The sequence below is a fragment of the Dasypus novemcinctus genome, chromosome 4 (assembly GCF_030445035.2).
Source record: "Dasypus novemcinctus isolate mDasNov1 chromosome 4, mDasNov1.1.hap2, whole genome shotgun sequence".
Lineage (NCBI taxonomy): Eukaryota > Metazoa > Chordata > Mammalia > Cingulata > Dasypodidae > Dasypus > Dasypus novemcinctus.
In genome coordinates this window covers 104,694,166-104,982,523 of record NC_080676.1, presented here as the reverse complement: position 1 = coordinate 104,982,523, position 288,358 = coordinate 104,694,166, and the positions used below count along the sequence as shown (strand labels likewise).

The 288,358-nt window shown below is 37.7% G+C and overlaps 2 protein-coding genes and 1 non-coding gene across 9 annotated transcripts; 2 read left to right on the top strand and 1 right to left on the bottom strand.

Annotated features, from left to right (window-relative positions):
• Nucleotides 1-70,336: 70,336 nt before the first annotated feature.
• LOC111765951 (U6 spliceosomal RNA) lies at nucleotides 70,337-70,443 on the top strand. The gene has a single exon (XR_002798145.1). It is a non-coding gene; the product is annotated as a U6 spliceosomal RNA (small nuclear RNA).
• Nucleotides 70,444-84,216: 13,773 nt separating this feature from the next.
• Nucleotides 84,217-152,677, top strand: ST3GAL6 (ST3 beta-galactoside alpha-2,3-sialyltransferase 6). 7 transcript variants are annotated; one of them, XM_058296011.2, is made up of 12 exons: nucleotides 84,217-84,476; nucleotides 103,148-103,320; nucleotides 106,391-106,517; nucleotides 116,501-116,600; nucleotides 119,614-119,691; nucleotides 123,591-123,694; nucleotides 124,627-124,690; nucleotides 144,816-144,911; nucleotides 146,894-147,080; nucleotides 147,183-147,320; nucleotides 150,349-150,501; nucleotides 151,874-152,677. In XM_058296011.2, exons 4-12 carry the CDS (start codon nucleotides 116,512-116,514, stop codon nucleotides 151,958-151,960), a joined length of 996 nt encoding a protein of 331 aa, XP_058151994.1. In that variant the 5' UTR covers nucleotides 84,217-84,476; nucleotides 103,148-103,320; nucleotides 106,391-106,517; nucleotides 116,501-116,511; the 3' UTR covers nucleotides 151,961-152,677. The 7 variants fall into 7 exon arrangements, with proteins under 7 accessions (XP_058151994.1, XP_058151993.1, XP_058151996.1 ...); XM_071214874.1 differs by lacking the exons at nucleotides 84,217-84,476; nucleotides 106,391-106,517 and adding exons at nucleotides 84,528-84,987; nucleotides 87,748-87,833; XM_058296010.2 differs by lacking the exon at nucleotides 106,391-106,517.
• Nucleotides 152,678-153,556: 879 nt separating this feature from the next.
• Nucleotides 153,557-224,790, bottom strand: DCBLD2 (discoidin, CUB and LCCL domain containing 2). The gene is made up of 16 exons (XM_004465931.5): nucleotides 224,241-224,790; nucleotides 205,311-205,538; nucleotides 188,182-188,319; nucleotides 176,164-176,215; nucleotides 173,623-173,695; nucleotides 173,179-173,312; nucleotides 171,607-171,647; nucleotides 170,600-170,815; nucleotides 169,682-169,806; nucleotides 166,217-166,367; nucleotides 165,322-165,408; nucleotides 165,110-165,235; nucleotides 162,660-162,753; nucleotides 159,390-159,439; nucleotides 158,464-158,601; nucleotides 153,557-157,742 (listed from the first exon to the last, which is right to left on the bottom strand). The coding sequence occupies exons 1-16, from the start codon at nucleotides 224,440-224,442 to the stop codon at nucleotides 157,273-157,275; spliced, it is 2,325 nt and encodes a 774-aa protein (XP_004465988.2). The 5' UTR covers nucleotides 224,443-224,790; the 3' UTR covers nucleotides 153,557-157,272.
• Nucleotides 224,791-288,358: the final 63,568 nt, after the last annotated feature.

Sequence of the window (288,358 nt, the reverse complement as noted above, 5' to 3'; positions counted from 1 at the left end):
ATAGCTCTGTCACTAGTTTCTCATATTACCTCCTCCCTGTTGAACTGCCTAGCTTGGTTTCTTCTGATTTGATAGAGAGTCTGCTTACAAACTAAAATAAAAAAGAAATTTTAGCAATTTTGCTAGATCTCTGATCAATATACAAAAATTAATTGCATTCTTATACAGCAGTAAAAATAAATTTTTAAAATGCAATAAAGGTCTATTAAGATCAACAAAATGTAATGTCCTTAGGAATAAATCTAATAATTGTATTTAAATATTTATGCAGAATTTTATAAAGCATTAAGGAAAGGTATTCTGAAATAAATGGGAGATAGTCAATGTTTTTATATGGAAAGGGTTAATATTGTAAACATCTTAATTGTCCCCAAATTAATCTATAAAGTCAATGTAATTTCTATCCAGATTCCAATAGGGTCTAAAAAGCACTTAAGAAACTGACCTTAAAATGTATATGGAAGATCAAAGGATTAAGAATGACCAAGACAATTTTGAAAAACATGGTATGGGGGTGGAAGGAAAAATGGCCATTCATTATCAAACTTATCATAAAGTTATAATAATTGGGGTAGTGTGGTATTAGTACAAAGACTAATGAGCAAACAGAATTACTACATAGCCCCAAAATAGACTTATGACTTCAGAGGACGGTTTTACAAATTAGGGAGAAAATACAGACAATTCAATGAAAGGTGCTAGGAAGTAGTTATTTGTATGGGGGAAAAAATCCCAAACTCACATCACATAGAAAAATAAATTCAAGATGGATTAAAGACCTGGATATGAAAATCAAATACTTAAAATGGTAAGAAAATAATAAAGGGGAATATCTTTATGGTCTGCCTTGGTCCTCTGTGAGGGCAGAACTGAGCCTAGTGAAGAGGAAAATAACTACCCCTGAAATCTATTAGCAGGGCTGCATAGAGACACTGAAGGCTTTCTAGGATCCTGCTTGCTATCATTAGATTTATGACTACAGGGTCACAGCATGGAGGCTCACTGGTGATTACAGATAATTAACAGATGTATTAATATCATCGTGTTTATTTTAATCCTAGAAGATAAAAGAACACTTATGCCTTGCAAATAATTTATCTTTGCCTGTTTCATGCCTAGCAATGTGCTATCACCAGAGTAAATAAATGACTTACAACATGGAGAGATAGCTTCTTAAATAACAGAAAACAAAATTGCTGGTCATACTAAATCAGCTCAATTAAACATTTATTGAGCATCTTCTATTGATCATGGACTAAACCCAGATGCTGAGAATGAGCATTGCCATCAAGACATGCGTAATCTACCAGATAACCCACATATGTACAAATAATTATAATTTGGTTCAATTAATGAAACAATAAAATCCTTTGTGGGACAGAGAGGAGCATGGAACAAAGAGTGACAAATTGTGTTAGGGAGGGAAGGAAGAAAGGGAGGACAGAAAAAAGATTGAGAGCTGGATTTGGATGGATGACTCGGAGTACACTAAATTGGCAAGGAGAGATAATAGAGCATTGTAGCATAGCCAATGGGATGAGGCCAGGTCACAAAGTGATTTTTTATGACTTATTAACATGCTTGAGTTTTATCCTTCAAGAAATGGAAGAGCAATATGATGTGCAAGATATATGTGATTTGATCAGATCTGCAGGTTAGAAAGATGAGCCTAGACTTGGAAGTCCAGAATGGAGATGAGGATTCAACTGCAATGGCTCAGTGGAGAAATGGTGAAGACCTCCAGTTTGATACTGGCAGGGAGTAGATAGGAAAAGACAGATTCAAAAGCTATTTTCTAGGTATAGACAGTAGGACCTAGTGATTTATTAGAAGTCAGGGTGAGTAAAAGAACTTCTTTTTCTTTTCTTATAAAGACTTTTTCAGTCCACTTGATTTTTAGTTTGCATTCAATTTTATTTTATCCTTGGTCTTTCCTTTGGTAGAAATGTCAAGAAAATGTGGATTCAAAATATCAAAGAAGCTAAATGGCGGCTTGAGGAAGGGTCTTTAGGAGTCAATACTGAAACACTTTTATATATTGTATACTTCAGGACAGATCAGATAGTGCTGCAGCATCAGTCAGTTTTATCATTTCACCAAAGGGATATAAGACTCCAGTAGACTGACTTGACAACTTGGTCAAACTCATAAGGAAGTCACTGATATATTTGAATAACACTTTTTTTTTTCATTTTAATGAACATTAAACTCAATTCCAGAATTGAGCCCAATCTCTTCCCAGGCTTCTCTCTTTTCCTGTCAAAAAAAAAAAATCAAATTTACATTCAAAAAATCACCTGGTTAGCAGACATTGAGAATAGTGTTTCCAAATTCCCAAAAAATGTTAATCATTTTTGTTCAGGAACAAGATATTAGAATTCTGGGAATTCCTGGAACTTCCCCAAATCATGCAATTTATAAAACACTTCCAACATTCTTCCTACTTTTTTTTCATTATTATGGATAGCTAAAATTTTTGTTTAAAAAATAAGCAATATTTAAGTTTAGAAGCATTTGTAAAGAACTATAGCAAATATTCAAACACTGGTAAATACCAGTGAACATTAATGGTTTATATTTGAACAACTATTTTAATTTCCTAGGATGCTCAAGCAAATACTATGAAATAGTTCAGTTTAAACAATGGGAATTTGTTCACTCATGTTTTGAGGCTGGGAAAATGTCTAAATCAAGGCATGATGAAAGCAATACATTCTTCTTAAAGACCCTCTGCTGGCAATTCTTGGTTCTTCTGTCATATGGAGAGGCACATGGTGATGTCTGCTGGTCTCTCCCTTCTCTTCCAGGTTTTGTAGATTTCAACTTCTTGCTCCCATGGCTTTCTCTGTCTCTGCCTGCACTTCATTTTCTTATAAAGGACTCCGGTAATAGGAATAAGACCTATCCTGATTGAGATGGGTGGGGTGGGACACACCTTAACCTCATCTAAAGGTCCTGCTTACAATGGGTTTACATTCACAGGAATGGATTAGATTTAAGTACATGACTTTCTGGGGTACACCCAGCTTTAAACCACCACAACAATTTTACATATCTCCTACCAAGATTAACAACACTACACAGCATCACCTATCAATACTAACAATTTAAGGACTGATTTTGCTTGCTAAATTGTTTCTTAGAATGCCACTTGTGGGATTTGTGTAAAATATACTTTGTATTTGAAGTTATTTATATAACTTAATATAGTTTAAATCAATAGTATAAATAATTTATGTAAATAATATAAATAATGTTAATAATTTTTAAAATTTGTTAGTATGACTCTGTTAGTAGCGGGCAGGGCCAGGAACACACACTTATGACAACAGCTAGAAATAAGACCACCTGACTTTTGACTCTGTAAGTCAGTATTTCCTACTCTTGCTCATAATAAATTCATTTGAGCAAGTGACATGTCTCTAGTTGATTGTTAAATGTTATTTCTCATAGAAGAATTATAATACCTTTTTCCATTTTCCAGATTTCTCCATTGATTTTATTGGGATTCAGGACATAGAAAAACATGAATTTGCCAATAAATGCCAGAAAGAAATTCCCCCATGAAAATTCTAATTATAAAAAGGGAATTGGATGTTTTATGAACATATTCAGGTTGTTCTGGCTATTCCCCTCCAAGACTATTTCTGCACAAAGCACTGACACTTCCTACCTGGAGAGGGAGAGCAGGCTCACACCAGTCTGTGCTGGAGATGCTGACACAGCCCTGCCTTTTGGCTTTCCACACTCCACACAGACAACCAACTTTGTTTTGACCACAGAATTTCTATAAACATTGCACTGTAAAAAGTCTACAATTTGTCTTTATGTTGGTTACATTCCAGTAATGTTTGGGAGAAACTTTTTTTCTTTAACATTTTTGACCCGACACATGAATGGAGTATTTCCAAAGTTGCTAGTTCTCACGGATTTTGTATTTTCATTCATTTCATATCCAGAAGATGCCATTTGCTGATACCTAGCTTCTTGAGGGTATACCCCCTTTAGTGAAAACTAATGATAGATTCTAATACAAAGTTTGGGTTTTAAACTTTCATGAACAGTTTTAAACTAAGAAAATTATAGTAAGTCAAGATCCCAGAAAGGCTCTTTAATAAATAATTCAAAACAATTCATAGTTAATGTATAAATGTTCATCTTAAAGGTGCTTATAAATGTTGAAAAACCTTTATTCTCTTTATATTATTTAAATCTGCTCCCCTGTGCATACACAATATTCATATGCTTTTTTTTATTTGAGAAGTTGTGAGTTTAAAAAACTCATGCATACCATCATACAGAATTCCCTTGCATCACCCCACCAACAACTTACATGGTTGTGACACATTTATTCCAAATGATTAAAGAACATCACCATATTACTGCTATTTATAGTTCATAGCTTATAGTTGATATCTTTGTCCCACAAATCATCCTATTATTAACACCATGGATTAGAATTGTATATTACTTTTAGTTCTGAAAAAAGTATTCTCATAATTGTACAATTAACCACAGTCCATCATTTATCATAGGGTTCACTATTTTATATGGTCCCTGCCTTGTACAATCAACCCAAAGTGTGCACTCAGTAGCTCTGTTTCATCACAGAGTGGTGCTGTCATCAGCACAGTCATTTTCAGAATGTTTTCATATTCCAAAAGAAAAAAAATCCCATACCCCATTTATCGCTCCTATTATTGACCCTTAGCATTGATATAATACCTTCTTTGTCATTGCTGTAAAAATAATGCAATATTACTGTTGACTATAGTTTACATGTTATTTTAGTTGTGATTTTCCCATGTATCTCAATGTTCATAATACTTTGTAATAGAGGAACATTCTTGTATTTGTACTATTGACCACAGTCACCATCTACCACTGAAATCCCTATTTTAAACAGTCCCTAGATTATTCTCCAGTTGTCTTTCAATGGACATTAACTTCCCTAGAATATCCCTTTCAGTCACAATCACAGTTACAAGTCACCAGTATTCATTATACTCACTATAATGTATTACCATCAACTTACCATTTCCCCTCTAACCATTTCCCCATATTTATAATTCCCCTTATTAAACATTTTACATACATTCAGCATCAGCTTCCCCTTCTCAACCCACATTGTGTCTCCTAATAGCCTACAGTGTATAGTTTAACTCCATGAGTTTACTCATTGAGTTTAGATCATATTACTGAAACCATATAACAAACTAGACAACATAAATGATGTGGACAAATTCCCAGACAGCCATGAACAACTGACACTGACCCTGGAAGAAATACATAACTCAACAAACTACTTACAAGGTATGAGATTGAAATAGTCACCAAAAACCTTCCAAAGCCAGCTGACAGGGAGGTGAAGAGGGTCAACCACCATACCAGGGAGCCAAGAATGCCTACAAGCTGCAAGCAGGAGAACTGCATCCATCATCCGTGTGGAATCTAAGGCCCTTCTTGATGTAGAGGGGGACTGGACATAACCATCCCAGGGTCCACAAGATGGAGGAATAGAGTATGGAGTAGAGTGGACTTACTGGTGTTCTGCAGGGGAACTATTGTGATTAGTAAGGGAAGAAATTGTAGTAGTGTGTTGTGGTGCCATCCAGTGGCTCTGCTCCCGAAGAGGTAAGGACGAACAGAGCAAGACAACACACAGTAACCACTCTGGAGATGCAGGCTGGTGGCACAGGTCCAATTTATTGAGGAAGTATAGTAGCTTTTATAGACAGTGAGGCAACGTGCAAGCAGCTTACTGGCTATGTTAATTTAGCGAGGCTGATTGGTTCATGCACTCTAGTTGCTGGGGGGAAGGTGCCATCTTTTGGTGGAACCCCAAAGGCCTTATAGTTAGAGAGGTTTCCCTACATCTAACAAGGCGTCGGTGGCTTGCCCACAATTCCCCCTTTTTTCTTTTATTAGAGGCAAGGTGAAGCGCTGGTGTTGTTTTGTGCCAAGGTGACTGTCCCTGTCTTAGGTTGTCCTCCTCTGAGGATCTTACCCGTCATTGGCTACCAGCCAAGCTCTCTGGCATGGTGTTTATCTCTGCATTTTTTGCAGGACTGAGAGGCCGAAGAAATTCTTGGCTTGAGAAATGGTTTCTGCAGTGCCTTCTCCTGCTTCTAGAGCACTGACCATAGCCTGCTGGACAAGTACTAAAGTTTTAACATCTTTGCGGAGGTTTTGCACTTTGCGCAGTACATATCTTATACAGAGTATACACATTAGAAGAACAGATCCAATGATAACAAATGTTATGAGATTAGAGGGAATGAAAAGAGATTGAAGGTTAGCTAGAATATTGGTGATCAGTGTGGTATCTATGGTAGTTGCTCAGGTGCTGTTAAGGGTCAGAATTTGATGGGTGAGCTGAGTGGTTAAATTTAAGAAGTCATTGTTCCAATGTCCAAGTAGGGTCTGTTTTAACATTGCTCTGGCTGCAGTAAAGTTTGCCATGCCATCAGTGGCACTGATGGAGGTAACACAAATGTGTGGATAATTAATGTCACAGGGCAGTCCTGTCAGTTGCATTATCATTTGTACTGCTTCTTCTAGTAAATCTGTTGTTGTACATTAAGTAGGCCTCCATGAATATGATTATTGAGCAAGTTTTGTGTTTGCAAGGGGGTGGCCATTTTTTCTACTAAGTTTATTGTGTTAGCATTGGAATTGGATTGGACTATAGAAGTGATACTAGTGGCAGTGGCTGCTAAGCTAGCTATAATAGCTGTGATGAGAGCCACAACTACACCAACTGCTCTTTTTTGCCTAAAATGTAAGTGTGTAATTAATTCAGAAGGGCCAGTCCACTCAGTAGCATTAACGGGAACCCATATTAAGGAGGGAATTCTAACAATAATAGCATAGGGATGCTTGGTATGGTTCCAGCAATTGGAAAGGATGCAATGGGTGATGTTACAGTCAAAGGATTGGTTGCTTGAGTCTATAAAAAGAAAGGGAAGAGTTACACAGGGTAAGGTGCGCACAGAGAGGGTGGCGTTTGCAGTCTTATTGAGGCTGGCTGCCCAGTCTGTGTCATTCATGTGTGAAGAAACCCAAGTTCCATTAGTGAACGTGGCATTCATCATTATGAATGGGTGAAGATCTAAGCAGGCATTTTCTCTGCAGAGCATCCATTTTCCAAAGACTGTCCTCGTGGCATAGCGGGGGCCGCGGCCTTGATTTGGATGTCCCATGGTTGGAAGGGCAGGGATAGCAGTCCAGAGGAATGGAGTGATCCAAAGGAGTGTGCCTGAAGCGGTGTGAGCAATTATTAAGAGAAGGATATACCCGATGAATAACGGTGGTCCTGGTGCCTGTAATTGATGCAAGAGTCCAGAATCATTCTTTCTCCTTGGTATTTTGGTGCTGTGTATTGACTTCATCTCTGGTGGCTGGTTGAACAAACTGGCTGGGGACCCAGGTTAGCTGTTGTGCGTTCTCTGGAAAGACACAAGCATACCTTCATCCCTGGGTTAATAGGGGATGGGGCCCTTGCCATGCATTTGTAAGGGGGTCTTTCCATCTAACTAATGGCATGGGGGTTGGAGTATTTCTAAGTCCTCCCCAGTGCCTGACTGCTGAGGTACATCATTCATTGTCAAATGTGAGAAAATTCATAGTGATTAAAGTCTTATTTAGAACATCCCTGGGGGTATCTCAGGGATATTGCCCCTTCATTTTTTTTATTTGATTTTTAAGCGTGAGGTGGGTGCATTCTATGATAGCTTGGCCCTGGGGATTGTATGGGATACCAGTTTTGTGTGTGATGCGCCATGAGGCACAGAAATTTTGGAAGGATTTGGAACCATAGCAAGGCCCATTATTGGTCTTTATGGTCCATGGTATGCCCATTTGGTTGAAGGCTCGAAGGCAAGCAGTAATGACATGTCTTGAAGTTTCTCCTGCGAAAGCAGTGGCAAAGGTGTATTTGGAAAACGTCTCTACTATGACATGTAGAAATTTAGTTTTTCCAAAAATAGGTATGTGTGTGACATCCATTTGCCAAATGGCATTCAGACCGAGGCCATGAGGATTTATTCCCTGAGGTTGAAGGGGGCCTAATGGAAGGAGAGGGCCACATTGTTTACGTGCACGAGTGAGGTTTGCATTGTTGCTGTGTTAAGGAGGGGAAGAGATGATGGAGAGAAAGAGCGGACATGTGAAACTTTGCATGAAGGAGTCTTGCCTGGTCTAGGTCTGTGGTTAATAATTTTACCATGAGTGAGGAATCAGCTAAGGCATTGCCGCTGGCAAGAGGTCCTGGGAGTCCAGTGTGGGAACGAATATGTTGGATGAGCCAGGGATGTTTGCAATTTTCAAGGAGGGATTTCAAAAAAAGCAATATATTATCTTGAATGGTCATTTTGTTCTTAAGGACTGCATGTGGCAGCACACGGATAGTACTAGCTGCATATGCACTGTCAGTGAAGATATTAAAAGGGATGGATTGGTGATGTAGGAAAACTTGGAGGAGAGCATGTAGTTCTCCTTGTTGAACAGAGCCAGTATGTTGCTTGACGTGAATGGAATCTGAGGCGCTGAGGGATTTTACTACTATAGAAAAGTGAGTTTTGTAGCATCAGTAAAGATTGTAGCAGCATGAGGGATAGGAGAAGTTGTAGGAAAGGAGAGAGGAGAGAACAAATGGAAGAAGAATCACGGCAGTGATGAATTTGACTTTTGGCAAATGGTTATCAAGTTGACCTGTGAATCCTGATAGGAGAGTTTGCATGTTCAAATCAGTTTGGGAAAGATGTTGTATTTGTTCTTGAGTGAATGGTAGAACTAAGGTGTTAGGTTCGATGCCATACAAGAAAACAGCTGTTTTTCTGAGTTTTCTCCCAAGGATACATATGGCATCACAATAAGAGGTAATTTTACCTAAATGACTAAAAGATAAGTGTACCCAAAAGAGGGGGAAATCCTGATATAGAAGACCCGTGGGTGTCCCAGGGGAGTTGATGACTAGAGTGGAAAGAGGGAGTTTTGGTTGAAAGCGGGCTAGGTGAAGATTTTTAATTCTGTCATTTATGAGGCTCAGGCAGGCTCATTCAGCACTGCTCACCAAATGACAGCTGGAGGGGTCAGGGCCACCCTCCAGGAGGTCAAAAAGAGGTTTTAGCTCATGAGTGGTTACACTCAGATGAGGACGCAACCAATTGATATCACTACAGAGGCGCTGAAGCACATTAAGAGTACATTTATGGGGCAAAACAATAGTGGGGATGGCAGGACTGATAGAGCTCATGATGGTACAGCCTAAGAAGGTGTAAGATGGGTAGTTTTGTACTTTTTCAAGTGACTTGGTGAGGTCCAGTTGCATAAGGCTATGTAGAAGAGATTTCAAGCAGAATTGTAGGTGAATTGGGTCTGGGTGAGCAATGAGGATGTCATCCATATAATAAACGATTTGACAAAACTGAGAAAGGGGATGGGTGGCTTCACTAATGAAGTTTGGTAACACAAGGGGGTGGAAGGTGCCTGTTCTGCCATCTGGGTCTGTCCAAGTCAATGTTGATGTAAGCTGGTGTGAGGGTCTTAGGCCTCCCACACCTTGAACTAGGGGACCTAGTTTTAGTGGCCATGAAGGGTCTGTGTCAGAAGAGCAGAGGACAGATAAGTCAGCTCTGGTGTCTATTTGCCCAGTAATGGACTTGCTCTGCACTACTAGAGTGAGAAATGCTTTACCTTGGGTCATGGGGATAGTCCAAAAAATATCGGGTGGGGAGCCTTCTCAGAGGAGGAAAGATTACCCATTCCGAGGGTCACTTACCAACTGCAACACCGAGCTGCACTTGATAGCTCGCTGATATTGTCTCCGGGGTTTTCTGGTCCCTGTTCAGGCACCAGATGTTGCGGTGCCGTCCAGCAGCTCCGCTCCCAAAAAGGTAAGGACGAACACAGCAAGACAACACACAGTAACCACTCTGGAGATGCAGGCTGGTGGCGCAGGTCCAATTTATTGAGGAAGTATAGTAGCTTTTGTAGACTGTGAGGCAACGTGCAAGCAGCTTACTGGCTATGCTAATTTAGCAAGGCTGATTGGTTCATGTGCTCTAGTTGCTGGGGGGAAGGCAGCCATCTTTCAGGTGGAACCCCAAAGGCCTTATAGTTAGAGAGGTTTTCCTACATCTAACAAGGCATCGGCGGCTTGCCCAAAGTTGTGATGTGGAGAGGGTGGCCACAGTGGCTGCTGATGGTAGGGAGATTGAAGAAGAGATACGGTGTGGGGGTATTTTCAGGATTGGAGTTGTCCTGGGTGGTGCTGCAGGGATGGATGCTGGACATTGTGTGTCATGCCGTTACCTACTGGGTGGACTGGGGGAGAGTGTGGACTTCAATGTGGACCACTGTCCATGTGGTGCAGCGGTGCTCCAGAATGTATTCACCAGGTGCAGGGGATATGCCGTGATGATGGAAAAGGTTGTTGATGTGGGAGGAGTGGGGTGGGTGAGGTGGGGGCTTTATGGGGACCTCATGTTTTTTTAATGTAATATTTAAAAGAAAATAAAAAAGAAGAAAAAAACCTTCCAAAAATGAAAAGCCAACATCACCCTCATGACATAACCAGACAAACATACTATGAAAAAAAGAAAATTACAGGCCAATTTCTCTAATTAATAAAAATGGAAAAATCCTTAACAAAATACTTTCAAACCCCATAAACCCACTACAGTCCCCCCAGTGTGGGACATGATTCCCAGGGCTGATCATCCCTGGTACTGAGGTATTATTAGCAAGTGCTAACTAATGACCAAAAGGTAGAATAGTAAAGGCACATGAATTTGTATGGCTCAGAGATTCCAAAGTGAATTGGGAACACATTCCAGAGATTATGCTTCTGCATATCTCAGAAGGATCTCATTTGCTGCCATAGTAAGTAATGCCTCAAGCAGGGGTACTCCTGAGGGTTCTAGAGACATCTACAAATTATAGGCAGGGCACACAACCCCAGGATACAGGGGTTATTCCATTAGTGGGCCTTACCTTGGAAAATATGATCACCTTTCTCCCCAATATATCAGAGTTTGACTTATTTATAATTTTCCTATACATGATTTCCTATACATGATTTTTCTCTGTCTCTTTTATTTGAACCTATAATTAGCATTATACCCATTAAATGTATGTCCCAGGGACTTAAATCTTCTGGCTGTTCATACTCCAGTTTTTCCCTGAATCTCAGCAGAGTTAAAGCCAACACCTACTCTCCAATTCATCAGACTCATCCAGGGCAACAGAAAAAGGATGATGATGGACAATGTCCATCCCAAAAAACAGAATATCTACAACTGCAAGCAAGACAGTTCCAGCCATCTGCCCCATGAGATTTAAGTCCCATCTTAATTGGAAGCAGAGTGGGTATCACCATTCCAAAATCCTCAAGACTGAAGAATGAACAAACCTAAGGGGGTAATGCAACTATGGACTATAGTGTACTTATTATTATTCTAGCAATGGAAGATATTTTAACAGAGATATAAAGACAGTGGTCGCCAGAGATTCTGAGGTGGAGGAGAGGAGAGAATAGGTGTAACATGGGGCATTCTGGGGGACATTGGAATTGTTCTGCATGATATTACAATGACAGGTGCAGGTCATTATACATTTTGTCAAAACCTATAAAATTTTTTTGTGCAAAGTGTAAAGCATAATGTAAATATAGGCCATGGTTAGCGGCAATGCTGCAGTATGTGTCCATCAATTGTAAAAATGTACCATACTAATGAAAGATGTTGATAATGAGAGAAAGTGTTGGCAGGTGAGGGGGGCGGTATATGGGAGTCCCCTATATTTTTGATGTGACATTTATGTAATCTAAAGCTTCTTTAAAAATAACTATTTTTATTTTTAAAAACATTGTGAACCAAGTCCAAAAGTACATTAAAAGAATTGTAGATGACAATCAAGTTGGTTCTATCCCAGATATGCATGGGTGGTTCAATACTGTAACAATACCTATTGCTGGGCTTCTTTTATTCTGGAACCTTCACTAGCTGGATCCACAAATTCTTCAAAAGGCTTGTTTTGTTGTGTTGCTGATCACAAGTTCATCCCAGCCTGTCACAGAAATATCCTACATTCCTACTCACCATTGCTTTGTAATAAGTGAACTCATATTGTCGTCCTAAGCAACTACAAGGTTCAGTCAGTGAGTCTGATGTGATGGATATCCAGAAGAGATTGACAATTAAGAATAGCCCACTCTTGAAAAGGTAACGGCCAAGGAGAAGTTGCAGGGTAGGCAACTTCTGATTCCTGAATTTACTATTGCTCCACTTAAGATCTCAACCTATAGCTGGAAATGGAATTGGTTTTCTTAGAATTCATGCTATTGAATTCTTTGCCCTGTTTCTAATTTATGACAAATATCACACATGCTATGTCATCAAAAATCACTTTTAAATATCTTTGACTACCAATTTGATTAGCGCTCCTATAATTATATTGAAAGAAAAGAATGAGAAGCCACTTACCTTGCAAAAAGATGTATTACCAGTCTTTAGTAATTTCATTTCCCAATGCCAATGTCAATATTTATAGTAGTTCCTTTATTTGCCATCCTGGAGGATTTTACATCCCTGTACAATTTACCAGAGTAAGATTCTAGAATGATGAGATAGACTTTCAGTTGTACCTTAGAAGGACATTTGTGCAAGCAGGGGAGGGAAAGATGAATCTACATCTCCATCTAGGTATTTTACAGGGCAGAGCAATTGTAAGACAGGATACATATTAAAGTAGGGGATTTGGAAGATATCTATTTCCAAATACCACTTGGAAATTTGGGGGGACCTATAGGTTTACACATACCGCAATTTTAAAATCCCTTATATAGATGATAGCCTTGCAACATTAGGCTTACCAAATTAACAAGAGAAACAGATGCATAGAATGTAGAGAATATGAATACTAATGGAACCCAAGAGATCCAGGCTCCAATGCCAACTTATCAGTGAAGTGTTCCTTATTAGATGGAACAGTATATTTGACTTCTGTATCACTTAGACTAGACCTACAAGAAACAGCTAACACCCTCACCTATAAGGGATAAGTAAAAAAAGTTTAATAAAAATACTATTCATAGAGATGTGGGCAGGATTAAGAGAACCAACACAGAATGGCAAAGAGTCTAGGAACTAGCTACAACAGAAACTTTACCATCCTACACCTGAAGTATAAAGAGGAGGGAACTCATACTAAAACCTGGCAAAAATGTAATCTTGGGAGAGAGACTGTCTAACAAGAGCCTTAAGAAATGGAAAACTGCCCCTTATAAACCACTGCCCAGCAGAGAGGGAACTAGGGGATAAGTGCCCTGACATCCCTCTCTCCTCACATTCTAATATCTTGCCAGTGCCACCCACTACTTATTCCAACCAGAAACCAGAGGACAAGAGAGCCTGGAAGATGCAGTCTGTGGAAGGCAGTTACCCTGGAGAAGAGTACAGAAGAGCCATGGATAGGTTAAGAGGACCCTTGAAAACTCAGCCATCAGCTTAAACAATATTTAATAGAATAGTTTTTTGTTTATTTCATTTCTCTCCTCTCCTCTCCCTCCATTGTCTGTTCTCTATGTCCATTCCCTGTGTGTTCTTCTGCGTCTCCTTGTATTCTCATTAGGTGGCTCCAGGAAGCAAATCTGGGACCTTCCAGAGTGGGAGAGAGGTGATCATTCTCTTGTGCCACCTCAGCTCCCTGGTTTGCTAAGTCTCTTATTGTCTCTCCTCTGTGTCTCTTTTTGTTGTGTCATCTTGCTGCATCAGCTCTCCACATTGGCCGGCACTCCTGCATGTGACAGCACTCCTGTGCAGGGCAGCACCCCATGTGGGCCGGCACTCCACATGGGCCAGCTCAGCATGTGGACCAGCTTGCCTTCATCAATAGGCCCTGGGTCTCGAACCCTGGGTTTCCTATTTGGTACATGGGAGCCCAATTGCTTGAGCCACATCTGTTTCCCAACAGAATAGTTTTAAAAATCAAGGTCCATAATATATAAAGTTTAAAATGCTTAAATATGGGCAAGATCTGATCTTGTATTGCATGGATCAACTTCACTTACCTCACTCTAGTTCCAACCCTAAATGGATCTGAAGGGGCAAATAAAGTATACCTAGAAGAGCTTCTGTATATAAAACAGACTTGCCAACTATCCATAAATAGGGAACTACATCCACACAGTAAAGACCTCTGAAGCTTTAAAAAGGAATGTAAACATCTCTATGTCTATCTCTGTTGAGTCATCACCAGAATACACTAAGTAGAAAAAAGCAAGACAGAGAAAAGTGCACATAATTAAGAATAAGAAATAATAGGGAAGTGGTTGTGGCTCAACTGATAGAGCATCTGCCTGCCACATGGAGGGCCCAGGGTTCGATACCCAGGGCCTCCTGACCTGTGTGGTGAGCTGGCCCACAGGCAGTCCTGACACATGCAAGGAGTGCCGTGCCATGCAGGGGTGTCCCCCACATAGGGGTGCCCCATGTGCAAGGAGTGTGCCCTGCAAGGAGAGCCACCCTGTGTGAAACAAGCTCAGCCTGCCCAGGAGTGGCTCCACACACATGGAGAGCTGATGCAGCAAGATGACGCAACAAAAAAAGCCAGTTTCCTGGTGCCTCATGACAAAAATGAAAGCGGACACAGAACACACAATGAATGGACACAGAGAGCAAGACAGTGGGGGGGAGGAGGGAGGGGGAAAGGGGAGAGAAATAAATAAAATAAATCTTTAAAAAAAAAGAAAGGAAATAATAATAAGAAAAAAACTGTGGAAGGATAAACCAGAAAATTTTTCAAAATGGTTGTCAAGTTTAAAGGAAGCTAAATTTTTTTCAATATGCATTATTTTGAATATCTGACTTTGGAATCTTGTGAATAGTCTACAAATTCTTTTAAAAATAATTTTTAAAGCAATCCCCAAAAATCAAAATCAAAATGAAACAATAAATAGTACTATGTGTTAAGTGGTGGCATAACCAACACAGACCAGAAGTATTCCAAATGGTTTTAAAACACAGTGATTTGATTGCACCTTCCTAGTGAGATATACCCTAAGGAAAAGAGAACTGCAAAAATATTTTTAATTGACTTCAATAATCATATGATTGTTCATGATGTTCTTATCCTGAAAATGCTATCTATGTGTGTCACGTGATAAAGCAAATAAGTAACTATGTTGGTATTTTTGAGAACTAGAACTTTCCATATATCCAAAAAGATTTTTGAAAATTAATTAATTAATTAAACATTGAGACAATCAAGGAAATTTGAACACTGACAGAATATTGGATGATAGGACATTATTCATTGTTTTAAGGTGTGACTGTAGTATCATAGTTATATATATAAAATAAGACCTTTTATTTAAGTATATTAACCTGTCTCACTGCCTCCAAGCTCCTCAGCCATTCTGCTGTCTCTGGTAGTTTCTCAGGGCCCACTAGGATATTGCTGGATCCAATGTTTTCTCTGTTCCAAGAATGAAATATTCGTTTTCTCATTATTTGGGTCTCCATGATTAACTTAGGAGGAAAATAAAAATTCTTGTTCTTCGATATGCAAATCACTATAATTCTTCTTCATCTGAATTTGACCCAAAAGCCAAAATCCATTCATGTCATTTCCTGACACTTACAACTATCTCCTTAACACATCTACAATAATTAGAATCAGAAATTAAATAGCTCTTTACTACTTACTTTGCATTTCAGAGTGCTCACGGACTTAAAATTTTGTCAAGAAGTAAAAAAAGAAAGCTTTGCTGCAACTTTGTTGTGGTGAGTTGATCTACTGCAAAGCTGAAAGTATAAACAAATATGGAAAAGCACTTGTGTGCTATTTACTTATAAGCATAAGATGCGGTAAAAGCATACTTCATTTTAAAACTTAGTGCAATAATAATTGCAGCCCACACTTACCGAGTATATGTGATAATGCCAAGTACTCTTCTAAGCACTTTATGTTAATTCATTTGATGTATCTTAACTCATCCTGAGTACTTTTTACATTTTTTTAAAGTTTATTTTATTTTATTTATTTATTCCACCGCCCCGCCCCCCCTTTGCTGCTTGCACTCACTATCTCCATTTGCTGCACTTTCTTCTGTGTCTACTTGTCTACTCTTTTCACCTTCTCTTTAGGAGGCACCAGGAACCGACCCCAGGACCTTCTGATGTGGGAGAGAGGCACTCAATCTCTTGAGTCACCTCATGTCCCTGATTTGTTGTGTCTCTCATTGTCTTTCCTCTAGGTCTTTTTTTTGTTGCATCATCACGTTGCGCCAGCTTTCTGTGCAAGCTAGCTCTCCATGCGGGCCAGCTCGCCTTCACCAGGAGGCCCTGGGAATCAAACCTGGAAACTCCTATATGGTAGACAGGAGCCCAATCACTTGAGTCCCTTCTGCTTCCCCACTTTTTACATTTAATTCATGGAACAACTCTGAGGGAGGTAATGTTATTAGTCCCTACTACAGTGAGGAAACTGAGAGGTTAAGTAACTTGCTCAAGGCAGTCTGGCTGTATAGTGGCCCCACTCTTAACTATCACCCTATAACTTGCCTTGCAGTCATGATAAATTTGTTATGAAGGATCCTCAGCAATTTCAATTAAAAATTAAGGCAAGTAATCTCTTGAATTCTTACTCTCTAAGAATATTTAATCTTTTTTCCTATTTTTCCTTTTCTCTATTCATATGTCTGTCTTGTTCTTTTATTCTTTGCAGTTTTTCTACCTTGTTATCTTATAGTCAACTGAATCCTCTCAATTTGGTATGTCTTCCATTTAAGCAACCAGCAAAAACAGACCAGTGACTTTGTTGTTGTTGTTGTTTTTAATTTATTTCTCTCCCCTTGCCCCACCTCCCATTGTCTGCTCTCTGTGTCCATTTGCTGTGTGTGTTCTTCTGTGTCCACTTGGATTCTTGTCAGCAGCACCAGGAATCTGTGTCTCTTTTCGTTGCATCATCTTGCTGCATCAGCTCTCCGGATGTGCGGCACCACTCCTAGGCAGGCTGCACTTTTTTCACATGGGGGGCTCTCCTTACAGGGTGTACTCCTTGCACATGGCGGTTCCCTATACCCCTGTGTGGCACAGCACTCCTTGTGTGCATCAGCACTACACTTGGGCCAGCTTACCACACGGGTCAGGAAGCCCTGGGTTTGAACCCTGGACCACCCGTGTGGTAGGCAGACGCTCTCAATTGAGTCAAATCCTCTTCCCTGACCAGTTACTTTGAATCCCAGTCCCAAAGAATGTGAAAAATATTTCAGTTAACCTAAGAGGCCAAGTGTCTAATCTTGGGACAAGCAGCTGTGGCCACAGGAAGAGGTCAGAGTCACACATTACAAACAGAAATACGGGGCATAAAGGCCAATTTTCACAGAACTGAATAGACTGTGTATTATTCAGGGTTTTCCAGAGAAACAGAACCAACAGGATTTTTTTCTGTAATGTTTAAGAGATTTATTATAGGAATTAGCTCAAGCGGGGGCTGGCAAGTCAGAACTTGTATGACAGGCTGCATACTGAAAACTGAAATAAAGGTGAAGTTCATTTCTCCAGGAGGAGGTGGCTGGCTGATCTAGAGGCAGAAAGTCTTTCTGACTTCTGAAATCCTTGGTTCTTACTTTTAGGACCTCCAGCTTATTGGATGAGGAGACACTGCTGAGGGCAGTCTCTCTTGTTGATTTGTCCTTTGCTGCTATCAGCCATAGATGTAATCAACTGACTATAGATGCAAATCCATCCATGAAACACCCTCACATTAACATTATCAGAGCATGCTTGCTTAACCAAGCAACTGGACACCATAATCTAGCCAAGATGAAACTATCACAGGTTGCAGAACATCCAATTTACATCTATTATTAGACGAATAACATGTTCAATATATTGATATATTTTGTATATACAAGCCTGTTTACATTAAGGTCATGAGAGTATTTATAGACACACTCTTTCAGCCTACTCTTGTAGAACAAAGCTTGTCTGTTTTCGTCCATGGCCTGACAAGCATGGAATATGTATACAAACAAGATTTATTTCTGGTTGATTACAAATTTTGTGGGAAAACTACTCAACCCATACAACATCATAAAGCCTCGTTTGTGACCTTAACTCTTAAGACCACTAGTAGTGCCACTTGTCTATTCTAAATCAATTAATTTTGTTTTTATCAAACACTTACTATATGGCAAACACTGTTGTAAGCAGATCACAGACTAGCTCATTTAATAGTTGCAAACTGGTGTTGTTTTTCTTCTCTGTTTTCTTTCCAAAAGTTGACAGCAGCTTTTACAATGTTCTCAGCATGGTGACTCTGATAAAGGCTGACCTGAGACCCAGTTACAGCTGCCTGACACTGATCGTCCATGTGGTTTCTCACTTAAAAGGTAAAATGCCACCTCTTGGAAAAGTCATAGGAAGAGATTCAGGAAACTGACAAATAGGATTTGAGATTCCTGGTACTGAGCAGACAACTGGGCAGGGGGTGGGGAGGGGAGTGAAATAAATAAAAAAATAAATCTTAAAAAAAAAAGAATTAAAATAAAAACCTAATACAGAAAATCAGTCATGTCAGAAGCAGAAGCTGGCTGTGCCCTCCTGTGCAAACTTCAGAGATGGTCCCTGAACGTCAGTGAAAGGGAGGAGATGTCCAGAACCATGTGTACCACCAGGTTTTTTTCTATATTATTCTCTTTTTCTTTTCTCCTCACCTCAGATCCAGTAAGACAAATCCCAGGTGAGGTGCTCAATCAGACAAAATATTTTTGACCTGTTTATTTTTTGTTTTAATAAATCAAGAAGATCTATATATCACAGTAAACTGGTACTCAAAAAGGAAGCCAGCAAATGAATTTTATTTCTTTTCTAGTGGATGATCCAAGGAAAGAGTTGTTACCTAAGATTTAGAGCAACCTATTTACTTAGAATGGATATTTGTCAGCCTCCGGGTTTCAGTGCCATTCCTTCAATATGTATAGATGAGCTGAAGCTTTTGTCCTGTAAGCACTTCAGAAAATCCTATGGCACTTTGTGGTCTGCAGAAAGGATTAACTGCCAACAGATAACAAAGGTAGACATTACAGAGGAGTAAAGGATAAAAATGGCACACTCAGTAAAACCAAAGTGGTTGCCGAAGATGGAAAGATTATTGACCACAAAGGAAAGAACTGAAAGCTGGAATAAATTATGATGTCCTCTGTTATCAAAATGAGGAAGGCGTACCTTTCTTCCTTTTTCTTATTTAATATTCTATATAGATATATTGCTGGTATGGGCTTCCAGGTTCTTGGCCATGGAAAAAATTCAGGGATGTGCCATATTTTAACCAAACAAGTAAAGAGTTTATTGTAAAGCAAAAGGCAGTGAAAGCACACGCCTGAGACTGGGGTGCAGGCATGCTCAAGAGAGAAAGGCATGCACTGGCTACTGGGGTTAGGCTTTATTAAGGTTGTCTTGCCTTCTCCCCATTATGTTTCATGGATAATTCTGTTTGATGTCTTGATGTTTTGTTTTGTTTTGTTTTTTGTCTTCCTATTGGCTTATACTGCAGACCCCTCAGGTTGTATTCCATTAGCTTTTAGGGGACCAATGGGGAAAGCTTCTGTTTGGAGCTATCTGGGACTTTTTCAGCCCAGGACTTTGAATGGGACTCAGAGACCAGACTTTTGGCAGGATTTCAGGGGAGATGGTTAGCTCTTTGTTCTCTGGCTGACTTCTCAGGAGGGGGCTAGTTTCTGGCTGGTGCCTTATGATTTAGCTGTGACGTTTTCAGTCAGGCTGCCTTTGTTCTCAGTCAGGCTGCCTTCTCCCATTCCCTATGCCAACCTGCCTTAGACACTTCACGTAATACCTAGTCATACATATTGGCATAATCAATCAACTCTGGATTGGAAAAAAAAATTAATCCACATTTGAATATTTTGTCTGTTAGATTGGAACAAAAAATATATGGCTATATTTGTCAAGTAATAATACCATAGCAAGTGAAGTTATATTGAACTAGACACATGCATGCCATGCTGACAGCATTTTAAATATGTTTCACTTTTTGGAAATAATTTTAGTTTCACATATGTAAGTAGTATTTCTGGCTATTTTACTTGGATTTAGAAATTAAATTTTGTTGGAATTTTACCAGATATTTCCTAGTGTAGTATGATTTTTGTCCCAAAGTCCTGAGATCTTATCAGATAAATTGACCTACTATTTTATAAAAATAGGAAAAGTTAGTTTTAAAAACTGTCAGGAGATCTAATCCTTATAGCTTTTGTGGTAATTTTGTGAATTTTTCTACTTCTCTAACATTTCAAAATTTACAAAATGGTTTCAAAAAAAAAAAATAGGGTAGAAAAAGGACTTCAAGGGAAGAAAAGACCTAATGAGAGAACTTGCGCTGCCAGTGATTCTTGGCAATGTGCTTTTCTAGAATCTGAGTCCTTACCTAAAAAATAGGGGTGGCAGAGAGAGGACTAGCATCAATTCTCAACCACTTTTCTGCTGTGAGGCACATAACAGATGATCACCTCCACAAATACCCAAGGAATTTCCAAAACATTTTCAGAGATATAAAGTAAAGAATAAGTACATTTCTGTATTTTTCATTGTTTATGTTGGTTTTGTTTTAACATAAGAGGGTTTATAATATATTTCACTAAAAGCAAAATAATAAGCCAGCAAATGAATTTTATTTTGCTTTTAATAGAGTAACTAGTGAAATGCTTCATGTGGACCTGTTTTGTTTTTTGAATTTTTTTTGAGCTACCACAGCCAGGGATTGAACTCCAGGCCTCCTATGTGGGAAGTCAGCACTCAATCACTGAGCCACATCAGCCCCCCTAAGTTGTTTTTTTCATTTGTTTCCTTGTTGTTTGTTTTTTCTGTTTTTAGGAGGTACCAGACAATGAATCCGGGACCTCCCATGTGGAAAGCAGGTGCTCAACTGCTTGAGCCACATCCACTCCCTAGGCTTGTTTGTTTTTTACATGGAGTTCCTAGAAGCATTTTACAAGCATTTGAGTAATGGAAACTGCCATTAATTTCACAAGGAAACGTAGGACTAAACTAAATTCCTAAATTTTTGTTTTTAAAAATGAATTTTTCTATTTTAAGTCCTCTATTATGAGATAAGTCAAATCACACTGTACCTTGACTAAAACTGTAATGAATACCAAAGCAGCCAGTAATTGCTTAGTGAATTACGTATTGTGTTGGATAATAAATGTTACTCTTAGAAATTTTTCCATTCAGTTTACATCATGGCATCAAATGCTTATTCTGACTGCAGGTAGAACCAGCATTCATGCCACACTGGAAAAGTCTTCCTACTGACTTGGAATCATGAGAATTTGCCAAGAACTGAAAATGCAGTTTCATATAATGAACACCTACTAAGCACCTCCTGAGAAGGGAATAACATCATACACATTGTCTTTATTCTTAAGAATAAATGTAGGGAAGTGGACTTGGCCCAGTGATTAGGGCGTCCGTCTACCACATGGGAGGTCCGCGGTCCAAACCCCAGGCCACCTTGATCCGTGTGGAGCTGGCCCACATGCAGTGCTGATGCGGACAAGGAGTGCCCTGCCATGCAGGGGTGTCCCCCGCGTAGGGGAGCCCCACGCGCAAGGAATGCGCCCCATAAGGAGAGCCACCCAGCGCGAAAGAAAGTGCAGCCTGCCCAGGAATGGTGCCGCACACACGGAGAGCTGACACAAGATGACGCAACAAAAAGAAACACAGATTCCCGTGCCGCTGACAACTACAGAAGCGGAAAAAGAACACACAGCAAATAGACACAGAGAACAGACAACTAGGGCGGGGGGTGGGGAGGGAAGATAAATACCTAAATCTTCAAAATAAAAAGGAATAAATGTGGAGTAAACAAACACGTTTTTGATTTAGACTTGAATTTAACTTGCAGCTCTGCTATTTATTCTCTCCTCTGAGGCTTACTTGTCCCAGTTCCCTCATTTGTAAAATGGGACTAATAACACCTAATTTCAAGGTCGTCATTGACATGATGAATATAAAGCACTTAGCACAGTAGCCAGAATGTTGGTGAGGCTCATTCATTTATAACTACTACAATTATTAGTCCTTTCACATTAGCCAAGATCCAAATACACACATGCCTTATTTTCTAGGCCTCACCAACCACAAGAAAGCCAATTAAGGTCATTAGTTACAATTAAGGAATTGTTTATCTCCTGCCCATTTTCCTGGGACTGTGGTTGCAACACCATTCAGATCATGCGCCATTAAGGATCTGAAGGGAAGCCCACCACTTCCTCCTCCATGGACACTGCTGGTACAGACTGAGCTGCCCTGGTTGTATCAACCAGCCTTTTCAGACTCACTGGGAAAACCAGATCCTATTAGAATTCTTCTATTAGAGGGAGGAAGGGGGAGGAATTTATCCAATGGCTCAGTACTAATTTACCTTTAACTGGTCAAAATTTATGCCCACAAGATACTAACTTCCATGAATTTCCAGTTTGTATCAACCAACCTCTTCATAATCACTGTGGAAACCAGATTCCGCATCTGCAGCATGTCACCTCAATTCTAGAACTAGTGAGAGAAACCAGATCCTTCATGGGTACAGTGGCACCTGGTATCACAGCTGCAGCAGCTCACACAATATCAGGCACAATGGAACCCATGTTGGAGAATGGCACTCCCCCTCTGGGAGGCTGAGGTGGTCTGCAGAGCTTGTTGGTAAAGTGGTGTTGACCTCACATCCATGGTAAGAGTTTGTAGCCCTGGAGGACAGAAAGGGCCTAACGTATCTGAGGTAGTAAGCTGTGTCCAATATACTTTCTCTCAGGGATTTTGGCCTCCTAAAGACTTTGGTGCAATGCTTTGGGCAGATGATTTTCTATCTTCTCCAGAATTTCCAGCTTTTAAAGGATGGTCTGGTCTGCAAATAGCTACTCCACATTACTGGAAAAGAAAACAACGATGCTATTTTTTAAAGATCTTGTAACAGTGGTGTCAGGTATTGTTTTCAATGTCTAATTTACTTACTTTCCTCAGAGTAATCAGTTTCTACATTACTCATCTTTTAGAAATCCTATCATGACTAAAGCACTAATCATAGGTAAGGAAGGGCATAAAATTTTAGCAGTTACCCTTCCCAGCAAGGAGGGCTCAGAATTGGTTTGTTATGTGTTTACTATATGTTTAATCCTGATTGCTGCAAAAATTCAACTCGGACTGATTATTATCTCTCCTTCCTTTTCCCAGCTATAATCTACCTCTAGTGTAATCAGATTTTCAGTCTGTGATTCACCTTCTTGTAACACACTCAAGAATTTCAGAACCTCCCTATCTGTTGTTCTAAAACTTTACCTATATGAACCATGCAGATTTTAGCTTCTTCAAGGGTTGATCAAATACAGGTCTAAATAAAACCTCTTTATTAGGGATTTACTATTGATCCTCTTCTATATTTTTATATAATATTAAACAGGAAGTATCACTGTAAGGACTCAGTTAGGAACCTTAAATGATGGTCCTCTCTTCTACTTACTATCTTCTCATAGCACCCCAGTATAGATTTGACAATTCTAGATTCAGGTATCCCTCTTAATATAAGGATCACACTTTGGAAAATGTTGATTGATAAATGATTAATGACACAGCTCATGGAAATCCAGAGGTGTTTCACATTAAAACTTCCTCCCAAATAACAGTAAGTTCACCACAAAGAGACTTTAGGTGAACTTCATCTACTTCCTGCCAATTTCCCATTTGTCACCTCCATTGGTCACCCCCTCATATTCAAAAATGTGTGGCCAATCCAGGGCTACAGAGACACCCAGGTCCTATGGTCATGACAGATGGTTCTGGAGTTCAATGCCTTGCCAGTCAACCCTATTTTGGAATTTGTGCTCCTGAGTGTAATGAAATTGGATTCAGATGTGACCTTTCTACACATGCCTCTTCTGTCACTTACTGAACCTGTGGTTGGTGCTGGGATTGGTGTATGCTCAGGAGACTTGAATCTGGACTGTCCATATGCCAGCTGGGCCCTGAGCTTCAGCAGAGTTACAACACCTACTCTCCGGTTCTTTGATCTTACCCAGGTCAGCTAACAGGGAGGTAAGGATGGTCAACTACCACACTAGGAAATCAAGAGTGCCTACAACTGCAAGCAGGAGAGTTCCATCCATCAGTCATGTGAGATCGAAGCCCCCTCTCAATTTAGAGGTGGAGTGGACTTTGCCATCCCAGGATCCTCAGGATGGAGGAATAAAATATGGATTAGAGTGGATTTACTTGTATTCTACTATGGAATTATTGTGACTCTAGCAATGGAAGAAACTGTATCATTGGCCATGGGAATGATATTGTCCTAAATGATATTCCAGGAACAGATGCAGGGCATTATATATCCTGCCATAACTCACTGAATGGACTGGGAGAGAGTGTAAATTACAATGTGAACTATAATCCTTGCAGTGTAGCAGAGTTCCAAAATGTATTCATTAAATGCAATGAATGTGCCACACTGATGAAAGAGGTTGTTGATGTGGGGGGGGGTGCGGTTGGGAGTAGGGTATATAGGAACCTCTTATATTTTTTAACATAACATTTTGTGTGATCTATGTACCTTTTTTAAAAAAGACAATAAAAATTTTTTTTTTCTTAAATGTGGGAAAGCAGATTTGGCTCAACTGATAGAGGAGGTCCAGGGTTCAAACCCAGGGTCTACTGACCCATGTGATGAGCTGGCCCATGTGCAGTGCTGGTGCACACAAGGAGTGCCATGCCATGCAGGGGTGTCCCCAGCATAGGAGAGCCCTATGTGCAAGGAGTGTGCCCCTCAAGGAGAGCCACACCGTACTAAAAGAGTAGCACCCAGGTCCTATGGTGTGGCACCGCACGCATGGAGAGTTGATGCAGCAAGATGACACAACTAAGAGACACAGATTCCTGGGGCTGCTGACAAGAATGCAAGCAGATACAGAAGAACACACAGCAAATGGACACAAAGCAGACAATGGGGGTGCAGGGAGAGGGGGGTTAGGGGACAGAAATAAAAAATAAATCTTTTTTTAAAAATTTAATTTAATTAAAAAAATTTTTTAAAAATGTGTGGCCAATGGAAAATTACGACCTCTCCAAAAGGAATGGGTCTTTCCTTCAGTAAAGAGAATATGAGTGGCCATGGTTCCCTACTAGAATCTTATTTATAATTTGTATGCCTTAATATTAAGGAATATTTGAATACCAAAGTGTGTGTGTATGAAAAAATAGAAATGCATTAAGATGTAAAGTATATGATATATGGGTCTACAAAATAAGCATGCATGTATGAGGAAATATACCAAAATGTTAACTGATTATATCAGGCTTTTACATTGTGGGTGTAAGCTAATTTCTTCTACACATGTATTTGTTTTTTCCTAATTTTATTTAATGTATGTATTCTTTTTTATACCAAAAAACACACATTTTACCAGATATTCACATATGCCTTGTAATATTCTAGGACCTAAAATGAGTTAATAAACGTGAAATGCTTAGAAAAGGGACTGGCACATGTTAAGTGCTCAATAGATGTTAGGGATTTTGGTGACCATACAGACAATTACATTTATTATTTTATTGGACCACTAATTTAAAACATCTATATTTAAAGCTGTGGGTCTTAAAGAATGTACAGATCTACTAAGGTACCAAATGATCTACTAAGGATGCCTGCCCTTTTTTTCTAATGAATTAAAATTGAAACAGGAGGAAAAAAAGCATGCAAAAGAATATAGAAAATTAGAAATCAGCAACTCTTTAGCTATGAGTGCTACCAGGTTACAATGTTACAGTCTGGTAAAGTTATAATCTGGCAAAGTTAAAATCTGGCAGAAAATAAAGAAAAAATATCTGGAGAGGAAAAGCATGAGCAAGGGTAAATGGAAGAGGGAAAGGAAAGAGGAAATGGAAAGGAGAGGGAAAAATTGGAAAGGATAAAAAAATATTAATTGGAGAAGAGAGGGAAAGGGAAGATAAAATGAAAGTGACACTGGTTAAAGTGACCTCCATAAGGGCCCCAGGGTGCCCAGCACTTTTCTAAGTATTTTACAAGAACTGTCTCATTGAATTTTTAGAACAAACCTCAGACGTTGTCATTGTATTGCCTCTATTTAACAGACAAGAAAACTAAGGCCCTCAGATTTTAAGTGATTTTCCCCACTTGCTTCTCTTTAATGGCAGATGTCCTGGAAAGATTCACTTTAGCCTGCTTTATATTCTGTGTATTGTTATTACTCCATACCTCAGACCCTCCCAGATTATAAAATAAACGAACAGAATATCTGACCCTTGTCTAATGTCCTTATGGTGCCATTATTTTCTATCATTCTGTGAATTAAGCAGGTTCAAGCAGGCCTAGAACAACCTACTATGAAGATAAAATACCAGGGTATAGCATTAATACCATATCCATATTTTCCAAACTAAAAATTAATCTATTTAGACATTAAATTTTCAAAGCTAATGTATATAATATTCTACATTGGTATAAAAAGAAAATCACAGTGTTATACATCAAATAAAACACCTTTTTTGGAAGAGCATAAAATCAAATAAAACCTGTTTGCCAATATCCCCCCCCCCAGAATTTTAATATTGTCACCATAAATATCCACATCTGTGCCACCTATCCTTTAATAGAAATTTTTTTTTCAAAACCAAATGCTGAACAGAAAAAGTGGCTGCTTTGAAATTTTATACTTTCCCCAATATTTGGTTACAGGAGTTATGGCAGTCAAGGAGTCTGGATTATAACACCTGCTCTGTCAGCTGTGCACCCTTGGCCCCATCCCCTAAATTCCCTGAGTCTTAGTTTTCTCATCTGTAAAATGAATGTTTGGGATAAATAACTGCAAAGATACTAACATTGTGGATATAATTAATAGCACTGAATTATACATGTGAATGGGGTTAAAAGGGGAAATTTTTAGGTTGTATATATGATACTAGTAAAAAAAATTTTTTTAGAAGCACAGGCCTGTATATAGTCATGGCAGATGGATTTGGAGCTCTGTGTCATGTCAGAGGGCCCTACTTTGGAATTTGTGCTCCTGAGTGTGATGGAGCTGGACTCAGATGTGACCTTCCTATACACGCCTCTTCTGTCACTTTTACTGAACCTGTGGTTGGCGCTAGTGATGGTGCATACTCAGGGGATTTGAATCTCTGGACTGTCCATGTGCCAGCTGAGCCCTGAGCCTCAGCAGAATGGCGACTCCTACTCTCTGGTTCATTGGACTTACCCAGGTCAGCTAACAGGGAGCTGAAGATGGTCAACCACAACACCAAGAAATTAAGAGTGCCAATAACTGCAAGCAGAGGAATTTCATCCATCATCCATGTGGAATCTAAGTCCCCTCTTGTTCTACAGGTGGAGTGGACATCACCATCCCCAGGGTCCACAGAATGGAGGAATAAAATATGGATTAGAGTGGACTTACTGATATTCTACTATGAAACTATTGTGACAAGTAATAGAAGAAATTTTAGCATCGAGGTGGAGAAAGTGGCCACAGTAGTTGCTGAGGGCAGGGAGAGGGTAGAAGAGATGTGATATGTGGGCATTTTGGGGATTTTGAGTTGTCCTAAATGATATTGCAGGGTCAGATCTGGACTTTATATATCTTGCCATAATCCATCGAATGTACTGGGGGAGAGTGCGAACTACAGGGTAAACTATTATCTGTGTAGTGCAGCAGTGCCCCAAAATGTGTTCACCGAGTGCAATGAGTGTGCCACAGTGATGAGGGAGGCTGTTGGTGTGAGAGGGGTGGGGGTGGGGGTGCAGGGTATACAGGAACCTCTTATATTTTTTAATGTAACTTTTTTGTGTGTGATATATATATCGTCAAAAAAATACAATTTACAAAAATGATGTGGTGGGGGGTGGGGAGTGGGTTATATGGGAACCTCTTATGTATTCTGTTTTTTTCTGCTTTTGATTGTAACATTCCTTGTGATCTATTAACTTTAATTTTAAAAATTTAATTAGTTTTAAAAAAGAAAAATAAAGAGCACAGGACTATACAGCACAGTAAACTCTACTGGAAATGATGGACTATCGTTAATAGTACAATTATAAAAATGTTTTCCTTGAATTGTAGCAAATGTACCATGCTAATGAAAAGTGTTAATAATAAGGAGGTATATGGAAACTCTGTATTTTATGTATTTTATGCAAATCATTTCAGTATACCTATATCCTCTAATTTAAAAAAAAGTGAAAAAACAAAACCGAAAACTAAAAAGACCCTATGTCTTGAGTTAACTGACAAAAAAATAAGCAGGATGCTCTTCTATGATAAGAATTAAGTCATAAAGAACTTTCAAATTAGTGAATTTTTTTTAAGGTTTCTAATATTTTTTGCAAAAAAATTTTTTTCATAACTTAATCATGGTTGCTGACTTTTGGGGGGGGCCAGAAATCACAGGGCACACATTCATGGTAGGTGATCACACCGAGCAAAAGAAAATAAACCAACGCAAGGAGTGCGCCCGTGAGGAAAGCCGCCCAGCGTGAACAGAAAGAGCAGCCTGCCGAGGAATGGCGCTGCCCACACTTCCCGTGCCGCTGACGACAACAGAAGCGGACAAAGAAACAAGACGCAGCAAATAGACACCAAGAACAGACAACCAGGGGAGGGGGGGGGAAATTAAATAAATAAATAAATAAATAAATAAAATAAAATAAAATAAAAAAAAGAAAATAAACCAGCCATCTATAACTGCCAAGTTAGTGAATACAATTTACTGCTTACTACTTTGCAGTATTTGTGTAATAAATGCGTCAGTCAAAATTGAAATTACCAAAAGGCAGCTGCAAGCATTTCACTGATTTGCATGGCAGCAGCCACTGGCTGACACACAATTAAAATATTTCCCAAGTGTTAGACTTTCAGAGGGAGTTTTCAAAAAGTAAATAGCTGCTAAAGGTCAGGAGGGTGTGGAAGGAAGAGAGGAAATAAATAATTACTCAACTGCTCTTGAAAAACATTCAATTAAGGTCAAATCACACCAATAGCTTGCTATTTCAATATTCAATAACTTACTATTTAAAATACGTTTTCTCATTTTGAATATTTGGAAATTTTGAAAAGTGGAAAAACTAAGAAAAAATATAAAAGGCAAAATGTAAAATTAGCTATATTTTCCAAAGTAGTCTACTTTGAGCGTCAAGGGACAGAATACACTGCTAAAAGAGGTTTAAATAATTGGGGTTTCTTACTTTAGAACCAAGAAGTCTTGAGGAAAATGGTTCCAGGTTTGTGGGAGTAGTTCAAATTTCATCACGGGAAGGGACCTTCCATCCACATTCTCCGTACATCATGCTTGCAAAATGGCTTCCTCTGTTCCAGGCAATACATGTAAGCACGACATTACTTGGTCTCCCAAAATGAATGTTTCTTCCCACTTTCTGTTAGGGAGGAAACCATTCTTCTACCACGCTTACTCTTATGTTCTTTGGCCAGAATTGAATCCCGTGCCCAGATCTCAAAAGACATAGCAAAGCAGGACTTGCCATTTCAGCGTATTTCGTAGGAGCTACATACGCTCTGCCAACAAGAAAGGGGGGCACACAGCCAGCACCCACTTTTACATGTTAATATATGTCCTTCCAAACTTATTTCTTGGACATTATTTTTCATCGTTTCAAGTGTATTGTGTATCAGATTTGGTACCCTGCACTTATTTATATTTTCCCATGAGCAACATTTTACAATACATACTTGTTCCATAGTACTAGATTTTAGAAATTTTATTTTAAATTGTTACATAATACTCCATACCAAAAAAAAAAAGAAAAAAACAACAAACAGAAAAATCAGAGTTTACACATGATAAGCACATTCCTTTCATTTACCGCAGCCCTACTGGGTATTAAGCACACCATGCCAAAGACTTTACACAAGTACTTCTAATTCTTAGAACAATCCTGCAAGGTAGATATTATCATTTGAATCTTACAAATGAGAAAATTGAAACTCAAAGAGGTTAACATTTTCAAGATATTCCTCCTGGCGTGTTGCAAAACAGGGAATTTAAATCCGGGCTCATCTTATTCCAAAACTAGCAAATACATAGAAAAAAAAAAAAAAAAGAAATCAAAACCTAAAGGAACAGACTAATTCATATATATAGAGTTAGCTAAATTTAGTGTTGAGCAAAAACAAATAAAACAAAAAAAACCTGAATTTATACAGGTAGCCAACAAGTCATTACAAGCTGTAGAAGAGATTCAATTCTATTTATATGAAATTAAAACTACAGCTCATTACCCTACATTCAATTAACAGTCAGCAGTTAATCGATTTGCACCAGTAGTTGTATCAAGCTTAATCTGACATCCTATTTTTTCATAACTCTTGATCAGACTTAATCTGATGTTTCATTCTTATTATTTCTCTACCAGTACTTCCTGTAGTTACCCTTGACAATATAACTAGCACATATGATTAGTCACATTCCTCAACATTTCTCAGTAAGATTAAATTAAGTTCAGTTTCCCATTGCTCCCACCTATAAAAAGCTCCTGATTTTACTCCCATTTGGTAAAATTAATTCCATTAGCAAATAAAAAATTCATCCATATACAAATGTCTGTGATGTATATGTGTGTGTATAAAATATACTAAACTTGGTATTTCCTGATGCAGTCTGTCTGGTTAGACCAGGATAATGTGGGACTAGTCAGGGTGGTGGCTTTATGAGTGTATCCTCAAAAAGTGACAATCAAACAGTCCTTTTGTTCTTAAAGACATTAAGAAGGCTATGCAGTATCTGTAGATGTCAGCAGTTAAATGAAATACATGAATAAAAAAAGAAAAGGGAGGAGGAAGCAGGGAGGAAAGGAAGAAGGAAATACATACATAGACAAGAGAAGGGAAAGCAAAAAGTTCTGTAATTATTGTAAGTTCTGCTGTGACAGAATAAATTCCAAAGCAGACTGGAAATACCTTGGGCAAACATTTGGGGCCAACAAGCAGGACTAGCAGAAACCGTGCCAAACTAAACTGCTTTTACTTATTGCATCATTACAGTTTACTGTCTCCTCCGACAACAAAACGTCCTCCCCCACTTCAAGGTCAGGGGCTTGGACTCATGATTACAAATTCCCTGTCCACTTTCAGGCACATTGGGCCTAGCTTAACATTTCTCTGCATCCCCTTGCAAGATATGCTCCAAAGGATTTTCCCAGTATACAACTTCCTATGACTCTTGCTTCCCCATTCCCCCATGTCATCCCTGCCTATAATGTGAGTGGTTCTGGGAGAAAGGTAATATAAACAGGTTCACTTTGACTCACATAACAGAGCCAAATAGGAAATGTTGCTGGCAGCTTTCCTTGTGAGATCAGAACACTTACTGCAAAGTGCTGACAGTTCGGCAGATGGGAAAGCAGAATTCCATAGAGAGCGGGGAATGTTGATATAATCTCCCAGTCTCCCTCCCTTGTTCTCTGCCCACTTATCAGAAGAAGAAAATTCTCCCCACTCTGTCTAGTCAGACCAGGATAATGTGTGACACAAGGTATGGTGATGGTTCTTATGAGTATTGCTTGCCCACCCTGACACAGATCTCTGGGAGGAAGAGGGAATTCATGAATTTATTTTAGTTTCATCTTTGTGAATAACAAGGAAGAAGTGTTGGTTTTACCTTTTCTCCATTCTAGACCATATTCTCACTTAGCACCTCATTGATAATCCAGTGATAACAAGTTTAAGCTTTATTTAAGATAGAAGAAAGATGATGAGTGAATGAAGATATGAAATATAAATTTTATTGATATATGTATCTATATATAGATACATATATAGATAGATAGATAGATATTTTTAAGGAGATACCAGGGATTGAACCCAGGTACTTGTACATGGGAAGCAGGTGCGCATCCACTGAGCTATATCTGCTCCCCTTATTGGGATATATATTTTAATAAGATTTATTTAATATGTAAATTTTATAAATGTATAAATAGAAAAAATAAATTTTGAAGAAATACAGATCTGATTTTCATTCTGGCTTTTGCATATTCTTGCAGTGATATTGGACAAGTTGGTAAACTTCTCTAGGCATCACATCATCACTGAATTGAAGGTGATGATATCTATCTCAGAGGGTTATTAGGGATTATGAAAGAGAATTCCCATCAAGTGTAGGATATAGAGTGAAAGAGTAGAAAGAGCAGTTCCCTTTCCTCTGTCATTATGCTATTAGCCCAAGAGAATACAGATTTTTTTCACATTATTCAACTAATCTACCAATGCATTGAAGTAGTAAAACATCACTACTCTCAAAGAGCTTATAATCAAGTTGGGGAGATAAGACTAAATCACATGGAAGAATAAGAAAACAGCATAAGAAAATTAAATAGTAAGTTGTATAATATGTGATAAGTCCTATTTAAATGTAATCGCTAGGAGAAAAGAGAAATAAACATGGGCTGGGGTTTTCTATCATGGAACCTTTTCTTTTGGAACTTCTAGGTATTCTGTGGAGTAAGAAAAAAATCTGGGTTGTAGGTAACTATATAAAATATTATTTGTATTTTCCATTTTTTCTATAAAAATAGGCTGTATACTTGGTGACATATTTTAGGTGTAGCCCAAACTGTACTTCCCAAAGAAGAAAATACTCATAAGAGTCCATGTCAGAATAAAGCTTTCCTTCTATCACCTATGCATCCATAGCACTTTTCTTCCCCCTTATGCCTATCATGTTTGTTATAAAAGTATTTTATATAGGCAAATTTTCTGATGCTGTTCACATTCAATAAAAGAATCCATCAAAAAGATAGAGAAATATGGAATAAATAAGAATCCCAACAAGGCTCTCATGTTCCCTCTAACCAGAAAAGCAGATTTTCTACCAATTACAAGAATAAAAAAATAAAAAAAAAAATCCCCTTTCGCAAGTCTTTGGCCCTTAAGGGATTGAAACTCTATGGGAAAAAAATGAGATCCTATCAGACTTTCATCTTTGCTTCTTAAATTTAAAGCAGTTCATGAGAAACATTTCCATCTTTGAAAGTATGTTCATAAGACTCATGAGTCATGTTCCTTCCTGTCCATCTAATACAAATTCAAGGTGTAATATGTCATCTCCTATATACACTATTCTTCTACCTGTCTCTGACCAATTATTTGCCACATGGTAAGGAATTATGTTTTTCCTCTCAAAAATCAAAGTAATAAGTGGGAGAAAAGCAAAAATTATCATCTGGCCAAGAACCAAATAAGATCAGTCAAAATTAAAGAAGAGAATAAAAGAGTTTACACTTACTATGCTTGCCATGTGCCAGATGCTGTTCAAAACATTTTATAATTAACTAATCTTCACATCAACCCTATGAGGTGGGTACCATAAACATCCCCACTTTACAGATGAGAAAAGGGAAGGCATTCCCAAGTCAGAGAGCTAGTAAATGATGGAACCAGTATTCAGATAGCCATTCAGGCTCAACACCTAAATGAGTATCCCCAAAATACAGTTTCAAAAGCACTGGTGAATTTTTAGCAAGCACTATAGAATCTTTACCTGGTATGATTAAAGATGGAATATTATGTTAATCAAGAAATTCCTTTAAATATTGATATATTGTTGCAAAGTTTTCTTTAAATTAGTCTTTTTTAATACTTTTTATATACATACAGGCATATGTAAATAAATATACCTGCATATATATGTATATATATTTATTCATTAAGAGTGGAAGATATTCTTATAGTATCTTCGGAATTATGAATAGGAACATTTGAAATCACTATTCAAGGGCTAAAGATGTAGAAAGCATTAGATCATATTATGCACTGACCAAAGAACAGATGCCGGAATTTGATTAAATGTTGGTTGTTAACTTTTCTTGTGATTCATCTCTCCAAAAGCATAAGGCAAACAAAAAAAAAGTTGATGAATCAAAATTTTCATGGAAAATGGACAGATTTTCTGAGTATGAATTCTTCCTTGCAAAGGGGGACTTTCTGACCCATTTGCTCCTCTTTCCCTCCCAACTCTCAACTCCCCCTTTAACTTCTGTAGAACTGGAATATCTTCAGAGTCAGTGGTCAAGGTGACTTGGAGGCAGTGCCCAAGAAAGAAAGATGAAGCCAATAATTTCCTCTTTGCTGGACTCAAGTTTTCACTTACAATTGGCCTCATCTGGAGAAGGAAGAAAAAAAAATTTTTTTTTTGAGGTGCTGGGAGCTGGTATTGAACCTAGGACCTCATATGTGGGAAGCCGGCACTCAACAACTGAGTCACATCTGCTCCCCTGAGTTTTTGTTTGTTTGTTTGTTTGTTTATTGTTTTTGTTGATGTTCTGAGGGTACCAGGAACCAACCTGGGACCTCCCATGTGGGAAGCAAGTGCTCAACTGCATGAGCCACTCTGCTCCCCAGGAAGAAAATTTTAAGTTTTTTTTTTTTTACAATGTTTTGGAACTGAACATTCATTTCTTAATTATGACTCAGTGACTTAAGGTGATCCTAAGATTGTGTGTTAAGTAAAAGCAAACGAAAATGCCTTCGGAACTACCCACATTTTCATCCGGGAGCAAGAAAAGAAGAAACTCCACTAAAAGGACAATGGGAGATACAACAAACACTGCATTTGAGATTAAACTCCAAGAGTCTGGTCAGCATTCTGACTGCAAAACTAAATAAATGCAAGTATGATGGGGATCTTTACTGATTTTTTTTTTAAGATGGAGGTGAGAGAGCAAAAAAGTCTGGAGACAACTGATATAGTCCATAAGACCTCTCTCTTCTCTTCATTCAAGCCAATGGAGACAAGCAGGATCATCCAGTAAATGACCCTAGGTTGCCTGGCAATGGGCTAGCTGGATCAGGGCTGTCTCTCCCCTCAAGCAGGAGGGGCTTGTTGGAACTCAATTTCGCACAGGTCAGAAAGCTTCCAGAATCCCCATGCACTGGACAGTTGGCAGTTCCCAGCATTCCTCTAGAAAGATGACACTAAAGCTCAGACTACTGAATACATGAGTCCAAAATGACATGGATTCCCTCCACATAGGACCTCTCCAGACTTGCCCTATTATAAAAGTAGACAGGAGCTAGAACATAGCCCAAGGGTACGGCCAAGAGGACAAGGGAAGGCATGCCTTTGCTGAGCCTTCTGCCTCTGAGTACCAGCCTGTACAAGTGTCCCTGCTGTATTCTGCCTGAACAGAGTAGAAGAAAAATCCTTGGAGACTGGCTCACTGGCTCTGTTTAACTGCCATGACTTTCTGATGATTCTGAGAGGGTTTTTCAGTTTCCTGCTTCCATAGCATCCTATCTGTACCCTCCCCGCTGTGGAAGAAAAAACAATCTCCTATGGTGTCTCATGCCCTCCTATCCATAGAGTATACCCATGCCTCTTCTCAGGATATCTATGGATGTTTCTGCCAGTATGCAACAAAATTGGGAGTATAGGAGTCCTAAGGTGTGTAGTGTAATCCTATGTAAGGAATACGTGGAATAATAAATAAACCAAATAAGGGGAAAGTCAAAGCTTAAAGATGTTCCTAAACCTCCCAATCCCACCACCCAAAATAAATACACCAAAGAATATTTTAATCACATTTATCACATTTACTCCAATTTTACAAGAGTTTGATGTTGTATAGAAAAATTTATAAGCCAACATTTATAGCAGTACCTCATGCCAGAAGCTTCTTGACTTTTTATCTCTACGTCTTTTCCAGTCTCCTGAGCCCTACATAAATCCAATAGATATATTTCATTCCCATGGCAGATGTTCCTTACTAGGGCAAGGAAGGCTCTATTGTAGGCTCATCTCAATCTCCTCTTCTTCACCTATATGCCATGATGCATTACAAAAAAAAAAAAACAAGTAAAAAAACAAACAAAAAACAGCTCCCAGGTCTTCCTGTTTAAATTAACTTCTTTTGAAAAGTCTTAAACAAAGAAAGTAACCATGACTAATATTCCCAAATCTTGGTGTAGCAGTGCTCCAAAATATATTCAACAAATGCAGTAAATGTGCCACAATGATGAAAGAGGTTGTTGATGTGGGAGGAGTGAAGGGGGGCAGTATATGGGAACATCTTATATTTTTTAATGTAGCATTTTTTGTTATCTATGTATCTTTTTTAAAAAGACAATTAAAAAATAATAATTAAAAAAAATTTTTTTTAATTCCCAAATTCTCTTCCACCCAGAGATGATGAATCCCATTCTGTTGTTTCTTGTGAAAACGTAAATCAGAGACTTAAAAGCCTATGCAAATGAAAGAGTTAGGAAAAGGCATAATTAGTTTATTGAAAGAGGCGGATGTGACAGGAGGTAAGCAGCTCTTTCATTCTCTGCCCTTTCAAATCCATTCTGCCAACTTCTTCTCCATCCTTTCTTAGAGGAAATTACCTTAGATTTTTAAAATATAAAATTAATTTTTTATTGTGGCATATGCCATATTTGCCTACACTTTTAAAAAAATGGAGAGATAAACTTTAAAATGGTTACCTACCTAGAGACGGAGGCTTCTTTGGCCTGAATGTATTTAATTTTGTAAATTTGACTTTAGAACCAGATAAATTTTTAAATTAAATTTTAAAAAATTCAATGCAGTTTCTGAAAACTAAAAACAAAAGTAAACAAATATATGTGGGCTCTAGTCGGCAGGTTGGACAGGGTTCACGAAGTCTCTTGGCAGAAGGGTGTCTTTTCCTGGGCTCGTGGCTTCCAGGCTTCTGTAGCAACAAAAACCTGCTCAAAAAATTTACCTAAAAAAAAGTTCTGGTTTCAGAGTACATTTTTGGGACCTCACTTGACTTACAAATCATCCAAACTGAAATCCTGATGAAGAACACCTCAAAGGAAACCAAGGATGAGTCCATATGCACCTAAGAGTCCTAAATGTCCTTCTTTGTAAAACACTAACAGTCTTGCTGTGCCCAGCCATCTATGATTTGGATGTGGATTACATTTACTGGAAAAAGAAAAGCTGAGTCACTATAAGCCTGAGACATTAAAATAACTTGAGTCATTCTAAAACAACTCAGAATCCCATAAATAGAAATAGATGTCCTTTCTGTAATCAGTTCCTTCCTTATCTTTGAGAATCTTCAGTAATTTACCCCAAGAGAAAGAAAGTGAACTTTGTAAATGAAGGAAAAGATTCCAATTTCATGGCATTCACAATGTGAATGATGAGGGTTATTTTGGAAACATTTTACGTATAGGAAATGCAATGGATCTCCTAAATTCATGGAGGGTTAGAGTCCAGAATTTCTTGTGTGTCTTTGTATAGAGTGCTATTGCTTCCAGTAATAGAGGGATTTTCATCTCCTTTTAAATGCCTGGGTTCTTGGAAGCAAAGTAATGACTTCTTAGTTTAATATTTTCCTTTCAGAGATGAAGAATATCTATCATATCGGTTTCGGAACACTTTTGTTACAGAAAAGACTCTGTGGTGGGTATCTTAGTGACTTCAAAACCATGAAAGAAAAGCAAATTAGTTTGTCAAATGGTTGGTTTAAAATGACTCAGAGTGGAGGGAAAAGGAGCTGGTGATAAGGATGTTGCCAAAAGAACATAACGGGTTTTGAAAGGAATAACTTTCCTTTAATGCCCTTACTACAACCCTGCCCCTTGCCAAGTATTCAAAAATGAATACTGAGCACTGCCTGTCTTACTTCTTCCCCAGAGCTACTCTGGGCAGCACCCTGCCTGGATGTATCATCTCTTCTTCCTCCACACATCAAATCAAAACTCAGCTGTTATTGACTTTTTCATTTCCCTGCTCCTAAACTCAGCTATTCCAATCATAAAGGGGTTCATAAATTAAGACATATGCAGTTACATATAAATAATCCCGGAATTTTCCTTCCTGCACAGAAGAAAATGATGACTCTGCCTACTCAGTTTCTCTTCTTAATACCCATCCATATACCTAAGGAGGGTCTTCTTTGTCACTGCCAAATTAGTTATTAGAATATGGAATTTGTGTTGAAAGGTCACCAAGAAGGTGAAAACTGAAAGACTGGAGAAAGGAAAGAGTTAATCTTCAAAATAAAAAGATAAGGGAATTTCAGAAATCTGGATCAAATGAAAGGTAAAAGAGTAGTGAGTATAAAGTAATTGGGGAAGAGGGAGAAAGGGAAACGGGTTGTTGCTGGGGAAAGGAGGGCACAGTAAAGAATCAACTTTATACATTTAATACATGTTTTCATTTAAATTCATTTAATACACTTTTTTCATGCATGAACATACATGAACAATTGGTAAATAGTAAAAGTTGTGAACTTACATGACAAACATACACAACATCATACAGGACTCCCATACATCACCCTACCACCAATACCATGCATTGTTGTGAACCATTTATAGCAAATTATGAAACAGCATTGTCAAAGTATTACTACTAATTATAGTCCATATTTTATATTTGTTGTATTTTCCCCTAGTAGGCCATTTTTTTTTTTTTTGGTTCATCAACCATACAATTTATCTAAAATATACAATCAATGGCATTTGGTATAGTCACAGAGTTGTGTGTTCATCACTTAAATCAATATTAGAGCATTTTCATTACTACAAAGAAAAGAAAAAAAAACAAAAAAAGAACTACTAGCATACACATATGTTAGTGCTACTAGTCACAAATTCTATGATGTTCTTTCACTATTTCTATTCATTCCTAAATATTTACAAACAACTTTTACCCATTCTGCACAGATTCCATCTCAGCTTCCCATTCTCTAACCACATTCTATTCTCTGGTGACTTATATTCTAGCTATTAACTCCAGATTTTGTTCATTATACTTAGTTCATAATCGCAAAATAATACCATATTTGTTCTTTTGTACTGGACTTTCTTCATTCAATGTAATTTCCTCCAGGTTCATCTAGGTTGTCATATGTGTCACGACCTTATTTCTTCTTACAGCTGAATAATATTCCATAAAGTGTATATAGTATATACCACAGTTTGTTTATCCATTCATCAGTTGATGGGTACCTGGGTCGTTTCCATCTTTTGGCAATATGAATAATGTCACTATGAACATAGGTATGCAGATGTTTGCTATGTCACTGCTCTCAGTTCTTCTGGGTATATACCTAGTAGTGGTATTGCCAGATGACATGGCAGATATCTAGCTTCCTTAGAAACTGTGAAATAGGCTTCCACAGTGACTCTACCATTCTACATTCACTAACAGTGAATACTTGTTTCTATCTGTCCACATCCTCTCCAAAACTTGTAGTTTCCTGTTTTAATAGTGGCCATTGTCTCACCTCTATGGTACACACACCAAACTGGTTATGTATATCCAGGACTCCCAGAATTTTTCTTGAAGAGAATGTTCTGTCCCAGAAAGTAGACTTGGTAGGCTTATCAAATAACAGTTGACCATAGAGGTGAGAAGTCTATTTCTAAACTCTCAATTCTATTCCATTGATCTTTGTGTCTATCTTTATGTCATTACCATGTGGTTTCGACCACCGTAGCTTTTTAAAACACTTCAAAGTCAGGAAGCATGAGTCATCCAACATCACTCTTCATTTTTAGGAAGGTTTTGGCAATGGGAATCCCTTTCCCTTCCAAATAAATTTGGTAATTGACTTTTCTATTTCTATAAAGTAGGCTCTTGGAATTTTGATTGGTATTGCATTGAATCTATAAATCAGTTTGTGTAGAAATATCTTTACAATGTTTAGTCCTTTGATGCATAAAAGCTTTTCATTGTGATTAAGTTTTTAATTTAATTACTTTTGTTGCTTGTTCTTTGAGTATAAAGAAACCAGTGCCTAGCACAGATTCTGAAGATGATTTCCTTCATTTTTTTCTATGAGTTTTATAGTCCTAGTTCTTATATTTAGGTCTTTGATTTTGAGTTAATTTTGTACATAGTGTGAAATAGGCATCTCCAATCATTCTTTTGTATATGGATATCCAGTTTCCTAGAACCATTTGTTGAAGAGACTCACTTCCAAACAAATTTGAAAATTGGCTTTTCCAATTTTGCAAAATAGTCTGTTGGAATATTGATGGGATTGCCCTGAATCTGTACGTAATTTGGGGTAGAACTGACATCTTAGCAATATTTAGTCTTCTAATCCATGAAGACAGAATGTCCTTCCATGTATTTAGATTTTCTTTGATTTCTTTTGGCAAAGTTTTGTAGTTTCCTTTGTATACACCTTTTACATCCTTGATTAAACTTATTCTGAGATATTTGATATTTTACTTGCTATAATTTAATTTTTTCTTGATTTCCTCCTCACATAGATCATTAGCAGAGTATAGAAACACTGCTGATTTTTGCATGTTGATCTTGTTCCCAATCACTTTGCTGAATGTGTTTAATAGCTTTAGTGTCTTTTTTGTAAATTTTTTAAGACTTTCTATATGGAAGATCATGTCATCTGCAAATAGTGAAAGTTTTACTTTTTCCTTTTCTATTTGGGAGTTTTTTGTTTCTTTTTCTTCCTAATTGCTCTGGCTAGAACCTCCAGCACAATGTTGAATAACTTTGGTAATAGTGGGTTTCCTTGTCTTTTTCCAAATCTTAGTGGTAGATCTTTCTATCTTTCACCATTGAGTATGGTGTTAGCTGTGGACTTTCAATAAATGCCCTTTATCATATTGAGGAAGTTTCCTTTTAATTTATCTAAGTGTTTTTGTCCATCAGGATGTGGGATTTTGTCAAATACATTTTCTACATCAATTGAGACTATGCTGTTTATTTGCCTTTATTCTGTTAATGTGATATATTACAATGATTTTCTTAAGTTGAATCACCCTTACATACCTGGGATAAATCACACTTGAATATGGTGTATAATTCTTTTAACATGCTGTTAAAAATTACTTACTAGCATTTTGTTGAGGATTTTTGCATCTATATTCATTAGAGAAATTGGTCTGTAATTTTCTTTTTTTATTAATACTTAAATTTTTAAAAATTCTTTAGATTATATAAATGTTACATTAAAAAAAGGGATTCCCATATGCCCCACTCCCTCCCACTTTCCCACATTAACATCCTTCATTGGTGTAGTTCATTTGTTACAATTGATGTACACATATTGGAGCATTGCCACTAAGCATGGATTATAGTTTACATCATAGTCTACACACTGACTCACACAATTTTTTATGACAAATATTTAATGACCTGTATCCATCATTGCAATGTCATTCAAGACATTTCCCTAGTCCCCAAAATGCTCCCATATTACACCTGTTTTTCCAGTTTCCTCCACTCAGAACCTCCCCAGGATGGGAATTCAATATTCTATCAGTTTTTGTGTGAAACTCCACTTACAATGACAATGCTCCATGAATATCTGAACACATTCATATGCCTTAGTGGTATGCCCCAGGTGAATCTCCTCCCATGCATCCCCTATCGCTGACACCTGCACCAATGATCCCCCCCCCCCCCCCCGACCCCGCCACAACTGTGACCCTTCTGTGATCCAAAACTTCTTCAAAAATGAAACCAGGGAAGCGGATATGGCTCAAGCAATTGGGTACCCACCTACCACAGGGGAGGTACCGGGTTCAATACCTGGTACCTTCTAAAGAAGAGCAAGACTGTGAACTGATGTGACAGGCTGGCATGGCAAGCTGAGGCAACAAGATGACACAATGTGGAAACACAATCAGAGACAAAACAAGTAGGGAGCAGAGGTGGCTCAAGGGAATGGGCACCTCCTGCCCACATGAGAGATGCTGGGTTCTGTTCCTGGTGCTGCCTAAAATAGGAGATAAGCAGACAAATAAAGCACACAATGAACACACAGAGAGAGCAGACAGAGTGCAAACAATGAAGGGGTACGAAAATAAAACTTAATTTGTTGAAACCAACAAAATTACCAAATAACATTAATAAGAAAATGAAATAACAATGATAGTTTTAAAATAACAAAGTACAAAAAACTTGAAAAAAATGGAATAAAAAATATTTTTGACATTATGTCTTTCATCACTGTAAGATGGTTGTCTTTTATGTACAGTGACATTTTCTTCCAAATATTCCCCTAGTTGTCTTATTTTTTTCATTTTATTTTCAAAGAAGCTTTAGGTTTCAGAAAAGTCATGTACAAAATATAGGGGGTTCCCATATACCAACAACTTCCCCCTTTTCCCCTCTCCCTTATTAATAACATTTTACATATGAGTGGTACATTTGTTAAAATTGATGTGAAAATATTTAAGCACTGCTAACAAACATGGTCAAAGATTTGCATTATGGTTTACATATTGGACCGTACACTTTTATAAATTTTGACAAAATTTAAAATGGCCTGCATCCAATAATGCAAGATCATGCAGAACAATTCTAATGTCCTAAAAATACCCAATGTTCAAACTATTCTATTCATCCCTCCGCCTCCCCTTGGGACCTGTGGTAACCACTACATTTCACTTTTTGAATAATAACATTCATAGTTACTTGCAATAACATCGAGGACTTGACATATTGGTCTGTTTTCTTTTATTAGGCACTGCCTATGTTCTCAAGAGGCCCTTGCCACTCTTTTTGAGAACATAGCAGGACTCCCCAGGATAGAAGTTTAAAATTTTCTTGTTTATTGTGTGGGTCTCCACCCACTGATATAATACACTATGACAAGATGAACACTTACATATTCCATAGAAACCTGCCCAGGTGTGCCCTGTCCTTTACCATTTACCCCTCCTTTACCCCTCCATCCAATACCATTCATCAGTAACCCTCCCCCGCCATATTTGCCAAAAGAATATTCCCAACATTGTAGTTTTAACCACAGATGTGCAAATCCCCAGAGTTCACCTGGTCCTTCCCCGGACCCTCCCCCCTGTTCCATAGATAGACCAGTCCTACCTCTGTCCCAGCAACACCAAACCCAAAAGCATCACAGCACCACTGTTACACCCATCTGCTGAGAACCAGGGGGCAGGGGTTTTGCAGTTTCTGGAACTGAAAGTCTTGACCCTAGTTGCTGCATCATATTTATTAGGAACTCCAAAGCAGCTGTTCCTCATCAGCACAGCAATGTTTACAATAGTTGGGGACAAGTGCAACAAATAGGGAACAGGTAAGCCAGTTTCCCACAACATTTCCCCATTTTTGTTTTTGTAAAGCAACAAAGGCAGATTCAGTGGTTTCTTGCTGCTTCATACCCCAAAGGGCTCATTGCGTGCTTCTGAGGACTAAGTTCAAAAGAAACAAAGACAAACAAGCAACATTTCTCCCAGGATACCTCCTCCCCAACTTTTCCCTCAAGTCATAGGGTTTAGTGACTGTAGACCATTGGCAATTCTAGCCATCATTTAAGTAACAATTACATTTCATAATTTTTCTTCCAAGTTTAGAACAGCATTTTATACATAATCCATAACTATAGCAGATTATACAAACTTCCAACTAGTGAAGATTTATTTCTCATGGGCTTAAAATTTCCTACCAGCAAGGCTATATAGACCAGTACTCAATCAAAAATGACCTCATTTTCCCTAGTTGTATAGTCTGAGGCATAGGCAATGACAAATTATTGTTACTTCCCCATCTTGGGCTGTGGGACAGCTGGAAGTTTATCACGTAATTTCAATGCGTTCCTTGGTCCTGCTCTTACCATCTTCACTGGACCTTGGGCCACAACTCAGTGTTGAATCCATCATTGTGTGGACTCTTTCTGGGCAGAAAACAATAGCTGACCCGTTATAAGAGTGCCATTGTAGTGTCTGTAGCAGTGAAAGCATGTCTTGCCCCTTCCAAGAGCAGGAGGGTGCTGATGTCACAGTCATTGAAGTGAGCATTAAGGCCACAAGCTGTTGGTGAATAGCAAGCAGCAGGAACTGCTGCACTAGGCACCACAAGGTCTGGTACTTATGATGTTCACTTTTCCAGTGGAGTCACTCTGCTTCATTCTCAGGTGGCCATTACATGGCTCAGAACCTTCATGAGGCATCTGCCTCAACAGTCCTGAGAGGGATGTTAGAGGATTGGGCAGGGACAGGACAGACATTTACCTGTCACTGCTGGCAGGTGTCCTAGATGTTCTTCTGCAGATGTCTCCCCCATAGAGGGTAATTCACAACAGTCCATTGTTTCTGTTTTATTTTTAGTATTTGCAATCCACCTCCGAATAGCAATGGCAGTTTTCAGAGTGACCAGACACTATTGGATTAGATCTTTCACTTTCAATGGGGCTTCCTATGCTGCACACAATTGCTTTTTTATATTGTACTTTTGGCCTCTTCCCACATTTGTGACTAAAATCCAAGAGGTACTCAATTAGAATATTGTCTTTGGACAAACTCCACCCAAAGCCAATATTGGTGCTGGCCACATCCAATTCACAGGCTAAGTCAATATCCACCTTCTCTCTCTCTCTTTTTTTTTTTTTTTAATTTTTTAAAGCAGACTGCTGGAGGTCCTCCTACTCCCATGAAGGACCTTTCCTAATTAACACATCTCAGTGAGGGATAAAAGATTTTTAGTATTTCAACAATATTATAAATTCTGTTAACATGAGAAAACATTGTACTTTATCAATTATAGCAGAGAGTATAGTTTTGTCTTACCCAACCAAACAACATTTAATAATTTGATAGAGTAGCAGGGACATTACAGCTTGTCCCAGTTGTTTGCCTATTATTGCCCTTAAAATACCATTGTCTCTGATGTTTCTTAGTAGCATCACTGCCACAGGTTTCTTCTATGCAGCCAGATTCATTGCCATCATACCAGTGCAGAAAGCTTTGAGAAAGAACTGTAAAAGTCCATTGCTGACTTTTTCACACAATTTTTGTATTTTTTTAATTCATTCAGGTTCATTTTACTTTTACAAAACGCATTAACTCACTGAATATAATTACAATACTTTTACAACTTGCTATATGCATACTGGTTCTGTCTCACATATCTCCATTTTCTGATTTTATAAAACTAACCATTTTATTTTAAGACAAAATACAACTTAAATTTCAGTTAGCATTCCCATAAACCTTTTACCTTTTTCAATATTCACTTAGCTTTTACATCCCATTTTATATTAGGGCAAAATACACCTTATAACATTTCAGTTAGCATTCCTACAAACTTTTTACTTTTTTTAAAGATTTATTTTATTTTATTTATTTAATTCCCCTCCCCTCCCCCGGTTGTCTGTTTTCTGTGTCTTTTTGCTGCGTCTTGTTTTCTTTTGTCCGCTTCTGTTGTCGTCAGTGGCACGGGAAGTGTGGGCAGCGCCATTCCTCGGCAGGCTGCTCCCTCCTTCGCGCTGGGCAGCTCTCCCTATGGGTGCACTCCTTGCGCGTGGGGCACCCCCACGCGGGGGACACCCCTGTGTAGCACGGCACTCCCTGCGCGCATCAGCACTGCGCATAGGCCAGCTCCACATGGGTCAAGGAGGCCCGGGGCCTGAACTGCGGACCTCCCATGTGGTAGACGGACGCCCCAACCACTGGGCCAAAGTCCGTTTCCCTACTTTTTTAAATATTCACTTAACTTTTACATCTTTCATTTTATCCTATGAAGAAAAATAAATTATTCATTTCAGTTTAAGCAAGAACTATTTTTTGTGAAAAGACATAGTAATTCTATTAATCAAGACTTACACTTTTTATTATTACAGAGATCTTATTAACATTTTAAACTTAGGAAATAACATAAACACTTATTTAATTTTTGGCCATTTGTATAGAGCTCTTTCAGTTTTTGGTTTTTTCTTAATCAAATTATATCATATCTGGAGGTATCAGAATATACACTGACAATGAACAATCACAAAAACAGTTACAACATACACTGAAACAATTACAACACACACACTGACATTGAACAAACAGACAAGAACAAAAGCAGTTCCAAATCTACCTAGAATTTCTTCATTGATTTTAATTTGATTTTTTATAAACTCTTGAGATGCCCTATCTTCTGCCTTTTCTGTTTCTTTCCTCTAACATTCTTTTTGTTAATTCTACTTCTTGCTTTCTTTTGTAATCCAACATTTCTTTTCTAGGTTTCCTCCTCTCAATTTCCTTCTTAATCTCTTTCTATCCCCAAGCCATACTTGCTTTATGATGCCATGCTTGAACAAGGTTCTGTAGTTTAGATACTTCTATGTAAAACCACTCCAGTCTTTGGAATGAGTCCCAGCTGTGTAGTTTTCAGCATCATCTCTCCATCTGCATGACCAGAAGTTCTGAGTTCCACAGGAACTTTCCTTGTTTTTTGGTATTCATGGTAGGCTTTATCTGATGAGCTGGTACCCACCTGTGTGGGGACATTCTCCATCTCCTGGGGAAATGCAAGCAAATACTCTTCCCTAAGTTAATAGCTTCCTTGTTGACCATTCATTGGTCAGTGGATCACTCCACCAAATTTAAGGTTTTTCTGACAGAGTTTGGGTTTGAGTTTTAGATTTAGTTTGGAAATGCCTTTCAACTGCTGTCCCTTCCAGGGTTGTTCCACAGTTAAGAAAGTTAAGAGTGAATAATGTTGTGTGTAACTGCACCTGTGGCATCTCCCTGTCTCCCCATTTTTGTTTTTGTAGCATGAGTTTAAGGCTTTGATTTGCTCATTCAACAATAGCTTGCCCTTGGGGCTTATAAGGAAGTCCTGTAGTGTGCGAAATATTCCAAGTATCTAGAAACCTTTTAAAGGAGACACTGGTATAAGCAGGAGCATTCTCTGTTTTTAGAGACTGAGGAAGACCCATTATAGCAAAGCAAGCTAACGAGTGCTGTCTTAATGTCAAGCAGTTTCTCCAGTCTGAGCTGTAGCCCAAATGAATCCTCAACAAGTATCTATAGAGACACAAACATAACATAATTTTCCAAAGGAAGAGATATGAGTTACATCCATTTGCCACAGAATGTTAACAGTTAAACCATGGGGATTTACTCCAGATTCTGATTGTTTTGTATTACTGAGAATTTGACAGGATGGACAAGTGCAAACAATGTCCTTAGCTTGCATCATGTTAAAGGGAAACAAGCTCTGAGGTCAGCTGCATTTAGCTGGGTTAAATTTTGAAAATTAATAGCTTCTTGTAAAACAGGAGTAACTAATTTATCAGCTTCATCATTGCCCCGTACCAATGGTCCAGGTAAATGTGAATGTGATAGGATGTGACTAATAAAAAATGGACTTTTCCTATTCCTAATTATCTCTTGAAGTTTATAAAGAAATTGATTTATACTGGGTTTGATAAAAGCTGTTTCAATTAATTGGGTTACTTGAACAACATAAGCAGAATCTGAAAGAATGTTTATGGACTCTGGTATGTCCTGCAAAGCAGTAAGCACTGCTAGTAATTCAGCCTGCTGTGCTGAGAATCCAGGAGTAGGAATTTTCTTAGTTTTATACCCAGTATACCCAGCTTATCCATTTCCAGACCCATCAGTAAAGATTGTAGGGGCATCAGATATTGTTTGAAACCTAGTTATGTCTGGTAAAATCCATTGAGTGCACTTAATGACTTGTAATGTAGGATTCTTGGGGTAGTGATTACCTGTCCAATATAATCAGCAAGGGCTATTTGCCATTGTAAGTAATTTTGTAGGCAAGTCTCAACTTCTTTGTGTAAAAGTGGGAGAACAATATGTGAAGGGTCCTGTCTGTGAAGGGCGCAAGTGCATTCATGGCCTTTAAGTATAACCTGGGCCATAAAATCCACATAAGAAGATAAAGTTTTAACACTATTAGACAAAAATATCCATTCTATGATATGATCTTGCTGCATAAGGACTCCCATGGGAGAGTATAAAGAAGGCAAAATAATTGCAGCAGCTGTTCTGGATTAATGCATTCAACTTGGGCACTTTGAATTTTTTCCTCTATGAGTTTTAATTCTTGTTCTGCTTCTTTCAGAACTCAGGGCTGTTTAATTGAGGATCTCCTCATAATAAAGAAAAAAGATTAGACAGTTCATATGTGGAAATGCCCACTTTGGGCCTCAGCCAGTTCATGTCTCCTAGTAATTTCTGCAAATCATTCAAAGTTTTAATAGAGTCTCTATGAATCTGAACTTTCTGAGGCTTAATTGTAATTTTATCAATGATAGTCCTGAAATAAGAAATGCGAGTAACTTTTTGAATTTTCTCAGGGGCAAGTTTTAACCCTGCTGCAGTTAAGCTCTGTTCTAAGGCCTGATATGCTAAAACTAAAGTCTGGGAAGAGGGAGCAGCACATAATATATCATCCATATAATGAATAATGTAACAGGAAGGTAAAGTTATTCTGACTGGATCTAAAGCTTTAGCTATAAAATTTTGACATACAGTAGGGCTATTAAGCATTCCTTGAGGAAAATGTTTCCACTGAAACCCTTTCATGGGTTCTTTGTTATTGAAAGAAAGCACCGAGAATGCAAATTTCTCACACTCTTGGGGAACCAAAGGTATTGTAAAGAAACAATCCTTTAAATCAATAACAACAAGTGGCCAGCTACGAGGAATCATAGCTGGTGTGGGCAAACCTGCTGCAGAGCACCCATAGGTTGAATGACTGCATTTACTGCTTGGAAGTCTGCTAAAAGCCTCCATTTGTCTGATTTTTTCTTAATAGGAAACACCAGAGAGTCCCAAGGACTAAAAGATTCTTCAATATGTCCCTAGTCTAATTGTTCCTTAACTAATTTATGAAGTGCCTACAATTTGTCTTGAGTTAGTGGCCACTGTTCAGCCCAAACTGGAGAAGTTGTAGTCCACTTGAGAGGGATGGGTTTGGGTGATCCAAGGAGGCTAGACTGAGCAGTGGCCATTATGGAAAAGGTGAATATCCTAATCCCTAATGATTACCATGAGCTCTGAGATCTATTGGTTTAACAATTCCCTGGTAGTGCTTACCCAACCCTAATCCTGGAACATGTCCTTGTTTCCTCATTAATAGTTGACTTTGTTTACTATATTGGCCCTCCTGGGGAATATAAATTTCAGCCTGCCACTGTTCTAATAGATCACGTCCCCAAAGATTATTAGGTAAGTCTGCAACATATGGCTGCAGGGTTGTCCATCAGGTCCCAGACACTGAAAAATCTGCACACTTTGTTTCAAACCTCTGGGAGTGCCAAGTCCCACAACAGAAATAGATGTATCTTGTAATGGCCCAGCAGGGGGCCAGTGGTTAGAACTAATGATAGAAATGTCAGCTCCAGTATCAGTAAGTCCTTTAAGCCATTTGTTCTGGTTACTTCACAAACAGGATGATATTCTAAAATTTTTTCAGTTGAGAATACTCCTGTCATCACTGTACTTCCAAAACCATCTTTCCCTTGAACTTTCTTACTAGCTCCTATCAAAATATAAGGGAGCAACAATAATTGTGCTATGAGATCTCCAGTATCAGATTTCCAAGGAATTGAGGTGGACATAACTTGAATCTCTCCTTGATAGTCACAATCAATTATTCCTGTGTGTATTCTCACTCCCTGGGAAGTAAGACTGCTTCTCCCAAAGAGAAGTCTGACCATACCAGTTGGTAAAGGTCCCTTTATTCCCATCTTTACACAGACTAAGGTATCCCCTGGAAGCAAGATAACAGGTTCAGCCATAGGGATATCTATGGCTGCACCTCCTGATGTGGCAGGGGATAAATCCAGGACACTGCAGAGTGTTGGGGAATGCCAGGTTGCTCTACTGAACCAGGATAACCCCCTTTTTGAGTGGGGCTGGGAGCAGGCCCTGTTGTAAGTTTCCCAACAAGGGTGTGCCATTCTTATGGTATTCAGACCGACATAGGGTAGACAAATGATATCCTTTACCATAGTGGGGACACAGCTCAGGTCATTTCTGAGCTGAAATATTCTGTCTGAATGGCATTGTTTTTCCCTCAGATCTTTTCTAACAATCTTTTTTCATATGACCAGTTTTTTCACAATTAAAGCATTTTCCAGAAAACCTCTTAATGATTTTCATCCCAGTCATAGCCTGAGCCATCATTGTAGCACATTAACCCTATTTTCCTACATCCTGGCACAATTTAATATATCCAGTCAAATCCACTTTACCCTTCATAATCCCTATAGCTTTCTGACAATCCTGATTAGCATTACCATAAGCCATTAGCTGCAAAATAGTATCCGCAGCCTCTAAGTTACTGATCTGTTTTTTGATAGTCTCTTGTAACTGAGCAGTAAAGTCAGGGTAGGGTTCCGTAGGTCCCTGTAATATTTTTTGGAATGATACCTGAGGCTGGTCTTTAACCTCAACCTTTTCCCAGGCTTTTAAGCAACAGCATTGAACCTGTGCAATGGCTTGATCATTCATCGTTAACTGCTGATCTACTCCCACCCAATTCCCCACCCCCACTAATTGGCTCTAGGAAATGGAGATATTATGGGCTTTATTATGAGCAGCCTGAGTCTCCATATGATCCATCCACCAGGTTTTGAATTGTAAAAATTCTCCAGGCCCTAGAGTAATGCAAGCTAATGCAGACCAGTCAGACAGAATCAGCCTAGAACCTTCAGTAAGCCCCTGCACCACACCAAAGGTAAAAGGAGAATTTGGACCATACTGTTGTACTGCTGATTTTAACTCTTTCAATATTTTAAATGGGAAAGATCCATGCATGAACTCATAAACTCCATTGGAGTTTTGATGATCTACTCCACGAGCTATTCTTTCTTGTATGTTAACTGGAAAGACCAGTTGAAATGCCTCTGAATCACCCTCCCTTCTAGGCTGTAAGATGCCCTGTTGTAAAGCAGACAACTATGGCTGTAAGATGCCCTGTTGTAAAGCAGACAACTATGACTCCAGATATGGGAGGGAGGGGGGAAGGGGGAGAGAGAGCTGGAGGGGAAACTGATTTTCTAAAAGTTAATGAAGGGGCTGAAGGCAAGACAATGGGAGGAATTGCCTCACATTCTCTATCTTCATCCTATTCTGTTTGTGAGGGTTCTAAAACAGATTTAATTATAATCAAAGTGGGCCAAATAGTAACAGGGAGCAGAATACCTCATACAAGTAATTTTTCTAACACTCTTCCCAGTTTTTTCCAGTTTCCTAATTCTAAACTTCATATTGCTAGGAACCATGAGCAATGTTGTTTTATAACCTATAAGAGTTCCAAAATACAAGGCTCAGTGACCTTAGCTCCTCTTGCTTTGAGAAGTTGTTTCAAGAGACAGACATATGGGTGATATTTTGTTAAACTGTCTCTGTTTCCCATTGTAACCCTGCAAAAACACTCAAGAGTGTCCTTACTTACCAAGGACTTGGAAGGTTTTCTGTACCTCTTGGGGTTTTATGCAGTTATACCAACTTTTAGTTTCACTCCAAGCGAGTCTTCTTCTCTTTGGACTCCACGTTGGGCACCAGTTGCTGAGAACCAGCTCAGCAACAGGTTTGCTGGAAAGGAAGGCAATGCAGAACTTAAAGAAATAATGAACAAAGAGAAACACGAGAGAGAAACCAAGGATGGGACCAGGGGGCTTTCAGCTTCTGGAACTGAGAGCCTTGACCCTAGTTTCCACATCATATTTATTAGGAACTCCAAGGCAGCTGTTCCTCATCAGCACAGCAATGTTTACAATAGTTGGGGACAAGTGCAACAAATAGGGAACAGGTAAGTCAGTTTCCCAAAACACCCATCCATTACACAACTACACCCTTCCACATTATCACAGTTTGCCCCTATAGGCATTGGCATACAACCCTCTACTCCCTTTCTGTCTCCTTTAAACATATCTCCCAAACTCTAGCTCTGTGAATCTGCTCAATTTGCTTAATTCCTATCACTGAGGTTATGTCATATTTGTTCTTCAGTGTCTGGCTTTCTTCACTCAACATAAGGGCTTAAAGATTCATCCATGGTATCCCATGTGTTAATATTGCATTCCTTCTTACAGCTGAGTAATATTCCATTGTGTATATATACCAGAGTTTGCATATCATTCTTCTGTTGATAGACATTTGGCTTTTTTCCACTGTTGGCAATTGTGAATAATGCCACCGTGAATATTAGTGTGCATATATCTGTTCATGTCCCAGCTTTCAATTCTTTTGGATATATACCCAGCAGTGGGTTTACTGGAATATATGGCAGTTATATAGTTAGCTTCCTGAGTAATTGCCAAACTATCCTCCAAAATGGGTGCACCATTCTATATTCCCACCAGAGTGGATGAGGGTTGCCATTCTTCCACATCCTCTCTAACATTTGTAGTCCTCTATTTTTTAATGGCCACCAGTCTAATGGGTATAAGGTAATATCTCATTGTAGGTTTGATTTGTATTTCCCTAATAGCTAGTGATGTTGAGCATCTGCTTGTGTGCTTTCAACCATTTGTATTTCTTCTTTGGAGAAGTGTCTATTCAAATCACTTGCCCATTTTTTAAATGGGTTTTTTTTTTTTATTTTTGAGATGTAAGATTTTTAAATATATGTGCCTATTAGGCCCCTATTGGATAAATGGTTACCAAATATCCTCTCACATTGAGACAGCTGCGTTTCACTTTCTTGATAAATTCCTTTGAAGTGCAAAAGTTGTTAATTTTAAGGAGGTCCCATTTATCTATTTTTTCTTTCATTGCTTGTGCTTTCGGTATAAAATTCATGAAACCATTTCCTATTAAAAGAGCTTGTAGGTGCTTTCCTACATTATATTTCAAGATCTTTATGGTCTTAGCTCTTGTATTTAGATCTTTGATCCAACTTTAGTTAATTTTTCTATAAGGTGTGAGATGGCATTACTCATTCTTTTGGACATGGATACCCAGTTCTCCAAGCACTATTTTTTTTTTAAGAGATCTATCTCTCCTAGTTGAATGGACTTGGCGGCCTTGTCGATTATTAGTTGACCATATATGTGATGATCTGTATTAGAACTCTCAGTTCTGTTCCATTTGTCCATATGTCTATACTTGTGACAATACCATGAAGTTTTGACCCCGTACCTTTGTAGTATATTTTAAAGTCAGGCAATGTGATTCCTCCAATTTCACGTTTCCTTTTCAATATGTCTTTGGCTATTTAGGGCCCCTTGCCCTTCCAAATAACTTATATAGTTAGCTTTTCCAGTTCAGTTAAAAATGCTGTGGTAATTTTTATTGGGATTGTGTTAAATCTGTAAATCAGTTTGAGTAGGATAGACATCTTAATGATTTTTAGTCTCCCTATCTTGGTCTTCTTTGATTTCCTTTAACAGTATTGTATAGTTTTCTGCATACAAGTCCTTTACATCTTTAGTTAAATTTATTCTGAGGTATTTGATTCTTTTAATTGCTATTATAAATGAATTTTTTTCTTGATTTCCTCCTCAGATTGCTTATTATTGGTGTACAGAAATGCTACTGACTTTTGCACATTAATCTTATAACTTGCCACTTTACTGAACTCATTTATAAGCTCTACAAGCTTTGTTGTAGATTTTTCAGGGCTTTCAATGTATAGGATCATGTCATCTGCAAATAATGAAATTTTTATTTCTTTCCAATTTTGATGCTTTTTATATCTTTTTCTTGTCTACATGCTTGAGCAAGTTCTTCTAATACAATGTTAAATAAGAGTGATGACAGTGGACATCCTTGTCTTGTTCCAGATTTTAAAGGGAAAGCTTTTAGTATTTCACCATTGAATATGATGTTGGCTGTGGGTTTTTCATATATACCCTTTATCATGTTGAAGAAGTTTCCTTCTATTCTGAAGTATTTTTATCAGGAAAAGTTGCTGTATTTTGTCAAATGCTTTTTCTGCATCTATAAAGATAATAATGTGACTTTTTTTCTTTCCAAATCTTTATGTGCTATATTACATTGATTGATTTTCTTGTGTTGAACCATCCTTTCACACTAGGGATGAAACCCACTTGGTCATGGTGTATAATTTGTTTTATGTGTTGTTGAATATGATTAGAAAGGATTTCATTTGAGGATTTTAGCATCTAGGTTCATTTGAGAGATTGATCTGGAGTTTTCTTTTCTTGTGGCATCTTTGTGTGGCTTTGGTATTAGGGTAATGTTAGCATCATAGAATGAGTTGGGCTATGTTCCCTCCACTTCTTTTTTTTTTTTTTTTTTTTAAGAGTTTAAACAGGATTGGTATTAGTTCTTTCCACATATTTGGTAGAATTTACCTGTGAAGCCATCTGGTTCTGGGCTCTTCTTAGTTAGGTTTTTGATGACTAATTCAATCTCATTACTTGTGATTGGTCTGTTGAGTTCATCAATTTCTTCTTTCATCAATGTAGGCTGCTTGTATGTTTCTAGAAATTTGTCCATTTCCTCTAATTTATCCATCTTGTTGGCATACAGTTTTTCAAAGTATCCTCCTATGATACTCTTTATTTCTTGGGATCAGTGTTGATATCCTCTTCCTCATTTCTTATTTTATGTATTCGCATCTTCTCTCTTTTTTTCTTTGTTGGACTAGCTAAGGGTTTGTCAATTTTAGTAATCTTCTAAAAAAAAACAGCTTTTGGTTTTATTTTATTTTTTCTAGTGCTTTCTTATTTTCAATTTCATTTAGATCTGCTCTACTCTTTGTTACTTCCTTCTTTCTACTTGTTTTGGGGTTAGTTTGTTGTTCTTTTTCTAATTCCTCCAAGTGAGCAGTTAGGTCTTTGATTTTTGTTCTTTCTTCTTTATAATATAGGTATTTTATGGCTATGTATTTCTCTCTCAGCACTGCTTTTGCTGTATTCTGTAGGTTTTGATAGGTTGTTTTGTTATTTTCATTCATTTCAAGGTAGTTACTTATTTCTTTTGAGATTTCCTCATTGAGCCAATGATTATCTAGGAGTATGTTATTTAATTTCCATATCTTGTGCCTAATCTGGCTCTATGTCCCTTAATGATTTGCAGCTTCATTCCATTGTGGTCAGAAAAATTACTTCACATAATTTCAATCTTTCCAAATTCATTGAGATTTGTTCTGTGGCCTAGCATGTTGTCTATCCTTGAGAATGATCCATGTGCACTCGAGAAGAATGTATATCCCTCTGTATTTGGGTGTAATGTTCTATATATGTCTGTTAGGCCCAGATCCTCTAATGTGTTTTTCAAGGTCTCTTTTTTTACTGATCCTTTTGAGATGTTCTGCCTAATAGTTTTAATGGTATATTAAAGTCCCCCACTATAATTGTAGAGATAGCTGTTTCTCCACTTAGTTATTCCAATGTTTGCCTCATGTATTTTGAGGTGCCCTGGTTAGGTGAAAAAATGTTTGCGATTGTTCATTCTTTTTGAGAGAGTACCCCTTTTATTAATACATAGTGTCCTTATTTGTCTCTTACAATTATTTTGCATTAAAATCTATTTTGTCCACTATTAGTGCAGCTACTTCTGCCCTTTTTTGATTACTGTTCGCATGTAAAATTATTTTCCAACCATTCATTTTCAGCCTCCTTGAGTCCCTGGGTCTAAGGTGAGTTTCTTTTTTAGACAGCATATAGATGGGTCTTATTACCTTATCCATTCTGCCAATCTGTGTCTCTTGATTGGAGAGTTTAATCCATTAACATTCATCATAAGTAGATATGGCTAATTACTTACATTAACCATATTTTCTTTAGGTTTATGTGTAGCATATGTTGTTTCTATTTCTCTTTTTATCTTTTTAGCTATTCTTACCAATAATTTTCTCTCCCACATTCTCCTCCAACCCTCTCTCCTGTTTTTCCTGTCAACTTTCAGAACTTCCTTTAGTATTCTTGAAGGCAGGTTTCTTGTTGACCAACTCTCTTAATTTTCCTGTCATCCCTGCCTTCACTGCATCCTATAAGCTTTGATATGTTATGTTCTCATTTTTTTTACTCAAAATACTTACTGATCTCCCTTGAAATTTCTTCTTTGATCCATTGATTGTTTAAGAATATGTGATTTATCTTCCATATGTGTATGGATTTTAGTTTCTCTGCCTGTTATTGATTTCTGGCTTCATTCCTTTGTGGACAGAAATGCTTTTTGTAAAATTTCAATCTATTAAAATATATTGAGACTTGTTTTGCAACCTAACATATGGTCTATTGCAGAGAATGATTCATGTGCATTTAATTAGATGTATATCCTCATGTTTTGTGGTGCAACATTCTGTATATATTAGTTAGGTCTAGTTTATGTATCATATTATTCAAGCTATCTATTTCCTTATTGATCTCCTGTCTAAATGTATTGTCTATTGGTGAGAGTGGTGTATTGAAGACTCTAACTATTATTGTAGAGGTGTCTATTTCTCCCTTTAGTTTTGTCAGTGCTATGTATTTTAGTGCACCATTAGGTGCATAAACATAATTTTCATTACTTCTTGGTGTTTTATGTTTCATTAACATATAGTGTCCTTTGTCTCTTGTAATAGCTTTTGACTGAAAGTCTATTTTTTATGGTATTATTATAGCTACCTCAGCTCTCTTATGTTTACTATTTCATGGATCTTTTCCTTTTCCCATTCTTTCACTTTTAACCTATTTGTGTTTTTTTATTCTAAGGTGAGTCTCTTGTAAAGAACACATAGTTGGATTGTGTTTTTTTTAATCCATTCTGCCAATCTATCTTCTGATGTGGAGTTTAATTCTTTAACATCAGTGTTATTACTGTAAAGGTACTACCTACTTCTGTAATTTTGTCCTTTTGTTTTTGTATGTATTATATATTTTCTTCTCCAACTTCCTTTATTGCAGCCTCCTTTCCTGCATAGTTGAACTCTTGTGATTTATGTGACTGATCTCTTTCTCATTTCTGTTTCTATATATTTTCAAAATACTTTGTGGGTACCTTAGGATTTGTATTACACAACGTACAACATAATCTATTAATTTAAAAAGATACCAACTTAACTTCAATAGCATACATGTTCTCTGCTCCCCAATCCCTCTGTCTCCTCGTTTTAAGCATTTTTTTTTCTTTTTGCTCCACATTATCTCTTTATATTTTGCATGTTCATTATCAGGAAATATTTTTCCTGTTCAATTTTATTCTGACATTTATAGGAATTCAGTATTGCAGATACAGTATTTTTGGGTTTTGCATTCACCCTTTTATTTACATTTATTGAATATCTTCACTTTTTCTCACTACTCAAAGCTCTCTCTCCTGTCTTTTCCTTTCAACCTGAAGATCTCCCATTAGCAATTCTTGTAGGGCTGGTCTTTTGTTGACAAACTCTCTTAGTTTCTGTTTAACAGTGACTATTTTAAACTCTCCTTCATTTTTAAACCACAGTTTTGCCAGTTAAAATATTTTTGACAGTTTTTCTCTTTCCGTATCTTAAATATATCATACTACTATATTCTCATCTCTGTGGTTTCTGATGAGATATCAGCACTTAGTCTTATTGAAGATCTCTTGTATATGATGACTCATTTTTCTCTTGCTGCTTTCAGAATTCTCTTGTATCTTTGGCATTTAAGATTCTGATTAGTATGGGTCCATTACAGTTTCTAATGTTTGGAGTACTTTTCACTTCTTGGACATGTATATTTATGTCTTTCTTAAGAGTTGGGAAATTTTCAGCCATTATTTCCTCAAATAATCTTTCTTCACCTCTCTTCTTTTCTCATTCTGGGACATCCATGGTGCATATATTTGTTTGTACACTTCATGTTGTCATTCAAGTCCCTGAGACACTACTTGATTTCTTTCTATTCTTTTCTCTATGTTTTTCTGACTGGATGATTTTGATTGTTCTGTCTCCTAGTTCATGATTCTTTCTTTTGCCTGTTGAACCTGCTGTTTTGTTCCTCTAGTGTATTTTTAATCTCCATTGTTGTGCTTTCTACCCTTAATTTCTGTTATGCTTCTTTTAAAACTTTCACATTCTTCTTTAGGCTCATTCTTTGACTTCTTAATATCCATTAGCTCTTTATACACCATTAGTTTATTTCTATCCATATTTTCCATCATCTCTTCTAATTGATTTAGGAGATTTGTTTGAACTCTCTTGACTACATGCTCTAAATTTGTGCATCTCCTCTGAAGTTTTAAGTTGTTGCCTTGACTGAGCAATATCTTCCTGTTACTTAATATGACTTGTAAATTTTTGCTGATGTCTGGGCTTCTGATTATTTTATTGCATAAACTCTGAAGGTCATCTTCTCCCTCTTGCCTTGGGTTTAATGTTTTTTTAAAGATTCATTTGTATTTATCTGTCCTCGCCCCTTGCCACTTCCTGTTGTCTGCTCTCTGTGTCCATTTGCTGTGCATTCTTCTGTGTTTGCTTGTCTCCCTTTGTTGCATCCTCTTGCTGTGCCAGCTCTCCACAGATGTGGGCCATCAGCTCTGTGTGGGCACAGGCCATCAGCTCTCCATGGGCCAGCTTGCCTTCACAAGGAGGCCCTGGGAAGCAAACTCAGGGTTTCCCATATAGTAGACAGGAGCCCAATCGGTTGAGCCACATCTGCTTCCCCCTTGGGTTTCATTTTTGATCAGCTTTGTGTTAACTTCTTTTCCAATACTTGGTCCAACTTATTCTGGATCTTTAGGGTAGCCCATGGTTAACTGTTCAGTTTTTCTCAGCCTCCTGCACATGATTCTTTCCCTTGATATGCATGACAATTTTAAAAATCACACCTTATGTGCCGTTGCCTCACCTCCAAGATTTAGTTTCCTTTCTTCTTTTCCTTCTCTGGGAATTTTCCTCTGTTCTGTGTGTTTTTGTGCAGATTTTTCTCCCCAGCTCCTATGATTTTTTAAAGTTCTCTAAGTCACTCAGTGTCCTCTTCCCATTTCAATTTTCAGCTCTGTGACCAGTCCTGTCCTGCAATGGTTCAATTCTCCCCTCCTTTATTTCCATGATGCTTTTCTGCCTCTGGTTTCTTCCCCACTAGGGTTCCCTGTCCTAAGGACCCAGATGGAGTCAATCCAGAAAGGTCTCTTTTGTGTTTTGCTGGTACAGCAAACAGAGACTGGATTGAGCTTGTGCACCTCTTGACAAGAGTTCTTCCATAGCCCCCCTTTTTTCCCCTGTGAGCAGTTTTATTTGTGGCATTCTGGTACTTGTCTTCCACCCTGGTCCTCTGTGGAATTGAGTCCCTATGCCTCAATATGCATACCATTCTAACTTGCAGCTGTGAGTGGCTCTATGGTCTGCAATTGTGGAAGGAGGGGCTCAGGCTGTGCTGCCTCTGCACAGTTACCAAACTGCACAGAACTGAGTGAAGGGGAGGCTTCCTGACTGATGGGTCTCAGATCCAAATCTCATACCTGTTTTCACGCTTGTTTTTCTTTTTCTTCAGTTTAGTATTTGTGGAGGACTTCTTCATTCTCTGTCATACTCCAGACATCCACACAAGGGGTTTGTCTGTTTATTGATTCTTAGAGGAGATTTTTCCTGGGGATGTCTTAAGTCACCATGTTGATGAAACCACTCAATTTTATTTTTTGTCATGCACCATTTTGAATCCCTTCTTGTTTTTGTGTGTATGTTTTTTACATATATTCTTTGTAAAACAATTACATATATTCTTTGTAAAACAATTTAACTTAGTATACATAAATTATGTCCCTATATCCCTCCATCCCTCACTTTTTTATTCTACTTGTTACAAATTGTATTTTTACAAATTGAATAGCTCCAATCATAGATTTATCATTATATTTTTCCACTGAGATGGCTCCCTCATCTGTCTGCTAATTGTCTGCTCACTGTCTGCTCATTGTCTCTGCTGGTTGTCTCTGCTCATTGTATCTGCTCAGTGTCAACTCATCTTCTTTAGGAGGCACATCAGGAACCAAACCCAGAACCTCCCATGTGGGAGACAGGTACCCAACTGCTTGAGTCACATCTGCTCCCCTATCATTATTTTTAACATCTGCATTTTAGAACGAATGAGAATGAGTGTAGTTATATACCAAACATACAACATATTAAGACTGGTATTTATAATTATCCATATTTTAACATTTACCAGAGATCTTTATTTCTTTATGCTGCTTCACTATACTGTCTAGTGCCTTTTCCTTTCAAACTGAAGAACATCTTTTAGCACTGCTTATAAGGACATTTTAGTGGTGGTGTACTCCCTCAACTTTTGTTTATCTAGGAATCTCTTAATTGCTAACTCATTTTTAAAAGACAGTCTTCACTAGATATAAAATTCTTGGTTGACAATTATTTTATTTCAGCACTTTTCCTATTTCGTTCCAGTGCCTCTTGCCTTCATTTTTTCTGATGAAAATTCAACACTTAATCTTATTGGAGTTCCTTTGAACATGATCTGCTACTTTTTTTTTTTTTTTTTTTTTGCTGCTTGCCAAATTCTCTCTCTGCTGTTGGTATTTGAAATTTTGACTTTTGTGTACCTGGGTGTGGTTCTCTTCAAGTTTATCCTGTTTGGGTTTTGTTGGCCTTCCTGAATATGAATATTCTTGTTTTTCCTTAAATTTTGGAAGTTTTCTGCAATTAATTCTTGGAATATTCTTTCTGCTTCTTCTTTCTCTCTTTCTTTTCCTCCTGGTATTCTCATAATGAGTATATTGGTATGCTTGATGTTGTCCCACAGATCTATTAAACTCTGTTCACTTTTATTCTTTCTTTTTTTTCTTTTCCTCCCCCTAAATCATTTAGTTGTCTTGGATTTGAGTTCACTTATTCTTTCCTCTAATCCAGTTATTATGGTATTCAACTTCAGTATTTCTTTTTAGTTCATTCTTATAATTTGTATTAATATCTCTTTATTAAGATTCTCATTTGTTCATTTATCATTTTCCTGATATGTTTTAGTTCTTTCTCCATGTTTTCCTTTAGTTCCTTGAGGTTTATGAATATAAGTTTTTATTAGCCTTTGGCAAGTCTAAAGTCTGGTATTCATCATTGATGGTTTTGGAAGGTTTTTTTTTGTGTGTGGCTTTGGATGGATCATCATTTCCTGTTTTGTTTTGTTGTTTTTTCTTTTCTTGTAATTTTTTCTGCATACTGGCCATTTTGGAATTTACTCCCTGAGCTTTTTGTTCCTTAAGTTTTTATACAGCTAGTGACATGACAGAGATTTCCTTTTGTGTCAGCAGCTACCAAAAACAAACATACCAATGTAAAAAACACATCTTTCAATCTTTGTAAATTGGCTCTGTGTTGACTGGTGCTTTCCTTAAACAAGAAAATTATTCCCATGTGAAGGTGCGGGGCCCTATTTGTCTTTTCTGAGTATGTCTTTACCTCTGAATGTGCTCTTTAGCCTAAGGAAGTCCCTTGTTTATAGGAATTCTAAAGTCCTATATAATCCCTATGGAATAGACTTCCTCCTCCCCTTTCTTTGCTCCCAGGTGCACTATTGTATGTACTGAAGCCAGTAATCCTTTGCCCCAGGCTGCTTCAGTTTGATTATTTACTACATTGCTTTAGCTATATAAAAGCTGCTTCTACCTCCAGGGCAAGTTCTGGGATGGTGAGGCAAATACAATTGTCCTGGTTTAGTCATTCAAGATGCCACAAGATGCATGGGCACATACAGGTACCCTGATATGTTTTTAGCATGATGCAATTTACTATGCTGTATATGGAACTGGGCCAGGGACAAACAAGGAGAACCAAAGAGACTCCACACAGCACAGGGGAGGGAAAAGGAATGGGCCAGCAAGGGTGCTACAATCTTGTATAGCTCTTAAATTGAATTTTCTTGATTCAGAACTCACTCTGTTACTGCAAACCTTTATCCATTTTCTGGGACTCTGAGGAAGACGGCTTTGCCAATTTTTGCTAGTTGTTCAAAGTTTCTGTGCAGAAATGGAACTCTGAAGAAGCTAAAATTGACATCTTGGTCAATCAGAAGACAATTTTGTTTTCTTATTTTTAAAATAGGAATAAGTATACACAGTTTAAAAAATCTCCCTATGGGACAAAAGGGAATATAGTGAAATATAATCCCTTCCACTCCTGGCTCCACATTACCCAGTTGCTCTTTCTAGAGCACACATACCATATCCTGGGATAAAGTAACCCTAGCTTGGACCAGAGACAAGAAAGGCAGAATATTATGATGACTCCTACCCTCTACACAGGATGCTGTCTAGAAACAATGTTTTGGTTACGCTGCTTACCTACTAAGTTAAAGCTCTCTCCTGTCCATACCTCAATAGAGCACACATACATCATGATTGAACATATAAAGTGTCTAGTGGAGCACCTGACAGATAGCAAACTCCCTACACATTCTGCTTTGGTTTCTCTATTCTCTTATGGCCTACTCTCTGTAGCATTTCAGAAACCCTTTCCTTCTGCTTTGACTTTCCATATACAGCAATCTTTTTTCCTGAGTTTCCTTTGCCTTCTTTCTAAGTTTTCCCATCTGTGACAGTTTGACATTCTTTATGGATCTCACAAATAGAAAGATTATGTTTTTTAATTAATCTGAACTCCTGTGAACTGCTTGCAAAACCAAAAAGATATCTGTGAGATCTGTACGAACAAAATCACTGTCAACCTGGGGGGGGGGAAAGGGACAGGAAAGGGAGAAATTGAAGGAGAAACCACTTCTAGAGGAAAAATGTGGAAGCTGAAGTCTGGACTTGGGAAATCTTCTCAGGTCATAACAGGGATTTCACCCATGAATGCAGAAAGGGTAAATATGCCCAGGAATTTGAAGAGGTGGATGTTCCAACCCATTGTTCAGGAAGTGTTTGGCTGCCCCAGGCTACAGAGTGGGTGGGTCACATCCCCTGGTGTTCGGAAGAGTTAGGTTGCCACTCTACTGTTCTGAGGGAGTTGGGCCAGTGATAAGGAGAATGTTGCTGCTACTCACACTGTACTAAAGGAATTAAGACTGTTCTTCAGAGATTGGGGAAATTGTGGCCATTACTCCAGTGTTCTTAGGGGGTGAGGTCTAGATCTTGGCCACCACCCAGAAGCTTGATGAGTGTGTTATCAAGAAAATGGCCATTGGACAAGTCTGTGGAATGAGTGGGCCCCCATGAGGCCCTGAGGAGAAGATATCATTCTAGAGATGACTCTCAGACTTTGAAATCTATGCCTTAAAGGTATTTGGAACTGTTTGAGACCAGTTGTACCTGTTTTCTTTCCAATTTTTCCTTATGCTAATGCAAATGTTTATCCTGTGACTGTTTCTTTTTTGTTTATTGGAAGCAGATAACTTGTTTTGTAAGTTTCACAGGTCTACAGCTAGAGGAGAATTTTGACCCAAAAGAAACTGCATGTCTATAACTGATTTTTAAAAAATTTCTCTACTCCCAACCACTTCCCACCTCCATTGTCTGATCTCAATGTCCATTCACTGTGTGTTCTTGTGTCTGCTTGTATTCTCATTAGGCAGCTCCAGGAACTGATCCTAGAACCTTCCAGAGTAGGAGAGAGGCAATCATTCTCTTGCACCCCCTCAGCTCCCTGATCTGCTGCATCTCTTATTATCTTTTCTCTGTGTCTCTTTTTGTTGCATCACCTTGCTGCGCTAACTCTCCACATGGGGCAGCACTCCTGTGTGGGGCAGTACACTGTGCAGGCCAGCACTCCATGCAGGCAAGCACTCTCCATGGGCCAGCTTGCCACATAGGCCAGTTTGCCTTTATCAGAGGGCCCTGGGCATCGAACCCTGGACCTCCTATATGGTAGACAGAAGCCCAATTGGTTGATCCACATCTACTTCACTATAACTGATTATTTAAAATTTTGTTGAAGTATATCACCCACACATAAACATACATAAACAATAAGTGTATAATAGTAGTTGTGAACTTACAAAACAAACATATGTAACACCATACAGGACTCTCATAACTCACCCTACCACCAATAACTTGCATTGTTGTTAAACCTTTTTAACCAATGATTAAAGAACATTGTCAAAATATTACTACTAAACAAAGTATTTCCCCCCAAGCAATCCTATTATTATCTTTATACCATTTATATATGAACATACATAAACAATTAAGTGTATAGTAAAAGTTGTGTACTTACAAAGCAAAAATGCATAACATCATACAGGGTCCCATACATCAACCCTCCACCAACACTTTGCATTGTCATGAGATGTTTGTTACAAATTATGAAAGAATATTGTCAAAATGTTACTACTAATCATAGTCCTTATCTTACATTTGGTGTATTTTTCCCCCAACCCACCCTATTATTATTTTTTAAATTTATTTTTTATGACAGAAGTTGTAAACTTATAAAACAATCATGCATATGTGCAGAATTCCCAAACACCACCCCTCCATCAACACACCACAATGTGGTGTGTCATTTGCTACATATAAAATAAATAATATCATCTGATTGTTACCATGTCCATAGTGTACATTTGGCTCACATTTTCCATACAGCCTCATTATCAACATAGTACATCTTTTGCATAGATGCAAGAATATTATATTATTACTACTAACCACTGTCCATAGGTCACTCCAGCTGTATTTTTCCCATGCTTCTCCACATTCCCAACACCCTGCAGTAGTGATATACATTTGCTCTAGTTAATAAGGATACTCTTGTATCTGTACCATCAACCACAATTCTCATCTACCTCTTGGTTTACTGTGCTATCAGGTTCCTAGGTTATTCTCTAGCATTCTGTCAATTGGCATTTACATTTACAGTTTTCAGTCACATCTTTACTTATAAACCAGCTGTTACTCACTGTGTGTTACCATCCACTCCACACATTTCCACACCTTTACAGTAAAGTTAATTAAAACTTCTACATACATCGAACATCAGTATGTTAAGATGGCAGCTCCTGGTCTCTTTCTGACTTGGACAGGCTCAAACTTTAGCTGTACTCAAGATTATACTGTAGCCCACTGAATTTACTCATCGGTAGCTGAAACTGGTGCCCAACTGTCTCTTCCTCCCCTGTTTTGGGGAAGTGGAGCTTTCAATTCCAGCCACAGAACAGGTCCCAAAGTGTCTTGTGCCTCCAGTGGAGGATGAGCACCGGCCTCCTGGGTGTGGAGCGCTCTACGAGTCCTCTGCAGAGGGCAGTCTCCTCCTTCCACTCCTCCAAGGATGTTGCAGGATGCTCTTCTGGTCTCCCAGAGCCCCCAAACAGATGCTTCAGCTAGCTCCAGAGAGCTCTGGGTGTTTGCTAACCGCCCTGTAGCAGGAGCTAACTCTAGGAGCTCCTTACTCTGCTGCTTGCTGGTTCTCCCTATAACTGATTTTTATGTGTTTTTGTACTTTGCATTGTTACTGAAGTGCTTTAAGACTTCTGAAATATTGTGATGCAATGAATATATTTTGCATATGAAAGGAATATGTCTTTCGGGGATTCAAAGCATGCCATGTGACAGTTTGAAATTCTTTTTATGAATTCCCAAAAGAGAAAGATTATGTTTTTGAACTAATCTATTTCTATGGGTATGAGAGCCTTTTGATTGGCCCTCTTGCTGGGTCTGATATAAATGGAGATACATGGAGAGAGACACACAGGTAAAGGGTGCCTCACCATTTTTGATACTGCCATGTAAGACTACACTCAAGGATTGCTTAAGCATGAAGCCCCAAAGAGGCCAGGTCCATGGTGAAGTTCAAGGCTGAGGAGTTAAGCCCTGTCATATGCCTAATTGCCATGTGGCAGAATGCCAAGATTACCAATAGCTGAATTTGATGAGAAACCATCTCTGATGGTGCTTTGATTTGGACTTTTCACCAACCCATTTCTGATACTTTTCTTTGGCAGCCTTTGGCAAACTAAGACACCATATAATAGGCATGTATCCCAGGTTAAAGTCCCTTAAGCTCTTCCTTCCTTTATTCTCTCCCTCTGGGCCATCTCTCCTACTCCTAAGGCTTTAATTATGAAAAGCTGATACTTTGTATCTCCACCCTCTCATCCAAATTACAGACCCATGTTTCTAACTGTTTAATAGACATCTCCATCTAAATATCCCAAAGGCATAAGGGATAAACAAACATATGGGAAGCTAATATGGTGATGATCTCTACCCTCCAAAATCATTCCTCTCCCTCTATTCCCCAGCTCAGTTAATAATTTTTGTTGTAGACTCTTACTGTGAATGAATCATGCTTCTTGTTAATGGCACCCTTGAGTAATCCCCTTCCATGCTGATTCTGGGCTTGGCCAATGGGACATTGGGAAGAATGATGCAAGCATAAGCTTGATGAGCACCCACATACTGGGGCTCTTCTTTTTGGAACACTTATGCTTAGGATTCAGACACCATATAAAAAAGTCTAAGAGAGCCACATGAAGAGAGAGAAGACCCATGCTCCCAGCTCACACTGCCAGGGCAGCAGATATGTGAGTGAAGCTATATTGGATGTTCCAGTTCCATCTATCATCTGACTGCAATACATGAGAGACCCCAAGTGATAGTAATGGAATCATCCAACTGAGCCCAAGCCAATCCACAGAATCATGATCAAAGAAGATAGTTATTTTAAGCCACTAAATGAGTGGGTAGTTAGGCAGCAATAGACAATGAAAACAATATCATATACTACTCAGATACTGGAGCTATAAACTGCATAAGTATCTTGAATTTCTCCCAAACTACTAACTCCCCACATCTCATTGTTCACCAATACATTTTGAGTTTACCTGTCAAATATATCTCAAGTCTGTGGCTATGTCCTCATTCTAAGTTCCACTGCCTTATGTGGCCCTCATAATCTTTCTTCTATACTGCATCAGGAGCATTCATTCCTAAAATATAGATCAGAGCAAGTAATTTCCCTTATTAAATCTTTTAAAGCCACCACATTGCCAAGGAAGAACTTCCAGATTCTATAATCTTATCCATAGTCCTTACTATTCTAGGAAGCCAATATTCTATAGTCATCTCCCTTCACTGACTCTTCCTCCATTCCCATGACCCTCAAGGTTGTTCATCATTTCATCTGATGATCCTGCCATGGCACATCTCTTTGTTTTTTTCCTCTGTTATTTTCTCACTCCCATTCCTAATCAATCTTGTCTACCTGGTGAATAAAATCACCTCAGATATATCAAGATCTTAGAACTTGCCTTTCTCTAATAATCCTTTCTTCTGCATTTCTTAAGAAGCATAGTCATGCCTCTTATATAGCATTTATCACTAGTTGATGTGGTTGTTTGCTTGTTAGGTCTGGGGTATATGTAAGGGTACAGACTGTGTTTTACTCATACTTACTTACCCTGTAATAAATAAGGCCCTGACATGAAGTAGGCAGGTATCCAAGAAATATTTTCTCAACATTGGTTTTTCTTGGCATATTATATTTTCATGTTACATGGTCTCCAATCTGAAGCCTCTTGGCTTAGTAGAAAGAATGCCGCATAGGGTCTAATCTCTCCTCTGTTAGATGTAGGACCTTTAGGTAAATTATTTAATCTTTTGTCAACTCCCTTCCACAAGAATGTTGGTAAAGTATTCAATAGCATACTGAAAATATATAAAGTACTAATCATAGTTTGTGACACATAAAGTGCTCAATGAATTTTAACTATTATTATAACTTATTTGTATTCTGTGGCCCCTTATGGTCATATATCTTCCAAATATTGTGTGTGATACCCAACAACCAAAAGAAAGTCAACATAGATCGTTCTTTAGAAAATTTCCTGGCCCAACTTTCCTATCAGAATCATTTTACTAATCAATGGTGCTGAAGCTGAGATTTTCTTATCATTAGAAGTGTATGTATGGTAGCACACATTATAGATATCTATACCAGTCATACACAAATAAATGGATGGGATTCTTTGCTTTGAACTGACAGATACTTTTGTTAGAATGCTTTAGCTGTTAATAAACTTCACTGTTTTTACAATACAAAGAAGTATTTGGGCTTCCACTAGTTTAAATAATCAGATAACTGGTCCCAGGCTAAATCTCAAGGACAAGGAAATGACTGGTTCTGTCAGGCTACCAGATGAGAGCACAGTACCTGGCACTTAAACAAGAAAATTCTAAGAGAGAAGGAAACTTGCTCAATGACCCAGCTAATAAAGAGTCCAGCAGGAATTCGAACCTAAGCCTGGCTAACCCCAAAGCCCATGATCTTCCTCTTCTTCTCACTCCTGTTTCTGAAAGAATCAAGTGTGTGAGTGGCACCTTCTCACATGCCATCCTGCTTCCATCCCTTATATCATAAATTCTGAAACCTTACTAAAACACTAAGACCTAATTCTTTATCAGAACTATCTAGAGAAGATGGGAGTTTAAAGTAATCAGTCAAAAAAAAAAGGGGGGGAATTTCCAGCATCTCCTATTTATTTGGAGCTAATTGGAGCCTAGGAGGTTATACAGGTTCTCACACATCTACAAATAACATTGGTCTTGGTAAACCATCTGACTTTTTTTGGTGCTTATGTCAAAGTGGGTGGTATTTTTTTAACTGCATGTTGGTTTCCTCCTCAGGGCTGGTGAGACTACAACTACTTATAAGGAAAGTACCTGAAAGTTGCAGGCAGCACTTTTCAGGCTGTGTAGACTGTAGAAGGGGTTTGAGTCAGTCATCATTTTCCAGTCCTGACTCACCATCTAGGGCCACATTGCCAAAACCTGCCTAAGTTAACTCCCTAAATTCCCCAGGGGTTTTTCCTTTCTTAACAAAAAGACTTTCTTCCAGGATTTAGTCAAGGTCTTTGTCTATGGAGGGAAAGTCCTTTAAACAATTTGTATTTTAAAGGAGGAAGTTAGAAAAATAAATAAATAAAAAGACCGTTGAGGCAAAGCTTGTGATTTCCTACACAGTCTGACAACTTCACAGCTGTTCATTGTCCTTTTGCCCCAGTGGAAATTGGCTGCCTCCCCAGCTTTGGGTGATGATTTTTTGGTCTCCCTTGCTTGTCCTGACAGCTGTTGGAAACCTCACTACTATCATTTCCTCCACAAGGCAAGTTTCTGAGATTTTTGAGCTCTCAGACAACTTATCAGATTTTTACTCAGTTATGATCAAAGTCATACTTTTCTTAGAAAAGCCCTGAGAACACTTTACAAATTCTACACCATTTAATCCTCACTACTCAATGAGGGAGATAGTATTATTATCCTCATTTCACAGATCATTTCACTAGAAAGTGAGGCTTACCCAAGCCAGCTTTCTGACTTTAAGGCCTGTTCTCTAAACCAGAGGATTCCAAAACATGTTCACGTAAGAATCACCAAGGGTTCTGTAAAAAACATAGGTTCTCTTGCAGCCAACTCAGAGATCCTGATTCAGTTATGTGTGTGTGTAACAAACATCTTTGATGAAACAGAGGTTTAAAGCCTCACACAGCTACTCTATCTCTTTATACACTCTGCTTGGCACCGCCCTTTCACAGATCTGATTAATGACTCCTCCCACTGGGTTCTCAGAGCACTCTATTCTTAAGGTTAGCACAGCAAGAACAATATCGTGTTAAAATTAGCTGTTTATATGTCTGTCTCCCCGACTAGACAGGGAGCTAGTTGCTTGATTGCCAGCATCCTGTTTATAACCAGTGTCCTGTTTCTCCTTAAATTCTTCATCCTCTATTTTAAAGCATCCTCAGAGAAATCTTTTCTGATAACCTAATTTAAGGTCACTTCTCATTCTCTGTCATATCACCCTATTTCATCATCTAGCATAAAGCACTTTTATTGGTCATACAAAACTCTGTGGCTCCAAAGTCTAGAACCTGTCTGACTTGGTTAAAATTAAATAATTAATCATGTGTTGAGTACAAAGATATACAATTAAATCCCCCCTTCCCAATAAGTAAAGCTAAATGTGCTGTGTCTCTAAGTAATAGCAGGTAAAAACCCCAGGAGGGTAAAATACTTGAAAATTCTACCTTTTCATAAGAGTCAATAGACTCTTATTGTGGAAATCAAACTTTGAGAAATGCAAAATTTAGAAAGCAGACCCATCCCATGAATGCATCTTCCAGAGGGAGTCAACATTCATAATGTGTGTATGTTCCTTCAGATACTTTCTGTATTAAATAGCTATGATATAATGATCATTATTTCTATAATTTGTAATAATTAACAGATCCTTCTAGGTAACCTTTTATTCAGTTTCCTGTCTAAATTTAATAGTATCTTGGGCATGGACCCAAGTCATTAGATGTAGGACTAGCTTATGTTTCCAGTGACTTTATAGAGTTCTGTAGTATGTGTATCCTATAATTTTAATCACTTACTAATAGCTATTTGAGTTGTCCAATATAAGCTATAACTCAACGATAATTCTTGTATACAACTTCATACAACTTTGCAAGAATTTCTATAATAGAAGTTCTATCAGTGGAATTTCTGCATCAAAGTATGCAACTGTTTAAAATTGTAACTTTTTGTTAAAGATAGCCTCCAATTGGAGTACACCAATTTACACTCCCACCAACAGCATAGAAGAGTGCTTGTATCTCCATGTTGATGTTTACTAGTCATAATTTTTGCCAATAAGTGAAAATTTTACAGAATTTTAATCTTCACTTGATTAGTGATGTTAAGCATCTTTTAAAATGCACTAGAGTGCTCGCTTGGGCAGCACATATACTAAAATTGGAATGATACAGAGAAGATTAGCATGGCCCCTGCACAAGGATGACACGCAAATTCGTGAAGCGTTCCATATTTTTGTCCTGAGTGGTGCTGCAGGGACAATTGCCGGACATTGTATGTCCTCCCATGGCCCACTGGATGGAACGTGGGAGACTGTGGGCTATGGTGTGGACCACAGGCCATGGGGTGCAGCGATGCCCAGAGATGTACTCACCAGAAGCAATGGATGTGCCATGATGATGGGGGAGAGTGTTACTGTGGGGGGAGTGGTGGGGTGGGGGCGGTGGGGGTGAATGGGGACCTCATATTTTTTGAATGTAGTATTTTTTAAAAAATGAATAAATAAAATAAAAAAAAAATAAAACCATAAAAAATAAATAAATAAAATGCACTAGAATGTAAGCTCTGTGGAGCAGATGTTTTTGTCTGTTTCCTTTACTGCTAAATACCTAATGTGTAGAAGAGGGCCTACACATAGAAGCATTTAATACATATTTCTATAACTGATTGAGTAATGTTTGCTTTACTTTTTTCTTTAGAGAAGTGCTGTTGATATCTTTGCCTAATTTTCTATTTGTTTTTGATCTTCTAAGAACTCTTGGTATAGGAAGAAAACTAACCATTTGCCTTATTTTGCAAGTATTTTCCAGAACTTATCTTTTTAGTACTCGATGTGTTTTGCCATTCAGAAGCTCTATATTTTTATATCAAATGTATTGTGATTTTCTTTAGGTTTTCTTCATGCCTAGGTTTTTTCCCACTGCAAAACAAAAACAAGATTCACATAAATTTTCTTGTTCTTACAATACGGTTTTAAGTAGTTTTTTACATTGTATTTTTTCTCATCTGATAATTGTATTTTTATCCCTATTGTTTGATAAAAGAAAAACATATAGAATGAAGAGCCCACAATTAGGGAATCATCAAATTAGGGGGTACACACATGGACTTAATTTTCAAATTTGTGTCAAAACACTGGTGCATTTTCATTTTGGGTTTTTTATTCTTCTTTGCCAAACATGTAAATAGTGACTTTGTTTGAATCTTTTAAAAAATAACAAAAGTTATTCATGTACATTATTAAGAGTTCAAGCTACCTGACATATTTAGAGTAAAAAATGAAAATCTTCCTTCACTTTCTCTCTGTTAACATGGTGTATAGCTTCTAGATTTTTTCCTATGTATTCACAAATATATACACACATCTTAGTGGGGTTTTTTTTCATTGATATAAATGAATCATACAGTACATATTTCTGAATGTAGAACTTTTAACATCAATATACTGTAGCTATCATCACATTAGTGTATGGGTATATTCATTTATACTTCTTTGTAATTCAAGATTACATTCAATAATTCATTATCTATTTAGTCATTCTCTATTCCTTGGCATTATTTTCCTGTTTTAAAAATAACAAGCAATGCTGCTGTGACCATCCCTGTACATATTTTTATGTTCATGTATAATTTCTATAGGATGGATTCCTAGAAAATGTAATTACTGGGCTGAAAGATGCATTCACTTGTGGTAGACTGAGTATTGGGGGAACAAGCAGAGGCTTTTTTGTACTACTCACAGCTCAGTGTAATAATTCCACCTCTGCCCTATTCTTCAGGAGTGCTGTGCAAACCAGTTTTTGTGGGTTTGTTTTTAAGCTTGAATTTCTGAGTTTGAAAATATGAGGAAGTTATTTTAGTGTGTGTTCACATGGATTTTGCCCCAGCATTTTCACCCTTAGGAATCCATCCTATTAAAACAGTCACATGAAGTGAGATAGCATAAATCACCTCTATAAACCACCAAAAATGACAGACAAGGGCATTAGCTTAAAATATGAAGCATAATTACTGGGCTATGTGAGGCCCAGGGTAAGGTTACCTGTAATACTTTGACAGAATTATCAGTCATTGGACTGGAATAGACATTAGGAGAGCGGTTCTGTAGACAGATGAAGTCCATCAACTGGGACAGTGGTCCAGGTTTTTAACACTTCTCGTGATTCAATAAGAGCAAACCACTCCCAGATGTAGCAGTTTCATAAAGTGCCTCTACCACATAACTCTAGCAAAAGTCCTTATGTTTCCTGCATCTATCTATTCAGGGAGGTGCTCAGCAACTGGAGAGGCTCCTACCTATGTGGACCAAGGAAGCTAGAAGCAAGCTAGGAGATTTCGTCTTTTCCTTTCCCCTCCTCTCTCCTAGGTTGCATGCTGATATGAGGCCAATTGTCTTCTAAAGAAGAAAGTTATTATAGTTTTGAGATTCAAATCCAAAACCTCAAATTGCCTTCTGAAAAGGAACTACCACTTACTCTTCTATGCATAGTTTCTTGACACCTTTGACAACACTGGATTCTCATTAATCTTTTTAGTTTCAGCCAATCTGATTTTTCATTATTGTTTACATTTTCTTCAGTAGTATTACTATAAAAGGATTTTGAAATCTTTGCATTTGCTTATGGACTACTTGTATTTCTTCTGTGATTTGCTAGTTTATATCAGGTTCCAAAATGGGTTGCCTTTTTCTTATTCATGCTTAGGAAATCTTTATATCTTCTGGATATTAAACCTTTATATAATATGCTGCAAATGCTTTCTATCAGTTGTCCTAACTGTGGCTTCCTCTCTACAGATATTTTACATTTTCATATGCTTAGGACATGCTTATCTCCAGCTCCACCCCTATCTTCCTGTCCATGGAAGGAAGTAAACACAGTTCTTAGACTGAACCTCTAAGTCTTCTGAAACCTTGACAGAACTAGTAGAATATGGGGACATTGTCACTTATAAAGTCTCAAATAAACTTTCCAGTGGACTAGAATTACTGGGGGAAATTTGTATATGCAAATATATAGCAGAAATGCAGAAGTTGGAGAAGTGGCTCTGTTGGAAAGAACTAAACTGCGTTTTGCTAATGTAATAGTTTTTCCACACTGTAGGCAGAGCCATGGTTCTAAGTTAAGATTTAGACTGCTTAGGCACTGTGGCTTATTCTTTTTGAGATGCACGTGTTCTTTAAGATTGCTTACAGTAGATAAAACCCCAAAATAGCTAACAGAAATGCTGGCAGGATCTTTACCTAGAGCTGGAGGAAGGATTGTATATAAAAAGAATGAGCTATGTCAAGCTCAGCCTCGAGCAAGATATTGTTTAAGACTGAAATACCCCAGTCAACCTCCAGGAAGATGGCAGATTAGAAAGACACAGGACTCTCTCCTTTCCCAGAAAAATAGTTGGAGAACACACAGAAATGGTCTAGGGAAGAAAGTTCTAGGGTTTACACCAGGGGAAAGCCCAGAAGAGGGAGAGGCAAAAAAGAATCTTGACAAAACTGAGTTAAAGCTGCAGCTGCAGCTGCCAGCATGCTCACCCGCCCTATAGACAATTTTGAATTCTTAGGCCTCCCACCAGCAACTACAGACAAAGGCAGTCCTGGACCCAGGGATCCACCTCTCCAGGAAATGGGAGAGAGGGGGAAAGAGCCTAAGGCTGATTCAGGTTTTGACCCACAAATTTGGGATCCCACAATCGGTTCCAGGCTGGGAGGGGCTGTACCACTCTTAGCATTGGGAATCTGCATTGGACTAAAGAGACCCAACCCTCGATCACCCTCCCTACTAACTGGGACTGGTTGTTGAGGACACTGAGGTGAGTGGAATTATTTCCTACCTGGAAAAAGAGAGGAGGTTGCCAACAAAGGTTGGAGAACAACCTCTGAGAAAGCTTGAATTATGAGGCTCTTAGCCTCCAGGCAGGAAACTCTATCACATTGATTCAGTCTATGTTGCAGGGAACACATTGTGACCAGGCTTTGAAGTTAGAGGGCTACTGAAGATTGCCATTTGCTGGCCGACCAAGGAAGTGCATGCGAGGAAATTACAAGTAAATAAAAGAGGCTTTTTCTGGCCTGGACAGCCTCCCCCCTCCCCCCAGCACACAGCCATTGGAAGTGGGTTTGCAACCCATTACTGGGTCTAGGGCCCAGATTTGAGCAACTAACAGGGATAATCTTAAACACCCAGAACAGGATGAACCAAGAATCAAAGAACAGCAGTAACACACAGCCTTCTGCCACTAAATCCCTACAAAAGAGAGAAATCAAACATAATCAGATGCCTATACATCAGCAAAAAATTGCAAGTGGATTTGGCTCAAGCAAATGGGCACCTGCCTCACACATGGGAAGTCCTGGGTTCAGTTCCCATGCCTCCTAAAGAAGACAAGCAGACGCTACAATGAGCAGGTGCAGCAAGTAGCAGACACTGCAGACACCGCAATGAGTAGGGACCACGACAAGCAGATGCCACAACTACTGCAACCGGCACAACCAACAGATACCACAACTGTCATAATGAACAGATGCTGCAACAAGCAGACACTGCCAGGAGTAGACACTGCAAACACCACAACCAGGGGACACCACAACCAGCAGACACTGCAACCAGCAAATGCCACAACCAGTAGGGAGAGGAAGTAGCTCAAACAGTTGGGCACTTGCCTCCCATGGGAGGCCATGGGAGGTCATGGATTTGGTTCTTGGTGTGCAAGTAACAGGGAACCTCTCTCCGTATTAGAGGTCCCCAGGATCGAATCTTGGCAAATCTTAGAGGAGAAAAACAAGAAGAGAAGACAAAAAGAGAAATAGATACAGAAGATCACACAGCAAATGGACACAGACAGCAAAAAACAGTAGGGTGGGGGCAGGGGAAGAAGGAGGGGAAAAATAATAGATGGGAATGGGGAAAATTCACAAATATGTGGAGGCTGAACAACACACTCCTAGACAATCAGTAGGTCAAAGACGAAATCATAAGACAAATCAGGAAATATATAGAGAGAATGAAAATGAGAATGCAACTTGTCAAAATTTATGGGAAACAATGAAGGTAGTGCTGAGAGGGAAATTTATAGCCCTAAACTCCTATATTAAAAAAGAAGAAACAGCTAAAATAAAAAATCTAACTGAATACTCGAGAAACTAGAAAAAGAACAGGAAACCCATTCCCAAAACAAGCAGAAGAAAAGAAATAATAAAAATTAAAGGAGAAATAAATGAAATTGAGAACAAAAAAACAATAGAAAACATCAACAAAACTAAAAGCTGTTTCTTTGAGAAGATCAATAAAATTGACAAAGCCCTGGCTAGACAAAGAAAGAAAAAAAGAGAGAAGATGCCAAATAAATACTGAAATGAAAGGGGGGAAGTTACAATTGACCCCACAGAAATAAAATGAATCATAAGAGGCTATTATGAGAACCTGTATGCCAACCAACTAGACAACCTGGATGAAATGGACATATTCCTAGAAATGCACAACCAACCTACAGTGACGATACAAAAATACAAGAACTTAACAAACCAATTGCATTTAAGGAGAAGGAATCCATCATCAAAAATCTCCCAGCAAAGATAAGTCCAGGACTAGATGGCTTACAGGTGAATTCTACCAAGCATTTTGAAAAGAATTCACAGCAATCCTGTTTAAACTCTTCCAAAAAATTGAAGAGGAGGGAAAGTTACCCAATACATTTTATGAAGCCAACATCACCCTAATATCAAAGCAAGATAAAGATCTTACAAGAAAGGAAAATTACAGACCAATCTCTCTAATGAACATAGATGCAAAACTTCTCAATAAAATACTTACAAATTGAATCCAACAGCATATCAAAAAACTTACACATCACAGCCAAGTGAGATTTATTCCTGGTATGCAAGGCTGGTTCAACATAAGAAAATCAATCAATGTAATATACCATAGTAACAAATTGACGGCAAAGAAAAACACATGATACTCTCAATCAATGCAAAAAATGCATTTCACAAAATCCAGCATCTTTTTTTGATAAAAACACTTCAAAAGATAGAAAAGAAGGAAAATTCCTCAATCTGATAAAAGAGATACATGAAAAAACCACAGCCAACATCATACTCAATGGAGAAAGGTTGAAAGCTTTCCCTCTAATATCAGGAACAAGACAAAGATTCCCATTGTCACCATTGTTATTCAATATTGTACTAGAAGTTTTAACTAGGGCAATTAGACAAGAAAAAAAAAATTAAAGGCATCCAAATAGGAAAAGAGGAAGTAAAACTCTTACTGTTTGAGGATGACACAGTCCTTTACTTAGAAAATCCTCAAGTATCCACGGCAAAGCTACTTGAGCAAATAAATGAGTTCAGCAAAGTGGCAGGATACAAGATCAACACACAAAAACCAGTAATGTTTTTGTACACTAGTACTGAACAATCTGAGGAGGAGATCAGGGGAAAAAAAAAGACTCAAATACCTAGGAATTAATTTAACCAAAGAGGGACAGGATCTATATGCAAAAAACTACAAAAACAATGTTAAAAGAAATTTAAAAAGACCTAAACAAATGGAAAGACATTCCATGTTCATGGATTGGGGAAGAATAAATATCATGTAGATGGCAATCTTACCCAAACTGATTTATAGATTCAATGCAATACCAATTAAAATCCCAACAGCTTGCTTAATAGAATTAGAAAAGGCAATTACTAAATTCATTTGGAAGGGAAAGTACACCAAATAGCCAAAAGTATTCTAAAAAAGAGTGACATGGGAGGAATTTCACTTCCTGACCTTGAAACATATTACAAAGATACAGTGATCAAACAGCATGGTTGAGGCATAAAGATAGACACATTGATCACTGGAATAGAATTGAGAACCCAGAAATAAACCCTTGCCTATATAGTCAACTGATTTTTGACAAACTTACCAAGTTAATGTTAATGGGACAAAACAGTCTCTTCCACAAATGGTGCTGGGACAACCAGATATCTATAATGAAAAGAATGAAAGAGGATCCCTAACTTATGCCCAGTATAAGAATCAACTAAAAATGGATCAAAGATCTAAATATAAAAGCCAGGACTACTAGAAGAAAATGTCAGGAAACATTTTCAAGACCTTGTAGTAGGTGCAGGTTTTTTGGACTTTACACTCAAAGCACATGCAACAAAAGAAAAAATAGATAAATGGGACCTCCTCAAAGTTAAAGACTTTTGCTCTTCACAGGACTTTGTCAAAAGGGTAAAAAGGCAGCCAACTCAATGGGAAAAAATATTTTGAAATTACATATCTGATAAGCGTTTAACTCAACAATAAAAAGACAAACGACTAAATTAAAAAATGAGCAAAAGACTTGAATAGGCATTTGTCCAAAGAAAATACAAATGGCAAAAAAAAAAAAAGAAGAAGAAATGCTCAACATCACTAATGATTAGAGAAATGCAAATCAAAACTACAACGATATATCATTTCACACCTATCAGAATGGCACTATTAAAAAGACAGAGAACTACAAGTGTTGGCAAGGATGTAGAAAGATAGGAACAGTTATTCACTGTTGCTGAGAATGCAGAATGATACAGCCATGGTGGAGGATTGTTTGGCCGTTCATAAAGAAGTTGAATATAGAGTTGCCATGTGACCTGAAATACCACTGCCGGGTATACACCCAGAAGAACTGAGAGCAGCGGCATGAACAGACATCTGCACACTGATGTTCATAGCAACGTTATTCACAATTGCCAAAAGTTGGAAACAGCCCAGTGTCCATCAACAAATGAATAGATGAACAAACTGTGGTGTAGTTACATAGTGGAATATCATGCAGCTGTAAGAAGAAATGAAGTTGTGAAGCATATGACAACATGGATGAACCTGGAGGACATTATGTTGAGCAAAGCAAGCCAGACACAAAAGGACAAATACTGTATGATTTGCGCTACTATGAACCCAATACAATGTGTAACATATTGCATGATTCAAAAATAAATTTATATTTATCCAGTACATTTAATTGAGAAGTGTGATTTTATTCAACTGTATTTTCTTTTAGTTTTTAATTGTTAATATTTTCAATTATTAAATGTACAAAATAAAGTTAAAAAATAAATAAAATAAATAAATATATATGCATCTAACAGCAGAGGCCCAAAATATATGAAGAAAATACTAACAGATTTTAAGGGAGAAATTGATGGTTCTACATTAGTACTAGTAGACTTGAATATACCATTATCAATAATGAAAAGAACATCTGGACATAAAATCAATAAGGAAGTAAAAGGCTTGAGTGATACACTAAACCAAATAGACCTAATAAGATTACATAGAACTCTGCACCCAATAAAAACAGACTATACTTTCTTCTTCAGTGTATATGGATCATTCTCCAGGATACACAATATGTTGGGTCACAAGACAGTCTCAGTAAACTCAAATATATTGAAATCATGCAATGTATATTCTCTAACCACAATGGAATGAAGCTAGAAGTTGATAACAGAGGGAGAAATGGAAAATTTTCAAATATCTGGAGATCAAACAACATATTCTTAAACAACCAAAGGGTTAAAGAAGAATTCAGAAGCAAAATTTGGAAATATCTTGATGCAAATGCAAATGCAACGTACTAAAACTTACTGGATGCAGCAAAGGCATTGCTGAGGAGGAAATTTCTATCTCTAAATGTTTACATTAAAATAGAAGAAAGACTTCAAATCAGAGCTAATTTCAAAACTGGAAGAAATAGAAAAAGAAGCGCAAACTAAACACAAAGTGAGAAGGAAGGAAGGAAATAGCAAAGATTAGAGTGAAGATAAATGAAATAGAAAATAAAAAACAATAGAGAGAATCAACAAAACTAAAACCTTGTTCTTTGAAAAGATCATTAAATTTGACACATGGGAGCAGATGTGGCTCAAGCAATTGAGTGCCCGCCTCCCATACAGGAGGCCCCGGGTTCTGTTCCTGGTGCCTCCTAAGAAGAGAAGGAAACAACAAGCAGACATTGAGCAAAAACAATGAGCAAAAAAACCCACAAAACAAAACAACAAGAAGACAACAAGCAAAAACAATGGGCAGGCAACAAGAAAAAAAAAACCCACAAAACTAACAGACAACAAGCAAAATTAAAAAATGAGCAGGGAACAGATGTGGCTCAAGAAGTTGAACACTCACTTCTCACATGGGAGGTCCCAGGTTCAGTTCCCAGTGCTTCCTAAAGAAAGAAAAACAAAAACAAACAGACATCAAGCAGACAATGAGCAAAAGCGTGAGCAAACAGATTAGAGAGCAATCTGGCCCCGGTGGTGGAAATTGACACACATTTACCTAGACAAATAATAAAAATCATAAATGAAAATAGAGACATTTCTACTGACCAGACTGAAAGAAAAAGGACTATAAGAGGATAATATTAACAATTGTATGCCAGTAAATTAGATAACCTAGATGAAATGGACAAATTCTTAGAAACACACAAACTACATACATTGACTCAAGAGGAAATAGAACCATCTCAATAAACCAATTATTAGTAAAAGATTGAATCAGTAATCAAAAACCTTCTTACAAAGAAAAGCCAAGTACCAGATGTATGGCTTCACAGGGGAATTCTACCAAACATTCCAAGAAGATTTAACTCCATTCTGCTCAAACTCTTCAAAAATTTTTGAAGAGGAAGGAACACTCCCTAACTTATGCTACGAAGCCAACATCACCTTCATAACAAAGCCAGAAAATAAAACTATAGACCAATGTTTTTTATGAATATAGAAGCAAAAATCATCCACAAATTTTAGCAAACCAAATCCCACAGCACATTAAAATAATTATACACCATGACAAAGTGGGATTTATCCTAGGTATTCAAGAAGGTTCAAAATAAAAATATCAATTAATGTATATATCACATTAACAGAATGAATGGAAAAAAAACATGATTATCTCAATTGATGCAGAGAAGGCATTTGACAAAATATAGCACCCTTCCTTGATTAAAAACAAACAAAGAAACTTGGAAAAACAGGAATAAGGAAACTTCCTCAACATGATAAAGGGCACATATTAAAAGCCCAAGTTAACATCCTACTTAGTGGTGAAACATTGAATGTTTTCCCTCTAAGTTCAGAAACAAGACAAGGATGCCCAATAAACCAAAAGATGGTTCTTTAAGAAGATCAATAAAATTGACAAACCCTTAGCTAGAATAACAAAGAAAAAAAGAAAGATGTAAATAAATATAATCAGAAATGAAAGGGGGGAAGTTACAACTGACTCCAAAGAAATGAAAAGGATCATAAGAGGATATTATATGAAACTGTATGCCAACAAACTAAACAACCTAGATGAAATGGACAAATTACTAGAAATGCACAAACAACCTACACTTACCCTACAAGAAATACAAGCACTTAACAAACCAATCCTATTTAAAGAGATTGAAAGTCCCATCAAAAATCTCCCCACAAAGAAAAGTGGCTCCACAAGTGAATTCTAGCAAGTATTTTAAGAAGAATTCACACCAACCCCATTTAAACACTTCCAAAAAATTAAAGAGAAGGGGGAATTACCCAACCCATTTTATGGAGCCAACATCACCCTAATACCAAAGCCAGATAAAGATCCCATAAGAAAGGAAAATTACAGACCAATCTCTCTAAAGAACATGCAAACATTTTCAATGATATACTTGCAAATAGAATCTAGCAGTGCAGCAAGGAAAAAAAACACGTGATCATCTTGATTCATGCAGAAAAGGTATTTGACAACATCCAGCATCCTTTTCTGATAAAAACAACTCAAAAGATAGGAATAGAAGGAAAATTCCTATGTTATCAAGGACATATATGAAAAACCCACAGCTATCACTGTACTCAGAGGGGAAAGATTGAAAGCTTTCCAGCCAAGATCAGGAACAAGACAAGGATGCCGACTGTCACCACTGCTATTTAGCACTGTGCTAGAAGTTCTGGCTAGAGCAATTAGACAAGGAAAAAAAGGTATCCGAATAGGAAAAGAGGAAGTAAAACTCTATTTGCAGATGACATGACCCTATATTTAGAAAATTCTGAAATGTCTATGACAAAGCTACTTGAGCAACTTCAGCAAAGTTGCAGGATACAAGATCAACACACAAACATCAGTAATGTTTCTGTACACTTATATTGAACAATCTGAGGAGGAAATCAGGGGAAAATTCCATTTTTTGCCTTTTGTTTTTTACAACAAAAAGTCTCAAATACCTAAAAATCAATTTAACCAAAGGAGTACAGGACCTATATGCAGAAAACTACAAAACAATGTTAAAAGAAATCAAAGACCTAAATAAATGGAAAAACATTCCATGTTCATGAATGGAAGACTATCATGAAGATGGCAGTTCTACCCAAACTGATTTATAGGTTCAGTGCAATACCAATCAAAATTCCAACAGCCTACTTTACAGAAATAGAAAAGACAATTACAAAATTTAATTGGATGGAAAAGTGCACCAGAATAGCCAAAAAAAAAAAAAAAAAAAAGAGAGAGGAGCGATGTGGGAGGACTTTCACTGCTTGACCTCAAAACATATTACGAAGCTACAGTGGCCAAAACAGTATGGTCATGAATATTACTAAAAGGAAAGCTAAAAAAGATAACATTGGACTGTATAGCATAGTAAAACCTCATGTGAAATATGAATATGGGTAATACTGCATATATAAGACTTTTTTCTTTGAAATTGAACAAATGTATGTTAATGATACAAGATGTTAATATCAGACAAAAATAAATAAATAAGTAAATATAATTTTAAAAATGACCGACCACCTTGAGAAATGTTACAAATGAAAACTTTCATTATGTTGGAAGGAAATGTTGTAAGAAAATGGCCTCTTTATGGTTATCTCCAGTCCTCGGATTCAATTACAATGATCTAATGTGATTGTCCTGCTCAGAACACATTCATAGGAATAGATCTCTCCTGAAAGGAGTCATGATTCCTATCATCTATAGTGCCAGGAAGGGCTGTGCTTGGAGCAGGGCATAAGAAACTGGAATGCAGGCCCTATATTGGGAGGGAGGAAAAAAAAAACGACTTTCATTGTCCTTACTCTAAACTGTGGAGTCTGCAGATGCTGAATGGTACTCCATGTTAGTGTGGGGACCCTGTCTTCTAACTCTTCCTGGGTACACAGAGGTCACATTCCTATGAAATGGTACAGTACCATTTTAATTCTAAGAGATTGAATCATCTGTAACTGGAAAAAAAAAAACCAAAAAAAAAACCAAAAAAGCAAGCTGCTAGCAAGCAGGGCCCGTGTATTTGTACACTGCCTAAAGAGTAGGACTTTAAAAGGCTTTGCATGTCCCAAGAGCCCTCTTTTACTTCCTGGCCCTTCCCCTCCCGCCTTAGAAGAAATCTTCAAAAAGATTGAATTAAATAATTTTAAATTACAAAAACATTTCCCCCAAATACCTAAAATACTGACTCAGAGAGGGCTAAAAACCTATTATCCTCTCACCCTGCATAATCCTTTGTCACATTCTATAGGTATTTGCCATTTTCACACAGTTGCAATAGTGTACTCATACAATAATGTATCCTGCATTTTCAAAAACTGTTACACTGCTCAAAGGCACCCTCCTACCCTTCTGCCCCCAATAGTCACAGTGTAGTGATATCCTGGAAAGCTGATCTTGGTCCCAGACACGTGAGTTTGAGACATAGCTCAAATATAGGTGGATGACTTTGGTCACATTATTTAACCTCCTGGGTTTGTCTGTTTCTTGATTATTCCAGTTTGCAGGGTAGGTGAGAGGAACAGAAACGATGCATGATAGACAATGACTAGCAGTTACTAAGTGTCATTTTTAAAGCCTACATTTTACTTCCTGAGTTAATGGTTTTGTGCCAAGCATTGTGCTACACTCTTTACATCATCATCTATTTTAATCCTTCTAACAACCATTCAAAAATAGACTATATTATCTCATTTTAAACATGATAAAAAGGAAGCACACTGAGGTTAAGTAACTTGCCTAAGGATGTGAAACAGGTCAGTGGAGAGTCAGAATTTGAACTGGGTTAGGTCAAACAGTTGCCTTTTTTGGCCACCACTGAATACTAGGGCAGTCACCTAAGAACCACAGGTGACCTTTCCCTTCAGTATATGGCTTTGCAGGTCTCCAAAGAGACTGGGAAAGCCAGTGGGGATGAGGTGCAGTGTATGTTTAATTTTGTTGAACCCAAACAAAAGATGAACAGTGACAAACTCAGGAGAAACTAAAAGAGCATGAAAACCTTTAAAAAAAAATTAGGTCAGATAGACAAATTCCCCAAATGTCTTCCACTACTCTGATGTCCCAAGAGCCACGATGGTTTAAAATTACAAAATCTGTGTGGGTTAGTGGGGTATGTCAAAGGCAATTTGTAGAAAAGGGATATGAATTTTGTTTAGCTTTCTCCATTAGTTGAATCCTTTCATATTTCTTATGAACAAAATGGGAAAATAAAAAGAGCTACCTTCTAAAACTGTTGTTACAAGTAAGACAAAAAGACAGAAGGTCCATCACAGATGATGGGCTTTATTACGATGCGTGACATTGCCGGTTTTGAATTATTTAGATCCAAGTCTCCAGCTCTTCTCTCTCGGGTCATTTTAATCCCGTGTGATTACACTGCTCAAGGCAGGAGCTATTAATTGAGTGTTGCCAGCAATAAATTATTTGACAAGAGGAAATTTAAAATTATTCAGAACCTTCAAAGTATGAGAACACTATTAATATATTTGTCTCCAGAGAGGGCTACTAGTACTACTTTAAAAAGAAAAGAAAAAAAGCAAGTCTCTTCTTTATTTTCCTCCCTAAAATTAAAATCTCCTTCAAAAGATAAAAAAGCACTAGCAAATTTTGACCTCGAAGGGCAGAGCCGGACTATACTGGACTATTCCGGACACCCGACCCTTTCTGCTAAGGTCCAAACCGCCTGCCCCGCCTCGAGTCACAGTCCCTTCGTGCACCAAGCCTGTTCGCTTCTGCCACCCGCCAGTAGGCGGAGAGGGCGGTAAAAGGGAACAACAGGCGCCCCTCACTTTTGACCTTACAGCTTTCCAGACAAATCCCGGACCTTACAGCTTTCCAGACAAATCCTGGCGGGGTGGGAGTGTCTTGCTTGCGGGAATCGATCCTCCTACCTCGTCCTAAAGCCACCGCGGCCTTCCCGGCTGCCTCCCTCCCTGTGGGGTGATTTTTCAACCTCTGACGCCCGGCGAGGGCGCGTGCTTGGCGTCCGCCCTGCCCGAAAGGTACGGGTTCGGCTGCGCTCCCGCCTTGCTGCCGGGGGGATGGGGAACCCAGTTGTCCGCATTGCACCTTCTTGGGCGCACTGAAGTGCTGCGGTGGTCACGACGCATCTGGAACCAGCCGCCCAGCGGGAGGAGCTTTCCCAGGCTCCGGTGGCGCTCGCGCAGTCGCCCCGGAGCGGAACCAGAGCGCGGTGGAAAGCCGGCGGGTTAGGGGGCGCCCGCGGTCAGGTCCGCGCTGCGCCCTCCCTCGTTCCCCAGCTCAGGTCCAGCGTGAATGAATGGTGTCCACGCGGAACCCTGACCCACGCCACCTTCTTCCTCTTTCCGCCGGCCGCGGGCTTCGGCGGCCTGATGCAGCCAGCGCTGCGGGAGAGGGGCACCCGGCTGGAGCAGGCGGGCGGCGGGCGGCGAGCGGCGAGCGGCGAGCGACGGGCTCGCGGCGCACGGGAGGCTGCGGCGCCTGGCTGCGGACTCTGACGCCTCTGCGTTCTCTGTGCCTGGGCCTTGGCGGGTAACTCTCCGCGCACCGGCTTCACTGCGGTTTGTGTCACAGGTTTGGGAGTCAGAGGAGTGGTATCGGGTTTCGAGAGGGTGAGGCCGACCTGGGGTCTGTGCCGACTCTGGCTTTGCTTCTCTCTGAAGCCGAGGGTGGGGGGCAGGCAGACACTTACTCGATTGCCCCCCCACCCAGCCTTTCAGCCCCGCGGAATGTTGCTTGCGCTCTTGCCCCCAGCTGGGTCCCTGGGATTAAGGGGTGCGCTAGAGTGCCGGGGCTCTCGCAATCCCCTAGGCGGCAAGAGGTTCATTGTGCCATCATGGGTGCGCAGGGTCACCCTCTCAGAGGGCGGTTGGGGCGGCGGGGGCGGCGGGGGCTGCAATGGGAGCCCAGAGAAAGCTGTTCTCGGACCCCCTTTTCTCCAATTAAAGAAGTTGCGCGCCTGAGAAACCGACAAAGTTGACGGGCACCTGGCTCACCACTGCTTTCTTGTAAAAAGGGTCTCTACGCGAGGAGGGGGCTTTCCCTTAGACAATTTTCTGTGAAACTTTTCTTTCCGCCACAGTAGAACTTAGACCTAACAAAACAAGCACAGAGGCAGCTTGGGGGAAGGGCGGCTGTGAGAAAATTGCAGTGTTTGGGCTGCCGTTAATTTTCAAGAAAGAACTAACTTGTCATTTTGAGGCCGCTGGCTCCGGAGCTCCTCAGCAACCTCAACCGCTTGCTTGTGTGCTGCAAGTTTGGTTTAAGAGAAACTCTGTAAAAATCGATTTGTAGAAACCAGAAACAAACCCAAAGTACCTTCCCTTAGGATTTTCAGTAGAACCGAGGCGGGGTGGGGGCTGGCTGGGGGATGGGATAAGCTGTTCAAAGATACTGTTTTAAAATAGTGTGAGAATGGAAGTGGGAATAATATTGCAAGCACCCGTGTGTCAGAAAACAGATAAGCCCCAAATCTAAACTCAACAGTCACATTTGCTTTAAGAGGGAACCCCCGCCTGGGAACTATGGTTAGGTAGATGATTAAGGAAGCTTTAGATCAGCCGGAAGTTCTTCACCTTCTGCGGTGGAATTGCCCTGCAGGCGCGGACTTGAGCTGCGTAGGTCCACGCTGACCTTCAGGCCGCGTGACTCCTCTCCAGGTCTCCAGTGGCCGCTTCTACTACACTAGAGTGGATATTTGACTTTCCGTTCTTCAAACTTCCTCGCTTAGCTACAGAACATAAACTGCCTCTTTATTTACTTGGAGATGTTAAATATTTGGGCTGAAGGGATATTATGCATGCAGATTTGACAGTCCTAAAGTCGTTCCTCCTGTTTCCTGTTCCTCTAAGACTGCTTTTCATCCCAAGATCTGCATAAGAGACGCCTTTAGATTGTTAACCTAGTTTGTGGTCTATCAAAAAGGCTTCCTTGGAGGCACTTCTAGAAAGTGTTTGCCCCGACCTGGCTTCAAAAGCTGACCTTAATTGATAATATGGAAGTTGTCTTAGCTTCATTTATTGCCTGGTGGCCCTTCCCTTGAGCCCTATTTTCACCATAGTCCCTGAATGTCACAATTACAGGCCCGCATTTTGCCATGTCTTGTTTTAATGACACAATGAAATGGGACAAATGTTTTGACTATACTTCACTACATTTGTTGGAAATATTCTATTTGCACACCAATTTAGTAGAACTCTTTGAGGCCCAGAAAGCAAGACATTTTGGCAGACATGCCATTAGGAAGCATCAGTCTGTCCTTTGTGAAATTGTAATTCTCAAGTTTTCCTATCCTAGAACTCAGCAGTATAGGACTGTATTCCACAGTTGTTCTCTTCTCTTAGAGGTATTTCATTGTTCTACATTATGTTAGACCTTATCTGAGAAATGAAATAATTCAGTGTTTTTCACTATTCCTTATATGCATCATCTGTTAACCATGCACATTATCAGATGGCCCAGAGATCTACTTAACATGGGTCTTAGGCAAGGCATAGCAAAAAGTTGAGGGTAGCATGGAACTCATGTGGCACTCACCATGAGCCCCCATATGTTCATGTATACAGTTCATTTAATCTTACTGACAACCCAAGCAGACAGGACCTTGAGCTCCATTTTCAAAAAAGATTTATTTTATTTCTACCCCTTGTTTGCACTTGCTGTCTGCTCTGTCTTGTTTTTTAGGAGGCACTGGGAACTGAACCTGGGACCTCCCATGTGGGAGCCACTTCTGCTTCCTGAACTCCATTTTATAGTTGTAAAAACTGAGTCTGCACTATGTTAAGTGACTTTTGATGGATCACATAAAGTTCTGGCTCAATCTCTGCCTTATACCATCCCATGAAGCCTCCATAGTATCCATTCTTCAAACGTTCTTCCATTCTTTGTGCATCTCATTCTCCTTTGCCCTGCACACACTTCATTTATATATATATACCTTGATGGCATGTGCCTTCCTAATTACTGCCCAGACTGAACTTTTTGAACAGGCCATCTGCTTGCCTTACCTCCTTTGCATTTTAACAAATTTACACTTTCACCAATGAGGCATCCTCTGCTTTTTCACATCTTTGATATGCCACTTAAGTGTGCTGTGTCAGTCAAATTCAGGAGGTTGTTAAATCTAATTTTTTGTTTTCTGAAAGTTCTTTTCATCCTGACTATATTTTCACTGAAGTTCCCATTCATCTTTCAAGGACCAGTTCATATTCTGTCCAGAAGAAGACTTCCCAGGGCCATAGCTCTGCCCTCACGGTTGAAATTAACCTTTCTCTCTGTCTATCCCAATTACAGAATATAACAGCACACGTCATGATTTCCAAGCACTACTGTCTCAGACTTGGTCAGGAACTTGGCTGCCGTAGGATCAGGGTAAGAAGGTATGAGATTCTGGAATAGAACTTATAAGGGTAAATCAGAGTAAGGACAGTGAGAACTAGGTCTCATCCCATGTCCATATTTCCCCTTTTTGAACATTTTTTGGTCATCCAGAGGAGAATGGCAGTTTCCTTTTCTATTGCCATAACCTTCTGTATCTGACCAGGGATTTTCCCTTTCCTTGACTATTGCAAAAAGAGGGAAAGGAATGTATCCTCAGCTTGTTCCCACTTGGTAGTTACTAATGAAAGCACCTATCCCTGCAATTTTCTTATCATTAACACTGAGTTTAGTGAAGATATTCTCTTCCTCCTCTGTTCTCCCCTGACACCTGAGCTAAGACACAGTCTGCAAATAGCATCATTGTGTTTAGCAGCTTCTAATTCTGCTCCTTGAAGGATTCTTTAAACATTGATTTACTTGCTGTCTAGTTGAGAATGAAAAGATCTTTAGGAAATGAGAATAAGACCCCCAGATAAAGAAAGGGAAGGAAGCTGAAGAGTATCCCAAAAGTGGTGGGGTTACTCTCATCTTTCACAGCTTGTGGAGTTAGTGTGATTGCTGACGAGTGAGCCGAGAGTGATTTGGCGATGGACCTTTGGTACTTTCTGCATGGCCATCCCTAAATTGGGACATCAGGTTCAATCCATGTTTACTGAGAATCCACCATGTAAAAGGAGATGTTGAAGAAGAGCAACAAAACCTTTGCTCTTATAAAGCTTGTGTTTTTGTGGGAAAGATAGTCAATGAACTAGATACTAAAATGAATAAGCATATTTCTGATAGGATAAGTATTACAAAGACAATACAAGATTGGGATGTGATAGAGAAGGAGTGGGGGTGCCTACTTTAGAGCAAACTCAGAGAAATCTTCTCTGAGGAGGTGCTATTTGAACTGAGCTATGAATCATGAGAAGCTTTAAATCCAGTTAAATGAATATCAGAAGAGCTAAACACAGGGAATAGCAACTGCAAAGGCCCTGAGGTAGGATTGAGAAACAGAAAGAAGGTCAATATGAGAACAGTATATTGGAGAACATGCAGTTGAAGAGTGTACAGTGGGAATATGGAAGATTAGTCAATGATGTAGGCGGGAGGCAGATTATATAAAGCCCTCAAGCCTGGAGAGAAGTTTGAATTGTATTCTAATTCCAGTGGCATGCCTCTGGGAATCTTTAAACTGGGAGTAACTCAGTCTCCACCCAGTGGACTTCCCAATTTGTCCTGGTTTGAGTGCTCATACATGTTTTTACTTAGAGATGGCTTTTCTTCTCCCTCTTAATTGGCCATCACTGATTTCACCCACATTTCCCTGGCTAGGACACAGGCATATCCCAGAGAGGCAGAATTCACAGGCCCCTGGACCATATTTTTTTTACTCTATGAAAAAATCCAAACACTTAACTTAGTTTCACCTTCATGCCTGACATACTCCATCACACACGTCTCACCTCTTCCCAGACTGACTATCTTCTACCTATATAGCTGTCTCTGGGGGTTGGCTGGTGACATCAAAAACTAGAGATTAGGCAAATCAAATAAGAATTTCTGTCTTTTGCAAAACAGTTATTGTTGCAAGATGTAGTATTCTAAATAGCCCAGATGTCTTGCCTTTTCCTTAACTCCCATTCCCTTTCTCCCCAGCCTGCTGCTGTGCACAGTTATGAGAGGTCTAGGATATGTTTAGAGTACAGGTTCAGTAGAAATGTGCAAAACTCATATAATATTTATCATGGGAACAGACAAAGCCTGAGAAATTTTATAACTATTGGTTTTTGTGTATGGTCTTGGAAGTCTTGGAGTAGTGTATTAATCATGAAAGCTTGTGTCCAAGTTGATTCTTCCTTGTAGCTCTGGTTTATCAGAAATGTACTGGCCAAGCAAGTGGGCTGGCGGTTAGGGCGGCAGTGGCTGTGCAGGCAGTGCAAAGCAACTTGAGGGGATGTAGTTCAAGTGGTTGAGCGCCTGATTCCCATGTATGAGGTCCCAGTTTGATCTCCTGTACTTCCTGAAAACAAACAAAAAGGAAATAAAGGAAATTACCATCTCTGATGGGTGGGCTGGTGTAGCTCAGTGGTTGAGTGCCTGTTTCCTATGTAAGAGGTCCTGTGTTCAGTCTCTGGTACCTCCTTTTAAAAAAATGTACAGGTGACCCCAGTGTTTTTATTAGTTATCCTGTGATCCCAGGGTTTTTTATTGCCGGTATATTACTCTCTGGGGAAGCTTGGCATAATTTTTAGAAAGAAAAGAAAATTGTTTTTGAAAACCTTTAAATGGATGTCCTGTTTATTTGTTAAGTTACGTATTAAAGTACAACTCATTCTTGACCTTTTATGTCTGTTTCTTTCTAACTGTAATTCTAAATGTATTGGTTTAAAATCTGAAACATATTACTACTCTTTGTGAGCACAATGAATGTGTCTTATCTTCTTCACCACCCTGTCCTTTGTACCTGGTGCAGAGTCCAGCACATTATCGATGTCATGTGACTGAATCAGTGGACATTGATTAACTCACAAAGTTAATATATTACCTCAATTGTAACACCTTTAAAATTATTATGAATCATCCTTGAAACTATTATGATTTTCAGTTTATCTTAAAACCGTTCCCCTTTGGAGAAAACAGGTGAATCAATCCACGTGGATTCTTATACATTTAATTAAAAATTTTCTGGCTCTGAAAAGGTTTTTTTTCTTTCTTTCTTTCTGAAAATATTATCGTGTACTTATTTTGACCATGTAGAGACTGGTATGAAAAATACCACCAGATGGAATTCTTTTCAAGTTTGTTTTCATTTGGAGTAAAATTTCAGTCCTCTTTCATAATAATTTGGACTGGGCTAGTTAGGTTTGTGGTTACATTGCTGAGGATAATAAATGTGCCAAGAACGTGAATAACAAATAATTATTTCCTTTTTAATAGTACAACATCCTCAAGCCCACTATTTTATGTACCTTATAAACAGAGATTTTCATTGCATATTATTATGTGTTTTGGATTTCTATTACGTATCACTTAACCTAGTTTGAAACCTAGTTTCATGCCCTGGGTTGAAAAAACTATCTTCATCAAAACTGTTAGTTTGTAGGAGTCAGGGAAGAACTTTTGGCAGAGGGAACTGAGAAAGAGACGGTGGCATAAAATAGGTGACAGAAAGAACCATGGGCTCTTGCTGAGACTTGTAACAGAGTTTTTCCTAAGGAATGATGTTTTTAGAGGATGTGTCTTGATTACTAGAGATATTCTGTATTCAAAATTTAAAATTCTAAGTATTTAAAGGTTCTGACTTTTATATTTTCTTCTGTTTCACAAGAAAACTGCTATATAAGCACAGCTTTTCCTGTCTTTGAGCTGATTTTATGGAATCCCCTCCCCTTACCTGTCTGTGTGGAGTTTTCTTATTATTAAATATTCTATTGCAGATATTTAGGCCAGTACCAACAAAGGAATCCTTGAGCAACTCTTCAATATGTAAGAGGAAGGGGAGAATATAAGTGAATGTAAATTTTCTTTGGTCAGCATAGAGTCAAAGAATAAAAAGAGATTAAAGTTTTTTTTTTTTAAATTTCTCTGACTCTTTTTATGGATATTTATAAATGTATTTAAAAATTGGAAAATAGGTTATACAGTTTCATTTAGATGAGAGTAATAAGATGATAGGTGAGGCATTCAACTAGGGTATGGATGGATTTTCAACTGCTTTCAGCAACAGCACTTAATTTAATTTATAATTTAATTTAATTAACAGATTTGAAAGTTAACAGAGTTTTCTTTTGTAAATGTAAATGATCTTTGTGAGATAAAGGATGCTGCTCTCAAAACACCTTTGATAATTTGGAGCTAAATTTTTAGGTAAATGTCAAAGCACCTTAGCTAATTATTCTTGTTTGATTCCAGCTGTGCTACCATGAATTACAAATAATTGCACTTTCTGATAAATAGGATGTTAAGAGATATGATGTGGGGGCATTTTAAGACTTAGTTGTCCTAAGTGATATTGCAGGAACAGATGCTGGACATTATATATCCTGCCATAACCCACTGAATGGACTGGGGGAGAGTGTAAACTACAGTGTAAACTATAATCCATGTGGTACAGCAGTGCTCCAAAATATATTCACCAAATGCAGTGAACGTGCCACAGTGATGAAAGAGGTTGATGTTGTGGGAGGAGTGAGGGGCTTGGGGTGTGGGGTATATGGGAACCTCTTATATTTTTTATTGTAACATTTTTTTGTGATCTGTGTATCTTTTTAAAAGGACAATTAAAAAATTTTTTTTGAATTAAAAAAAAATAAGATGTTAAGAGATATTTGTGCTGTATGATCTTTGAAGTACCTATAAATGTTTTCCATGCACTGAATTTTCTGTAGGACAAATCTGGCCCACCTATTGCCAGAGAGTACCCAGGTGCCTTCGACCCATGCTTTCTACCTCTGACCACCAATATTCCTGTTCCTGTACCTTTCATTATAGGGTTCCCCAAGTATTATAGTTTTGTTATGAGAATTTTTTCTGCTCAGAAATCCAAAGAGTTTCTCTCACTGGTCTTTGAAGTTTGACATCTCATATTTTCAACCTTTGTTTTACTCTGACTTTTGAGTTTTAGTCAAGACAAGACTCACAGTGCTTTAGCCTGTGATGCTCTTTTGACATCTCAGTGCATTTCTCCTTCCATTCTACACTTCCCTATCCAAGCCAGATTATAACATGATCTCATTTTCTAGCTTCAAAACTTGTAACTGCAGACTTTGAACAAGCTGCCTAATTTCTTAGAGGCTCACCTTCCTTATCAATAAATCTAAAGTAATGTCCACATCACAGATATTATGACAATTAAAAAGAATATGCATATAATAGTTCTACATAGTTTCTGCCGAGTTGCAAACATCAACTCAATTTTACCTGCCGTTATTATTATTCTAACTCTATTATTATAGCTGTTATGATTACTGCATTCTTCTTCAAAGAGTTAGAAGAGAGCTTTTTTCAAAAAGCTCTGATTGACTTTATCTAGCTCTAACTTTTTCTCAAGTCTGTTTCCTCTTAACTGCTAACTTCACTTTGGACTGTTAATTTACCAATGTTGTTATATCATTAATTTTCTTCATTTAACAGGAACAAATATTTGAGCACCCATCATGTACTAAGCAGTATGTTACTATGTGGGGATCCATGGGCACACAGAGGAGTGTACTGTGAGAGTGTGCATGTGTGTGAGTGTGCACATGTGCTTTTAGTGGAGTTGGGGAAAGAATCTATTGAACAAGACAATCCTTTTTTTTTTTTTTTTGGAATAATCTAGGGGTAAGAAGTAAAAACTACTCGAGATGTACATTAAAAAACTTAACATCTTTTAGTAAACTTGATATTTTTTGTGGTTTAAAAAACATGCTGGCTAATGGTTATCCCTTTCTTGAAAGAGTTTAACATATCCTTTCTTTCTTAGCCTCTCCTCTATCCTCATCCCAGTATAGGGTGGGGATAAAAAGGGAAGACCTCCTTTAAGAGCAGAATCCTCACAGATGATTCTGGCTTATTGGGTAGGGGTGGGCTGTAGAGCATTCCAGGCAGCAGGGATGACATGATCAAAGGCACTAAGGCATGATACAGTGTCCAGTGGAATTGAGAATTGTACAAAGTTTGGTGGTGGTAGAGCATAACATTCAAAGCACAGCATTTAAGGAGATGAGGTGGGAGAGGCTGTAGGACTCAGTTTGATCAGACTTAGAGGCCTATGGTTTATAAATTTACACCTCCCTATGAACTTAGGGAGGTAGGTCTATCTAGACAGGCAAATTCTTCATATTGTTTCTCAAGTTAGACTAGGTCTTTACATACAACATGTCGAACATGTCTTCCATTTGCTCTTGTATAGGAAAATGATGAAAACATTAGTTAAAAGGATATATATTTGATAATTAAAGGTCTCATTTTTAATAACCAGAGTGCCTAAAGGATAGAAATATTAGTTTGAGTATGATTTATGACTTCTGAAACATGGGGTCTATATGAAATTTGATAGTAGAGATAGGTTTCAGACAGAACAGAAACAGCCAATGGGAACAGTCAGGGGCATCACTAAAAATTCATGGGCCTTGAAATTTTCACTCTAATAAACTTTACAAAATAGAAGTCCATGTGCTTCTCTTCACAGCTTCATTATTGTTCAATTATGTGTTTCATAATTTATATATGAATTTGGATGGTTATTTTTATTTTATTTTTTTTGTTTGACTTGCTATTACATTTTGGCTTCCTTCTATCTACTTCCATTTCCTAGGCACATTCAATTTTTTAACATATCAATAAGTTGTTTATAGTAAAATGTAAATGTAAATGTCTGAAGCATATTTGCTAGAAAATATTTTATGTTTTTACTCCAAAAATATTTCTCCCCCATTGTTTTGAGTGTTACCACATAGATTTTAATCAGTCTTTTGGTAGTTTTTTCCTTTCCTTGGAAATTAAGTATTTGGGTCCAAAACACTCTAACCATAAGAGCTTAAAATTCCCAGAGAGAATAAGATGTGAAAGAAAAAGCACTGGAACTTACGTGAACTGTAATTAGCCTGAAATTGGAATGTGTGGGAGAGGTCTGCAAGGAGGCTAGAAAAATGGAAGGGAAGGAAGAGTGCCTGGCATGTTTCCAGCGCTGTGCAGGGCACTGTGACCTTACTATGAGCCTATGCTTACCAACCAACTTTTTAGTCATTACCTTTGAGTTTGCCTACAGAAGTCACCAATCTGCCAGTTCTAAAAAATGTAGACCCCTTGGCACTTATGCTCTTCTCATTATAGATGAATTACTTTGGCATTTTAGTTACACTTCAGCCTTCTAGGAGCTGAATTCCTGTAAATCAGTGCCCCTAAGCCTGAATATCCCAGGTGATCTGACACTTCAAGTGTTTGAAGATATAAGTCTGAGCCATGAATTCTTGACATGACTCCATATGCTTTTCTGAGAATCTGCCTGAGTTGCTAAGACAGAGGTTTTTTTGGACAACAGCTTCTCTAATGATTTTTAAAGTAAAGTTTTTATGGAAATATATATTTGTGGTAAGGCCAGTCCTAGTGCAGCTTGCCGCCTTTCCCTGGGATTCACAAATACATCCCTTGCTCAGGACCAGGTGTGTTAGCCCAGTAGGGTAAAACACAGTCCCCTAAAAGAGAAGGGGACTATAAGTATGTTCTTTCCCCTATTGCCTTGAGCATAAGTAAACGTTCACTGGAGACAGTCTGACTCTGGTGGGTACCCTCAGACCCCGGTGGGAGCGGGGTTCCTCCACTGCGACAGTGCGTGGACACGAGAGGGGTGCTGTGCAGAGAACATCATCTTCCTGCATCATTGGCTGTGGGTCCCAATGCCCGCCAGCAAGGCTGAACTTGAGCTATCTCATCTCTATATTAATAAAACGTCTTTCCATCACAGCCTGTGTGAGTTGTGCTTTTGCTGGTGACCCCCACACGTGTATTGTGTGGTTTGGCATCTCTTTAGGCACCTCTCCTGACTGACAAGAGTACATATACCATTAAAATACACTCACGTAGCCATTTTCCAGATCAAGATATAGAACATTGCCAACACCCCCAAAGTATGTCGTGAGCTCCCACCTAGTCACCACTCCCCTTCTCACATGTAATTGCCACTCTGACCTTTATCACCATAAATATTTTTTCCTCTGTTCCTATTTAACTTTTAATTAGTATTTTTAAATAGGTATTCTGAATGGCTCAGGAGCATCCGGAGTCCCTTTGTCTAAGGATAAGGACAGGGCACTCCAGGAGGCTCTGCAGAGGGACTGGTGCTCGGACCTGTCCTCTCTGCATCTTCCAGAGTACACACGGCCGCTTGGTCCTAGCTTTATGCTGACCAAGCATTACCTGATCCCTCTGGACCAACTCATAGATTTCCCTCTGTTGCACATGCTTGCTCCCTGTCTTCGATGTGCCCATAGAAAGACAGAGGGGTTTCCTTATCGTTACATGACTTTTTCTTCATTTCTTGACCCTGCTTTTCACCAGCCCTTTCAGACTGAGCCAGTTTGGTTTCTCGACATGTCCTAGCCCAAACCTGGCAGAACAGTCTCCCCCTGCCTCCCCATCGTTGCTCCTGTGGTTCTCCCCTGACATGTCCTTACCCATTCTCCCAGACCCAGATTTGAGCCACATCCACCGTGCAGTTTTTCCCAGTTCCTGTGGTCCAGAATCATCTGATAGAAAAATAAAAATCAGCTCATTTTATATTTTAACTGAAACTCCTCTATTTCTTAGTGTTTTATATTGCAAATAAACGTTCTGTTTTGCCATACTTAGGCCTATCAAAGACCAATTCTCATTTGACAAAATAAAACAAAAAAGCCCGAGAGCAAAGAAGCCCAATACTTTGGCTTTAGTTAGTATTAATAACAGGGAACTCCCGTGTTGCTTTCTACTTCTATGTTCTTAGCATAGACTCAGTCCTTGGCCTCCTATGTCCCTAACCTAGAGTGCCAGCTGGGTCCAGATGCACTCTTCAGTTGCTCCTTCCTTTCTCATCAGAAGCAAAGAGCTGAGTGTTGGTTGCTGTGGGGAAATCTGCAGAATGTTTTTAAAAGCCATAGGCATAGGAAGTTTCAGAAGTTTTAACTACTCCTAGTTTTGGTTTCCAGTAGATTTTCAGTTTCTCATTCTCTTGCCAAGCCTCTTTTGACTTCTAGTATATGCTGTTTATGCTTGGGAAGTATTTTCCTTTTGGTGGAGGAGTACATAGAAGTTGCAAGTTTTAGACTGATCATATATTTTTCATAATATATGTATTATATAATTGCAAAAATAATAAAATTGTTTAATTTTAACTTTCACTTAGGAGATTAGAGTGAGGCAAAGGGTATTGCTTTTGTTAGTTTAATTGTCTTTGTTAAATGTATGACTGTATGGACTTGCCTTTAATATGTCTGTCCTGACTCAAGCTCAGATAGTTCTGACACCTTGAGATCAAATGGCGAATGATAGGTGGGTAATACATATCTGTGATGAATAGAAGGACATTGTATGGGTTGATGGAGCTGCTCCATCTGCTTGACCAATTATCTCATGGAATTATTGCTGGGATGAATTTCACTTGAGTTCAGAGCTGCCTCATAAAGCCTAGGATCATTTTCCCAGGGATTCCTTGGGATTGATCTGGGGATCTAGAAGTGATACCTCCTTGGTTTGCCTATGGAATGTGCTAAACTATTTGACTAGTTGTTTGTGAAAGTGTGGCTGACTGGTTGGACTCTGTTGTGACCACAGTATGCTGGAGTAATTTCTTTTGTTGATAAACCAGATTTCTTTGTTTATTTTCTTTCTGGGGTATGGTGTACTCTTCTTGGAAAATCTGCAAGAAGTGATTTCCCACTCCCTGCATCCCCTATCCCTTTAGAAGAGAAATAAATGTTCTTCAAATTTCCTTTTGTATTTTCTAGAGTGGGTTATTTTATAATGTGAAGAATGCAGTCGGTAAGTAGGTATCCATATTTTTTATGTTATACCTTTTGAGGTTTTCTCAGACACTTTTATAGAAAACAGTATTAAAGGTATAGAGGTTCCCTAGTTGGATCTTCACTATATTTGTAGACTTGAGTTCACACTTCATAATAAACATTAATATAATATCTTTAAGTTAAAAATTGGCATTAATTTGATCATTTACATTTATAGTCACCGTGTTCATGAGTATAACCAATTCAAAATCAAAGGCATTTCTTTTTTTCTTTTAATTTGTGCTGTTAATTGCATTCACAATGTTTTGCTACCATCACTACTACCCATTACCTAAACATTTCCATCATTTTAAATAGGAATTGAAAAACAAAATATATTGTGTTATTGGTTGATGAAATACTCAACCTTTCTCTAAACTTCAATTTCCTTATCAATAAAATGAGAATAAAGGCAGTGGTCATTTCAGTACTGGTATGAGGATTATATGACTGTGCACATGAAGCCCAGAACACAGTAGATTTCTTTATTTAATCATATGCCTTATCAAACATGGTCTCTGGCATGGCATAGGTCCTTCTCAGTTCCTTGATTTCTTTATAGAAACATTTGGTTTTCTTTAGGATTGTGCCTTAGCTTCTTTACAAAGAGCAAAGTATTCTAGAGTAACCTTTGGTTTGTTTATCTAAGTACTTCCTCAAATGCTCAGATTTTTTCTGCCCAGTGAGGTTATCAGAAAGAGAGTATGCTTGTAGAATGACTATTTTCTGCATTTACTTTCTCTTCAATATATTTTGTTTCAAGAGGATTATTGAGATTAACCTTAACTAGAAATATATTTTCTCATTAAAATTATGTTTTAAGGAAAAAAAAAACCTGGATTTAAAAGTGAAATTTTAATTTTAAAGTATTTCTACCAATTTGTTGGATTTACTGGTTTAAACTGTTTCTGCTCGGTTGATAAAGGAGATTTGGCACCAAGATGACATTTAGATAAGCACTTCTCTGAAAGCAACCTAAAATGTCTCCTAGTAGGGATAACATTGTGATACTGTTTGATGAGATACTTCTCTAAACTCAATTTCCTTATCTATAGACTGAAAATAAAAACATTTCAGTGTTTTTATGAAGTATACAACAAAGATTAGTTATTATTTTCATCATGGCCCTTCCTATCAGCCGCCTCATTTCTTCCATGTCTCATTTTCATTCTCACCTCATATATTTGCAAATTCCTGGAATGTTCCTTCTACCCTTGCTTCATCTTCTCCTTCTTATCCCTCACAGAAGCTTCCTGTCCCTCCCCAGACAACTGTAGTTAATAATTACCTGTGAACCATTTGCTAATTACCTGTGAATTATTTGTGAACTAATTTCCTTCTGGATAGTAAGCTGTTTTTCTTCTTCACTACTGTATCCCCAAGTGCCTATGACAGTGTCTGGCATATAGTAGGCATTGGATAATTATTTATTAAATAAATCAACTATGAAAAGTGAAAACTTTCAGTGTTAAGTTTACCAGGAAATGAATTCTGCACTTTGCCATAAGGATTACCCTACCACATTAAGATAGAAATCTTAATAGTAGATTAAGATTTAATAGTAGTAAATTATATGAATTCACAGAAAATATATCATATGTTTTGGTTTATTGGTAATAATGTTATAAGGTGCCCAAATTGCAATTCTTGTCGTATTTATAACTTGACTTTAGAGGATTTAAATTGTATTGTTTCATCTGATGGACAGTGGTATAAGTACTGTCATATATCTTCGTTTGCTACTAAAGGGAGTGCAATTTCCAACATTGTAATCTTAAAGTTTGATTTATGCTTAACTGATAATTTACCCTCAGGCTAACTAATTTCTTTCATATAAAAATAGCATAAGAGGTGAGGAGAGGAATTAAACAGGAGATGATATTTTCCAAGGGTCAGAATGATCTAGGTTCAGTCAGAATAAATTTACATCATAAGTAGTTTGAAAAAACGGCTTTTATAACTCAGATGGAGTGTTAATTTTAACTTTAAAGCAAACTAAAACAGCAAACCCTTTGGAACTTTCAGAGTTCGAAGAAAGGAAGGAAACTGGTTCCCACTTCAAGTTGTGGGTTTATTTACTCTGAGAGAGAAAACATAAGAATGCTTTCAAATTTGAGGAAGGGCTGTACATTCAGATATCAGCACATTTCTCCAAGAAAGGCATCACATAGAATTTTTAAAAACATTAAAATTTTAAACTATCTTCTGAACATTTGAGAGCAAGTTGCATACATCATAATCTTTGACCACAAAATATTTACATGTACATTTATTATGAGCAAAGATACTTACATAATTACCTTGAATACTGTTATCCAGTTCAAGAACCATAATGTTGATAGAAAGCTTTCATTTTATATTCCAGTTTTTTCTTATGTCCCAATGATGTCTTTTTGAGTCTTTTCTCCTTCATTCTTAAATCCCATCCAGTATAATGTATTGCATTTAATTGTCATTATCTCATTAGTTTCTCTCTCTCTCTTTTAAATTGTGTAAACACATATACAACATAAATCTTCCCATCCCAGTCCTCCCCAAGCATACCATTCAGTGGAATTAATCACGTTCACAATGTTATAGTATACTCACCACCATACGTTACTTTCACTTTTTCTTCACCCCAAACAGAAACCCTGCACTTAAAGCCCAAATTTATCAACTAAACAGAGGAGTAGAACAAAATATAAGTGAACAATAGGATTTCAAAGCACCGAAGGAATTTTTATTATCCACATGGTGACAAGGAGATAAAATTCCAGGGCTAGGAAAATATTACAAAGCCCTAATTGAGAAAGTAGACTATAAATTGTGACCCTGGACCCCAGAAAAAGCCAAAATAGATACAACCCTAGGTACTGGTTCTCCTGAAGGCTATGGAGATTCACAAGGTACATAATCATGGCAGATGGATTTGGAGCTCTGTGCCATGTCAGAAGGCCCTACTTTGGAATTTGTGCTCTTGAGTGTGATGGAGCTGGACTCAGATGTAACTTTTCTACACATGCCTCTTCTATCACTTTTACTGAACCTGTCGTTGGCGCTAGGGATGGTCCATACTCACGAGACTTGAATCTCTGGACTGCCCATGTGCCAGCTGAGCCCTGAGCCTCAGCAGAGTGGCGACTCCTACTCTCTGGTTCATTGGACTTACCCGTAGGTCAGCTAACAGGGAGGTGAAGATGGTCAACCACCACACCAGGGAATCAAGAGTGCCTACAACTGGAAGCAAAGGAATTGTATCCATCATCCATGTGAAATCTAAGCCCCCTCTTGATCTAGAAGTGGAGGGGACATTGCCATCCCAGGGTCCACTGAATGGAGGAATAAAATATGGACTAGAGTGAACTTACTGATATTCTACTATAAAACTATTGTGACGAGTAATAGAAGAAATTTTAGCATCGAGGTGGAGAAAGTGGCCACAGTAGTTGCTGAGGGCAGGGAGATGGTAGAAGAGATATGATGTGGGGGCATTTTTGGGATTTTGAGTTGCTTTAATGATATTGCAGGGTGAGATGCTGGACTTTATATATCCTGCCACAACCCACTGAATGTACTGGGGGAGAGTGTGAACTACACGGTAATCTATTAACAGTGTAGTGCAGCAGTGCCCCAAATTGCACTGAGTGCGATGAGGGTGCTGCAATGTTGAGGGAGGTTGTTGGTGTGGGAGGAGTGGGGTGGGGAGGTGGGGGGGATACAAGAACTTCTTATATTTTTTAGTGTAACAGTTTTTTGTGATGTATATATCTTCAAAAAATATAATTTACAGAAATGATGTGGTGGGGAGTGGAGAGTGGGTTATATGGGAACCTCTTATGTTTTTTGTTTTTATATGCTTTTAAATATAACATTCCTTGTGATCTATTAATTTAAAAAATTAAAAAAAAAATTGTGACCCTGGGAGATTTCACACTCCACCCCTTTGGAGACATGTGATTTTATAATAGAAATTACTGAGAAAAATTACTTTATAGCCATGTTTTCTTGCATTCTAGTTTTCAGTTAGCAAGTATGCTGAAGTCATAAATACCTGCATTTTATAATTCTGAGTTTACATTTTCATTCATTCATCAAGTCATCAGTGCACATTATTTGGTTTTAATTATTTGCCTATTCCGGTATTGAAATATTCTCTCCTTTAGAATTTTATAGAATTAGTTATTGCTCATAAGTGTGACCCTCCATCAGTGCAACCAGTATTATCTTTAGGCAGCCAGAACATAGCAAGTTCTTCCTAGTACTGAGCTCACACTTAAATTTTGCATTCACTGGCCTCGGCATAACCACTAATAGCCTGCAGAACAGAGTGAATTCCTTTTGCGAAGAGCTCTTCAAACCTGAGAATGGGCTGTTTTCTGCCTTTAAACTTCTCCAGGTTTAAGTAAATCCCATCCCCCCAGCTGTTTCTGGTATGGCATTATTTGAGGTTGCTTTACCTTACTATTCAGAGCAGATAATCATAGAGGACCCTTTCAGCTCTAAAATTATGATTGGTTCTTTATTCCAGCTGGTCATCAGTAATAATGAGTAGAAATGACAGAAGCCCAGGATCTGACCTTTGTATGCAAGTAGAGAGAGTTAATCTGAGGTGCAAAGTTATGAAAACAGTTTCTTCAGGTTCAAAATTCCGTCTCACAGTGGAGACCTGCCCTTCGTTACAATAGTAGCCACTTAAGTGTACCACTTTGCCTTTCTTCTCATTTCTAAATGGGTCAATCGCTTAGCATTTCAAAAGGGAAATATATATAGAAATATATGAAAATAAGTAAGAAACAGGTTTTTCTCAGAATTCTAATATCCATGTAGTTTGAGAAAAAAATCCCCTGTAATCCACAACTCAGCACATGAACAGATTTTTTTCTCTAATGCCTTTCAGTAATTTGTCATATGCATGTACATCCAACACATATAAAGTAATCTTAGTGTCTTCAACTTTAAAAATGTTCACTTTCTGTACTTGATAAACTAAATAGTTTTCCATGTTGCTATATGATTTTCATAACAAGCAAGCATAATAATTTCCTTATTAAAGGACACTGGAGTTATAAGTGGCTTCTGAAAATAAGATATTTGCCATTTTTTGATAGTTTTCTGTTTTGATATTTTTTTCCTAAGAAATTTCTTAATAAATATTTTCTATCACAACAAACAGAGACCATGCAGTTTTTGTTTGTTTTTGTGTCAAGGTTAGTCTTGCATAAATCAAGCTGCAGCAGAAGCAGTTTGAGATTTTCTTTTTCAATTTTCTTTTGAGAAAGTGTCCCACAGAACATCCTTAGACTAGTTGCTTTTCTCATTCATTTCCCATTGTTTCCTTTCCCCCACTTTTTTCTAAATATTTTTATTCTTCTTTACCTCCTCCACCTTTTGTTTCCTTCTCCATTCTTCTGAGACTTGTCAGAGCAATAGCTCCTTCCCTCATCTCTGCATTTAGCAATAGAGCTGTTTGTGTGTGGAGAGTAACTGAAAAATAAGACAGATGGTTCTTTCATTACCAGGTTCCTTTGGATTAAATGAGCTGGATATGTTACTTTTTTTTCAAGGAGACTGAAATGGATCCTTTGGAGAACCAGTCACAAACTACTGTAATATAATATGTGCTATTGGTGTTGCTTTTGGATTTTTTTAAAGCTTGCTTTTGCATTTGGTTTTGGTAATTTCATCATCCTTAAAGCATTTTGAGGGGATTGGAAGCAAGTTTCCTAAAACACTGTTTGGATTAAACATTTTTTTAAAATGGCTTTAAAATTTTCTTGTTGGCAGAGCTATTCTTATAAGAGTGATACCTTTGTGTTTTATTTCAGTACTTGCAAGTAAAGCAGAAGCACAACCGTCTGTCCTGGATTAGCTCTAGTAGAGAGTCTTCGACAATATAGTGGACAGTCTCCTGAGCCTTCCGCGTCTTTATCATTCCTTACCCATATTCTTCTCCTTCAAGAACAGAGAGCCTTTGGGAAACGGAGTCCTAAAAGTGCAGGTAAATAAATGCAACACTTCGGTTGTCTTGGACTCCTTTGAAGTGTGTTTGAATACTGGAAATATTCTTATACACTGTTTCTGTCTCTCATAGGTAGAGTTAAAATACCCTCCCCTTCCATATATAGAACTGCCTGTTAATGACTCTCATACTGGTTTTAAGGTGCCTGGAGGCCTATGAGAATAGTAATGTAACTAAAGACTCTTTGGTATTTCCCAAAATGGAGCAAGGAGGTCTTAAATATTATTTTTATTCTCAATCTGAAGGCCTTCTTTGACTGTTCTAAGCCAATATGAAAGTGAAGAGTAGGAACATTTCCAAGTTAAAAACAGAATACTAACTCATCACATATATTTTAAGAAGTTCTGCTGTTAACAAGCTGTGTAACCTTGGGCAAGAGACTTGACCCTCTCTGGGCCTTGTTTAATTCTAGATCCCTCTCTGTCTTAAAGTGTGGCAACTATAAGAATTTCATTGATGTACCTTAATTTAATTTTTAGGGTTATTCTCCTTAGTATTTCTGAAACCTCACATATAGATTTCAGATACCAACTTATAACTTAATTTTAAGAAAGCTCAAAAGCTCAAATGTACAACAGGAACATAAGCTCCTTTTTTTTTTTACCTATGAATCCATAGTCTTTCTGATTGATAAAGTTCATCAGAAAACAATTATTTTACTAGCAAATTTGTAACATTACAATTTTGTTTGGAGATTTTTTTGTGAAGGACATTTATTAACTGAGAACATTATGCTTTAGTGGTACAGGCAAATGTGGACATTCACAGTGTCTTAGGATTCAGTCTTTGGGGGTCTCTTGAGCTCTTGATTGTTGACACTTAGAATATTTGACTAAGGTTTGAGAACCCTTCCCCGGGGTAGTCCAGAACCACTGGGCTTGCAGAACTTGTATCATGAATTAGGCTGGTGGTAGGACTAGATTCTCAGGTTTCTTACTGCCAGCAATATCTTAATTTAATGTGATCTGGGCTGTAATCATCTTGGTGAATTTTGGTGCTGTCTTTCCTGACAAACTTTACATTTCCTAGCATTAATATGATAGAAGAATTTTGAGAGCCCTTGTAGCATAATGATGAAGAATATGAATTCTGGAGTTTGCTTGGGTTCAGATTCCAGCTTTGCCATTAACTTCTTGGGTATCCTTGAACAAGGTATAACTCTCTGCACTTTAGTATCTTACTCTGTGTGATAGGGATAACACTAGTACCTGTCTCCAAGAGTAGTTTTAAAAATTATAAGAATTTTACATCTAAAGCATTTGGAACAGTTCTGTCACATGTAACCAGTAAATTTTTTTTCTTTTTCCTTTAGAATTATTTTATTCAATCATAAATGTACAACAGCTTCTTAACTTCACACACGCACTTAAATTTTTTTTTTTAAAGGAAAATGTTATGTCTTATTACACCATGATCCTGGCTAATAGCTTTGCAAAATATTGAGAAAATTCTTAAAAAAGGTTTCACATGTTACCTGAAACTTACAAATTTAACATTACGAAGAAGGAATGCTTCTACACTTCTACAAAGACCAGTAGAAAGAAGCAAAAATTAAAAAGTTAAGGAACTGTCTCAAAGGCTTTTTTTTTTTTTTTTTATACAATCCTTCCTCCACAGTAAGGTAATGTTATTAAATAATCTAATCTATTCACAGAATGGCTCTACATCTGCTCTGGTGTCTTCTGCCATATCACTGCATATTATGTGTGACTGAGATAAGAGTTTCCTTAACATTGTTATTTCGATAACCTGAACCAGTAAATATTAACTATATTTATTGCCATCTGTTACATAGTGTTTACTCTTCTGCACCCATTTTAGCCCCAGACCGACAGATATTCAGCTCTCCATCCTTGTTGCCCATTGCGATTGACCATGATAGACTACTTTTACACATAGTTCTCAACATTTGAATCCTTCTCAACATTAGAGTGGATCTAAATTAGGGTATAAGATGAAACCTATTTGCCACCTCAAATTATTTGTAGGATTTTTAGTTTTATTTCTTTTCCTCAAAATATAAATTTGATATGCAAAGCTGGACCTGTTTCATATGTTTGTTTTTTTCCCAAAGTTTCAGCCCAGTTTTACTAAAAGCATAAAAAGGCATGGTTTCTATAGCCAGAATAGGGTTTGTTGTTAAATTCTAAAACAGGTTTTGTAAATGAAATGCTATTTTAAATTCCTTTAATTAAAAAAAAATTAAAACTAGTTGAGGAACTTACTTACCAAGTGCCAGACACTCTTCTATGTGCTTTATATTTACTCTTCACAATAGCACTATTAGGTACTTATCATTATTCCCCGTTTTACAGCTGAGGAAACTGAGTTGTAGAGAGGTTAAGCAACTTGCCCAGGTCCATACAACAAGAGGCAGAGCTGAGACTCAAACCCAGGGAATCTGACTGCCATGCAAACCATCTTAACCCCCAATTATACTGGACTGCCATGCCCAAAGAATAAATTGCCCGAGGAAGAAGGTGAGGCATAAGATGGGGAAGACCAAATTATAGAAAGATTTATCTGCCAGGTTTCATGTTTATTTGACAAACAGTGGGAAGCCACTGAAGGTTTTCCTGTGTTGTGGGTGACAGGATGAGAGCTGGGCTTCAAGAAGTTTATGTCAGGTACAGCACACACCTGCTTTAAAGGGAAGAAAGAATAGAGATCATTGCCAGTACCTGAGGTGAGAAGTAAAGAGAAGGTATGTTTAGGAAATGAGATTAAGAAAAGAGGTTGAGGGAAGTGGATGTGGCTCAAGCAATTGGACTCCCGCCTACCATATAGGAGGTCCAGGGTTCAATGCTCAAGGCCTCCTGGTGAAGGCAAGCTGACCCATGTGGCTAGCTGCCCCACACAGAGTGCTGGCCTGCATGGAGTATGGCCTCACTCAGGAGTGCGGCCCCACGCAGGAATGCTGACCCACGCAGAGAGCTGGTGCAGCAAGATGATACAACAACAAAAAAAGGACACAGAGGAAAGATAATAAAAGATGCAGCAGATCAGGGAGCTTAGGTGTGGAATAATTGCCTCTCTCCCACTCTGGAAGGTCCCAGGATCAGTTCTCGGAGCCGCCTAATAAGAATACAAGCAGACACAGAAGAATACACAGGAAATGGACACAAAGCAGACAATGAAGGGAGTGGGGAGAAATAAATAAATAATCTTAAAAAAAGGTAAGAGTTTGAGAACACTGCATTTAGGTGGGCAGAAAAAGATGAAGAGACCTTAGAGTAACAAGAACCAGGATGGTGCAGCACCAGCCAGCAGGATGTGGCACGGGAATTGAAAACCAGACAGGTCAAGGAGAATTGCACAGAAAGACTAGTCAGTTTAGAGATATTAATTAATTACTTCCTTTATTGACTTGTTTATTCACGAATAAGTGAATATTACCTTGTCACTGTGATGAGACAGGAATCGTGTTGGAGGCAAATCCACAGAAAAATTCTCCTGAGCTCCTGTTCAGCTACTTGTTAGCTAGCTGACCTCTGACAGGTTTACTTGGTTTTGTTTTTAACTTTTGTAAACCCTGGCTACCTCTTCTATAATATGGTGATATAAAACATTATTCTGTCTAAAAACTCTGAACACTGGTGGTTTTTCCAACTCTAAGATCTATAATTCTTGGGTCTGAGTAAGTTGTGAATAACATTAACTGGAATCATTGTTTCAAAGGTTTGACCGGTGATTCATTTGATACTTTTAGGTGAATAGGGAAGTGATGCAGAATGAAATATGTTTCCTATAGTTATGATCTGAAGAGAGGAATTCTAAAAATTTACTCTGAAGAATACTAGTAGTATGTAGTGGTAGATGAAAGGATAAAACTGAAAATAAGAGATAAAATGTCCAGGGATTTACAAAGGAACACAGTTGTTCCCTATAATGGTGAGGGACAATTTATTCAAAGTTATTTCTTTTCAGAAAGTCTGACTAATTTCTTCAGAGCAAATTGTGTTGCTCAGAAATTAAAAAATAAATAAATTGCAAAAAACTTTACAAGAGGCAGAATGAGACTTAGAATGTACTTCAGGTTCTCAAAAGCTGTTTTCTGTGAAGTTCTGATCTCAGGAGAATATAATTCCTCCTTTCTCTGACTGTCTCCAGCAGTGCTTCTCAAATACATAGATCTCAAATACATAGATCTTTTTAAAAATGCAGATTCTGACTGGGGGACAGGGAGAGAGCTGAGATTCTTCATTTCTACCAAGTCCCAGGTGATTCCAATGCTACTGGTCCAAGGACCACATTTTAAGGGGCAAGGGTCTAAAATAGTTTGCTTAATTTCTCACAGGAAACTCATTTTGAAAACAGTGAAACTTAGTTCCCCCACCAGATTGTGGGTTCTATTCACCATATCCTAAAAACACTTAGATAATGAGTGCTCAATATTTATAAGATAATAGATTTTTGCCTTGCGCAATGATTTGTATTATTCAGTGGCATCAATAATTTGAGTTGTTATAGGTAGGAGATTTTTCCTTTTAGCTCAAAAATTGCCACCAGAATCAATGTAAAGTTTTCTGATAAAATTAAACACATAGTTACAACGTGACATAAGAAAATATGCTAATTAAAGACTTGTTCTTGAATGTCTATTGCAGCCTTATTTATAATAACTAAAAACTGGCAAGAACTCATATGTCTATTATCTTATAAATGAATAAACAAATTATAATTTAATCATATAATGAATGGAATTTTACTTATCAATATAAGTAATGACCTCTTGATACAAGTAACAGTATGGGCAATTATTTCAAAAGCATTATGTTAATTGAGAGAAGCCAGAAATAATATACATACTGTATGATTCCATTTATATTAAATTTTATAAAAAGTAACACTATAGTGATAGAAAGCAGATCAGGTTGTTAGGGGCTAGGGGATGGGGGAAGGAGACTGCAAAGCAGAACAAGGGAACTTTTTGTGTCAGTGGAAGTGTTTAGTATCGTGATTTTTGTTGTTGTTACTATGAATGTATACATTTGCCAAGACTCATCCAATTGTACATTTAAAAGTGGCAAATTTTTTTTGTATGTAAATGTTATCTCAGTAAGGCAAATTAAAATAAATCAATATCATTAACCTGTTAAGCATATCTAATACTCCTTGGGGGTTAATATCAGATCAGTGGGATCTTAGTATAAGAAAATAGAGAAAATGTCCACTCTAGGAAGAGAAATGGGTTACTGGAAGAAATTATAAACAAACAATACGAATATAATAGGTTTTCTTAAAAGGCTTCTTGTCTGTTGGCACTGGTATTATCTAAAAGGAAAGATCTTGAAAACAGGAACTTAAGCTCATTTATTTTTAGCATCCAGTAGATTATGCTTTTAGCTGAATAATTTTAGTGTGTCCTGCTGGGCTATTAAAAAAACAAAACTCTGCTGAAATGTCATTTCTCTCCTTATAGTCTGCAGTGATCACACCCAACTTTCCAGAGAGGACTTGGTCATCTGCTTTGACAGTGAGAACTTAGCCTTAATTAGGGGAAAAGCTCCGTCTACATATGTGAAAGAGGAAGTCTGGAAAAAGCATTGACTTTTCCAAGAGGCAGTCAAACTGAGGTTTTCATCTGATATATTTCTTGAAAGCTGTGCTGTGTGCATATGCGTTTGTGTGTGCGTACGTGTGTCTCTGGGAAACTAGCTGCAAATCATTGTGTTAGCAGAATGTGGAGTGGAGGAAAGAGGAGAAAGATAAATATTCCCCTTCTGCCTTGCAAAAAGAAAAATCCATGTATTTATAAATCAACCAGAATTGATAGAGCTGTTTTATTTCTTTTTGAGGGGAAATAAAATTTAACTGTATTTCTCTATTACTTTATTCAGCTATATAAAAGGTTTTCCTTTTTAAGTTGGTATCAATTGGTAGTAGTTCATAACTTCAGATTTAAATTCAGCTTTTTTTTCAGGTATAAAATTGAATGCTGTTTAATATGTATGAGTTATTATTTATTTCTTTAATTATGGCCTATTAGAATTTTAAGTCTTCAAGGAGAAAATCCCATCATCCAGACAACTTATTGCTTAAGATTTATCTCTGTGAGCATTTTTTCACATTAAAATGTTTCTGTATTTGGAGTTTACTTAATAAATGCAGAATTTAATGTGTATCGTTCTTTTATTTCACATTTTAAAAGCTATTGCTAAGTTAATGGATTATTAAGTTCACAATGTTTTATTAATAGTCTAAAAATGAAGTAGTTATAGTTTATTTATGTACAGTTTAAAAGTATAGACTTTGAAATCAGACAAATTTGGATTTGAATTCTGTCCACTGCTCTGGGTATTAATCATCTCTATCATGGTGGTGATAATATCCCTGCTTTCATCATCTTGTGTGCAAACAGCTTAGTATAGTGCTGGGCATTTCATTAAGTGCTTAATCAATGTGGTCATCACCATCAGAGAGTGGTGGTCTTTAGCATGTAAATGAGGCTATTAGTGATAAGAACCATACTTTAATGAGGGCTAATAAAATGAATTGAGGAAGACTGGGGCCTTTAGATCCATAACTGAGGGGTCCTGTGTATCTCCCATCAAGCCTTGGGCTATCTAGACACAGATATGAGAGGCTAGAGCTGGAGGATTTGTTGTTCTAGGTTTGTTAACCTGGGTATGTTATTGCAGAGAATAATCACAGTCTGAGCAATAAGGACAGAGAGGAAGGAAGGCAGGTTGTAAGATCTGCTAGCTATGTTCTGGGTGGTCTCAGGCTGTGTCAGTGTAAGTTGGAGACTGGTGGAGATCTGAATGGAGGGCATTTCTGAAGGCTGAGTGGACATGGTCTGTCAGTAAGGCCACCAGGTAAGCATGTGGAGGTGAGCCATTTTCAAGGACACCTGGCAAAGGGAACAGTGTGGCTGAAATCTAGCCCATGCCAAGCTCTGCATCCATAGAGCTTTGTGGGCCTAGAGGGGGTGTCTTTTTCTAATGTGCACAAAGATGCAAGTTGTGGGGTAGTATTATTGTGCAGCAGCATGCTGGCTATGAGAGCAAACCAGGCAGCAGAAGAGTCACTGAGAAAGCAGGGAACATAAAGGTATCTTTCCATAGAAGGGATGAGGATGTGGCTTAGGATCCTACTTACCCCAAATTGGAAACTTGGCTGCAGAGCTGTTGGAGTGCTAAAACAGAAGAATGTGGGCATTGGAAAACCAAGATATAATTCAGGGACTCAGCAGCAGCAACCCAGGTACAGCAGATGAGATGTCCAAGGTCAGCATGGGATTAGCATGGGACCAAGCTGTTCAGCTGCCAGCAAAGGGCTCCTTAGGTACCATTTCTTGGGGGCAGGATCAGTCCCAGAGCTTGGAGTAGGGCTCAGTTTACTGATTAGGAAAAGTGTGCAGCTAGATTTAGAGGAGACTGGAAGCAGAAGGTCAGGCAGGCTGGGTCCATACATGCTCAGCATCTGGAAAAATGAAGACTAAGAAGGTGCCTCTGTTGGCATTGTAAGCTACTGATTTAGGAAGATACTGCAGGGTTGTTGTGCTTGGTAAAGAGAGGAATATTTTCAGAATTACTGCTGAAAATGGCCTTTGTCTAGGAGTTGTGGGAAAACAAGCGCAATTTGGGTTTAGAAAGCATTAGAGGTGTCTAATTAAAAAAAACAAAAACCTGACCATTTTTCATGTGTCATTCCATAGAACTGCTTTGTTTTTATAAACAATGCCAGCATAATTAAGAACAGGGTTGAAAGAAAAATGGTTTTATTCCAGTAGTTTAGATCATAAAGACTGTAAACTTTCTCTTCATTTCTCCAGTCCTATGTAAGGAACTGAAGGGATTGAGATGTTAGAGAAATGTTCTAACCTGTTTAGCCTTTATCAACAAGTTGGACCTGTTGATAAAGGCTCATACCTGGAGAGAGGCAGTATAATGTATGGCTCTAGTCTGAAAGATTCAGGCTTGTGTTCTATCTCTTCTGCTTATCAGCTTGGGAAAGTTACTGCTCCTTACCTGTAAAATGGGAATTGTAAGTTTACTGCTCCCTTCACGAGTTGCTTGTGAGGATAATGTGGATAATGCACCTAAAGCATTTAGCGCAGGTCTTGGCACATCCAAACAGGCTAATGATTATAATCAACCACTCTTCACTGGGCATTTAGCATGTGCTAAGGCATTTAAGGTAAAACAGTAATGCAGGGCATCTAGTTCTGGGATCAATAACTGTCTTCAACAGTGATCTACTTAGCATCTTCTGTGACAAGTATAGTTAGAAGTGCTAGAAATAAAATGACAAACAAGGTAGACAAGGACCCTGCTCTCATGGAGCTTGCAGTCTAGTTGGGATAACTGTTGTAACATCTGTTATGGTGTCTGTATTTCAGTAAAACTGTGTGTGTGTGTGTTTTTCTTCAGTGGCTCTGCTGAGTATCCTAGAACAGTAGTTCTCAAACTGTAGTGTGCAAAATAGTCATATTGGGGGATCCTTGTTTAAAGTGCACATTTCTGAGCCCCAGAGATTCAGATTAAGTAGGGGCTCAGGACTGTGCATGTGCCAGAACTCTAGGCACTGAGGGACACACTGAAGGAAGTTTTATTTAGACTCTCTCTTTTGGGTTCCCCTCATTCCTTTACTTTTGAGAAGCAGGTGGCACCAGGAAGAAATGGTCAGACCATTGGTCTATTTCTGTGTCCCTTAACCTACGTGACTTGGGACAAATTACTTAACCTCAGAAGCCTTCAGTTTCCTTATTTAGCAAAAGAAGGATAAAAATACCTGCACACACATTTAACAAGCTTGCTGTGAGCCTTAAGTTGAAGTGATGTGCTCCACACAAATATGATTTTAATATTCAAGAGAAGGTAAAACTGTTGTCAAAATTGAGCTCAGTTTGGCATATATAGATTATATTGGGGTTATATATCATAATTTGAAAAGTAATGAATATTTGATCTGTGCCAGTGCTCTTCCTTGTTGCCTTTTCCCCATACCTTAGATAGATAATTCCTTTGTGACTTAAACTCTGTAAAGAATGTTTTAAGGGACCCTGGTTTTAGGAGCAGCTGCAGCCAAAAAGCTGGTGTCTGTTATGTTTAATGTCAAGTCTTGAAACTTGATCATTTTGGTAATTGAAGCTATATTGCAGGCCTTATGTTTTTTTTTAAAGCATGCAATCTATGTTAAGTTCTAACAGGTTTTCCTCTGAATGCTTTTGCTGAAAGTTTACATGGCTATTCCATTTATTGAATTGTAATTAAATAATTTGTTTATTTGTGGAAGCTTTTTCCTGCAAGCAAGCAGAGGAACTCTGCATGTTTATCACAGGGATATACTGGCTGGCCTGAGTGCGCTTTGCAACCAGAATATGGAAGCTTTGTGTTGCCAGTGAAATACAAGACAGTGGCTAAGCTGCCTAAATTTGTCTCGGGTGGCATATGCAATGGCTCTTCAAGAGTGGGTTCATTTTACTTTTTGAAGAAATAAAGAACATTCTCTCACACTTCTTTGTTTTCAGCTAAACCAAGTACTAGGGTTGAAAATCAGCAAAACAAATAATGAAAATATCACTCACCCATACCTTTATACTTTGTGTTTTATAAAATAATATATAAATTGCCCAAAGAATGTGTTTTGGGGGGAACAGATAAGCAAGTTGAGTTGTAAATAATAAGTTCTTTTTCTAGCACCTTCATATACTATCTAAGCTTAGATATAAATATGTTTAAAAATAATGCTGGCACTAACAAGAAAGTTGCTTCCTTGTTGGATGTTTGCATAGATGATGCTATTCTTGGTGGAGTCATAACTGTTTACCCTGAGCATTTAAGCCGGTGGTTTGGTGACTGTTTTGGCAAAAGCCAAGAATTATGTGGAATTGGGCTGTGGATCATGTCTTCTGATTTCAAACCAGTGTTGACTCTTGACAGGGATTATATGTACTAAGTTGAAGTGTAAACTAAAGTTTGCTCATTTAACTCACTTGTCTGTCTGCTTTCTACTGACTTCATTTCTAATCATTTGTAGTTGTGGCATGTGCAGGAGGTGGTTGCCTTAAAAGCAGTGAGAAGGAAGAGCTGAGAGAAAGGATAGACCAGCAATCCAGGCCAGATAATCACTGTGATTTAGGACACTTAGCGAGGTTCCTTAGTTCCTGAGGGCCTCACTCGAAAAGAGCCCAGCACAGTAATGACACTTACTAAGATGCCCCTTTGTCATCAGAAAAAGCTTAAATTGAACACTGGTGTGGGTTGTTGTTGATGGAGGGGCACATAGTAGGGGAGAGTTCTCCAGGGCGTATATATAGGGGACATAAAAATGTTCTGATATATATTGGGTATTTTTACAGTAGTTACAGTTACAAATATCAACTGAGGGAGTGCTGAGTTCCTACCCAGGGGAACTCTGTCACATTCCCCAATGGAATAACAATAATACCCCAAGTGCAATGACAAAGACCAACAAGGAAGGATGGTCCAATAATGAGCCCTTGATACTGATGACTATGCTTATGAGTCTGTGTGCCTGAAATTTCAACTAGGCCTAGAGCTGTAGGGTGCCTAAGAGTTACCTCCTGAGAGCCTCCATGTTGCTCAAATGTGGCCACTCTCTAAGCCAAACTCAGCATATAAATACATTACCTTCCCCCCAGAGTGGGACATGACTCCTGGGGATGAGCCTCCCTGCCACAGAGGAGTTACTACCAATCTCTAACTGGTAATGCAACTAGAAAGAGACCTTGAATAAAAGGGTCCACTCAGACCAGCAGAATATCTCAGCCTGCATATTGGATCAGGTGTTAAAAACTGTTAAAAGGGGGAAATGGCAAAGACAAATGAGTTTATGTGGCTTAGAGTCTTCCAAAAAGAGTCTGGAAGTCAACAGAGGGTCACACTTATGCCCATCTCAGCAGGATGCCAGAGAGAGCCAAAATAGATACAATTCTAGGTGCTGGTTCCCCTGACGGCTATGGAGATATACAGGGTATATGGTCATGGCAGATGGATTTGGAGTTCTGTGCCATGTCAGAGGGCCCTGCTTTGGAATTTGTGTTCCTGAGTGTGACGGAGCTGGACTCAGATGTGACCTTCCTACACATGCCTCTTTCACTTTTACTGAACCTGTGGTTGGCGCTAGGGATGGTGCATACTCAGGGAACTTGAATCTCTGGACTGTACATGTGCCAGCTGAGCCCTGAGCCTCAGCAGAGTGGCAACTCCTACTCTCTGGTTCATTGGACTTACCCAGGTCAGCTAACAGGGAGCTGAAGATGGTCAACCACAACACCAAGAAATCAAGAGTGCCAATAACTGCAAGCAGAGGAATTTCATTCATCATCCATGTGGAATCTAAGCCTCCTCTTGTTCTACAGGTGGAGTGGACATCACCATCCCCGGGGTCCACAGAATGGAGGAATAAAATATGGACTAGAGTGGACTTACTGATAATTCTACTATAAAACTATTGTGACAAGTAATAGAAGAAATTGTAGCATTGAGGTAGAGAAAGTGGCCACAGTAGTTGCTGAGGGCAGGGAGAGGGAAGAAGAGATGTGATGTGGGGGCATTTTTTTGGAACTTTGAGTTGTCCTAAATGATATTGCAAGGTCAGATGCTGGACTTTATATATCCTGCCATAACCCACTGAATGTACTGGGGGAGAGTGTGAGCTATAGGGTAAACTATTATCTACGTGGTGCAGCAGTGCTCCAAAATGTGTTCACTGAGTGCGACAAGTGTGCCACAGTGATGAGGAGGTTGTTTGTGTGGGAGGAGTGGGGTGGTGGGGTGTGGGTGTACAGGAACCTCTTATATTTTTTAATGTAATATTTTTTTGTGATGTATATATCTTCAAAAAAATACAATTTACAAATATGTGGGGGGTGGGGAGTGGAGTATATGGGAACCTCTTAGGTTGTTTATGTTTTTTTATGTTTTTTAATGTAATGTTCTTTGTGATCTATTAACTTTAATAAAAAAGGGTAAAAAAATAAAATGTAAACCATTAAAAAATAAATAAATAAACATGATTAGAAAAAGCTTAAGTTATGTTTAGTATGTTCTACTTAGGTAGGTAAGAAAGTGTATTTTAAGATTTCTACTTGAACTTATTTTACCATTAAAAGATAGGCAATATTACCTTATTTGGAAATATATCCAACCAGTCTCCCACAGTCTATGCTGTGTCTCTTTGAATGGGGTTAGTAGCTATGGATAGGGCTGAGAAAATTGGTACTTATAGTTGTTTAGATGAACCAGAAACTTGATAAGAGAAGTACACACATAGTATATGTATTTAAAGTCATGCTTGAAATATCAGATCAATTATAAAACCATGTAGTTATTAAATTTGTCTTCTGTATTTAATTCCATGTTAAAGTGGAAACTTTCTCATTTAATGTCTTTGAAGCAAAAGTGGAAACTAACATGTTTTCTGTTGGTTTTTTAATTTGTTTCCTAGAGAGAAGTGCACCCAGGTATTTATTTATCTACAAATGTGCAGTGAAGTATACTGTCAATTTAAGATAAAGCCAAGCAAGTAATTAGCTGAATTTGCCTGTGATTTGTTGTTGAAAACCTTAAACAGGTGCATCTAAAAGTGTGTAAAAATTGAGGGTGTGGGAAATGTTTTCAGTAGCTTTTTTCCTTTTTCAAAATTAGAAAAAGGACTAAAAACCCAAGATAAAGTTATTTCTGTGTACTGTGTACACAGTACTGTGTACTGTGTAAAGTTATTTCAAGTACTGAAGAAAATGAAATGTTTATTCATGTCTTAAGGCACATATTCACTTTCTATTGAGAGAGAAAAAATAGCTATTCCTTAGTGTTTCTGGGAAAAATTTTGGATAGATGTAAATGTTTTGAAGAAATTTTTTCTTTCTTTCTTAACATGGGAAGGTAGGAGGGATGTCATTGGCCTTGAAACCGTGGGATTGTTCACTGTCTGAACTCTCATCATGTTGTGTTAATTAGAAGATGAGAGGAAGCGGAGAGACAGGGAAATCATTCTCCTCTTACACAATTAGTGGGCACATCCAGAATTATGGGCCCACATTATTTTCTTCCAGTGTTCCATCTCTCTATGTTTATTCACTACTGCTTAGATTTGCGCCATTGTGTAAATCCATCTGTATAACAGTTTTGTCTTTCCTTTGGACCACATCTGTGTGAGGAGCATCACTTCCTTGTGTTTTGTATTTCAGGTGGGCCAGCCATGAGAGGGTACCTTGTGGCCATATTCCTGAGTGCAGTCTTCCTCTATTATGTGTTGCATTGTATATTATGGGGAACGAATGCCTATTGGTAAGTTTCATTTTGTAGTTAAAAAATAACTCTCAAAGTAGTCTTTCACACACACACACACACACACACATATGTTATTAAAAGGGACTTTGAAAAGCCTTGTAACATTGTAATATTTTGAACTTGTTTCTAGCTTTCCATAATAGATAGGGGTTTTACTGTCCTAGTATTCTTTAGTGTTCCTAGTATAGCAGGGAGCTGTGTAAAGTGACAGCGTCCCACCAAACTGAGAGGGATATGTCAGACTGAAGAATGACTTGGACAAGTCCAGCTTGGCAAGCAAAAGAGCATTTATAGGGGATTTATGGGTGCGTTGTCCCCTGTGGTTCAGAGTGAAATCCTTTCTCTCAGAGAGACTGAGTCTGGGTGTGGCTTAAATCCTCTTCTGTGATGGCAGGCTGAGAGCGTGGTGCTTCCAAGGAGGCTTGAGCCATACTTTTCACAAAGCAAGAGGGATCTTTTACACTGTATGGCTGCTTGAAGAATGGGAGAGCACGTTGAGGGGGTGGACATTCACAATGTTTCCTAGCAGAACAGAAATTATACTTTCACAGTAACTGTGTTAAACGAGCATTTGCAATGTTTGTCAGTAGGGCTGAAGTTACACATTCACAGTAATTTTATAAGGGATCTATTGATACAAAGATGGTCAAGCAGTTCACAGGTCAGATTATTCTTAGAATTTCTAGAGAGAAGTCTAAGCATGCAAGTTTAACTTATTAGTCACAAGTTCACAAACAGTTATTTCTCAAGCCTTGCTGTTTAACTATTAAGAAATGAAATCTGCTGTGACTAGAAGGGGGAAAAACTGGAAGGGTTATGAAAAAAACAATGCCATATATACTACATCTAGACCGAATTTCTAAAATCTGATAGATGATATTCTCTTTTTATTGTATCTCCAGTGAAGCCTTGGTGTTAGCATTTGGGGATATAATATTATTTATACAATATTTGGTCTCCTTGAATTAATGGAATAATTCTTGGGCTTAGTTGTGCTTGACTTTTAGAACTGAAAATGTTTGGATAAGAGATCATTTATAAAATATAAATGCTCCATATGGTTTTATTTGTTTAAAAAATGATATATGTACATTTTGAAACAACTGTGACTTGACATGTCACATGTAAAGCTCTTAAGTGGTACAGATAGTTTTACTAAAGTGAAAACCTCTATAAGAAGCTTACCTTTCTCCTTATTGTAAATCATTTGGCTAGGAATAAAGTTTTGATGACCTTTAAATGCTGAATGTGTGGTTATACATCACTGTATCAAAATAAATTACATGACAACTATCTGTCTTGGACAGAGAGTGCTATTTTTTTGCCAATGTTTCAATAGTAGATCCTGGATCATGTTTCAAGTTTATGCTTATATTAAAAAAAAAATGGATGTCCCTGCATTCGATTTCATCACTGATCGATTAAAAAATAATTATAATGTTTTTCATGGAAGGAAGTTGGGCAAATAGTATCTGAAAAGACCTAATATCAAGTGGAGGGGTTTAGTCCTGATTTTCAGGATTTGGACCTAAATATTGGGCAAGAGAACTTTGGAGATTGATTATTCACCAAATGAGGATAATACCACAAGGCTCTGGCATTTTATTTCTCTGCTACATCCTGTCTCTGTCAACACTTAGTAATGGAGGGCAGGAATAGAAGAGAAAGTAAGAACTTAGTAGGTTGTTACTTTCCTGCAAATCCTATTGTTGGTAATAGGGAAATGATAGAGAAGACAATGAAAAGGATCTGAACACAACATAGTCTTTTATCATTATTTGAGGAGTGTTCATGTCACTGCTAACCTAACACATTACTCCAGACAGAAAGTACTGTGGGAAATTCCCTCCACTGATGTTTGTGCCATGAATTTTCTTCCCTAAAAACTGGTTAACTATTTGTCTTTTTTGTCCAAGCCACTCCAAATTTGTCTCCCCAATTTCCTAAAACAGTTGGTTTTCTATGCTTTAATAGCCTTTGAAATCAAGTAATATGTCTCTTAATATAATTCAGCTTTTATGACCTGATGTGTTGGTTCACCATCTTTATGAGTCTTTCTTACATATAAATCAAAGGGTGTTTGCCATTTGTGATATTCACAAAGGATGTGTCCCTGCATAGGGATTTTACTACTCCTACCACCCAGAACCCCACAGTTGTAACTATGGGGATTTTCTACCAGAAAAATTTGAAAATTGTGTCTACCCATAAGGGGTTCAGACTGTTTCCTTTAGTTTGAATCCTAGATATTATGAAAGAAAATTTATTCATCAGTCCTCTTTTTATATTAATTCTTCAGGTAATTGATGATTATTAATAAGTTCTTATATTAAGCCATTCTCTTTTTTCTGGGCTAAGTCTGGGTCATCTGCCCCCTTGGTTTATTTTCCTAGTTATCCTCTGCCTTGTTTCACAATACCCCTTTAAATTGTGGAGACAAGTACTCCATTCAGGAGACAAAAAAGGGCTTGAGCAAAGCCAAGAATAGAGGAGGGTTAGATAAAACTCCCAATGGTATGATAAGTGGAGTCACCAAATCACAAGTCAGAGGGACAATGGGGCCTGCTTGGGTCAGATATTTCTGAATGTTTGCTGCTGGGAGGTATCCCCAGATGTGGTATGGTATATCCAGATAGCTGTGCACTCTTGGGTTGAATAGTGTTTCTGAGATTTTTGGGGGCTGACTATGGCAAGCAAGCCTGGTTGTGGCTTACACAATGCAGAAATCCTAGCCATTCTAGGGAGGTTCTCCTCATTGCTCTCTGAAACATTTCTGGGTCACTAGTTACCTCAGGCTTTTCTACTTTCCCTTGCCTTACATCCATACAACCTCAAGTGTGGGCAGGACTTGGACGAGTGACTGCCAAACCTTAGGAGCTACTCAGAGGATTACTCTTCCCTGACTAGAAGCCTTTCACTGGAGGCACTGAGTTGGTTCCCAGGGCATTTGCTTCCCTTTGGGCGTGGTGCCTAGTTCTGGTTTCTGACTGACACTGTTTTTATCTCATAGGGTGCCACCTGTGGAAATGAAACGGAGAAATAAGATCCAGCCTTGTTTATCAAAGCCAGCTTTTGCCTCTCTCCTGAGGTAAAAATATGAAAGAAACTATAGCATAAAAATTCTCAAACTTTGTTTGTATTCATTTTCCACACTTGTTTAACTTTTAAATTCAGATCTTAGCAGTATAAATTAGACACCCTATTTTAAGGGAGAGCTTGGATTTCCTTTCTCTTTTTGTACTTTTAGTCAGAGCTCTGCATATATTTTAGAAAAGGCATTGAAGAACTCAGTCAAACCAGTATTCTTTCCACACAGGTGAGATTAGAGAGGTCTATTTGTGTTGGATCATAAGAAAGTGAACCATTCTTTAGGGTTTTATTTTTCCCCCTTGTTGTTTCTGTGTTAGTTTTCACCTTTTTAAATTTGTGACTTCTTCTCCCTTGTCTCTAGATGAAACTTTATGATTGTGATGTTTTTTTCTGACTTTCACTGACTTTTAATGAACAACAGAGAATGCAAATAATGATTAGTCTTCCTAAAGACACTGGCATTTTTCATTATTGTCAAGACTTGTGAAAATCTGCTCTTTTCCTTTTGTCACCTTGATTTTGACAGTTTGCTGGTCAAATGCTTCTGGATAAATAGAAATAAATAAGATTCTAGTCAAAGGCTTTTTAATTGTGTAACAGTGGTACAAGCCTTTAAGTATTTTACCCAATAAGGATCAAGATTTCATATTTTCTTTTCTTTCTATTTTCTTTTATTATATGACTGCATCTGTCCATTACTGTAACCTTGGGTTACATATTCCTTTAAACTCAATCAACTCTCTGGAACACTCAGATACATAAAACATTTTTGTATACGATTGCAGGTATTCATGACTATTTGCGGCCTATTCATGGTTGCGTTTCCAGTTAAGAACACTTTCAAAGCAAAAAGAAACACATTTTAAATTGTGACTAAGTAAACACTCATATTTATAATAAGAAAAAAACACAGAATTTTGACATTTTTACCATTACTACTCCAGATGCCCTATTATCTTTTCTATTCACTTTTTTGAAATATGCTGTATGTGACTAACAATTTATTTTATGAGCCACCTATGGATTGCAGACTGCCAGTTGAAAATGGTATTCTAGAATCATTGTACTCTTCAACTATCGCAAAGAAAAGATAATATTTCCTTTCTGAGACAACCAGAAAGGGTTAAAGTAGTTTTGCAAGATTGCTTGGCAAGTATATAAGTCTACAGGTTTTAAAATGTCAAGTAGACTCACATTTGTCATCTGAACACTAGTCTTTCAAGACAGGGCAATCTCTAGCCTCCATTCCCTAAAGACTACTTGAGGCTACTTTCTCAGCAATTTGGGAAAGCTGGTAGCAAATCAGGAGAAGCTCATTTGGGAAAACAGAAGGTATGATCTGCAGTGTTATAAAGAATTAGCTTGGGTGTCCCTTTGTCTCTCGTGGGCTTGTGACCATAGATGACTTCTCATAGCTTTAGTTTCTTCCTCTACATTGAGGAATACACCTTACTTTACCTGTCCAGGCTTTTGTTGATGTAATAATGCAGAAATGCAATGTAATGCACTATAATGTAATGTAATATAATGCAATGTAAATAATATAGTGTAATATAATAATTATAATTAAAGGTTGATACTTATTGAGCACTTACTATGTGTGAGGTATGGTGCTAAACCTTAAGCAATTATTTCATTTAGAAATAAAATGTAAGTCAGTAGTCACCATCATTATCATCCCCACTAAATCCGAAGTATAGAGTGCCTTGCACTCAGGGTGCAAAGTCATTCAGAGTTCAGACTTTTCAAGGGAAGATCTTGAGTCTTTTCTCAAGTTTAAATCAAGTGACCTAACACTTCCTCTTTGTGATGAAATCCTGAACTTGAGGTTCAACCCTGATATAGAAAAGACCTCTTGAGGTTTACTAGAGCTCCTGATGTTGCTTTCACTATCACATCTGAAGCTGGAACATGTATACCTTTCAAGGTGACAGAGCTTGCCTTTTTACCTTTTTGTATTCTGTGAGATTTGAGGATATTAAGCAACTATGACTTGTTCAAGTTTAGAGGCAACTGAGCAGCAAAGCTGTTTCACCCCTGTTCTACTGCTATTTATATCCATTTTGTCATGCATCCTCTGAAACTTCCAGGGTGGCTCCGATCTCTGCCTGCAGCTGTTAGCCTAAGAAACTGCTCAGTTAATACTGCTTTCTCACTAAGGCAGGAAGGAGGGGGCATGTGTGCAGCTGTAGTGAAGATTAGATTGATTTGTCCTTCTGCAGTATTGAGCAGCATTCAGTTCTGTTGGTGGGCTTGAAAATGGCATTTTAATACAAGTTTTAAGACCTGCTCCTTTTCATTAATTAAAAAAACTTTTATTTTTTTTACTTCATAATTGTTCGATTAACAATCAATTTGGGGTTGAAATTCATTTAATCATTTATTAAACATATATTGCCTGCTAACTCTGTGTCAGGCACTAAAAGTGAAATACAAGGGGCTGTTCCTGGCCTCATCAAGGTTTCTGTCCCGTTGGCTGCTGTGCCCTTCAGGTAGAGCAGGCAGTAAGAAAACAAATGTGCGTAGTGCTTGTTCTTGAGTAAATCTTAAAATTGAGTAACATCAAAGAAAGAGTTTATTTCCAGCTGCATCTACTGTTTAATGTATTTTTATTTCCACAGCTGCCACACTTCATACATGTGGTACTTTTAAAATTTGGGACTAGCTTAGTATCAAATCCTTTTATTTTTCCTTATTAGTTCCTTTGTTTCTTCCTGTATACAAACGCGTATGTGTGGGGAAGCAGATTTGGCTCAAGGGATAGAATGTCCACCTACCACATGGGAAGTCCAGGGTTCAAACCCAGGGCCTCCTGACCTGTGTGGTGAGCTGGCCCACACACAGTGCTGATGTGTGCAAGGAGTGCTGTGCCACACAGGGGTGTCCCCTGCATAGGGGAGCCCCACATGCAAGGAGTACGCCCTGTAAGGAGAGCTACCCAGCACGAAAAAAGTGCAGCCTGCCCAGGAGTGGCACAGCACACATGGAGAGCTGACACAGCAAGATGACACAACAAAAAGAAACACAGATTCCCAGTGCCGCTGACAAGAATATAAGCGGACACAGAAGAACATACACCGAGTGGACACAGAAAGCAGACAACTGGAGGGGAGAGGGCAGGGAAGGGGAGAGAAATAAATAAAAAGTAAATCTTTAAGGGAAGCAGACTTGGCCCAATGGATAGGGCGTCCGCCTACCACATGGGAGGTCTGTGGTTCAAACCCCTGGTCTCCTTGACCTGTGTGAAGCTGGCCCAGGCACAGTGCTGAGGCGTGCAAGGAGTGCTGTGCTATGCAGGGGTGTCCCCCGCGTAGGGGAGCCCCACACGCAAGGAGTGCACCCTGTAAGGAGACCTGCCCAGCACAAAAGAAACTGCAGACTGCCCAAGAATGGCGCCGCACACACGGAGAGCTGACACAACAAGATGACGCAACAAAAAGAAACACAGATTCCCGGTGCCGCTGATAAGGATAGAAGTGGTCACAGAAGAACACACAGCAAATGGACACAGAGAGCAGACAACTGGGGAGGGGGGGAATGGGGAGAAAAATAAATAAAAAAATAATAATAAATCTTTAAAGGAAAAGTGTGTGTGTTTTATCACTTGGTGTCAGTTTGTTTTTAAATTTTGTTTTCATTCCTGAGCTGTAGTATAAGGTTAGTTCCAGTACCTGAAAGTGTTTCCAATCCAGTTGTGTAGGTCCATTCCATATCCTCTTTTATGTAATATTTAAATACTATTTAAAGTAATTTTAAAGAATTAAAAAATAGTTATGCATAATATATAGTCAAGAGAACAACATGGATCATGTGCTACAGTTATTTCCAATTGTGAATTTTAAAGTCTGTAAATAGTTTAAGCATTTAGCAATATTATGTTTCATCCTTCCCTTCCAGGTTGCCGCAGTTTCACCCTTTCCTGTGCGCATCTGATTTTGAAAAGATTGCTTCCTTGTTTGGTAGCAATAAGTTTAATTTGCCCTATGGGATAAAATCATCAGGTCAGTAGCATTATTTTTATCCTTCCCTTATTAAATTAATTAGAGTGATGTTTAAGGAGAACCATATGTTTACATAATTTTTAAGGCCTTTAGATTTTTCTGCTTTTCAGCAATTCCTGAAGGATATGATTTGAGGATAGGATAAAGGGAATTAAGTTTTAAAAAGTAAAACCCTACAACTTTTGTAGATTTTTGTTGTTATTGAGAAACTGCTTTTTTACTTTTATTCTACCACTGAATGATCCACATGAGTTCTCAAGCCTTATCTTATTTAGAACTAGCAGAATAACTCTGTAGGCTTTTTACCAGTGAATTTTATTTTGTTTATTTCATCATTTTCTATTTTCTTGATCAATAGTTTAATTTAATCAATGGGTTTTTAAATTTTTGTCAAATTTAGTGAGAATTACTCTATCTCCTAATGTAATAAACAGCTTTCTCTCTGCTGGTTAAAACTAACAGGCCTTACACAGCTTTAACTTCAGGAATTTTTGAAACTTTTAAAAATTTATACTTTTCTGAGTTAAATTTTATTGAACTGATCCTATTTTTAAAATTTTATTTTAAAAATGTTTTGTGAAGAATAGGATAATAGGCTTAAACTTGTCAAATATGAATTTCTGTACCAAATATCAGTTTCAGAATCATCTGATACAACTATTTTTGGTTATTTTTTTATGATTGTTTTCAGATAAACCATCTCATTTCTGCGGGCTTTTTGGAAAGTATCCTAAAGGCATTTATCGTTTTGAGTGTGTCTGTTGAGTAATGCTAGCTAGTTGCAGTTATATAGTTTTTACCATAGAATAAATCAACTGTGGTCATACTAATTGGAAATACTAATCCAGCAGTCAAGATGACTTATTATGTACTGAAAAAGCCATGATTATCATGATTATCCTTTTATTCTTATTATTCCATTTGTTTTCTAGAGGGATATGTTCGACTTGCACTTTCAAAACTGCAGAGTTGTGATCTCTTTGATGAATTTGACAAGTGAGTTTATTTCCTTGCTTCTGGCTTAGCTTTAACTAGTTAAGTTGGTTCAGTATGTGTATCCCCCAAAAAAGAAAATGAATTTACTCAGATAATACCTTGGAACTGGTGTAAAACTAAAACTTGTAATAATTATTTCTATAACATTTGAAATAAGTAAATTAAGAAACTTATTTAGATGTTGCACAGTCACTTGGCTCAAAAGTTAGCAGAGAGATTTGATGATGAATGACACTTGTCCTAACCTGGAACATTTTTAACTTGTTGCTACTTACAGAATAATTCGTACTACCCTGTTAATCAGCTCAGTGCCCCTGAATTCATGGGCTGTTTCTCATACTTCTAAACTACCCATGAGGATCCTTTCTGCTTCATTTGTTAAGGAGGTTGAATATTGGATTTCTGAGGGAATCAAAGGGTCAGATATTAATTTTCTGACTACAAAGGTAATTGAGTTTTAGGCAAATTATGGTGTCAACTCCATAGGAATTGAACTGCCAAAGGTAGACTTTTTGGCTCCTTATTCTCAAAGTTTTAAGCTATGCTTTAGGATTTGGCAGTGGTCCAGTGGGATGATATAGATGGTCTATAGATGTCCAGGCCATTAAAAAAGAAAATGGCAGAATTTCCCTTTCGCCCTGGAAAACAGAAGTGTTACTTGGTTAGTGTAGAAGGTGGGTGTAGTAAAAATGAAGATGGATTTTACAGATCACAAGTGGTGGAGCAGTGTCAGATTTTATCCTGGTCATCTTGCATTTTGTGTGGGCCCCAGATTATTGACCTGTGAACTATATAATGGTATATTATTTCATTTCAATTTGTACTTGTTATAATGTAAAACTATGCCATCAACCTAATCAACTTCGATTTTGATTGCATATCAACAGTGGCCATATATATTTTTTCTAACTTAAACGTTTATATAGCTCTCCTTTACAGAGATGTATTTTGTGCAGACATTTGGCATATGTCTTTTAGGTCAATTATTTTATTTTTTACAACCATACTACAAGATATGCTTCATGATCTCAATTATCTCAATTATGTAAGTAGAGATACCAAAGCAAGGCAAAAATATGTAGTTTGTTACAGCTGGTTAATGTCAGAACCAGCATGTCAACCTAGGTCAGTTTAACCCCAGTTCCTGTGTGTTTTGACTTGAGTCTTAATGGTTATTCCATAAAGATTTGCATTAAGTATCTGCAAGTATTGGTGAAGATTTTTGATTCTATAAATGCATGCTGCTGACAGGATTCTTGAGATCAAAAATTTTAGGAAGTATTTATTCTTTCTGAGGAACCACCAAATTTTCCACTGCATCTTCACCATTGTACATTCCCACTGAAGATGTACAAGAGTTTATATTTCTCCACGATCTCACCAACACTTGTTATTTTCCTTTTTTTATGTAGTAGACATCCCAGTGGGTTTGAAGTGGTATTTCGTTGTGGTTTTGCTTTGCGTTTCCCTAATGGCTAATGATTCTGAGCATCTTTTCATGTTCTTATTGGCCATTTGTGTATCTTTGGAGAAATGCCTATTCAACATTAAAATGCATATACTTTCCCTGTTTTTCAATTGGGTTGTTGCCTTTTTGTTTTTCAGTTGTAGTAGTTCTTTATATATTCTGGATGTTAAACCTTTATCAGATACATGGTTTCCAAATATTTTCTCCCATTTGTCAAGTTTTTTCATTTTCCTAATAATATCCATTGATGCACAAAATTTTCAAATTTTGATGAAGTCCCATATATCTGTTTTTCCTTCTGTTTTTTTCCTTTTATTGCTTATGCTTTGGGTGTAAAGTCTAAGAAACCATTGCCTCATACAAGGTCCAGATGTTCCCATATATTTTCCTCTAGAAATTTTAAAATTTTAGTTCTTATGTTTAGATTTTGATCCATTTCGAGTTAATTTTTGTTTATAGTGTGAGGTAGGGGTCCACCTTCATTCTTTTGCATATCCAGCTTTTGCAGCACCATTTATGAAGATACTGTTTTTCACCACTGAGTGAACTTAGCACCTTTGTCAAAATTAATTGGTCATAGATATGAAGGTTTATTTCTGAACTCTAAATTTGACTCCATTGACTTATATGTCTATTCTTTGTCTAGTGCCACATTTTTGTTTTGTTTTGTTTTGTTTTGTTTTGAGGTATCAGGGCTGGGAATTGACCCAGGATTGATCCCTGACCTTGTATGTGGGAAGCCAGCACTCAACCACTAAGCTATATCGGCTCTCCTAAGTTGGTTTTTTCATTTGTTTGCTTGTTGTTTTTTCAGGAGGCACCTGGCACTGAAGCCAGGACCTCCCATATGGGAAGCAGGTGCTCAACCGTTTGAGCCACACCCTCTCTCCACTACATTGTTTTAATTACTGTAGCTTTGTACTAAGTTTTGAAATCAGGATGTATGAGTCCTCCAGCTTTGTTCTTCTTTCTTAACATGACTTTGGCTACTTTGGGCCCCTTACCCTTGCATATAAATTTGATGATAGGCTTTTCCTTTCTGCAGAGAAGGCTGTTGAAATTTTCATTTGGGACTGTGATGAATTTATAAATTGCTTTGAATAGAATTTATATCTTAACAATATTTAATGTCTAAATTCATGAACATAGAGTGTCCTTATATTTGTTTAGATCTTCTTTAAAATTTTAGCAATATTTTAAAGTTTTCCATATACAAGTTCTTTAATTTAAATTTTGGGGTAAATTTATTCCTAGATATTAAATTCATTTAGTTGGGTATTTTAAATGGAATGTTTTTCTTGATTTCCTTTCGGATTGTTTATTACTAAAACATAGAAGCATCACTGACTTTTACATGTTGATCTTTACCCCACAACTTTGCTGAACTTATTAGCTCTAGTGGCCTTGCTATGGCTTTTTCAGGATAGTCTGTATATAGGATCATGTCATCTGCAAATTGTGAAATTTTACTTCTTCCTTTCCAATTTTGGTATCTTTTATGTCTTTTTCTTGCCTAATTGCTTTGACTATTCAGGAACAAGACAAGGATGCCCACTTTCACCACTGCTATTCAGCACTGTAATTTTGGGCAAAAACTTTCAATCTTTCAGTATTGAGCATGAGGTTAATGTGGTTTTTTTTTGTATATGCCATCTTTCACATTGAAGAATTTTCCTTCTATTCCTAGTTTTCTGAATGTTTTTATCAAGAAGAGGTGCCACATTTTGTCAAATGACTTTTCCAAATCAATTGAGATGATCATGTGTTTTTTTAACTTTCATTGTATTAACATGGTGAATTATATTAACTAATTTTGTTGAACCACACTTGCATTTCTGGAATAAATCCCACTTGATCATGGCCTATAGTTTTATTAATATGATGTTGGATTTAATTTGTTAATATTTTGTTGAGGGTTTGTACATCTATACACATAAGGAATATTGGGCTGTAATTTTCTTTTCTTGTAATATCATTATCTGACTTCAGTGTTATGGTGATGCTGTCCTTATAGAATGAGTTAGGAAGTGTTCTCTCTTCAATTTTTTTGAAGACTGTGAGCAGGATTGGTATAATTCTTGGAAAACATACTAGAATACAGCACTGAAAGCATCTAGTCTTGGACTTTTCTAGGGGGAGGTTTGTGATTACTGATTTTGTCTCTTCATTTGTTATTGATCTGTTGAGATCTTCTATTTCTTCTTGAGCGGTGTAGGTAGTTTATGTGCCTCTGGGAATTTGTCCATTTCATCTAGGTTATTTAGTTTGTTGTCACATAACTGTTCATTGTATCCTCTTTTAATCCTTTTTATTTTTGTGGGGTTGGTAGTAATGTCTCCCCCCAACCTTTCATTTCTGATTTTAATTATTTCATTCTCTCCCTTTTTTTTTTTTTAAAGATTTATTTATTTATTTCTCTCCTTCTCCCCCCCGACCCTGGTTGTCTGTTCTCTGTGTCTATTTGCCGCATCTTCTTTGTCCGCTTCTGTTGTTGTCAGCACCACGGGAATCTGTGTTTCTTTTTGTTGCGTCATCTTGTTGTGTCAGCTCTCTGTGTGTGCGGCACCATTCCTGGGCAGGCTGCACTTTCTTTCGTGCTGAGCGGCTCTCCTTACGGGGCGCACTCCTTGCATGTGGAACTCCCCTACGCGTCTCCCATTTTTAAAATCACAGTATAAATAAAGGTTTGTGAATTTTATTGATATTTTCAAAAAGCCAACTTGATTTCATTGATTCTCTATTTTTTCTTAAATTCTGTATTTCATTTATTCCCACTCTAATCTTAGTTATATCCTTCCTTCTGTTTTTCTCTTTTTGTAGTTACTCCAGGTATAAGTTTAGGCCACTGATTTGTGATCTTTCTTCTTTTCTAGTTTAAGCTTTAGATTCATAAATTTCCTTCTTAGGACTGCCATTGCTTCATCCCATGGGTTTTCACATGTTGAAATTTCATTTTTTTTCACTTAAAAATATTTCCTAATTGCCTTTTTTATTTTTTCTTTGACCATTAGTTGTTTTAGAGTGTATTGTTTAATTTCCATATTCTTGAGAGTTTACCAGTTCTCCTTCTGTTATTGATTTCTAGCTTCATTCCATTGTGGTTGGAGAACTTATATTGTATGATTTCATTCTTTTTAAATTTATGAGATTGTTTTATAACCGAACATATGGTCCATCCTGGAGAATGACCCAAGAGTATTCTGCTGTTTTTGGGTGAAGTAGCCTATATATGTTGTTGGATCTAGTTAGTTTATGGTATCATTATTGTTTTCTATTTCCTTATTGATCTTTGATATAGGTGTTTTGTCTATTCTTGAAAATGGTCTCCTACTTTTAATGTAGAACCATTTATTTCTCCCTTCAAAGCTATCAGTATTTGGTTAATATATTTTGGGGCTCTGGTATAGATGCACAAATATTTATAATTGTTATATTTTCTTGTTGAATTAACTCCTTTGTCAGTATATAGTGTCCTTTTTTTTGTATTCTGTTACTATTTGTGACTTAAAGTCTATTTTATCTGCTATTAGTATAGCCACCTCTCTTAGTTTTTGACAAAGGGCTGCCAATACAAAGTACCAAAAATGGGTTGGCTTTTGTAATGGGAATTTTATTTAGGGTAAAACTTAGTTCTGAGGCCATGAAATGTCCAAATCAAGGTATCAGCAGAGATGCTTTCTCACCAAAGTCAGCTACTTATGATCCTGGGATCTTGCCACATGGTGAAACAAGATGGCAGCTGATCTCTCTAAGGTCCCTGCCTTCCCCTCTGGGCTCACCATCTCCTGGAGCCCAGCTCTGGTCAACCAGGTATAGACTTGACTCTTTTTGGGCCTCCTCTCTCAATTTCAGATGCTGTGCTTTCTTCCCAAGTTCAGCTATGTGCTATCAGGCATATGGCTGATCTCTTCAGCCTTTAGATGTTCCATGGGCCCAGCTCTGCTGATTATAAACTCCTGGACCTCTCTCAGCCTCTTGGGGCTTCTCTGCCTTTCTACAGCAATAGGTGAACCTGGAATCCTCTTTCTTTCTACTTTCTCCTATCTCTCACATGACAGGAACAAAATGGCAGCTTCGTTTTTCTAGGTGTCTCTCTCTGTGTCTCCATTTATATAAAGTTCCAGTAAGACAGCAGATACCCAACCTGAGTCACACCTGGCTGGCATAGTCCGATCAAGAGGGCCCCACACACAAAGGAATAGATTAATTTAAATAGACATTTTTTTCTTTTTAGGATTCATAAAAGAGCGTCAAAAATTCATAGTACCTTATCTCTCTTTGGGAAGTATTTGCATGGAATATTTTTTCCTTCATTTCACTTTCAGCCTCTTAGATATTAAGGTGAGTCTCTTGTAAACAGCATATAGTTGGGTCATGCTTTTTTAAAAATCCATTCTGCGAACATCTGCCTTTAGTTTTTTCTTACACACCATTTATTTTTTTATTGTGGTAACATGTATGTAACAATTTGCCATTTTAATAATTTTTAAGTATATAACTCAATGACATTATTTTATTCTCAATATTATATGACCAGTAACACCATCCATTAACAAAACTTTTTCATCCTCCTACAAAGAAACTCTGTTATTAAGTAGTAACTCCCACCTCCTTTTCTCCAGTCTTGGCAACCTGTAACCTACCTTCTGTCTATGAATGTGTTTATTCTAGATATTTCATAAATGGACTCATACAATATGTGGTCTTTTGTGTATGGTGGAACTCTTCGAATACTACATCCTTAAACCCTCTTTGCTGGCTTTCCTACATGGAAATGCATAACGGGTTGGCTAGAAGAATATAAAGTAAGGAAATACAGGCAAGCTCTTTGTCAAAGATTTATTTTAAAAACACACATTAAGGGGAAATGGACTTGGCCCATTGGTTAGGGCATCCATCTACCACATGGGAGGTCCACGGTTCAAACCCCCGGCCTCCTTGACCCGTGTGGAGCTGGCCCATGCGCAGCGCTGATGTGTGCCAGGAGTGCCATGCCACGCAGGGGTGTCCCCCGCATAGGGAAGCCCCACGCTCAAGGAGTGCACTCCCCACATGCAAGGATTGCGCTCCCCACACGCAAGGAGTGCTCCGGGTAAGGAGAGCCACCCAGTGCGAAAGAAAGTGCAGCCTGCCTAAGGATGGCACCGCCCACACGGAGAGCTGACACAACAAGATGATGCAACAAAAAGAGACACAGATTCCTGTGCCGCTGACAACAACAGAAGCAGACAAAGAAACAAGACACAGCAAATAGACACAGATAACAGACAACCAGGGTGGGGGGGAGGGGAGAGAAATAAATAAATCTTTAAAAAAAAAACAACACACTTTAAGCAGTCTCCATTACCTGGAGCTGTCCTAAGTATTGTGCAGCTATATAGATGTTGGTTCTTTTACACAAAGGGCCTCACATTCCACTGTTGGGATAGGAGTCATATAATTCAGAAGAGACAGAAGGAAATAGAATTGGAGCATTGAAATGCCCGGTATGGACTGAGGCTGTAATTGCTCAATTAGGGCAATAATGGGTCCTAAAGTGTAAGTGTCCACCTACCTTGATGTATCCAAAGATGAGAGTTATCAGGGAGGCTATAGACAGTGATAGCTAACTGTTGGTTTGAAGCTCTGTTTCTGGAGAAGGAGTATTTGTTGGTCGGAGGTATCTGATGAGATTTCAGGGTACATGCTCTGGGTAACGAAGTCACCATCCTGGTTGTGTACCCAGATCTTGCTGTTCAGACTTTGACAGTGTTAGTTCTATATCCACCTCCACTGTCTCCAGCTGGGCACTTGTCAAGTGTACCATCTCTCTGAATATCTTTTCTCACCCCGGAGATCATACCATGAGTGTGAAGCTGTAACACAGTAGGTATACATTCACTAAACCACACAGATACATACATACATGCATAAATGAAAGATCTTTTGAATTACTGAGAGGTTATTTTCAAGGGAATATAGGGATATTGCCAGGCACACACCATAACTCATCACCAACAAGATGTTTCCAATTCTCAAGCTGTGCAAATCTTGAAGGAATTAGAAGATTCATATGTAATATGCTGTGCTGTTTGCATACCTAGCAGTTCCTGAAGTCCAGAAAAGTCATTCGTTTATTCTGTATGGGAAATAAATCTCCTCCAAATGCACTGACCTTACCTGCTTGTTTGTTGTTGGTCCTGCCATCCTAATACATAAGACCTTGGCAACAGAGCAGGGCATGTCCTTGATCGCATGGTATCTTCTTGTTTCCTAAGTACATGGAAAACACTTGTGGCAATCTCTGTCTTTTGACAAGAGTTTAATTTAAAATAACTACAGATAATGCAAAGCTTTCACCTGTCATTTTGCTATTTGGTTTTTGTAAGTCTTATACCATTTCCCCTCAGTTCTTCCATTGCTGCCTGCTTTTATAATTATTTAATATTTTGTGGTGAACCATTTTTTTTGTTCCCTTCTCTTTTCCAGCTGGTATTTTTCAGATATTTTCTTTATGGCTACTGTGGGGTTTAAATTTAACATTTTAAATATATAACAATTTCCTTTGATTTCATACCAACTTAACTTCAATAGCATATACAAATTGTGTCCCTGTATGCCTCCATCCCCCTGCCTATATGTTATTTTTTCAGAAATTATATTTTTCTATACTTTGCATCCAAAATGAAAGGCTTATCATTATTTTTATGCCTTTGAATTTCATATCCTGTAATATATAAAAAGTGGAGTTACAAATAAAAAATACAGTACTCTAGTACTGCCATTTATAATTATCTATGGACCAGGGACCCACGCTGACAACACAGGATGGCTCCACGCCAAGCAAGGGAGGAGTAGGGAAGAACCAATAAGAACACCACGAGCTTTTCCTACCATTTTTGAAGTTGTCTTTTCCTTGATTCGACCCTCGCCTGATTACTGCAACCCTAAAACTGTTTTCTGGAGTTCTGAGGATTACGGCTCTGACAGTTTTTGGTAGATGTTCAAACATGCCCTGAGGGCAATGGAACCATAGAGCGTGTCATGCCTCCATCTTGGTCAATAGAAACCTTGCCTAAATTTTATCTTAGACGTGGACTGTGATTTATTTGCTTTCGTAACTCCTTCTCCCACAGGTGTCCACCATCTGTGTTTGCCATGGACAGAGTATTTCCCTTTTGTTGCTGACTTGGACTTGCCATACCCCCACCCTTTCTCCCTTTGTCACTGAGAGTGCCTCCCATTCCCTATCATGAATCTATGTCTCTTTCTTAGCATTACCAGTATTGGCGGTGGGGTGGGGGGTGTGGTTGGTGAAGAAGGTCTGAAAATTGTGCTGACCCACAAGAGTTCTTTAGTCTTAAGGTGTCAAGAAATGAATATAGAGCAAATGTATAATCAGAGACCCTTTAGATATAGAATATGGAATGGAATATAGAGCAAATGTATCATCAGAGACCCTTTAGATTTAGAGAATGGAAAATATCCTTGTAGGATCTCACAAAGTAAGCACAGTGGTGCATGATTTTAATAACATCACAGATGCCCATCAGGACTGTTAATCATTTGATTTGTGTACATCTGTTACCTAGAGACTTCAGAAAGTGTATTTGAAAGTAGGTAAGAGTATACTTGCATGATTTTCTTCTATTTGCATAGCACTTAACTTTTGGGGAGGGTTCAAATGTAATATTTAATTTTATCTATATTTTAAGTAAGTCATTATACATTTGATTGGTAGTCTCTGTGTAACCAAGAGGAGACCAGTTGATGCCTGAGAAAGACAGTTTAATTAAACTCCAGAAAGGTAGAATATACTTAACTATTTGCCTTACTACTGCATTTGCGTCAACTCAGTTTTTCTCCCAAGTGACCTTTTGCCTCTCCCATTTCTTCCCTTACCTGGAAAAACAAACTAGCAGAAAGAGGTCTGAGAATAGTCTTTCTTTCTTAGGCAGAGATTATACTACCCTGGGTGGGAGAGTCCTCCCTGAGTCCTAGACTATGGATTTGGAAGCTGGCCCCACATGTGCTAGGTGAAAGCCCCATTAACATAGACAGACTTACTCTTTGTTTTGAGTTTTTAGGTCAGAGGAAAAAAGAGAAAGGCTGAAGTAATGAGCGGTGAGACTAGCCCTTTCAGTTTCCTTTCCCCTTTTTGTTTCTCTCTTCACTGATGTTTACGTATCTGCCGGTCTTGTTCTATGCTTATTTTTTCCCTGCCTGTCCTTCAGAAGAAGATGCTTGGCATATTTTTGGATGCAGTGACCAAGCATAAAACTTTTCCCTACCTTTTATTTTCCTTCTCTTCCTTTTGACTCTCCTGGAAAGGTCCAGACATTTATGATTGTTACTGCTCCAAATCTGAGTCCTTGAAGGTTCCGTCATAATAAAGTCCTAGTCTTGTTAAGCTATCTCGTTCAGCACGAGTGTTGCTTTCATAGGAAGAGATGCTACTGTGTGGGAAAAGTAAAAATATTAATTGCTTTTACAAACTAGAAGTTTTTATCTTCCTCATAGTTGTCATGAAAATGAAGTCTGCAGGTGAACATTCCAGGGTTGACTCAGTGGTGCTGGATCATCAGGGTCCAAAGCTTTTTCTCCATTGTAACTCTGCCATTCCTCACTGCATGGCTTTCTCCTGTGGTCCAAGATGGTTGCTTGAGTTCCAACAATTATATCTACCTTCCTTCCAGCAGGGAGGAGGAAGGGAAGAAGCACATCCCTGCTCCCTTAAAGACTTGCTTCCTTCCTTAAGGACATTTCCCAGAAATCACATATAACACTTCCATTACATACAGTCTTGTGCTGGAGCTGGTTTGCAACAACTTTTGAGAGGTGATGTTCTTCCTGTCTTCATGTTCAGTGCCTTCAATGTGGTGGCTTGATATTAGCCATGGTAATTGGCAAACATTACAAACCAGGTTTTTGTCTGTGTGTGTATGTGTGTTTGGTTGGTTGGTTTTCCAGAGACCTGTTTGTGTTTGTTAAATATTTACAAGCAATCACTGATTACATCCCATTGGATAGACCCGAATCACAAGTCTACACATTCTGCAAGGTGGATTGGGGAATGTAGCCTTTATTCCAGGTGGCTGTATGCCCAGCTTAAAAAAAAAAAAAGTCATTTTTTAAGGAATAAAGGGAAAACTAACAGCCTTTATCTGTATTCTCCATCATTTCCCTTCCCCCTAACTGTTATATCTGTGACTGGTAACTTTCAGGATTCTGAGTCAGTTATGTGATTGTCTAAAAACCTAGCAGCCAAATGTGTTTTCTCTCTAGGAAAACTGATTCCATGTGAAAGCTGTTAAAGCAGATGGGTGTTGTAGATAATTTTGAAGTGGCATCTCTTATGAAAGTGTTTTTATGCCATCTTTTTAAGTAATGTTAATCAAGTAACTCTGAGGCAGAGGGAATCTCTTTCTAAAGTTTACCATGAAGAGCTAATATAAATAAATACATAAAGAGAGAAGGGAAGAGGAGTGTATTTGTTTGGTATTCTATGGGAAAGGGCCCTGGAGTTTTAATAATTTTATGCTTGTTCTATGTTCTTCTCTCCTCCCTTCACTAAATGACCCCCCCCCCATTAAAACATCTGTTCTTCTTTTAGACCATCTAGTAACAATTATAAGTTGCCTCTTTATTATAATCACTTATGTTATAAAATATTTGTTACAGAAAATTGCTTTCCTTCCCCAACTGGTTCTCTATGCAAAGATGAAAAGATGATGCCATATAATAGGACTTGTGCATACCTGTTTCATTTTATTTTATTTCATTTCCTTTCCATTTATTTTATTTTTATTTATCTTTTTTTTTTTTTTAACAGAGGGTGTAATCTTGGGATTTTCCTTTATATTCTTTCTGAGTTTCTCTTCTGGCCAATGGGCCAGTATATCAGAGTGTGTGTCAGTACCAAGAACTGTCCCTTAAAGAAGCCTAGTTACCTAAGTTAACCTGGCCTTGCTATGTTATGTTATGTGAACAGAAAGCCAAACTTAAAAGCAAAGAGGCAAGGTCATAGAGGTGATTAGAGGCTGGAAGGGATCTTGGAGCTCATCTAATCCAACTGCCTCATTTAAAGATGAGAAAACTGGGCTCTAGAGAGGTTAGGTGGAAGTCAGAGACAGGGACCCAGGTCTCCAGATTTCCACTGATCCCTAACCCCCCTCTTTCACATTTTAACAAGCAAAGAAAGGAAAGACTCCAAAATTCTAGGCCTTAAATTGAATGTCATTTAAAGAGATAAAGGGAAGAGAACCCTGGAATTGTAAATTCTTTTGAATATATTCTTTATGATATCCAAGGTGATAAAACTCCCCCTTTAATTTAACTCTTGCTTTTATCCTTAACTTCAAACTACTTTTTGTTTGTTTGGTTTTTTTTTAAGAGATATCCAACATATTCTTTTTTTTTTTTAAATTTCTCTCCCCTCCCCCCCACCCCGGTTGTCTGTTCCCTGTGTCTATTTGCTATGTCTTCTTCTTTGTCCGCTTCTGTTGTTGTCAGCGGCATGGGAATCTGTGTTTCTTTTTTTGTTGCATCATCTTTCCGTGTTAGCTCTCCGGGTGTGCGGCACCATTCCTGGGCAGGCTGCACTTTCTTTTGTGCTGGGCAGCTCTCCTTACGGGGTGCACCCCCTTTGTGTGGGGCTCCCCTACGCAGGGGACACCCCTGTGTGGCACGGCACTCCTTGTGTGCATCAGCACTGTGCATGGGCCAGCTCCACACGGGTCAAGGAGGCCCGGGGTTTGAACCGCGGACCTCCCATGTGGTAGACGGAAGCCCTAACCACTGGGCCAAGTCCGCCGCCCTGTTTGTTTTAATAATAAACTATTTTTAGAGCAGTTTTAGGTTTACTGAAAAATTGTCCAGGAAGTAGGATTCCTATATACTCCTCCCACACACATGGTTTCCCTATTACCAACATCTTGCATTACCATGGTTCATTTGTTATGATTGATGAACCAGAACTGATACATTATTAGTAACTAAAATCTAAAGTTTATGTTAGGGTTCACTCTTCATTTATTATAGTTCTATGCATTTTGACAAATGTATAATATCATGTATCAATTGTGACTGTACCATACAGAATAATTTCACTGCCCTAAACCCCCAGAACTTATGGCAACCACTGATCTTTTTGTACTGTCACTATAGTTGTGCTTTTACCAGAATGTCATATAGTTGGAATCATACATGTCTCTAGCCTTTTCAGACTGGCTTCTTTCTTTTTACTCAGCAATATGCATTTAAATTTCCTCCAAGTCTTTTTATATATCAAATTCATTTCTTTGTTTCTTTCAGCTATTTCTCTTTATTATGGTTAATGAGCATTTAAAAAAATTTTATTAGAGAAGTTGTAGGTTCATCCAAAATTTTTTAACAAGATTCTCTTTAATAATTGCACAGGGTTAAACTAAAACATCTCTAGGGTACACGTGTAAGTTAATCGGAAATGCATGTGTTAGTTTGTTTCTCTTAAAGATATATGATCTCGATACAATTTCAGAACAGCCACTACTACTGAAAAACAAGTCTTTCTTTCCCCAACTTTCACCCTGAACACCACGCAGCATTAAGTGTGTCAGGTGGTTTCTCTTAGTGCTACCTCTAAGCCAGCTTGTCCTACATATAAGAAAAAGAAACTCCTAAGAAAGGCTGACAAACAAGTCTTTATTATTAGAGCAACTCTTTTTGTGTTGGTTTTCCTTCTTTTCACATTCCCTTTATGGAAATATTTAGATTAGATATCAGACTGACCAGAGCTTTTGCAGGAGAGGGATAATAATAAACCTGCTAGAAAAAGATAGCACCCAAAATAGTTTTTCTGAAGTAGGAGAGGATGGAACGCTAAATAGAGACATCAGCACTCATATCAGGAGGCCTGTCCTAACTGCTCTGTGACCCTGGGTATGTTTTTGAGTTTCTGGACCTTGTTTTCTGGCATGAAAAAGAAGAAGACAAAATTATTATATATATACACATTATATACATAAAGCTTATATTGAATACACATGCCCACAAAAAGTCTTGTACAGGAATGTTCATAGCATTATTCATAATAACCCCAAAGCAGAAACAATCCAAAGGTCCACTAGTGGATGAATGGTTAAAAAACATATGATCTCTCCAGACAATGGAATGCTACAACATGGATGAACCTTGAAAACATCATGCTAAGTCAGAGAACCCAGACACATGAGGCTGCATGTTGTATGATTCCATTTATATGAAATGTGTAGAATAGGCAAATGCATAGAAACAGAAAGTAAATTAGTGGTTGCTACAGACTGAGGGGAGGGAGGAAATGGGGAGTCCGTTAATGGGTTTCTTTTGAGGGTGGTGAGTGAATGTGCTCTGAAATTAGATCGTGGTGATGGTTAATTTTGTTAATATACTAAAACCCACTGAATTGCATACTTTAAAAGGGTGAATTATATCACATTAAAAAAAAAAAGAACTTAAAAGGGAACAAGGGTGGCTGAGGTGACCCTCTAAATTCTTTTCTAGCCTCTACAGCACTTTAATCAGAAGGCAGCGTGCCATGTGTAGAAATGGTTTGGAGTGAGATCGATCATGGGTTCAAAGCCAGCTGTACTGTTGATTGCATGGCATTTGCCATGTTATTTAACCTCAGTAAGCTTCCAGTTTCAGCATTTATGATTTTATCAATACCTGTCTCAGAGACCTGAGACCAGGTGAGCTCCATATATAAGTGCCCAGCAAGAGATCTGCTCTTTGGTAGCTCTTAGTTTCCATGACCTTCCCTTCCAACCAGTGCCAATTATGAGATTAATTTAATGGGTCAAGGAAGCTTCTTTCCTTGACAGCACAGGTTTTTAGATGGATTAAGCAGACTCCCTTTAACCTTCACCTGAAAAAGTTACCAGCTACCCAATTTAACATGAAGGAAGGCAGACCAAGGACCTGAGCAGCAATAGTGAAAGAGGAATTAAAGTCCAAAAAGTTTGCAAGAATAAGTTGTTGTCGTTGTTAACATTTATACCCCACTTTGGAAATGGCAAAAATGAAACTAAGCTGTGGACTCCAGCTGGCACTGTAAGAGCTGATATGAAACATCTAGAGATCTTCAAGAATCTAAAGACTTCATGTTGGGGAGGAAAAGAAAAACTACTCTAAACAGGAATGGTTTCAGGCCTGGATGGATGCTCATGGACAAGACCAGGAGGCCTGAACTGAGCAATCTGCCCAATTACATCTGCTCCAATATGCCTAGACTATTTTCACTTTGTTTTCCCCATTAACCTCAATGAATCACAGTGATGTGATCTTTAAAAGAGCAAATTGGGACTGTTCACTTTTTATAAAGGAATCTGATAGAACTGCTTTTAGTATACTGTTATTTGCTTTATTAGACAAAGGCCTTCCTGCTCTTTAAGACTATCCTGACCTCACAGAAATTGAAAGGAAATTTTACACATTGGCATTGTGTTCCCTATAATTCATTTCTAGAGGCAAGGGTAAAAGATTATAGTGAACTTGAAATGGACCCTTGCCCATCCTTGACCACCTTTCTACTCTTGCTCTCAGAACAAGCCCCATGAGTCTTAGAGTTTGGGACACTGTAGGTATAATAGGCTTTGTGGGCAGTCCTGAAGACTGACTACCTTTTTAGCAGGTATTACTGTCTCCAGGTTTCAGCACTTCCATATATTTCATTTAGGAGCCAAATTGCAACACCTGGGGTCTCCCATCCACTAGGGAGAAATCTAGTGCCTCCAAAAGTGGGGAGACCTGAAGGGAGGGTATAGCTATCTTAAAAGTCCACCCCAGCTGCTGTCTGTCTTTGCTCAGGTTTGTTGCTCATCTGCCTTCGATGGCAGTTCTAGCTCATTTGTAATCGTTTCCATGTGCTGCTACTGTTGTTTCTCATGGACTCAGGTTCCTCCTTACTCTCCCAAGTACATGTAATACATGGCTGGCTGCTTAACAAATCTCATTAAAGACTGAGGATTTGTAAAGGAAAAGGAATACTTAAAATGCTGTCATATCTCAAAGCCCTGACCTTTTACTGGGTTTCCTGGCTGTGTAGCCCCTTGACACTGGCCTGCCCCCTGGTCCTGGGACTTCTTCCTAGATAAGAGCTTATCCTCCCTAGCAAGAAGCAGCAAAAACTCTTCAGAAAAATCTTGGCTCACACTTAAAATGCACAAAGAGGTTTCTCACTCCACCACCGCCAACTGTTGCATTCTGAAAGCATGCCAGATGTTATCAAGAATGCTTTAGTACTGCACAGGTGGTTATATATTAACTGTACAAAAATAACTTACCAAAAGGAAACACCTGTATCCAATCAGTTGCTGGTCAAATGGACAGGGATTTATGAAGACTGTGGTTGCTGACACAAGCAGTATCCATTATGACCAGTCCAGGTTGACCACTAGCCGTGGCAGGCCCAGGACCTCAAAATGCTTGAAAAAAACTTAGAAGTTAGTGGTATGTTTACTAAAAAGAATCCTAACTATGTAAGAGTTATTGATGTCAGCTTCACTACTCTGGACAGCCTGCTGTTTTACAGGGTTTCTTTATGTTTCAGCATTTTCAACAGGAAAAGATCTTGAGGTGGGGAGATGTTGTGATTCTGTGTCAACAGAGAGTCATGTGGTGATGAGGCAAGAGCAGCTACTGTTTTGTAACAACTATTGTAGTCAGATGTTGGGTAAGGATACAGAAATCATGGTCATGTGTCAGAAGAAATGGTCAAATGGAACATAGATTGATGGCATTTTAGCCCCAGAGAAGATCTCAGTGATTACTTCACAGAGGGGAGGGCAAATTGAGGATCAGAGAGGTTAGGTCACCAGGCCAATGTCTTAGAGTTGGTAAAAGGTAGCGCTAGAACTGTCAGTCAAGTCTCTACCCACAGTCTAATCCACAAGGTTTTAGGATCTTCTGGTTGCAAGTAACAGTATTCCTAACTAAGAGTTGCTTAAACAACGTGGACATTTATTACTGCTATTAAGAATAGCCATGCAGTTTCGGGTATGCAGGTTTGTGGTTTGTGGTTGTGGCTTGTAGGGCTGCTGCGTGCATATGGCTGCACAGATGGTGGGTTGAACAACTCCAGGGAGGAGCATTCACACATATCATTATCTGAATAGCACTTCTGAAGTTGGATTGGATACATCTTGCACATCCATGTGAAGTGGTTCTGGTGGTGGGTTTGAAACAGTGGCTCAGTGATGTCACGACTTAGGGGAAGTTTCTCTATGGATTTCTTTGCCTTTCCTTCTTCATTGCAAGATGGGCAGCTGCTCGAAGTTTGTGTCATGGCATGTCAGTGTCTAAGCAGAAAGGAAGGGGGAGTTAAAAAAGAAAAGTGTTCTGCTCATACCTTTGTCTTACTAGGGACAAAATCTTTTCTGAAAGTATCAAACAGTCTTCTCCTAATATTTCACTTCCCAAGAATGTTCACATGGCCACTAGGTTAATGATTAGTTGTGGGAAATGGGCTCACCATTGTGGGAGTAGGAAAGCAGGGCTCTGCTCGCTAGGCATATGAGTTAACGGGTGTTGGGGGTATGACCAGTAGGGTCTGCTGTACCTAGTTACACTGGTACTGTAGACATGTAACTACACATATTAGTTATATGTCTAATGTGTTTAATGTGTGTCATTTTCTGCAGGGAAAAATGAATGTCAGACTGCATTCAGAAAACACACATCACAGATGATTTGAAAGGTTGACTCAAGTCTTCCTTGAAATGTGTGGTGTTCATGTTTCCCTCCACATAGGATGGCAGCTTCTCTGGCTTTGCCTGACTTTATGAGGAACATTCCTTTCATCTGGTGGAAGTAGCAGCTTTCCAGATTTTCCATTAATAGGTTCAGATACTCAGGAGTTATGTTGCTTTCTGGATTAGTGGTTTGGGGCATGTGCATTTCTTTACCTGTTTCCATCATGGGGAAAGGAGTAGCAGGTACTTGCCTCTTTAGAAACAAAGTAGGAAAATGACCTCCTCCACATTTAATGCAACAAAAAACCAACTTTTAAACTGGATAGCCTGTGGATCAGGAAGTGTGTAGATCATGGGGATACAGAGATACAAAAGCTACTATCCCTGCCCTCTGGGTACTCACAATTACCTGAAACTATGCATAAAAGTTGTGTTAACTGAAGATGGTGAACTTATAAGGTCACCCAAAGGACACTGGGAGTCATGGTTTCACACTAAGGAAGCAGAAGAAGATGGCCAAGTGGGTGAGGCCAAGGAAAGGATAAACACTCCTTCCATAGTGTGTGGGTTCCTGCTGCAGAGAGAGAGAAGCACAGTTACAGCTTGTCTGTACCATTACAAGTTTCCGACAGTCGTAGGGTACTGTGAACTCTAGCTGTCGATAAGATGTTATTGCGAAGGAATAGTCCTAAGAACGTAGCCAGAAGAGTTCTAGTCTTAAAGATGATCCTCAGAAAAATGTGTGGACCTTTACAGTTTATATTACCAGGAGGAAAAATGAAATTTCCTTGACAAGATTTCCTTTCAAAGGCATTAAGAAGCTTTCCTATGATAAACAATCTTCCTTACACCCACCCATCACACTGCAAAGCTGGCAGAATAGAAAATAGGAAGTGAAATTCTTACAAATGTGATGACATTGAATTGTAAAGAGTCTTTGGAACTCTAGTTCTCTTGAATGAGGTAATGTCTATATGATTTCTATCCATTTTTTCTCCTAGTCCTCCAACTTGCTGGCCCCATAAGCAGGAGGTTTCTCAGGAGGAGAGTCTGGGTGAAAGGAATGGCCTTCTATTTGTAATTAATCCTTAAAGATCCTAGAGAAGGGATCTGTATGTAGCCCCTGATTCCCCTCTTTCCTTTTGGCTGGAAGGCTCAGAAGGGATCTGTGAGAGGAGGTTCAGAGCTTTAAGTCTGAATAGCCATTAATATGACATTTGTGTATGACCTATGGTAGCTGTTCTTATCATGTTTTGGATTTGATGGCCAACTGTGGTACAGTCTCATTGAGATAACATTGAGGGGAAAACGCTGTGAACACCAAGATTGAATTTATCAGTTTGCTGCTGAGCATTAAGTATGGAGCTCTGAGTATTCTCCAGTGTCCACATCTTGACCATGCTTCCTGGAATTGGAATTGAAGTCAAACCTAAATATAAAAATATCAAGAGATGTGTTATTTTTTCAGTAAAAAGAAAATAGATTTTTTTAAAACAAGTAACCATCTCTCTAGAACACATTGTAAGATGTCCATGATGTGAGGTTTGGGGACACATCCTCAGGAGTGTCTGCTGGACAATGCCCTCCCTGTAGTCCTTGCCACCCAGGAAACTCTGGTGCATTAGGTTTTTGTAATAAAGCAGGCAGTGATTCAGGCATGACTCTTTAATGTTTGAGAGGTTAAGAACCCCTGATTTAAAAGTTTAAAAAGTATTTTTAAAAAGTTAAAAGTTTAAGTATTAAAAACTTAATAGATGAGCTAAACAATTTCTAAGTAAAAATAGTAAATGTGTGAATATAAGAATGCATATATTTGTCTCTTAACCTGCCAGGGCCAATGTTCATCTCTTTAAAATGGTTCATTTATTCTTGCAGTATCTGTGTCCAAATATGCTACAGCATTTGTACAATTTTGCTACTCATTAAATTCCTAAGAGCATTAAGTTCCTCAGTTCTTTTTTTTTTTTCCTTTTTGTTTTTAGAGAAATTTTTTTTCTTTAGACTTTCTCTGTCATGAGGGCCCTGGCAGGACAGCCTAAACAGCCTTTTTTTCTGTAGTTTTGTGTCCGAGAGTGGAGGGACAGACTCTAGTTTCTCATTTTTCCAGGCCTGGCTGGGTGGTGGTAAGAGCCCACAGGTGGATGGGGCAGCCCAGGTTTGCTGGGAGCTGACTGTGCATGGCTGGCATGAGGTAGCCCTTCATGTACTACTTGAAAACACTTTACTAGGAACAGTATGAAATTTAGTTTGGGTTGGTTAAGCTCCAAGGACCAGCGCATGTTTGTGGAATTGAAGAGGGTATTGGCAGGGTACATGGAAGCACTACTTTCGCCATCAGACTCCAAACTGTCCATCTCCACATTTACAGGATGCAAGAAACCAAGAAGTCAAATCTCAGAGGAATGGATAACACTGGTGAAAAATCTGTACATGTATAATATAAGACACACTTGAAGCAATATCAGTGTGCAGAATCCCCTGTTGAGAGGTGTTTTTGTGGTTCAAAGTCTGGATTCAAATACTAGTTCCACCTCTTTGAAATATGACTTAACAGTTTTCTGATCTTCTTTCTTCATTTGTAAAATGGGGATAATACAGGCTTACTTATCTCAGTGGGTGGTTATAAGAATCAAATGAGACAATGTATGTGGGCTGATAAGAATGAATAGTAGCTGACTGTGATGGTATATTCTACCTGCAGAATGTTATTTCTTCAACCTTGTATCTTTCTTATAAATCCCTAGACCTAAAGACACAATTGGTTCTTTTTTTAATATATATATATAATTTATTTTTAAAAGATTCTTAGATTACATAAAATGTTACATAAAAAAATATAAAGGATAGTTCTTTTACTACTTGTGCAACACATTGCAATTTCCCATTGGGTTACTGAAAGTATGAACTCGTTCTTGAAATCACCCCATTTTGTAAGAAGGCCCAGTCTCACACTTGTCTCTTTGCTCAACAGCATGCCATGTAAGAGGTGTGTGGTGGTTGGTAATGGAGGAGTTTTGAAGAATAAGACATTAGGGGAAAAAATCGACTCCTATGATGTAATAATAAGGTAAATATATTTCTTATTTCCTAATCTGGAATTGTTTCAAAAGAATATGGTTCCCTACTTTAGTACAGCTGTATTTTAAAAGGAAGGCGAGTGGCTTAGATCTGTTAATGTGATTGATTACACAACCTTGTGTCGTGGTTGTTGCCTGTAGGAGGCCTAGATTTTGTTATTCATTCAGTGAATGTTTATGAAGCTACTTTAATATACTAGACATAGTTTTAGGCACAGGGGACACAGCAATGAATAAGAACAATGTTCTTGCTTCCTGTGGTGCTTAACATGCAAACGGAGGGAGGAAAACGTAATCAAGTAAATAAGAAAATATAACAATAAATGCCAGATGGACCATTAAAAATTATATGATATGGAATGATTGAGTCTCTGCTTTAGAATGGATGGCCATTTGAGGAGGTGACATTTAAGCTGGACTTAACTGACCAGAAAATGCAAGCCATATGAAGATTAGGGAAGAGCAATCAGAGAAAGAATGTTTGCTGCAGGTCCCAAGGAGGCTATGACCCTGGGTTTCAGAGAAACAGGAAGAAACACTGTGAGCCTTGGGAGCAGCAGGCAGGGGAGAATGGTATAATCTGAGGCTGAAGAAGTGGGCAAGGAGCAGGCTGTTAGGAATTAGAAGCTTGGGTTTTATTTTAAATACAAATAAATACAGCTTTTGAAGGTTTATAAGCAAGATAGCAATGTGATCTGGTTTGTGTCTTTAAAATATCCTGGCTATGTATGGGGAATGGAATGTGAGAGACAGGCTGAACAGGGAGGCTGTTTGTTGTATTTAAATGGGAGGCAATGGTGCGTTGAGCAAGATTGTCATTACAGGTTAAGTTTTGACTGGCAAGCAGAGTGTGTGGGTAAATCTGGTATGAGATGTTTCTGTATTTTTTCAGTGAAAGCAAGGCAAGGTTATCACCTGGGGTAAGGATATATGTTTTGAGGGTGGTCACGGATAGTCTGTTAAAGGTGGGAATGCTAGCACACTGGGGCAATTTGGATGACATAGACAGAGAGGTATTGCTGGGTTTCAAGGTGCCTAGCGAGATCACACTATTTTCTGTTTATTATCTGCTTTAAGGAAGCTGTGATAATTTATCCACAAAATGGCTTCGAAGCATTCACAAATCTCTTTACCCATAATTGCCTAAAATCTGATCACTTACAATCACAGCAAGCCCTTCCTGGAAAACATTATGAAAGTAATTTCAAGTGTAAAGACTGTCTTATATTACTTACATTTGGGGGCAAAGAATGAAACAGTATCCTCCCAGGGGACACTGTTTTGGAAACAAAGCATTCTTTTTTTGTAGCTTGTTTTCATGGTGTGTGCAAAAATAGTGTTTGTCTAACTTTGTTTTTGAGCACACAGAAACCCAACAGTAGATCCATTGTTGTTCCTTAGTTCATCCTAGCAATGGACCTTCATTTGGTTGTGCTTGGATATAATGCTGTTACTTTATTTTAGAGTGCCATGATTTTCCTAAGTCTTTAAATCATCTTAAATGTGATTCTTCTTCCTGGATAGTCACTTAGCTACACATCCGTGTGCTATATGACTATGGACCAGGGGCAAGCATATTTCTCTCTCTGGACCTTAGGGCCCTTATCTCTAAATTCAAGAGGTTTTGTCTGGTTGTCATCCAAGGTCTCTTTTAAGTCTAGTATTGTGTATTCTTCTATTCCCATTTCTTTTATTTAGTCTTCAGTTTTCCTGGAGGTAAGACTGAATTACATAGGCTTCACAATTAGCTTTCTAATACGGATGAATGCTTTTACCTTTGAGCAAGGAGATGTTTCATGAAAATGGATTTATCCCATTGACCATTCTTTGAGAAAAATTGATTGATTAATTTGTGGTTTCAGAACACAAGATAAATGGCTGATTTTGACGGTTCAACTCTGAGGCCTCTGATTTTGACAGGAATGGCTCATACTGCACTTGGTCTACATATCTTGTGTTTTACTACCCACAGAATGAATAATGGTCCTGTTTTAGGACATGAAGAGGAAGTTGGGAGAAGGACAACCTTCCGACTTTTTTATCCAGAATCAGTTTTTTCAGATCCCAGTCAAAATGATCCTAATACTACGGCGATTCTTGTTGCATTTAAGCCACTTGATTTAAAGTGGCTGTGGGGATTGTTGACTGGTAACAAAATAGTAAGTTGGCAAAATTGATCTGCCTTTAGATTACCTTCAGTTTTTTTTTTCTTTAAAATAAAGGCATAGTTTTCTATTTTCTTTATTATTACTTTATTTCAGAACACTAAAGGTTTTTGGAAGAAACCAGCATTAAAATTGATCTATAAACCTTATCAAATCAGAATATTAGATCCTTTTGTTATCAGAATGGCAGCTTATGAACTACTTCATTTCCCAAGATTCTTTCCCAAAAATCAGGTATGTATGTTTCTTTGCCCAGTTTCAAAATAAGGGTTTGGCTGGGGTAGGGAAGAGGGTACCTGGAGCTCTCTGAACTGTATAAGGTCTACCACTCATGAGGGGGCTTCTGAAGGCCACATCTGAGTTAGTGAAATGAGATATCTGTGGATATTATCTTTATGTTTTCTAGGTTGGAAGGAGAGGAACCTTAAGTAGATTTTTCTTTTCCTGCCCTTGTAGGGTATTTCTGGGATCTCTTTATGCATGGCCCTCTGCCTCATTTTGCATAAAGACTAAAATATAAACAAACAGTGAAAGGCATTCTATAGTAAAAAGCACAGCAGTGCATGCACTTAAGGGGTTTTTCTGCACACTTGTGTAATTTCTGTAAGATTCTTTCCTGGAAGTGAAATTCTCAAGTCAAAAGCATAAATATTTTCAATTAAAGCTGTATGTCATAATGATTTTGAGGAGAAAGGACAGCTTCTGAATGTATGTTTTGTGACTTTTTAGTCCCTGGGATTTTCCTATGTGAAGTATGATCATGTCTTTTGTTTTTTGTTTGGGGTAATATCTTTAACTGCAACAGAATAGGAAGCCTCTGATCATACTCAGAGATGATACCAGGACTAATTGTAACTAGGTAACATCCCAGTAAAACATGGCATCCCAAAAGCCAAGTGGGTACCTTGTTGTATTTCAAGAAAAAGATTGGCCATATCAGATACTGGCCAGAGGTTGAGGACAAAGAAATATACCCTGATTTTGGAAACATGAAGGTCATACTAGTGACATTGACAAGTATAAGAAAGCCTGACTGAATTAATGAGAACATGTGACATAAGGAAACAGAGACAGACCTTTAGTGGGGTTTGCTTAAGAGGGGGCAGAGAAATGAAGCAGCTGTTGGAAGAGCACATGGTATCAAAATTTTGTTTTAAGATATATGGTATGTTTATATGCTGAAGGGAGTGGTTCAGTCAAGGAAAAATATGAAGGGAAAAAGTGGATAATTGTAGAAGCAAAATTGTTGAGAAGAAAGATGGCATAAAATAGGCTAGTGAAAGGGTTGACCATAAGGAGTAAGAGAGAAAGATCATCCACTGGAAGAGAAGTGAACAAAAATATGGGTAGAGATGCAGGGAAGAGGGTACATTTTTTGAGTTGAGAAGATTATGCAGCTTTTTTCTGATCTGTTTTCTTAGGGAAAAAAAGGATTGTCAACTTAAAATAGAAGGGAGAATAGGGCTGTTGAAGCATAAAAAGGTATAAAATAGTCATCTTGGAAAGGAGGAATGGAAATTTACTAGAAGAATGTAATTGGATTGGTGGAAATACTTATTACCCACTTGAGATTTACAATCATGAACTTAAAGTGAGACTGGGCAGCATGTTATTTTTCTCATGCCAAATCCTGCTGTGTGGAGGTGGGTACAGAGTGAGTGAAGAGTTGGTCATCATCAGAGTTAAGATTATGTCAGATGAATTACAGGTGCTGTAGATAAGTGCAAGAGAACTGAATGTCTCTATAAGGGAACGATTATAATGAATAAGGAATCTTAGGTGTGAAGAAAGGAAGTAGAGGACATGAAAAGGGCAAAGGAAAAGGAAGAAGTAGGATCGGTGAATGACTCCTAGGATGTTTAACCTATCAACTTCCTTCTCTAGCAGATGGCCAAGTCCTGTGGGAGTCACCATAGCACATGGGTTAAGGGAAAGCTGATGCTGAATGCCTTTATGCTTTCAGACAAGCTTGCCTCCTAGAACTGATTTGGTTTTACCAGACTTCTTTGATTTTCTTAAAAATCAATCACATATAATTTCCATTTGATCTATAAATATACATTGAATCAAAAGGAAATCTTGAATTGTGTGAAAAGCTTGAATATATTTTTTATTTGCTCTTGAAGGCCATCTCATTGAGAATTCAAACTTTAAATGCCATGACTCTACTGTCAAATCTATTAGGGTAGTTTTCAGAAGTGTGTGTGTGTATGAGGGGTTATATTTGGTTTCTTTTTTAAAAATTGATAATGATTCAGTTGAGATTTTAACATTTTATGTATATGTCTGGAATCTTTATTTTCTAGTCAGATACTATTACATTTTTTTGCCTTTGTACTTGCTTGATCTTTGTAACAAATCTAATCAATATTATATAACTATTTTTTCAAGTATTTTATGTTTGTTTTTGATAGTTTTTCCTCATTTTAATCAAACTATGTAATTCTAGATATTGGGCAGTTGACCCAGAAAAATCTAGAGGACAGTGACTCTAATCCTGGGAACTCTGGGGATCATCTGAGATAATTCCAAAAAATGGTTAGAAATATTTGCCTGCCCACTCATAAAAAACTGCCTTTAACTGAAGTTAGAATGGGAGAGAAGAGCAATAATAGGGTTGTACATTGTGATGTAATATTTTCAGACATAGTCTTCAGTGCTTCTGTTCAGTAATGGGTCTCAGTGGGTGGGAATAGGAAACAGAGTAGCAGTGAACAGTTACAGATCGTTTCATTATCTATACAGTAGGGAAATTTTCTTATTCATTAGTAGAAAACTTTCCATAATATGACACTATCTTTTATTTTTAATAATAGAGCCATTTTAAGACTAATAATATGAAGCCTTTACCATGATTTTACCCATTGGTGAATTAAGCTGTCTTATATCTCATACATGTGTTCAAAATCTGCTTTCTTCACAAGAAGGCAAACTCATGTTTTTAAATAAGGGAGCAAACATCCTTTTCCTTGAGCCTGGAAATATTCCTTCACTTGATAGTTGTCCACTGAGCAGAAACTGCAGTTAAGCTTTAATTTTGAAAGACTCTTAAGATTTCAATTGCACTTTATATTTTTTGGAACTGAGGATATATGTTTTCTATTTGGGGCTTGAGTTATATAGGACATGATGAGGGTTTAATTATATTTTTCTTGATTAAATGTTTATAAATCCATTTTATAAGATGATTTCAAATTAGAAACAATACTTCGTTTGAAATTTTTTCTGATTTTTGAAAACTTTCAATTTTTTCCCCTTCCAGAAACCCAAACATCCAACAACAGGAATTATTGCCATCACATTGGCATTTCACATATGTCATGAAGTTCACTTAGCTGGATTTAAATACAATTTTTCTGAACTGAAGAGTCCTTTGCACTATTATGGGAATGCCACCATGTCTTTGATGAGTAAGGTAATATATACACACCCATTACTTTGGGATAATCTTTGATCTTTAGAATTGGAAAGCTCAAAGTCTATCTTCTTATTGTCTCATATGAGGAAATTGAGGTTCTGAGAGATTGATGGATTGATGATTCACAGGGATTACACAGCCACTAAATGTTGGAACCCAGACTCCTTTTACTAGAGCAGTTCCCAATTTGTGGTCCTGAGACTCTGGTTATTGCCAAGGGCCATCAAATCCATACAGGGACCAAGTCTTATCCTAGATATTGTCTCATACTTGCATTTTTAAAAATATATGCAACTTGCTGTGTTTGAAATATTACAAATTCATTTAAAAGGCATTGATGTGCTGATAATTATTTTCATGTATTTTTTCAGTTCAGTAAATGAAATGATCTACACAATTTTAATCCCATAAAAAATTTCATGCTCAAAATGATTGCCTGTATACTAGATCCTGCTTCTCTTGAATAGGGATTATTGGTTATAGATATGATTGTGAGCATTTTTGTTTTACTTGACTGAATGGGAAGGAGTTTCCTAGTTTAAACTTAGTGCTGCATCACAAGGATAGGATTAAATGTAATCTATATATTTTTAATACTAAATTATGAAAATTTTGCTCCATAGTACATAAGTAGAGTCCATAAGCAATCATTCCCAAACACTACATAAAGTTGAAGTAGTGGTATTATTCAGGTTAGATCCTAGTATTGTCTTTTGGATTTCTCTCTCTTCTTACCCACCAAAAGACAAATACTTGAAGTTTGAATAGTCAAGAGGAAGGTGCCTGGAATAAACTCTAGATCAGGCTCATTTTATCCTTACACTTTTCTTTAAGAGTTGTGGTATTTGAAGAGTTAGCTGAAGAAGAGAACATTAAAACAACTCGACTTATTTTAAAATAGAAAAAAATAAGTCCCCGAGGAAAATTAGGATATTCATCAAAAGGATAGAATTATTATTTTTTAACATATCCTAAACAAAATCATGCTTTCAGTAGTTTATCTTCAGGTTGATATTTTTTCTTTTATACAAGTTTTCAGATGTTGCTTTTCTAAAAGTGACCAACTCATTCTGATTGTAAATTTTGGTCTCAATGTATACCATGACTCAGAAGACTAGGGGATTTTGTGACATGAGAGGCTCACTTACGTATGATTTACTTGCTGTTTAAAGTGGTAAGAGTGGGCTTTAGGGAAGGCTCTGGCTCAAGAATGAGAAAGGAGAAAGAAATTAGAATCGTAACAAATTAAAAGTCCATGCCCCTTGTTACTTAATGAGTTTTCTTCACAAGCATTTTAGGTACAAATTCTCTTGTTGATGTTAATATTTTGGGACACAATTGGTGACTTTGGTTTTGCTTTTTTCTTTAGAATGCATATCACAATGTGACTGCAGAGCAGCAATTTTTGAAGAACATTATAGAAAAAAACTTTGTAATCAACTTGACTCAAGAATGACCCTACAGATTCATAAGATGATGCTAACAGAGTTAGTTTTATTTTTATACTGCAATTTTTAGTTTATTTTTAAATATGTTGGATGCACTCATATAAAATTATGTATACTACATCTTTTTGCTGACTGGTGATTCATAACCACCAGTTTCTGTGAATATGTTTAATTTATGAAAACCAAGAAAAGTTTAGTTAAGGTGTCAGGGAAATAAAATTTTGACTGCATTGTTTTTAAAATAAGCTAGTCTTCTAAGGTATTTTTAAATATTTTCAAATACTTTTGTCTAAGACTTTTGAAGGGATGTGACTTTCTAAAAATTATGGGGATGTAGTTTACTATAACATAGTTTAAGTGTAACATGACATTTTGAGAGGAATATTTGTTGACCCTTAAAGTTGCCAAATATACCTCCTGGCTGGTGGAGAATTAGCATGGCCTGGATATGGCAATTGGGGAATAATTTCAAGCCTACATCTACATAATTATTTAGTTCCCATCTGCTCCACCTGGGGAACCTGATTTGAATCTTAAAGTAGTCCTGATTACATCAGAGTGTATGGGTATGGACATTCATAGTGGCTTAAGTATTTTTTTCTGTAATTAAGCCATTAGATTATGATGAATAATTGGTAGAATGAAGATGGTTTTCTTGTTTTTAAATTATAGGGAATAGGCTAAATCAGAAATTCTGGATGAGTAAAAAGCAAAGAATTAATTTACTAATGTCTGGTGGCTTTGCATTATTTTAAAGATATAACAAAGTTTAACTTTACACAGATAAGCTGAGCCAGGCAAGCTCAAGGAGGAGAAATCCTTAAACAGTATATTTTTGCTTGGTTTAATTAGCCGATTAAATTTTGAAAGTTTAATATTTGAAGTAAATTAGGAGAAGTGAAGAAAACAACAGAATAAGTATACCCTAAGAGTCGAGCTGTTTTTGGAACTTAAACGGTATTTTCATGATTAAATCTAATCTTAAACTGCAGAACTTACCTCACAACCTTCCTTCAGAGTAGATTCCAATGGGATGCAAACAAGTCAGTTCTATAAATGTTGTGAGCTTGACTCCCTCCCCAAATTTAATAAATATAATCAAAGGCTATTTTGGGGAAAGAAGAGGGTTGAAGGAGAAAGGAAGATAACAGTAGAGGTTTCTATTGGAAGAGTTATGAATCGAAGAAGGAATTAATATTTTTGAGCAGTAAATATCACTGGGAGACACTGATGGTATTATGGACAATTAAGGTGACCCCCTAAAAAAGGGTAAAGCATTATATCAGGGTCAGAAACAGGAATAAATGAAATTCTTAGAAGCAGTGTAAAGAGTAGAAAACAAGTAATTGATTTAACTCAGACCGAGACATTCACATATGTGGACTATGTTCTGTTAATATCAGCTTACTAATAGTACCACAGTTTTACTTGATTCTCCTATTAACGCTGAGGTAGAAAAGGCAGGTACTAGACTACAGTCCACATGTGTTCACTGTGGTCTTTCTCTCATCCACACAACCATAGGCTACACCTTGGCTGCTTAAGTTCAGTCTGATGTTAAGTAAATCGTGCTTCAAAAAGGATGGTACTACCACAGAAAAAAATTAAAGTCAAAGTCAAAATCCTTTAGTAACATTTTCAAAGCAAATATAATATTGACCATGGAATTTCTGACTGATGTTACAATTGAGGAATCTGGCTTGCATAGTATGAGAAAAGGTTTTTACAAACTTCAGGGTTGCTTTATTAAGCCATAATCTGAGCAAGACACATATGTACAATTTATTAAAAACAGATGAACACATTAAAACTCTATTTATACAATCTAAATCCTAGCAACATATACAGATATTGAGTGACTACAGTACATGCCGAGGTAAGTAAAATACATTCTGGGAGAATATCACCGACACTCAAGCCATTTTTATTTTCAATAAGTTTTTCAACACAAGTTTTGTTTCCACCTTTCCCAGTGTCAAAAATTAAAAAAAGGAATAATAATAAGAAAAACTTAGTAACTAAGTTGGATTAAATGAGAACTGGTGCCACAGTTGACCTAGAAAGTATTTTAATAACTATCCAACTCTTATTTAGATTTTGCAGTTAAGGGACTTCAAGTTTAGAACCAAAAGGCAGAGCTAATAAGGTAATTAATATATTTAGGTAGAGGTTCAGTGATTTAAGAGGGTCTGAAAAGCTTTCAATGTCCCACATAATCTACCAGTTCTTTCAAATTGTGTATCATCCATCATGGTGTTTCTATAGCCCTTATTCTCCAGGTGACAATGTGGAATCAAGGCAGAGACATGTAAGCGTTATCACTTCCCATAGCATTGTGACCACATTCATATTTAAATGAGCTCATATTCTATTCTCATCCCCACAAAAAGGGGAAAGGCAAGTGTATACATGTCATAATTTTAATTCCTCTATCATTTTTTTACTCAAAACCATTTCCACCAGCGAATAAACCCATTGTTAAATGCAAAGTGCAAACAGTGAAACGTGAACTTAAATAACTGGACTAGACCCTGCACATACAATAGGATCTATTTAGATTTATAGCTTTTAATAAAATATAAATCAGAAATTCACAATATCTTATCTTTAACTGTGCTGGCTCCTAAGATTAAGTAACAGCAAAGTCAGTGTAATTTTATGCAACCTATAATGGACACACTTGCTGCTGCCACTGTCTGATTTTATTTCTGTAACTGTATTAATAGAAACAAAATTTAATGCAATAATTGACAGTGACTTAAGTCTTTTGAATGTTTCAAGCAAGAAGAAAACGTCAAGGGAATTTTGTCAAAAACGGCTACCTTCACATTTTATCTGATTGTCTCCAAAGTTGTATATATAACAGACATATAAACTTAGTTTAAAATAAATTCTACTATGAAAACAAATTAACTAAAAGATAAAGTAAAAAAATCAGAAAAACCCTTTGAATCAAGGCTCAGCTTTTCATCTGGAAAGTAAAATGTATAAAAGTAGTAACAACTAGCTATTTTATAAAAATCATTGGTAATTTAAGGATAGCATAATGAAAATATGAATCAAATCTTAAAATATGCACTGTTAAAAAAAAAAAAAGGACTCATTAAAAAAAAGTTCCAGGGAAAATAACCAGGTGCATATAATTACACAAAAATAGGAAGCATCTTTGGGAAAATGAAATAGTTACTGAAAACCAATCTCTTAAAGCTTCAAACAAGCATACGATTTGAGGAAAAGTATATTCTATGTGTTGTAAGAATGATTAAAAAAATAAAGCAATTTATTTATTCTTTCCACCTGAAAGAGGATGACTGCATTAATAATATGCTTTACACATTCATGTAGGTTTTAATAAACGTTCAACATCTGTGCTTTTTGTTTCAGATATTTTGAAACAAAATATATATTGGTTTTTCAATGAATAAAATTGTGCCTCAAAGTTTATCTGGAAATGAAAAATAAAACCAACTAAAGGAGCTTGTTTTTAAACAGTTCTAATTTTGAAGCAATGTTTAGAATACTGATATACTTGTGGAAGCAAGCAAAATGAATACTGAACATCTTTATTCAAATTTAGTAAATTATGGCATAATGGCAGTGATCAACAGAAATGACTAGAATCTGGCAGGAAAGCACATTTTTTAAAAACGCTAAGTCTACTCTAGGTACTATGGAAGAGGGAATGTCAAATTAATGTATTTCTATCATATGGTTGACATCTTGAATCATCTTGCCAGTCTGAGGACTTTTTAAAGATAATTTTTAACACCATATGTAATAAATTACAGATGATTTCTATTTCACCCTATCTAAAACTATTTCAGAGGCAGGTCATAAAGTGATGACAAGGAATTTGTCAGAAGTTATCTAACACAAGATACTGATATTCATTTGCTAGGATGCGCTAAGTTAGGGATTTTTAACTTTTTTTGTTCCATGTACCCCTTTGCCAGTCAGGTGAAAACCACAGACCCCTTACTAAGTCCACACTATACTTGTATTATTTAATAAATATATCACACCTGCATCAACATGTCCCACAAGAATAATGTTTATTTGAATTTCAGTTCAAGCTCACAGACCCCTTGTTAAGGACCGCTATGGTAAGGTCTGTAAGTGTGACGTGACCCAAAAGCCCCCTTCACCTCTCGCCACACAGAGCAGAGCAATCAGGCAGAAGTGAAGAATCCATGCTGCAGTGCTATTTCTTACAATACTTTAATGGGGAAAACAATTTTAAAACTTGTTTTGATTAAAAATAACAAAAATACTTTTGGTCTCAAAAATTTGTATATATAAAACCAAAGAAGAGGTAAACTCTGGCTGTTAGACTTTTAAAAAAATGTATATTATTTCTGAGTGGATGATCCTGCATTTCACTATGGTAAACATGAATGTGTCATGTTTACAACGTTTACTTAGAAGCCCCCACAACTCTCCTAGGAAGAATCCCATTGCAAATAAAGTTGAGGAAGGCAGATCTCCTTTATAGTTTTTCTAAACTGTAAAGTCGTTCCTGTTTCCACATACAGACATAACTGTAAGACATAAGAGGATCTGAATCCATGACATTGATGAATATCACCCAACGAAAAAAACTCAAACCTTTTATAAACATAAAAATAGTGCTGGTCACCAAATACTCCAGGCAAAATGAGCAGAAATGAGACCAGGTCATGTACCATGAAGTGTGAAAGCTCTTAAGAGTGTCAAAAGTGAAAAATCAATCACCCTGCTCATTACATCAGAGGTTCCTACCTATAGATCTTTCTAATGAAAGACAGACAAGTGTAAATGACTGCAATCAAAACAATGATTATACCACAAATAATAATTCTTTAAAAAAATAAATTCAGAAAGGAATATAGGAATAGAAAAGGAGGAAATCATGATAGTACCCACCTTTCACAAAGGAGCAGAATTTCAAGCCATTAGATATTTCAAGAACAGTACCATGCATTATTGCCAGTCAGGCTTGCAGAGACATCTCTTGAGTTTATTCGTGTACCTTCAGCACAGGTAATAAATACTACCTCTCAGTGATTTTTCTTTGAAGTGCATTATAGAGAGCTTTTCTGTATTAAAAATAGTGTTTTACAGTAGTAACAAACAAGATATTTGAAATTTAACAGGCAAACAGTAACTGTAGCAGTTACACCTTCAAAGCAAGCTGGCAGGATTAGTAGTTTCCTGTACCTTGGTTATCACATATTCCCCAACCACTTCAGTGACAGATATGGAATACATTCTATATATTACTACCACTATTTAAAAAGGCCATGTGCTTTAAAATGATGCTTTGTAAAAAGCAGCATCACCTTCAGAGGATTTCTTTAAAAATATCACATTCACCCTCCCTCCCTGCTACTGATAGTTCCTGCATGCTCTGTGGCACCTGGTATACCAATTCGTCTGGGGTAGTTGGACCTGGCATCCCCCCTTTTGGGGTATCATACTGGGCCTGGGCAGAAGAACAGCTATCAGTCCTGGAGAGAGGTGTGTTATAATTTCCCACTAAAGGGAGAGCTTGGTTTCCTGTAGCTTTGAAAGTGGATGTTGAAGGTAGACCAACGGACGCTGTGGGGTGTCCTGACATATCCATGACGATCGGGGTTGCATACTCAGGCCCAGAAATTGGGAGTGGTTCAGCGTAGGCATGATAAACCTCTTGCACCGGTGAGTTGTAAGGATCCAAGTCAGCATATCCTGGTTCTTTTCCTTCTTCTGGTTTAAAAGTAGATCTCTGATGAAGTGTACCAACAATTCCTCCCACAAGTGGTTGTGCATACTCTGTGGATATCACAAAACACAAACAACAGAATGTTATCATACTAATACAAGTCTCACACAATTTATGACAGCAGTTAAATGCTTACACCAAAAGCAAACACTTCTCTCTGGCACTTGTGTTGCTATCAGCACATATACTACGGATTCTCAACTGCAAGAACCAACTTCAAAAATTAACATTAAAGATGTTATCTAGTATCTCATGGTAATAATTCATGTCAGAAAGCCTCATTCATGTAATTTTGCATATGTAATGTTTATATTCTTCAGATTTATAGATATTTCATTGGAAAAAGAAATATTCCATTATTGAAATATTGGTCTTACAAAATAATTTCAGATCTTTTTCAAATATTAGTACATGTTTAAAATACTTATGTTCTTGGTTAATAGGATAAACACAGTAAGGAACACCCACTCTATGCTTCTGCTCTCCTAACCATCTCCCTTACCTCCAATAACACCAAAAGAAACAAAACTGTAGGTAAATAGACAAAATGCCCAGTCTGTAGAAATGGATGTCCCAGTTTTGTGGGGAGAGCATCTGTGACACAGAAATAACTGTCTCTCTAAAGGTCGTCTTTTAAAAAATAGTTCTACCTTTGGAAATTAGCTCAGTTCTTAAACATGAAGAAGACAAAGGTAGCTTTTGTGATTCGCAGGGCACTTTACAGCAAGCACACTCCCTCCGCCTGGGGTCCCAAGGCTGTCCCATAGTTACCTGCAGAGTCCGCCTGCAGCACTGTGGTGACCTCTCTTGGGCTCAGGTGATTAACTTCACTACTGCTATAGCGAACTGGGGTTTCCTCATGTTCCACTGATTTGGCAGGGAGAAACTGCTTCATTCCTTTCCACCAGCCTTCATTGTGATGGCAAGCAAAAGAGACTATTAAAACAAAACCTCTCTCTCAAAGGATAATAGTACTGCCAAGGGAAATCCTGTTGTATTTAAGCCATTTCTGTAACAGACATCTACACAAAGTAGCCTTTACATTGAGGCTTACTTTCTGCTTTGATAGAAGATTACCAGTGCAAAGTAGAGCATGACAGAAATCTCTAGCAAAGCAGAAAGAAATCACTGCTATTACAGTGTAGCTACATATACTTGTCTGTTGTAGGGGAAGATTCTAATAGATTTTTCCTCAAAAAACTTTCCAAGTTCTGTCTGGGGTGCTAGCAGTACCATGATATGGCTCCATCACTGCCCTTTTCTACCCTGGTCACAGCAATGAACTAAGAGCTCTTGGCTCCAAACAGCTATTCCAACAGTGATACTGGGAAGTGGGAGAGCTATAAGGGTCAATGTCTGCTGGCACTGTCAGCAAACTGCCAAACGCAGAGTAGGAATTCAAAAGCTAAGAACTCATCACGGCACAGAATGCAGGTCTACATATTCCTCAACTGCTGTACTCCACTTGAGAAATTACTTATTTTCCATTTCATCACTTATTTAACTAGAAGAGATTTTGCAGAGGGGTAAAAAGGGTCAGAAGAGACGAGAACTCCCACTTTTTTAACTGTTGGGATGTTCAAATGGGCCTGTGGATAACTTTCCCTCTTTCACTGCTGCCTCCTGGGGTGGGCGGGGCGTGGGCAGAGAGATACTTTTCACTGATGGAAAGAGATACAAAATTCCAAATAAGTTACCTGCCCGGTCCCAGTAAGGTAAGTCATAGGTGCCTTCAGTTTTTTTCTTTCTGGAAAAATAAAAAAACCTGGCAAATAGAGTGAATTCACTAAAACTGCAGGATAAATACCAAAGTTAATAATTAATCGAAAGCACACATTTCCACTTGCTGGTCTACCCAGGGGAGTCCTCTACTTCATTTGACTTTTAACGCTGGCACTTCTAAGGCTTAAAATTTCTGGGTTTTCAATAAATATTAAACAGCTACCTCCTGAGATAGTAACTTTTCCCCTTACCCTCCTATTATTCACGCAACAGAGATAAAGGAAGAAAAAAGGCAAGGTCTGTAGAATGAAAAGACTGAATCAAACAAGCTGATGAAAATTATGTTAGGTCTATTTTAGTTTCAAGTACAATTTATACAAATCAATTGATTTACATAGTTCACAGAACAAGATATCATTGATTTCCTATTCTGCATTGTTCTTTTTTCCAACTTCCTGTTTTCTACTGTCCTGTGCCCCAGTGAAGATTAACTGCACAGATTTAATGGTAAGACAATGCTGTCACTAACAGTGGAAAGTGGCAGGGGAGGACAGAAGGTGGTTCCCTAGGCCTGGGAGGCCCAGCAGAATCTCTGCGGGGGAAGAGTAATGTGTGCAGAGAAGAGATCTCTCCACCCCCCAGAATTCTAATGCATTCTCCTCTTTTCCAAGAGCCTGTGACAAAGAAAAAACAAGCAAAGGAAAGGCCATTTTCTGATTCAAGAATGTACATCTAATTTAATTAAAATTCGTGCTTTACAAGAAAGAAAGCAAATATTCTAACTTACAAATGAGGACAAGATGGTTATGTGATTTGTTCAAGATCACAAATGTGGCTTTCACAGGGAACAGCTATGTACTTTTCCTACTAGGAAACACTTTTTATCTGGTATTTTTAATATTGATAGTAACAGTTCCCTTATTTTATAAAGTCTGGTTGTATTTAAAATATAATATTTTCCTTATTTCAAAGTAAAGGAAAATTAAAAATATGTGGAAGAGATGGCAGGTATTGAAGCTGTTAATTAAAAACAAATGAAAAAGAAATAATGCTTGCTTATTGGTTAAGCACTTTCTATTTGAAAATCTCATAATCACACAATTTCAAAATAAAAGCAAATCAATAATCTTTTCTAAATGGAAGTTGGATACCCGATATGTGACTAGGACAGCAAATTAAAATGGTATGAGTATTAGCCAAGGGTTGTATTATAAAGGATTTTATAAGCTTAATCTCAAGTAACAAAGCTACAGATCATTTATTCAATGCATGTAAAGTGCTGAGTGCAGTGCTTGGCATGGGTCAAGGTTTTAATAAGTTGCCACTCTTATTATTATTTTCTTCCTCCCTGTTTTTCACAGTCTTTTTATGACATCTCCTCCTTCACTCATCATGAAGTCAATCATCAGCAATTTCAACTACATCCTTAGCAGTAGCTTTCGTTCTCCAATCAAACCTTTTTCCCCCTTGAACTCCAGGCATGTTTTCTAACTGCTTCTTAGGAGTACTGGCCTCAGGATCCTTTAATACCATCCTAAATTAATCTCAGGACTTGGCTTCCGCCTCCCTCTCAACAACCTCCACTCCCCCAGTCCTCACCCTTGTGCCCTGTGCTTTAACTGCCCTGGAATTCGCCTGTCAGAGGCGGCAGTGGACAAGAGTGTGGCTTCGAAGTCAGACTGCCTGGTTCAAATCTCCAGTCTGCCATTACTGGCTGGGAGGCCTTGGGCAAGCTATTTACATCTTCTCTGTGCCTCACTTTCCTCTTCTATAAAATGGAGTTAGCAAGAGTACCTGCTTCATAAGTTGCTTAGAGGAGTAAATGAGGTAATATATGTAAAGCATTTAGAATAATGCCTAAAATTAGCATTTAATTTTCAATAAATATTTGCTACTGCTGTTTTGCTCTCATTCTTCCTATTATTGCTGTTTTTCAGTTCCCTGAATTCATCATGCACTTTCCACTCTGGAACTCCTGAAGTTCTTTCCCCTCCTTTCCCTACAGTCCTCACGCTAACTCTTGGGGCCTCTGCACACCCAGGAGGAGCCTCCCCCAACACCAAGAACGTCCTCCAGCTGCCCTGCCATGGCACAGATCCTGTGGTTTGTACCATGGCTGACAGTGTTCTGCACTGTGTCCTCTCCCCATCGCTAAGCTTTGGGGTTCACCACTGAACTCCCAGAAAGCACAAGGTACACACCTGGCACAGCACAGGTATGCAAATATTTGCTGAAAAGCTTAACAAATGAAGTCATTCTCTTCTTGCATCAAACCTGCCCTCCTGCTTAATATCTCAACTCATGGCATCTCCTGGTCTAATTACACTGCCAAAAACCTCAGGTTATCACAGATCCTTTCTTCTTCCTTAGCAGACCTACTTGTGCATCCTGTTGATGCTGTCTAAAACATCTCCCCCTCCATTTCTTGTCCCTCCCCTAGAATCGGCTATGTTACATTCCTAACTTACCTCATTCTTTTTCAGTCTCCTCTCCATTTCACCCTTAAAGCTTCTGCCACTAACTTTATACAATCATTTGTTTAATGTCATTCCTCTTAACATTCCTCAATAATTCCCTCATCTCCAGAATTAAATCTTAATTTCCTTTGTCCAGAAAGCCTTTCCAATCAATAACCTCATTTCCATGGTTATCTCAGCACTCTGCCCTGCCAAGGCAGGAGATCTGTGGGCCTTTGCTCAAGCAATTCCCTCAGTCTGGGCCATTCTCTACCTTCCTCTATCCAACCAACACTGACTCCTTCTTTAAGCCAAACATGCCACACTTGAGGAGTATCCTTTCCCAGAAGAAAATACTGCAGATAACTCAGGGTTGTCACATCTGTGTTCCCCAGCATTTCAGAAGTAACTCATCCAACCATATTGTAGCTCTTTATATTGAGTCAGTTTATCCTGCTAAACTCTGAACACCCTGGAGACAAAACTGTGTTTTTTATTCTTTCAGTGATTTACAAAGCACCTATTACGTACTAGTCCCTGACTTTCTTATCTGTATATCTCAGTATTTAATGCAGAAGTTAACAGAATAAAGGTACTCAGTAACTGATGAACTGACTTATTTTTAATGGGAATAAAGGAGAAATGTATGTAACTTTTATTCTAATGACTACTTTAAATCTCTCTTTCAAAAAGGTGAATTGTATTTCATGTTGATGCTTAGTTTCCATTTCACACTTGACAGTATGGAATATATCCCCCCAGGGCCAGGTGAACTGGGTATGGACTGACCTGTTTCTCCAGTGCCACGCACAGACCAGGATGAGAATGAGGGTAGTGAGGACCATAACTAGCACAGGCACGAGGACTGCTGCCAACGCAACATCTGGGAAAAAACAATGTACGTTAATATCAAAGGCAGAAATCACGAGGGAACAGAGTTAGAGTTAACCACAGCATTCAAAACTTCTCTACATGAAAAAAATACCACAAACATTATTTCTGAGACAAGATGGCCATGAGTTAGTTGGTAAGTGTTGAAGCTTTTGAGGATACATGGAAGTTCATCACACTATTCGTTTGAATTTTTCATCAAAATAAGATGCGTGTATACACTGTGTGTATGACCACATCAGGACTCCACACAATGCTACAGCTGGTGGGGACTTAGGGATCTTTTAATCCCCATAACCCTCCTGTAGGAAAGGAATCCTGGGCCCAGAGACAGAGAGTAGCCTGCCTAAGGTATTTAGGATGTTAGTTTCTTCTGCCATTCCTTCTATCTCCTATCCCTTCCCAATTCCATGTATAGATAACAGCCAAGAGAAATGACAACAGCAGTGACTGCTGATATTCCCAAGGGTTTACTAAGCCGTCCACAGCATGATGGGTCTCATCTCTGTATTTTATTTCTTACAATAATTGTATCTTAAAGAGAAAAAGGAAGCCGATGACACAGGAGGGAGGGGGAAAGCAATAACATTAGGCCTGTGAGAAGTCAGATGGGATGGAAACCAGGTGAAGCGATCAGCCTCAAGTGGTATAAGGGACCTCCCTCCCATTGCAGTGGGAGAGAAGATTACAAACAAGTTATGTGGGCTCCATGGAAAGGGAGTTTCCTTCTAATGGCCTTGTGAAGTTGCAGGGGTCACTAACTGAATGAAGCTCTCCAGATCAAGGCTTTGAAAAATATGGAGAATGTTTAAAGTAACTCCTAAAGAGAACACAGAAGAGCTAACTAGGGAAACATGGCAAGACTGCCAGGCTGAGGGTCCCATTGAGTGAGGACCTGGAAGTTACGGTGGCACAAACCTGACCATTACATGATTTTTTTCCAGCATCACTCTCAGCCTGTTTGTGAGAACAGAAAAGAGAGGAAGTACACACACAGGAAGTCATGACTCAGGCTAGGAATTACAGAGAATTCAGAAAGGCAAATGGGTTCTTCCCTAGAGTTTACGAAACTGGAGAGAACAATCAGGATCAGATACATGCAGCAAAATTTAAAGAGAGGCTTTAAAGTTAACACCTACACATCAGCTCAGGTATGACAAATAATGAAAGTCTATGTACATCGCTATCCCAAAGAAAGGGGACTGAAGTCTTCAACTGAAAAGACCTGCACATGTTTTGTTGTTCTCTTTTTAAGCTTGAAGGATCCTAGTTCTGGGAAGAAAAGACTTTTAGGACACTTTCAATCTTAAGGTTCTGAGATTCTATAACCAGATTTTAAGATGAGCAATACTTTTAAATGACTGTTCTTCCATCCAGAGATGTGGTCTGGGATTCTGCCTGAATACCTGCCTTCTACACACTGGTAGGAAGCTTTCCCTGGGACACTGAAATGGCTTGCCTTCTGAGAACTCTTGCTTCTCTCTAGCTTCTGTTTCTAACTTTTCCTACAGCATATGAAAGAAATTGGTCTGTTTGGAAATACCTCAGAAGATGGGAAAGAAACTAACATTGTAAAAAGGTGGAGAAAGTTATAAGAATCAAGGCAAATTTTCAGTTTTTATAAGAAACAAAAAGTGCTAAGAGTTGAGAGCACAGAAAATGAGAATGACTAAAGTTCTATGTAGCACAAGTTACTCTAAATGAATTGTTTTCTCTCCTCTGCACTTTCCTGAAAATGAATGGACTTTTTATCTGTTGGCACCAACACTAACTCCACTAAGACACCAATGCCTTTTCTCTAAACTCAACCAAAAATTTGCTTTTCAATAACTAGCAAAATTGAAAAGCTATTATATTTCATGTTTTAACAACTTATAAAACTTGAAAGTAAATTCTACTTCTAAATTTACTTTTATAATCTGAAAAAAAAATTATAATTGTAAACATTTGAAGAAACAGAGACCAAAGATTTTTTATGAGGACCTTAAATCAAAGAATTTTTTAAAAAGTATTAGTTTCCATCAAAACTTCTATGATTTTTCTTTTTCCTTTATCCTTCAAATTAATACACAATCAGTGGTGGTGTGGGAAGCATGGGAAGCATTACAGGAAAAAAAAAATCACAAGAGGAGTTCTAGAACATAGCAGTGACCTTAAAATTTTAAAGAACAATTCTACACAGTACCACAGAAGATAACTTAAATCAATGAGTTTTTTAGAATGATTAAAGAGTAGAGTGAGAGGAAAAGAAACCAAGGGTTTAATTTAGAAATGCTCTTCCAATCTTAAGGTAAAAAACAAGCAGAAAATACCACTATTAATAGGTGTTAATTTCTGAGTTTGCATACCTTTGGTTACATTTGGAGTTACAGTAGTATTTTTGATATCAGGCGTGGCAGTTGTTTGTTCTGTCTGTGTAGGGAATGCATTGCCACTGCGAGGTTGTAGTGGTTGAGTAAATTTTGGGGCACGACCTTGAAAACAGTTAAAAACTCTTTATTCTTTTTTCAACACCATGTTGGTTAAAATAAATTCATTCTCACATTTAAAGCAGGCCTACCTTTGGCTATTTTTGGAGGGATGGTAGTGTTTTTGAGGTCTTTGCTGTTTCGAGGAGGTGGAGGTTGGGTAAGTTTTGGAGGACGACCTTGAAAAATGGTTAGGAAAAGTTGATACATTTTACTTATAAAATTATAGTTAAAAACAGTAATTTTAGATACCTTCAAAATGTCCTAGTATTCTTAATTCTGTAGAGCAATTTTAAATTTCAATGTGAAATGTATCAGAAGGATAAATATACTCTTCATTAAATGCATATATACCAAATTTCTCAGTTTTGAAAATAATTACATCATCTGAAAAATAATCTTCCTAGGAAGGAGAACAATAGGGCAATTATGTTGAACTCTAAACTATAAAAGGTATCATGACAGTTTGATATATTACTCATTCAGTTCATTTAATAAATATGTATGGAGCTGTAAGTCATTCTATACCACACTACAAGTCAGGCCCTGTACTGGCTTTGAAGATACAACAGTAAGCAAAATATTAATGTATTATACAGTACATAAGGAAGTTATTCTTACTTTTTATTTATTCAATGTAAAAGGCACTTCAGCTAAGGTTATTGCTATAATCTTAAGTGCCTATATGACACGAGTATTCTATTATGTGAGACCTGATTAAAAACTAGTAATAGGAAGATCAAATTTGGAAAGCAATCTCATTACATTATCTCATAAATAATGCTATCTCTTCTTCCACTTGCGATTTTAAAAACCATTCTAATATCTGGCTTTTTATAACAGGATAACTATTTTTTAAAAATCTCTTTATGAGCTTAAGCACAAAAATATTAGCATTAATCTTAATTACTTTCTCTGAGAACTGACAAAGCATTTACATTTAATAATCCAGTAAAAATAATGTCATAAAACACATTGTTGCTTTACCTTTAGGAATAAACTGACATCCAAGCAGTTCTATTTTCATGGCAATTTTCTGCTGCCATTGGGTAGGATTCACTCTAATAAAACGTGCAATAATTGGTGGCAAAAAGTTGTTACGCACATCCTGGTGATAATCTTTGTTTCCTTGAAATATCTTAAAAACAACAAAAAATCAGTACTTTTTATCAACAGAGGTTAGGGCTAAGTTCCTTTGCTTAAACATATTTTTGTTTATTTTTTTTCCCCTCTGGACCTTAAAAGAGATCTGCAAATTATGACACAGTAAACAAGAATTAAGTTTTAAGAAAATAAAATACTAATTTGGAAAAACTTTTGTTATATATTTTTCATCAGTAATTCATATAATAGGAAAATAGTGAATCTGAAAATTTTATTATGATTTAAGAATTTAACAAAAGTACTAACTTGGCAATCTGGGAAGAGAGTTTCAATTGCAGCGAGAAGTTTTATTGTACTCATAAATTAGTAACCCTAGTCCTACAGAATTATCAACTATTTAAACATATTAATTTTATTTTCAAAGGAAAGCGTAGTTGAACAAATGAGGTATTAAGAGGAAAAGCTTTGCTTGTGACCTCTTCATATTTTTCTCTAAATAAACAAAATGAACACACACTAACGAACACAAAGATATACTGCCACCTACTGGATAAGATACATAAAAAACAGTTCTATATTATAACCTCAGTTTTTCATTCATTGTTGCTATCTGAACCAGAAAAAATGACTCTGAAAGACTATGAAACTCTAGTCTGTACCTAATTTAATGATTGCAACTAAACATCAACAAATGCATTTTATAAAATACCCTTAAATAGAAATATGACTTTAAGTGACTATCTCATTTCTTCAACTATTTCAAGCAAATGACAGTATTTTCCACGGGAACAGCTTGCCTGTAATTAACTCAGAGGCACTTCATGACAACCCTGTGAAATAGGCAAGGCCTACTTTTGCCCTAATATTGTCTAGAGTTTCCACACTGCAGTGCAGGGAGAGAGACCACAAACGGTGGTGGGCTGACTGAGTTGAGAAGACAGAGCTCAGTGACCAGGAAGGCCATTACCTAGCATTTGCAGAGCAAGTGTAGGTGAGAAGAGAGCTCCAGAACTTGAGTGGGGTGAGGGAGGTAAGGGACGGATGAAGGCAGCCAGACATTTAGATATCCGTAGAGGGTTTCCCCTTAAATCTTTCCACATAAGGAAACTAACTACCTGCAGCTGGGGAAAGAACCCCTGTGAAAGAGCCAGCTGAACAATTCTCAGAGCTCAGGCAAGGCAGGGAGTAGCTCACCCTCCCAACAGTCAGAGCGGAGAAACCTCCTAATACATGGGTTATTGGGTATCGGTTTGAGTACTCAGAAGAGCACTGTCTCTTCTGAGTAGTAGGGAAAATGTTCTAGACAAAGGCTGCTCTCAGGTCCCACCTAATAAAGCTTAAAAGGAAGCCTTAAAAAGAACAAACTGTTTCCAAGTAACGTAATTGCATATCAAGACACAACTCAAAAATATTTAAAGGAATAAAAAAAAAATCCAAGACCAACCCAAAAATATAAAGTTAAAATTGTCTGGCATCCAACAAAAACTACTGGCATGCAATCTATGACCCATAATGAGGAGAAATATCAATAAACAGAAAAAGACCCAGATATTACACATGGTCGAATTAGTAGACAAGGACATTAAAGGTTATTAGAAATATATTCCATATGTTCCAGAAGGTAGAGAAAAGCATGAACATGTTGAGAAGAGACATAAAAGAAATTTTTTTAAAACCTAAAACTGAAAATTTAGAGGTAAAAAATAGATTAATCTGAGAAAAATATACCGGATGGTATTAATGGCAGACTAGACAATGCAGAAAATAGAAGAGTGAGCCTGAAGACAAAGCAATAAAAATTTCAAAAATAACATGAGAGAAAATAAAATTAACAGAGCATCAGTGAACTGTGGAATATCTTCAAGGATCATATTTGTGTGGGAGGGGGGAATATTTGAAGAAATACAGCCTAAAATTTGATGGGATCTATAAGGTATAGATCCAAGAAGTTCAAATAACCCCAAGCAGAAGAAACATGAAGAAAACTACACAAAGGCACATCATAATCAAATTGCTTAAAACAAATGATAAGAAGAAAACAAAAGCCGGAGGAAAAAAAACATTACATACAGAAGAACAAAGTCAAGAATGATAGCAGAATTCTCTCTGAAAACAATGCAAGATGGAAAATGGTGGACCAACATATTTAAAGTAGTGAAAGGAAAAAAACTGTCAACATAGAATTCTATACCAGTGAAATTACTGTTCAAAAAGGACAACAAAAGAAAGTCTTTTTCAGTTATATTTAATGTTAGAACTTTTTAGAATATAAGATGGATAATTCTTGTTATTTCAAAAATTAATTATATTTCACAAGTATAATAAATTACTAAATAAATTTGGGTGTGTCAGAAGTTAAAAGAGTAGTCAAACTTGGGAGAATGAAGCAGAGTAGGATAGGTGTGGAGACAGGATTATTTGCTTCAATGGGCAGAGGCTCACCAAAGATGAAGTTCATGTGATATCAAGGATAAGAGAGGAAAGAAAGTCTTTAATGACAGCAGAAGAGTTTAGATCCATAAGGAAGATAAGAGAGAACCTCTGGAGATTTCCAAAGATAAAGATGAAAAACATGGTAACTAAAGATATACTAGCAAATCATACCTATGATAGAGAGGACAGTATCATATAACTGAAAAATTTATAGGGATGTTTCATTTGGAAAAAAAAGTGTCCATAATTTCAACTCTAGATGTGAGGTATCTATCTTCCTTGCAGACAGGGATTCACTGGGGTGAAAGGGATAAAGCTCTTGATGAGTCCATCTCAGCCTACATTTCAGTCTTTATCATCTGCTGTGGCTCACTCCAGCATCTTCATAATTTTTTGCTAACCAAAACAAGAATTTCATAATTACCATAGATGCTAAGAAAATTCTTCAGGTAGGAAAGTTGAAGTTTCCTAAGGTGAAATTTGGTGGAAAGATCTTGAAATGATCTCCCAATTCTGTAATATTCTATAATTTAATATATTTTGGCCTATACCTTTTTTGTCTTTTATCCTCCTTGTCAAACAGAGTAGAAATTAGGCTTTCTCTGATTCTATGAATTGATAAAATTCAAAGTTCCTTGTGCAGACTTACCTTAATAGAGTAAACAATTCAAGTTAAAAATGCAGTGACAAGAATCAGGAACTCTTACAATCACTAAAACGAACCTAGAACCACTGAGAATTTTTAAACTATGGGTAGATAAAAGTCAATAACACTATCCAAATAACCAGCAGAGGGCAGAGTAAGACAAAATGATATTAACTTTTATATCACTATTTACACAGGAGTACTTCTGTGACCCTTAGCAAAATTCCATTTTTGAAATGCTTTGTCAAATAACTTGGTGATCGTTTTACCTTATCATGCTCCACACCAGGCTCTCTGTACACTGTCCATTTCTGCCCATCATCACTGTACAGAATTCTGTAAGCAGATACATAGTAATTGTGCTCCACCATGGTGGATCCAGTGGTAATAATGCCTGGGGAATGAAGAGTTGCCTCTATTAGTGCACAAAGTCTGATCCCCAAAGTTATTCAGCATTGAAGAATACCTGAGATGTACCATTCAAATATTTCTACCTATGCCACAATTTCATATCTAAGTGCATAGATCCAAAGGTTTCATCATAATAGTTACTAAACCTTGACTTTATTCTCTTGTAAAGATAGAAAGATTTATAGACTCATATAAAGAAAGGGCTATTTCATTTTGGTAGCCTGTATTCATATCACTGTGAAATATATTTCAACACTGAGTAAGTTTGACTTCCTGGGAACAAACAGATTAAAAATGATTATTGTTATTATGTCCAGTACCAAAGAAAATAACTCCTTAACAAAATTATCTAAATCAACCCCAAACTAGTATGCTAGCCATCTGCTAAATTCCCCCTAAAATAAATTTATATTAAGCACATGTGGAATATCAGTTATTTACAGCACCTAAAAGGGGTTTGCCTTAAACATAAATTTTCCTTAATGATGTGTAAGAAATGGCCATTTCCAATGTTACAAGACCACTTCACTATAACACTACCTTAAGAAAGGATCATTTTTCTCTGAAAAAGAAAAGCTAATACTAATTAAATATTGTTTTTTCTCCCCTGCAATATTTTGTAAAATCACCTCTAGTAATAGTGACACCAAGGAAGAAAATGTAAAACCAAATAATTAAATGTTCAGTGACCTAATTTTCTATGAAAATCTTAGATGTACCAGGTTCGCAAATAAAATCACTATTATAAAGTGTTCTAGAAAATTATGTCTCCTAACCTGTTATCTTCTTTTCCTTATTCAGATCTATTTGTAACCACTGATACTCATCAGTGACAAAAGCAGCCCAAGGGGGTCCAGGTTTTTTCAGCCTGGCCTTTTCAGGTTTCCAACTATTTTCTTGCCCTGTGTGGTCAGTCCACTCCAGCACAGATGATGCAGTTATTTGAGGATCAGCAATCACACCTGATTCCATGCCCAGTGTTCCATAACAACCTGAAATAAAGAAGAAAATAATTTGGCTTCCAATTATAAATTCAAAATATACATAAACCTGTTCATATCAAACTTTTCACCACATCTTTAATTGACATATACTATACTAATAATACACTGTAAAGAAGAAATTTCAAAAGTAGGCAAGTGTTTCTTAGACAAATGTTCTACCTTTGTACCTTGTTAGGAAACCTACAAATATATTTATTTACAAGCAATATTCATTGGTGTAATGGAGTTACATTATTCTCTTCCAGGAACACCTTCCTCATGTAAGTGGATGACTCACTCCCTTACCTGACTTCAGAATTTGTTATGATGCCACATTTTCCTTTCCTGACCTTATAAACTAGTCCCTCCTGCATTCCATATCCTTTCTTGCATATTTTTTCTACAGCTTTTTATCATCTTATAAACAATCATTTACTCATTGATTTGTTTATTAGCAATCTCTCACCACCACAATGTAAGCTACAGGAGGAAAGGATTTTATTTTGTTCACTGTCATTTCAGAGCCAAAATAGTGTCTGGTCAATAAAAGATATTTAGTATTTTCTGTTGAATGAATGAAATACTTCCTCAGACAAATTTAAGTCACGTTTTCTAAGAAACCTTCCTTGCTTACATGACCATTTCCCTATTAACACATTTCCAATTTATTCTCATCATTATATTATCTATCGTACCTTAAATTGTTATTGTAATGACTAAATGAGAAAGCATCAAGAATAAAAAAATAAAAGCAACTGGTACAGTGCCTGGCATACAGTGTTATAAGAAGAAAAGCTTACCACTTGTCTTAAATGTAAAAAGACTTGTAGATAAGTGTCCCCTGAAAGAGAGAAAGGTTTTTTGGTCACACTCACATAACACACAACATCCCCATGTATTTCCTTTGTCTTTATTTTACTGCATAAAGGAATATTCCATGGATAAAAATTACACAACTGAGATTGTTCCTACTAAAAAAAGTTCTCATTTCGAGGCAGAACAACTTCTGAAATCAGCATAAACAACTTTCATTACAAGTATCTGGTACTCAGTTTCATAAATGACTACAAATGTATCCACATAACCTTAAATATATACTTATCTCTTTTCCCTGAAATAAATTAACCCCTAAATTTTTTCTGAGTTATCTCCTTTTGGTGAAAATATACTAAAAAGTATTATTCTCAGAGAATGAAGCTCAAGTTTCCTGGGCATAAACAGAAGGAAAGCTGGCAAATAAAACTAAATATGGGAGAGGAAATGAACATGTCTGAGAACAAAAAGTTTAAGGATTAGAACACTCCACTGCATTTGGATATCAAAGTAATGGGATAGAATGGCTGAGCTGGGTAGACTGGAGGGGCAGGGAAGGGAGTTAAGCCATAAAACTCTGAGGAACATGGAGAGGTAGACTGTCAGTATATGCTCCTGCCTTGAGCATAACCCTCGAACCATTACACAATGATATGACCTATCTTTTTTCTTTTAAGTCCTGCTGTGTATGGCCAGAGAGCTAAGAATGATTTTTGCAAGTTTAAAAGGTTGTTAAAAATAACAAAGAAGAATAAACAACAAAGATATATGTGTCCTGCAAAGCCTAAAATATTTTCTAGCTGTCCCTTTCCAGGGCCCCTGGCCTATTCTGTCCTGCGTACAGACCATGCTTTTGTCTTCTGAATGGGACTGCCCTACTAACTATGAAGAGAAGCTGGTTTCAATTAGGCTTAGCACTGCTTGCAGGAATGAGCCTAAGAGACAAGATTTTACAAAAAGAGATAGCTAATACTGTATTTCTATCTAATATTTAATGATCTATTGCAACTTGTCCTTTCAATGCCTAGTCTTTTTTCCCCCAAACAGTAGAACAATGTGGATATCATGAAAATACATTCTTAAAACAATCTCATTGGATGAGAGAGGAATTCATAATAAATAATACTACTGCTCATTTATATCAAATTTAATTTATCTTCAAAGTATTTCAATTATCCTCAATCCATCCTGGGTCACATGGTCTATAAAGTACAGAGTAGTTAGTTTTCTGAGTTCCAAATTGAAGCTCAGTAACAATTTAGCTACAAACATCTATAGTCTTATCTCAGATTTTTTTTTTTAACACTCTTAGAAAAGAAGAAAGGAAACACACACCCTTCTAAATGACTACATTTCTGAAGAATCATCTAAGATAGTACCATTTGCCTATTCTTACAGAGCCAATGATTCCATACACTCAGACATTGAGCACACACAAATATGAACGTTTATTGTATGAATATTATTTCATGGACCCTGTTAGCAATGATACTGCTGAGACTAGCTAGGAGACTTCTAACCTGCCCAGCATGCTTAGTATAAAAAGCATGTGTACTTACACCACAGATGTGACGTTGTTAGCCAAGGAACTTTCATAGTATGGGATACCTTTACTAATTACAACACTGATTTGGCCACCCAAAACGTTTGACACTACTCCTGCATGCACTCCAGCCATGCACAATGGTGAGGACTTGAGGAAAAGAAAAAGAAAATTATTAGTTTTTAATTTTCTTTTGATAATTCCTAAGTAAGGCACACTTCGTTGAGAAATTAATCTGGGCAGTTTTCTTATAAACATGGAATTGATTATTATTCCTCTAACACAGAACAGTTTTATAACAAAAGAAAAGGAATAAAACATTATATAAAATGAAAATGGACAATCTGAAGAAAATAAAAATCAAGATAAAGATATGCAAGCAATAGATATACATCTATCTTACATGGAGTTAAAAAAATAGTTACATCACAACTGTAAAATAAGTCTATATCCAACTTACATCTCTATATCCATGAGGAATTGTTCCAGATATCTCAGCAAAAGGAAGCAGACAACCAGCTGGGCAGTACTTACTGAAAGATGAAAACAAACAAAAGGTACATAACACTGTACTTTCAGAGAGAAGTTTTTCAGTCTAATGTCAACAGCATTTGTGGGTCGGTGAGTCTTCAATTTTCTTGGCTGTTATTTATAACCTCCTACATAACTCATGTCATGACTTTTATTAAAAATGCTTAAGATAAAAATTAAGACAGAAATTGTTATTTAGTGTTTTTTCCCTGCTCCCCATTAGAAAAGTAATCTGGGAAGTTTTTTTTCTTCAAACTTTAGTTATACATTTACAACACAGAAACATTCAGATAAATCCAGAACATATGATGGAGTACATATCTCCGACAATCCTAACACCCTGAGAGAAACATCACTTCTAAAAAGCCTTTCCAGACTTTTTTCCACCCATAAATCTATAAAGCGTGTCTTCATCAAAATATTAATATTTGGAAAAATTACCTCATATTCTATATATTACTTTGATTTTTTTTTACAACATAATGAATGGTATACATATTTTCTACTGCAAGACCTAGTTCATCATTTTAATAGCTACATGACATTCAATTTTATGGGTAAACCATAATTTATTTGACCTACCCTCTATTGAGCAAATTTAAGTTGTCTTAAAAAAATGTTTGACATTCATTCACTTATGCACTCATGTTCTTGCTCAGTCATACTCATCTACTAAACACATTCATTTGAATGTCCATTATGTTTTCTTTTAGACACTGAGCTGAGCTAGGTACTGGGTTTACAAATGTCAACCAAACAGATGTGGCCCCTGTGCTGACTAAGCAGGGGGACAGCAAGATGTTAAATTGGTACTTACAGAAATAATTAGATTTTGAAGCTACTACTCTTACTACATGCCAGGCAGTATTCTAAGTGCTTCAGGTAATTGCCAATACATCACTCTGTGATAGAAACTATTATTATCCTCATTTTACAAATGAGGAAACTGAGGCAACTGTGGGCCCAGATCACACAGCTGATAAATGGCAGATGGGTACCAGAGTCTGTGCTCTGTTATGCCAGTCAGGGAATGGGGCTCTGAGGAAGTGAAGCCTCAGTGGAGGGCTAAAGGATGCCACAGGAGCAAGCAGAGAAAATGCACACCAATTAGAGGGAATAGTGAGCCCAAGAGGCAGGCCTGGTATGGAGGACAGGAACTGAAGACAACCAGGAAAGGTTAGAGTACAGTGAGCAAAGAGTAAGGTTAGTCTGAAGAAGGTTGGAGAGGTGGGCAGGAGCCAGGTTATGCTGAGGCTTTGTGGACTACAGCAAGGAGTCTGGATTATATTTCTATGTAAAACAGGAAGCAACTAAAGGATTTTAATACTTACATACATCATCTGATTTATATATTGAAAAAAGATTATTCTGGCTCCTGGGAAGATAAGAGACTATCAGGAAGCATGAGTGGAAGCTGGGACCGTTGGACAGATAGTCCAGCAGTCCAGGTGAGAGATGATGGGACCTTGGATTAGGATGATGACAACAGACAGCTGACCTGGACGGGTTCTCCGTCTGCACGGCTGCCTGCCATAAACACATACCAGGGTCACCTCTGCTGACCTGGAGCCCCTAGCAAGTGCTCTCCTTCAGTCAAGCACCGGGCTGAAGAGGATACCCTTCCCATTTAGAACCACTCTTGAAGACAAATTTAAGATTCTTTGGGGAGTGGCAGGAAGTTGGGGGAGGGAGTTAGGGAGATGGGCCTTGAAAAATGAAAACGATTTTGCCGAGTACAAAAGAATAAAGAGACCCATGTAAAAGTCCCAAGAACTCAGAGAAGTGTAAATAAATACTGAGCAATTTCAGCCTGAATAACAGGGGAAAATGCAGAAAGATGAGATTAAAAAAAAAAAAAAAAAAAAAAGGCCTAAGGACTCCCTGTGAAATATCCTGAAGACCAGATAAGGAATTTGGACTTCTTTTGTCATAGGAGCTCCTGAAGATTTTTAGAAGTGAAATGATCAGATATGTATTTTGGAAAATAACTTGGCAGCAATGTGAATGGTAGAATAAAGTCAGCAAAGAACAGATATGAAAGATCAATTAGAAATTAATCCTTTTCCAGGCAAAAGACAGGGGCATGAAGCATCAAAGTAGTGGCAGAAATACTCTTCTGTAAAAACATGGAAAAATTCTTTAAAATCTAAACTGTCACCCTTCTCTTTTTTTGAAAAAATTTAAAGAATTCTTCTACCTTTATTAAGTAGTTTTGCCAGATTTTGAAGAGCAATTAGATCTAGCTTTAAAGTTTATTAAAATTAAACTTCACTGTGAAGAGGATCCAAATCTACAATGAAATAAAAATTTAAACATGACAGCTCAACAGTTTTAAATAAACTCTAATACACTGAAGTCTTAGACCAATGATAATGTGTCATGTAATATACATTAATCTCAAATGTATATAAAAATAAAAAGTAGATTAAGAGTAACAGTTAAGCAAAAAATATCACAAATATAGTCATACCTGAACTCAGGTTCCAAAAAATTGGGTGCAGTGTCCAAACAAGTAATAAGATCTAGAAAAACAAAAATAAAAGCCATATTCAATAATCTATAGGTATATTCTTACTAAAACTGTTTACAAACCCCAAACCCTACTGATCAAAATCTCAACATGACATCAAGATGCCACTTAAAACTTTAAAAACCTTTTTGTTAATTACTATTTCAATTTTAAATAGCTTGATTTTGAGGATTGTATCTTTCCAATATTGTTTGCTCCCACACTACCTCATAGAATCCCATAAGTATAAAAGATACACTTTTACTACCTTAAAAGTGTAAAATACATAAAAAAGTATGTCTTGGCTACTGTATAATAAAAAAAATTTTTGCTGGATAACCCAAGGAAAAAAAATGACTCAAGGGGCTGGTTAATTCTGTGACTCTAGACGACTGCTACTCAAAATCTGGCTAATGGAAAGGACCAGCAGTATCAGTATCTTTTGGGAACTACTTAGAAATTCAAATCCTTGGGCTTCATCCAGACTTAGTCAAAATCTCTGCAGTTGGGGCCCAAAATCTGTTGTTAACAAGCCCTCTCCAGATGATTCTTACACCACTACAGTTGGTGAAGCACTTGTCGAAATAACAAAAATCTTTAAAATTTTTACATTTTCTCTCTAGAAATCAACAAATATGAATAACTGCTAACATGTCCCTAAGGAAGTTCTTGTTCGCAGGTTGTGCATAAGGTGACTTTGGTTAAAACATTTCAACAGCTTTCCTCTGCTCTTTGGATAGAAAGTAAACTCCTCAGAGCAGCCTACAAGGTCTTGAAGAGCCTGGTCCCAACCCACTCCCCAGTCTCATCTTGCACTGGTCTTGTTTTCCCGCCACACTAGCCTTCTTGCTGTTCCTGCTGACACCCTGCTCTCATGGCCTGGCAGACTTTTTGCACTACCCGAGCGAGCGGACTCCTCTCTAAGATCTCAGCTTAACTACTGCTTCTCCACAGACGCTGTCCCTGACATTCCCAAGTCAAAACTCTAGTCAAACCTCTAGCACATAGCACTAAAGCTTCTAAAAATTGTTATTAAATGGGTGACTATTATAGTAGCATCATTTTACAATGTCCAGTCATGAATGGAAAATGAGGCTGACATTCTATTTTAGAAATGGGAAGAAATTATGTGTTTATTACCCAAATGAAATATGTTTTGAAAGAACTAGAGCACAAAATAATTGTACTATACCCTTAGGAAAATGGTACTTTGAAAGTCATTCTGTGGATTAGTATTCTATAGAACACAAATACTTGATTAAGTTAAATCTGTTTTGGGATTTAAGATGATACATGTCTGGATAGGGGTTCACATCTACCTGGCTGACTGAATGGGAAAAGAGACAAAACAAACTGAATTACCCAGATAGTATTCATCCCTGGCGATCTTAATGTAACAATAAAGATTGATTTTCCACTATCCTGCCCTGCCAAAGGAATTTTTAACTTCTAATATCAGAAGTTCAACTTCCAAGATGAATATCCTGGGGGGGAAAAGATACCTGTGTGAGGGGAGCAGGTGTAGCTCCATGGTTGAGACCTGCTTCCCATGTACAAGGTCCTGGGTTCAATCCCTAGTACCTCCTAAAAAAAAAAAAAAAAAAAGATACCTGTGTGGTCCAACATGGTATTCAAGCCACAAGGAGATCGCCAGCTGGCCTTATTACCACAGGTCAATTATAGATATACTTGATCAGAACATGGCTTTGGGTACAAGTCCATACTGTGCTGAAACTCCAGATAATGCCATGCGAATGTGTGCAATTCACTAACCTTGTTCTCAAATTCTTTGGGGGCCCCAAAGAGGTTTTTTTAGGAGGAAAAAAGAATTGAAAATGGACAGGAACCAGAGAAAAACTTTAACCTTACAACTTCATGAAGGTAAAGAAAATAACTTTAGAAAAATAAAGCAATAAAATGAAGCAGGAAATTAAGAAGCTTTAAAATATTTCTTTCTTGAAGGCTTTTTCCCAAGAAAATAAATTCCCAGAAAATCCAAGGCTCCCTGTTATTAAGAACACCAGCCCAGACAAGCTGAACACCGCTTAAAAGTAACCACCTGCCTCTCACTTTTGACAGTACTATGTAAGAAGTTATCATAACCAATGGTGTAGAATTGAAAGTTCAAAAATAAACCCTCACATTTATAGTCAACTGCTTTTCAAACAAGGGTGCAAATTCATTGGGGGTGGGGGTGGGGAATAATAGTCCTTTCAACAAATGGTGCTGGGTTAACTGGCTATCTATAGGCAAAAGAATAATACTGGACCCCTAAATGTCACACCATAGACAAAAATTAACTCATATCTAAATGGAAGAGTTAAAACTATAAAACTCATAGAAGAAAACATGGGTAAATCTTTGTCACCTTGGATTAGGCAATGTTTCCTTAGATATGACACCAAAACCATAAAAAAACAAAGAAAAAATAAATTGGAATTCACCAATATTAAAATTTTTGTGCTTCAAAGGACACTATTAAGAAAAGGAAAAAGACAATCCACAGATTGGGAGAAAATATTTGCAAATCATCTATCTCATAAGGGTCTACTGTCCAGAATACATAAATAAATAACCCAATTTAAAAATGGGCAAAAGATCCAAATAGGCATTTCTCTAAAGATGAAATACAAATAGCCAATAAACATATGAAAAGATGCTCAAAATCATTAGCCATGACGGAACTGCAAATCAAATCCACAATGAGATACTCACTAGTTATCTATTACATTTGCTAGAAGTTATAATAAAAAAGACAGATAAGAAGACGTGCTGGCAAAGATGTAGAATCTCATGCATTTGGTGGAATTATAAAATGGTGCAGCTACTTTGGAAAACAGATTGGTAGCTCCTCAAAATGTTAAACATATGACTCAGCAATTCAATTCCTTAGTATGTACCAAAGAGAAGTGAAAACATATGTCTACACAATACCTTGTACATAATGCCAAAATAGGGAAGCAACCCAAATGTCTGAAATCAAGTGATGAATGGATTAACAAAATTAGTATAACTACACAATGGAACATTACTCAGCAATAAAAAAGAAATGAACAACAGATACATACTATGAACATAGCATAGGTCAGCATGGATGAACCCTGGAAACATTATACTAAGTAAAAGAAGCCAGTCATATAAGACCACATACTGTAAGATTCCATGTATATGAAATGTCCAGATATAAGCTAATTTATAGAGACAGAAAGTAGATTAAGGGTTACCTAGGGTGGAACGGGGAGAGTTTAAGGGAGAAAAATGCAGTGACTGCTACTGGCTACAAGGAATGTAAAAATATTTTAAAATTGTTTTTGGGGGTGATAAAAATGTTTTAAAATTTATTGTGGTAATGATTACATACAACTCTGAGAATATACTAAAAATCATTGATTTGTATGCTTTAAATAGGTGCACTGTTGAAAACTATATCTCAAAGTGGTTGTAGAAAAATAAAAGAGAAAAGCTATTATAAAATTAATAACAATTTCCTTTGATCTACAGCACATCTGCATTGGGGGAGAAAACCAAGTTTAGGAAAAGATAGAGCCAGAGGTGGCAGTTCGTTCTTTCATTCAAGAAATACTTAATAAGCATGTATTATAATAACCAGGTATTTATAATACATGCTTATTAAACTAGGTACCAGAGATAGAGCAAAGAATACACCAGTCGAACCTCCCTGCATGTAGGGAGTATATCTCCAGTGGAGGAAAAGAGAAAACAGGTAATTTTAGTAAGAAAGTATACAATATGTTAAAAGGGGTTGAGCACTTTAGAAAAATAAAGCAAGGAAGGATGTTAGGAAAAGTAAGGGGGGAGGGGTTTGCAATAGGCCTCAATGAGGGTGACATCTGGATGAATTCTAAAATTGCTAAGGGATTGAGGCACAAGGATGTGGATAACTAAGAAGAGGCAGAGGGAATTACAAGTGCAAAGGCCCTGAGAGGTGGAAGCAGGTACTACATGTTTAAGGAGTAGCAAGCAGGCTGGAATACAGTGAGGAAGGGGAAGAAAAGTAAGAGCTGAGATCAGATGAGTAACCAGGAACCACATCCTACAAAGTTTTAGAGGTAAGAACATGGGCAGAGAAGGGACCTTCATTTTAACAGGATTACAATGACCACTGGGTTGAGAGGAGACCAAAGGGGAGAGAGGGCAGAAATAAAAGTCAGTAAGGAAACTGCTGCCACAATTGAGGCTAGAGTCAACGGCAACTTGAACCAGTCCAGCAGCACAAGAGGTGTTGAGATTTAGCCAGATTCTGATTAAGTACATATATATCCAATAATGGATTGAATATTTAGTTTGAGAAAAAGAGAAGAATCAATGATAACTCTAGATTTTTGGCCTGAGCAACTCGAAAGTTGAACTTACTATATAATAAGTGCTTAGGGTAGTGATTATAGTAATAAGCACTGATAAAGCACCCATTATCAACTCTTCTTTTGCATGCTGGATCCACTTTCCACACCCTGGAAACATACAGACACTACAGTCAGGGCAGATAGCTCAGGAGTTTGGTCCCTTGTCATTGGGCCCTACTTTGGAATTTATGCTCCCCAGTGTGACAGAGTTGGACTCAATTGTGGTTTCCCTACCCATGGCTCTTCTGTCCTTCTATTTGAACTTATAAGTAGTACTAAGGTTGGTAGGTTTACATCCAAAAGACTTAAATCTTTGGCTGTCCATGTACCAGCTGGGCCCTGAATCTCAATGGAGTTATAACACCTACTTTCCAGTTCACTGGACTCACCCAGGACAACTAAAAAGGAGGAGATGATGGATAACCAACATACCAAGGAACCCAGTGTGTCTACAACTGCAAGCAAAAGAGTTCCATCCATCGACCATATGCGATCAAAACCCCCCATCAATTAAAGGTGGAGTGGGCATCACCATCCCAGAACCCTCAGGATTGGGGAATGAACTATGGACTAGAGTAGACGTACTGGTTATTCTACTATAGACTTATTGTGGTTCTAGCAATGGAAGAAATATCACTGACGTGGAAGCAGTTGTCACTGGAGGTTCTGAGGATAGAGAGAGGGAAAAACTGGTGTAATTCGGGGGCATTTCAGGACTTGGGAATTGTCCTGAATGACATTACAACAACATATACAGGCTATTATATATCTTTCAATAATCTATGGAATTGAGCGGGAAAGAGTGTAAATTACAATGTAAACTTCAATCCATGCTTAGTGGCAATGTTCCAAAATGTGTTTATCAATTGCAATGAATGTACTAAACTAATGAAAGATGTTGCTAATGTGGGAAAATGTGGGAGGTGTGGGGAGCAGGGCATATGGGAATCCTCAATATATTCTCTGTAACATTCATATAATCTAAGTATCTTTTGAAAAATTAAAAAGTGAAAAGAAATTAAAAAGAGGAATTGAACACCAGCTGACTGACAGACATATGAACAAGAAACAGATACTCATTTTTAAAAAAAAGAGTTGTCCTACAATACCAGAAAAATCAATGATATATCCAAAGTTTAGGGCACAGCATGTAAATTTACAACATTCTTTATTTAAAGCCTACAAACAGGATTTTTTTCTAAGTCTAATCAAACATTTAATACACACAAAATAATATTTGTAACCTATGTTACGACACAAAATAGTAAACATATGGCCTCCTTCATTTGGCTGCTCTGGACAGGAGGGCCACAGCGGTCATAAACAGAGTGATCTCAGGATTCTGCCAAAGCAGACTGGCATTCTCTTTACCCTGTGCAGTCCAAAGTAAAGTCAGCATCTACAGTGTAGATTCTACACTAGTCTTTAAATAATAGAGTCCAACCCAAAATGACTGTAACCATAATCCCTATAAAAATAAAGAGCTCCCATCCTTCCCCAATATCTGTTTTCCCTAATTCTAGTGTGTTCTAGAGGAGGTGGGCCTCAGATGGGGCACTGAAGGCAGGAGGAGTATATAAAAGCATACAGAATACAAAAGCAAAGGCAAGCCAATAATCAACAAGAGTATGAAAGATTACAGGGTTTTCTTAATCAAGACACTATTGTTAGATTTTCTAAGATAGTTCCAAACTTAACAATATTACTATCAGCCATAACTGACAAACAATGCCTGGTTTTAAAAAAAATTTAGATACCTTACATTTATTTTCTAATGCATAATAATTTATGAAGGCTAGAGAATTTGAAATATTTATTTTAACATGAAATATTATATAAAACCATATATAATATCAAGCAAATGTGATATATACTTTATAAGTTAACCAATCAAAAAATATATATTAGCACACTGATACTGTCTTGAAAATACTTACAATTCACAATGTTGGCTATTTCTGCGAGTGCAGGATTATGAAATACATTTATTTAGGCTTTCCCAAAAAATTTTGTATTCATGATTGAATTGAAAAAAGACTCTAGCAGTCTCAGTACCCATCACTCAGAGCAGAATAGCATGAACTCTATCACAGCTGCAGGGTATAATTTTCGCTCAGTTGAAGTCATCCATTTACTTCTAAAGGAAGGGAAGCCTGAGTGCCTTTATTTATTCTAATTCAAAAAAGTACAAAGTGGGAAGCGGACTTGGCCCAATGGATAAGGCGTCCGTCTACCACACAGGAGGTTCTCGGTTCAAACCCTGGGCCTCCTTGACCCATGTGGAGCAGGCCCATGTGCAGTGCTGATGCGCGTAACGAGTGCACTGCCACGCAGGGGTGTCCCCCGTGTAGGGGAGCCCCACGTGCAAGGAGTGCGCCCTGTAAGGAGAGCTGCCCAGCGCAAAAAATGTGAAGCCTGCCCAAGAATGGTGCCGCACACACGGAGAGCTGACAGCAAGATGACCCAACAATAAAGAGACACAGATTCCCATGCAGCTGACAACAACAGAAGCAGACAAAGAAGAACATGCAGCAGATGGACACAGAGAACAGACAACTGGGGGGGGGGAGGGAGAGAAATAAATAAAAATAAATCTTAAAAAAAAAAAAAAAGTACAAAGTACTACTTCTTAAATTACTATATTTACCAGAAAGAAAACATAAGAAGATAGATAATACATACCTATATTTTTTTCTTCTCTATTTATTCTAAAATTCTTTAAATAATCAATTTTCTGGTCCTGAAGGAGATGAAGTCTTGCTTTCATAATTCACACCTGGTCCTTAAGCTTGCATTGTGGGCATGTGGTCAGCTACTTTGTTCAAGTGCTAAAGGATGTGGGATAAGGCTCTTCTTGCCACTAAATTCTCCTGACAATATTATTTTGTGACCTTAGGGCTAATTCCTTGTCTCCACAATAGCACTAATTTGAACCATCTGCCATCTTGTTGAGGGAAATAACATACTTTATTGGATTCAGAGTCACCTAACATTTATTGAACAGATGTGAGTGCCAAATACTATGCTAGGTACTTTTGCATGTTCTCTTCTTTTACATAGTCAAATGGGGATCTTATATTTCTGTTAGAAATATTACAGTGCCAACTATGAAAGCTGAACCTCAAAAGGAGCTCAGAAGGAATTTTCTTAGATGAAAATAAATCAATGTTTTCTTATGGATGATGTCGGTATGTCTCAGTAGTCTAAACAATAACTTACCTAGATGGCCGTCAGCTACATATGGTTATCCAGTTCAATCTGTATATGGTTAACTAGTTTAAATCAAAACCTTGTGTAAGTCTAAATTCCTACCTATTAAAAAATGGATGTAAGACATAATAAAAGATAGCACAATTCATTTGCTACTGAGGCAGTATCTAGAACACTAGTAATTACATTAACATTAATAAGAGCAGCAGTGAATGAACATAGATACAGGATGGCATGAGACACACATCCTAGTCTATTTGCAGCCCTCCCAAAGTAAGTAAAAAGTGAAATACAGAAGACACTAAAATCCCTAAGGTGCTCTTCTTTATCTGCCAGCTTGAAATAAACTCTATCTCATAATATGAATAGCTTCTTTGAGTTAACAATCTTAACATATTAGTTCTGCATATAAATTTTCTCTCTGTGCAAAATGGGCGTTCGCTCATCAGAACCTTCAATCTACAAATTGACACCAAATATACTTTTCTGCATGCATATAATATTACAAACACACTTTCTACATATTCATTTGTGTGTGTAAATAAATAAATGCATGTGAACTGAGTCTCTGTTAATAAAATCTTACTAATTGGTTGAAGAGTTTTAAAATGTTTGCTAGACAAAGCAATTACAAGTTAGGAACATAATATAAAAATTAAAAATAGAAATCTAGCCAAACCAAAAGGAGTCTATAATATTATTGTACAATTAAGGTAGTAAAAAAATCTAAGGAATTCATACTCTATTTTCAAAATCCAGAAAATTCCATGCAGAAAAAAACTAACCAGTTACAGAAATTTGGATTCTACTAGAAAGTTCTCTATTCTTCCATACGTTCATTTAAAATTTGATGTGATTGGTAGAAATGGAAGAAATTGAAAATATTTGGAAAAGATGTGGTTAAAGAATGTAGCAATCAGAAAAGCTTTATACTGCTGGTATTCTTCAATTCTGAAAGTTGTCTATAATACATCAAAGAGAGCCTTATCAAATAGGAGTATTTTCCAGGCTCAGTTTCTCCTGTCTTTAAAGCACATGGTCATGAGAAGTCTAAGGGGTCCACAGATAATGAATGAACAGTGTTTATGAGTTCCAGTTAGGAATTACGTTATACATATCCACATTGAATCTTTTTACTTTGCTTGAAATTTTAAACTATTTACTATTTTCCCACACACATAAAGGTAAACTTTAGACTGACTACTACAAAATTCTGGATTGGTTAAATCTAAAGTAATGAGGTGTAACACTACCTTGTAAATGGTGATTTCATTTTCTACAAAAAATACCAGCACTACCACTTTCCAGTCACACACGTACACACACACACTAGTTTATGGCACATAACAAATAGAATGCTACCTTGAAGGACAGGAAGCTTTCAATGCATATGTAGATATGTCCTCTAAGCTCATTGTACTATAATTAAAATGACTGAAAGAGGACAAATAAATAAACAAAATCACCAATCAGAATCATCCCAGAAATGTTGAGCTCTTCCTAGAAACTGGTAAATATTTCTTACCTTGACATTGAGATTCAAAACCAGGAATTTACATAATTCATCTAAGAATTTATTTAACTTTTAAGTCCAATGGTAAATGCTTATTTTTTAATTTACTTTTTAGAATGAAAATGCTAGTAACATTTATTATATTATATTAGAAGATCTGAGGGGCTGACTTTGGACCTCTTAATAGCTGGTTCTGCCTCCCTCAGTAAGTCCAGCTTTTACCCCCAGACAATGGTTGCTAATATGGTGTCCAGGATCCGTCTAGGATCCCTAAGCATTTTCAATTATTCAGAAGTCTAGATGGCATTCCCTGGAATTATATCAACTCAGAATAGAAATACTAGTCCTCTCACAATTTTTGGAAATGTTGATTAGTAGTTATATCTGTCTTTGCTTGCTACCCAAAGGGGAAGTCAGTGAACTTTCCCTTTTCTTTTACTGAGAGAATCTTTCAAAAATGAGGTGTACAGGTAAAAATTAAAAGAGGTAACTGGTAATGGAAAAGGCTGGAAACTACTGCTCAAAGATCACTAAAAATAACAGAAAGGAAAAAAAACCCCACAAAGGTTCTAAAAACTAGAAATCAAAGTTGAAGGGGACATACCAGGTACATCCAGCATATCAGACACACACTGGGCACTGGAGCAGTTCTATGCTTCAGCCAAGAGGTTTCCTCCTTACGTAAGCCTCTTGCCACAACAAATTCAGGGAGGATGAATTTTAACTCTTTGAAATGCTTCCTTTTAGAAAAAATGTCTGATTTGAAATTCTTTAAAAGGTGAAATCTGAGATATAATCCTAGAGTTATAATTATAGCAAGACCTCTTAATTTGATCATCTCTGACATGGTCTTCTCTAATTGCCTTTTTTAAAAAAATTCATATATATATACATATTTTAAAGATACATAGATCACACAAAATGTTACATTAAAAAATATAAGAGATGCCCATAAACCCCACTCTCCACCCAACCCCACGCCTCCCACATCAACAACCTCTTTCATCAGTGTGGCACATTCATTGAATTGATGAATACAAGGCAATTAGAGTACAAAAATCAACTCTAATTGCCTCTAACCTGTTCATTCTTACCTCTTTTCAACCCATTCTTCACAGAGCAAGGAAGATTGTAAAAACAAAAATGTAAATCCAGTTGTCATACTCTGCTCTAATAGCTTCCATGAATTCATAGGAGAAAGTCCCAATTCTTACAAAGCTCTAAACAATGTTACCTATTCTCCCCTCACTCTGCTCCAGCAACACTGGCTTTTTTTCAGTTCCCCCAAAGCTCCTTCTACTGTAAGGTTTTGCATCTGCTGTTCTCTTCCCTGGAATGTCTTCCTTTTTTGTCTGCCTGAAACTTCCAACCCATCCTTCAGTTCTCAGCTTGAAAGTGATTTCCTCAGGAAAGCTTTGCTCTTATCAATTTTCCATTCCCACATCCTCCGTCCTTCTATTATTTGAACTTGCCCTTCATCATACTTATCATAACTGCAGATAAGTAAACATCTGTTAAAGTCTTTTATCCAGCCCTGTACTGTAATTCCCAAGGAAGGCAGTATTGTGTCTGTTTTATTCAATGCCCATCTCCAGTGCCAGGGATATAGCAGGATATAAGGCATTGAAAGGAATATAATCTTACAATGAGCTCTTTCACAAAGTAATGAAAATTAGTATATCTCATACAATATCATAGCTTTATCAACAACACAACTATAACAGCAAATTTTTGTGAAAGTGTAACACAAATAAAGAAGCTGTTGAAGCAAGGTTTTTCATAATCTTTGAATTCCCAAATACTCTAAATCTTGAACTAGGTTGCTAAACTGGGGACAACAGTCGTGTGTTCCTTGAAAATATTCTCAGAATTCAGTGTGGCAGCTAAATTTCTTGGATGGAACCAAACTAAGGTTCTCAACCACAGCAACCACACTTCAAATGCTTGAGTCATAAGAAATTGTGGCTGAAAGACCACCCAAGAAGAAGTAATAGGAAATCCAACCAGTGTTCTTTTGAATATAGTTTGGCAAACTTGCTTAACTTCAAATTTGTTTTATAAGCACTTGATGGATAGGAAAAGGCCATGCTAAAACAAAAATAATAAGAACGAACTCAGGAGAGAGTTGTGAAAATGAGGATGATTTCCCAAGAGGATATGGCTTTAGAAAGTGTTACAAGGAAGTTTTTTATTATGGTGGGTATTTTAAAAACCTTTGTAAGCTAACATTCATCTGAAACAGTGTAACAGGCATTTGAAATTTGGCATCAAAGTATGTAAATCTAAAATATACTGATTCTGTTATCTGAGATCACTATCAATTTTTAAGGAACTTTAGGGCAGGGAATTTGGGCTTCTGTGTATCAAAAGAGTCATAATTTAAATACGCAATGTAAGAACCTTTTTTTTAAATGGGAAGGATTTTTTTTCTGGAAACTATCGACTCAATGATAAATAACAATGCAGAAAAGTAAAAATATGAATTCAAATAAATAATTTCACTGATATTAATACAAAGAAACTTAAACAGACTAAGCAGCAATTTAACTACTTATTTTCTATTCTTTCACTTATCAATCTAAGATTTCCAGGAAGTAAAACTGAAAGAATGGGAATCCATCATAATCTAACTGTGTACTCTCTACTTTACTGGTCTCTTCCCTTTTGAAGATGGAGGATGGATTTTTACTGGTTTTATATAAAAGTTTATGCACTTTTAATTTTTGGAATTCTGAAATTTAATTTTGTCAAATGTATGAATGTACTGATAACTGTTCAGTCTTATTTTGCTCTCTTCCAAACTCAGACACACAAGTTTTTGAAAACCCTTTATTTCATTTTTGTTTTTAAAAATTGCAAAATGTGGAAAACAGTGCAAAAAGGGAAAATTACCTTGTCTATCTATAACTGAGTATGAGGCCAAAAATCCTCGTCCAGAAACATGGGTTCCGCTCATGAAAAGCACTGTAATTTCATTGCTTTTTGATTCAATTGAATGGTTCATTTGCAACCCCAGACCACAGTATTTTCCTAGGAACAAAAGAAAGGCAGATATTTGGTTTAACTCTCTTGAAATCAATAATATTTAGGATGTAGATAACAAAATCAGAATAATATTCCAAACCGGGTATTAAATTATTAATGGAATAACATGATGACTATGTTGTTAAAATTAGAAACCTAGTAATGATTAAAAATCACAATTTGTAGAAAAAATTAAATGCCAAGTAATAACTATTCAAACAACTTAAAAGAGACAACAGTTTGGGCATCACAGACCTTATGAAATTATAAGTTCCTGTGAAACACATGTATATTCTTTAAAACAACCAGAAGGAGTATTTTAAAAATTAATTTATAAAACATTTCTGCAGCTCACAAATGAATTGACAGTCAAATCATATACTCCCTACAGAGATCCTCTCGATTGCTGGCCTCAGAGCAGAGCTTCAAACCTTTCTTGGAACTAATCAATTTTTCTTCTTAAGATTGCTGACTTCTGGGTTGATCTCTTTAGACAGCTATGTCCAGTCATGTGACTTTTACTATAATCTGACAACTCACAAAATTTTACCTCCATCCACAGCCTTTTCTTTAAACTTCAGATGCATAAATCCAATTGCCTACTCAACTCCTAATGATAGGCATATAAAAAATAACAATGCCAGTACAGTTGTAAGTTTAATAGGCTAAAAGGGGAAGAAGAAAAAAATGAGAGAAACATGTCCACCAATACATAATAAAAATGGATTTTTTTATGTGACTGGTAATTTGCCCGACAAATTCTCAAAAAGGGATTCCAAAACTATGGCAGTATCACTTGAATAAGAGTATTGTGAACTTCCAGAGATGCCATTTTCAAGGACAACACTTGCTCTTATGAATAGAAAATCCCAAGAAAACTACAAAAAAAGAGACCTAGCATAGGATCTGAAATGTTAGGGATAAATTTTTAAAAAGAAAACCAATAAACAAGCAAACAAACAAAAAACTATTTTAAGAGATTAAATAATTCAGGAGAGAAGATATAACAAGTTTACTGATTGGAAGACTCAATATAGTTAAGATGCCAGTTCTCCCCACACTGAGTTTTTGAGAGTCACTTTAGACCTACATATCAATGGACCAACAGATTAGACATATAAAATGCTTTCTATTCTAAATTTCATGGTTTTAGATCATTTTCTTGATTTAGTTCAATGTTTCTGTCCTGCAGTCATATTGGCCTGACATAAATTGAGAGAAAAGCCCCCTGAGTAAATTTTCTCCCCATATATGCACAGAGAACATGTTATGTCTTTCAAAGAAGTGCATTCATAATCTTTTCATAACTGGTTTTTAACTGGCAGTTTGACCCTTTGATCATTATACAAAACTTCCAGGAAAAGCTGGAAGTTTTGGTTGTTGTTGGAAACAAACATCAACCAAAAAAAAATATCTAAAATGACCTTATAAATATACAACATTTTTAGTGAAATAAAAATATCAATTTGAAAAACAAAGCATTTGGCCTAAAATTTCTCAATTTATTTAGCATTTAGTAAATAAATACCAAAAACCACAGCACACGCCTGTTTTAGGTGCTACGGACATTCAATATAAAATATATGTCTTACTTATCCTGTTTTTCTTTAAAAATACCTAATATGCAAAAAACTTTGTATTTCTAAATGTGGAATACAATATTGTTAAACATTCAAGCAAAATAACACACTATCAAAGAGCTCTACAAGTTATGATCTGAATGTAGAAGAAAATACAATTAAATCTTTCTTGATACTAAATAACTCAGAAATAGCCTGGTATATAGGACAAATACTATTCAATATTGCATTATTTTTAAAATACTAAATATTTTTAAATAGTGATCTAATATTAAAACAAAGCAATATATACAAGTTATTCCACATACTATCACAAATATTGCAAATATTATTATAAACTATATAATTCGTTACCAAAGCCAAATGTGTGCCCATCACATTTGATTTTAAGGCCAAGCGGGAATGGGTAAAGGCAAAATAAATTATATCCATTAAAATATTTACATTAGCTTGCTAACTCCTATATGAGTGAACAAAAGTTTCATCTGGGTTCATCAGCAATAGCCATTCTTTGTCACTTACAGACCTATTTGTGATTTTATTACAAGGCTGGATAAGGCATTCAGTAAAATGCTAACTTTTCAGATACTTTTAGGTACAAACCAAAAAAAAAAATAAAAGATCTTATTTAATAAATACTTACCATGCCATACAAAAATTGTTTCTACTTTACAAAAATTATACCAGGAATACAAATAGAGAATTCTAAATTATTAGACCTAACTTAAAAGTAAAGGCAGTCTAAAGGATCACTTGACAAAAATATATTTTTGAAGTGAAACAATGTCTAAAAGTTGTGGCGTTTTTAGTGCCTTTTAGCAGAAGAATATAATATTTTTATTACAATTGTACTTTCATATCCTATTTATTCCTTTGGAGTTATCTTGTCCTCCGAAATATGAAAAAATTCCATCTGTGGTAAAAACAAAAGCACTTTTTTTCTCTGAAACTCAAAAGCCAGTGTTAAAGCATGAAAAGCCTTTAAAAAGAAAAAGGTGCAACTGCTGATGTTTTCTAGGAATTTAAGTAAATTCATTCTATCCCTGCCTTTTGCTTCATAGTCATAATCAAGATGACTGTTCCTGGGACGTGGACTTGGCCCAGTGGATAGGGAATCTGTCTACCACATGGGAGGTCTGCGGTTCAAACCCCGGGCCTCCTTGACCCATGTGCAGCTGGCCCACGTGCAGTGCTGATGAGCTCAAGGAGTGCCCTGCCACACAGGGGTGTCCCGGCATAGGGGAGCCCCACGCGCAAGAAGTGCGCCTGGTAAGGAGAGCTGCCCAGCGCGAAACAAAGTTCAGCCTATCCAGGAATGGCACCACACACATGGAGAGCTGACAAAGCAAGATGATGCAACAAAAAGAAACACAGATTCCCGTGCTGCTGACAACAGAAGCAGACAAAGAAGAGCACGCAGCAAACAGACACAGAGAGCAGACAACAGGGGGGTTGAGGGGGCAAGGGGAGAGAAATAAATAAAAAATAAACCTTTAAAAAAAAAAGATGACTGTTCCTGTCCTTGCTTGGCCTTGCTTTGACTACATTATCTTTCTATTAAAACTTTTGGGAAAAGAAGTGTTGGAGAAAAGGCAGGGCTCACTGGGACATGGAGACTGATGACTGGAGATAGAAAGTTTACTTGGAAGCTCTCCCAACAGAGGAGTCTTAAGAATAGACTTCAGCCTGCCCCTGGAAGGGGAATATGAATTTATATAGTACATTCCTAGGCAGGGGAATGATAGCCAGTGGGAGGGGGCCGATAGGAAGCCCTAGGGCAAAAATTTTCCCTTGAATGCCTAGAGGGTAGTAGGTTAGGGAGTTATGTTTTCTTGGAATGCTTGAGATGACACTTTGATCTGGAGGGAGTATATGTCTCTATCTCACTTTACTCCTATTTCCATGTGGTTTCTTTGTTCAACCTTTGGGGGAAGTGCCATGCTTTTAGGCATGTAGGCTATGTGGGGGGGTGGGGGAGTTTGTCTCTACTTAATGCATGTCAGGGGGACCTGAGCCACAGCTTGCTAATTATTGCAAACCTAGTAAGGCGGAACCTCTAACAAGAAGAAAAAACCTCATCCTTAATCTGAGCAATATACTAGTCAACTCATTAATTCCATTTTCCCTGTCTGATGATTCAAAGGCACTCCTAAATCAACACAAAGAATTTAATTGCCAACAACAATAGGTGGTCTTTTGGAAAAAGGAGTTTTGAGAATTGAAGAGTTATCCGCAGTCTGCTGAAAGGTGGAACAAATAAATGCCTTTTGCCTCTTGGGGAAGGAAAGATGGGAATGGCTGTAATAAGTAAGTGGGTCATTAAAATGAAGGCCTGGATGCTGGAGGGCATGCATGGTTGTAGCCACCACAGTAAACTTGACTGCAAGAAGCCTCAGAGGAAAAAGTGGCTAGGGATTCCATGAAAGGAGAAGTATGGAATTAGGTATCCCAGGAAAATGGAGTAGGAGACCTTCCTCCTTATTTTTGTTACTTTAAAGTAATTTTAAATTATTTGTATATTTCTTACATGGCAAAAGGGAGATTTCCCTGTGTGGGTCTGATCTAAGCAGGTGAGCCCTTTCAAAAGCAGAACATTTTCTCTGGTTAGTCACAGAAGAGGAGATCAAAGAGACACACTCCAGTATGGAAGAAAACAAACATTTGTGTAATGAACTTCCTATCAGGACCGCTGCAGGGAGATTCTAGGAAAGGAGAGGAAAATGGGGACTTCGGTCTTAAAAGTACAAGGAGTGGGGAAACGGACTTTGGCCCAGTGGTTAGGGCATCCGTCTACCATATGGGAGGTCCGCGGTTCAAACCCCGGGCCTCCTTGACCCGTGTGGAGCTGGCCATGTGCAGTGCTGATGCGCGCAAGGAGTGCCGTGCCACGCAGGGGTGTCCCCCGCGTGAGAGCCCCACGCACAAGGAGTGTGCCCGTGAGGAAAGCCGCCCAGCGTGAAAAGAAAGAGCAGCCTGCCCAGGAATAGTGCCGCCCACACTTCCCGTGCCGCTGACGACAACAGAAGCGGACAAAGAAACAAGACGCAGCAAATAGACACCAAGAACAGACAACCAGGGGAGGGGGGGAAATTAAATAAATAAATAAATCTTTAAAAAAAAAAAAGTACAAGGAGTGAATTCTGTCAACAGCCAGTAAGCTTGGAATCAGTAAGCTTGGAATAGAACCCTGAGCCCCAGATGAGATCTACAGACCCAGCAAACACCTTGATTTCAGCCTGGTGAGACCTGGAGCAGAGAATCCAGCCATATTGTGCCTGGACTTGTGATCTACAGAAAGTGAGGGATGATTTATTGTGAAAATTAATATAACCAGTAATTTACTTTAGTAGAGTGGAAGTATACCCTGCCTCTGGATGAACAAATCTAATATTGGAGCAGAAGTTGGAAACTAGGGTTCAGGGCCTGAATCAGTCCACAGGTGTATTTTACTTGGCCCCTTGGCCTATGCAGTTTGGATTATACACTACTTAAAAACGTTTGCATTAGTTACCAAGATTTTAAAAGTCTGGAAAGTACATATAAATTCTGAATTTCTAACTTCTCTTGAAAAATTACATGGAATAAAAAACCCATGTGGTTATTTGTAAACAGTCTCTGTCCTCTTTGAAGGAGAAAGCTATATTCCAATTTGCCACAGCCACCATCATTCCCTAATATCCCCAAACCTGAAGCATGGTTAACATTTACCATCATGTCAATTCTGCAATTTTCTTAAACCTAGTCCATTTCATTCACTTATTTTACCTGCCAGGCCCCTACTGGCAGTGAGTTTATAAACCACTTGTAGCGAGCTTGTAGACCTTAAGGTTATATCATGCCTCTTCCAATGTCCATATGAACCGCACTTTTGCTAAATGATGAACTTCAAGAAATTAAATTCTGGAAGATGTTTAAATGGATACATTCTGTATTCTAAAGACAGGAAAGATCCATGTGATTTAGATGGACCAGAGATGCAGTTAGTTAATATTGTCATGAAAACTATCAAAACCTGACTTATGTTCTCGAGTAAATGGAAGACCAATCAATCCTCTAAGAGATGTAAAATGGAACAATGCTCTTCTTTGGAACTTGCAACTTAAAAAGATTGGGTGGAGGGTAGGAAGTTATTTTCTAGAGTAAAAAGATCATCACCTCTGTCCATCTCCCAACGAAGGGAGATGGAGGTTGCTTAGAGAGTGCCAAACTTAATTTACCAACAAACTGATTTAAGGAGAGTTTTTTTGTTGCTGTTGTTTTTGTTGTTTTTATTTTTATGTTTTCACCTTTATTTACTTATTTATTTATTTTTATTTTTTTAGGAGGTACCGGTGATTAAACCCAGGACCTCATATATGGGAAGCAGGCATTCAACCACTGAGCCATGTCCACTCTCAGTGTCAGTTTTTTAATACCTAAATACAGGAGCAACTGCAATCTCAAAACAGAACTTGAAATTCTCAAAGAAATTCACTCATTGAACATACATATATTATTGAGCTACTAAATATCCAAGCACTGAGCTAGGTTGGTACTGGGGATTCATTGATTAAACTAGGCAGCACAGTATTGCACTCAGGAAGCTTCATGTAGTGGGGCAGGCAAAAACATGATTGAAGCCCCTAAAAGTACAGAAGAGGCTATTGCAGTGCCTAGAAAACGTTTAAAGTATATGGCAAATTTGAAGCTTTTGTGGAACTCAGAAAATCCTGTTCTTAAAGCTAATCCATTCTTGTGCATATAAACCTACTGTAGGTGGGAACTTTTGATTAAACTACTTTAGGTAAGGCAATCTGGTTAGATTGCAGGACCCAGAGTAGGTCTTGATCTGCTTACTGAGTCCTTTATAAAGAGAGGATTAAAAAGCTGCAGAAACAGAAAAGCTGGAGTCAGGGAGAAACCCAGAAGCTGAAATCAATGCAAGACAGAAGTTGAAAGGAAGCCACTTAAGTCAGAAGCTAAAAGCAACAAGGCCCAGAGGAGAAGGGAGGGGAGGGACGAGACCAGCAGAGAGCACCATGTGCCTGATCAACCACAACTGCAGCTAGAGGAGGAGGGATTCCCTGATGATGCCTTAATGTGGACACTTTCATGGCCTCAGAAATGTAAGCTTTTAAGTTCATAAATCCCCATTGTAAAAGCCAACCTATTTCTGGTATATTTCTCCCAGAGGCTTTTAGTAAACTAAAACAGAATAGATGCTATCATAAAATAATGCCAGATCATTTTCTTTCAAAAGTTGGGCTTCAGGGACCCACTGCCTTGTGCTTGGTGGTCCATCGTGAGTTGAAGTTGTAAAATTTAAGCTGTTGTCTTGGAGTGATCAGTGCTTGCTTTTTGTGTGACTAAAATGCCTTCCCCAAATGACTTCCCTTAAGCACTTGTTTAAACAGCTGATAATGAGTTGTTGTTTTTGGCTGGATTTAGCATTTGTTTTAGCTGCTTCAAAGATGTACCTGCTGAGGATTATGATATAAGGGTGGAGATCTAATTTCTTTTTAAACCATTAGACCACTGGGTATATATTTAAAAGGAATAACAGATATTCATTAGATTTAAAAGGGAGTCAGCAACATCACTAAAAATGGAGTTGCTTTTTCTTCTAAAAGGTGGTAGTGTTGACACTTTAAAAGTATGTATTTTCTACAGCATCATAAAGTCATTGTACATTTTTATTTCAGGGAAGGTGGCTACTTAAATGTTTATTTTATTTTTTTAATAAAAAAGATATAATATTTGCACATTTAAAAATGAATAAAGTCCTGGACTCCTATACCTCACATCACAGGCAAAAATTAACGTAAATGTATTAAGGATAAATGTGTGAAAGGAAAAACAATATGGATTTTTAGAGAAAAACCATGGGGACATTTCATGATTTTGAAGTATGCAAAGATTTTTTAAAACCCAAGAAGTATTAATCATAACAGTAAAATTGGTAAATGCAATTACATTAAAATTACAAATGTCTGTTTATTAAAAAATACCAATAAGGGAGTAAAAAGGCAGCCCACGGAGAGGGGTAAGATATAGGCAACACATATATCTAAAAAGAACCCAGAACCAGAATATATAAAGAGCTCCTACAAATGAATAAATGAACAAAAGAATTAGATTCTTACCCTCAAAGGAGATATTCAAATGGCTAATAAATGTATGAAACAAACACATCATTTGCCATCCAGAAAATTCAAAGCAAAGCCACAATGTGATGAATGGTTAAAATGGAAAAAGTAAAAATAGTAACTGGAACTCTCATACACTGATGGTGGGTATAAACTGTTAGTACAACCACTTAAATTATTTGACAGTATCCACTAAAGCTGAATGCATGCGCATTCTATAACACAGCAAATTCTATTCTAGGTATAGAAATGTGTACTTACTTTCATCAAAGATGGGTACTAGAATGTTCATAGCAGACTATGAGTAATAGCCCAAAATTTGTTATATTGTGGATATAAAATAATTTACTTAACAATTTCTTTACTCTTAGCAACTTAGGTTGCTTCCCATTTTTCTCCATAGTGAATGTTGTAATACACGTCTTCCTAACACAATTTCTTTAGTCTTTTGAACTATTTCCTTAGAAGAGATTTTTCTGTAATAGGCTTAAAAAGTCAATTAACACGAACATTTTTCTGATTCTTAATATAAACTTCTGGACTGCTACACAAGTGAGCATACCCAAGTAATACTTCTTTAATATAAAAGTATTAGTTTTGCCACACCCATGCCAACATAAAATATTAAAATTTTTATATTTTTTAAAATCCCAAAAGTCAGGGTGGGAAAATACAAAGGAAACAACTTCATATCTTTGATTATAAGCAAAACTGCCTCCTCTAATACCCTCTTTCAGAATGGCAACTTGGGCAAAAGAGCACATACGTTTTAATTGCCATCCATGACAGTGACCAGAGAGTCCTGAACAGAAAAATTTACAGCCATTTATATGGACCAAAATATCCACAAATTAATACAAACCTTCCCCATCAAATTTTTCTGAGTGGATTTTCTTTTTCTCTTTAATAAGTGAAACTTCTACTTTAACTATGGGCTAAAAAACTTATTTATTGAAAAACCAACAAACTTCTGAGTAGAAGAAAGCTTAATATTCTGTTTATATTGCTTCCTACAATCTTTTGAAAAGGCAGTGATTCAAGGCTCTGGCTCTTATTAAGTTGACAGGTTTTTTTCAGGATAGCTGGCAGAGTCTTCTGATGCCAAGTAAGCTGATGTAAAAAGCAGTAAGTCATATTGTGTAGACTTCAGCAAAGCAGCAAAACCAGATGTGTTGCCAAGCATCACAGGTGTGCCATTCATAGCATATTTTTCTGATATGCTTTCAAAGCTTTTCTGGAAAAATAAACATTTTGCTACTTAGAGGATGTCACAGGCATTTATACTTTCCTAAAGGGCTCACAAATAGGAATTCTTGTGGTGTTACCATCAGATAGTGAAGTAAGTTGATGAGAGGGACAGCTGTCAATTCCTCAATTGACCTGCCCTCAAAAGACAGAGGAAACTTTATGGGGTGATGGTATTATTTGGAAGAGATAAAGCTTCAGTATTTCTTTTTGTTCTAGGATACAAATCAGCTCCACCATTTCAGGGCACAAACATTTACCAAGGTCTTTCAAACTGTGTGTGGCTCCTTAACTTTGCAGTGCAACAAACAATTGAGGTTCTCATTTAAAAAATCCACAGTAATCAATGTATTCTCATGATGAACAGATAACCGATGCAACTTCAGTCTACCTGACTTCAGGTTTTCCTATGGTAGGACCTTATCTCACATAAATTTCTGTGGCTCTTGCATCCCATCATCCAAGATTCCTATAGTCATTAAAATTAGATACCATTTCTTTAATTCCTGACTATGGGAAACTACTCTAAATGTAAAATATTAACAATGATGATCATATGTTATAACAGATAACAATACACAGAACAGTTGACTTTAAACCACAGAAGTTTACTATCTTACAATTTTGGAGGCTAAAAGTCCTAAATCAAGGTGTGTGCACACCATGCTTTCTCTTTGAAATCTGAAGTGTTCTGGTGGTGGCTTGCCAATCTATGCCCCCGGCAAATGGTACTCTGTCTAGTACTAGATGTCTTCTTAGAAGGACTCTAGTTATATTGGACTGAGGCTCACCCTGAATCAGTATGACTCACATTCACTAATAACATCTTCAAAGACCCTATTTAAAATGGCTTCACATCCACAGGACCAGGGATTAAGATGTGAACATGTCTTTTAGGGGCCATGACTCAATCTATAACAATATCAGAGATGAAGACCACATTACAAAGTGCCCAAAGAATAATAGATTCTAATGAAAATACAATAAGGAATGCTGATGAAAAGAAAAAATCAAGAGAATGAAAAGGAAATAAAAAAGTGAGAAAGATCAGCAAAAGGATTTGAAATGGCAAAAATTATGTATAATTTAAAGTGTCTGAAAAAGATACAAAAAAAACAATGGAACATAACTAATATTTCAAACTACAATATAAGAAAACATTTGGTAACAAAGGAAGACCTGAATCTACATATTAAAATAGCCCATTTGATACCAGGAAACTTTTCTACAATGATCAACTTCAACACATATCCTTGGAAACTATTACACTTTAAAGATACAAAAAAAAAAAAAAAAAAAAAAAGACCAAATACCTAAAAAGGGCAAGAGAATTAAACCGGCATCAGGTATCTCAAAATTAACATAAAAACCAAGGCAACAATGGAAGAAAACTTTAAAAAATACTCAAGGAAAGAACATGTGAACAAAGATATATATCCAACCAAGCTGTCCCTCAAATATTAAGTTTATAAACAAATTTTTTTTTAAAAAAATGGCTTTAAACATGAGAAATTTTATACCCATAAGCCCTTCTTAAAGAAGCAATCTATTCAAAGGATTAACTTCATCGAATCAAGATATGATTGGGGACCTTCAGCAAAAAGACTGATAGTGAACATTTTATATGTTTAATTGTAGATCTAGGAAAGTTAGAGATGGTGTTGAAGAATAAGATGTTATGTAGGCTATATGTTATGAATTTATAGTCTAACAGAATAGAAATGGGAAAGAAAAGGGAGAGGAAAAGAGGAAAGTAGAACAGTCCACTGAATGTTATATAGGCAATGGGCAAGAGTTAAAGGATACCATCAAAATGGACAAATCAGATAGTAAAAGATTAAATAAGAAAGCAGGGGACTACAGGTATTAAAAAAAAGAGGCATAAATTGAAAGATAACAACTAGAACAAAAATATAAATACAACTAAGTACCAGATATTTTTTTAAATATAGAAGAAAACATAAGGTAGAGAAAAAGAGCAAATACACAAAATTATAAAATAATGACAACTCAGGCAAAACACAATATTACAAATAAATGTGAACAGAGTTACTCCTACCATAAAAAAAAAGATTGTCAATTTAGTTCATAAAGCAAGACCCAATTACATACTATATTAAAAAAAAAATAAAAGCCACGCCCAAACCAAATGATTCAGAAAGACTAACACTAAAGGGTTGGGTAAAGAAAGGTATACTAGACAAATGGAAACAATAAGACATAAAGGGAGTGAAACTGATGTCAAAGGAAAATTCTAACCAAAAAGAACAAAACATGACAAAGGAGGAAATTTTAATGCTAAAACAACAACTCAAAATGAAGATAATATAATTATAACTACCTATGTACCTTTATAAAAGCAAAATCCCAAGAGATGCAGCAAGGAAACAGAGAAAACACTAATAACAGGAGACTTTAACACACACAACTTTCAATACAAGACAGATCAAGGGGATAAGAAGGTTATAGAAGACCTAAACGGCATAGCCAATAAGGTATATATTTTATATGAATATAAACCATAACATCTTCATAATAGAGAATAAGCCTTCCTAAGCATTCAAGGAATATTTGATCACACATTAAGTTATAATGAAAATATCAGCAAGTTCCATAAAGTAGAAATAACACAATGCTGTTTGATCACAATGCAATACAATGTAAAACTATTAGCAATACAATGAAAGGTTCTTATAACTAGAAATAAACCTTTTATTCTTGGTAAGTAGACGTGGCTCAAGCGATAAGGGCTCTGTCTACCATATGGGAGGACCCAGGTTCGATCCCTGGGGTCTCCTGGTGAAAAAGAAGAAGAGAAAGTGTGCCTGAACAGCGAGCCAGTTTCTATGTGGCGAGCCAAGTGCCTGTGTGATGAGCCAAGTGCCCATGCAAGTGCCTGCATGGTGAGCCAAGCGCCTGTGCAGTGAGCCAAGTGCCCACGCAGTGAGCCAGTGCCTGTGCGGTGAGACAAGTGCAAATGCCCGCACGGTCAGTCAGTGCCCATGTGGCAAGCCAACACCTGCATGATGAGCCAACTGCCCATATAGCAAGCCTAGTGCCCATGCAGTGAACCAGTGCTGGTGCAAGTGAGTCACACTACAAGATGATGACGCAACAAAAGAGGTGAAGTGCAGCAGAGACCAGGAACTGAGGTGGCACAATTGACAGGGAACTTCTCTCCACATCAAAGGTCCCCAGGATCAAATCCCAGTGAATCCTAGAGGAAAAAGACGAGAAGAGAAGACAAAAAGAGAAAGAGATACAGAAGATCACACAGCGAATGGACAAAGACAGCAAAAACAGTGGGGTAGGGGAGGGGAAAGGAGGAAAAATAAATATTTTTTATAAATTCTTGAATAAAAGGAAAACAAATTTATAGAATTCATAAAAAATAATGATAATACTGTATATCGGTCTTTGGGATCTCAATCTTGAGGTGATCGGAGGAAAATTCAGAACCTTAGATAAATATCAATTGACAAAAATTAAAGGGCATGACAACATACTGCTTGCAAGGCTTTGGAGAAACAAGCACTCTCATGCATTGATGTGGAAATGAAAATTGGTACTACTCTTATAAAGGGGACGTTGGCAATATCTAATAAGCTATATATATTTATTTACCATTTAATCCAGCAAGCCCACTTTAGGATTTACTCTGAAGCTACACCTCCAGGAATATGAAAACACATATCCACAAAGTTATTTATTGCAGCACTGTTTGTAACTGTAAAATACTATATTGGGAGCAACCGACACTTTATATATAAAAGGGTGATTAAAGAGAGTATGGTACATCTATACTATGGAGTTATTTGTAAAAATTATGAAGAATATACTTTTTTTTGGAGTAATTTCCAGGTTACATTAAGTGGAGGGGGGAAAGCAAAATATAATAGAATATCTAGAGCATGTTAGATTTTGTGTAACAAAGGGGAAACAAGAAATATACATATATCATTTTGTGCTAAAGAAACACAGAAAGGAGAAAACAAAAACTAAGGAGATTGGTTCCCTACAAGGAGTGGGTGGAAATGTGGTGAAAAGGACAGAAGAAAGAGTGTGGTGGGGAGGAATATCACTTAACTGAATATCCTCTGCATTCAGCTCTAACTTTGAGAAACATGTTGGTGTTTCACATACTCAAAAAAGGAAAAAAGAAAACCAACAAGAACAGGGGAAAGCAATCCTAAAACAGAATAAAAGCAGTAACAAATGAACCAAATCATATTTCCAATACACCACAACCACAATGAAGGATAGGGAGTGGTTAGGGGAGAAATAACCCAAGTTATTTTCAAACACAGTGTTTGGTTTATATGTCCACAAGTTAAGAGTCTAAACCAGTACTAGAGGCATTAGAGAATCTCAACATGAAATTTAAATATCTAAGCCCATTAAAGTCATGGGTTAGCAATTCTGAATCCTCTATCTGCATATTATAGGACTGAACAAACACATATGTAGTATGTATGGAGCTAGATTTCTCATTGTCAGACAAATTAGAAATATGAAAAGGGGAAGAAATGAATGAAACTTGTGATGTTGGAAGATTGAAGGTATCAGTAGGAAAAAACTCAAACACAGAAGAAAGGAGGAATGATGAAATTGGAAAATCATAATTTGGCAATCATCATCATCATAATTGATTCAGGCAAGAAACATTCACGGATGCTCAAACTAGTAGGTATTAGTTTGATGAGTAACAGAATATTTACACATCATCTTAAAGAATCCCCTACAAGATGCTAATTACAAAGGAAAACATAACTACAGTATAAAAACCTGGGAGACATCACCTTAGCCAAGATACCAAAGATAGCATCACTGGTAAAGGGACAACAAATCAGTATCATATGGCCCCAGATATGATGCAGTGAGCAGTAGTCAGCATTGCTTGTGGTGTTTCTGCCAGAAGCCCATAACCTGAATCTAATCACAAGGAAAATCAGATAATACCAACTGAAAAGACATATGTAAAATAACTCGCCCCATACTTCAAAAATGTTAACATCTTGAAATACAAAGACAGACCCAGGAACTGTCCTCTTTTAATCTCCAGTCACGAAGACTAAACAAAAATGATGGCAAATGAATGCAACACATAATCTAAGATTTTCTTATGCTACAAAGGACATTTTTGGACAAATGGATAAATTTGCGTAAGGTCCGTAGTTTAATGCTAATGTATCAATGATAATTTTCTTTACTTTCATAACTGTTCTATAATTATGTAAATGAATGTCTTTATTTTTAGGAAATAAACACTGAATTATACAGAGGTAAAGGAACATCATATCTGCAATTGACTCTCAAGTAGTTTAGAAATAAAATGTGGTGGGGGCAGAGGGGGTGGAAGGGAGATAAAGCAAAGGTGACAAAATGTTAACATTTTGGAAATTTGGGTGAAAAATATATGGAAATTCTTCATCCCTTTCTTGGAAATTTCTCTGTTTGAAATCATGTCAAAATAAATAGCTGAAAGAAAAAACAAGTTACTATTCACTAAAAAAGTTGTCAGTTTCAATAGCTTGGGGTAGGAGAACCATATTGTAAAAGATTAAGCATAAGCAGCTGGTAAAGTATTTATTACTCTAAGAGGCTGTAGCCTAGTGGTTGAGAATTATGGACTTTGCTATCAGCCAGACCTCAATTCAAGTCCCAACTCTGCTAATATATACATTATCATCTTTTGCTAAGAGAACAGGAAATAACTGTGCTATTGCCAAGTAAGCCAAAAGCAGTTAAGACACACTGTGACAAGTTTATGATTAAAAAACATGGTTCCATGAGGAAATATTTTCCCTTACATTCCCATTTATCAATTATTCCATAATACCAACCCTCAGGAAAAAAGCCTCCAAAATTAACACATATATGTAAAACCAAGAACCTAAGTTTTTTTTTAACAAATAGGAACTCTTTTTATAGAAAAATGTGACTCTTTGGGCCTCTTTTTTAAAGGGACACTAAGAAAAGATGATACAGGAAAACTCTTGATGCCCACAATGTATCTACTGCTATCTTGTACTTTTCTGCAGGTCTATCTTAACCAGAACATTGAACACGTGTTTTGAATGATCTTTATTTCTTTGTGATATGTCAGAAAGCTTATCTTTCTATCACCAACCACAACCTGCTATCAAAATGGAGGGCCAGTGGGTGTATGGTAGATGGTGGCAAGGGGGCCAAAAGAAAGCCAAACAGGAACGCTGGACCTTTTTGTGGCTTTCACTCATCCATGAAGAGAGAAAATAAGGATAAAAAGCATAAACAATGGAAATAAAGGAGAATTGAGATTTATTAAACACCTTCTACACACCAAGCACTGCAAAGTATTATTTAATCTTCAAATGGTACAGATGACGTGAAGTCTAGGAAAGTTCAGTGCCTTGTAGTGAGGATTCTCAGTAAGCAATTCCTGGAACTGGGACCAGAACCTGTGGAATGGCTTAAATCTACGCTCAAAATGCTCCCTTGTTATTCTTCCTCTCTAGCAACACTGTCAAGGTTTATTGTCCTGAAGATATAGTGCCTTTTCCTTTTTTACTTAAAAAAATTTTTTTTTCATTATGGAAATTTAAAAAATTACATAAAAGAAGAGAGAAGAGAAGGGAACAACTCCAAAATATCCATTCCATTATGCAGCCTCATCAATTAGCCATTTTTAGTTCACACATCCTTTCTTATAAATTGCTAGCAATTTGATTAGATTGTGATTCACCTTTTTGTTGTAAGAATGTTCCCACAGACAGTACTGTCTACTCACTACTGCATCATCTCAGGAGGCTCTTAACATCCAGTTGTCTTCTATCAATGCTAGAGTAATAGTGCTTCGATATCCTTAAGCAATTTGAGTTCCCTAAAAGTTTATCCCACATTGTATATTTATGGCAGTATGCAAGTAGTGACCAAGATACCAGATTAATTAAGAGTTGACTGAGAGACACTGAGGCTATCAATCAGCAGCTAGGCAAATAGGCTGGGAATCAGTCCTCTGGCAAAAAAGAGATCACAAAGTAAAGAGGAGGTGAAGGATTTGGTTAGAGAATAGAGAGAAGGGCAGAGGATAAGCATAGCATGGTGCTTAATTAAAGAACAGGATGCTGGGTTCCAATTATAGTTCTGAAAGACATTTTACATACTTGTACCAATAAACATATGCAAGCAAACTCAGAGAGAACACTCCTTGATATCGTGATGTTAGTATATCAAAATAGCCTTACACGATGATGTTCTCCCATAATCTATAACAAATGTTCCACAACAATGTAAGGTGTTGGAGAGGAGGTATTGTATGGGAATTCTGCACACTATCGATGACCTTGGTTGCACAGTAGATTCTCCTGGGAGGCTTTTAAAATACCAAGGCCTGGGTCCCACCCAATCAATTCTGATTCAGTTGATCTAGGATGGGGACCAAAAATAATAATTTAAAATATTTTTCCCAACTGATTCTATTACACAGCTATAATTGAGAACCACTGTTCTTAGTAAGGAATAACAGAGCTTACATTGACCATTTATATATACTGTGTCAGGCACTGTTCTAAGAATGTACATGTGCTAAGTCACTCTCTGTTTAATAGGTGAGGAAACAGAGAAGTCAGCTAATCTGTCCAAAGTCACATACCAAGCTAATAGTAGGGTTGGGATTCCATCCCAGGCAGGTAGGATCTAAAGTTCATGCCCTTAATCACCATGCTAGAGTACCACCTAAACATGAATTTAAACTGTATTCTTCAACTGCCAATATAATGATCAAAGAAAATATTAAAAAATAAGATCACTTTCTCCTTAGAAACAATACAGTGGCATCTGGTATAATGGTACCAACAAAACAGGCTTATTAGAAAAGAAACAAGTAAACAGATAGAGTCTTCCATTCCCAAATGATGATTCAAATTTGAGATTTTCACATTTTTCAATAATTTCCATAAATCCCCTTACAGACATAGTTATTAAAAGTATTAAAAATTGTTTTAGTTTTAAAACTTGGAGCAATGACATATTACATATACATTTATAAGAAAATAAAATCCCCTACCTATTTCAGTCCTGCTGACTCCAATTCCATTATAGATTCTCAAGTAATTTAAGTGACAAGAATCAGAATCTTCAATGTCAAAGTCACCAAATCTGATGCGCACTCTGTCCCCCACCTTTACACGGATCTCCCATTCGCAAACGGTGCTGTTAGGGTAGGTCTGTGGATAGTTTATGGATGTAAGAGTTCCACTTTCAGGGCCTAGTACAGTGTGTCCACATCCATCACCTTAAAAAAAAAGTTCAAAGAAATGAGAAATTGTTCTTACATCTTTAACTTATATGATAAGGAACCAGGATTTTTTGTGAAGATTTAAAAATATATGACATCATATATTTTATACTGATATAATATACTATTTTCCTTACACGAGATAAAAAAAATGACAGATTTCTTAGCATATCAATCATAGAAGCCAAGTGAGGTCAAAATAATGATTACCTTTATAAATTTAAAGAATTTTTCAGTCTTAACAGAAACAAACATAACAGCAGTTAGATATAAATACATATTCATGATAAATTCAATCTTTAAAGAAGTGTCATTTTAAAGTAATTTGTGGGTGGCAGACTTGGCCCAGTGGTTAGGGCGTCCATCTACCACATGGGAGGTCCGCGGTTCAAACCCCGGGCCTCCTTGACCCATGTGGAGCTGGCCCATGTGCAGTGCTGATGCACGCAAGGAGTGCCATGCCACGCAGGGGTGTCCCCCACGTAGGGGAGCCCCATGCGCAAGGAGTGCGCCCCGTAAGGAGAGCCGCCCAGCACGAAAGAAAGTGCAGCCTGTCCAGGAATGGTGCCACACACACACAGAGCTGACACAAGATGACAAACAAAAAGAAACACAGATTCCCGTGCCACTGACAACAACAGAAGTGGACAAAGAAAATGCAGCAAATAGACACAGGGAACAGACAACAGGGGTGGGGGGGGAAGGGGAGAGAAATAAATAAATAAATCTTTTAAAATATATATATATAAAGTAATTTGTTCAAAAGAAACTGTGAAACATAAAAGTATGTGATCAATTTCAGCTATTCATTTACAAATCTCACAACCCCCTTCTAAAATCTCTGTGGGATTCCAAACGATTTCTAAAAACCACTTATTATGTCCTAAAGATCATATAAGATTACCGACCATATTACAGACTGCAAGGCATTTATTCCTTCTTGAAGGTGTTAAAGCAATTTTTAAAGAAGTTTATCCTACTGTAATTTTACTTTTTAGTAGTCCCTCTCCAAAGACCTCATTTTTTCCTACAGAAGGATGAGAAAAAAGTAAATATTCAATGGCTTATTAAAGATTTTAAAAATGACCTTTATAATATTGGGAGCTGTATTATTTGCTCCAGAGATTTTTTTCAGCAACTGGATATGGAAACTCATCTAACTTAATATTGTTTGTAAATGTCAAATATTTGCATCCTTCCCTTTACCATAAAATCTGTTTACTGAGCACCTAGAAGGCAGCATGTAATGTTCATTTAGAAGTTTCAGCATTCCATAATGATGGGATTCAAATGAATCACTTTCTAGAAGGACAATGAGAACATTCTTTAAAAGAATAGCATTTTTCTCCTTCAAAAGATACCACTGTTGTTCTTAAATCTTTTTAAAAGGTGAGTACTAGAAATCCAGCTTCCTAAACAAATACCTCTCTTATAAAGCACTGCCTCTCATCAACATTAAACTTTAGGTATTTTCCACATTCGCTTGCTTTCATTCCACACACAAGGAATATGCATAGCAGTTCAATATAATAATAATAATAATGGGCAGTATGAAATAAACATGTGGGTTTTTGTGTACTAGAGCCACTAATCTCTTGCAAATATAAAACGATGTTACACAAACCGGAAAAAAATAGACACAAAAATTCCTTGAAACTACCATGAAAATATCCTGAATTTGATCTAAATTAAAAACACAGGGATATAAAAACCTCCACTGTGAAAATAAATAAATTGTAACATAAATAACTTTTGAACAATCATTAACATTTTTCCTTAGGAAAAAAAAAATAATCTAAAACAGTTTCTAACATTATGATACTGGTCTAAAATGTTCTCTTACTATTGAAAAAAAATGGAAACATGCTTTCTGGAGATGTTACAATCTTTAAAAAGTAACCACTGAACAAATGAAATAACAAAATACAAATTTATATTCTTGAATAAATGAAAACGAAATAAGGTTTTCAAGTGACCGAAAGTGTTGATGGATTTCAGAAGCCAAGAATTTCATATTAACAGGAAGAATCCATGACTTAATAATGGCAGGCTGTCATACTGAATCCATTCCCCATAGGGTGTTATTTAACTTAAGCTTGTCATTTTAAAGTGAATTTTACAAAAAGTACAAGCAGAATGCTAGGAGTAATTTTTAGATGTCTTTATGCTCACCTTTATGTATATTTCTCAATAAATACACACAAAGAGCTTCTTGGCCTTTCATCTAAAAGCATAATTTTTATACAAGTTAACAAAATAAGCAGTAACTGATGAAATACAGGACTTTTGTAAGCATGTTGATGAAGAAATTAAAATGGAGCTGTCTTTTTGGAATCTTGTGTAGGGGGAGGGCATGAACAGCCCACAAGTAACATGCCAAGAATGTTCTAAAATATGTGATGGAGTTCAGAGCTTACTCCTCTAGCAAACAAGATGACATGCACCAGAAACCAAAGTAAAAGAAAGTCTCAAACATACTGCAACATATGAACAAGTTACAATGTTTCATATTTCAGAGAATATTTGATAAGTTTAACCTGACTAGATAAATGGCTTAACCAGCTTGGCCAAATGTGATTTGCTATGGATCATATGTTTGGAATTTATACATATTCCAGTTCCATAAGGAAGGCTAGGCATATATCTACATATTCACTGGGACTGCAACTTTCAAATGCTTTTCTCTGCTATTCCTAAGTAAGAAATACATTGTGTCCCTATACACTCTTCCCTGTATATTCTTAACCCACTAAATTGAGTTCATGACCCACTTAATGATCTCCACCTGCAGTATGAAAAACACTGTACTAGGTATCCAAAGGTCATAATTTTGAATTCTCAGATAAAGGAAAGAAAGACCTTATCCTTACTTTCACTGCCAATTTAGTAAATGTGTTTCCAGTATATTTTTACAGGTCTTAAAAGAAGAACATATTCTAACAAGATATTTAAAATATGGCAAAATATTTAAAATCAAAATGAAAATCTGAAAAATATTTTTATCAACAAATTGCCTAGAGCATTTACAACAGTGGTTCTCAAAGGGGTGGGGGTGGGGCAGCACAGGAGTGATTCTGCTTCCCATTTGGTAGTATCTGGATATGTCTTTGATTGTCACAACTTGGGAGGGGTTGCTACTGGCATCTAGTGGGTAGAGTACAGATTCTACTAAGCATCCTATAATGCACAGGATGGCCCTCACTACGGAGAATAACCCAGTGCAAAACGGCAGTAGTGCCAAGAATGAGAAAACTAATTTAGAGCAAAGGCTAGGAAATCTCAGATCGAAGATTGGTTTAGTTCTTGGCAAGGTTTCATCTGGACTAAAGGATAATGCTGTTTTGCTCAATAAGGGTACCACCCAGGGAATAATTCTCCCCTAAAGGTCAATGGTTTTCCTAAAGAGTTTATGTTCTCATGTCCAAATTTTGAAAGCAAGTAAATGGAATGCTTTTTAATTTTATATAAAAAGTCCTTTCTATTAGTCTAGCCCTCAAATTTGTTTTTCTGTGGGTCAAAGCACTGAAAGTTAGGGGGAAAAAAGGAAGCTGACAGGGTCAGGAATAATGGTCCTCCAATTTTCTGCTTAGTTCTGTACACTGGAACCCAGGCTACATACAATGCCCACTGCTCATTTTCACAAGGCACAACTGACAAAAAGCATAACTACTACTGGAGAAATAACATTCAGAATTGATCATATCCAAAAACCAATTCATAAAGTCCCATCACCAATTTCAACACCACCAACTCATTCTTTGCCAGTCCCTACTCCTCAGCTCCATTATCACCACCACTTCCAGTCCTCCTTTTCTCCTCCCTGGATAATTTCTACAATGCTATAAATGATCACACAGAATAACAGCCTGTTAAAGAAATTTTTGAATTTGAGTTTTATTTTAGTAAAGAAAAAAATGGAATTTGATATTCCTGCTCCTTTCTTTGGCTGCAGATTTATACAGGGATTACACATAAAACATATGTTCACTTCCTCTGAAAAAGTGTAAGGTCAGATGTGTTAAGCCAGATTGATAGTGTTCCAGGGAAAGAACTGAATTTTTAAAAATTACTTATCCCTAGAGAAAAGAACAGAAAGAACATTAAACATATCTAAATGACAATCAATGCAGCAAAGAATGCTTGCTTATTCTGGACGGCTCTCAAACTCCAAAACAAGTTGAGTGTGTGTGTGTGTGTGTGTATACATATATATATTTTTTAGGAGGTACCAGGGAAGGAACCCAGGACCGCATACATGGGAAGCAGGTGCTCAACCACTTGAGCTACATTAGCTCCCCAAGTGTGTATTTTTTGGTAAGTATGTAGACATGATGCAGATTACATGTGACCCTCCAGCCCTCCCCAGGTTTTAGTAAGATTACTAATAAGAAATTATATAAATTATTTTATTACTGATTTTTAATAATATGAACACTGATTACTTTTGAAAACACTTCTTATTAATAACCACAAACATATGCAAGAAGATTGTCCAAATACGCCAAAAATGAAGAGCAATGTAACTTTCATTACAATTATTATAAACCATGAAAGGTTTATACTTTTCCAATGGACTTTAAGGATGTTTTAATTACTCTGAACAGATCAGTCTAACTTTCGTATCAGTGTCAGTTCTGTCACATTTCATAATAGATCTGTAAAGATCTATTTTCAGATATTATAATAAGAGAAAAAAGAGGTGGGGCATTTAGGAAGTAGAAAAATTACTCAAGAGTAAATTGCAATTGTTAACTAATACACCATATTACCTTAAGATACAGTGATGAATCTTAATTATTTTCTTTTTATTATAAAGGTTCATTTTTACTTATTTCTCTCTGCCCCCATTGTTGTTTGCTCTCTGCTCTCTGTGTCTGTTCATTGTGTGCTCTGTCTGCTTGTTTTCTTTGTAGGAGGCATCAAAACCAAACCTGGGACCTCCCTTGTGGGAGGGCAGTGCTCAATTGCTTGAGTCACATTCGTTCCCTGCTTGTTGTGTCTTTTGTTATATCTCCTCATTGAGTCATTTCATTGTGTCATCTTGTGTCAGTTTGCTGCGCCAGCCCCATCACGTCAGCTCGCTGTCTTGCTTGTATTCTTTAGAAGGCACTGGACTCAAACCCAGTACCTCCCATGTGGTAGATGGGACACCCAATTGCTTGAGCCACATCCACTTCCTTCCTTAAGTTATTATTAAAAACTTTAAATTTTTAGACCATAAGTAGTATATCAGTCCTATTACTTAAATTGCATCATTAAATATATGAAACAGATAATACAGGGTAATATTTTAATTTCACTACATTTTAAAAATACTACATAAAATGGTATGCGTTAAGAGCCTAAACAGGGTTACTATGGCATTTTTTTAGGGGAAGGAATTGCCCCCAGCTTTATTTTGTTTTTAAAGATTTAATTTATTTAATTCCTCCCCTCTTCCTGTCCTGCTGTTTGCTATCTATGTCCATTCGCTGTGTGAGCTTCTGTATCTATTTCTCTTTTTTGTCTTCTTTTCTCATTTTTTCTCCTCCAGGATTCACCAGGATTCAATCCTGGGGACCTCTGATGTAGAAAGAAGTTCCCTGTCAGCTGTACCATCTCAGTTCCTGGTTTCTACTGTACTTCACCTTGACTCTCCCCTTGGTCTCTCTATTTGTTATGTCGTCATCTTGCTGTGTGACTCACTTGAGCGGGCACTTGGCTCATGACGTGGGCACTGGCTTGCTGTGTGGGCACTTATGCAGGCACTCGGCTACCCACACGGGCACTCGCATGGTCTCTCAGCTGACCACGCGGGCACTTGACTCGCCACATGGGCACACACATGGGCACTCACCTGGCTCACCACACAGGCACTCGACTCAACAGGTGGGCACTCACATGGGCACTCGGCTCACTGCACGGGCACTCAGCTGTCCGTGTCAGCACTCGGCTCTCCACACGGGCACTCCCGTGGGCACTCAGCTCACCACATGGGCACTCAGCCTACTACACAGGCACTCGGGTCACCAAGCGGGCACTGGCTCGCCACACAGGCACACTTTCTCTTCTTTTTGACCAGGAGGCCTCATGGATGGACCTGGATCCTCCCATAAGGTAGGCAGAAGCCCTATCACTTGAGCCACATCTGCTTCCCTCAGCTTTATTCTTTTTTCAGGCCTGGACTCCTTTTTTGCATATGTGATGATTTACAACATTGAACTACATGAAGGAATGTGAGATGTACAGATACTTTTTAACACCCATGTAGCAAACACTTCACCAATAACATGATGGCTAAGCACAAGGGCTCTGCAGTCAGACAATGAATTTATATGTCTTATCTACCATTCACATGACCTTGAGAAGGTTACTTATCACTGCTAAACCTCAGCTTTGCTATATGCAAAATGGGGCTAAAAACTGTGCAAACCCCATAGAATAGGAATTGAATGAGAAAATATGTAGGAACACCTAGTGCCAAGGGCCTAACCCATAATACGTGCTTCTTATAATAAATGTTGGTAGGTGCTATTATCATCATTAAAAACTGAGAAAGTTTTTGCCCTTCATATGTTGACCCAGTGCATTTAGCTACAACCTAGCCAAAATAACAGAAAATGGATGACTATACTTCAGAAATTAACAGCAGATTTAAAACTTCAGGTGTAAAATCTCGTGATAAGTATAAATCCATGAGAAAGTAATTTTTACTCATCTCTTCTCCAATGGCCTCTACTCCACTTTAGTGTAACTCACTCTCAGAAACACAGCCAGGACTTTGTTTTGCTATTATCAGAGGCTACTCTAGCCTCTGAAATCTTAAAACTTTAATGTTTCACTCTCTGGTCAGTCTCTTGGCTTTCAGCTTTCTTACATTTTCAGCTCAACATACTTTCTGTGAACGTGATTTCTTTCTGTTTTTCTAATCTAGTAATCTCCTGGTCTCGTGTCTTTCCCCACCCAGCCTGGACCTCATGCCCAATGCATTAACTACACTCTTCCTGGTATCTTTACCTCCTGGCCCTTCTATCCTTCAGGAGTATCTGCCTGAACCCTTCTATACCCCCTACCCCCACTTGGATCAAATGATCTCTCTGGAGCTAAGTACTGCTGGAAAAACAAAATCCCAAAACCCAGGGGAAGGGTGCCATTAGAGAGTAATGCATTTCAACCTCAGGTGGGCTCTTAAGGTCACTCAAAATTCTCTTCTTCAGTGGTTCTCAAAATTTAATTAAGATTAGAATCACTTATAAGTTAATTCAGTAAAGGTTATCAGGTCCCCATCTCCATCTTGTCTAATAAATATGTCAGAAAAATTAACCTGAAATTTAGAAACAGATTTTTTTAAAGGTGAGTGACATGTCATTGAAATGTCATTCAGGGCTAAAGCCACCCAAGAATTATATGGCAAAACACTTGGTTCAACTTGCTATTTACCATTGATTACAGGTCCCAGTCTTCATGAAGTTACATGTTAACTTGCAGGTTTTTGTCTGGTAGAGATACGTATAATTTCTGCGTAGTTGCAAAGATAATACCAAAGGTCACAATTTTATGGGTCTCTTGGACATAAATCAGTTTGGCTATCTAATCCAGCAGTCACATCCTAACATTTTCTATGAATATCTAGCTTCTCATGTATTCTTTGGACTGGTTTTAATATCTTACTATCTTACTATCCCTCACTAATTAGTGAACTGACTAAAATCTCTGGTATTTATTTTATATTTGCATAAGAGTCATGATTCTGCTTTCTTTTTCCCCCTTTCATAAATTATATCCTATCAGAAACATCTCCAGTATGGCTTAGGATCTGCACTTTGACAAATCTTAAAACAAAACAAAAACCCACAAAAAACTTCCTTTCACTGTGTCCCCTTTCATCTTCTCTTTCATTTTTCCTTTATTTTTTAACATAGAGATTTCTTCCAAGAGTTGTCAATACTTGAAGTCATACTTCTTTGTTCCCTGTTCTAGCTTCAATGTACTGCAATTCAGCTTCCAGACCTACCACTCCAAAAATTATTTACTGAAGCAGTTAGTTTCTAAGTTGCCAAAAGCAAACAGATACTATTCCTGCCTTATCTTTTCTGACCTTTCTACAGCATCCGGATTGTTGGCCCATCCTTCCTTCCACCATCCCTCCCTCCAGCTTTTAACCCCCCCTTTTCCCTACCTTCCCTCCAGCTTAAAACCCTCCCTCCCTGTCTTTGGTCTTCTTTTAACTCTCTAACTGCTACATCTCAGGTACCTTTGCTGACATCTTCCAACTACTGTTGATGCTGCCATGCCTCAGAGTTCTTTTCTCTCTACCAAGGCAATTTTATCTACTTTCAGGATTTCAGTTATCACCAAAAAGGAGAAAGCAGTGGGGTTTAATACACAAATATGTATCATGTTTGAGGATTAGGAGAGAGATTGGGAGCTAAAGCTACACATTTTGGGGAAAAGTCCCACAGCCCTTCCACTCATGTCCCAAGCATTCAATGAACATCTACAGGCCAGGCACTGCAGAAGGTGCTGAGGCAACAGTAAAAATGACAGACTCCTGGTAAAGACCCCTTCCCCTTAGAGTTTACATTATAGTGGGTAAGACAGGCATAGTAAATAATTTCAGGGAAGTAATGGGCATTATGTGATTGTGTATGTATATGTGTGTATGAAGGATAAATAGCAGTTGGCTAGGCAGAAACACTGGGAAATAAGGGAGGTAGAAATCAGGGAGGGAATGAGGATTACAAAGAAAAAACACCATTTAATTGACTCCTTGCTTTCTCTCCCAAATTTAACTGGTGATTAATTTTACACTTTCTATCTCCTAATATCTCCACATTCAGTCCCTCTGAATGTAGGCTCTGACACGGCCTGGGTTGTTGCAACAGTTCTCTAAGTCTTCCCACTTCCTATTTTCCTTTCTCTAGTGAACTGTCCACACTCCTGCCTGTGATTTTCTTAAACACCAATTGGGTCTAATAGGTCCCTTACATTAAAATCCTTCAGTTAGTTTCCACTGACAACACAATAAAGCTTAAATTCCTCAGCAACGCATAAAAAGCTCATTATAATCTGGCACCTGATTCCCTTTCTAGTCTCATTTCCTGACTTTCCCCCAAAGCCTCTCTGCTCCAGCTCTAGACATAGGTATGATTCCCCACATGCTCCACGTCCTCTCACCTCTGTGCCACTGCACATGTTTTTCTACTCTAGTAAGAATGTCCTTCAACCTCTCATCCACCTAGCAATCACTTATTCATATCACCCCCTTTGTAAAACCTTTCGGAACCCTCTGATCTTTTTCCTCATTCCCATTACCATAATCTTAAGCATATTTATGTCAGTTTACCCCATCAAGCTGTAAAACTATTAGGCAAGCAACACATTCTATTCACCTTTAGCACAGAAATGGAACATACTAGGCTCTGAATGCATGCTGCTGAACTTCGATTAAAATAAACCCAAACAAACTTTCGACTATGATGAACAAGTGATATGATAGAATGTACATAAACTTGGAATCTAACTTGGATCTAAATTCTAAAAATGACAACTTTTGAGATCCTGGGCACTAACCCTCTATAATATTCCATTTCCTTATCTGTATATGGAGATAGTTACCATCCCATTTCCCAAAGTAATTGTTTTCAAAAGTTCAGTAACAACTTTTGAAAAATCCAGTGGACACTTTATAAAGGTAGGCACACTTTTCCTTGTAGAAGATGCTGTTCCTTCTTCCAGGAACTGTCCTGCAGTTTCCCCCAAAATTTTATATTTAATGCTCCCTGGCTCACTGACTGGTCCAGAAGTGGGTACTGACACACCCTGGGCTAATGATTCCCTTCCCTCCAATTTCTGGAGCTTGCGTAATATGGAAAATCCCAGAAGCTACTGAAACTACAAGTTTTGGGGACTGACAGCAGTCAGGATTTCTACCATGTAGAGAAAGCCAGACTGAGACAAGAGAGAAGAATTAAGCAGAGTCCTTGGTACCTGAGGTCAGGCTGTATTTCTGCTTTGCCCTTGGTTGTGTGGGTCTGGTTCTTACAAAGACTCTGTAAGATACCTCAAGAGTTCTAAGGAACACCCTTCCTCTACCCTTGCCACAGTATGCCTATCTCACATCTAGATCTACAAAGTAAGCTTCCAGGAGCCAAGGAGTAACCAGGAACAAGGACAAGCCAGGAGGGAAGAGATAAACCACAAACCAGCAAGTGTTTTGGAGAGGAAAGAAAGCTGAAAGATAAGGAACCAGTAGACAGGTGGAGAGAGACAGAACAGAGGTCAAAAGGGAAGAGGCAAAACTAGTACTAAACTGCTGGTTGGTTGGAGGTCAGTTAAGGATAAAACCTGTGAACTCTATCACCTTTGCCCTTGCAGTCCCATTCCTCTATTTTAAGTTCTGGCACCTCTCATTCAACTAGGCTTGAATCCTTAAGCAGATCTTCCCTAAACAATAACTGGCACAAAACGAAAGAAAAGCACTGCATCTCAATAGAAAGCAAAGATTTGACAGTGGACATTTGAACTGCAGAGTAGGGAAAAGAACCACAAAAATTTCATTAATTAACACATTAATTCATCTGGTGGACAAAAATTCACTAATTACTCAAATAGATTTGGTCCCAGCCCTTAAACATTCTAAAAAGAAAAACATTTACAGAGGAAGTAGATCTCAAAAGTCTGCATGGCTAGGATTCAAATCCAGGTATGCCTGACTCCAAAGCCTTTCAAAGTATTCTCAAAGATCAACAAAGTAAAAAACAATGAAGACAGACAAAGCGCGCTCTCTCTCTGTTTCTTTCTGTCTCTCTATAACACACACACATACATATACAAACACACACACAAACACAAGTTCATGTGCACATGCACAAGAAACTAATAGTTGAAATGAAAGTTTCAGTAATGCAAAAGCTAGACTTCAAGGGTTAAAAGAGAAGTTCATCATTTAAAAAATATATGCTGTATGCCAAACACTAAGAAAATATAGAGCACAGATGTAGTCTACTTATTAAGAAGTTCATCACTGAATAAAAGCAAAGGGAAAATCTTATGTTCCCTGGTATAGCAATGTTCAGTACAAGGTGGGAGAGAGAGTTTCAGGAAGGAGGAAAGGTGGGGCAGTAGGTAAGTTCATATAGTGAAGGGATGAGAAGCAGAGCAGAAATTCAGCTCTATAAATCTACTCTATAATGGGATAATCAAAATGCTGTTGCTGAACAGTAATCATCATTTGAGATTTGATTAGAGTCCTAAATTGTAGTTGATCTAATTACAATAACCATGACTTTCTCTAGTAACCTTGAGCTTTCCGGAACTATAGAAAGCTGACAGTGAGCAATGGCCAGTAGGCCCAATTTGGAATTGGGAAGAGCACCATTGAGATTATGGCTCTGGGTGCCCTGGCTGGCTAAGAGACACGTAAACCAGAGATGGACAAACGGACTGGGTGAAAGGGAAGGAAACCAAGGCTGGTGTCCTGCCTAATCACTCAGGCACAAACGCTTTAACTGTCCCTCAATGGAAAGTCCTCCACAGTACCTCCACCAACATTTCCAGTCTTCATTTCTCACTGCTTTCCTTGACACCAGATTACCGCAGCTACTTGAACAATCTCCCAGGTGAGGAAAAAGAAGGCAACAGGCGACTACTATTACAGAACCAAAACCAGAGGAATCTATCCAACCCAAGAGGTGGCCATTCAAATTAGTCAGAGGGCAAGGCAGTGCCCTGGCATTGATTCAGGCTGTCTTGGGTCTTAAAGAAGATCTATCTGGTGGGTGTAGCAAAGCAGGATTTTCTAAGAAGTGGTAATGTCTACATTCAGAGTTCCAGTGTGAAGGAGGACTACTCTCACTGGCAAGAGTCTAGTCCCTGAGAAGAGGGAGGCTGGGAAAATCTGGGCCGATTGACAGGTCCTCAGCAAGTAGGCAGTTAAGATTCAAGAGAGGGATTTATTCCCAGCAGGAGACTGAGATGCCCAACCTCTCGAATTGAAGACTAATTGTGGGAATTAGGCAAAGGACAGTAGTGTGAAGGGCATGCAGGTACCTGGGAATTAACACCAAATAATATGCTTTGTGCAGCATAGTCACTCCAGAAATGGGATTCTTAATATTTTTTGAGTGACAGACACCATGCTAAGTATTAGAAATAAGAAAATGAATAAAACTCTCCCCACTGCCAGGAATGAATACTCACAGTGTGATTAATAAATGAACAGAAATAACTGTCAACAACTATCTGGGTGATGGGTGTGTGGTGACAGAGAACTCTTCACAGAGGGGATTATACTCAAGCAGGGTTTTGAAGGATGACTAGGAGTTTCACAAGCAGAGATGAAAGGAAAGTTAAGGGCACTCCAAATAGAGGAAACTGCATATGTAAAGAGATCAGTCTATCAGACAAGGCAAAATGGTATGAAAAGACATAGGATATTAGCGGAAGCAAAAGTAGCTCTGTTTTACACCGAAAGTATAAAGTATGAGGATCCTGGCATGTGATTAGGTTAAAGAGGAAGAGAGCGGGTTGGACTGTGGGGGAAAAAATTACATATACAATATGCAAAGGAGTTTGGCCTGTATCTTAAAGGTGATGAAGGGGCCGGTAGCTAAACCGTGGAAGTCAATAACATCGCTCCAAGAGGGCAGTATCCCAGTGCCTGGAACCCTGGCTGGTCCATTGTAACCAACAAAAACTCAAAGGAGGAAGCAGTGAAACTTGGCAGACTTTAACACCTCTATGTTTCCCTGATTCCCCGATAGTCACCTGTTGTGTTTTTACTCCTCAAATTTCTGCCATTCCTGTGGACTAGAAACCTACATAGATCTTTAAAAGTCCATTCACCTAAAACGACTTTATCAGCAAGGCTTCTTCTCCTTCCCTGGGTGCTATGAGCTCTCCGTCCTTTAAAATCCCACAACCCTGTGCATCCTTCCTTGGTAATTTTTATACATATTCCAAGTAGGAGAAAATTACTGCCTCAACTAGACTGAAGTTTCTCAGAAAACAATGACAATATTGTACTCTTCTCTGAATATTCCAGGCATACTGTCTTACGGATGCCCTCAGCCCTCCTTCGCACTAATAGTTCTTAATGAAAGAACAGTAAAGAGTACCAGCATCTTCTCTTTGATCCCAAGAAATTCAGTTTTGCAGGAAATTTGCATGTTCCTACTCAACAAAAGCCCTGCAGATAACTCTGGGCTCACTCTCCTTAGAAAGCAGTTGAGGGAACTTGCAGTTTAAGGACATCTGCATAATTCAAGTAGCTAATCAAAGATTTTCTTGCAACCACATACCCTTCACAGTGAAGAGTGACCTAACAGCTGATGTTTTAGCAGCCTTTGGAGATGCCATTATCCCACCTGCTTCACTGGACATTCACAGTCAGTAAATATCAATTTGAAAATCTATTTTCTGTCCTCATGGATTATATTTATTTAATCCACATAATGACCTAGAAAATTAGCATGATTTTGTACTGAAATTCTTTCTGAAAGATTCTATTCAGACTGAAGAATTTAACCAAATGAAATAAAGAAAATAGTGCAATAGCAGTTCTAAATGATATATTACTTAATAACATATCTTGCAAAATTTCTACTTTGAAATTTTTGCCTTGTATTTTCATAGGTATGCTTATTTGAGCTAAATTAGCCTATAAATTACTTTTAAAATGTCTACAAAACATAGCACAACACTATTAAAATTATAACTATGTTATATTATGTAGGTATATGAATAGGGAATAGGAAGGAATATAAAAATATGTGATAGATTAAGGGGTAAAATTTGGAATAATTATCATCTAAGTCTTTGGTTTTGAGTAACTGCTATTGTTATGTACAATATTTTAAAAATAAATGTAAAATCCCATGGCTATAAGGTTGTTATAAATTAAACCAAATCCATAAGCCTTGACACAAGAAATATCACCAAGTTGTCTCACTTCATATTTCAACCACTACATTTAGCAAATATTGATAGCTCTATGAAGCACTTCCTAATCCTTCTAATTTTATGTCATCATTCCACGTCCTTCCAACTAATCAAGAAGAGAAAGTAGAAACTATTTGAGTCCATTCAATTAATGCCCAATATTACTTGAGCTTACACATTCCAAGTTCATTTTATTACATATAGTCCTTAAATTTAAGATTTACCCCTCTATAAATTTAGCCTTCCCTATTCATAGGACAGTCTAATTTTTTCCTTTCTAAATTCATGCATCATTTTAATTCTAGTGCTGGTACTTTCACTTTTTACCAATATCACCATTTTAAGAATTTTTTTCATGTTGGTCTTCTAGAATGAAGTTCAGATGTCCCAACAAAATTATTAACTATCCCCAGAGGGAAATTTTTTCTGATTGCTTACAACATTGGGAAATCTACTTAAAAGATGTAATTTTAGAATTATTAAATTTGCTCATTAGCACACATGGAGTGAGTGCTATATTTCTAATATTCATTGAGCAAAATTAATCAGAAATATAACAAAAAAAAAGGATGCTTTGATTTTTGTCTCCAAATGAAACTACATAAAAGAGCTCTAAGACCAAGAAAAGACAATGGAAAATCCTAAATTAACCAGATGCCAACATTAGAATTAATTAGAAATATTTCTTTACAGATAGGTAAGTTCTTCATTTCTGACAATGCAAAATTTCTATTTAAAAAGAGTCCGTACATCACAAATACAAACAAATAAAATGACAAAGTAATTTCACACATTAATTACAAAATTCACTGTAGAACGGAATAATTCTTTTAAAGAGAGAACCTATTTGTTTCATATATTAATTTAACAAACAAAAGCCAATATATTTAAAAAACCTTTCATGTCATAGGCCTAAACAAGTCAGTCTTAATGGATTTTTTTTGTCTTTATTTTTTTAATGTTACATTGAAAAAATATGAAGTCCCCATACACCCCCCCCACCCCCTCCCCCCACTCCTCCCCCCATAACAACATCCTCCTCCATCATCACGAGACATTCACTGCACTTGGTGAATACATCTCTGAGCACCGCTGCACCTCATGGTCAATGGTCCCCACCATAGCCCACACTGTCCCACAGTCCACCCAGTGGGCCATGGGTGGACATACAATGTCTGGTAACTGTCCCTGCAGCACCACCCAGGACAACTCCAACCCCCGAAAATGCCCCCACATCACATCTCTTCCTCCCACTCCCTACCCCCAGCAGCCACCATGGCCACTTTCTCCACACCAACGCCAATTTTCTTTGAGTACTAATCACAATAGTTCATGTATAGAATATCAGTAAGTCCACTCTAATCTGTACTCTATTCCTCCATCCTGTGGACCTTCGAATGGTTGTGTCCACTCCACATCTATGTCAAGAGGGGGCTCAGCTTCCACATGGATGCTGGATACAATTCTCCTGCTTTCAGTTGTAGGCACTCTTGGCTCCCTGGTGTGGTGGTTGACCTTCTTCACCTCCATGTTAGCTGAGTGGGGTAAGTCCAATAAACCAGAGTGTATGAGTTGCAAGTCTCTTGAGGCTCAGGGCCTGGCTCTCACATGGTCAGTCCAGAGATTTGGATTTTTAAAATGAGTTCCCTGCTATTTTACCACGTTCAAATCATATTCTAACCCAAACAGAAGGCAGGCAAGTCCTTCATGATACAATGAGGAAGGTGGGCTCCTGAGATGAGTTAAATTCCTTGTAGTTATAATGTAAAACTGGAGAGACAAATTCACTCACAGTACACCATCAACTTCTTATTAAGTAAATTTATTATAGTAGTGAATATAAAATCAGCATGTCGTAACAATTTTAGTTTTTTTAGAAAGACACATTTTACAGAAAAATTTTTCCAATAAATAAGAGAAAATTTGAAAACGAACTTCTAAATATCATACTCAGAACTCAAAAATACAAGAATATAATCCATACCTAAAACACCAACATAGAAAAATCAACAGATTCTACTTATAAACTTACTAGCAAAGTAAGACCTGTTAAAAGACATTTCTGCTATGAAAAGTCAGCAAGTCTTCAGACCAACAATAAACTTTATTCTGAGTGAAATACAAAGAAAACTCACTCTGTCAGCAGAAACTCTGCTAAGGAATACCTATGCACAGCATTAACTGGAATAAGCTAATATTTTCCACTATTTATTTCAAAATGATGTCTAAAAGATTAAAAACAACAACAACAAACAAGCGCTGAAACACAAGTTCTACCTTAATATAGTTAATGCATTTTTCCAAGGCTGGCTGAAAAAATAAAGCATGTAATCAAAAACCAATTTCCACAGTCTATTCTTTATTCTGACTGAATGCAAATAAGATAGTCAAATTTTAGAAAATTTGGTAACAGTATAAAATAGAAATTACCCAAATTCTATCAGCAAAAGTCACTAAATGCTAGCATTTTATTATTTCCTTCCAGTCTCCTAATCTTCTTCCTAAGACTTCTTATACAGTAAAATAGTCTGCTTGTAATTTAACATTAGAACATGTAGACATTGTCATTATTAAAAGTTCTATAGGTGTTTTAAAGCACTGCTTCTCATTTTGAAATGAGGCTTCTTTTCAGTTTATGTGAAAGAATGCCAGTGGTCTATGAAGAACAACTACTAAGCTGGTATGACCCTGTTTTAAAGGCAATTCTACCACACAGTTTCAGGGTGCCTTGGGTAAGATAATAATTTAAAAATTAACTAATTCAAATCCACACCATTCCTAGGTTTTCAGATGATGTATACCTAACTGGCCTTTATTTTATAAATTTAGGAAATGCAATATTAGTAATAATTATTATTACATTATGGTTTTCACTTTTGCAAAGATCCTCCACATAATTATTTCATTTTCACCCACAGTTGAGCTAAGTTTGCATTTTCATAGTACTGATAAAGAAAACGGAGGTGTAAAGAGATAAAGGACTTAAAACTTGCTCAGTTTAGAACAGAAGAACTAGAAACCACACCTTGTAATTATCATCTCTATTTGTGTTAGTCACTGTTAATCTATATAACATCTCACATATGACACTGTGAAACACAAGACAAGAGAAATGGGTATTTGTTTCTTGTAAAACACAAGAGAAACATAACTGTTAAAATGTTCTGATAAAAAGTGCTATTAAACCTTATAGGTAAGACTGCATGTTTTGATTAGACTGGACTTGAGAAATTCTAAAAACAAGGCAATTTACTCATTTTTGGGAGGGAACATGTGACTTATTCTATACCGTTCCAAGGCCTTTTTTTTCCCCAAGATTTTTTTTTAATACAATATAATCACTTTCAGATCTAGAAATAAGGAAAGCAGTTGGAACATTCTGCTTATGTAGCAATATTCCCTTTTGTATTAAGATACATTTCTTTATATCTCAGTTTCCTTATCTTTGAAATGGGATAATAATACCTATATCAGATGGTTGTGGTGAGGACTGAGTGAGTTAATATACATAAACCACTTGGTAATATACCTGACACCAAGTAAGCTTTAAATAAGGGTTAGACACATTTAAGGATCTGTGTTTTGGTTTGTCTTTTTCCCTAGCAGGAGGGAAAGAGGCTCTAAAACTTCAAGACAGAAAAGCATTTCACACACTCTTGAATAAAGTACTGATACTCAATAATTGATTTAAGATGATGATCCAACTAAAACCTGAATGCTAAGCATCTAGGTATTCTTCCACATATGAAATTTTAAATTATTCTGTGTAGAAGTTCAGTTTATCAAATACCTCTTTTCCTTACAGAGATTACCTCCACATATACCTTAAAGTTTCAGCATCTTCATAATTGCAGGTTTATGGCCCTGACCCACACTTTACTGAAAATCATATGAATGGATCATTAAGCTGGAGTTAGACATAGAAATTAAAAAACAAAAAAAACAAAAAAAACCTTCCCATCTATAAGTAACAATCCGTATCCTTCTTGCTGCAATAAAATGGGAAAAGCAATGGAAAAATGAATTCTATAACTGATTCAAAAATTGTGGTACGCTGCCTGAAAATAACATTATAATGACTATTGAATAAACAGTTTTGCCCTCTACTGGAACAGGTTTATCAAGTATAAGAGACGAAGAAAAAAAATTTGTCACTTTCTGGAATTCCACTGGTAAAACAGAGCACTTTAACTTGGGCCAGATGCAGTGTCTGACTCAGACAATCTAGACCAGTCCTGAATAACTAGCAGTAATGGACATGTTCTGGATCCAACACTCAAAGATAACCAGAATCGATTCCACTCGCTTCAGAACCTGAGCTTTCCCAAAAGATAGTAATCATCACTACTTGACTTTAATCGGTTTAAAATTCTATTTAATTCCCTTCTCTTTTCACTCTGGCCATTCATATACTTGGCCTAACTTTAAAGATCACATCTTCACAAGTTCTACTTTCCTCCCAAAGATTTTCTGAAGAAGAATCCAGTACCAAAAACAGAGGCCTTGATTGAAGATTCCCACTTTCCCCTTTTCAGAAACATGAACAGCCTTGGCCCAAAAGTAAAGCGGCACTAACCCGGAGTACAGAAAGAGCCCACCTTCTCAAATCAGGACACGTCCAGTGCACGGCCAGCTCTGCCTGGCACCGCAGCTCACCGCACCTCCCGACCCGTCTGCAGGTTCCGCCAAAGGCCGAGAACCCTGCGCCCAGGCGGCTTCCCCTGCACCCCCGGCGCCCGTGGGGCTCCGCGCGCCGCGCCCTCCCCCGGGACCACTCACCTTGCTGGGCTACGGCGTCCTCGAGCAGCAGGAGGAGCACTAAGAGCAGGAGGAGGTGAGGCATGGAGGAGGAGGAGGAGTTGGAGTGCGAAGGGAGGGAGCGGGAGAGGGGGAGCCTGGCCCAGGCGGGGGCGGCGGCCGCGGCCCGGACTCGGGGGAGCTGCGGGCTGAGCCCGGCTCTCACCACCGCCCGGCTCGCCATCGCGGCGGCCAGCAGTTTGCCTGCATAGTGCGGGCGCCCCGGGAGCTCTGCACGCCCCGGGGCCACGGCACCCGCGGCGGGAGAGCGAGAGGCAGCGCGCGCCTCGCCCCGCGTCGGGACCCCTCCACCCCTCACCGCGCTTTCGCCTCCTTCCCCCGCGTTCCTGCCCTCCGCTCCCCGCCCCAAGACCCCAAGCCGGAGCTCAGGGGAGGGGAGGGGAGGAAGCGGAGCGTTGGAACTGCAGAGACGCGCCTCCCGCCCCGCGCTCCTCGCCCGCACCCACTGGCCGCACTCGCCGCAGCTCTAGTTCGCTAGCTCGCGGGCGGGCGCCCGCTCCCTCGCGCTCTCTCTCGCGCGCGCCGGCCACGCCTCTTCTTACCGCCACAGCCAATCCGCGGTCGACTCCGGTCCGTCTCGTTCCGCGTCGCCCAATCAACACGCTCTCTCCTCGGTCGACCCGTTAGGTATCCGGCCCACTCCTCGAGCTCCACAGCCCCTCATCTCTCTCCTCCAATCCCCTTCCGCCTTCGGAAGCCCGCCCGGCCCGGCCCCCGCCCGGCCCGCGCGACTGTTATTGTTGGGACCGCGGGCGAAGCTGATCTTTCGGAGGCGGACGCTTGCTCTGGTCAATGACTTCCGGAACTTCCTCCATCCTTCTCTCCCAGTTCCTCAAGCCCAGCTTGCTCCTTGCTCCTCCCCTGCCTCACATCAGGCTGCTGGGGAGGGTGGGGAACCTGGATCCTGGATGGTTTTAGTTGAGAACTGACACTAAGGGACTTCTTTTAAAAGCAAAGCAAGTTTGTTTGTTTTTTAAATTAAACTACAGCAGTTATTGCAACACATCTGAGTTACAATAACAGAGGAAGTGTTCACCTTAAAAACATATTTGTGTTTGCGTGTGCCGAGCATCTTTCTCTGTAATAGAAAGTGAGAGGAATGACACACAAAAAAGAGTAAAACAAGATCCATGCCCCCAAGACTATTTATACCTAATGTGCTAACATTTATTTAGCCCTTCCACAAAAAATGAGCACCTGCAAACATTGTGCGAGAGTTGTGCGAGTTGCAGGCATGAACCAGAAATCTTGCAGGATCTTGTGTAGGAACAGAGATGGAAATCTTTCATGTAATGTATTTCACGGAATGAAATACATGCTATTAAATTACAAGCAATGTGGTGGAGATATATGGGATGATGGAGTGACAAAAAGAATGGGTCTTTGGAAAGAAGGAATTCACAGGACTAAGCAGTGATTAGTTTTAGAGGGGAGAGAGGTGTCATGCAGAATGATAACTTGGGCCCCTAAGAGGAGGATGGTGTCATTAATAAAGACAGGAAGCTGGGAAGGTGGAGCAGGTTGTGTGAGAAAGTAAGTAAATTTGGGCATGTTAAATATGAGATGCCAGCTCAGTTAATATGTGAAGCCCTGTATCAGATGGACATTTTGGTCTAAAGCTCAGGTTGAGGAGTGTGCTGAGGTTATGTGTCTGGGAGTCATGGAGAGATGTGATTTTAAAAACTGTGGAAGGGATTGATATCCTCAAATGAAAATCTGAGAGTTGTAGAGCACTTCAAGGCCATCTTTTTCAACTTCCATGTATATTCCTCATACAATAAATTCTTCTGTTCAAATTTACTTAGTAAGCATTTCTTGGATGCCTATTCAGCTTTAAGCCTAGAGTGGGCGTTAGGCATACAAAGTTTCCATTAAGGGAGTTCACCATCTGGGAGGGAGGTGAACTTGTAAGTGAATCCATTGTCATCAGTGCCACATTGGAGATAAGGACTGGTCCCACAACACCACAGTGGAAGGAGTTTAAGGAAACCTTCTTGGCAGGCATGAAACTCCAGCTGAGTATTGAATAAGAGAATGAAGTGAGGAAGGGAATGGCAGGCCAGGAGCAAAATAGGCTGGAGCACAGACACAGAAGGGAATGGTGTTGAAGGAGCTGAAAGGGTTGACTACTGCTGACTTAATCAGAGGAACTGGAAACTAGTCTGGAAAAGTTGGTAGGGGCAAGATTTAAGCCAGGCTAAGAAGTCAGCTTTTAATTTTGTAATGTTGAAAAATAACTTGTGGTTTCTAAGCCAAAAAATGACTATCAGATTTTACTGTAGAAAATTCAGACAGGACAGTGAGAAATGGATTGCAGTAAGAACAAGACTAGAAGCCAGAAAGAACCCAGCCAGAGACTATTCCACTGACTTGTATGGTTAAAGGAAATGCTGGTGAGTCTGAACTGCTGGTAGCAGTGAGCTTGAGAAAAAGGAGGCTCTAGAGGAATATTAGTGAATTTAGTGACTGATTAGATTGGGGAATTAGGAGGAGTCCAGGAAGATGCTCATGTTTCTAGGTCAGCAATGGAATAAAAGAGAGGGAACTGATTTGGTTGGATAAGGAAGTAGAAGTAAGATCACACGTGCAATATTGGACATAATGAGCATGATGTGCTAATGTGGGAAGTAGTCAGTCATGTCCTTAAATTTCTAGTAATAGTCTCTCTGAAACAACCTGTCTAGTTTGTTGGAAAACTCCTTTCACAAGGCCATTGAATGATAACCTTGAGGTCACAGGGTGGTGACAGAGCACTGTCTTATGAATCTCAGGCTGGCATTCTATAGCTACCTAGAACTGCACTGGAGACAGAGAACTCACATGTGAACTAGTCCGATTATGGAAGCCTTTCTGGAAGAGGCAAGTCCTAGGCAATATCCCCTACCCTTGCTAATGCAGCATAGATAGATCCAGACTCATATACACCTAAAGCAAGAGGTAGGAACACTTACCTTTGCTCATCCCTGTTGCATTTATGTCTAGTATTGAAAGGTTTGTTAAAAGTGAAGAGTAGAGGGAAACGGACTTTGGCCCAGTGGTTAGGGTGTCCGTCTACCATATGGGAGGTCCGCGGTTCAAACCCCGGGCCTCCTTGACCCGTGTGGAGCTGGCCTTGCGCAGTGCTGATGCGCGCAAGGAGTGCCGTGCCACGCAAGGGTGTCCCCCGCGTGGGGCCCACGCGCAAGGAGTGCGCCCGTGAGGAAAGCCGCCCAGCGTGAAAAAGAAAGAGTAGCCTGCCCAGGAATGGCACCACCCACACTTCCCATGCCGCTGACGACAACAGAAGCGGACGAAGAAACAAGACGCAGCAAATAGACACCAAGAACAGACAACCAGGGGAGGGGGGGAAATTAAATAAATAAATCTTTTAAAAAAAAAAAGTGAAGAGTAGAGAGATGAGTGTCTGAACAAGGTCAGTGGCAGGGTAGGGAAGAGGAAGGAAGGAGCAGATTGGAGTTCTATTTAAAAAGGGGAAATCATAAAGTCTTGGTGACTGATGCCTTTTGCCAATTCTATATTCTTATGCTTCACCTTTCCTGGTTTCTCTTTTGGAACACAGGGTGTGGAACTCTGGCTAGAGCACATCTGTGAATCCTACTATTGTTGTATATACAGAGAGAATTACAGGTATAGCACAGATATGAGAGAGGAGTCAATGATGTTTCTTCCCCTACTCTCTCCCCACCTCTCCTGATCATTGTCAGTCTACTGAGTTGCAAAAACATTACTATGTGGCTGCTCTGAGATGACCAAAATATCTTTAATGGACCTCACACCAAAGGAATAGACAGGCATTCACTTCTAGGACAATGCCTAGGCAGAGTGGAATTCTAGTTTATGTTACCTTGCTCACTTCTTCATGTTTCTCTAACCAACTTTATCATCTTTCCTCCCTCAGGGATGTGACATCTGTTGAGGCAATGAAAACAACTGCAGAACTATTTCACCATTTTCACTTAAACGGACAGGGCCAGCTCAGACTGAGGATTCTAATCAGGACTAAAAGTGAATAGGTTTGAAGGAGGCTGTAATTATAGCAACCAGAGGCCCCCAGAAGTTCAAGTGTCTGCACAAGGCAGCTCCTTTCCCCTGATTCTCTAAAAGATATGGGCTTTAGAGGTTCCCTTAGCGACAAGACCGACAGAGCACACACAAACCATGCAGTGTCTTCATTGCACATGAGTTCATTACATGGGCTGGGATTTGGTAGCAGCCACAGTAGACTCCATTCATTTACTGGTAAAATGAATTAATGCTTTGGAGAAAGCCTCTGGGGAAGACTAGGGCTTCAAGAAAGGAACACATGGGATACTAGCATATGAAATCTCATAAAATTAAAATGTGCATGATTTTAATGTATTTTTTAATTTTTTACTCCATGTTAAGAAATTTTAAAATAAATATAGATCCTCAACCTAAATTTTAATTTATAGGACTTTCCTCCCCTATTCTTCTTCTCTCTCCCTTTATCTTTTTTCTTTCTCAGTCTTTCTTTTTTCTTTATTTCTTCTTTTTTTAATGGATAAATTGTGGATGGGCATGGGAAATTGAATTGATATATAGAGAAAAGGGGGAACATGGAAAGAATGGTTACACCGTACTATTTCTGCTTTCAAATGAATTCCAGCTCAGACACGGCTAAGGAACTGAGAATATGGGAAAGAACCTGGGGACTGGTGCTTTTGCTTCTGTCAATACAGAAGCATCTGGGTTTTAATGGTATGATATGGTAATAATCATTGGTGCCATTATTGCTTTTAAATGTCTGTTAAGCATTCATAAAACCAAAGAGACTCATTTAAAATGGTATTTGTACTGGAAACTTTGGGATGATGGTATGTAATGAATCACTGGTGGACTTTATCAGTGAGTTTTTTTGGCAGGGTAACAGAAAGAGGGAACCAATGAGAATTTACTTTTGTGATCTTCCAGCAGGGTGGGAGAGAAAGAAGAACATTGAAGTTCTGGGAAAATATTTCAATCTTCAAAGACCAGAGCCCTAAGATCTGGTTACTGTTTTCATAGGAGCATTTGCATTGTCCTGTTGAGGTTTGGACAAATGTTTACAGGCAAGTTTGTTGCTAAATGTCTGAACTCTGCTGAGGAAACTTTCTTCCTTTCTGTGAACAGAAGTGGATTGGATACATTTTTCTCCTTTTCTTATAAGCTTTTTCCTATAGTCATTTCAGGCAAATCTAGCTCTCAGGGCTCTCAAAATTTCTGAACATTTATAAACTACTTCAGATATTTGTTATAGGACATTTAAGACTATAAACAAAATCTTTTAAAAACTGCTCTCTCAAACATACACACATGCGCAAATATACACTCTTGATTTTTCTAAGAATGGAAGAAATGGAATTAATTCACTCTCTTGTGTGCCAGAACATGATTGCTTTGGCCTAGTATTTTATCTCTGATTGAAGTTCCAAAGGATTGTAGTAAAAACATGCCCCCAAAAATGTCATTCATAAAATCAAAGTTATACATAGAAATTAGAGAATCAATTATAGTTAGCATGTATGGTTATGAGGAAACTAAAATATGAGTAGTGAATATACCCAAGTAACTGAGATAATATGATTTGAGGGTGCCTCTTCTGCTGTTCGCCTGATCTTTCACTTGATCTTTCACTCTGGACTCATTGCAGGCTGCAGATTTGAGAGTTAAATGTATAGAGCTGAAATGCTGTTTGGCTTTTGAGAAATTGAGTTGTTTCATGGGATCATGGAAACAGCCCTGGCCAGACTCACATGTCCACCTTTCACACAGAAGAGCTTTTACAGCCTCTGGCAACGATCCTAACTTCTCCAGGCCTCAGTTTCTTTATCTATAACTGAAGATGGTTGGATCCTATTATGGGTTTAAAGTTTGACATTTCTACCAAATTCTCACTATCTACTTCCCCCTCTCATCTCACAGACAAAGTCTAAATCCTTATTTTCTAAAGTGCCACATAATGAAGAAGGAAGAGGAAACAAAAACTTCTGACTGCAGAATTCCTCTCTAGGAGAGGATTTTCTTTGCTGGACTGGAACATACCTTGAAACATGTGTTTGCTTTTGAAAATATCTCCCACCTCCCTACCCCCACCTCAGATAGGCAGATGAAATTTAGGGCTAGATGAATAGACTACTTCTGTTCTGTAAAAGAAGCAAACAGGACTGGGGAGGGGAAAGGTAACCTTATCAGGAAGGGAAAGGGGAAGGTTGAAGAATTAACACAAGCAGAAAGCTGAATCTGAGGAGAGGTGCGAAAAGAGAAAATAATGTGGTGGTTCAAATGCCAAGGTGCTTTTAAAGCTAGAGATATCTAATAATTAATTTCAAGTTGTTTGCTGTCTGTGCTACATTTTAAACTTCCCCTTCCTTCCCAAACTTTCCTTACAGTTTCCTGTAGTCAAGTCTTGATCTGGTGAAACTTGGGGGAAGCAGGGGAACAATCAGGTAGGTGTCCAGCTTATTGATTCTATGTGGAAATGGGGCAGCACACTCAGGAGGTGAATTGAAAGAGGACGTCAAGAATTCAGAGGAAGCAGGAGACTACTAGAACCAAAGGTTTTGGAGAAACCTAAACCTCCCTGCCACTCTCCACCCTCTTGACAAAAATCTGTGGGAGCCATGAGCAGGGATATTAGGTTTCCATCCCTAAGTGAGTTGGGATATTTGAGAAATTTTATTTAAATATTAAATGGCAAGGTGAATATAGCAAGCTAGCAGATTTTTTATCTTTCTGGCAGCTAAAATCTGTTACATTAGGACAAGCAAGTACAATAATTTTACTTTCCATTCTCTAAGAACTAAGAAAATAGAGATAGAAATTGGGTATTTTTAAATGTGCAGATCACTTCTTTCAAATATTCATTTTGAATCCTTTATTTAAATTAGAATTTTAATCATTTAAACTTAATAAGTCAATAAAGCAAGAATTAATATTTTAAATAATAGCAAGTTGAAAATTTAGTGTTTAAAGAAATGCCAAAGGTTAATAAAATGAAGAAGCACGTATACCAAATCCAATGGATGGTCATGATGATGGGAGGGAGTGTTGCTGGGGGGGGGGGAGAGGTGGGGTGGGGGGGTGGGGTTGAATGGGACCTCACATATATATTTTTAATGTAATATTACAAAGTCAATAAAATAAAAAAAAAAAGAAGTACGTCTCCTCTTCATATTGCATTCATAGACTAGCTAATTATTAGCCTGCCTTTGAACTAAATAAGATATAAATGAGATGCAGAATATATTATGCATTTTTATTTAAATAGATCTTTTTTTATTTTTGGCATTCTCTCAACCATGTTTGTGAAATGAAACATTGTGGGCTAAAATATATATATTATTCAGATTAACCTGACATTCCTTAAGCTTCTGCATTAACAATCAGGTTTTAATACTAATATAGGTAATACTTTACATTTGATTGGCATACACTATCATTTTGTTCGTAGTTAACATACTGCACAAAAGTTAAGATATGAGAGATTTTTCTGAAGGATTGATTGCAGACTGAGATAACTCCTATTCAAGAAACAAAGGAGAATATAATTTCCCTGACCTATTTACTTTTTAAAAAATCTTGAAGGATTGTGCAGGCCTAGCATTTATTAGGGATAGCTACATAAATACACACATATATGTAAAATAAAGTGAAGTTCACTGCATACCACAAAATAGGAGTAGGTACAATGGATGGATACATTACATTTTGTTGGAAGGACTGGAAAGCTTCATAGAGGAGGCCTGGACAAAGGATAGAATTTCAGTAGGTTGAAAGGTTAGGACACTATGAAAAAGGAGAATGGCATGGGCAAAAGAAAGTAGGTGGGAATATTCAACATATGATCTTAAGAGTTATACACTACCCTGTGAGTATACGCATTTTATCAGCTCCCGATAACTGTCAAAGTATCTTTTTTTATGTCATTAAGACCCTTCCTCAATTATATTTTAATTCAGCTACTTTTCTGAAAAAAATATTCAATTCTCCATTTAATTCTAGCATAGAAGCTGGGTACTTGGATACATCTCAATTTGGGGATATTAATGTAAATGTGAATTCTTCATTTGTACCGACTATCTGTGAGAAAGTTTAGAATATAATAGGGCATCTATTGGTGATTTTAAAGGTGGATGTTTTAATGATAGCAGATTTTAATAAACACAATTTCCTTGATTATCCTTGCCCACTGTATAATGTGTATATATAGGAAACATCTGGTCAGTGTTTAGACCTATAGAAGCTAGAACAAAGCTACTCTTGAGAATGTCCACTGTACTGTTCAACTATAGAGAGTGCCATTCCCATAATAATCTATGGGATGGTACCATGGTCATTGAGTGGTACACAACTTCCATGACCATATAAGGCAGCCCAAGCCATACTTAGGGTTGTTTTTTGTTTGGTTTATTGTGGCTGAAGAAGTGGTCTCCTTGCCAAGTTTCCCTGTGTTTGGCCTCTGCCTTCCCTCCAGCTCTTACTTTTCCTGGAGCCATTGTAATGGGATATATTGGAAAGTACCGTTATCAGGGTCTGTCTCTGGCTGTGCCCTTCACTCCCTAGATTAATCTGAAAACTGGCATTCATATACCTGCTGTCTTGGTTTGGGATTTAGTTGGGGAAATTTTCTCTGTGTTTTCATTTTTTCTCCTTCCAGGTGCCAAGGTCCTACTCTGCCTATGATTTTTCTTCCAAAGAGAATCATATTTTGTCTTTGAGTTCTTATAACAGGGTGACTATATATGTTATCTAATCAGAGACACTGTAAAATATATGGTCACCCTAACACGAGGGCACAAAGACCAAACATGATTCTCTTAGAAGGAGCTATTGAGAATTACAGTGGAATAAGAGGTATAAACTGGTACTATCCTTGGCATCCTGGGGAGTCTGGCCTCTGGCCACCTACTGTTCTCTTTCTCCCAGCTGATATGCATCAGGTTCATACCGTTAAGGCCAAATGCTACAGTTTGGAATACTTCCATTCCAGTAAGTAACTAGCCATTGTCCTCAGTACCCTGAGTGCATGTTCACTACTGTAGCAGTTCCTTCATAACTCTCCAGACCTTCCTACTACCCAGGATCTAAATTTGTAACCCTTAGCATGGTCAGCAGCCTCAAGGACCATACACCAGGGCTAAAGTTGGCATCCACTCTGGTAGGGGCCTATGACATAGTTGTTAAACACTTTTGATATTAGCCCAGTCTTTTCCCCATCTCTCTGAAAAGCCCCTTTTTTCTGTTACTTTCTTTGTCTTTCCATCAGGGTCCAGTCCTAGGATTGTGAAGACAAGCAAGCTTTAGTTTGACCTTTCATTCCTTTTTTGTTTTTAAACATGTGAGTAACATTCAATGTTGTGGCTATTATTTATACATGTGTCATTAAAAACAAGGTTTTTTTTTTACTCAAAGAGAGGATGGTATTTGATTGTGTTTCAGTATCACAGAACTGCAGTGTGATTATGCTTACTTTAAACAAGCAGCTCTGGAAGGCGAGTTCTGTTTCTCTTCACAATCATAGATTGCAGAAAGATTATTTCTTTCTGTGATTCCACTCCCCTGACTGGAATGTGGAAAAGAGGACTGGTCTACATGAATTAGGAGAGTAGAAAAACTACAGGATAACTTCAAAGAGAGTGATGACTAAAAAGAAAGTAGAAGACTATTGTATCTTTCAGTTAAATCATAGACCAAATATTTCAGGTTTTTGGTTCAACTTAAGAGTTTTCCAGAAGTAGTAGAAAAAAGAGCAAAAATTGAGATTTTGTGGTTGGCAGGTAAAAAAAATCTATCCCTTTTAGTAGGAGCATCAGATAAAAAACTAGAATAAAATGCTCCCCTCCTTTTTTTTTTTTTTTTTTTTTTTTTTAATTTTTTATTTTTTATTGACTTTGTAATAATATTACATTAAAAATATATATGTGAGGTCCCATTCAACCCCACCCACCCACCCCCCCTCTCCCCCCCCCCAACAACACTCGTTCCCATCATCATGACACATCCATTGGATTTGGTAAGTACATCTTTGGGCACCTCTGCACCTCATATACATTGGTTCACATCATGGCCTATACTCTCCTCTATTCCATCATGTAGGCCCTGTGAGGATTTACAATGTCCGGTGATTACCTCTGAAGCACCATCCAGGGCAGCTCCATGTCCCGAAGACACCTCCACCTCTCATCTCTTCCTGCCTTTCCCCATACCCTTTGTCCATTATGTCCACTTTTCCCAATCCAATGCCACCTCTTCTATGTGGACACTGGATTGGTTGTGTCCATTGCACCTTTATGTCATTATATGCTCCCCTCCTATAAAATGATTGTGAATTGAAGAATGAGCTCTGGATTGGGAGTTAATGCTTTCATGACTTTATATAACTGTGAGATCTGAAATACTTAAAATACTAAAGGCATTTGACAGATTTGACAGTGACTTCTTTGGGAAGCTGATACTTTTGTGTCATGCACAAAACTGAAATGAGAGAGGAATTAGGGGAATGTATAAAGTCTAGGGATATGGTAAAACTGTGAAAAGTGTGTATGATCTTGAGTCAGACGGAGCTGCTTTCAAATTTTCTCTGCCCCTTGCAAATTAACCTGTCTGTGCATTGGCTTTCTCATTTTAGTATAGATTAATATCTTCCTTAAGAACATTAAAGGTGAAGATTTAAGAAGTTAATATAGACAAAATGCCTATTAGGATGTCTACTTCACAGTAAGTACTTAATAAATTTGTTCTTTTGCATCTGGGATATTTTGAGACAGAGTGAAGGAATTAAGGGAACAATTTTTAAGAAATAAACCTAAGGGAAAGAGAAAGAGTCAGTGTGACCTGATAGTTGAATAGATCTCCTTGGAGGAGGTCAGGTGGAGGGGTATGGATAGCTGTCAGAACATATAGGAAGGATGGAGAAATAATGAATCTGGAACTCTTAAAGAAGGTGTCCGTGGTTAGTATCAGACTCCTTAAAACAGGTTAAGACCAAAGACTATAACTTGATGCCCTTAACTCTCTGGACCACAGTGGAAACTTATGGCAATTTCTGTTCCTAGAGTGAGAAGAAGAAAGACATACTATAGAACCATTGGACTCCCCAAAGTCAAAGTTTAGAAGAGCGGTCCTTAGCCTGAGGTGCATGGACTCCTAGGAGAGCTTTAATTGTACTTAAGGAGGCCATGTGAGCCCTCTCTAATTGTGTGCAAAATTTGTATGTATCCATGGTTTGGAGGAGCAGGGTCCTTGGTTTTCTTCAGAGTCAACAAAAGAGTTTCTGGCTCTTGAGACCCATATAGTTAACTCACCAACATGGCTCCTCCATTTTATAGCAGCATATAGTTTTAGAACTTGATATCAGTTCCAGGATGGGCCTGCCTGAACTAAGGGTAATCACATTCCCCTTTGTAGTAATTAGTTAAAAATTAGAATATAAAAATAAACCTGATGTACCTATCCCCCAGCTTTTTCCTCACTTTTAAGAAAGAAAGGCTGTTCTTCCTCTAAACACACTTGTCTGAAGAAGCATGTAACCCAGCCTGGAAACCAGCCTCTGACCATGAGAGAAGAAATCTGACACTGGATGCAAGGGCAGAGAAATGACTAGAACTGAGTTCCTAAAGACCTTGTGAAGTCACTGTTCAACAATGTCCTAAAACCTGGCCTACATTTGAACTTCCTCTCCTGTGAGCTAACAAAAGTTATTTAAAACAGCTTAAATATGGTCTTCTGTTACTTGCTGCCAGTTGTGTCTGAATTGATATAGTGACCTCCAAAGTTTGAGAGCCTGTAGTTTATACTAGATTAAAAGAAGAGACATAATAGGAAAGTTTAAACATACTATTTAATATTTTAAAGCCATTTCAGTATAATGTGGTAGCATGGTGTGTTTGTATACTTTATCGACAGTAATGAAATAATGTGTACTTTTCACTTTGATGCAAAGTGCCCTTTGATGTATGAGTACCCTCGAACCCTTATTTAGTTTTAAGAGGATAAAAGAGCACCACCATATAAAAAGAGATGGTGGTGGGAAAATTGGGGTGGGGGATGTCTTTAATTATATAGTGTATACATCTTATGGAATTACAAGAGTTGAAAACATCTCAGGTTTACAAGAAAGGTAATTGGAAGAGTTTATAATGTCTCTACCTCAAGTTATTATTGGGGAAGGAGTCATCTGCTTTTGGGTCATGATCTATAATGTCCCTTGAAGATAAACTTTCTGGTTTGGTACTTGGCATAGGTGATTATAGTCCTCCTGCTGCATTTGCAGTTGGACAGTATGTAGACACTACCTCAGTTCCTGCTTTGTCCCTGCCTCTACAATCTGCAGAGACACAGCTAAATCCTAATCCAAACTTTACAGGGGACTATCCATCCAGAATCATTCTGATTTGCACACCCTTTGTCTAAACGGAGAAACTCTAGATAGGCACATCATCCATTTCTCTCCAGAATACTCTTACCTAATCCCTATGTTCCCACAAGAACTTTTTAATACAGTTATATTAATATCACTTGGGGTCACAAAAGATGTGGGAAGATGGGGAGGGTAATCCACAGCTCTCTGGTTGTTAGATCTGCCGTGCTGCTATCTCAAAGCCCTCCTCATGACTTTGTGAAGCTGCTTCTTTCACCTTTCCAGACAGAAAGGTGAGTGAACATCCACTCTGCTCTTGAAATTCAAACTTTAAGGGATATGAGGTATTTCTGGTGGTAGGACCTTGCTGCTATTCTATTTGCTATTCTATTGCTATGTTATCAATGACTTGGGTTAATGCATAAAAAGCATGGTATTCTAGTCTGCAGATAACACAATGCTGGGAGAAACAGCTAAGCATAAAATAACAGCAGCAAACACATTCTTTTATGTAGTTTATACTATATTATATTACTCATTTCATAGATGTGGAAGATAGGACATAAGAACAAGTCATTTTCCCAAGGCCATACAGCCAGGAAATGATAGGACTGAGATTTGAATTCAAGTAGCCTGGCTCTAAAATACTCACTCTTAACCATTGTATTTTGATGTCCTCAGCATTATGTAATACCTAAACTGACAAAATAGACTCTCTAGGTTTGCTGAAACAAGTAGCAGAAAACAACAGTAGAGAATGGACTAACTATACAATAGTTTATTTGAAAAAATCCAAGGAATTCTAGTTGCCCATAATCTGGATTTGAAGAGCAGGAAACTCCTTCTATAAAAAGACTGACACAACTCAATTCTTCTGGCAAAGAAAGAAATGGGTCGGGAGAGAGTATATAAAAGTTCCACAGTACTCTAACTACCCTGATCCATAGGATTATGGTGGAATATTACATCCTGAAGCCTGTTTCTTTTTTTCTAAAGATTTTTATTTATTTATTTATTTCTCTCCCCTTTCCCCCTACCCCGGTTGCCTGTTCTCTGTGTCTATTTGCTGCGTCTTCTTTGTCCCCTGCTGTTGTTGTCAACAGCTCGGAAATCTGTGTTTCTTTTTGTTGTGTCATCTTGTTGTGTCAGCTATCCGTGTGTGGCACCAGGCTGCACTTTCTGTCACACTGGGCGGCTCTCCTTACAGGGCTCACTCCTTGCGTGTGGGGCTCCCCTACACAGGGACACCCCTGCGTGGCAGGGCACTCCTTGAGGGCATCAGCTCTGTGCATGGACCAGCTCCACACGGGTTAAGGAGGCCCGGGGTTTGAACTGTGGACCTCCCATGTGTTCAACGGACGCCCTAACCACTGGGCCAAGTCTGCTTCCCTATCCTGAAGCCTGTTGATTAAGTTCATAGGCAACATTGTCAAATCAGGTTGTCTAGGATAATGGCCAAATTGATGTTCAGTGTGGTGACCACATCATATCACCTGGGAAAGAAATTTGGAGAATAGAGCATGTAATAGTAATTCTCAGATATTCCAAGAATTGGGAGAGACATGGACTGTGAGGTAACAGGGTTAATTCAACTCAGGACCAGAAAGAACCATCTAAGTGTTCAAGTTCTTCCACAATAGTAAGGGCTGCCTCATTAAGCAGTAAGCTCCCAGGCAATAGAAGTTTCAAGAAGTGTCTGGGTGACTATTTGTTGACTATCTTATTTCTTGGGAAATACCAACAAAACTGTTTTAGGAATATGACCTTCCAAAGATAGTTTTTTTTGGTTTTGTTTTGTTTTTGCCAAAATATAGTTTCTCAGATAGTAGTTACCTGGAAAACATCAAATTAGAATAAGTTTCTCAAAACTCAAATTAGTACATACTGATGGGCAATATTAACAATAAAATATGAAAGAATAATCCTTAAAATGAAACTTTAATACTTAGAAAATTTTGAAAGAAAGCCCAATTTAAAATGGATGATTTCTGCCTCCTTAGTGTTTTTAAGTGCTCTGTCTTCAAGAAGATGCTGCAATAAATAAAAGTGCGAAAGTTAAAGTAGCTGAACACCTTGCCAACATGCCCTGCATAGTGAATGCATATGTGATGAGTGAGGAGGAGAGAAAAGGTTAACGTAGTTAAAGAAATGAATTCTGGGTAAACCCAAAGAACTTGTTTTGCAAATCATCTATGTTCAAATTTCCTTCAACTTTGTCTATCCTTAGAGAGGTGAAGCAATTACATAGACATAAAGCCTTACCCTTGCAGAAGCATGAATCCCACATTCCTCAATCCATTCATCATCATCAGAGGTATTTATGTTCAATGTTGTTGTGCAGTGCTAGCTGCCAACAATTATTAAAAAGAAAGCCAAAAGGTTATGCATTTAGGAGACAAAGCAAAACCAATTTTCCCAACAAGTACTATGAGATGTCAATCTGTTAAGGGGAAAATCACTAAGGAGCTCCCCGCAGACACTTTTACATCAAGGACTATCTCCAGAGACCTAAGAAGTAAACGAAGTGATTATCTGTCATTCACAGTTTCTCTTCTCTGAAATGGAGTCCACAATGGCTGTGACTTGCTGCATACCAGTTTCCCCCTCTTATTTTACCCTATATTCACAATCACTGATTGTGAAAGGCTTTTTCTTTGACTTTCTTCAATGCCTTGTTTTTTTAAATATATGTGTATTTTTAATGGAAGTATATCATTCATACATGAACACACATAAACAATAAGTGTAGAGTAAAGATTGTGCACTTACAAAATAAACATACATAACATCACACAGGGGTCTCATACATCACCCCTTCACCAACAATTTGCATTGCTGTGAAACATTTGTTACAAACTATGCAAGAGCATCGTCAAAATATAACTACCAACTATAGTCCTTATCTTACATTTGGTGTATTTTTCCCCCAACCCACACTATTTAAAAATACATATATATTTTTGTTACAGATGTTGTGAACTTGCAAAACAATCATACAGATATGTAGATTTCCCATACAACACCACACCATGGTGGAACATTTGTTACAGATTATGAGATAATATCATCAGACTATTATCATCAATCATGGTCCGTAGCATACATTTGGCATGCATTTTCCATACACCTGTGTATTAGTCAGTCAAAGGGGTGCTGATGCAAAATACCAGAAATTGGTTGGTTTTCATAAAGGATATTTATTTGGGGTAGCAGCTTACAGATACCAGGGCATAAAGCATAAGTTACTTCCCTCACCAAAGTCTATTTTCATGTGTTGGAGCAAGATGGTTGCAGACGTCTGTGAGGGTTCAGACTTCCTGGCTTCCTCCCTTCCAGGGTCTTGCTTCTCTTTCCTCTGCAAGCTTACTTCCTGGGGCTCCAGTTTAAGGCTTCAGCATCGAACTCCAACATCAAAAAACCCTCCAATTCTATCTTTTGCCATGCCTTTTATCTGCGAGTCCCCACCCACGTAGGGGTGGGGACTCAATGCCCTACTGTTACAAGAGGTTTACCTGATGAAGTAATCAAGTAAACCTCTGAATCCAATATAATCTCATATGCCCAGAGGAAAAGACCAGTTTACAAACATAACCCAATATTTTTTTGGAATTGATCAGTAATATCAAACTGCTACAACCTCTATTATCAACATGGTCAGCTTTAGCACTGATGCAAAAATATTATGGTATTGCTCTTAACCACAGTCTATAGGTCATACCAATTGTAGTTTTCCCATGCTTCTCCATATTCCTGTCACCCTGCAATAGTGATGTACATCTGCTCTAGCTCACAGAAGGACTCTCTTGCATTTGTACCCTTAACAACTATCCTTGTCTACCTCTGGATTTACTGTATTATTCAGTCCCTATATTATTTTTTAGATTTTTTTCTATTGATATTTACTTCCCCAGACTACCTTTTTCAGCCACAATCTCATTTATAAACCAGTTGCTATTCACTATAATGTCTTACCATTAACTCTATCCATTTCTACTTTTACAGTCAAGTTAATTAAAACATCTACATACATTAAGCATCAGTATTTCTTCTCAACCCTCCTCTTATCTCCTAATAACCTATACTCTAGGTTTTAATTCCATGTGTTTATTATTTGTATTTAGTTCATATTAATGAGACCATGCAATATTTGTCCTTTTGTGTCTGGCTTACTTCACTTAGTTTAATGTCTTTAAGACTTATCCATGTTATCACATGTGTCCCAATTTCATTTCTTCTTACTGCATCATAGTATTCCATCATATGAATATGCCACATTTTGTTTATCCATTCATTGGTGGATGGACACTTGGGTTGTTTCTATCTTTTGGCAATTGTGAATAATGCCACTATGAACAGTGGTGTGCAGATGTCTGTTCATGTCAAAGTTTTTAGTTCTTTCAGATATATTCCTAGTAGGAGAATTGCTGGATCATATGGCAGTTCTATATTTAGCTCCCTGAGGAAATGCCAAACTGTCTTCAACAGAGGTTGCACCATTTTACACTCCCACCAACAGTGAAGAAGTGTTCCTATTTCTCCACATCCTCACCATCACTTATTGTTGTTTGTTTTTTTAATAGTGGCCTTTCTCTGTGGTGTTAGATGATATCTCATTTTTGTTTTAATGTACATTTCTCTAATAATTAGTGATATGGAAAAATTTTTTATGTGCTTTTTGGCCATTTGTATTTTCTCTTTGGAGAAATTTAAATCTTTTGCCCATTTTTAAATTGGATTGTTTGCTCTTTTATTGTTGAGCTGTATGACCTCTTTAAAAGAAATCAAACCCTTATTGGATAGGTGATTTCCAAATATTTTCTCCCATTGACGAGGCTGTCTTTTCACCTTCTTGATGAAGACCTTTGAATCGCAGAAGTGTTTAAGTTTGAGGAGATCCCATTTATCCATTTTTTCTTTCTTTGCTCATGATTTTAGTGTAAGGTTTAAGAATACATCACCTACCACCAAGTCTTGAAGATGTTTCCCTACATTTTATTCTAGGAGCTTTATTGTACTTCCTTTTATATTTAGGTCTTTGATCCATTTTGAGTTAATTTTTGTATAAGGTGTGCGATAGGGGTCTTCTTTTTTTCTTTTGGCTATGGATATCCAGTTCTCCCAACACCATTTGTTGAATAAATGTTCTGCCCCAATTGGGTGGACTTGACAGGCTTGTCAAAAATCACTTGGCCATAGATGTAAGGATCTGTTTCTGAACCATCAATTCAGTTCCATTGGTCCATGTATCTATCTTTATGCAAATACCATGCTGTTTTTATCACTGTAGCTAGGTAATATGATTTAAAATCTGGCAGTGCGAGACCAACTTCATTTTTCCTTTTTAAGATGTTTCTGGCTATTCAGGGCTTCTTACCCTTCCAGATAAATTTAATAATTTCCATTTGCTTAAAAATGCTGGTGGAATTTTTATTGGGATTGCATTGAATCTGTATGTCAATTTGGGTAGAACTGACATCTTAATGATATTTAGCCTTCCAATTCATGAGCATGGAATGTTCTTCCAATTATTTATGTCTTTTTAAATTTCTTTTAGCAATGCATTATAGTTTTCTGAATACAAATGCTTTGCATCCTTGCTTAAGTTTATTCCTAAATATTTGATTCTTTTAGTTGCTATTGTAAATGGAATTTTCCCCGACTTCCCCCTTAGATTTGCATTATTAGTGTATAGAAACACCACTGATATTTGCATATCGATCTTTTATCCTGACACTGTACTGAAATCATTTATTAGCTCTAGCAGCTTTGTTGTAGATTTTTCAGGACTTTCTAGATATACAATCGTATCATCTGCAAATAGTGAAAGTTTTCATTCTTCCTTTCCAGTTTGGATGCCTTTTACTTCTTTTTCTTGCCTGACTACTCTAGCTAGAGCCTCTAGCACTATATTGAACAGCAATGGTGACAGTGGTCATCCTTGTCTTGTCCCTGATCTCAACGGGAAAGCTTTCAGTCTTTCACCATTGAGCACAATGTTAGCTGTGGGTTTTTCATATATGGCCTTTATCATGTTGAGAAAGGTTCCTTCAGTTTCTATTTTTTGTAGTATTTTTATCAAGAAAGGATGCTGTATTTTGTCAAATGCCTTTTCTACATCAATTGATAAGATCATGTGATTTTTCTTCTTTGATTTATTAATGTGGTATATTATGCTGATTGATTTTCTTGTGTTGAACTAGCCTTAAATGCCTGGTATAAAACCCATTTGATCATGATGGATAATTCTTTTAATATGTTGTTGGATTTGATTAGCAGTATTTTATTGAGGATTTTTGCATCTGTATTCATTAGAGAAATGGGTCTATAATTTTCTTTTTTTGGTAATATCTTTATCTAGCTTTGGTATTAGGGTGATACTGGCTTTATAAAATGAGTTTGGTAGCATTCCTCCTCATTCAGTTTTTTGGAAAAGCTTGAGTAAGATTAGTACTAAATCTTTGAATGCTTGGTAGAACTCACCTGTGAAACCATCAGGTACTGGGCTTTTTATTTTGGGGAGCTGTTTGATGACTGTTTCAGTCTCTTTATTTGTAATTGGTTTGTTGAGGTCTTCTATTTCTTCTACCATCAGTGAGGGTTGTTTGTACATGCCTAGGAATTTTTCCATTTCATCTACATTGTCAGTTTTTCAGCATAAAGTTGTTCATAGAATCATCTTATGATCACTCTTATTTCTTGGGGTCACTAGTAATGTTCCCCTTTTCATTTTTTATTTCATTTATTTGCCTTTTCTCTCTTTTTTTCTTAGTCAGTCTAGCTAAGGGTTTGGTGATTTTGTTAATCTTCTTGAAGAACCAACTTTTGGTTTTGTTAATTCTCTATATGGTTTTTTTTGTTCTCAATTTCACTTATTTCTGCTCCAATCTTTGTTATTTCATTCCTTTTACTTGCTTTGGGATTAGTATGCTGTTCTTTCTCTAGTTCCTCCAGCTGTGTATTTAGGTCATTGAGTTTAGCTCTTTCTTCTTTTTTAATGTAAGCAATGAGGGCTATAACTTTTCCTCTCAGCACTGCCTTTGCAGCATCCCATAGGTTCTGATATGTTGTATTCTCATCGTTCATCTCAAGATAATTATTAATTTCTTTTGAAATTTCTTCTTTGACCCACTGATTATTCCATATATATGTGAAATTTTCCTTCTTTTTTCCACTTGTTGATTTCCAACTTTATTCTATTATGATCAGAGAAGGTGTTTTGTATAATTTCGATTTTTGTTGAATTTATTGCAATCTGCTTTGTGACCCAACATATGGTCTATCCTGGAGAAAGATTCATGAGCACTTGAAAAGTATGTATATCATGCTGTTTAGGGGTGCAATGTTCTGAATATGTCTATTAGGTTTAGTTCACTTATCATATTATTAAAGCTCTCTGTTTCTTTATTGATCTTCTGCCTTGATGTTCTATCCAATGGTGAGAGTGGTGTACTGAAGTCTCCAACTATTATGTAGAGACGTCTATTTCTCCCTTCAGTTTTACCAGTGTTTGTCTCATCCATCTTGAGACATCCTGGTTAGGTGAATATATATTTATGATTGTTACTTTTACCTGTTGAATCATCCCTTTTATTAATATGAAATGTCCTTCATGTTCTCTAATAACAGTTCAGCTTTTAAAGTTTATCTCATCTGATATAAGTATGGCTACCCCAGCTTTTTTTTTTTTTTTTGTTACTGCATTCATGGAATATCTTTTTCCAAACTTTCACTTTCAATTTATTGGTATCCTTGGGTCTAAGGTGAGTCTTTTGTAGACAACATATAGATGGCTTATATTTTATTATCCATTCTGCCAGTCTGTGTCTTCTATTGGGGAGTTTAATCCATTAACATTCAATGTTATTATTGTAAAGGCAGTTCTTATTTCATCCATTTTGGTCTTTGTCTTTTATTTGTCATTTTATTTTTGACACTTTTAGTTACTGTTATTGATACAGTTGTTATTTCTAGACTCTCTTCCAGCCCTATTGCTTCTGTCCTTTCTTTTCAAGCTGTAACACTCTCTTTAATATTTACTGCAAAACTGGTCTTTTTGTTATAAATTCTCTCAGTTTCTGTTTATTTGTGAATATTCTAATTTCACCCTCATTTTTAAAAGATAATCTTGCTGGGTATACTATTCTTGGCTGGCAGTTTATCATCTGCGGTATCTTAAATATACCACTGCCTTCTTGCCTCCCTGGTTTCTGATGAGAAATCAGAACTTAATCCTATTGGGTATCTCTTATATGTTATGCATTGGTTTTCTCTTGCTGCTCTCAGAATTCTCTCTTTGTCTTTGGCATTTGACATTCTGATTAGTATGTGTCTTGGATTTGGTTTATTTGGATTTATTTGGATGTGAGTATGTTGTGCTTCTTGGACATGGATATCTATGTCCTTCAATAGGGTTGGGAAATTTTCCACCATTATTTCTTCAAATATTTCTTCTGCCTCTCTTCCCTTTTCTTCTCCTTCTGGGGCACCCATGACATGTATCTGGGACACCCATGACATGTGTGTTTGCACATCTCTTGCTGTCATTTAGTTCCCTGAGACCCTGTTCAATTTTTTTCCATTCTTTTCTTCATCTGTTCTTTTGTATGTTCGCTTTTGGAGGCCATGTCTTTGAGCCCACTGATCCTTTCTTCTGCTTCCTCAAATCTGCTGTTATAGGCCTCCAGTGTATTTTAAATTTCATTTATTGCACCTTTCATTCCCATAAGGTCTGCTATTTTTCTATGTATGCTTTCAAATTCTTCTTTGTGCTCATCCAAAGTCTTCTTAATTTCTTTAATCTCTTTAGCCATCTCATTGAATTTATTAAGATTTGTCTGAACATCTAAGATTAGTTATTTTAACTCCTTCATGTCATCTGCAGGCTTATCTTGTTCCTTTAACTGGGCCATCTCTTCCCATTTCTTGGTATGGATTGTAATTTTTTTTTTGTAATTTTTTGTTGGTGTTTCTGCATCTGGCTTGCTAGATGTATTTGTTCTGGGTGCATTTTCTCCCTTTAGGGATTTCTTGTCTTTTCTCCCCTGCTGGTTGTGTGGTAGGAGCCAAGGATATAATTGGTGCTCTAAGCTATGAAGCTGAAGCTGCCCATGTTGCCCCAGGAATTGATGTAGCTTCTCCCACCTTTCTCCTCTGTCAGGAGTAGGGACAGAGCTGCAGCCATGTGTAATAATCCAAGTTGGGCACAACAAGACTGTCTGTTGTTGCCTGGAGACACTGATGAAGCTTCACACCCCTTCTTCCCCTACCTTAGGCAGGGATGAAGCTCTATTGTGGTCAGCAATCTATGCTGCATGGGCCCAAAATGACCATAGTTGCTCAAATAAGCTGATGTAGCTTCAGACTCTCTCCCTGCTGAGGGTGGGAATGGACTCTCTGGAGTGCCCAACATTCTAAACTTTGTGGGCCAAATATACATTCAGTATATTTGGCTGAGGGAGTACTGTCCTTTCTGTCCTTCAGGGGGTAGGAACAGAACCACCAATGCTCAACAATTCACTCCTATAGGCCGAGAATACCTGCCTTTGCTCAGAGAGGCTGAAGAAGCACCAGCCCCCTCCTATCCTATTTGGTGGTGGGGATGCTTCTATGGGCACTCAACAGTTCAGTCTCTTTAGGCCAAGAATACCTGCCATTGCCTGGAGAAGCTGAGGAAACATCAGCCCCCTTCTATCCTCTTAAGGCATGGGGTTGGATTCACAGGCACCCAACAGTTCAGTCCCTGTTGGCCGAAAGTACCCACCATTGTCCAGAGAGGCTGTGGAGACACCAGATCCCTCCTACCAATTGAGGGTGGGAGCGGATTCATAGGCATCCATTAGTCCTGTCCATGCAGGCCAAAGGTCTGCTGTTGCCCAAAAAGGCTGTGGAAACACAAGCCCCCTTCTTTCCTATTGGGGGGTGAGGGTAGGTCCATAAGTACCCACTTTTCCAGACTGTGTGGGCCAAAAGCCCACTCTGGTTACTCTGGTAACACCTGCATTTACCCAGAGAGGCTGGGCAAACACATTCCTTCTCTTGTCCTATTGGGGATGGAGGTGGAGCCACAGGTGCCCAACAGTCAGGCTAAAACTGCCTGAAGTTTCCCTGAGAGGTTGAGGGAACATTAGCCCCATCCTATCCTGTGGGGGTGGAGGTGGGCTCAAAGGCACTCAACAAACCTGTTTGTTTGGGCTGAATACTCTTGCTATTGCCTGAAGAGGCCAGGGATACCCAACTCCTTTCCGATTCTTTTGGGGTGTGGGGATGCAGCCACAGGTGTCCGACTGTTCAGCCTGTGCCAGTGGAGTGCACTTGCAGTTGCCTGGAGAGCCTGGTGCAGGTCCCGCCAGCTACCTCTCTGGGGGAGGTGGGGCTGGAGCCTAGGCTAGGGCTACAGTCAGATCTTGGTGGAAAGAAGCCAGTCCCTAACTTCACTGGATTTCAGTCAGCCATGCTTCCCCTTATGCCAGGGGGCAGAATCAAAATGGCAGCTACTGGACTCTTTCCATCTTGGACAGGCTCAGACCCTAACTGTGTCTAGGATTATACTTTAGCCAGTAGCTGAGGTCAGTAGACTGACCACTAATCAGTAGCTGAGGTCAGTAGACAACTGTCTCTTCCTCCACCGTTTATGAGAAATGGAGCTTCTAACTCCAGCCATAGAATAGCTCCTGAGGTGGCTTGCACCCCTAAAGTAGGATGGGCACCAGCCTCTGTGGGCTGGCTTGTAGCTTCCCAGAGAGGTGGTGCAAGTCCCCTAGCTTCCTCCCTGCTGGAGTTGGGACTGAGGTTTAGGCTAGATCTGCAATTCATCCTGGGTGGAAAGAAGCCAGTCCTTACAAGCACTATTATTTTCAGCCTGCCCCACTTCTCCTCATGCCTGGGGCAGAGTCAAAATGGCAGCTACCAGCTTCCCTCTGACTTGGACAAGCTCAAAGTTTAGATGTTCCTAGGATTCTACTTCAGCCCACCGAATCCACTAATCAGCAGCTGAAGTCAGTGCCACACTGTGTCTTCCTCCCCTGTTTTTTTGAGGGGAATCGAGCTTCCAACTCCAGCCATGGAATAGCTCCCCAGGCAGCTTGCGCACCACAGGCACCTACCTCTGTGGTGTGGAGGACTCTACTCATGAATCCTCTGTGCAGATGGGCAGTCTCCTCCTTCCACACTCTCAAGGATGTTGCAGGATACTCCTTTTGTCTCCTGGGTCCTCTAAACAGGTGCTTTAGGTAGCTCTGGGTGACCATCACCTGCCCTATATGACAGCTGACTCCAGGAGCTCCTTACTCTGCCACCATCTTGGCTTCCCCCAGCATTGCCTGTTTTTTTCTTCAAAAACAAATAATTATACTAAGATTTCAACACCAAAGGCATCTCATTTATCCTGCCTGGCACAAGTAATTTTCTTCCAAACTTCTCAGAAAAAGGAAGAGAATGTTTTAAATATGCTCCCCTCCTCCTTGGAGTCCTCTCCCGTCCTCCTCCCCTCCCCCTTCTTCTCCCCTCTCCTCTCCTCTTTTTTTCCTTTCATTCCCCCCTTTCCTTCGATTCCCTTTCCCTTTATTCCCTTCCCCTTCCCCCATTCCTCCCCCATCTCTGGAATTTACATTTCTCTTCAAAAAAGAAAAAAATAAATCCCTTTGTGTGGTGATTTGAAGCTGTATCTATCCCCAGAAAAACACTGTCTTAAGCCTAATCCATTCCTGTGTGTGTGAACCCATTGTAAGTAGAACCTTTTGATGAGGTAACTTCAGTTAAGGTGTCTGTGGCCCAGCCTAATAAAGATGGGTCTTAATCCTATTACTGGAGTTCTTTAAAAGTAGAATGAATTCAGACATGAGAGAGAGAAAGCCACAGGAAGCAAAAAGCTGAAATGGAACCTGGAAGAGAAGGTAGAGACCATGTGACAAGCAAAGGGCCCCAGTATAACCAGCAGCCAGCTCCAGAAGGCCACAGTCTTTGGGGAGAAAACATCACCCTGATGATTCTTTGATTTTGACTCTTTAGCCTCAAAACCATAAGCCAATAAATTCTCAATGTTTAAGCCAACCCATTTCATGGTATTTTCTTGAGCAGCCTAGGAAACGAAAACATTTTGTATTTTCTGATATTACCACTAAAAGAGCACTTAGAGACTGCTTGCTATGTGCCAGGCAGTATTCTAAACATATTACCTATATTGACCCATTTAATCTACTAAACCATAGGAAGTAGGCAGAATTGTTACCCACTTTTATAGATAAGAAAATGGAGGTATGTAAGGGTCACATAAATTTCCAACCATCACATGTCTAGTAAGGTCTGAACATAGGCACTGTGATTGCAAAGTCCGTGACATAACTCTCCTCTTCCAGAGCACTGACTTCTTTAGAGAATTTGAATCCTAACTGATACGCAGAGGCCCAGGATGAGGAAAAAGGGAACTAACATCTCCCTAGCCTCTAATTTGTGCCAAGCACTTGACATATTTTATTCACACAGATTTCTGAAACAACACTCTAAGGCAGGCATTTTTAACTCTGCCTTACAGAATGAGCTAGTCAAGACTGCAGGGAATTAAAAAAAACAAAACAAAACAAAACAAAAACAAACTCAACCAACATCACACTGTAAGCCATGTAAACAGATTCTATCTATCTGATCCCATAAATTATCCTTTTAAGGAAATACTAGATTGTCTCCAGTGACTGGAAATGGAGCAAGTGCCATCTGTCTCAGGCCTCAACTTTGCCCTTGTCTTCTTGCTCATTGTGCCACCCTGACCTTCTGGACACTCTGGAAAATTAAAATTAGCCATGCCAGACTGCATCTCCCTTCTTTAACCTGCTCTCAAGAATTCATTCTCTTATTTGGGAGGCTTAGGGATCTAGGAGACCTTATCTGGCCCTGAGTCATATTGCTAATTCTGTCCTACATCACACTGTTTTTCTTTTTTCTTTTTTTGCTGCCATTAATCCTGAAACTAGATTTTGAAAGTCGGTGCTTAAAGAAGAACCATATGCATCACATTATAAGAATTATTAGATTGAGACAAAGGAAACTAATGAATTTGTATTTGAAGTAATTCACATAAGTCAAATGTGATTCAACCTTATCTAATTTTGTAACCTGCATTTGTATATCCATAATTTATATGAAAATAATTACAGAAAATAGGCTCATTTTTACTTTTTAAAACATTTTATTCCATTAACAAATATACAACCTAAACATCTCCCTTTTAAACATAATAAAATTTATAATTCAGTTCTATCAATTCAGTTACAATTCATTTGTGCTACCATCACAACCTCCATTACCCAAATAAAAATTCAGTACAATTTAAACATTAATTTACCATTCCCTACTCATACCACAGCCCTTGATAACCTATATTCTATTTTCTGATGCTATGAATTTGTTTATTCTAATATTTCATATCAGTGACATCTTACAATATGTGTTTATTTGACTTTGGCTTTTTTTTTCTTTCTTAAATTTTTTAAAAATTTAATTGCCTTTTAAAAAAAAGATACATAGATCACCAAAAATGTTACATTAAAAAATATAAGAGGGTCCCATATACCCCACACCCCACCCCACACCACTCCTCCCACATCCACAACCTCTTTCATCATTGTAGTACATTCATTGCATTTGGTGAATACATTTTGGAGCACTGCTGCACCGCAAGGATTATACTTTACATTGTAGTTTACCCTCTCCCCCAGTACATTCAGTGGGTTATGGCAGGATATATAATGTCCAACATCTGTCCCTGCAATATCATTTAGGACAACTCCAAGTCCTGACAATGCCCCCACATCACATCTCTTCTTCCCTCTCCCTGCCCTCAGCAACTACTGTGCCACTTTCTTCACATCAATGCTACAATTTCTTCCATTGCTAGTCACAATAGTTCTATAGTAGAATACCAGTAAGTCTACTCTAATCCATATTTTATTCCTCCATCCTGTGGACCCTGGGTAGTGATGACCACTCCACCTCTAAATTAAGAGGGGACTTAGATCCCACATGGTTGAAGGATGTGATTCTCCTGCTTGCAGTTGCAGACATTCCCAGTTACCTGTTGTGGTGGTTGACCATAATCACCTCCCTGTTAGCTGAGCTGGGAAGACCAATGAACTGGAAAGTAGGAGTTGAAACTCTGCTGAGGCTCAGGGCTCAGCTGGCACATGTCCAGTCCAGAGATTCAAGTCTCCTGGGTCTACACCAACCCCAGCACCAACAACAAGTTCAGTAAAAGTGACAGAAGAAGCATGTGTAGAAAGGTCATATATGAGTCCAACTCCATCACACTAAGGAACACGAATTCCAAAGTAGGGCCCACTGACAAGGCACTGAACTCCAGAGCCATCTGCCATGATTATAGAACCTTTGTGTCTCTGTAGCCCTCTGAAGCACCAGTACTTGGGGTTATATCTATTTTGGCTGTCTCTGAGATCCTGCTGAGACATGCCTAAGAGTGACCCCTCTGATGACCTCCCAACCCTTTTTTGAAGACCCTTAGCCATAAAAACTCATTTGTCTTTACCATTTCCCCCTTTTATTCAAGGTCTTTTTCTAGTTCCATCACCAGCTGGTGACCAATCACCAGCTGGTGCCAGGGAGGCTCACCCCCGGGAGTCAAGTCCCACACTGGGGGGAAGGTAATGCATTTACATGCTGAGTTTGGCTTAGAGAGTGGCCACATTTGAGCAACATGGAGGCTCTCAGAAGGTAACTCTTAAGCACCCTGCTTCTGTAGGCCTATTTCAAATTTCAAGGACACAGGCTCATAAGCATAGCCACCAGTATCAAGGGCTCATCATTGGATCATCCTTCTTCACTGGTCTTTGCCCTTGTACTTGGGAATCATTGCTGTTCCATTGGGAAATGTGACAGAGCTCCCCTGGCTAGAAACTCAGCATTCCCTCAGTTATCATTTATAGCTATATTATGAAATACTCAATGAATATCTGAACATTTTTATATGCTCTATATACATACCCTGGAGAACTCCTTCCCAACCATGTGTCCCCTATCAATAACACCCCATACCAGTGTTCCTCCCCTGCCATAGCTGAACCCCTCTGTGGTCCAAAACTTCTTAAGAAATGAAGCCTAATATATTGCCAAATTCAATTAGTAGGATAATGAAATAGTACTGAGAGATTTAAAAATTAGAAATAGAATATATACTAATTTAGAAAAACTAAAATAAAGTAAAAAGTAAAAAGTAAATTGGGGTGTTAAAAAATTAAAAATATAAAACTTTGTTTTTGATGTTTTGTCCTTCTTCACTGTAACAGGTTGTCCTGTATGTACTGTGGCAAGGCAATTTCTTTCTTTCCTTCCTCAGTATCTACATCCTTTTTTTTAATTTTTAATTTTATCTTCAAAAAAGTTTTATACCCAGAAGAACTGAAAACAAGGACACAAACTGGTATATGTATACCCATGTTCATAGTCGCATTATTCACTATTGCCAAAAATTGGAATCAACCCAAATGCCCACCAACCGATGAATGGATAAACAAAATGTGCTATATACATGCAATGGAATACTACTCAGTTATAAGAAGGAATACAGCACAAACACATGGGATAACATGAATGAATTCTGAGGACCTTATGTTGAGTGAAGCAAGCCAGGCATTAAAGGACAAATACTACATGACCTCTCTGATATAAAATAAGTAAACCAGCTTTCTCAGAGAGCTAGACTGGATGATAGGCTTACAAGAAATCGGGGCGGGGGGGGGGGGGGAGGTTGCAAGCTGATACCTACATGGGTGAAATCTGTGATAAAGTGGAGGTAAGTATTTGTACAGGGAAGGGATAAGACGGGGGCATAGGGATATTATTGGGTGGGGTTTTGCCGTCTTGAGGTGTGCTAGGGTTGGGAGGATGGGTCAAATGGCCCCAGGATTTGGGGAGAGGGCTGGGGAGATCAGATGAACATGGGAGATTGTCGGGTATGTGGTTGCAATTATAATGTTGAGAAAAATCTTTAGACTCATTTAAAAAAAAAACTTTTATTTTGAAATTTTCTCAAGCCTACAGGATAGTTACAAAAATAATACAAGCCATATACAGAGAACTCCAAAATACCCCTATCCCCCCCCAGATACCCAGATTCACCAATTTTAACATTTTGCCACATTTTCTCTTCATCTGTCTCTCCCTCCCTCCCTCCCTTCCTTCCTTCCATCTACCTATCTATCTACCTCTCTTTCTTTCTAATATAGCAATCCACTTTCTTATTAATTGAGTGTAGGTTGTATATGTCATGCTCCTTAAAGACTTTATTCTGCTAAGTACATTTCCAAAGAACAAGGATATGTATTTATGTTAACACTTTAAGTACAATTATCAAGTTAAAGACATTTAGCTTTGATATAATACAATCTGTATTCCAGTTTTTTTATGTTCCAGTATGTTCCTTTGAGCCTTATTTCCTCCCTTGCTAGATCCCTCCAGTATTATGTATAGCATTTAACTGTCATTGTCTTTTAGTTGCTCTTTCTATGTTTTTTTTTTTTATTTGTGGGAACATATATACAGCATAAACTTTCCCATCTCAACTGTACCTAAACATATCATTTAGTGGAATTAATTACATTCATCATCTTATGGCACCCTTACCACCTTCCATTATTAAAAATGTTACCATCTTTTCAAACAGAATCCCTACATTTATTATACATTAACTTCCCCTCTCTCTGAGTCCCTCCCCCAACTCCCAGTAACCTGTAATCTAATTTCTGTCTCTAAGTTTTCATTTTCTCTTATATTGTCTTTGTGGTTACCATGAGACCTAAATTTAACTAATAATAACAATCTTGTTTGCTTTGATACCAAATAAATTTCAATAGTATATATGAACAATGTTTCCTTAACTGTCTATCCCCTACTCTTATGTAGTTCTTGTCACAAATTACATGCTTATACTTTATGAGTTTAAACATGTAATTTATGATTTATCATTACATTTTATGCATTTGCCTTTTAGAACCTGTAGGAAGTAAAAAAATGGAGTTACAAACCAAAAATAAAGTAATACCAGCATTTATATTTTCCCAAGTCATTACCCTCATCAGAGATCTTTATTTTTCCATGTAGCTTTCATCCATTGTGTATTTTCCTTTCCCTCCAACCTGCAGAATTCTCTCTAGCATCTCTTCTGTTGTAGGGCCTGAGTAGTGGCGATGACCTCCCTCAGCTTTTATTTATCTGGGAATGTTTTAATTTCTCCCTCATTTTTGAAAGAAAGGTTTTTTGGTTATATAGTTCTTATATATAATTCTTGTCATTGTTCTGTTTCCAGCACTGTAAATATGTGTTGGCTGCCTTTTTGCCTCCATAGTTTCTGATGACAGATCAGCACTTAATCTTATTGATGCTCTCTTGTTTAGGACACATTGCTTCTCTCTTGAGGCTTTCAGAATTCTCTCTTTATTTTTGACATTTGACAGTTTGAATATAATATGATGCAGTGTGAGTTTATTCTGTTTGGAGTTCATTGAGGGTCTTGGATATGTATTTTCATGTCTTTTGTTAAATTTGGAAAGATGCAGACATTATTTCTTTGAATATTCATTCAGTTACTTTCTCTCTTTCTTCTACTTTTGGGGTTCCCTCACTGCATATATTGGTACACTTGAAGGTGTTCCACTGGCTCATCAGGCTTTGTTCATTTTTCTTCATACAGAATGATTTCAATTGTCTTATCTTCAAGTCCACTCATTCTTTCTTCTGTGAGTTCTTCTGTAGAATCCATCAAGAAATTTTCAATTTCTGTTACTGTGGTTGTCAGTTCTGTTTGGTTCCTTTTATTTATTTCCATAGCTGTATTGATATTTTCTTTGTGTTCATTTATCATTTCCTGATTTCCTGTAGTACTTTGTCTGTGTTTTCCTTTAGCTCTGTAAGTGTATTTAGGATCATTTTAGAAAATGCTTTGCATGGTATGTTCCAGGTCTGGTCCTGGAATGCTTTAATATTCTCCTTTGTCTGGGCTATCATTTCCTGTTTCTTTGTATGTTTTGTAACCTTTTGTTGAAACCTGGACATTTTGATATTTTTTTAATGTGTCTTCACTGGAGTTTAGACTCTGAGGCTTCTGTGCTGTTCTTTAAGCTTCTATCCAACTAGTGTTATGTTAGAGCTTTTCTTGAATGCCAGAAGATAACAAAAGAAGGAGAAGGAGAAGGAGGAGAAACAAGAACATCTTTCCCAGTGTTTAGAGGATGACTGCGCAAGCATCTCTTTCAATGCTTATCCATACAATGAATTTAGAGAATATCTCAGAAGAAAGCATGGACCATGGAGCCTCTCTGTTCTTTCTGCACATGCATCTTGCCTTGGGCAAGTGCATTTGACCCTAGGAATTCCCCCATTTACATGGGTCTGAATGTTTACTCTTTCCTAAGAAACAATTTTCTTAAGGTCCAGGACACTACACTATATGTCCTACAGTCAGCAATCCCTTGCCCCAGGCAGCCACTTGACTGCTTTCCCACATCATTCTATGGGGGAGCTCTGTGAACTCCTTCCTATACAAAGGGCAAGATCTGAGATGGCAAGTCTCTCAGGCCACCACCAGATTGGCTGGGCCATGCATGAATGCTCTCAATATGTGCAGGGGGTTACTCTACTCCTTCTGAACCCAAGACTAAGGATCTGTACTGGGAGTAAAGCCAGCTTTGCACTAAGCAGATGAGAGGTGTGGGAGAGGCCAATCAGTTGATATGATATCCTACTCCTTTTAAGTAACCTTTGAAAAAAAAAAAATTAGGTGCTCATCCTGTTACTGCAGACTTTTAACTGAATTCTTGAGCTTAGAGAGAGATGTTTCTGCCAGATCTTTCTGGTTGTTCAGAGCCTCTTTGGAGGAGATATTTGATTGATTTTTAAGATAAATATAATCCTAATACCAGGAATAATTGTCAATATATTTTACATAACTTTATTTCTTTCGTCAATCATGATAAATGATTGTAAAAGCTACTGATGTCTGTCATGTTTTAAAATTTCCAAGGAAATTTTAAAAATACATTGTGCTGCAAGAAAATAAAAATACAATATATCAAAATTTGCAGGATGCAGTTAAAGTCATGCCAAGAGGGAAATTTATAGTATTAAATGCTTATATTAGAAAGGGCTCAAATCAATAATCCAACTTCTTCTTAAGCAAAAAAAGAATAGTAAAATAACCCCAAAGCAAGCAGAAGGAAGAAAATAATGAAGATAAATGCAGAAATCAATGAACTTGATGGTACCTGATGAGTTCCCCAGGAGAAGCTGGCTGTTTTAAGAAGGGATGGAAATTATTTTCTGAGTACTGAAATCACTTCTCTTTTTAAGGCCTTCAACTGATTGGATGAGATGTCTCTCATTGGGCATCAGCCCATGAATCAGTGTACAAATGCACCTCTGGCCATTTCTTCTTCCAAGCAAAATGAACAAATAGGTGCACTGTTCATAGTTGTGCCCACTGGGAGGAGTTCTCCTCATAGCTGTTCTTCAAGGACATCCCAGAAAGGGGATGCAGCAGTACCTGTATATCTTTCAGAATCATCTGTAAACTAGGCCTACATTTTCTCTTCCTCAGTCAACTAATTATAAGGAACTCCCCAAGAAGCCATAGCTGTGGGCTATGAAAGAAACATAATGTGGTAGGAGTGGTGGCCACGCGCATTTGAGCTACTTCCTCATGTAAATTATTTTTGCCTTCAGGAGATGCTCGAGCCCTATATCACATATACCATATCCATTTTATTATGGAGTGCTGCTGTGCATGCCCAATTATATGGTTTGGTGGATCAGGCAATACCCAGCTCATGATAGGCAACTCAGGTCTCATGGTAATTTGATGGCCCATGGTTAAGTGTTCAGTCTCTACTAAGGCCCAGTAATAGGTCAAAAGCTATTTCTTAAAAGGAGAGCAATTATCTGCAGAGGACCGCAAGGCTTTGCTCCAAATTCCCAAGATATGCATTGTGATTCTTCTGCAGGGGCCTACCAAAGGCTCCAGATAGCATTTCTATTTGCCATTGACACTTCCAGCACCACTGGATCTGCTGGATCAAATGGCCCAAGTGGCAGGGTAGCTTGCCTGGCAACCAGGACCAGTCCTAGAGCATCCTTTTGTTCCAGTCCCTACTCAAAACTAGTAACTTTTCTGGTCGCTCAGTAAATGGGCTGGAGTAGGACACCCAAATTAAGAATATGTTATCTCCAAATTCCAAAGAGGCCAGCTAACCATTGTGTCCCTTTATTGGTCATAGGAGGGACCAAATGTAACAGCTTATCTTTGACTTTTGAAGAGATATCTTGACATGCCCCACCCCATTGTATACATAGAAATTTCAGCAAAGTGGAAGTCCCCTATATATGTGTTGGGTTTATCTCCTTCTGAAATGCAAATGCCTTACCAATAAATCTGGAGTAGTTGCTAGTAGTATTTTTCAGCAGTGTAACAGGGTCTTTCCCCAAGAGTACTGGCTTTCCCCTCCTTCAAGGGGCTCTGGGTCCATAAACTGTCTCATGTCTGGGAATTGATTAAGGGGCTGTGCCTCTCTGTTTCTATAATTCATGTTAGACTCTTGTTCACTTGACCTAGATTTCTTCTGCTTATACAGATGAAGAAGGAATTTAGTAAACTGCTCATCTATTTTATTTCTAGGTATCCCATGATCTATTAGCCAAAGCTACAGGTCTATGTGACTCAGATTATTTTGATTGTGGTTTTCAGTATGCTCTTCATTATGGTAGCATGCTCACCTTGTCTTTGGCAATTGAAAGCTGCCACTTGGCTTCTCCCAACCCAGGATCCAATCATCCCCATAGTATTTAAGGATCCAAGTTCAGTGACAGTAGTTCCCAATGTAATATCTGACCTTCAGAGAACAACCTTTGAAAGGTGTGTTCTCTGGACATTCCTGGGCTGGATGAGCAGATCTTGCATGATAAATCCATTCTAACATTCCATTTGCTCTAAGGCTTTGAATACCCTCATCTACAGTATACCACGGCAGTTATGGCATTTCAACTTCAGGTAATTTTGGCCATATTTTGATCCATGCTTCAGTCAGTTACCTGAACGAGCTCTTTCTAACCCCTCAAGCTACAGCATTGAATCCAGAATTCCTGCTTAGTGGCCCATATCAATAAATTCTGTCTGATCCAACTTTATGTTCCTTCCACCATTATCCTTCACCCTTAATTCCTTTGCATATTTCCCTGAGTTATGTCTATATAAGTTGGAAAACTCATGCAGTTCTTTTGGAGTGTAGCATGTTTCCTCATGGGTCACACTTTGTTCCTCACCTTTCTCGGCTTTTTGTGACTTTAGTCTAGTTATAGGTCTGGAAGAAAAACAGGGTGATGGGGATGAGTAATGAGAAGGATTAGAAATGTCTTGCAAGCCACTTACCTCAGGGCATTCTGTTGTAGATTCATCTGGTGAGACAGGATTAGGCTCTTCAGGTGGAAGTTGGATGGCAGACTCCTTGGGGCAGACTGGAGGTTGGGTGGCTGTTGCTACAGTGCAGACTGGAGGTCAAGAAGATGTTTTCTCAAGGCATACTGTTACAGGTTATCTGGCAAAGATTCAGCAGAATTTATGGTTGTCCCTTTTGCCATCATTGTCAACCCATAAGTCTCCATTCCAATTTCCAGGATTCCATTCCTTCCCAGTCAATGCCCTCACTTTAACATCAGACACCTTGCAAGGTTGGGATTTTAGTTTCTGTTGTAACTCTGCTACTTACACAAGGATACTATGAGTCTGGTTTTTGGAGGTCTCAGGTCAGCAGTTTTATGAAACAAGATTTTCTTTCAGGACATACATAAAAACTTTCACATAATTTATGCAGTGCTTCATGGCAAATTTGAAGCCTTAAGCTCATTTCTTTCTTTTATAACTGTGTCCAGTGTATTTAGGAACAACCCGCCAACACCATTGCCTCTTTCAACTCCATAAAACTCTGTTAAGGTGGCAAAAACATTCTCACCCAGAGACTTGCCTCTTATAAGCATGGAAATAGCCATTTCCAATGGAGGTATTTTGTACATCTCTATTGCAAACTCATACCATGGACTATTACTGTCCTCTTGATTATTGGAAACAGAATCATTAGTGCCTTTGAATCTAATCAGAGTAGAGAGTCAATTGTAAAGACCCCAGAACCAACTCAGAAATCCCATTTTAAAGATTCTATTTCTCAAGAATGACTCCCAGTACCAACCTGTATTAGTCAGGGTTTTCTAGGGAAACAACTTACAGGAAACATCTGTAAATTGTATGAAATTTTATAAAATTGTCTCACATGACTATGGGGATGCATGAGCCCAAATTCCAAAGGGCAGGTTGCAAACCAGGAAGCCTAATGAAGGTCCTCAATGAATTCCCCAGGAGAAGCTAACTGTCTGAATTAGAGATGAGAATTCTCTTTCTTCTGACTGCTGTATTATTTCTCCTTTTAAGGCCTTCAGCTGATGGGATGAGATGTCTCTCATTGCTGAAGGCAATCTCTTCAGTTGATTATAGATGTAATCAACTCACTGATGTTTTAAGTCCACTAACTGTCCTTAGATTTCAATTTGCCTAGTGCTTGCTTGACCAAACAACTGGGTACCATTATCTGACCATTGTGACACATATGCCTAACCATCACATCTAGCAATCTCACTTCTAGATATATATCCAAAAGAATCAAAAGCAGGGACTCAAATAGATATTTGCGTACCTATGTTCATGACAGCATTATTCACAAATGCCAAAAGATGGAAGCAACCTAAGTGTCCATCAACCAATGAATTGAAAAACAAAATGTGGTATGAATATACAGTGGATATTATCCAGTTGTAAATAGCAATGAAATTCTAGATACATGCAACAAAATAAGCCAGACACAGAAGACCAAATATTTTACAACTGATAGGAAATAATTAGATATGAAATAAGTAAACTCAGAGAGTCAGAATCTAGGAAACAGGTTGCCAGGAAATGGGGTGGGGTAAGAAATAGGGAATGGGGCTGATATTTCAGCAGCCATTTTAGACCACGATTTCCACAGTTTGAAAGTCACATGTGGTTGGAACAACAAGATAGAAATGGCCTAAGTTCCTGATACCCTGGAACTTTACTCTGAGTTCTGGACTGCATGCCTACAGACTCTTATGTGGGATGCAAATATATTTCTAACTTGTTTAATGAACTTGCAGCTGAGTTGTATCTGAAAGAATGATACATCGTTTTTTTCTAGTCTTTGACTATCATATCAGTGAAAAATTAATATCCTGTTTTACATACCTCTCTGTCAACTATCTGGAGGCTATAATTTCTGGAGAATTATTCTTGCTTTTAGCTAGGCAAAGGAGAAAATACAGGAAAAGTTTTTTCTTCCTTTAATATCTGGAATGGGATATTGCTAAAGTTCTCCTAAATATGAAAGAGTAATTTTGTTATTACCTTTCTTTCTAATTCAGAGATTGTTTGAAAGATAAGTTTGCTAAGATCAACATATATTTATTTAAGTATCTATTGAATTAATATTTAAAAGAATGCTTAGATTTTAAAAAAAGATTTATTTATTTATTTATTTCTTCCCCTTCCCCGCCCCACCCTAGTTGTCTGTTCTCTGTGTCTATGTGCTGTGTCTTCTTTGTCCACTTCTCTTGTTGTCAGTGGCATGGGAATCTGTGTTTCTTTTTGTTATGTCAGCTCTCTGTGTGTGCGGTGCCATTCCTGGGCAGGCTGCACTTTCTTTCACACTGGGTGGCTCTCCTTAAGGGGCACATGGGGCTCCCCTATGCGGGTGGCTCTCCTTGCGCGTGGGGCTCCCCTATGCGGGGGACCCCCTGCGTGGCACGACACTCCATGCACGCATCAGCACTGCGCATGGGCCAGCTCCACACGGGTCAAGGAGGCCTGGGGTTTGAACTTCGGACCTCCTCTGTGATAGACAGACACCCTATCCATTGAGCCAATCCGCTTCCCTCATTAACTTTAGTCTGCTCCAAAATTGTGAATAAGATCAGAAAATGAAAAACATTGATGCCAGTTTTGTTTGTTTCAGAAAAATAATTACATCAAAACCTGTATGCTGAATTGGTGTTTGAGTCTTAGCCTATAGAAAACTGATTGATAATATAAAGATCTAACATGTATTTTGTGCTTACTGTATGTAACTCCTTTGAGGTATATGTTATTTAATCATTAATATCATCCAATAAGTAGTTCCACTCATTATTAATGTTTCCATTTTATAGGTGAAGAAATAAAGGCAAAATGGAGTCAATTTCCTTTTTTACCATTGCACAGCTAATAATTGGCAGAGCCAGGATTCAAGCCATATGATCAACCTCTTATTAATCACTCTGCTCTTCTGCCTCTTGATCAGAGCTCTGATTAGAAATATTTAAAAAGAAAACAATTTGTGTGAATCAAAACAGATTATTCATGGAAATTAAAAACCCATGCTAAACGATAAATTTAGCAGATGCATTTAGATATTAGTCCATTTGGGTGTTTGGAAACAAGAATTCTAATTATAGCCTCCACAAACAAAAATCTCAGGGTCTAGAATCTGAGAAATACAGAGATAGGGAAGAGTTTTATGAAATAATCTAGATCATTCTTTATCTTCAACCAAGTGATGACTAAAACCACAATCTTGCAAATCAATCAAATGAAAGGTTTAAAGAATTTTATGACGCACTTCTCGTCTTACTGTTAGGAAAACCATTCATTCACATTAGATAGCCATTTTTAACAACATAAGCTAACAGCATTTAGTTAAGTACCACAATGATTAGTGCAGACAACATATTCTTCCAATCACCAAACTTTGCTAAATGTATTCAAATATGGTTAAAACAATGGGACATTCAGGATAAGCTTCACAAAGCAGGTGAGCTTGAGCTAGCTAGCACCTGAAGACTGGGTAGGATTAGAGGGTGGTGAAGCAAGCATACTAAATGGGAGTTAGGATAAACTTGGTATGTTCTGAAGACATTGAGTAGACAGCTGTGACTGGTACAGAGGGATAGAGAACAGTCCGATCAGGGGTTCATAACCTTTTTTATTCCCTGGACCCCTTTACCAGTCACTTGAAAATCAAGGGCGCCTTCTCAGAATGTAGTGGCAGACAGTTTTATGACAACCTTGACATGTCTTTAAACTTAATTTTAAGAATATTCAAAATTACATTTTACAACTTCCCCATAATTTCAATACCTGATAATTGAACAAGATTCAACATCTCTTCAAACAGTCATTTTCGGCAGATATTTAGAAATTCGCGTTTTCCCAAGGCGTTATAAAGCCATCTCTGCCATCCTTACTAACTTTTTTTGCAGGCAGTTATCCACTGCACTTAGACCATGCTACATAAAAAAAAATCATACTAAGCCCACACTATACTGTGTATTATTTAATATATTATACCTGCACCAACACGTCCCCACAAGAATAATATTTTTCTGAATTTTCATTGCAAGCTCACAGACCCTCTGAAATCTTTCCACTATTTCCATGGACCCCTGCTTAAGAACTGCTGAGTTAGATGTTAAGATTAGTTATTGCTAGGCTTGGGAGTTTGGACTAGCTCTTACAGCAGTGAGGAATCATGAGCAGCTTTAACGAGATGTGAAAGTGTTTTAGGTTGCTAACAGCAAAGATATGGAGAAGGGATTAGAAAGATACAATTTCAAAATAGGAGAATATTCAAGAGGCTTATGCATAAATCCTGGTGTGGAGCAAAGGGATGTGAAGTAGGATGGATCTGGTTCTGCCTTATGCAGGGATGTCAGCCAAGTTGACTCATGTCGTGCTCTTCCTTACCATGGTCAGAATAAAATGGAGCCAGAATAAACTATCTGAAGAGATAGAGTGCCAGAGTTCAAAACTTAAATTTCAACTGTCTTCTTGGGTTCAAAGGGTGAACATAGGGCTGAAAACTAGAGCTGAAGTTAAACGGAGCTGGGTAAAGAAAGGATAGACCTGACCAGTTGGTGAGGAGCTAGCATGAGAGAAAAAAGTGAACATTGTGAGAAGGTCCAGCATTTCTCTGTAGAAAGTGCTAGGATATTCAAATCTCCTTTTTAGGAGATTTAACCTATTGGTTAACATCCTAAGTAGAGGATGGACAGACAACCACCACTTAGCCTTATAAAGCATTAGGATGTCTATTGCAGTTGACAGTAATCTTTTTGGGCATTGATAAGCCACTGCCTTGAGGACCTTGGGAAAGCTAGACTGATTTTAGAAGATTTCTCAAGAATTCACATTTCTCTGAAACAATAGAATATTTTGGATGAGCACAAGCCAGTTTTAAGCCCCTGAGGAAACTGCAAGGAAGGAATGAATTCAAGAAACTTGGAAAGCTGAATCTAGATTTTTGAAAAATGGATTAAAACCTAAAATTAGAATCACACACTTTTAGAGCAGAAAGAGACCTTAGAAATTCTTTATATTCTTCCACTTAAAATCCAATTTAATTCTCAAAAAATAGCATTCACTGTTGTTTTAAGTGTTTTTATACCTTCAAGAATATTTTTATATATTTTATAGTACCTCAAAAATTCCACCCACCGTTTTATGACAATAGATTAGACTTATAAACAATAGTTAAAGTTTGCAATAATAAGCTATATGCTCATTATTATAAACCTGTTACTGTGACAACACTCATTTAGAGAAGAAATAAATTGGGACATTTAGATGCAGATGACAGTATTTAAAACAATCTAAATCACTGAAAACATATAAAAGTTGCTTTAAATAATGGCTGAGCATTCTAATGTGAACTTTTTAGCCTAGTTTATAATACTATTCTACAGTTGTAACCCACATATAAGTAGGTGTGAAGTCGTTAAAGAGTAAAATCCACATCTTTTGCTGCCAAGAAAAGTGGCTGGCAGGGCTACAAGAAGTTATGTAGAGCAATGATGTCTTCAACTAGTTAGAAGACGTTTTCAGGAGGCATAGAAAGAGAAAAAATTAATCTCAAATTTGAACAATGAGCATGTGTAGACAAGAAGAAGAACATTCTGCTATTAGATTTTCAGTCTATCATGAGAAAATGAAAAACCGTAAAAATTAAGACGATCAAAGAGAGAGATCCATGAAGGATCAGGATATATTTCCTCTAGCTATACCTGGTTAAGCTTTTTATCAAATCTCTAGGGAAGAAGTGGCATTGACACCAGAAAAAAAGAAGCATCTTATTAATAAATGTTACCTGTAGCAAATAATATGAATATTTATATTCATGAATTAATATAATCTTAATCTTATTATCCTGTTGTCACTTTGATTGAAAGATGGGGATTATGAATCAAAGACATCAGATTAATTTATAACAGCCTTTTTCTTAGGTAAGCTGAGTATCCCCTGGCTCATTTGGTTCACTGCTCTTTCTCATTAATTTCAGCATGAGGAATATTCTTAAAACCATATTCCTGAATTAATCACAAAGGTATACTCTGAAATCAAATCATATTTTTTCTTTTCATAAAAAAGACACAAACAATAACAATACTAACCAGTCAGTTTTCCCTGGAGAATGCATTTTTGCTCACAAAATAGCTGTATGTCCCATCTTGTTCTCATTATAGTTTAAGTCATAAAATGAACTGTGAAAAGAATGTTACATGCCAGTGCACCCCGTCCTCATACTAAACAGTTTTGGAGCAAACTACAGTGAATGTCAGGTTGCCATTCCTTGTTTAAAATGTGGTTCTTTTCGTTCCTTTGGAGACAGCAAGCTACAACTTCAATACCCTTATGTGATTCACTTTTTAGAGATGTCAGGTAACTTCAAATGTGCACCAATATCCAACATAAATTCTCATATATTGAAAAATTATAGAATTACTTGCTTTTCATATAAAATATTGAAGTAAATTATGAAACATATGCTCTGTGTGCAAACTCAACATAAAACATTTTAATTGTGCTAACCTCATTGATCAATTTGTCCAATTTAGTAAGGTGCAAAATTGATATAAGAAACTTTCTGAAAAAAGAAATCTCAATCTGGATGTGTGTGCCTTGATGAATTAGCTAATTTGGGGAAGTGGCTCCAAGAAAGTTAGATGAGTAACATGCTTGCCCAAGATGACCAAAGTACGTGAATTGTTTCTATAAAAGTGAAGTTCATCCCACTAGTCTTGCAAACATTCAGGGTTGACTTTATGCAAGATGAATAAAACACCTGAGCTTTGCCGGCTAAGAGTGAGAACTACAGATTACAATAGAAGGTTTGCCACTATAAGGTTTCCTTATTAGAAATTCTCATTTACTGGACAATTTAGCTTCATACCCAGTATTGTTATGGTTTCTTGGTGACTGAGTCACATGTAGTGAGTAGTCAAGTTGACAGCTCATAGGAAACATCTTTAGACCACTGGATTTGTAGGAATGAGGAATAATGACTAGGAATTAAAATCCAGGGGTGATTTCAATGTGAGTGGAGAGGTAATTTCAGAGGTTACACTTCTGCAAGTCTCAGCAGGATCTCATTGACTGCCACATAATGCCTCAAATAGTGGGGCTCCTGAGGGCTCTAGAAATATCCAGAAATGTATAGCTTGGGAATTAGGCACTCTGTCAGTGGGCATTACTTTGGAATTTATGCTCCCCAGTGTGAAAGTTAGGCTCATTTATAGGTCCTCCACACATGGCTCTTGTGCTCTTTTATTTGAACCTATAATTAGCACTATACTTGATAAATATATGTTCCAGAGACTTAAATGTTCAGTCCATCCATGTGCCATTTGAACCCCGAATCTCCACAGAGTTGCAGCACCTACTCTCCAGTTCATTGGACTCACCCAGGACAACTAACAAGGAGATGATGATGCCCAACACCCATCCCAAGGAACAAAGAGTGTCTGCAACTGCAAGCAAAATAGCTCCATTCATCTCTCCCATGGGATCTCAACCCCCTGTCAATTAGAAACAGAGAGGGCATCACCACCCCAAATCCTCAAGATTGGGGAATGACAATGAACTAAGGTAGACTTATTATTCTTCCATAGATTTATTATTCTAGCAAAGAAAGAACTTTTATCATTGATGTAAAGGCAGTGACCACCAGAGGTTCTGAGGGATGAGAGAGGGAAGAATAGGTGTAATATGGGGACATTTCCAGGATATTAGATTTGTCCTGCATGACATTGCAGTGGCGGATACAGGCTATTGTATATTTTGTCATAACTTACAAAATTGTGCGGGACAGAATATAAACTGTAGTCCATAGTTAGTAGCAATGCTTCAATATGGGTTCATTAATTGTAATAAATATACCACACAAATGAAGGATGTTGTTAATGTGGGAAAGTGTGGGAGGGGGAGGGAGTAGAGTATATGGGAATCTCTTATTTTTTTTATGTAATCTAAAGCCTTTTTGAAAATAAAAAGAAATGATTAAAAAAAAGGGAGTCTCCCCAAATCTGAAAATGTAATTTTAATTTAAGGGGAAAAGTAGAGTTTCTTATATATTCTTTCACTGTTTAAAGGGATTTATGGTATAATCATTGCTTTAAAAAAAATACCAGGGGTGAATCCAGACAAATGAGAAGGAGGGTGTCTGCTGGTGAATGAAAAGTACACAGGGGATATTCGGTTTTCTTGTCTTGACACTTTATTAAAATTGCTAAAAGGGTACTCCAAGTTACTGCCATTGTAAGTCAAAGCTCTTAGAAGGAAATGTATTAAGTCTGAAAATAAATTATTCTGCATCTCTAACAAGTTGAACTGAATTAGTTATTGTACATAGTACTCACACTTGTCTAGGAGTGAAATCTTAATCTTGTGTGTGTCTCATAATAACTGAGATGAGATAAACTAATGCCTAAAACACAAATATCGAGTTAAGTGTACAGAAAAACAGCAAAAGGGAACTTTAAATATTTCTATACAGTCAGAATGAATGACACTTCATCCAATGATTAATTTTTCTACGTTTCAAAAATGGCAAATGGAAATATCTTGGAAATCACACACATCACTGCCCATCCTTCTTTACTGACTGTCTAGGAATGCAAAAGTTTGGTGTTGATGGCAATTCTGATTTTGATTAATTGCCATATGGAGATTACTCAGATGAAAATATCATTCTGTTTCGTAAAAAAAAAAAATTACTAGTCTTTTGAAAACCAATCAGTGATTAGCACTAAATCTACTAATAGAAGTGTAGGCATCACACCAATGCAATAGGGTAGTAGAAGAATAGATATACACAAATGTTATATAAATAACTTACCTAGCAGTAGAATTAATTCAGTAAATTAGTCCCATACAAGCTATGGTATCAGTATTGAAATTCCCAAAGGAAGAAGATAATGATTTTAAGGAATGGCCCCCCTGGGGAAAATTGAGGTGTGGCAGATGGCTTTTTTATTAACTTAAAAAATGTAATAATTCACATTATTTATGGGGTTTTTACTATGTGCCAGGCAATGGTGCTAAGTGTTTCACATGTTATGTTCCAGACTCTGTGCTAAATTCTTCTATGAGATAGGTGCTGCTATTACTATGACCATATTGTATGTGAGAAGACTGAGACTATAAATGTTTAAATAACTTGCCTGGCATACACTCCAATGATTTGCATATGTATTTTCCTAGCTCTAGAGCATGTACACATATATAAAATTATAGAAATTGAAGCGATAAAACCTTTTACTTATTAAAATCAAATTAATCTTTTAAGCAAAATTATGCAAACTGCACAGTTTGATCCCAGTTAAATGCTGCTATATATAGCTGCTCAAAATAATTGTTCTTGGGAATTATATCCAGCACAGAATATAGTTACTTAGTGATAAGAATTGTGAAATTATTTCTTGTTCCCCCCATTTTTTCCTCTATTCTCCTCACACCAATGCCATTATCTTCAAGTTTATACATTCCTGACTTCAAGGATCATTTAAATAAATATTTTTCTTCTTTTTAATTTGAGAAGTTGTGGGTTTACAGATCATGCCTATTGTATTGGTATGATATATTTGTTACAATTGGTGAAAGCACATTTTAAAAATTGTACTATTAAATATAGTGCATGGTTTAACATAGAGTTCACTGCTGATGTTGTACAGTTCCATGGATTTTTAAAATATGTATTCTATTACTATGTATACAATCTAAAATTTTCCCTTTTAGTCACATTCAAATATATAATTCAGTGCTTTAATTATATTCAAGTGTTGTGTTACCATCACCTCTATCCATTACCAAAATTTTCCCATCATCCCAAATAAAAACTGTACATTTTAAACCATAACTCCATACTCCAACCCTGTTCCCTGGTAACCTATAATCTAGATTCCAACTATGAGATTCCTTATTTCATATCTAATTATATCATATCAGTGAGATCATACAATGTTTGTCCTTTTATGTCTGCCTTATTTCACTCAACATGATGTCTTCAACATGATGTCTTCAAGATGCATCCATGCTGTTGCATGTATCAGAACTTCATTCCTTTTTACAACTGAATAATACCCATTGTGTATATATACCATATTTTGTTTTTCCATTCATTGGTTGATGAACATTTAGGTTGCTTTCATCTTTTGGCAATTGTGAATAATGCCACCATGAACATCAGTGTGCAAAAAACTGTTTGAATCCCTGCTTTCAATTCTTTTGAGTATATACATAGTGAAGCATTTGCCAGGTTATATGGTAACTCTGTTTGTAAGTTTCTGAGGAACTGTCAAATTGTCTTCCCCAGCAGTTGCACTATTTTATAATCCCATCAGCAATGAATAAGTATTTTTACTTCTCCATGTCTTCTTTAAAACTTGTAATTTTCTATTTTGTTTTTTAATAGTAGCCATTCTGTTGGGTATGAAGTGGTAGTGGCTTTGATTTGCATTTCCCTAATGGCTAATGATGTTAAGCATCTTTTCATGTGCTTTTTGACCATTTGTACTTCTTCTTTAGAGAAATGCCTATTCAAGTTGTTTTCCCTTTTTTTTGGGGGGGGGGGGGTTGCTCACCCTATCTTGTTGAGTGGTAGGATTTCTTTATACACTCTGGATATTAAACCCTTATTGTATATGTAGTTTCCAGGCAATTTCTCCCATTGTGTAAGTTGTCATTTTATTATTGTGATAAAGTCCTCTCCTCTAATCTTTGTTAATACTTCCTTCTGCTTGCTTTGTGATTAATTTGCCCTTCTTTTTCTAGTTCTTCAAGTTTGGAGGTTAGGTCTTTGATTTGAAAAAAAAAATTTTTAACTATAAGCATTCAGAACTATAAATTTCCCTCTGAGTACCACCTTTGATGCACTCCCATAGGTTTTGGTATGTTGTGTTTTCATTTTTGTCCCCCTCAATATATTTCCTAATTTCCTTTGTGATTTTCTCTTTAACTCATTGGTTGTATAAGATTACATTGTTTAATTTCCATATATTGGTGAATTTTCTATTTCTCGCTCTTATTGATTTCTTTTATTTTTTAAGGCTTATTTTTATTTTATTTACTACTCCTACCCCCTGCCGCCTGTGCTTGCTGTCTGCTCTCTGTGTCCATTCACTGTGTGTTCTTCTGTGTCTGCTTGTCTTCTCTTCTTGTCTTCTCTTGAGGAGGCACTGGGAACTGATCCTGGGACTTTTGATATTGGAGAGAGGCATTCAGTCACTTGAGCCATCCCAGATACCTGGTTTGTTGTGTAGCTCATTGTCTTTCCTCTGTGTCTTTTTTTTTTTTTTCCAGCATCATCCTGTTGCATCAGCTCACAGCATGGGCCAGTTCATCATGGGGTAGTCCAGCTCATCTTTACTAGGAAGCCTTGGTAACCAAACCCAGGACCCCCCATATGGTAGATAGGAGCCTAATCACTTGAGCCACATCCACTTTCCCCTCTTATCGATTTCTAATTTCATTCCATCGTGGTCAGAGAAGACACATTGTATGATTTCTATATTTTTTAATTTATTGAGAGTTGTTTTGTTAGCTAAGATATGTTCTATCCTAGAGAATGATCTCTGTACCTTTGAGAAAAATATGTATTCTGCTGTTGTTGGGTGAAGTGTTCTATAGATCTCTATTATGTCTAGTTGGTTTAAAGTATTGTTCAAGTATTAAGTCCTTATTAATCTTCTGATTAGATGGTGTATCCATTATTGAAAGCAGTGTATTAAAGTCTGCTACTATTTTAGTTTCCTAGCTGATCAAAGCAAATGCCATGAATGGGTCGGGTTAAACAATGGGAACTTACTCACTCATGATTTTGAGGCCAGGAAAATATCCAAATCAAAGCATCATCAAAGTGGTGCTTTCTTCCAGAAAACCAGATGCTGGCAATCTCTGACTCCTCTGTCACATGGCAGGCACATGATAGTATATGCTGGTCTCTCCCTTCTCTACTGTGTTTTGTTGATTTCAACTTCTTGCTTCTGTGGTTTTCCCCCTCTGTGTCTAAATTTCTTTCTCTTGTAAAGGACTCCAGTAATAGGATTAAGACCCAACCTGATTGAGATGGGATACACCTTAACTGAAGTAATGTCCATTTATAGTGGGTTTACCCATAGGAATAGATTAGATTTAAGAACATGTTTTTTTCTGGAGTACAGACCCACTATAGGAGTGCTGGCTGGCTCCAAACTGCCTTAGAAATGGGATGAGGAGGGTGGATACAGTGTGCCAGGATCTTATCCCACAGCCTTCTAAAGCTGTACTTTTAAAATCTTCCCAGCAATTGCAGACCTTCAAATGTCATCTACAGCTCTCAAGAAGTCTACTATCTGTCTCCTCCACTGCCCTTTTTGGGGGATCACAACAATGACTACTCCCAGAGGTGGGCCCCCAGCAATCCAAAGTAGCTAATCAAAAGCCACGAACAGTGATTGGCCCATGCCCATTGTAGCAGTCTGACATTAATGATGAATTCCAAAAATAGTTATTGGACTATGTTTGTAAACTGGCTTGTCAGAAGTATTACTTTTAATTGATTAAATTATGTTTAGGACTTTGATTGGGCCATGTCAGTAGGGTGTTAAATCCCTGCTCCTTCATGGGTGGACACTTACATAGACATGGCAATAGACAGAGTTGAGAATTTTTGAACTGGAGCCCAGGAAGTAAGCACACAGAGGAACAGAGCACCTGATCTCAGAGAAAACAGAGCCCTAGGGAGAGAGACAGCATTCGTCACCTGATAGTCTACATCTGGCCTTGTGGAGAGAGGCAAAGCCTAGAGAGCCTCATAGTCTACAGCTGACTTTGTGAAGAAAACAGAGAAGCTGAGCTTGGGAAGAAATGAGCCCCAGGAAGAGAGGAACCAGGAAGCCTGAACCCTGAATGCTGGCAGATGTCATCAGTCGTCTTGCTAGAACATGTGGCAATAGACTTTGGTGAGGGAAGTAACTTACACTTTATGGCCTGGTAACTGTAAGCTTCTACACCAAATAAATACTCTTTATAAAAACCAACCATTTCTAGTATTTTGCATCAGCATCCTTTGGCTGACTAATACACCTACTACAGATCTTGGGCAAGTGGATTTTTATTTCCCTTTTGTCACTAGCAAGCTATTCCAGGGACAAGATACCACTGCTGCCTTCTGTGAGAATGGGGACTGGGTGACAGTAACTGCTGTGCAGAGAAAGAAATTTATTGGTACTTACTGTAATTTACCAGCCTCTTCTTCCTGCTCTTCCCTGGATGCTGTAGAGTGCTCTACTGGATCCAGAGTTCAAAATAGTTGATTCAGATAGTTCCAATCTATTTAATAGTTTTTCTGGTGGAGGGACTGATTCCTGGAGCTTCTTTCTTCACTATCTTTCAGTCAATACTTTTTTTGGAAGTTTGAATTTTCTTTACAGTGTTCCTATATAGTGCCTGAACACCTCCCATAAGGGAGAACTTATCCCTACCAGCATCCCATTTTTGGAATGCTTCGACAGCCATTATCTTATAATAAAGCTAAAATTATCTTCCTGTGAGTGTAATTATTATTCTTAGTAGAGTCCCTTGGCCTCACAGAATGAGTCATTTTCAAAATGTAATTTCTGAGTAGACTAAGTATATATCACATAAAATAATGTGCTTCTTTAGTAAATAATGTAAAAAGTCATGATTTTGTACTGTACATAGGTGAGGAGATTGTAGAAAGGGAGAAGGAGAGAGCAAAGAAGAGAGTGTTAAAAAGGTTTTGATACAGACTATTTTGAAATGAATTAATCCTACTCTTTAATGAAGGTTCAGTAGACAGGTTAAAAATAGAAGCCCACAAAATTCTTCAGATATATCAATAAATCTGTTATCTTCAACCAGTTTGTTGCTTGCTTGCAGGCAATTTTCTCTAGAAGGTGCTTTATATATTGGACTCTTGCTAACATTAATTTGCTTAGCAAACCTTTCTTTTTTTTTTAAAGATAAATATATCACACACAATATTATGTTAAAAAACATAAGAGGTTCCCATATACACCCCCCCCCCACTCCTCCCACATCAACATTTCCTTTCATCAGTAAGGCACATTCATTGCATTTGGTGAATACACCTACACCCTGGAGCACTGCTACACTGCATGGACCATAGTTTACCTTGTAGTTCACACTCTTCCCCCAGTCCATCCAGTGGGTTAAGGCAGGATATACAATGTCCTGACTCTGTCCCTGCAATATCATTCAGGACAACTCCAGGTCCTGAAAATGTCCCATATCACACTTCTTCCTCCCTCCTCCTGCCCTCAGCAACTCCTGTGGCCACCGTTTCCACATCAATGATGCAATTTCTTCTATTAGCAAACCTTTCTTAATAGATGTTAGATATGAAATATTGGGCAATTCTAAGTTCGAATACCCCCCAATTCTGAATTAATGAGATCACATGTTTTACAGGGAGAGTTTTTGCTTAGGGAATATAGAGTGTTTGTAAATAAAAATTAACAAAAAATCATGCTCATGTTTTCCTTTTTGAGGTATATTAATTGTTTACACAATTTAATTTCAGGTATATTGTCTTGGTTTTTAAAATTTGATGCCAATAATGTGAACTAATGTGTACCTAATACAGTGTTAAGTACTATTAAGTATTCAATAAATACTTGCTGAATTTAATTTAGTTTAATTAAATCAGGTATTCGATTAATTTTATACAGGCTAGCCAACTTTATAAAGCTGAAGAAAAATATTTCAAAGTCTGAATTATGCCTTTTTTAAAAAATTTATTATTTATTTCTCTCCACTAGGGTTGAACTCTGGACCTCCTATATGGTAGGCAGATGCTCTATCAGTTGAGCCACATCTGCTTCCCATGAATATGCTTTAAGTTAACTAGACACCATTACAAAAGCCAAAAGGGAATACAGATACAAGATTGGAATAGTTCAGCAAAAATCACAATGTCACAAAGAAATAAATCATGTAAAAATGTCATATGGAAATAGCATTAACTTTTGAAACCTGGAAACAAAATATAGGAGTTTAGCTGCTAAAAGTTAAACAAGTAGTTCTCTGAGCCTCCAATTTCATCTATAAAATCATGATGAGATTATTTAATCTAATATTTATGGGGCTGCTTAAATAAATTATGACGAGTTACCAAACAGTATGTATATTATCATCTTATTTGTAGAATTTAATTAAAATAAATGCATAGAAAAAATTCTGGAAGGATACATAGTACACCAGAGTAGGTAACAGTGGATGCCTTTGGTCAGATAGGATAATTGGCTCATTCTTGCATTAAACAAATATTTATTTATTGAGTTTATACTATCTGGCTCTTTGGGCATTAAAGTTCCAATTTTCCATTATTAAAACATTGCAAAGAAGGAATAATTGTTTGAAAGTCCATAAAATTTAAAAATAAAAAAGTGAGAACTACACTACTTCTCACTCCTGCCAAATTCTAAGAAGCAGACTCAAAAATAGTAAAGGATTGCAAATCCACGAATATTTATAATGAATGAAATGCAAAAACACTGAGGATATTCATGTTTTTAAATAATCATTATTAAGATTAAAGTAAAATACTGCTCAACTTTTTAAAAATTAAAGTATTTGTGCAAAAACTATTTGTAGTCAAATTATCTAGAGCCTTTGTCAAAAGATCCCTTAATGTTTATATCCTTTGTAGTACTTTTTCGACCTAAAAGTTTAGAACTCAGAAAATCCCTGGTTTTATCCAGTGAAGAAGATGAATTTAAGAGCAGAGAATATAAGAGCTTCCTTAGAGTTGATATGTGGGACCCTTTCTAGTAAGAGGCAGCATATTGCAGAAATATGCAGAGGCATTTCATACTGTGTATATGAAATGCTGGGAAGGTTCTTATCCCTGATAAAAATCATACAATCAGCATCTTCTCTCTCCACAAGTAAAAAGAATGGTGGGTGGGTAAATGATTTTGTAAGGTATCATATAAACTTAGGCTTTTTGGAATCTTTGACTTGAAGGTTGTTTTACCAGGAAACATCTGGCACCCCATATCATCAAATGTGGAATGTTTGTAAAAAAAAAAAAAAAGACATCATAATTTGCTAGTTAATTTAATTTTATTAGCAGTTTGTATTAGTCAGTGTTCTCCAGAGAAACAGAATCAACAAGAGATATCTGGCAATAATATGCGATTCTATAAGAGTTTCTCATGCAGCCGTCGGGATGCACAAGTCCAGGTTCCGCAGGGAGGTTGCAACCGGGGGCTGCAATGAAAGTCCAATGAAGATTCTTGATGACTTCTGGAAGACATTGTCTGTCCAAAGACAAGCTGGGAAATTCTCTCTCAATGATGGAATCACTTCCCTTTTTAAGGGATTCAACTGATTAGGTTAAGCATCACTCATTGCTGATGACAATCTCCCTGATTAATGTAATTATAACCAGCTATCTGATTTACCACTGCAGTAAAGTCAATGGTGACTAAAATCCATAAATGCCCTTGTAGTACAGTTAGCCCAGTGCTTGCTTGACCAAACAACTGGGCCCAGTTACCTGGCAGAGTTGATGCAATAGCCTAACCATCACAAAGTTCTTTTTTTTTTTTTGTATGTAATTTCCAATTCGACCATTTACATTAACAAGATTAACAGAGACTGCCTGTAGAGGCATTGTTTATTAATGCAATAGATATAAAGAAAGAGGCATTTGATGATAAATTTATAGGTGTTATTGGGAGTAGTAAGATAGTATCAAGAAAAAAAGGAAGAGATGTTACGTAAAGGCAGGAACTATCAGAAGTATCAACTGACATAAGGAACCCACAGTGCAAACAGAGAACATAAAGTTTTGGTAGAGAGCAGTTGTTGGGTGTCAGAAGTCCTGAGTTTGAGACTGGGCTTTCTCTTACTAGCTTTGCAATCTCAGATGAGTTATTTAACTTTCTTGACCCCAAGTTTTGTTATTTCTTGATATGAATAATAACATAAGCTAATAAGATAAGGTTTTACCATGAAATAAATGTCACTCATCCTAAGACAGAAAATGGGTTGGGTAATGGAACATAAAAGAAGAAGGGAATTTCTCCACTTTCAGAGTTGGGATAGGGCAGTGAAGAGAAAATGGCCTATGTAGTGGAGACCCCTCTGGACCCAGACAACATGGCACTTTACAGGACATGTTTGTATGTATTACTTAAAAGATTTTTATGAGCTAAGTTGCTGAAACATTCACAGCTCCATTTAGAGTTGTGAGAGCCCAATCATAATACGCAAGGATAGAGATTTCCTTCTCCACCCTGAACCTGGAGAATCTACTGTTGAATCACCTGTTTCCACAGCAATAGATAAAACAGTGAAATCCTCACCTATCCAAACATATTTTATTATTTGACTCCTTGAGGTGATAGTAACCAAGTTGATGACTTCTTGAACTTAAGGTGTATCCATCTCTTAAATGATCACAGAAAGAGAGACCCTGAGAAGAGATAAGAGACATTCTTGCAACAAGAAATGTATTCCAAATTAGTTACAAATAAATACATGTGAGGTCATGTGAATGTGACTGTATTTGTGTGTGTGTGTATGTTTTGGAAACTGAAGCATTATGAAAACATTTTAGACACTTCTTTGACTACCTAATTCCAAAGTGAGAAACTTGGAAATTTTAATTGATTAAAATGATGAAAAGGATGTACAGTCCCATATTATATGTAGCCCAGAAAAAGCATCTTAAATAGGGATTTCATTCATTTCAAGGAAGGATATTTGGCAGAAGGAGTTTCTTCCTGCTTTGATGGCACCAAGACAAACTACGAAAATCATGGCCAAATAGGAAATAATACACTGGACAGTTCTTGATTAAGTATCATGGATTGAGTCAAAGAACCAGAGCCTGATAGTTAATGGATACAATGAACTACACAGGCAGCAGCAACAGCAGCAGAAGTGCCAATAGGGCAGAAAGGCTGCCACACAATGGGTAAGTGTATGTGTCTGGTGCCAGACCCTGGGTTTGAAGCCTGCTTCCAACACTTGCTAGTTTATGACCTTGGGCAAGTTAGTTAAACTCTCAGTGTCTTCATCTGTAAGATCAGAATAATTATAATGCTACCTACAATGAATGTTTGTTGCAAGGATTAACTGTATTAATACATGCACAGTTTTAAAATTAGTGTCTGAGTGTTATCAGCATTAGCTATTATCAATAAGAATAAAAATAATACAAAGGACCATACTTGTCAGAGCGAGAGATGTCCTCTTCTCTTTCAGAGCCCAACCACGAGAGTAATAATCACTAAGTACTCCAGGAAGCACCCAGCCACTAAGTCACACAATTTTCATTTTTATATATTAAAATGGAAATCCTCTAACTAGGTTTTCATAAACCATAAAGACATTCACTATTGTTATCAATGAAAACATTCAAATGAGATATAAACCCATTGTCCTTTTCATAAAGAACTTCAGTGAAGAAGGATGTAACTATTTTTATAGTGCATTGCCATCATGTCTAATTGTTGTTTAAATCCCAGAGGACATGCCTTATCTTCAGTATTTCAATTCCTTTTGTCTCAGGGACATAAAATTTCATGTCATCACCATATAGTAATTTGAATATTTCAATATTAGACAAAAGACCATGTTCTGACCACCCTAAACTGGGGTGCACTTTGAAAGTTTTGTCCAGGTGTCATGAAGCTCATTGCAAAAGGGTGATTTATGCCCTCTCTTTTGAGACTCATTTAAATTCAATCTTTCTAGAATCTTTGTTGCTATAATTCCTGAAAAGATGTATCTTATGGGTATGTGTGCTGGGAGCAGAGTTGGAATCTTTACATGAAAATTTATTTTAAGTGTTCATAAAAATTTAAAGTCAGTGTTATAATTAGGTTAGGAAACAGAGCCAAATAATGGAGGACTAAGAAACTAAGAAAACCTTCCACATTGGAATTTGAGTTATCCTAACTGGGACTGAGTCATTCAATAACCTGACTCCTCCCTTGAGATTAAACTCTTATGAAACTATTCATGTTGGTCATTACAGACTGAAGATGTTTTTTATCCTATTCAAATATCTTTGTAGAGAAACCCCTCTCTGACAGTTTGCTATTACCAGGCTAACAGAACTCCCTGAGTTTATGGTTAAAAATGATATATGTTTAGGCTCACTGGCTTTGGCAAGTAAAATCCTCTTATCAGAACCTTTTCACTTTGTCTACATCTCAATTAATGGTTTTGAAAAAGACTTGGCTCACTGTTGTATCCCAAACATCTAGTCCTGAGCCTGACACTTGGAGGTGCTCAGTGGATTATTACTATCATTTAATTATAACACAGGCTTATTGTAGGAAAGTATACTATGATTTTTATATATGAAAAAGACATTTTTTCCAACTGTACACTGTATCAGAAACACTATCATTATGAATATCTGGGAAGGAAAATCATAATGATTTTCCTTAAATTCATTTATATGCAAGGATAATGCAAAATTAAATGGATCTTTGACAAACAACCATCATCTTTAATTTTTTATTTCCTACTTTTTCTTCCCTAATATTTTTCCAACTATACACTGATATTTCCATTTGATTATTCAGCATGTCCTAAGAAAAAGTCATCTTTCACTGCTGCTTCTTTTTGCATCAGCATTCTCCACAGTTATCAGTGAACTAACCAGTAAGTCATATTTGAAGCCTAGCAGTATCTTTGACCAGTCTCCCCATTTTTGTTCAAATCATGTAAAAATTCAGTGATCCCAACTTATTCAATCTTTGAAATAACACATATCTATCCATTATATGCATTCTTGTTTTTCTGTTGCCATATCACAACACTGTCTGCTGCTACCTTCCACTAAATTCCACTTGTATTAAATTGCCATTAGATACATTTTTAATAAGTAACTCTTTTGTTATATTATATCTACCTCAATGTCCTTCAGTGATACATTCTCTTCTATAGCACAAGCAAGATCTTTGAATGAAGGAATTACCATATTTCCATGAGCCGGAAGGATTGATTACTTAATAACACCTGATCAGGAAAGAAAATAGCTGAAAAGTTAAGATAAATTCCAATTTCAGAAATATTAAAATTTGGGGGAAAACATGCATCTAAGAACCAGGAAATATATAATATAACTCTTAGAAGCTAGTCTAGTGCCTGTTATATTGTGGTCATGGAGTACATGTTAATTTATGATGGATAAACATTATATATTGAAAATTGACATGCAAAGCCTTTGATTCTCAGTTGTATTTTGCCCCATCTTTAAATCCATATGCTTTTTACTGTCTTTAGTTTCTTTACTTTTGTTATCATGTAATTTTCCTCCTCCAAGCCTTTCTTTGCTTTGTTTTAGGTGATCTCAGCCTCCCAGACTGATAATGTCCCATTTATCCCTCTGTCCTCTCAGTTGTAAACTCTTAAGTTTGATTATCAGTAGTTTGGCACTTAGTACCACTTTTTAGAGGTGTATCCTTATTTAAAAAATAATTATCTTAATGGCTGGAATCAGAATTTTACTCACCAAGTTACGATCTGTGTTTCGGAAAATACTCATGGCCCATCTGAATGTGTAAAGAGAGGCTCCATAGCAGGATCTGGAAGGAGAAGGTAGACTAAAAAGATGGTTAATGCCCTACATAAGAAAACAGTAATAGTGAGAATTTGACCTTTAGGTACCTTTCAGAAAGATGGAAGGAAAAGAAGATGAAGGTGGAGCAACTAAGCAGGAGGCTGAAGGGAAGGCTAGAGGTTAGAGACTAAAGCAAAGCTGATGGAAATGACCAATGGACATTTTAAAATGTTGATGCATCTGATATTCTATTATAATTTTTTAGCATCAACATCTCCTTAACCCATTGGTATTCTTAGCCCACATAAAGGCATTATGTGTGTGAGATTAATTTTGTGAAAATCACATAGATATGATGTCTGGGTTATCTGGTGTGGAATAGGAGTCAGCATATGTAAAACTCTAAGATGGTCCATAAATTGAAATAGAAGAAAAAGGAAAGTGAAGTAGAGGTTATGAGGCTAACCCTTCCCTTAGTCTCCAAACTGCCACTGATATCTGAGTTAAATCTGTTTGTCTCTCCTGTAAGATCCTTATTAGCAGAGATCTTGACTATTTTTCTTTTTACACATCCTTATTTTGCCAATAGAGTATGAAGCTCATAATTTATATTCAATCAAACATCAATTTGAATAATCTGGCCATTTTGATTGATTTAGAAAGACAATTCAGATATACATAGAATGGCTGAGGTTCAGTTTGACTTTGTACATCTGTCTCAGTTTCTATTACTAGAAAAATATCTCTAGCATATCTTATTTCCTAATATGTAATTGAAGCTTAGTTCACAATGAATATTTCCTGTCACTTGTGGATAGAAACTAAGAGGATTTCTATGAGCAACTGAATTGGAATATGGTTTAGAGAATAGAGTGAGTAATGGACTTGGTGGTTTATGTGGGCAGGAAAAACACTTAACTTGTGGAAAACCTAGATGGGTGTTTTTTGGCTTAACACTTAAATATAACTCATTTAACATTGTCCAATATCATTTTCACTAGATTATTACCATCTATCTTTTAGTTATTTTTTAAGGAGAGAGGGAGGATATTGTTTTGCTGCATTTCTCCAAGGAGCAATTCATAAAAAAAGTTCTAAGATTAATGAATACTAATTTCTTCTAGTAAGGTCAGGAGATAGCAACTGTGGGAAATATCTATTAAGAATGCAATCTTTTTCCTTTGAGTTCAGAATCTCCTCCATCCCCAATGCTTACAAATAGGAGAATTCAAAGTATACTTCTTATAAATATATAGGAGTATTTTAGGCCAGAGTTACACTAATTCATTCAATAAATAATATTCATCATCTCTTATATGAAAAACTGTATTAGGCACTGGACAGAAAGCAAATATTAGTAAAATAATGTTTCAATTTTATAATCTAGAATTAAAATCTAGTTTATAATCTAGGCATTGAATTAATAATATCACAAATGCCTTAAGTGAGACTCACATAATGAACTAAACAGTTCAGAGGAGGGCATGTCATTTTTAGTGGCCTAAACTGAATCTTGGGTTGGGTCGGATTTAATAGCCAAGCACAGGGAGTAAGAGAGTGGAAAGGAATGCCAGGTAGGGTGAAAGACATCTGTTTGCCTCCAAAATCGCTCTTCAATTTGCCTCTGACCATCACTGCCACAATATACCTCAAGACTCTCCTTACTACTTGCTTGCCCAATGGCATTAACCTCCTAACAGATTTTCCTGTCTCCAGTCTTGCCTCTTTAAATTGATCCTCTGAAGTTAATCTCTACGTATGTTACTCTACTACCAAAAAAACTTTCAGTGGTTTTGCATTGTCTACTGTAAACATAAAATCCAAGGCCTTAATATTCTGACTCAACTCTACCAGTGGGTATTTTGCCTCCCAGGGGACATTTGACAATGTCTGAAGACATTTTTGGTTATCACAACTCCGGGGAGGGTACTTCTGTCACTTAGTGGGTAGAGGCCAGGAATGCTGCTAAATATCTTACAAAGTACAGGAAAGCCTCCTATGAAAAGAATTGTCTGGTCCAAAATGTCAATAGTGCCAAGGTTGAGAAACCCTGATTTACGTAATATTTAATTAAAGTATGTAATTATAATAAAATACAACAGATTTGGGAAAGTGACTCAATAAATGTAAAACTCAACTAGTGGCAATAAAATCCATTGGTGAATCAGAGAGTAGCCTATTAGCGATAAGCATTTTGCATGTACTAGGCATTAGTCAATATGGTTATACAGGCAATGCAGTACACTATTTAATCTCAAATGCTGTTTTAGTTACTGTCAATTAAGAAGCTTTTATCAAACCTGTATTTTTCTGAACATGCTATGTATCTTCCTATTGCTGGGCCTTTGCTTATGTTCTTTCTGCCTGGAATTCCCTTTCCTATTTCTTACATTTGTCTTTCAAGTCCCATCCAAAATATCACAACTCAGGGGAAGTTTTCCTCAATTTTCTACACAGTTGGTTGGTCTAGTAATTTTTTTTTTACCTCATCTACAACATGGGCTCACATTATTATGATTGTTTATTATAATTTATGTTTCTTTTACAGAGTGAGCTCTTTGAAGATGGAGTTGATTCATTTTTGTATCCAAGGTACTTATTGCACTACCTGACATATAAAATAGTACTATGTTGATTGATTAAATGAATAAGCAGGGATAAAAGAATGTTACCTATACTGAAAACTGGGAACAGTCTATTTTAGATGGAACAGAGGCATGAATGAGAGAGTAATAGAAGATCCGACAGTAAAGATATTTGGAAGCCAGATCACAGAATGCTTTGAAAGCTAGGAGTTTGAGGGAGGATACAGATAAAAAAGTTATTTTTTTCACTGAGGGGTGACACAAAATGGCACATTAGAAACATTAGTCTGGGGAGGTTTTAGAAAGTGGTAACTACAAAGCATTTAATTGTTTAATTGCAATGTATATGAGGTTTATGTTAATTTGTGGGATTTAGTCCTGAAGAGAGCTTGAAGCTTGGGAATTCACTTGGGGTCACTCCGAATTCTAGAAGAGTGATGAGAAAGAAGCAGTAGTATATCACTATAATCACATTGTAATCACCCAAGGGATCCAAGTGTTTTACTGAAGTTTGGAGTGGGTCAAAGTGGGGGAGCCGCAAAAAGGAAACTGGATTGGACTGACCAAAATCTTGCACGCTCTGGATGTAGGTATCTGTGCCTCTCCCCTTACATAGGCTCTCTTGATTTATTCCATTGTGGGCATAGGTGATAATAAAGGAATATGGTAGTTCTTGTTTTGGCACACCCATGTTTTCTCTCTCTCTTCTTACAATCAACATTTCCTTCTGTTTGGGGAACTCCTGTCTTCCATGGTCCTGATACAGACTTGACCATTGTGCTCCTATCCTCAACCTTCCCAGTCACAAAGTTGAACATGTGACTCAGAATGAGCAAAGTCTAGTCCCACATTCACCTGAACACAGTAAATATTTCACAGAGGTGCACTTACGAACCATATCAGGCCGATCCAAGTTCTTTAGAACTTTAAAATTGGAGGTGGAGAAGAACAAATTTTCTCTTATACAGAGTAAACTATTAGAATGCAGGTCTAGGTTGTCATCTTCTCCAGTACATGGGAAGAACCTGCATGTAATAGGAAATAGAGAACCAACATGCAAAGAGAAACTGAGATTAAAAAAACCAAGAACTGGATGGAGACATTGTGTTGGTACTGAGGCCCTTGATCCAGACTCTGAATCAACAGACTCTGTTTGATGAGCTATATGTCTATGCTTCCTAGCCAGCTGAATCAATTAAATTCCCTTTTTGCATATATTTATTTTCGTTGAGTTGCAATTAATTAAGAATCAAAAGATTCTTAATTAATAGAGTTAATCCATACCTAAGGTGTAAATAATATGGGAACATATATCTGACAGCAGGCTGGGATCCAGAATATCAGCTATTACTGTTACACAAAATTTATCTCATTATTGTTCAGGGACACAACATTAGGGATATTCTACCTTAGCACCCTACCATGTAAATACTCCTTATTATTAAAAATTAGAACATTAAAGCTTGGAATTCTAACAGACAAAGTGCTCAAAATATTCACAATTTGAAGAATTTTTCTCTTCCTTTGTATGACTTCAGCAGGGATCAAAGTATATGCTATCACAGCATAGTCTACCCATCAGGTCCTGCTGTGGCTCCTCTTGACTGGAAACTTTAGAACCACAAAGACAAGGTTTCTCCCCTTCCCTTCAATTCAAAATAAACAACAATGGGGAAAAGGACAGGATTACAGCAGCACACACTGATTTAGAGCTTGAAGAATGGAGACCCAAAGCAGCCACTGAGTCATCGCAGTTCTGAAATCTCACTGAGTAAACATCATGAATAGATTTCCTTAATTCATTTTTAGGCTGTGGGTCTGTTCTCTGGAGGAACTTCCATGTCTACGGGTCTTTGCAAGATGCATTCTTTTCTCTTTGGGCTGGATCTGAAGAGGACATTGAGACCATATGCCCTCCTTGAGGGCTATCTAGCATTCTCTGCCCATTCTGACCATGGCAGCTTAGAGATCCAAGAGTTGTTTTAAGGCAAATCCTCTTTTGATCAAGGTTCCTATTTCTTTGGCGATTCATTCCCTTAAGGGTGGGCTTCTGATCTATTCACTGCCAATAAGCTTAATGTACCAGTAATCACACTCAAAGTCCCCCATCCCCCAGCCTTTTTTTTAGGAGGTACTGGGGCTTGAATCTGGGACCTCGTACATGGGAAGCAGGCACTTAACCACTGAGCTACATCTGCTCCCCTTCAAAGCCCTGTTTGAAACCTGGTTTTCAGACTTGCTTTATTTCTATGCCTCTTCATCCCCATACCTCTCTTTCTCTAGGCTACCTTAGGGTTATTGATCTTAAATGAGAGATTATATATCCTTAATCTGATTTTTGCCCAGAAGAACTTTAATCAACTAAGAATTTTCATCAGAGGTTTGTCACTGCTTTTTTAGTCCCATATCTTACTTCTGGAGTGTAGGAGCAGTTGACTTGCCAACGTGGAAGGCCCTGAATTTCTGTTATTTCCCTACAATTCCATTTCATATTGCTTTTGAATAGTCTATTCTCTCTGAGTTCCTTTCTTTTTGGCAATACCTGTTAAATGCAATAAAAGCCACCAATACACACCAATACAGTATTAAAGCTTTAATTTCCACCCTCTTCCTTTAAAATGGCTGGTTCAATACTCATGTAAGCTGCCTTTCACTTGGTTGCCTCTGTGTCTCCTATTAGCAGTGATGTTTCCAACAGATTTCTAATAGTTCCCCAGATAGTATCCAAACCAGTGCTACTCATGGTTCCTTAGTCTTGTTTTCAAGGCAACTTTCAAAACACAAATCCCATACATTCCCTCCCTTCCTTTCTTTCTCTCTGCCTACTTCTTTGTTGGCCTCCGCTGCTGCACTGCAGGCGGGTCACTGCAGGCGAGTCACTGCCGGGGATCGGGCCTACGCCACGGCCTGACCGGGGCGGCAGCGGGCGGCTCAAGGCTTGGGGGACGCGCGGTTCGATGGAGGAAAAACCACGGAGACGAGGTCTATGCGCAGGTCTGATTTTATTCGGGAAGTACATGGGGTTTTATAGTGTCATGGAGGTGGGGAGGTTGTGGGAGGGGCATGTCCGCGGGGCAGCTGAGGATTGGCTGCAGAGGCAAGGGCGGACCTGCGGTTTATGACGTAAGCCATTGATGGCAGAGGGGGTTGTTTCCGAGGTTGTGCCGGGGCGGATCCGGGATGAGGGGAGTTGAAATGAGGCGGGGAGAACAGCGATCAGCTGGGAGGGGGAAGATAACAGTGGCTGGGAGGAGGGGCAGAGGGAGGCAGCAGCACAAACTGCTGCTGAGAAGGGCCATAATACAGGGAGGTTACGAGGAACAGGCGGGCAAAGTGTAAGGAAGCGAAAGGCAGGGTGGGAGCAGGGGACACTTCTTTCCTCTTTTCTGTCCTTTCTCCATTTTGTTGGAGGGAAATTCTTTCTTCTTGATGATAACAGTATAATGAATCTTAAAAACATTCTTCAAAAATAGTTGAAGTGGTTGTTTTATTCTACTTCTGAGTTGAAGTATAGGTAGAATGAAAATATTTAATAGGCAAAATGTAACAGAAATGAACTATATTTGGATTCAGGAAATTTGGGTTTGAACCCTATCTCTGCTACTAACTTTCAGTTAACAGCTTAGGAAATTTCAGTTAATTTCTTCAACTGTAAAGTAGGGCTAATATGTCCTGCATCTTCCACAGTGTTGTTATTAGAATAAAAATGATGTAATAAACATGAAATATTATATTTGTGAAGCTTTTTAAACACTACCTGATTGTAAATGATATTGGTTCTCTGCACTTGTCTGTTCTGTACAGGATGTTTAGCACACTCATCCAGAAATAAACTTTAAGGAAAAATCTTTGAGCAAAGTCTTTAAACTGCCAATTTGTTGTGAAAAAAAAAAAAACTTTTGAGAGAGCTGGTGTAGCTCAGTGGTTAAGTAACAGTTTCCTACATATGAGTCTGGGGTTTAATAACTGGCCCTAGTACCTCCAAAAACAAACAAACAAACAAAACTATTGACTGAAATTTAAATATGGAATTTATCCAATCCAGATTTATTCATTTAATAATACCTGGAGAGATTTTGGCTTTTGAACTTAATATGGCAACAGAATGAATAAATGAAAAGAACTGAATCTACACAAAGTTATAAGAGCTCTGTTTATCAAACAGCTAACCTAAGAAAAATTCTATGTACAAATAATTTGGATATTTAACTTCAATTATCCTCACTAGGGAACTGGTAAAACTCATAGGCAGTTGTGTTTAGAGGAAATGTGGCTCATAGTTCCCTCTTGTTGATTTTCAGGTTCTCTTTTCTTTCATCGTACAGTTTTGAATCAGCCAAAGACTTCTGTGTCTCTTGCTGTTGATGACTCAAGTAACTATACTGGAATGGTTGTTTTTCTTTCAACTTCAATGAATACCCAGTAATTCTTTCTGAAAAATTCTTGAAAACTTTAAATAAACAGTGCTTAGTGATGGTTATTAACCCAGAGCTAAAGACTGCTGTTTTTCATTTCAGTTCTTTAAGGTAACTATGCCAGATCTTGTTTAGTCATCCCTCAGATCTACCATCAACTTTCAGATAGCTTGCCTTCTACCTTGACAGGCTGACTTGTGCACACTACATTGCTGGGTCTCCATGCCCTCTGGCTTCTGGTTGAGTTTAGTGAAGGGGGAGCCCTGGAAGTAGAATGGAGGAAGGGAAGAGTGGGGTCCTGATAGTCTTCCTGCAAGGTCTCCTCCAGGGGCTGTGTCTCTCCAACAGAATAGTTGCTCCTCTCAATGCAGCAGGCATGACTCTCTCTGGGTTCCTGTGACTACTCCTGTATTAGTCAGCCACAGGGGTAATTATGCAAAGTATCAGAATTCTGCTGGCATTTATAAAGGGTATTTTTTTAGGGTGGAAGTTTACAGTCACAAAGCCCTAAAGAGTCCAACTCAAGGTACTATAAGAGGTACTCTCTCCTCAAAGTCATTGGTCACAGGTTGGAGCAAGATTGTGGGCGATGTCTGTGAGTGTTCAGCCTTCCTCCTTCCTCTTAAGTCTCCATGGTCCCAGCTTCTTCTAATATCAGCTGTAGGCTGGGATAAGTCTCATCTCTCTCCCTGTGTATTTTTTTCTTCAGGCTCCGCTACTCAAGGGCTCTGGTCACTGCAGGTGCAAACTATCAGGTGAATGGCTCATCTCTCTTCCCAGGGCTTCTGCTGTGTCTAATGGAGCCTTCTGTCTTTCCTCATGTATCTTCTTCTTTATGTGTTTATTTCTTGGGGTGCCAGCATCAAAAAACTCAAACTCTCCTCTGTCATATCTTTTCTCTGAGTCCCCACCCCCTTCTGACATGGCCCAATCAAAGCCTTAATCATTATTTAATCAAGTAAAAGGGAAACCTCTGAATTTGATGCAACCTAACACACCCAGAGGAACAGACCAGTTTACAAATATAATCCAATACCTAATTTTGGAATTTATAATAATTCCAAACTGCTACAACTCCCTTCCCTTTTAAAAGCTATTTGGATGTTACTAACCCTTGGATGAATGGTGCTCATAATCCACATTTTTGCAAATAGTCTCTTTATAATAAACCCTTCTGAAATTATTTTATTTTGGCTAAAATATCTTTTTCCTCTTGGGACACTAAGTTATTCAATGAATGCCTCTTTTTGAGTCTACTCCCCATATCCCTACTTTCTCTGTTTTGTTGCTGATGTTGACACCTGGGTATGATGCCTGCTATTCATAACATTTCTGTGTATTTTTTCTATTTAGTATGCTGCATTTCTGAGCCACCTTTATGATCTCTGTGAAATAAAGGCTGTAATTTTCAGATCTATAGTGTGAGTGTTTTATTTTGAAGTAACTTAAAACATAAAAAGGGAGTAATAATAGTTGTAAGAGCCCTTTTTTATTCTGAACCATTTGAGCAAGTTGGTTAGATGGCCTATAATTCCAACTACTTTAGTGTATGTTTTCTACAGATAACCACAGTCTCATGCATAACCACAGTAATATCATCAAAGCCAGGAAATTAACATTGATACATGACTATCATCTAAAACATAGTTACCATTCAAGTTTTATTCATTTGTCCCAATATTCTGCCTTATGGTCAGAAGAATAAAATCTAGGGCCATACATTGAGTTTAGTTGTCATGTCTTGCCCATCTTCTTTAGTTTGGTACAATTCTCAGTCTCTTTTGATTTTCACCTTGACAATTTTTTTCCAACTTGGTTTATAAAATATCTCTAAATTTGGGCTGGTTTATTTCATGTTTCTTTATGATTACATTCAAATTGTGCTTTTTTTTGGTACTGGAATACCACAATAGTAATTCTGTGTTCTTCTTATTGCATCCTATCAGGTTGCTTTTAGTTTGTCCCATTACTCGTGATATTAACGTTAATCATTTGTTTAAGTGGTGTCTGTCAGTATTATCCAATATAAGGTTGCTCTTTTCTTTTTGGCAATTAATAATTGTTTTGTGGAGAGTTGAGACTAGGTAAGCACTCCATTCCTCATTAAACTTTCACCTACTAATTTTATCACCTGTTGAGGTTTTTTGGCTGAATTAGTCTTTACTATGTGGTTGCCAAATTGTTACTTTCTAATGTCATTGTTTCTTCTGCATTTCTTAGTTCCATAGTACCCTAAAGAATTTATACCTCCCAATTAATTTTTTTCATTTATTTATATCAGTATGGGCTTTTGAATTCCTTTTATTCAATTGGTTTATAATCTTTTACTGTCACTATTCATATTCATTCTTATGCTCAGATTGTCCCAAATTGGCCAGTGAGAGCACTTTCAAGCTGGCTTCCATAATTCTTTGACCATATCCTTACCATGTAGCGTAAGATGTTGAGGCTCATCTTTTATTAATATTTTTCCTATTCTAGCCCTGAATTCAGCCATTTTTTTTCCAAGGAACCTTGGTTACTCTTAGTGGAGAATTGTATTTGGGAACCAAGATCTGGGCTCTTGGTATCCTTCTGAAGTGTTGCTTCCTGCAGACCCTCTGAGTGGACAAAGCTGGGAAAAATATGCATATATATATATATATGTTTTCATTTCCACAATATCTTATTGGCTACAAAGATCAACCCTATTCAGTATGGGAGAATACTATATGGAGGTATAAATACCTATAGGAAAGAAAAATCGGGAACC

Bases quoted from the DNA above. Each gene is read 5' to 3' on its own strand.
- ST3GAL6 (XM_058296013.2), top strand. From the start codon at position 116,512: ATGAGAGGGTACCTTGTGGCCATATTCCTGAGTGCAGTCTTCCTCTAT. The intron at 124,691-144,815 runs GTGAGTTTATTT...TTTGCTCAACAG, and splicing joins CTCTTTGATGAATTTGACAA to CATGCCATGTAAGAGGTGTG. The intron at 147,321-150,348 runs GTATGTATGTTT...TTCCCCTTCCAG, and splicing joins GATTCTTTCCCAAAAATCAG to AAACCCAAACATCCAACAAC.
- DCBLD2 (XM_004465931.5), bottom strand. From the start codon at position 224,442: ATGGCGAGCCGGGCGGTGGTGAGAGCCGGGCTCAGCCCGCAGCTCCCC. The intron at 165,409-166,216 runs GTAAAGCAACAA...CCATTTTTCAAG, and splicing joins ATGTCAGTTTATTCCTAAAG to GTCGTCCTCCAAAACTTACC. The intron at 158,602-159,389 runs GTAACTTATTTG...ATCACAATGAAG, and splicing joins ACCTTACTGGGACCGGGCAG to GCTGGTGGAAAGGAATGAAG.